A 288,358-nucleotide genomic window follows, 5' to 3' on the forward strand; every position below is an offset into this window, starting at 1 on the left:
CCGAAACGATAGCTTTCAGCAATTTCTAACGGTTTGGGGTTATAGTGCTGCTCCAGCTTCATTAAAATCTCTTTAAGCGTTGTGTCCTTTGGCTCATCAGGCACAAGCAGATTTATCAGTGTTTCATACAATGCCAGTCCAGCTTCCAATAAGAAAATTGCTCTCTTACGTTCCAATATTGCTTGATTCTGGACTGCATTGTCTGGAACTTCAATTATGTTACTTGCAGTGAAATACATTTCTAGCTGATCCACATACGATTTAAAATGTCCCCGGTCGTGTCAATATTCACCCAAATGTCCCATTACACCTGCAGGTGCTGCCATTTTAATTTCTAGCTGATAACACCGTGTGCTCTATTTTACCTTGGATTTTGTAGTTTTTTCCAAAGACCGAAGCTTCCAAAGTCTCTCTGTCGGCTGGCTGAATCCTTCACCAACAAAATTTCAGCTTTAAATCATCCGAAAAAAAATCCCATCTCATCGCCAAATGTGATATATTCACAGAGCACAGCACACACAGCTTCTAACATAGCAGGAAGCTCTGTCGGAAGCCTCCAGAACATAGCTGCTTCTGTTTGCAGCTCTCTCGGAAGCCTGCGGAACACTGTTGCTTCTGTTTAATTATTAACTCTGTAGTTGCAGTACACAATACGTCCACATCCACAGTGTGGAGCTACAAACATTACAAGCTCACATACATTACACCCCCTTATTAAAGAGGTACTAGAACCGACAAATTAACAAATTAAACTCTGGACCATTAAACTTAAATCAAATTTTAAAATTTGGTTGCCGGAGGTGATGATGCACTCCAGTCCCTCTAGTGCCCACCTGTCACGGAAGGCTGCGAGCATACCAGTGGACACCGCATGCTCCACCTCCATGAACACCTTGGCTTGAACATAACTGTGGAAGAGAGGCAGGCAGTCGGGCTGAGTGACCCCTTCGACCGTCCGCTGCCTGGACCTGTTAATGGCCATCTTGGACAGGCCCAGGAGCAGTCCTACGAGGAGGCCCTCCAACCTGCCCACTCCCGTCCGTCAACAGCTCTACAAACCTGAGCATATTCACAGGTGCATACATTACGCCAGGAAGCAAAAGTAAACAGTGAATGATAATGACAAGCCTTCCTAATTTAGTCAGAGAAAGCCCTGTGGTGAGACTCTCTCCATAGTGTGACGCTTCCATTAATTTTATTGTGGGGTGGGGTGTGAAATCTCCAGCCTGTTCCCCATAAAACGATCAATAATCTGCCATCATCTGCCTGACTGAAAGTGCGTGAAAGGCTTGGAGATGGATGAAGGGTCAGAGGGCCTCTCGAGTAAAAGAAAGAGTTGCACAAACACAAAGTCACTGTAACATGAGTTCTCAATAGTTGCTGCATCTTCAAATATTTCTGGTAGATAATCCAGAACAAATCTGTTCTCAAATCCCTGCTTAATTCATCAGTTAGGGCCGGGGAATAAATGATTGGAAGCAGTAACATTTAAAACCTGCTCCTAAATCCGTCTTTGGGAATAACAGCTCCGTGCACCGATGGTTGATGGCTTGTAAGCTGTCAATGATGCTGGATGGTGCCATGGGTCGAGACATGCTCAGCAAGGTATAACAGCTGAGCTTTCTATTCTAACCCCTTCAACAACTTCCTCTAGATATTCCATTTCTAAATTGTCTTTGTGGCTGCAATTATTCCCCTCAAGTGAATCTGGATGCTTCTCCAGGTCTAGTCAGATACACAGGATTACATCGGATATACGGCACAGAAACAGGCCATTCGGCCCAACCAGTTGAGTCATTGTGGGTGGAGATTAGAGATAGTAAGGGGAAAAAGTCACTGGTGGGCGTAGTTTACAGGCCCCCAAATAATAACTTCAAGGTGGGGCGGACAATAATCAAGGGAATAATGGAGGCATGTGAAAAAGGAATGGCAGTAATCATGGGGGATTTTAACCTACATATCGATTGGTCAAATCAAATCGCACGGGGTAGCCTTGAGGAGGAATTCATAGAATGCATATGGGATTGTTTCTTAGAACAGTATGTTACAGAACCTACAAGGGAGCAAGCTATCTTAGATCTGGTCCTGTGTAATGAGACAGGAGTAATAAACGATCTCCTAGTTAAAGATCCTCCCGGAATGAGTGATCACAGTATGGTTGAATTTGTGATACAGATTGAGGGTGAGGAAGTAGTGTCTCAAACGAGTGTACTATGCTTAAACAAAGGGGACTACAGTGGGATGAGGGCAGAGTTGGCTAAAGTAGACTGGGAACACAGACTAAATGGTGGCACAATTGAGGAACAGTGGAAGACTTTTAAGGAGCTCTTTCATAGTGCTCAACAAAAATATATTCCAGTGAAAAAGAAGGGCGGTAAGAGAAGGGATAACCAGCCGTGGATAACCAAGGAAATAAAGGAGAGTATCAAATTAAAAACCAATGTGTATAAAGTGGCCAAGGTTAGTGGGAAACTAGAAGATTGGGAAAATTTTAAACGACAGCAAAGAATGACTAAGAAAGCAATAAAGAAAGGAAAGATAGATTACGAAAGTAAACTTGCGCAGAACATAAAAACAGATAGTAAAAGCTTTTACCGATATATAAAACGGAAAAGAGTGACTAAAGTAAATGTTGGTCCCTTGGAAGATGAGAAGGGGGATTTAATAATGGGAAATGTGGAAATGGCTGAGACCTTAAACAATTATTTTACTTCACAGTGGAAGACACAAAAACCATGCCAAAAATTGCTGGTCAAGGGAATGTGGGAAGGGAGGACCTTGAGATAATCACTATCACTAGGGGGGTAGTGCTGGACAGGCTTATGGGACTGAAGGTAGACAAGTCCCCTGGTCCTGATGAAATGTATCCCAGGGTATTAAAAGAGATGGCGGAAGTTATAGCAGATGCATTCGTTGTAATCTACCAAAATTCTCTGGACTCTGGGGAGGTACCAGCGGATTGGAAAGCAGCTAATGTAGCGCGTCTGTTTAAAAAAGGGGGAAGACAAAAGGCAGGTAACTATAGGCCGGTTAGTTTAACATCTGTAGCGGGGAAAATGCTTGAAGCTATCATTAAGGAAGAAATAGCGGGACATCTAGATAGGAATAGTGCAATCAAGCAGACGCAACATGGATTCATGAAGGGGAAATCATGTTTAACTAATTTACTGGAATTCTTTGAGGATATAATGAGCATGGTGGATAGAGGTGTACCGATGGATGTGGTGTATTTAGATTTCCAAAAGGCATTCGATAAGGTGCCACACAAAAGGTTACTGCAGAAGATAGAGTACGCGGAGTCAGAGGAAATGTATTAGCATGGATAGAGAATTGGCTGGCGAACAGAAAGCAGAGTGTCAGGATAAATGGGTCCTTTTCGGGTTGGAAATCGGTGGTTAGTGGTGTGCCACAAGGATCGGTGCTGGGACCACAACTGTTTACAATATACATAAATGACCTAGAAGAGGGGACAGAGTGTAGTGTAACAAAATTTGCAGATGACACAAAGATTAGTGGGAAAGCGGGTTGTGTAGAGGACACAGAGAGGCTGCAAAGAGATTTAGATAGGTTAAGTGAATGGGCTAAGGTTTGGCAGATGGAATACAATGTCGGAAAATGTGAGGTCATCCACCTTGGGAAAAAAAACAGTAAAAGGAATATTATTTGAATGGGGAGAAATTACAACATGCTGCGGTGCAGAGGGATCTGGGGGTCCTTGTGCATGAATCCCAAAAAGTTAGTTTGCAGGTGCAGCAGGTAATCAGGAAGGTGAATGGAATGTTGGCCTTCATTGCGAGAGGGATGGAGTACAAAAGCAGGGAGGTCCTGCTGCAACTGTATAGGGTATTGGTGAGGCCGCATCTGGAGTACTGCATGCAGTTTTGGTCACCTTACTTAAGGAAGGATATACTAGCTTTGGAGGGGGTACAGAGACGATTCACTAGGCTGATTCCGGAGATGAGGGAGTTACCCTATGATGATAGATTGAGTAGACTGGTTCTTTACTCGTTGGAGTTCAGAAGGATGAGGAGTGATCTTATAGAAACATTAAAAATAATGAAAGGGATAGACAAGATAGAGGCAGAGAGGTTGTTTCCACTGGTTGGGGAGACTAGAACTTGGGGGCACAGCCTCAAAATACGGGGGAGCCAATTTAAAACCGAGTTGAGAAGGAATTTCTTCTCCCAGAGGGTTGTGAATCTGTGGAATATTCTGCCCAAGGAAGCAGTTGAGGCTAGTTCATTGAATGTATTCAAATCACAGATAGATAGATTTTTAACCAATAAGGGAATTAAGGGTTATGGGGAGCGGGTGAGTAAGTGGAGCTGAGTCCACGGCCAGATCAGCCATGATCTTGTTGAATGGCGGAGCAGGCTCGAGGGGCTAGATGGCCTACTCCTGTTCCTAATTCTTATGTTCTTATATCCATGCCATCATTTATGCTCTACTTGAGCCTCCTCCCATCTTTCCTCATCTAAATCTATCAGCATAACCCTCGATTCGCTTCTCCCTCATGTTTGTCTAGCCTCCCCTTAAATGCATCTCTACTATTCGCTTCAACCACTCCCTGTGGTAGCAAGTTCCACAATCTCCCCACTCTTTGGGTAAAGATGTTTCTTCTGAATTCCCTGCGCCCAAGGTGTCAGCCATGGCTCAGTGGTAGCACTCTCATTTCTGAGTTAGAAGGTTGAGTTCAAGCCCCACTCCAGAGATTTGTGCCCATAAATTAGGCTGACTCCAGTGCAGTACTAAAGGAGTGCTACACTGTCAGAGGTGCTGTCTTTCAGATGAGATGTTAAGCCGAGGCCCCATCTGCCCTCTCAACTGGACATAAAAGATCCCATGGCACTATTTGGAAGAAGAGCAGAGGAGTTCTCCCCCATGTCTTGGCCAATAATTATCTCTCAACCAACATCACTAAAACAGATTGTCTGTTCATTGTCACATCGCTGTTTTTGGGACTAGTACCAATTGACTGCTGTGTTTCCTATATTACCACAGTGACTACACTTCAAAAGTGCTTAATTGGCTGTAAAATGCTTTGGTACATCCTGAGGTCATGAAAGGCGCTATATAAATGCAAGTCTTTCTTCTAACCCATGCACTGTGGAAATTCTGGCTCTGCAAAGTCGAGGGCTGCTGATTCGTTGAGATAGTCTCTGTCTTATGGAGGCTTTCATGTACTCACTGAGCCCATACCATGGAAATGTTTTCAGTATCTAGTCTCAGTTCCTAGCCTTCTATCGGCACATTCCCCTGCCCCATAGTGGGTTGACAACCCTCCCGGATTGGCCGGAAGTCTACCGGAATCGGCATTGATCTCCCGGTGACTATTGAAAGCAATCCGGGAGATTTTAATAGGATATTTTAAGAAAATAAATTAATATAATGAATGCAGAAGTTCACTCAATCGTCCAAACATAACGGTGTCATCTGATTGCGTTTTTCTTTCCCTTGGCAGCGTAAGGACATAATATGTAATATAAACCGGTAGTACAACCATAATTGACGCGTACATACGCTCATGAACATTGCCTGTTTTTTAACTGCATTTAAGTGTGAAGGTTTAAAGTTTAAAGCTATTCATTGTTGTTTCCCTGTAGCTAGCAAACTAATACTCAAAAAGATGGGTAAACATGTATAAATCCGATCTCGGTTTGAAACAAAATGATCATATCGATAATAACATCAGCTGACTAATACATTATTGAGCTAACCCAGTTTTGCAATGGCCCTGAAATCCCGGCCTCGCTGTGTCCATATGGAATACACATTGACCCAGTAAGGCACCGCAAAAGCTGTTTTTGGCGCGCAATGCGTATGTGCCGAAAACCGGCTTTTCCAATCTGTCAAGATATCTCTTGACAGATCGCACGCAGCCCCGGGAGAAGGTCATCCGCGCGGGTGAGATTAGGCTATTTGCCCAACTCATGCCCAGCGAATGTCTTTCAAACTTTTACGCCTGGTAAAAGCAGGTGCATAGCCTATTTTTAACAGTGTAAGAGTTTTAAAACATACAAAAATAAAATTTCAATACACATTTTTATAGTAAAAACTCCTGCCCACTAAGGTAAGTTTATTTTAAACCTTATTAAAACATGTTAAAAAAATCCCCAAAATATATTTTTTTTCTAAAACATTTAATGAACTTTAATTTCAATTAATTTTTAATATGTGAGATGTTTTTTTAATTTATTATGTTGTGTTTGGGCGTTTTAGCGATTTATTCTCATTGATAGTAATGGGAACTCGTAAAAATGGAGTTCCGTTTCAATGAGAATGCTGTACCGTGATTGGTTGTCCAGGCCCACGTGACTGCAGCTTGTCCATCCATAACTAGAAGACATGAATGCGCTGCGAAGCGCGGGGAGAGAAGGTCTCCGACCGGAATCCAAGGTGCCTCCGGGACCACCAAGTACATTCGTAGAGAAATTCCGGGTCGGAAGCATTCAAGATTTATAACAGTGATATCTTAACGGTATATAGCTATATATATATATTTTTTAAATCAATGATACTCCTTACATCCACACACAATAAAATGATGACTTGATATTGTGAACGGGTTGAACAGTACAATTAAAGACATTGCGTCATGTTGGGAAAAAAAATCTCCCGGAATAGCTTCAGTCAGAGTTGCCAACCCTACCCCATATAGCAGGCACTGTGAAAACCCAGCAAATGACCCACTGATGGAAACCACGAGGAGATCGCAGTAAAGGAAGGGAACCTACAAAAGTGGAACCGATGTGCGGGCAGATGCAAGTGTTTAATATATTGTAGATGAAAATTCCTCACCCTCACTTTAAGCTCCCCCTCCCCCGCCAAGATGGCAACTGTCCACTAATACTGCTTTCAGCAGCCAGTGAAATGTATTCCTGTGGACTCTGTTGTCCATCTTCCCCTTACAGCACAGTTGAAGAAGGGTGTATTGCGAAATGGTGAGCCAGGTCTATTCTATGGATATAGTCAATGTATTCACTGAGGCATATGAAAGCATTGGCCTTACGCTTAACATCCGTAAGGCAAAGGTCCTCCACCAGCCTGTCCCCGCCGCACAGCACTGCCCTCCAATCATCAAGATTCACGATGTGGCCCTCCAACGTGGACCATTTCCCATATCTCGGGAGCCTCTTATCAACAAAGGCAGACATTGATGCGGAGATTCAACATCGCCTCCAGTGCGCCAGTGCAGCCTTCGGCCATCTGAGGAAAAGAGTGTTTGAAGACCAGGCCCTCAAATCTACCACCAAGCTCATGGTCTACAGGACTGTAGTAATATCCACCCTCCTGTATGGATCTGAGGCATGGACAATGTATAGAAGGCACCTCAAGTCGCTGGAGATATATCACCAACGATGTCTCCGCAAGATCCTGCAAATCCCCTGGGAGGACAGGCGCACCAACATCAGTGTCCTCGTCCAGGCCAACATCCCCAGTATTGAAGCACTGACCACACTCTATCAGCTTCACTGGGCAGGCCACATAGTTCGCATGCAGATACGAGACGCCCTAAGCAAATGCTTTATGCAGAGCTGCTTCATGGTAAACGAGTCAAAGGTGGGAAGCGGAAGCGTTACAAGGATACCCTCAAAGCCTCCCTGGTAAAGTGCGACATCACCACTGGCACCTGGGAGAACCTGACCGAAGACCGTCCTAGGTGGGGAAAGTGCATCTGGGAGGGCGTTGAGCTTTTCGAGTCTCAACGCATAGAGCGTGAAGAGGTCAAGCGCAGACAGCGGAAGGAGCGCGCGGCAAACCAGCCCCTCTGACCCCTTCCCTCGACGAATGTCTGTCTCAACTGTAACAGGGTCTGTGGCTCTCGTATCGGACTGTTCAGCCACCAAAGAACTCACTTTGGGAGTGGAAGCAAGTCCTCCTCGATTCCGAGGGACTGCTTATGATGATGATAATGGCAGAGCATGTTGCCGCATTGTCATACCACCGCAAGCACTGAATCATTGGCTGGGTTTAACGCTAACTACCTGAAAGCTTTGAACGGCTTCATGACTGAGATGAAATGAAAACTTTGCATTGATATAGCACCATATGACATTCTCAGGACATCTTAAAGCTCTTCACGGACAGGAAGGGAACCGACAAAACCAAGCAAGAGGCAGGTGCAGCAAAATATCCAATTGTAGTTAATTGCCCAGAAATCCCGGTTTCTTCTTCCCGTGGGCATTCGACTGGATTCTAGAAAAAAGAAGCGCGCCTACTTGAAGCTGCTGCGCCCACGCGAGTTCCCGGTCAGAACGTGCGCAGGGCTGGAGCTGCAGTCACATGGTTCTGGGCAGCCAATCACGTATAGTATATTCTCAAGAAATCAAGCGTAGGCAGCGGAAGGAGCGTATTTCCCACCCACCCCTTCCCTCAGCCACTGTCTGTCCCACCTGTGACAGGGACTGTGGTTCTTGTATTGGACTGTTCAGTCACCTAAGGACTCATGCTAAGAGTGGAAGCAAATCTTCCTTGATTCCGAGGGACTGCCTATGATGATGATGATGATGATTCTCATCATAATAATGGGAACTGCATAAGTTGGAGTTCCCATTATTATGAATGAGAAACAGCACCAAAACCACAAATAACCAATAATAAAAGACAGAAAAATGCACAACATATTTTTATTAATTTAACTTAAAGTTATTTATGTCTTTAAAAAATATATATATTTTTCTGTTTTTTTTTAAAGTTTTTTTAATTATGGTTTAAAATAAACTTACCGTAGTGGGGAGGGTTTTTAACAATAAAATGTGTTTTTAAAATTTAATTTTACAATGTTTTTGTGTGTTTTAAAACTGTTACACTTGTAAAAGTAGGCTATGCCAAGAGTTTTGAGAACATTTGCTGCGCAAGAGATAGGTAAATACCGCAATCTTGCCCGTGCAAATGTCCTCGATGTGGAGGATCTGTCAAGCTCCAGTTCCAGCTTGACAGATCAGAAAAGCCAGTTTTCAGCACCATAAGAACATAAGAAATAGGAGCAGGAGTAGGTCATACGGCCCCTCGAGCCTGCTCCGCCATTCAATAAGATCATGGCTGATCTGATCATGGACTCAGCTCCACTTCCCTGCCCGCTCCCCATAACCCCTTATCCCCTTATCATTTAAGAAACTGTCTATTTCTGTCTTAAATTTATTCAATGTCCCAGCTTCCACAGCTCTCTGATGCAGCGAATTCCACAGATTCACAACCCTCTGAGAGAAGAAATTTCTCCTCATCTCAGTTCTAAATGGGCGGCCCCTTATTCTAAGCTCATGTCCCTAGTTCTAATCTCCCCCATCAGTGGAAACATCCTCTCTGCATCCACCTTGTCAAGCCCCCCTCATAATCTTATACGTTTCGATAAGATCATCTCTCATTCTTCTGAATTCCAATGAGTAGAGGCCCAACCTACTCAACCTTTCCTCATAAGTCAAACCCCTCATCTTTGAAATCAACCTAGTGAACCTTCTCTGAACTGCCTCCAAAGCAAGTATATCCTTTCGTAAATATGGAAATCAAAACTTCAGGTGTGGCCTCACCAATACCCTGTGTAGCTGTAGCAAGATTTTCCTGTGTTTATACGCCATTCCCTTTGCAATAAAGGAATGCACATTGCACGCTGAAAACCAGCTTTTGCGGTGCCTTCCCGGGTCCGTAGAAACTCCGTACGGACCCGGGGAGGCCGGGATTTCTGCCCCATTGCATACTGGATAAAACTACTGGAGTCATTCACCCCTAATGCAGAAGAAATTAGGCTTGCAGCTGCATCTCCAGGGTACGCCTCCAACCAGCAAAACAAATCCGGACATACCTCCTGGCGTCCAGGCTGCGGAGAGTTGTGGTCTTGGGCCTCCAAGCGTATGTCTGTGTAAAGGCCCACAGATTCCTGGGATGCAGGCGGTTCGGAAGCGTCCCTGGGATCATGTGGGCCCAGCCCTCCAATTACAAAGGAGGATTCCATTGCAATAATTTACAAAATATATTCCCTAATGATATGCAATGAAATCCCCAAATAATTATACAATTTACATAATTCTAAAAAATATAAATGTACTGAATTTCAAATTTATTCATATTGCATGAACCTCAATAAAAATTTAATTTTTTTGATAAATAATTTAAAGCATCTTAATCCGGGCGAATATTTGCATGAACTAATTTAAAGTGTATGTCCATCATTTTTGATTTTTAAATGTTTAATTTAAAGCTTATATATATCCTTATGCTAAGCCTGCTTTTACCAGCCGTAAGAGTTTTGTGGCCAATTGCTGGGCAGTTGCACTACGACAGCAATACTGATTTTCAATGCGGTTCAGATGATCTGTCAAGACATACCTTGATAGATGGCAAGTTCCAGATTTGACGCAATCGCATGCGGAAACCCACAAGTTGTGGGGCCTTTGAAATGGATTACAACAGCATACTCGGAGAGTTCGCCGTCAGGGAGACCGCAATTTCAGGGCCAACACTTTTTAACAATCCCTACATGCTGTGTCATGTATATTTTATACCAGCAAGCTGATGGTGCAATGCACCAACATTAGTGTCCTTGACCAGGCCAACATCCCCAACATTGAAGCACTGACCACACTTGATCAGCTGGTCAGGCCACATTGTTCACATGCCAGACATGAGACTCCCAAAGCAGGCGCTCTACTCAGAACTCCTTCGCGGCAAACGAGCCAAAGGTGGGCAGAGGAAACGTTACAGGGACATCCTCAAAGCCTCCCTGAAAAAGTGCAACATCCCCACTGACACCTGGGAGTCCCTGACCAAAGACCGCCCTAAGTGGAGGAAGTGCATCCGGGAGGGTGCTGAGCACCTCGACTCTCATCGCCGAGAGCATGCAGAAATCGAGTGCAGGCAGCGGAAGGAGCGTGCGGCAAACCAATCCCACCCACCCTTTCCCTCAACGACTACCTGTCCCACCTGTGACAGGGTCTGTGGTTCTCATATTGGACTGTACAGCCGCCTAAGGACTCATTTTTAGAGTGAAAGTAAGTCTTCCTCGATTCCGAGGGACTGCCTATGATGATGATGCACTGAACCTGAAATACAATTTGCAACAAAAATTGTTTAGGCAGTAAAGTAAAATAAAATGAAAAGGCATTTATCTAGGATGCATTAAATACGCCGTCAACTGTTGAGCTTATTAACTGAGGTGTTGGAATGATTTAATTCCAGGTTGTATTTGTTAACTGGCTGCTGAGACCTGGAAAAAGAAAAGACTTGCATTTTCTAGCACCTTTCATGACCACCAGCCGTCTCAAAGCGCTTTACAGCTAATGAACTACATTTGGACTGTCGTCATCGTTGTAATGTGGGAAATTGCACACAGCAAGCTCCCACAAACAGCAATGTGATAATAACCAGATAATCTGCTTTTGTTATGTTGATTGAGGAATAAATATTGGCCTGGACACCAAGGATAACTCTCTTCTCTTTGTAATAGTGCCATGGGATCTTTTACATCCACCCGAGAGGGCAGACAGGTCTTTGGTTTAATAGCACCTCCGACAGTGCAGCACTAGAATGTCAGGGTAGATTTATATACTCAAGTTACTGGAGTGGGACTTGAAGCCACAACCTTCTGATTCAGAGGTGAGGGTGCTGCCCATTGAGCCACACTGACACTGGAGCTGAGTTAGTCAGGAACTGCGTGCAGTGAACTACCTCGTATCATTCATTGCACAACCCCAATCCATGTTGTGTGCAAATCCAGTCCCACAAGACGGAAAGTCACATTTATCATCGGGAGTTGCAATGTTAACCAGCATAGGCATCAAAGTGTCAGGATCGGAATGTATTAAGGCAGTTTGACATTAAATGACATTAAAGAAAGGTCACATTGTGCAATATTTCTCTTCTTCGTAGCTGATACATCAGGCTGGGGCACAGTCCTCGCAACAGCTTAAATTAGGTAAAAGCTGAAGAGAGTTCTTACCAGTATCCCGGACAATATTTAACCCCCAACCATAACTAAAAACCAGATTACCTGGTGAGATTTATCATTGCTGTTTGTTGGATCTTGCTGTGCAGAGATTGGCTACCACGTTTCCTACATTACAACATTGACTACACTTCCAAATTACTTCATTGGCTGTAAAGTGATTTGGGATGTCATGAGGTTGTGAAAGGTGCTATATAAATGCAAGTTCTTTCTTTCACTACATGATGCTGGGGGAAATTTACATACTATAATTAAACTATGTTGGCTGATTAAAAGCTGCAAAAAAACTGATAAAATGTTCACTCCATGCTGTAAGGCTTGTGGTTAGAATTTGTTAAAGTCAATTGCTGCTAAAGGTGGAGGAGACTCTTTTGTTGGTACATGCGTACAGTGTGTTTCTCTATTTATTGGCATGTTAATAGCATTAACATTATAAACAACTCCTTTTGTGTGGGGCTCACTCAGGCAAGGTGCTGTTTAAGCCAAACTAAAGAGAGACATACAATACTGAGGAAGCTGGAAATCTGAAATAAAAAAAGAAAAAGCTGGAAATACTCAGCAGGTCAGGCAGCATCTGTGGAGAGAGAGAAACAGAGTTAATGTTTTGGGCCAATGACCTTTCGTCAGAACTGGAAACAGTTAGAGATGTAACAGGTGCAGAGGCAGGGAAAGGGGGGGAGAGGAGGAAAGAACAAAAGGGAAGGTCTGTGATAGGGTGGAAGGTAGGAGAGAATTAAATGACAAAAAGGATGAAAGAAATAAAAGTTGGGTCTCCATAGATGTTGTAATATATGCACCTGCGAGTATGCTCAAAGGTTTGTAGAGCTGCTGAAACTGACCCCCATCCGGATGCAATTCCTCATTGGTACCAATCCCCGAAACCTCCCTCGGGAGTCGGCGCCTCACAACTTGAGCCTCCTCGGGGAAATCCCTCCGTACCGTTCAGTTCTATGTGAATGTCATGTATGTAATCATCATGCAACGGTAATCTTCATGGAACTGTAACCTTCATGCAACTCCTGTACACTGTACTTATACCCTAGAAATGCACACCCTGACAACAGCGGGCGAACTTGTGGGAGACACTCCTCACCTGGGTTTCCAGGTATAAAAGGGGAGGTCCCACCCAGGGTCAGCACTCTTTGGTCCTGGGAATAAAGGTTAAGGTCACGTAGTGACTGTGTCTGCAGTACATGCCTCGTGTGAATTTGTAGTCAGGTGCAGGGACACCACATTTGGCGACGAGAAACGGGAATCACCGAACCACGAGGATGGCCATCGGTAGCACAGAGGAACGTTACTGTGTGGGTGAGGACTGGGACGACTTCGTGGAGAGACTCCAGCAGAGCTTTGTCACGAAGGACTGGCTGGGAGCGGCAGCGGCTGACAAGCGGAGGGCGCATCTACTGACCAGCTGCGGACCACAGACGTATGCACTGATGAAAGACCTGCTCGCACCCCAAAAGCCAGCGGACAAGTCCTTTGAAGAGCTCAGCCAGCTGATCAGTGAGCATCTCAAGCCGGCGAGTAGCGTACACATGGCCCAGCACCGGTTCTACACACACCGGCGTCGGGAGGGACAAAACATCTCGGACTTTGTTGCGGACCTGCGGCGCTTGGCCAGTTTCTGTAAGTTCACAGACGCCTGCAGGGGGGAGATGTTAAGGGATTTCTTCATTGAGGGCATTAATCATGCCGAGATTTTCAGGAAACTCATAGAGACCAAGGACTTGACTTTAGAAGGGGTGGCGTTGATAGCTCAGACCTTCATGGCAGGGGAAGAGGAGACCAAGCTAATTTACGCACGCAGCCCTGGTCCCAACGTGGCAATGGACCAGGGTGTTAACATGGTAAACGCGGCTTGGGACCCCATAAGCAGGCAAGGGCATTTCGAAACCGCCCAGGCAGCAACAAAGTCTAGGGTGGGCCCGCAACAGGGACAATGGAAAGGGGATCGGCAATTCACGCCATAACAAGGAACAATGCGTCCCGCGATGGGACCATTAACACCCACCATCAGAGTGCTTAGAAACAACCAAATGGGCAATCAGAGAAGAATGCCTGGTAACAGTCCTTTTGTTAACAACAATCTCAGCTCATGCTGGAGGTGCGGGGGTAGACATACTGCGAAAAGCTGCAGGTTTCAGCAATATACCTGTAGAATTTGTAACATCAGTGGACACTTGGTCAGGATGTGCAAAAAGGCTGTAGCGAGGCTAATCTGCGAGACAGAGGAACCAGACGAGGGGTCAGCAATGTAGGATGATGCCTGAGGAAAAGCCATGGATGCTGAAGTTCAACGGGTTCATGTGGCTGACGTCCACAGCTCATACACTAAAACGCCACCCATGATGATGAAAGTTTTATTGAATGGCAGCCCCGTGCGCATGGAGTTGGATACGGGAGCTAGCCAGTCACTTATGAGCACCCAACAATTTGAGAGACTATGGCCACACAGAGCTAGCAGGCCCAAACTGGAATGCATTGACACGCAGCTACGGACGAACATCAAAGAGATCATACCAGTGCTAGGCAGTGCAAACTTGGTGGTAACACATAATGGATCACAGAACCGGCGGCCACTCTGGATCGGCCCGGTAAATAGCCCCGCGCTCTTGGGGAGGAGTTGGCTAGCCGAGATGAATTGGAAATGGGGGGATGTGCACGCCATTTCATCTGTGGAGTGAAGTTCATGCTCACAGGTCCAAAAAAATTCGGGTCGCTGTTTCAACCCCGTGTCGGAACGTTCAAGGGCACTAAAGTAGTGATATGCATCACTCCGGACGGCAGACCAGTGCACCACAAAGTGATGCATGAGAAAATTGAATGTGAATTGGACAGGCTGCTCAGAAAGGGCATAATTTCGGCCGTTGAATTCAGCGACTGGGCAAGTTCCATCATTCCTGTCCTTAAAGTAGATGGCTCGGTCAGGATTTGTGGCGACTGCAAAGCCACCATCAACCGAGTGTCGCGGCAAGACAAATACCCGCTCCCGAGAGCAGAGGATCTTTTTGCCACGCTGGCAGGTGGCAAGCTGTTCACAAAGCTGGACCTCACTCCGGCCTACATGACTCAGGAACTGGCTGAAGAATCCAAGCTTCTGACCACCATCACGACGCACAAGGGATTATTTATCTACAACAGCTGTCCGTTTGGCATTCGTTCGGCGGCAGCTATCTTTCAGAGAAACATGGAAAGCTTGCTCAAATCCATTCCTGGAACAATCCTATTCCAAGACGACATCCTTATAATGGGTCGAGACACCGAGGAACACCTCCACAACCTGGAGGAGGTGCTATACCGTCTGGACCGAGTAGGCTTGCGGCTGAAAAAGGCCAAGTGTGTGTTTTTGGCCCCAGAGGTCGAGTTTTTGGGCAGGAGGGCTGCCGCAGATGGGATCCGGCCTACTGAATCAAAAACGGAGGCGATCCACCGGGCACCCAGGCCTGGCAACACGTCGGAGTTGCGATCATTCCTGGGACTTTTGAACTATTTTGGGAACTTTCTGCCGAACTTAAGCACATTGTTGGAGCCGTTACACATGCTCCTGCGTAAAGGTTGTGAATGGCTTTGGGGGGACTGTCAAGAACGGGCTTTCAATAAGGCGAGGAACCTGCTGTGTTCTAACAAACTGTTGACTTTGTATGGCCCCTGTAAAAAACTGGTTTTAATGTGCGATGCATCATCCTACGGGGTTTGGTGTGTGTTGCAGCAGGGTAATGATGACAGCCGACTCCAACAGGTGGCTTATGCCTCCAGGTTACTCTCCCAGGCAGAACGTGGATACGGCATGGTTGAAAAGGAAGCACTCGCTTGTGTTTACGGTGTGAAAAAGATGCACCAGTACCTTTTCGGGAGACGGTTCGAGCTAGAAACAGACCACAAGCCGTTAACATCCCTGTTGTCCGACAGCAAGGCTGTCAATGCCAATGCGTCAGCTCACATACAGCGATGGGCTCTCACGCTGGCTGCGTATGACTGCACCATACGGCACCGGCCAGGCACCGAAAATTGCGCTGACGCGCTCAGCAGGCTCCCACTGGCTACCACTGAGAGGGCGTCGGAGCAAAGCGCTGAGATGGTCATGGCCGTTGTGGCTTTTGACACCGCAGGCTCCCCCATCACAGCCCGCCAGCTCAAACTCTGGACCAACAGAGACCCCCTCCTTTCCATGATAAAAAAATGTGTTCTGACTGGGGATTGGGCGCCCGCACATGGGGCGTGCCCCGAGGAGGTCAGACCGTTTCACAGACGGATGAATGAGCTCGCCGTCCAAGCCTACTGCCTGCTATGGGGCAGCTGGGTAGTCATGCCCCAGAAAGGAAAGGAAGCGTTCATCAGGGAACTCCACAGCAAGCACCCTGGCATCGTGTTAATGAAGGCCATTGTCCGGTCACATGTATGGTGGCCGGGGATTGACTCAGACCTGGAACACTAGGTTCACAGGTGCACGACATGTGCCCAGCTGCACAATGCCCCCAGGGAGGCCCCACTCAGCCCGTGGCCCTGGCCCACCAGGCCATGGTCACGTATTCACGTAGATTATGCGGGGCCCATTCACGATGTTCCTGATCATCGTCGATGCATACTCGAAATGGATCGAGTGCATCATATTAAACTCGTGCACGACATCCATCACCGTGGAAAGTCTGTGTACGTTTTTCGCGACCCACGGCTTGCCGGAGATCCTGGTCAGCGACAATGGCCCGTGTTTCACCAGCCATGAATTCCAGGAGTTTATGTCGGGCAATGGTATCAAACACGTCCGGACAGCGCCGTTCAAGCGGCTTCCAATGGCCAGGCAGAACGTGCGGTCCAAGTCATAAAACAGGGCATGCTACGCATCCAAGGACCCTCCCTTCAATACCGCCAATCGCACCTCCTGCTGGCCTACAGGTCCCACCCGCACTCGCTCATGGGAGTCCCGCCAGTGGAACTCCTCATGAAACGCACGCTTAAAACGCGGCTGTCCCTCATTCACCCAGCCCTGACAGACATTGTTGAGGGCAAGCGCCAGTCCCAAACCGAGTTCCATGATCGAAACTCAAGGGGGAGATGTATAGAAATGGATGACCCGGTATTTATTCTTAACCATGCTTTGGGACCCAAGTGGCTTGAGGGCACAGCAATTGGCAAAGAAGGGAATAGGGCCATAGTGGTCAGACTAAACAATGGGCAGATATGCCGCAAACACTTGGACCAAGTAAAGAAAAGGTTCAGCATAGAAACGGAGGAACCTGAAGAAGAGCATGAGATGGCACCGACACCACTGCCAGTGGACGAACAACAAGGACAGTCCACAGCATGCACAGTCCCTGCGGCCAGCCCGGACAGGCTGGAATCACCTCAGGTGACAGAGACGCATGCCAAGGCTCGGCCACCAGAGCTCCAACTGCGGTGCTCCACGAGAGAGCGTCGACTACCTGAAAGACTTAACCTTTGACACAAAAAGACGTGGGGGGGTGGGGGGGGGGTGATGTCATGTATGTAACCATCATGCAACGGTAATCTTCATGTAACTGTAACCTTCATGTAACTCCTGTACACTGTACTTATACCCTAGAAATGCACGCCCTGACCACAGGGAGTGAACTTGTGGGAGACACTCCTCACCTGGGTTTCCAGGTATAAAAGGGGAGGTCCCACCCAGGGTCAGCACTCCTTGGTCCTGGGAATAAAGGTTAAGGTCACGTAGTGACTGTATCTGCAATACATGCCTCGTGTGAATTTGTAGTAAGGTGCAGGGACACCACAGAGGGGATTTCTGTACGGGCTGCTCTTGCACACTCTCCACCTTGCCATCGTCGTCTGCCATCCGGACACGCCATGGTGCACCACCTTGCCATCCGGAGAAGGCAGGGGTCCCCAATGGAGTGCACTCTACGCGGGATTCCTCCCTCTATTTATTGGGGACTTGGCCTGGAGAGTGGTGCATGGAGCAGTCCCGTGCAATAAGTTTTTTTAAGTTGGTTCACAGGCTCCCAGGCCACCTGTAATTTCTGTGGTCTGGAGGAATCCGTGTTCCATGTTTTTATTGAATGTACAAGGTTGCAGCCGCTATTCCAATATTTGAAGGGGCTGCTCTTCAAATTCTGGTTGCACTTCAGTCCCACACTCCTGATCTTTGGGCACCCTGTGCGGAGGGGAGTGGGCAGGTCGGAAGGCCTCTTCGCGGGACTGCTCCTGGGCATGGCCAAGGGGGCCATCAGCCTGTCCAGGCAGCGGGCGGTGAAGGGGGTCATTCAGCCCGACTGCCTGCCTCTTTTCCGCAGTTACATCCGAGCCAGGGTGTCCCTGGAGATGGAGCACGCAGTGTCCACCGGCCATGTCCTTTCGTGGGAGGTGGGTGCCAGAGGGACTGGAATGCATCATCACCCCCGGGGCAACTAAATTTTAATTTGGACCACATAACATCTAAAGTTTAATTTGTTCATTTGTCGGTTTAGTGCCCCTTTAATAAGGGGGCTCTTGTATCAACGTTCTACTAAAAATAGTTGTAGAACTGTTAATTTAATGTTTCATTGTTAATTTGTGGTTTTTGGTGCCCTTAAAAAAAAGGGGCACTTGATTGAAAGTTACTTTAAAATAGTTGTAGAGCTGTTAAAACTGACCCCCGTCTGGACGCAATTCCTCATCGGTGTCAAGCTCCGAAACTTCCCTCGGGAGCTGGCACCTCACAACTTGATCCTCTTCGGAAAATCCCCTCCATGCCTTTCAGTTCTGCATGGAGGGATTTCCTGTACGGCTGCTCTTGCACACTCTCTACCTTGCCATCTTCGTCTGCTGTCTGGACACGCCATGGCGCACCATCTTGCCCTCCAGAGGAGGCAGGGTTCCCCAATGCAGTGCTCTCTATGCGGGAATCCCCCCTTTATTTATTGGGGACTTGGCCTGGAGGGTGTTGCACGGGGCAGTCCCATGCAATCGGTTTTTAAGTCGGTTCACGGGCTCCCAGGCCGCCTGCAATTTCTACGGTCTGGAGGAGTCCGTGTTCCATATTTATGTTGTGTGTGTGAGGTTGCAGCCCCTCTTTCAATATTTGAAAGGGCTGCTCCTCAAGTTCTGGCTGCACTTCAGTCCCATGCTCCTGATCTTTGGGTACCTGGTGCGGAGGAGAGCGGGTAGGTCCGAGGGCCTCCTCGTAGGACTGCTCCTGGACATGGCCAAGGTGGCCATCAACCGGTCCAGGCAGCGGGGGGTCGAGGGGGTCGTTCAGCCCAACTGCCTACCTCTCTTCCGCAGTTACATCTGAGCCAGGGTGTCCCTGGAGAGGGAGCACACAGTGTCCACCGGTACGCTCGCAGCCTTCCACGAGAGGTGGGCGCCGGAGGGACTGGAGTGCATCATCACCCCCGGCAACCAAATTTTGATTTGATGTAAGTTACTGTAAAAGTTTAATTTGAAATTTGTCCGTTCTGGTGCCCTTGCAAAAAGGGGGCATTTGATTTATGTTCAACTAAATTAGTTGTAGAGTTGTTGAGTTGAGAGTGGCTTAGCCAGTCATATGATGTTCGCAAGACTCAATAAAACCCCAGTCAGTTGGATGAGGCAGGTGGTTGTGAGCCTGGTGGATGAACTGGTAATGTGTAGTGTGATTGTTAAACCTTTTGCTAATAAACCATCTAGTTTTTAATAGAAATGTGTTGCTATAAATTCTTAAGCAAAGAATCCATGAAACAAATGCATTACAAGAGGAAAGAACAAAAGGGAAAGTCTGCGATTAGGTGGAAAGCGGGAGAGATTAAATGATAAAAAGGATGAAGGAAACAAAAGAGGGGTCTCCATAGATGTTGCCTGACCTGCTGAGTATTTCCAACATTTTCTGTTTTTATTAAAGAGAGACATACCTGCTAATTGTTTTACCAAAAATAGTCACTCCCGTTAAGTTTGCAGGGACTCTTATTCTCTCAAGCTGTAATTTGCTGAGAAAGTGGAAATCAGATCGGCTCAGAGTGGTTTTCTGTAGAACAAGGAAATCAGCTGATTTGCCGGCTTGGCTGTCATGTGTCTGTCACTGCTGCTTCTCTCTTTCAGATGAGACGTTAAACCGAGGCCCAGTCTTCTCTCTCAAGGCGACGTAAAAGATCCCATGGTACTATTTCGAAGAAGGACAGGGGAGTTCTCCCCGGTGTTCTGGCCAATATTTATTCTTCAACCCACATCACTAAAACAGATTATCTGAGCATTATCACATTGCTCTTTGTGGGAGCTTGCTGTGTACAAATTGGCTGCCGTATTTCCAACATTGTAACAGTAACTACACTTCCAAAGTACTTCATTGGCTGTAAAGCGCTTTGGGACGTCCTGAGGTCGTGAAATGCGCTATATAAATGCAGTCATTCTTTTTTTATATGTGTTAGGAAATGGAAAAAGATTGATCTGATAATCTTTAACAATATAAATTAAATATTTAAATTTTGGATACAGCTTGTGTGGAATTTAGGATTCATCCATCTTACAATGCTTGTTCACTGCATGTTCCATGGTCCATGCAACAGCACCAACAACACTTGCATTTATATAAAACAAAAATACAAAAGCAAAATACTGCGGATGCTGGAATCTGGAATAAAAACAGAAAATGCTTAAATCTCAGCAGGTAAGGCAGCTTCTGTGGAGAGGAAACAGAGTTAACGTTTCAGGTCAATGATGCTTCATCAAAACTGGAGAGTGTTCGAAAAGAACAGATTCTTAAGAAGCACTGAAGGGGGAGGGGAAGAAAGAACTAAAGGGAAGGTCTGTGATAGGTTGGAAGACAGGAGAGATTAGGGAGACAAAAGGGATGATGGCCCGAATTCAAACGGTAATTCTAGGAGTTAGAAAAACATTAGTCAAGATAGGCAGTAAATGATGGGATAATGACCAACAGTTATGAGAGACAAGGAGAAAAATATACACATGCATTTATATAGCGCCTTTAATATAGTAAACCTTCCCAAGCCACTTCACATGAATGTTATCAATCAAAATTTGACACCAAACCACCTAAGGAGATATTCGGACGAGAGACCAAAAGTTTTGTCAAAGGTAGGTTTTAAGGAGCGTCTTAAAAGAGGAGAGAGAAGTAGAGTGGCGGAGATGTTTAGGGAGGGAATTCCAGAGCTTAGGGCCCAGGCAGTAGAAGGTACAACCGCCAGTGGTGGAGTGATGAAAATCAGGGATGTGCAAGAAGCCAGAATTGGAAGAACGCAGAGATCTTAGAGGGTTGTGGGGCTGGAGGAGGTTACAGAGCTCGGGAGGGGCGAGGCCAGGGAGGGATTTGGAAAAAAGGTTGAGAATTTTAAAATGTCCATAAGTATCATATGCTTCACTTATCTAGATCCAGGGAACGCAGGAGTGCCATGTTGCCAGTCTCTTATCTGCTACTTGTCAGATTGGATCGTGACCACGTTAAATTTGGACTTTTTCTCGACTCTCTTTATCCGTATTCACAGAGTATTACACTTTCCTTAAACTGACCCATATCTCCTTTTGAATTAAAATGACTATCATACATAGAATCTGCAGCACAGAAACAGGCCATTTGGTTGGTGTTTAACATAGAAACATAGAAACATAGAAAATAGGTGCAGGAGTAGGCCATTCAGCCCTTCTAGCCTGCACCGCCATTCAATGAGTTCATGGCTGAACATTCAACTTCAGTACCCCATTCCTGCTTTCTCGCCATAGCCGTTGATCCCCCTGGTAGTAAGGACCTCATCTAACTCCTTTTTGAATATATTTAGTGAATTGGCCTCAACAACTTTCTGTGGTAGAGAATTCCACAGGTTCACCACTCTCTGGGTGAAGAAGTTCCTCCGCATCTCGGTCCTAAATGGCTTACCCCTTATCCTTAGACTGTGACCTCTGGTTCTGGACTTCCCCAACATTGGGAACATTCTTCCTGCATCTAACCTGTCTAACCCCGTCAAAATTTTAAATGTTTCTATGAGGTCCCCTCTCATTCTTCTGAACTCCAGTGAATACAAGCCCAGTTGATCCAGTCTTTCTTGATAGGTCAGTCCCGCCATCCCGGGAATCAGTCTGGTGAACCTTCGCTGCACTCCCTCAATAGCAAGAATGTCCTTCCTCAGGTTAGGAGACCAAAACTGTACACAATACTCCAGGTGTGGCCTCACCAATGCCCTGTACAACTGTAGCAACACCTCCCTGCCCCTGTACTCAAATCCCCTTGCTATGAAGGCCAACATGCCATTTGCTTTCTTAACCGCCTGCTGCACCTGCATGCCAACCTTCAATGACTGATGTACCATGACACCCAGGTCTCTTTGCACCTCCCCTTTTCCTAATCTGTCACCATTCAGATAATAGTCTGTCTCTCTGTTTTTACCACATTTATCCACATTATACTTCATCTGCCATGCAGACTCCACACGCGCCTCCTCCCACTCTAATTAACTCTTCCTACCCTGCTCCAATCTCCCTCTATTCCCTTCTCCCGAGGAATACTTAAATGCACCATTGCTCTCTGCTCTAACCATTCCATGTGGAAGTGATTTTTACATTCCACTTACAATTTCACCACACTCTGTATAAAGAAATTCCTCCTTAATTCCTTATTTGACCTGTTGGTGAATATTTTATAACTAAGCCTCCTGATTCTAGAATCACCCATAAGTGGAAAAAGTTTCTCCACATCTATCCTATCAAACCCCTTCATAATTTTAAAGATCTTTATCAGATCTACTCCTTGTCTTTTTGTTTCCAGAGAAAAGAGCCCTCGCGTGCTCATCCTTTCCTAATAACTCCAATTCTGGTAACACCCATGTAAATCTTTTCTGCACTTTCTCCAGTGCTTCAATAACTTTTTTGTCATATGTAGACCAGATTTGCACCAGACTAACAATTTCCCTTTGCACAATATATTTGATACTGGAGGTTTCATAGGTTGCCTACTATATGTTTGACTGTGGCAACTACAGAGGAATCTCCCTACTATCTGCCACTGAGAAAGTTGTCGCGAGAGTCCTCCTCAACCGTCTTCTCCCTGTGGCCGAGGCGCTCCTCCCGGAGTCACAGTGCAGATTTCATCCCCTACGGGGCACAACGGACATGATCTTCGCAGCGTGACAGCTGCAGAAAAAATGCAGGGAGCAGCACCAGCGCTTATACATGGCCTTCTTCGACCTTAAAAACGCCTTTGACACTGTCAACCGCGAGGGTCTATGGAGCGTCCTCCTCCGTTTTGGATGTCCCCAAAAGTTTTTCAACATCCTCCGCCTGCTCCACGATGACATGCAGGCCGTGATCCTTACCAATGGATCTATTACAGACCCAATCCATGTCCGGACCGGGGTCAAACAGGGCTGCGTCATCGTCCCAACCCTCTTCTCAATCTTCCTCGCTGCCATGCTCCACTTCACAGTCAACAAGCTCCCCGCTGGAGTGGAACTAAACTATAGAACCAGTGGGAAGCTGTTCAACCTTCACCGTCTCCAGGCCAGGTCCAAGACCACCCCAACCTCTGTCATTGAGCTACAGTACGCGGACGACGCCGGCGTCTGCGCATATACAGAGGCTGAACTCCAGGACATAGTCAACGTATTTAATGAGGTGTATGAAAACATAGGCTTTACGCTAAACATCCGTCAGACAAAGATCCTCCACCAGCCTGTCCTTGACGCACAGCACTGCCCCCCAGTCATCAAGATCCACGGTGCGGCCCTCGATAATGTGGACCATTTCCCATATCTCAGGAGCCTCTTATCAACAAAAGCAGACATTGATGCGGAGATTCAACACCGCCTCCAGTGCGCCAGTGCAGCCTTTGGCTGCCTGAGGAAAAGAGTGTTCGAAGACCAGGCTCTCAAATCTACCACCAATCTACAGGGCTGTTGTAATACCCACCCTCCTGTATGGCTCAGAGACATGGACCATGTACAGTAGACACCTCAAGTCGCTGGAGAAATGCCACCAATGATGCTTCCGCAAGATCCTACAAATCCCCTGGGAGGACAGACGCACCAACGTTAGCGTCCTCGACCAGGCCAACATCCCCAGCATTGAAGCACTGACCACACCTGATCAGCTGCGCTGGGCAGGCCACAATTTCCGCAATCCAGACAGGAGACTCCCAAAGCAGGCGCTCTACTCAGAACTCCTTCATGGCAAACGAGCCAAAGGTGGACAGAAGAAACGTTACAAGGATACCAGTCCCACCCACCCCTTCCCTCAACCACTGTCTGTCCCACCTGTGACAGGGACTGTGGCTCTTGTACTGGACTGTTCAGCCACCTAAGGCTCATTCTCAGAGTGGAAGCAAGTCTTCCTCGATTCCAAGGGATTGCCTATGATGATGACGGAAAGAGCGTGCGGCAAACCTGTCCCACCCACCCTTTCCCTCAACGACTATCTGTCCCACCTGAGGCAGGGACTCTAGTTCTCGTATTGGACTGGTCAGCCACCTAAGGACTCATTCTAAGAGTGGAAGCAAGTCTTCCTCGATTCTGAGGGACTGCCTATGATGATGACTATGTGTTCCTATTCTCACTGCTAGGTAGAATAACAACATGCTGTCAAACTGCAATGCTCATGCTAAATCTACATAATAAATTTATCATGAATTATGAATTTACAGAAGTTTAAATAAAACAGTGAAAGCATTACTATATTTATTCTTTATAAAGACAACAAAAATTTGGATCCATTGCCAATAATCTCTCCAGCACATGTTTCTTATACAGTCCATCATTTCAAGATTTCTTGATACAGCGTATGATGTTTTTAATCTGGAACTACCTGATTCCTAATAGAAACAATCAAAAAGTTAAGTAAGAATGGAAGATCGTTGCATTTATTTGCTCATTAACAGGTGCCGAATAAAGAACTGTGAAGCAAGCTAGATCAAATACACAATGGTGGGAGATGCTTGCATCCTATGTCAATGAGCATCAAGACCCATCATTATCCAAGAATTGCTAAATGCTGCATGCACTTCTCATGTGGCTCCATTCAATGCCTCACGTATTAAAGATAATGATTAAGCCTGTAAGCTTAAGTTCCTTGACACAAGTTCAATAGTTATCTTCCACCAACAGTTGTCCGACCTTAACTGATCCTGGTTGGTCATTCCTGTGTAGGATGACTCCTGCAGTGTCCCCCAGGAATATCCAGCTTCCGGAACCCAAGAGGAACCCAAATATCGAGGTGCAAACATTTTTGGAATGCTGCACATTGTCAAGACCTGTTGGGAAAGATTACAGCAATAGTTTCTGCGAACAATCATGGCAACTTCAATTACCCACTAACTGACCTCAGGATTTGTGGCCTTAAGCACAACTTTACCTTCGCAGGTGTCAGCCACGACTCAGTGCAGTAACTGAGGGAGTTCTCTGCAGTGTCCTGGCTAATATTTATCCCTCCACCAACATCGCTAAAATAGATTAGCTGGTCATTGCTATTTGTGGGGACCTCGCTGTGTGCAACTTGGTTACTATGTTTCCTACATGAAATGTGCTATAAAAATGCAAGTCTTTCAGTACAATTATACAATGTGCGTTATATGTTATAATGCTTATGTCCTGATAAAACAGTATATCCATTGACTTAAGGATTCATAAGCAATGCCATGGGAGATCAACTATAATATAATGCCAGTCTTGTTATCTTCTCTTCCTCAAAGTGCAAAAGGCTAAAACCTGAGTTTCTCGCCTTGGTTCTGGACAAAGAAGAGTTTGGATTTTCACGTTGAGTCCTGTGAAGCTTCACGGTATAATGGAAAAAGCCTTGAGCATGTTCACCAGGGGGATGTTCCTTCATTCCAACATTCATATTACACAGCTTAAAGGTGTGGATACGCATATTGTAATGTATGCACCTGTGAGTATGCTCACAGGTTTGTTGAGCTGTTGAGGTCCCCGATGGAGTGCACTCTATGCGGGAGTCCTCCCTCTATTTATCGGGGACTTGGCCTGGAGGGTGGTGCACGGAGCAGTCCCATGCAATAAATTTTAAAGTCGGTTCACGGGCTCCCAGGCCGTTTGCAATTTCTGCGGTCTGGAAGAGTCCGTGTTCCAATTTTTATCGAATGTGCGAGGTTGCAGCCCCTATTCCATTATTTAAAGGGGCTGCTCCTCAATTTCTGGTTGCACTTCAGTCCCACACTCCTGATCTTCGGGCACCCTGTGCGGAGGGGAGCGGGTAGGTCCGAGGGCTTCCTCGTAGGACTGTTCCTGGGCACGGCCAAGGGGGCCATCAGCCGGTCCAGGCAGCGGGCGGTCGAGGGGGTCGTTCAGCCTGACTGCCTGCCTCTCTTCCGCGCATACATCCGGTCCAGGGTGTCCCTGGAGATGGAGCACGCGGTGTCCACCAGTACGCTCGCGGCCTTCCGTGAGAGGTGGGCGCCGGAGGGACTGGAGTGCATTGTCACCTCCGGCAACCAAATTTTATTTGATTTTATTTGTTTTAAAGTTTAATTTGTTTTAATTGCCGGGTTTTAGTGTCCCCCTCCCCTTTTATAGGGGGCACTTGTAAATTATATGATTTTAATGCCCCAAAAAAAAATCACAAAAGGAAAAAAAAACACAAAAACCGCCCCCCCAAAAAAACAACAAAAAAAAAGAGGGCAGTTATAAGTGTCTGGAGTGTCCCCCAGATTGGGGGGCCACTCGATCTAATGTTAATTTTGTACTCCCTAAAAGAGTTGTTGAGCCAATCATGTGATGTTCACAAGACTTAATAAAACCTCAGCCAGTTGGGTTCGGGGGATCCACGATGAGGCAGGTGGTTGTGAGCCTAGTGGATGAACTGGTAATGTGTAGTGTGATTGTTAAACCTTTGCTAATAAACCAACTAGTTCTTAATAGCAATGTGTTGCTATGAATTCTTAAGCAAAGAACCCATGAAGCAAATACATTACACATATCCTTGCCACACTTTTGCAACCCATTCTGCTTCTGCTTCTTCTGTTTCAGCTCACTTTACTGCCCTTATTGTGGACAGGATTGGTGTGCCCTCGTCTGCATGGCCTCAAGGTCTTGGTTTTGGCGCACTTGCTCTTGCAGTTGGTAATTTTGTCCTGGCAATTGCTGGGGCAACAGATGTCAGGTGTGTTGGAGGTGGAACTTATCAAGCTACCAAATGTGATGGTGGTAACATGTCTATGACTTGGATGTCCATACAACAAGGCAGTGGTGACAACAGCTCTGTACAGTTACAGCTTACCAGATATGTGTTCTGCATGTGATCTGGGTTGAAACACAAAAACTGGGAATGTCACCGAATTATACTACACGGTTTCAGTCCAAAGCTTATGATACTTAACAAATAGCATTTGATACTAAGAGCACCAATGCTACAATCTATTGGTTGATACTTTACATCCATGCCTTTGTTACCTCTAGACTTGACTATTCCAGCGCACACCTGGCTGGCCTCCCACATTCTACCCTACGTAAACTAGAGGTGATCCAAAACTCGGCAGCCCGTGTCCTAACTCACACCAAGTCTCGTTCACCCATCACCCCTGTGCTCGCTGACCTAAATTGACTCCCGGTGAAGCAAAACTTCCATTTCAAAATTCTCATCCTTGTTTTCAATTCCCTCCAAGGCCTCGCCCCTCCCTATCTCTGTAATCTCCTCCAGCCCCACAACCCCCCGAGATGTCTGCGCTCTTCTAATTCTGCCCTCTTGAGCATCCCTGATTATAATCGCTCAACCATTGGTAGTCGTGCCTTCAGCTGCCTAGGCTCCAGGTTCTGGAATTGCCTCCCTAAACCTCTCTGCCTCTCTTTTCTTCTTGAAGACGCTCCTTAAAATATACCTCTTCGACCAAAAGTTTGGTCACTTGCACTAATTTCTACTTATGCAGCTCGGTGTCAAATTTGTCATCACATAATACTCCAGTGAAGCACCTTGGGATGTTTCACTATGTTAAAGGCGCTATATAAATACAAGTTGTTGTGGTTGTTGTTTACCTACAGTCTTCCCTCAGCCAATTCTCCTTCCATAAATTCTGCTTGCTGTCAGAGTAAATGGTGCACACATGAACCATAATCTTGGACACACTTTCCATATAATGCACCAGCAACATCTGCGTGCAGCTGATTGCCAGCAATGGCAAAGAAGTTTGGCAAGAACATTAAAAAAAAACAAGGACAAGAAAAATGTCAAGGTCAAGAAGCCATTTCAGTCTGTCAACTGTCAAAGCCCATCCATTTGGAATGTAAGCCTTCCTATTATATCATTGCACTATTTTTGTCTCTATTCAAAGTGAATTTCTTTTGAAATAATCTGACAGTTAATAGTAAACAAGGATTTTTGGTACATATCTCCTTATTAAATCTCTCATAAATGTCTCTTTGCAATGCAGTGACCTCTTGTCATCATCATCGAGGAATACTTGCTTCCACTTTAAAAGTGAGTTCTCAGGTAACTGAACATTCTAATACGGGATTACAGTCTCGGTCACAGGTGGGTCAGACAGTGGTTGGAGGAAAGGGTGGGTGGGGAGTCTGGTTTGCCGCACGCTCCTTCCGCTGCCTGCGCTTGGTTTCTGCACGCTCTCAGCGACCAGACTCGAGGTGTTCAGTGCCCTCCCGGATGATCTTCCTCCACTTAGGGCAGTCATTGGCCAGGGACTCCCAGGTGTCGGTGGGGATGTTGCACTTTATCAAGGAGGCTTTGAGGGCATCCTTGAAACGTTTCCTCTGCCCACCTGGGGCTTGCTTGCCGTGTAGGAGTTCCGAATAGAGAGCTTGCTTTGGGAGTCTTGTGTCGGGCATGCAAACAATGTGGCCCGCCCAACGGAGCTGGTCGAGTGTGGTCAGTGCTTCGATGCTGGCCTGATGAAGAACACTGACATTGGTGGGTCTATCCTCCCAGGAGATTTGCAGGATCTTGCGGAGACATCATTTGTGGTATTTCTCCAGCGATTTGAGGTGTCTACTGTATATGGTCCATGTCTCTGAGCCATACAGGAGGGCGAATATCACTACAGCCTGTAGACCATAAGCTTGGTGCCAGATTTGAGGCCTGATCTTCGAACACTCTCTTCTTCAGGTGACCGAAGGCTGCATTTGCGCACTGGAGGCGGTGTTGGACCTCGTCGTTGATGTCTGCCCTTGCTGATAGTAGACTCCCGAGTTATGGAAAGTGGTCCACGTTGTCCAGGGCCATGCCGAGGATCTTGATGACTGGGGGCAGTGCTGTGTAGCGGGGTCAGGTTGGTGGAGGATCTTTGTCTTACGGATGTTTAGTGTAAGGCCCATGCTTTCGTATGTCTCGGTGAAGATGCTGACGATGGCTTGAAGTTCAGCCTATGAATGCACGCAGACGCAAGCATCGTCCGCGTACTCTAGTTCGATGACAGGTCCTTCCTATCCACTCTATCTAGGCCCCGCATAATTTTATACACCTCAATTAAATCTTCCTCTAGTCCTAGCAACATCTTCCTAAATCTCCTCTGTACCCTCTCTAATGCAATCACATATTTCCTATAAAGTGGTAACCAGAACTGCATGCAGTACTCAAGCTGTGGCCTAACTAATGTTGTATACAGTTCAAGCATAACCTCCTTGCTCTTGTATTCTATGCCTCGGCTAATAAAGGCAAGTATACCTTATCGACCTGTCCTGTGACCTTTAAGGATCTGTGGACATACAGTCCAAGGTCGCTCTGTTCCTTCACACCTCTCAGTATCCTCCCATTTATTGTGTATTCCCTTGCTTTGTTGCACCTCCCCAAATGCATTACCTCACACTTCTACGGATTGAATTCCATTTGCCACTTTACTACCCAACTGACCAGTTCATCGATATCTTCCTGCAGTCGAGAGCTTTCCTCCTCACTTTCAACCACATGGCCAATTATTGTATCATCTGCAAACTTCTTTTTCATGCCAATTACATTTAAGTGTAAATTATTAATATATACTACAAAAAGCAAGGGGCGAGCACTGAGCCCTGTGGAACCCCCTGGAAACAGCATTCCAGTTGCAAAAACACCTGTCATCCATTACACTTTGCTTCCTGCCACTGAGCCAATTTGCCACTTTGCCTTGGATCCCATTAGCTTTTACTTTTCTGACCAGTCTGCCATGTGGGACCTTGTCAAAAACCTCATTAAAATCCATGTAGACTACATCAAACACACCACCCCCATTGACACTCCTTCATAACTCCTCAAAAAATTCAATTAAGTTAGTCAGACATGACCTTCCCTTAACAAATCCATGCTGACTATCCTTGATTAATCTGTGTCTTTCTAAATGAAGGTCTTGAATATACTCAACAACTGAGCATCCACAGCTCACTGGGGTAGAGAATTCAAAAGATTCACCACCCTCTGAGTGAAGAAATTTCTCCTCATCTCAGTCCTAAATGGCCAGCTCCTTATTCTGAGACTGTGACCCCTGGTTCGAAACTTCCCAGCCAAAGGAAATATCCTCCCAGCATCTACCCAGTCAAGTCCTATAAGTATTTCATATGTTTCAATGAGATCACCTCTCATTCTTCTAAACTCTAGAGAATATAGGTCGAGTCTACTCAATCTCTCCTCATAGGATAATCTCCCCATCCCAGGAATCAGTCTGGTGAACCTTCGTTGCACTCCCGCTATGGCAAGTATATCCTTCCTTAGTTAAGGAGACCAAAACTGTACACAATACTCCAGGTGTGGTCTCACCAAGGCCCTATATAATTGTAGTAAGGCATCTTTACTCTTGTACTATTATATAAGGGATAAGCCATTTAGGACCGAGATGAGGAGAACCTTCTTCACCCAGAGAGTGGTGAACCTGTGGAATTCTCTACCACAGAAAGTTGTTGAGGCCAATTCACTAAATATATTCAAAAAGGAGTTAGATGTAGTCCTTACTACTCGGGGGATCAAGGGATATGGCGAGAAAGCAGGAATGGGGTACTGAAGTTGCATGTTCAGCCATGAACTCATTGAATGGAGGTACAGGCTGAAAGGGCCGAATGGCCTACTCCTGCACCTATTTTCCATGTTTCTATGTACTCAAACCCTCTTGTAATAAAGGCCAACATACCATTTGCTTTCTTAATTGCTTGCTGTACATGCATGTTAATTTTCAGTGTACAAGGATACCCAGATCCCTCTGAACACCAACATTTCCCAATCTCTCAGCATTTAAAAAATACTCTGCTTTTCTATTTTTCCTACCAAAGTGGATAACTTCACATTTCTCCACATTATATTCCATTTGCCATCTTCTTGCCCACTCACTTAGCCTGTCTATATCCCCTTGAAGCCTCTTTGCATCCTCCTCACAACTTACATTCCCACCTCGCTTTGTATCATCAGCAAACTTGGATATATTACATTTGGTCATCTCATCCAAATCATTGATATAGATTGTGAATAGCTGAGGCCCAAGCACTGATCCTTGCGGTACCCCACTAGTTACGGCCTGCCAATCCGAAAATGACCTGTTTATTCCTACTCTCTGTTTTCTGTGCATGAATCAATCCTTAATCCATGCTAGTGGATGAGATTTTAAACCGTGGCCCTGTCTGCTTAGGTGGATGTTAAAGGTCCCATGGCACTATTGGAAGAAGAGCAGGGGAGTTATCCCTGGTGTCCTGGCCAATATTTATCCCTCAAATCAACATAACAAAAGTAGATTATCTGCTCATTATTGTTATGTATTAATGCTGAGGGGTCACCAGACACCAGAGGGCGCCGTGGTTGGAGGTCATCGGGCTGTACGCATGTGGCATGTGTGCTTGGTCACCTGTATATAAGCTTTGTCACGCAGGCACTTTTTGGCTGGAATAAAGATGGATGAGGTTGCACCTGAGTGAGTTGACAGTAACCAGACTCTTGAGTCATTACAATTATCTCCTTGCTGTTTGTGGGAGCTTGCTGTGCACAAATTGGCTGCTGCATTTCCTAATTAGAACAGTGACTACACTCCAAAAGTACTGAATAGGCTGCAAAGAGCTTTGGGATGTCCTGAGGTAAAATGAAAGGCGCTATATAAATGCAAGTCTTTCTTTCTCCTGTAATTGCTATCTCTCTGTGTTTTTTGTCCAGTGGATTCTTTAGCACAGTCAAGATCACCTCTGGCCCAAGCATCCAAGGTCCTACCCCAGTGAGGGCCAAGAACGGAGAGGTACTCATCAAGGACAGAGAGGCAATCAGAGCCCACTGGAAGGAGCACTTCGAAGATGTCCTTAACCGAGAATCTGTCTTCGATGCGAGTGTCCTCAGCATGCTACCCAACACCAGATGGAATACAATGTCGGAAAATGTGAGGTCATCCACCTTGGAAAAAAACACAGTAAAAGGGAATATTATTTGAATGGGGAGAAATTACAACATGCTGCGGTGCAGAGGGACCTGGGGGTCCTTGTGCATGAAACTCTTTTTGGGAGTAAACAAAAAACATTAAACCGTGCCCTCCCGATCTGGGAGAAACACCAAACATTTACAGGCCCTTTTATTTTTTTTGTGTTTTTTTTTGTTTTGTTTTTTTTTCTCCAAGTGCCCCCTATAAAGGGGAGGGGGACACTAAAAGCACCGGCAATTAAAACAAATTATCTTAAAAACATAAAATCGAATTAAAATTTGGTTGCCGGGCGTGATGATGCACTCCAGTCCCTCCGGTGCCCACCACTCGCGGAAGGCCGCGAGCGTACCGGTGGACACCGCGTGTTCCATCTCCATCTTGCGAACGTGCCCCACCTCGAGAGGGTCCACCGGCAGGAATGTCCCGCCCACCGTGAGCCCCCTTTCGAGGGCCAGGGACATCGCCCGCTCCGACCCCAGGAAGAACACAGCCTTCCCAGACATCTTGGAGGCTGCGACAATGGCCGAGGGGCCGACGACCCCAACCATCGCCCGCACGCACTCCTCGATGCTCATTGTGGGGTGAGTGTAGCTCTTGACCCCGTGTTTCTTGGTGATAAGTCTGAAAGGTGGCAGGGCAGCAGGTGGCGCAGGAGGTGCCGTGGATGTGGACGCCACCTGCGCATATCTCCTTGCTGGCCCTGCCACCGGCGTGGATGGGGTCGCCATCACGGGGTCCCTTTAAGGGCTACATCCACCCCAAAGTCACAGGCCTTAATGGTCTTAATTGGCCTCGTTTAATAAGACTGAGCAGAGGAGCTCTTAACGAGGCACACCTCTCCCCTAGTTGGCAATTGGGGAGGGGCCTTGCTCCCTCTGCTCAGTTGTTTTAATTGTTTTAAAAAATTAGGAGGAAGGGCTCTCAGAGAGAGAGGGGAGAGACAGAGAGAGAGAGATAGAGAAAAGGGGGTGTGGGAAAGAGGGAGGCTGCGAGGGCAGGTCTCCCCTCACAGCGATGGGTGGATGTTTTTCTTGGGGTGCACTCCCCAGATGATGGAAAAAAAAAAGAAACACAGTTTTTGGGTTGGACTTCGGGTGGGGGGAGAAGATGTCTTCACCTGGGGCAGCTGGAGCCACACAGGCACACACTCCCAACGATGTTTAATTAGGGTACTTAAATATTCTTCAGCCAGGTAGCTCCAGCTATCCCAGGCTAGGCAATGGGGGAGGGGTGCTTCAATTGTGTGTGGGGCCTAGTTGTAAGCAAGGCCCCCACACACACTTCCACACACACACACAGCCCCCGCGATGTTCCGGCCCTCCAAAAGTCTTCTTTCCTTCCCCCACCAATACAACAAAGTCTTTTAGGGGGAATGCACCAAAACACACCCACCTTTGGTTGTTGAAGTTTCTCCCTCCTTCCACACTGGATGGTGTTCTTTTTCCTCTCTCTCCAACTCTCTGTAGCAGTAATAAGGTGGTTGAATTTGCAGCTCTCCTCCTCTCCCTCTAGATGGATTAGAATTGTAGAAAGCCCATTCCCTCCTTCTCTTCCTGGGCTGTTCTCAGGGCTCTCAAGGCCTACCTAGGCAGGAGCAAAGTTGGTAGCTCCTTCTCTCACTGCTCACTCAGCCAACTGAATAGGCCACGCCTCCACTACTCCACCATTGGTGCATGAAACTCTTTTCGGAGTTAACAGAAAAACATTAAACCGTGCCCCCCGATCTGGGGGAAACACCAACATTTACAATGCCAATTTTTTTTTCTCCAAGTGCCCCCTATAAAAGGGGAGGGGGACACTAAAAGCACCGGCAATTAAAACAAATTAAACTTTAAAACGTAAAATCAAATTAAAATTTGGTTGCCGGGCGTGATGATGCACTCCAGTCCCTCCGGTGCCCACCTCTCGCGGAAGGCCGCGAGCGTACTGGTGGACACCGCGTGCTCCATCTCCAAGGACACCCTGGACCGGATGTAAGAGCGGAAGAGAGGCAGGCAGTCAGGTTGAACGACTCCCTCGACCGCCCGCTGCCTGGACCGGCTGATGGCATCCTTGGCCGTGCCCAGGAGCAGTCCTACGAGGAGGCTCTCGGACCTACCCGCTCCCCTCCGCACAGGGTGCCCAAAGATCAGGAGAGTGGGACTGAAGTGCAGCCAGAATTTCAGGAGCAGCCCCTTTAAATAACAAAACAGGGGCTGCAACCTCGTGCACTCAATAAAAACATGGAACACGGACTCTTCCAGACCGCAGAAATTGCAGGCGGCCTGGGAGCCCGTCAACCAGCTTAAAAATTTATTGCACGGGACTGCTCCATGCACCACCCTCCAGGCCAAGTCCCCGATGAATACTGGGAGGACTCCCGCGTAGAGTGCCCTCCATCGGGGACCCCCGCCTCCTCCGGACGGCAAGATGGTGTGCCATGGCGTGTCCGGACGGCAGGCGAGGATGGCAAAGTTGAGAGTGTGCAGGAGCAGCCCGTACAGGAAACCCCTCCGCGCGGAACTGAAAGGCACGGAGGGGATCTCCCCGAGGCGGCTCAAGTTGTGAGGCGCCGGCCCCCGAGGGAGGTTCCGGGGTTTGGCGCCGATGAGGAATTCCGTCCGGACGGGGGTCAGTTCGGACGGGATCTCCCCACGTGCTTGAGCCTCCTCGATGCACCTAACGGAGTCAGGGCCCAGAGCTCTTTTTAGCGACTCGATGGCATCGGCCGCCTGGCGGACGTTGGCAGAATTTAGGCGCCGCGCCAGCGTGTCTGGCGCCATCCAGCCCGCTCCTCCGCCATCGAGCAGGTCCCCGACCCTGGTCACCTCACCAGCCACAGCCCTCTCGTCCGACCGCCACCTAAAACCTTGGTCGTAGAAGTACGGATTCCCGAGCAGCGGCTCCTGCAGGACGGCCGCCACTCCAGCCGGTGGAGAGCTGCGCTTGGTGGAGACTGTGTTCCAGACCCTGATGAGTTCCTTGTAAAAGACAGGCAGCTCCTGGAGGGCGGTCCTGATGCCCACCACATTCACAAACAGGAGCTGCGTGTCGTAATTGAGACCGTGCTGCTGGCGGAAGAAATACGTCGCCAGAGCACGCCACCTAGGAGGGGGCTCGATGTAAAGGTATCTCTGCAGGGTTTGAAGATGGAAAGTCGCGAGCTGGGTGCTGACGCACACCAACGACTGACCGCCCTCCCCACGCGGGAGTATCAAGACCGCCGCAGAGACCCAGTGCTTCCTGTTGTTCCAGAAGAAGTCCACCAGCTTCTTCTGTATCTTGGCGACAAACGCAGGGGGAGGGGTCAAAGTGACCAGCCGGTACCACAACATGGCGGCCACCAGCTGGTTTATGACTAGCGCTCGACCCCTGTAGGACAGCACTCGGAGCAGTCCTGTCCAGCGCCCAGGCGAGCGGCGACCTTGGCCTCCAGCTCCTGCCAGTTCGCCGGCCAGGCTTCCCCGTCGGGGCTAAGGTAGATTCCCAGATGGAGGAGATGGGTCGTGCTCCAGGCAAAAGGCCTGAGCTCCTCCGGCAGGGAGTCCACCCGCCACTGACCCACCAGGAGTCCGGAACATTTTTCCCAGTTGATTCTGGCGGAGGACGCGGCCGAGTAAATCTCCTGGCACTCACGCATCCTCTGCAAGTCAGCGGGATCCTCTACCGCGAGGAGCACGTCATCGGCGTAAGCCGAGAGGACGACCTCCACGCCCGGCCCTTGCAGAGCCAGTCCCGTCAACCTCGTCCGCAGGAGGCGCAGGAAAGCCTCCACACAGACGGCGTATAACTGGCCGGACATGGGGCATCCCTGGCGCACCCCTCTCCTAAAGCGAAGGGGCGCCGTCAAGAACCTGTTAACCTTAATCAGACACTCCGCGGCGGGGTACAAAAGTCGGATCCGGGCGACGAAATGCGTCCCGAACCCGAAAGCGCGCAGAGTTCCGAGCAGATCCACCCTGTCGAACGCCTTCTCTTGATCGAGGGATAGGAAGGCAACCGACAGACCAGCCTCCTGGGAATAATGGATGAGGTCCCGGACCAGATGGATGTTATCGTGGATTTGCCGGCCCGGGACCGTGTAGGACTGGTTGGGGTGGATCATGTGGTCCAGCACGGTGCCAAGGCGAGCAGACATCGCCCTGGCGAAGATCTTGTAGTCCGTGCTGAGGAGGGAGACCGGGCGCCAGTTCTTAAGGAAGCGGAGATCGCCCTTCTTAGGCAGCAGGACAATGACTGCCCTGAGCCAAGAGAGGGGCATCTCCCCGGTCGCCAGACTTTCCCCCAGGACCCGTGATTAGACGCCCCCCAGGACGTCCCAGAACGCCCTGTGCAACTCCACGGTCAGCCCGTCCAGCTCCGGGGATTTTCCCCTCGAGAGCCGGTCGAGGGCACCGGTCAGCTCCGCCAGGCTTAGCGGAGCTTCTAGATTTTCGGCACCCTCCGGGCTGACCTTCGGCAGGTCCTCCCACAAAACTCTATGTGCTTCCTCGCTGGACGGCTCCGGAGAGAACAGGGCCCCGTAATATTCACGGGCCCTGTTGTTGACGCCCTCCGGATCCGAGACGAGAGAGCCGTCGTCGGCCAGCAGCGTCAAGAGCTGCTTACGGACACTCTGCCTTTTTTCCAGCGAGTAGAAGAAGGGGGAGCCGCGGTCCAGATCCCGCAGGAACCGGATCCGCGACCTCACGAACGCGCCTCAGGACCCGACGAGCTGCAGGTCCTTCAGCGCGGCCTTCTTTGCTTCGTACACCGTCCGCAGGGCCAGGTCCTCGACGACTTGACCGAGACGGGACTCTAGGTCGAGCACCTCTTTTTCTAGGCGCCCGACCCTGGCCGCCCGCCTCTTGGTCGACCCCCTCGCGTACTCTTGACAGAAGACGCGGACGTGAGCCTTGCCCACGTCCCACCATAGCCTCAAGGAGGGGAAGCCCCCCTGCTTCCTTCTCCAGTCGGCCCAGAAACGACGGAACGAGTCCTGGAACCGCACGTCCTCCAGCAGCTGGTTGTTAAAGTGCCAGTACGCGGACCCCATCCTCGCGCGGAGCGAAGCGAGCTCCGCCCACACCAGGTGGTGGTCCGAACACGGCACCGGCCACATTGAGGCCGCCGGGAGGCAGGAAACGGAAGCCCGAGACACGTAAAGGCGGTCGACTCTGGACCATCCTACTCCAGGCCTCACCCAAGTAAAGGCGCTGGAGTCGGGGTGGAGATTTCGCCAGACGTCCACCAAGTCGAAGGACCCGACCAGGTCCCTCAACTTCTCCATCGCCGTCATGCACTGCGGGGCACCGGAGCGGTCCCTCGCCTCGAGGGTGCAGTTAAAATCCCCCCCGAGGACAATGCAGTCGCCGACGTCGACGGAGCCAAGAAGAGCGGACACCTCTTCAAAGAAGCGCGTTTGCTGCGGGCCGGGCTGAGCGGCGTACACGTTCACGAGATGGAGCGGCACGTCCCCCAGGCGAACCGTTACGTGCAGCAAGCGGCCTGGCACGGGCTCCTCGACCCCCAAGATCTCCGGCTGAAAATGCAGGGCCAGCAAGATGGCCACCCCACTAGAAGTGGCGGTGAGGTGGCTCATGCGGACCTTTCCTTGCCATTCCAGGAGCCACGTGGCTTCGTCTCCCGGAACGGTGTGGGTTTCTTGCAGGAAGCACACCGCATATTTCCCCTCCCGCAGGAGCGAAAAATTGTTAAATCTACGGCGTGCCTCTCTGCCGCCGTTGATGTTGAGGCTGGCTATGGTTATCTTCATGACTAGAGCATAGTGGAACCTCTACCTAACCTATTGTGGGGGGGGGTGGGTGGAGTCGTTTGTTGACCTCCACTCCTTCAGCAGCCCAGCGAGGAACTTTTTGAGCCGGCGCAGCTCAAGGCCCTGCGTCCTTGATAAGGGCCCGCCTGCGGCCATGGTTTTAGCGGCGGCGCTGACGGAAGCGATGAGCAACACCGGCTCAGACCATCTTTCCAGGGCCAGACGGGCTTGGTCGCGGCGACCCCGGCACTGGACCAAAAAGTCCCGGAGTTCCTTTGCAGGAATGAGGAGGGTCTCAGCGGCGGACGCGAGCAGATCCACCGCCTCACTGGCGATGGACTCAAGATCTTCACCCGTGTCCTCCACCGAGTCCCCGTGCCCCTCCGGGAGGTCGCCGCTAGCAGCCGGCCCGTCGACCGCACGAGATACGGCAAACGGCCCGGCCGCTCCATCTGGCCCTGGCTCTGCCCCGATCCCACCCCCAGGATCGTCGGCAGAGGAGTCCCCACTGGGCTCTTTTAAAATTGGTGCTGGGTCGGGAAGCGACAGTGGAAGGGGTTCCTCCTCCGCCCCAGGAGCCGGGGAACACGGAGAGACCTGGTTTAGGAAGTTCTCCAGGTCCACCAAGTCCCTCAGCTCCAAAGTAGGGGACGAGGGTTGTTGTTCTTCTCCCTCCCCGCCGCCACCCCCCGGCCCAGCGTGTGGATGTATGTTAAAATTGTTTGCAGTGTCAGTTTCTGCCGAGTCGAGCAAATCTCGGGGGAAGTTGGGTATTGGCTGGGCGGGGTCAGGTTCGGCCTATTCGGCCCTGCCCGCCTCAGTCCCCGGGACGCTCGACCCGGCGGCTATGCATTCTTCCGCTGGCCCCACGCCCCCCACGACAGGAAGATCTTTCACGCCATCCCCGGGAGGCAGCGGCTGGGCAGCCTCGACTGTCTCACCCACCCCGGGGACAGATTCCTCGTGCCTACGGCGCAATTTGGGGGCGCCGGTGGGGGACGCGGGACACGTGGCGGGCACCGACTCCTCCGCGGAGGGATGTTGTTCCCCCTCAACCTCATTGGAGCAGCGCCTCCTTTTTTTCCTGGGGGTGCGCGGAGGCAGGGAGACCCCCATGTCTGCCGAGGCCTCCTGCTCCACCCCCCCCTTTTCCTTTTCTTGCCCACGCCCGGGCCCCTCTGTGGTGTTGTTCAAGGGCTCGGGCACGGGCTCAGGGCACCCCGCGCTCGCCGATGACTGGGTTGGGCCGAGCGCGGTAAACAAGTTGTTTGGCGCACCGAGGGGACCCGCCTCTAGATGTTTCGCCTTGTTCCGCGCCTTCTTTCCGGTCGGACGCTCTCCCTCCCCCCCGCCGGAGGCCGTGAAAACAGAGGCCTCCGACGATGCCTGCGCACCTACGGCTCCCGGCACGCGGACGCAACTTGGGGGAGGGGTGGCGGCGGTGCCAGCCTTCGCCGTCCTTGGTGGTTTGGCGGCCTTGGAGGCGGGGCAGTTCTTACGAACATGCCCCACCTCCCTACAGGCATGGCACCGCACGCCGCCCGACGTCCAGAAGACGCGGTAGGCAGTCCCCTCGTACACCACATTAAAATGCCCTTCCGTCGTCTCCTCCCGCGCCAGCCGGATAAAAAGCTGGCGGCGGAAGGAGAAGACGTGGCGCAGGCTGTTCTTTCTGAGGCCGAGCGGTATGGGGTTAATCCCCGACCTTACCTCCCCCAGTTGGTGTAGGTGAGGGAGGAGGAGCTCAGCGGGAACAAAGGGCGGGACGTTTGAAACGATGACCCTCTGCGCGGTGGCCTCGAGAGGGTCCACCGGCAGGAACGTCCCGCCCACCGTGAGCCCCTTTTCAAGGGCCAGGGACACTGCCCGCTCCGACCCCAGGAAGAACACAGCCTTCCCAGACATCTTGGAGGCTGCGACAATGGCCGAGGGGCCGACTACCCCAGCCATCGCCCGCACGCACTCCTCGATGCTCATTGTGGGGTGAGTGTAGCTCTTGACCCCGTGTTTCTTAGTAATCAATCTGAATGGTGGCAGGGCAGCAGGTGGCGCAGGAGGTGCCGTGGATGTGGATGCCGCCTGCGCATACGTCCTAGCTGGCCCTGCCACCAGCGTAGATGGGGTCGCCATCATGGGGTCCCTTTAAGGGCTACACCCACCCCAAAGTCACAGGCCTTAATGGACTTTATTGGCCTCGTTTGTGTTTTGAGCAGAGGGAGCTCTGAAAGAGGCACACCTCTCCCCTAGTTAACGATTGGGGAGGGGCCTTGTTCCCTCTGCTCAGTGTCTTAATTGTTTTGTTTTTTAAAATTAGGAGGAAGGGCTCTCAGAGAGGGGAGAAACAGAGAGTAACAGAGAAAGAGAGAGGGGGGTGGGAAGGGGGGGAAACTGCGAGGGCAGGTCTCCCCTCGCAGCTGTGGGTGGGTGTAATCCCCAGATAGCAAAACAAATAGTCTTTGGGGTGGTCTTCGGGTGAGGGGAGAAGATGTCTTCACCTGGTGCAGTTGGAACCACACAGGCACACACTCCCAACGATGTTAATTAGGGTGGATTAATTGTTTCTTCAGCCTGGTAGCTCCAGCTATCCCAGGCTAGGCAAATGGGGGAGGGGTGCTTCAAAGGTGTGTGGGGCCTAGTTGTAAGCAAGGCCCCCACACACACTTCCACACACACACACCCCCCGCGATGTTCCGGCCCTCGAAAAATCTTTTTTCCTCCCCCCACCGATACAGCAAAGTCTTTTAGGGACTGCACCAATACACCCACCTGTAGAATGGTAGAGTCTCCCTCCTTCCACACTGGATGTTGTTGTTGGTCTTTCCCCCTCTCTCCAACTCTTTGTAGAAATGGTAAAGTTTTCTGCCTTTTCCTCCTCTCCCTCTGGGTGAAAGTTGGTGGTGAAGCCCCTTCCTTCCTCCTCTTCCTGGGCTGTTCTCAGGGCTCTCAAGGCCTTCCAAGGCAGGAGCAAAGTTGGTAGCTCCTTCTCTCTCAACAGCAGAGCTCCTACTGAATAGGCCACGCCTCCACTGCTCCATGCATGAAACTCTTTTAGGGAGTTAACGGAAAAAACATTAAACCGTGACCCCCGATCTGGGGGAAACACCAACATTTACAATGGCATTTTTTTTTGGCACAGAATTGAATTTTTCTCCAAGTGCCCCCTATAAAAGGGGAGGGGGACACTAAAAGCACCGGCAATTAAAACAAATTAAACTTTAAAACGTAAAATCAAATTAAAATTTGGTTGCCGGGCGTGACGATGACGGAAGGCCGCGAGCGTACCGGTGGACATCGCGTGCTCCATCTCCAAGGACACCCTGTAAGAGCGGAAGAGAGGCAGGCAGTCAGGTTTAACGACCCCCTCGACCGCCCGCTGCCTGGACCGGCTGATGGCACCCTTGGCCGTGCCCAGGAGCAGTCCTACGAGGAGGCCCTCGGACCTACCCGCTCCCCTCCGCACAGGGTGCCCAAAGATCAGGAGAGTGGGAATGAAGTGCAGCCAGAATTTCAGGAGCAGCCCCTTTAGATAATGAAACAGGGGCTGCAACCTCGTGCACTCAATAAAAACATGGAACACGGACTCCTCCAGACCGCAGAAATTGCAGGCGGCCTGGGAGTCCGTGAACCGGCTTAAAAATTTGTTGCATGGCACTGCTCCATGCACCACCCTCCAGGCCAAGTCCCCGATAAATACCGGGAGGACTCCCGCGTAGAGTGCCCTCCATCGGTGACCCTCGCCTCCTCCGGACGGCAAGATGGTATGCCATGGCGTGTCCGGACGGCAGGCGAGGATGGCAAAGTTGAGAGTGTGCAGGAGTAGCCCGTACAGGAAACCCCTCGGCGCAGAACTGAAAGGCACGGAGGGGATTTCCTCCAGGCGGCTCAAGTTGTGAGGCGCCGGCCCCCGAGGGAGGTTCCGGGGTTTGGCGCCGATGAGGAATTCCGTCCGGACGGGGTTCAGTTCGGACGGGATCTCCCCACGTGCTTGAGCCTCCTCGATGCACCTAACGGAGTCGGGGCCCAGAGCTCTTTTTAGCGACTCGATGGCATCGGCCGCGTGGCGGACGTTGGCAGAATTTAGGCGCCGTGCCAGCGTGTCTGGCGCCATCCAGCCCGCTCCTCCGCCATCGAGCAGGTCCCTGACCCTGGTCACCTCACCAGCCACAGCCCTCTCGTCCGACCGCCACAAAAAACCTCGGTCGTGGAGGTACGGATTCCCGAGCAGCGGCTCCTGCAGGACAGCCGCCACTCCAGCCGGTGGAGAGCTGCGCTTGGTGGAGACTTTGTTCCAGACCCTGATGAGTTCCTTGTAAAAGACAGGCAGCTCCCGGAGGGCGGTCCTGACTCCCCCCACACTCACAAACAGGAGCTGCGTGTCGTAGTTGAGGCCGTGCTGCTGGCGGAAGAAATACGTCGCCAGAGCACGCCACCTAGGAGGGGGCTCAACGTAAAGGTATCTCTGCAGGGTCTGAAGACGGAAAGTCGCGAGCTGGGCGCTGACACACACCAACAACTGACCGCCCTCCCCAAGCGGGAGCCTCAAGACCGCCGCAGAGACCCAGTGCTTCCTGTTGTTCCAGAAGAAGTCCACCAACTTCTTCTGTATCTTGGCGACAAACGCAGGGGGAGGGGTCAAAGTGACCAGCCGGTACCACAACATGGCGGCCACCAGCTGGTTTATGACTAGCGCTCGACCCCTGTAGGACAGCACTCGGAGCAGTCCTGTCCAGCACCCTAGGCGAGCGGCGATCTTGGCCTCCAGCTCCTGCCAGTTCGCCGTCCAGGCTTCCTCGTCGGGGCTAAGGTAGACTCCCAGATAGAGGAGATGGGTCGTGCTCCAGGCAAAAGGCCTGAGCTCCTCCGGCAGGGAGTCCACCCGCCACTGACCCACCAGGAGTCCGGAACATTTTTCCCAGTTGATTCTGGCAGAGGATGCGGCCGAGTAAATCTCCTGGCACTCACGCATCCTCCGCAGGTCAGCGGGATCCTCTACCGCGAGGAGCACGTCATCGGCGTAAGCCGAGAGGACGACCTCCACGCCCGGCCCTTGCAGAGCCAGTCCCGTCAACCTCGTCCGCAGGAGGCGCAGGAAAGGCTCCACGCAGACGGCGTATAACTGGCCGGACATGGGGCATCCCTGGCGCACCCTTCTCCCAAAGCGAAGGGGCGGCGTCAAGGACCCGTTAACCTTAATCAGACACTCCGCGGCGGCGTACAAAAGTCGGATCCGGGCGACGAAATGCGTCCCGAACCCGAAAGCGCGCAGAGTTCCGAGCAGATAGTCGTGATCCACCCTGTCGAACGCCTTCTCTTGGTCGAGGGATAGGAAGGCGACCGACAGACCAGCCTCCAGGGAATAATGGATGAGGTCCCGGACCAGATGGATGTTATCGTGGATTGTCCGGCCCGGGACCGTGTAGGACTGGTCGGGGTGGATCATGTGGTCCAGCACGGTGCCAAGGCGAGCAGACATCGCCCTGGCGAAGATCTTGTAGTCCGTGCTGAGGAGGGAGACCGGACACCAGTTCTTAAGGAGGCGGAGATCACCCTTCTTAGGCAGCAGGACGATGACGGCCCTGCGCCAAGAGAGGGGCATCTCCCCGGTCGCCAGACTTTCCCCCAGGACCCGCGCATAGTCGCCCCCCCAGGACGTCCCAGAACGCCCTGTGGAACTCCACGGTCAGCCCGTCCAGCCCCTGGGATTTTCCCCTCGAGAGCCAGTCGAGGGCACCGGTCAGCTCCGCCAGGCTTAGCGGAGCTTCTAGATTTTCGGCGCCCTCCGGGCTGACCTTCGGCAGGTCCTTCCACAAAACTCTACGCGCTTCCTCGCTGGACGGATCCGGAGAGAACAGGGCCCCGTAATATTCACGGGCCCTGTTGTTATGCCCTCCGGATCCGAGACGAGAGAGCCGTCGTCGGCCAGCAGCGTCAAGAGCTGCTTACGGACACTCTGTCTTTTTTCCAGTGAGTAGAAGAAGGGGGAGCCGCGGTCCAGATCCCGCAGGAACCGGATCCGTGACCTCACGAATGCGCCTCGGGACCCGACGAGCTGCAGGTCCTTCAGCGCGACCTTCTTCGCGTCGTACACCGTCCGCAGGGCCGGGTCCCCAACGACTTGACCGAGACGGGACTCTAGGTCGAGCACCTCTTTTTCTAGGCGCCCGACCCTGGCCGCCCGCCTCTTGGTCGACCCCCTCGCGTACTCTTGACAGAAGACGCGGACGTGAGCCTTGCCCACGTCCCACCATAGCCTCAAGGAGGGGAAGCCCACCTGCTTCCTTCTCCAGTCGGCCCAGAAACGACGGAACGAGTCCTGGAACCGCACGTCCTCCAGCAGCTGGTTGTTAAAATGCCAGTACGCGGACCCCATCCTCGCGCGGAGCGAAGCGAGCTCCGCCCACACCAGGTGGTGGTCCGAACACGGCACCGGCCGCATGGAGGCCGCCGGGACGCAGGAAGGCGCTGGAGTTGGGATGGAGATTTCGCCAGACGTCCACCAAGTCGAAGGACCCGACCAGGTCCCTCAACTTCTCCATCGCCGTCATGCTCTGCGGGGCACCGGAGCGGTCCCTCGCCTCGAGGGTGCAGTTAAAATCCCCCCCGAGGACAATGCAGTTGCCGACGTCGACAGAGCCAAGAAGAGCGGACACCTCTTCGAAGAAGCGCGCCTGCTGCGGGCCGGGCTGAGGGGCGTACACGTTCACGAGATGGAGCAGCACGTCCCCCAGGCGAACCATTACGTGCAGCAAGCGGCCTGGCACGGGCTCCTCGACCCCCAAGATCTCCGGCTAAAAATGCGGGCACAGCAAGATGGCCACCCCACTAGAAGTGGCGGTGAGGTGGCTCATGCGGACCTCTCCTTGCCATTTCAGGAGCCACGTGGCTTCGTCTCCCGGAACGGTGTGGGTTTCTTGCAGGAAGCACACCGCATATTTCCCCTCCCGCAGGAGCGAAAAATTGTTAAATCTACGGCGTGCCTCTCTGCTGCCGTTGATGTTGAGGCTGGCTATGGTTATCTTCATGACAAGACCATAGTGCAACCTCTACCTAACCTATTGTGGGGGGGTGGGGGAGTGGAGTCGTTTGTTGACCTCCACTCCTTCAGCAGCCCAGCGAGGAACTTTTTGAGCCGGCGCAGCTCAAGGCCTTGCGCCTTTGATAAGGGCCCGTCCGCGGACATTATTTTAGCGGCGGCGCGGACGGAAGCGATGAGCAACACCGGCTCGGACCATCTTTCCAGGGCCAGACGGGCTTGGTCGCGGCGACCCCGGCACTGGACCAAAAAGTCCCGGTGTTCCTTTGCAGGAATGAGGAGGGTCTCAGCGGCGGACGCGAGCAGATCCACCGCCTCACTGGCGATGGACTCGAGATCTTCACCCGCGGCCTCCACCGAGTCCCCGTCCCCCTCCGGGAGGTCGCCGCTAGCAGCCGGCCCGTCGACCGCACGAGGTACGGCAAACGGCCCGGCCGCTCCATCTGGCCCTGGCTCTGCCCCGATCCCACCCCCAGGATCGTCGGCAGAGGAGTCCCCACTGGGCTCTTTTAAAATTGGTGCTGGGTCGGGAAGTGACAGCGGAAGGGGTTCCTCCTCCGCCCCAGGAGCCGGGGAACACGGAGAGACCTGGTTTAGGAAATTCTCCAGGTCCACCAAGTCCCTCAGCTCCAAAGTAGGGGGCGAGGGTTGTTGTTCTTCCCCCTCCCCGCCGCCAGCCCCTGGCCCAGTGTGTGGATGTATATTGCAGTTGTCTGCAGTGTCAGTTTCTGCCGAGTCGAGCAAATCCCGGGGGAAGTTGGGTATTGGCTGGGCGGGCTCAGGTTCGGCCTTTTCGGCCCCGCCCCGCCCCCTCAAAATACGGGGGAGCCAATTTAAAACCGAGTTGAGAAGGAATTTCTTCTCCCAGAGGGTTGTGAATCTGTGGAATTCTCTGCCCAAGGAAGCAGTTGAGGCTAGCTCATTGAATGTATTCAAGTCACAGATAGATAGATATTTAACCAATAAGGGAATTAAGGGTTACGGGGAGAGGGCGGGTAAGTGGAGCTGAGTCTACGGCCAGATCAGCCATGATCTTATTGAATGGCGGAGCAGGCTTGAGGGGCTAGATGGCCTACTCCTGTTCCTAATTCTTATGTTCTTATGTTCACCACCTCAGCACAACCCCAGCCCAGCAAAAGGTTGAAAAAGCCATCCGACAACTGAAGAACAAGGCATCAGGAGCAGATGGAATCCCCACCGAAGCAGTAAAGCATGGCAGAGAAACACTACTGGCGCGAAATCATGAACTCATTTCTCTTATTTGGAAGGAGGAGAGCATGCCAGGGGATTTCAGAGATGCCGTAATCATGACCATCTTCAAGAAAGGTGACAAGTCCGATTGCGGTAATTACATAAGAGTTTCCCTGCTGTCTGCCACAGGGAAAGTCATTGCAAGCATCATCCTCAATCGCCTGCTCCCTGTGGCTGAAGAGTTCCTCCCAGTGTCGCAATGCGAATTATGCCCACTAAAGGGCACAATGGACATGATCTTCACCACGCGTCAAATTCAAGAAAAATGTAGGGAGCAGCACCAGCCTCTGTACATGGCCTTCTTTGACCTCACAAAGGCCTTCGACACTGTCAACCGGGAGGGATTGTGGAGTGTCATCCTCAAATTCAGCTGCCCTCAAAATTTGTCACCATTCCCTGCCTGATTCATGATGATCTGGAATCCATGATCCTGAACAATGGATCCACCACAGACCCAATACACGTGCGGACTGGGGTCAAGCAAGGCTGTGTCATTGCACCAACGCTCTTCTCAATCTTCCTTGCTGCAATGCTCCATCTCAGCCTCAATAAGCTCCCCGCTGGAGTGGAGTTAATCTACAGAACAAATGGGAAATTGTTCAACCTCCATCATCTCCAGTCCAGATCCAAAGTCGTCCCATCCTCTGTCATTGAATTACAGTATGCAGACGACACTTGCGTTTGCGCACATTCGGAGGTCGAACTCCAAACCATCGTTAACACCTTCACCGAAGTGTACGAGAGTATGGGCCTTACATTAAACATCCGTAAGACAAAGGTTCTCTACCAACTTTTCCCCATCATACAGCACTGCCCTCCAATTATCAAGATTCATGACGAGGCCTTGGAACAACGTGGATCTTTTTCCATACTTCGGGAGCCCACTGTCAACAAGGGAAGATGTCGATGACAAAGTTCAACACCGCCTTCAGTGTGCCAGTGCAGCCTTCGGTCGCCTGAGGAAGAAGATGTTTGAAGACCAGGACTTCAAACCCGGCGCCAAACTCATGGTCTACAGAGCAGTAGTGATACCCGCCCTCCTATATGCTTCAGAGACATGGACTATGTACAGCAGGCACCTCAAAGCACTGGAGTATTACCACCAACGCTGCCTCCGCAAGATCCTGCAAATCCATTGGCAGAATAGGCGCACCAACGTCCGTGTCCTCGCTCAGGCCAACATCCCCAGCATCGAAGCACTGACCACGCTCGACCAGCTCCGATGGACGGGCCACATTGTCCGCATGCCTGATACTATAAGCAAGCCCCAGATGAGCAGAGGAAACACCTCAAGAACAGCCTCAAAGCCTCCTTGAAAAAGTGCAACAACTCCACCGACACCTGGGAATCCCTGGCCCAAGACAGCTCAAAGTGGAGGAGAAACTTCCGGGAAGGCGTCGAACACCTCGAGTCTCTTCGCTGGGTACTTGCAGAAGCCAAGCGCAAATAGCGGAAGGAGCGCACGACAACCCAACCACCCTACCCACCCGTCCCTTCAACCAACGTCTACCTTACCTGTGACAGAGTCGGTAGATCCCGCTTTGGACTTATCAGTCATCTGAGAACTCATATTAGTGTGGAAGCAAGTCATCCTCAACTCCGAGAGACTGCCTAAGAAGAAGAGAAGAATCTCCTCCTGCCCCACAACCCCCGAAGATGTCTGTGCTCCTCAAATTCTGTCCTTTTGAGCATCCCTGATTATAATCGCTCAACCATTGGTGGCCGTGCCTTTTGTTGCCAAGGCCCCAAGCTCTGGAACTCCCTCCCTAAACCTCTCCGCCTTTCTTTCCTCCTGCAAGATGTGCGTTAAAACCTCATCATATCATCATCGGCAGTTCTTCGAATTGAGGATGACTTGCTTCCACGTCAAAAAGTTCACAGGTGTTTCAATGAAGGACCTAAAATTCCAGGTCCGAACTAAATCTTGAAGGGTGGAAGATGCCTGTGCTTAGATTTTTTTTAACATGTAGCGACCGTTGCACACCAGCCACCACACGGACTTGACAGAGCTAGGTCTTGGCCCAGTAGCAAGGATTAACCAAGACGACTGGAGACCAGCTCTGCTGCATGGACCTAGTGCGCACACATATCGCAGCGAAGGCTGGCCCATGCTGCCCCTGGGCCCTCGCCTCTCCTGAGCGCCAAACTCACGCTTCTCCTGGGCCCCAATCACATCCATCTACAATCTCTCACCAGTCCTTTGCCCCGACCTCGCCACTCCTGCTATACCTGTCCGCACTCCAATCACCGACCTGGACCTTGGTTATGTCCCTCTTCACTACCGTTGCTCTCCTGCTCCAGCATGTGCTGCTCCCTGGAGTGGTATGCTGCCACGCTGCTCCTTCCGCTCCCCGGCCTGCTCCGATGGTGCTCACAGGCCATGGGCTACGTAGACTGCTGGGCTAGGCCGCCACGCTGCTCCTTCCGCTCCCCGGCCTACTCCGATGGTGCTCGCTGGCCATTATCCATTATCTAAGAATCTTCAGAACTTACAGCACGGAAAGAGGCCATTTCGGCCCATCGTGCCCGTGCCGACCGGCAAAGAGCTATCCAGCCTAATTCCACTTTCCAGCTCTTGGTCCGTAGCCCTGTAGGTTAAAACCTACCTCTTTTGACCAAGCTTTTGGTCACCTGCCCTAATTTCTCCTTCTGTGGCTCAGTGCCAAATTTTGTGTCTCATACTTTATCTGTGAAGCACCTTGGAACGTTTCACTGCGTTAAAGGCGCTATATAAATACAAGTTGTTGTTGTTGGCCATTGATGGTGGTTCTGGCATTGCGCGTGCGTACTTCACACTCACAGTTTCGACCCTTGCGCGTGCGCATTTCGTCCTGCCGGTTGAGGCCTACTGCGCATGTACATTCCCCGCCGCGCCTGCTCCGGCCTGCGAGCAGTGCGCATGTGCGGCGGCAGAGCCGACTGACGGTGCGCGGGGCCGGTGATGTCCTGATGCGGTTTGAGCCTTGGCCTTGTCTCCGGGGACTGTCCGGCCCAGTCCGGCCCGCCCCGCACCGCCGCCATGGAGATGCAGGATCCCAAGAGCCAGGTAAGGGCCCGCCGCCGCCGCCGCCGCCGCTCTTTGTGTTCAGAGTGCCCAGGCCGGGGGACAAGGGGAGGGAAGGGGGAGTTGGGAGTGGGAACTGGGGTAGGGTGGGACAGGGGAAGGGGGAGTGTAGGGAAGGGGATTGGTGGGTGGGAGTGGAAAGGAGGAACTGGGAGAGGGAAGAGGATTTGGGGTAAAGGTGTATGGGGGGAACAATGTAAGGTGAAACTGGGGGTAAGGGTGAGGTGGGAGGGACAGGGTAAGGGGGAGGTGGGGAAACAGGACTTGAGGGGGTGTGGGAAGTAGATGACTCGACTGGGGCGTAGGTGGGCAGGACTGGGGTAAATGGGGGACAGGACTTGAGAATGTGTGGGAAATGGGGGGGCGGGACAACATGGGAGAGAGAGCAGGGGGGTGGTCCGGACTGGAGAGTGGCGGTGCAGATTGGAGAGAGTGGAGGTGAAGATTGGAGAGAGTAGTACTGGAGAGCGGTAAGAACAGGGGAGGACGGAAAAGGGCTGACCAGAGAGATGGAACAGGGAAGTCAGGAGGGAGGTGAGGTTGGGAGAAGGTGACCAGATCAGTGAGGGGTGGGTGGGTGGGGTGCAGTAGGTTTTGTGGGTGGGGGGGGTTGAGGAGTTGGGATCTGGGGAGGTGCCCCCTGAAGGGATAATTAGATGGATTCTGGGCGGAAAGGGGGGTTAATGTAGGGGCATCTGATACCTTGTGAGTTGGGCTTTCGATAAGGGAGCAGGCTTCTGTTATTCTGGGGAGAGGTGGGTTTCGGGGAATTCAAGCTTCAAGTGCCCTGGGTGATGGTGAGGTGAGCTCCAAGTCCCCTGCGATGGGGGAGTTGGGCTCCCGAGGTCATGGGAAATACTGTCCATGATTACTGGGATGGGGCAGGGTCAGGTGTGCTGCAGGAGCGGAGGGAAGGGAGATGCGATCCTTGTGCCTGGCTGGTTTCCATATGTACCTGACACTGACCATTCTTACATTATCTATGTGGCGTGTAAAGATGTACTGGGTGTGTGGCATGGGGCGGACTAATGCGAAATTACAAAATTGTGCACTTTTCTGTCACCATGTTTGTACAGAGTTGATGTGTGTTGGTGTGAACTGCTGCATTCACTGTCATGTTTTAGTGCTCTAAATTTGTACTGATGACTCGAGTCAAGCTGTTCTCGTGCAATTACGTCACAATGCTTTGATCAATGGACTTTCTCGTGTCAGCAAATGTAGGGCAAAAAGTGGGTGGCTTAGAATGGAACAACAATTATTTGCCAGACTCTTAGCCGTGTGTAATAAAGAATTCTGTGGAGTCATAACAAGGTTCATTTACTGGATTTGGACAGCGGTTATGAAAAGCTTGAACTTTGTGCTTGGTGTCAGAGATTGCCCAAACTCTCTCGTGAGAAACTGTGTTTGTCCTCATTCCCAGATATTCTCTGTTAAATAAACACTCCTTTCAGTAAAGAAGCAGTGACGTGGGCAGCTTGCTAAGTACATGAGGGAGAAAGGAATAGAAGGATATAGAATCAGAATCCTAGAAATTTACAGCACGGAAGGAGGCCATTTCGGCCCATCATGTCTGCGCCGGCCAACAAAGCTCTCTAGCCTAATCCCACTTTCCAGCTCTGGGTCCGTAGAGTGCACAACCAAGCACTTTTTAAATGTGGTGAGGGTTTCTGCCTCTACCACCCTTTCAGGCAGTGAGTTCCAGACCCCCACCACCCTCTGGGTGAAGAAATTTCCCCTCCAATCCCCTCCTAAACCTCCGACCAATTACTTTAAATCTATGCCCCCTAGTTATTGACCCTTCTGCTAAGGGAAATAGGTCCTTCCTATCCACTCTATCTAAGCCCCTCATAATTTTATACACCTCAGCCTCCTCTGTTCCAAAGAAATCATCATCACAGTCCCTCGGAATTGAGGAAGACTTGCTTCCACTCTTAAAATGAGTCCTTAGGTGACTGAACAGTCCAATACGAGAGCCACAAGCCCTGTCACAGGTGGGACAGACAGTCGTTGAGGGAAGGGGTGGGCAGGGAGCCTGGTTGCCACGCGCTCTTTCCGCTGCCTGCGCTTGATTTCTGCATGCTCTCAGCGATGAGACTCAAAGTGTTCAGCGCCCTCCCAGATGCACTTCCTCCACTTAGGGTGGTCTTTGGCCAGGGATTCCCAGGTATCAGTGGGGATGTTGCACTTTATCAGGGAGGCTTTGAGGGTGTCCTCTGTATTGTTTCCTCTGCTCACCTTTGGCTCGTTTGCCGTGAAGGAGTTCAGAGTAGAGCGCTTGCTTTGGGAGTCTCATGTCCAGCATGCGAACGATGTGGCCTGCCCAACGGAGCTATCAAGTGTGGTCAGTGCTTCAATGCTGGGGATGTTGGCCCGATCGAGGACGCTAATGTTGGTGCGTCTATCCTCCAGGGGATTTGTAGGATCTTGTGGAGGCACCGTTGGTGGTATTTCTCCAGTGACGTGAGGTGTCTACTGTACATGATCCATGTCTCTGAGCCATACAGGAGGGCGGGTATTACTACAGCCCTGCAGACCATGGGCTTGGTGGCAGTTTTGAGGGCCTGATCTTCAAACACTCTTATCCTCGAGCGGCCGAAGGCTGCACTCGAGGCGGTGTTAGATCTCGACGTCAATGTCTGCTCGTGTTGATAAGAGGCTCCCGAGGTATGGGAAATGGTCCACGTTGCCCAGGGCCGCGCAGTGGATCTTGATGACTAGGGGGCTGTGCTGTGCGGCGACGACAGGCTGGTGGAGGACTTTTGTCTCGCAGAAGTTTAGCGTAAGGCCCATGCTTTCGTACGCCTCAGTAAATATGTCGACTATATCCTGGAGTTCAGCCTCTGTGTGCGCAGACGCAGGCGTCGTCCGCATACAGTAGCTCGACGACAGAGGTTGGACGGTCTTGGACTTGGCCTGGAGACGGCAAAGATTGAACAGCTTCTCACTGGTTCTGTAGTTTAGTTCCACTCCAGCGGGAAGTTTGTTGACTGTGAGGTGGAGCAAGGCAGCGAGGAAGATTGAGAAGAAGGTTGGGGCGATGATGCAGCCCTGTTTGACCCCGGTCCGGATGTGGATTGAGTCTGTAATGGATCCGTTGGTCAGGATCACAGCCTGCATGTCGTCGTGGAGCATGGTGACGAACAACCCCAGCCTATCCAGTCTTTCCTCATAGCTAAAAGGTATGCTGATAGAGTTCAATGAAATGGGTGGGAGGAGGCTCGATTGGAGCATGAACACTAGCACAGGCCTGATGGGCCAAATGGCCTGTTTCTGTGCTGTAAAATTCAAAGAAATTCTATGTTTGTGCCTTTGCTGTTGAAACAAATAGTGGTGTATCTACACAACTCATTCTGGTTGAGGTGAAACACAAACTACGTTCCTGTTTGGAGGAGGTGTAAAACACGAGTTGTGAGACTGTCTCTGGAGGCGTGCATTACATTGGCGATAAAAGGCATTTCTAGGTTAAATAGGCACTTTCAGCGACTGAGCAGCATTGAAGAGGTTTGGAATGATAACAAGAGACCGATGTTACGAGGAATCAGTCGGACCGGCTGCTGGAGGAGCAGAAAGACAGCACTTAATGCTTGTCAATACCGTGTTTGGCAGCTCTGATAGTTGATCTTAGCGGGTGTTGGCTCAGGTGAAGATGCTGACATTTACAGAGTGACTCCTGCCAACGAACCCAGAAAACCAGAAGCTGTGCAGAAGCATTCTGCATATAATTGTCGGGTCCCAAATTTAAAAAATAACGTTCACCACAACAGGCGGAGGATTTGAGAAATTCTCTGGTTTCCCGGCTTTCTCACCAGTCCATCTCCCTTTCTGGCTTTTAAGATTTTCCCGGCTTTCTCAACAGTCCATCTCTGTTCTCTGTTTTAAAGATTTTGTTTTAACGGCCCGCTCCGTGACGAATGACAGCGGCGTGTGCAGACTGCTGCCTGTTCGTTGGCAGCAGTCATGTCCATACTTTTATGTTTATATATTAGAGTTTATGTTTGCTTCAAGGGCATTGAGCAGTGCCTGCCCAGTTATAGCATATGTTGGGTTAAAAGTAAAACTGAATCTGCACCGCCCAACCCTTTTTGTCTGAGATGTTAATCCAAGGTCCCGTCTGCCCCCTCGGGTGGATGTAAAAGATCCCATGGCACTATTCGACAAAGTGCAGGGGAGTTCACTCAGTATCCTGACCAGTATTTATCCCTCAACCAGCAGCTAAAACAGATGATCTAGTCATTTAATTGCTGTTTGTGCTGTGTGGCCACATTTCCTACATCACACAGTGACCACACTTCAAAAGTACTTTGGTGGTTGTAAAGCAATTTTGGACTTCCTGAGGTTGTGAAAAATGCTATATAAATGCAAGTCTAGTGCAGTATCTGCATTTCTAATGCAGTAACTTGACATTTAATTTCCCCCATAATCATCATCATCATCATAGGCAGTCCCTCGGAATCGAGGAAGACTTGCTTCCACTCTTAAAATGAGTCCTTAGGTGGCTGAACAGTCCAATATGAGAGCCATAGTTTCTGTCACAGGTGGGGCAGACAGTCGTTGAGGGAAGGGGTGGGTGGGCATGGTTTGCCGCAAGCTCCTTCCACTGCCTGCGCTTGATTTCTGCATGCTCTCGGCGATGGACATAAGCCATCCCTGTGGCCACATTAGTGCGAGTGATTTGGGGAAGGGGTGGGAACAGCAGTAGGTATAATCGGTTTGTTTTATAAGGATCCGCCATGCATTGAGTCTCAGGCATTTTCAACCCAGTTCTTGGGGGAGCAGAGTGCAGAACTCCCCACGATTTGGTATAAATTGGCAGTCTCACGGAGGTGGGGAACTGCACTATAAGACCGGATTCTGTGGTTGGGACCAAGGCGCGTTGTTTGGGCAAAGTAGTGAGAGTTTCCTTCTGTGTCTAACCGTATTACACGTGACCTGGGAGGAATCGTTGTTACTGATACTGGAAGGGAAATACTTGAGAAGTGCTGCTTTTCCCAGCAGAGAAATTGCTCATGTTAACAAGCACCAAGAGGCATCAGAAATCTAAATCCAATAGATCAGAACATGTTTGCTAATTAGTGACGGATTGTGAGCTCTTTTAATCTGTGCACTCACGAAGAACTTGGATAGAGTGCTCATTCATATTTCACTGAAGACCCATGACGGTTGTAAAAGATTGGAGGTGCTTATTCCATCAGACTTGAAGGTGGTAGACTGCATCGCTGCAGGTAGAATTTGCACACATTTGGGAATTGGACAAATAAAATTCAATGTAGAGAAATGCATGGACAAAAAAAACCCAGGAAGGGGCGGGTACTTGAAAAGGAAATAACACGTATGGAATCTGAAAGAGATCTGGAGGTTCTGATTGACAATAAATTGAAGTAGGGAAGTCTTGCTACAACTGTACAGGGTATTGGTGAGGCCACAGCAAGAGTACTGTGTACAGTTTTGGTCTTATATAAGGAGGGATATACTTGCATTGGAGGCATTTCGGAGAAGGTTGACCAGGTTGATTCCTGAGATGAAGGGGTTGTTTTATGAAGAAAGGTTGAGCAGGTTGTACCGATGCGTTTAGTAGAATGAGAGGTGATCTTATTGAACATAAGATTCTGAGGGGGCTGGACAGGGTAAACATCGAAACATAGAAAATAGGTGCAGGAGTCGGCCATTTGGCCCTTCGTGCCTGCACCGCCATTCAATAAGATCATTCCCTCAGTACCCCTTTCCTGCTTTCTCTCCATACCCTTTGATCCCGTTAGCCGTAAGGGCCATATCTAACTCCCTCTTGAATATGTCCAATGAACTGGCATCAACAACTCTCTGCGGCAGGGAATTCTAGAGGTTAATAACTCTCTAAATGAAGAAGTTTCTCCTCATCTCAGTCCTAAATGGCCTATCCCTTAGCCTAAGACTATGTCCCCGGTTCTGGACTTCCCCAACATCGGGAACATTCTTCCCGGATCTAACCTGTCCAGTCCCGTCAGAATTTTATACGTTTCTATGAGATCCCCTCTTATTCTCCTAAGCTCCAGTGAATAAAGGCCCAGTTGATCCACTCTCTCCTCATGTGACAGTCTAGCCATCCCTGGAATCAGTCTGGTGAACCTTCGCTGCACTCCCTCAATAGCAAGAATGTCCTTCCTCAAATTAGGAGACCAAAACTGAACACAATATTCCAGGTGAGGCCTCACTAAGGTCTTATACAACTGTAGTAAGACCTCCCTGCTCCTGTATTCAAATCCCCTAGCTATGAAGGCCAACATACCATTTGCCTTCTTCACCGCCTGGTGTACCTGCATGCCCACTTTCAGTGACTGATGAACCATGACACCCAGGTCTCGTTGCACTTCCTCTTTTCTTAATCTGTCGCCATTCAGATAATCTGTTGCCTTGTTTTTGCCCCCAAAGTGGATAACCTCACATTTATCCACATTATACTGCATCTGCCATGTATTTGCCCACTCGCCTAACCTGTCCAAGTCACCCTGCAGCCTCTTAGCGTCCTTCTCACAGCTCACTGCCACCCAGTTTAGTGTCATCAGCAAACTTGGAGATATTACACTCAATTCCATCATCAATATCATTAATATACATTATAAAGAGCTGGGGTCCCAGCACTGAGCCCTGCGGCACTTTACTAGTCATTGCCTGCCATTCTGAAAAGGACCCGTTTATCCCGACTCTCTGCTTCCTATTTGCCAACCAGTTCTCTATCCACGTCAGTACATTACCCCCAATACCATGTGCTTTGATTTTGCACACAAATCTCTTGTGTGGGACCTTGTCAAAAGCCTTTTAAAAGTCCAAATACACCACATCCACTGGTTCTCCCTTGTCCACTCTACTAGTTACATCCTCAAAAAATTCTAGAAGATTTGTCAAGCATGATTTCCCTTTCATAAGTCCATGCCGACTTGGACCGATCACTGCTTTCCAGATGCGCTGCTATTTCATCTTTAATAATTGATTCCAACATCAGGCCCTGGGGATTTATCAGCCTTCAATCCCGTCAATTTCCCTAACACAATTTCCCGCCTAATAAGGATATCCTTCAGTTCCTCCTTCTCACTGGACCCTCGGTCCCCAAGTACATCCAGAAGGTTATTTGTGTCTTCCTTTGTGAAGACAGAACCGAAGTATTTGTTTAATTGCTCTGCCATTTCTTTGCTCCCCATTATAAATTCACCCGAATCCGACTTCAAGGGACCTATGTTTGTCTTCACTAATCTTTTTCTCTTCACATATCTATAGAAGCATTTGCAGTCAGTTTTTACGTTTCCGGCAAGCTTCCTCTCGAACTCTATTTTCCCCTTCTTAATTAAACCCTTTGTCCTCTTCTGCTGAATTCTAAATTTCTCCCAGTCTTCCGGTTTGCTGCTTTTTCTGGCTAATTTGTATGTCTCTTCCTTGGCTTTAACACTGTCCTTAATTTCCCTTGTTAGCCACGGTTGAGCCACCTTCCCCTTTTATTTTTACTCCAGACAGGGATGTACAATTGTTGAAGTTCATCCATATGATCTTTAAAGGTTTGCCATTGCCTATCCACCGTCAACCCTTTAAGTATCATTTGCCAGTCTAATCTAGCCAATTCGCGCCTCATACCGTCAAAGTTACCTTTCCTTAAGTTCAGGACCCTAGTTTCTGAATTAACTTTGTCACTCTCCATCTTAAAAAAAAATTCTACCATATTATGGTCACTCTTCCCCAAGGGGCCTTGCACAACAAGATTGCTAATTATTCCCTTCTCATTACACATCACCCAGTCTAGGATGGCCAGCTCTCTCGTTGGTTCCTCGACATATTGGTCTAGAAAACCATCCCTAATACACTCCAGGAAATCCTCCTCCACCGCATTGCTACCAGTTAGGTTAGCCCGATCAATATGTAGATTAAAGTCGCCCATGATTACTGCTGTACCTTTATTGCACACATCCCTTATTTCTTGTTTGATGCTGTCCCCAACCTCACTACTACTATTCGGTGGCCTGTACGCAACTCCCACTAGCGTTTTCTTCCCTTTGGTATTCCGTAGCTCCACCCATACCGATTTCACATCATCCAAGCTAATGTCCTTCCTTACAATTGCATTAATTTCCTCTTTAACCAGCAACGCCACCCCGCCTCCTTTTCCTTTCTGTCTATCCTTCCTAAATGCTGAATACCCTTGGATGTTGAGTTCCCAGCCTTGGTCACTCTGGAGCCATGTTTCCGTGATGCCAATCACGTCATATCCGTTAACTGCTATCTGCACAGTTAATTCATCCACCTTATTCCGAATACTCCTCACATTGAGGCACAGAGCCTTCAGGCTTGTCTTTTTAACACACTTTGACCCTTTAGAATTTTGCTGTAAAGTGGCCCTGTTTGTTTTTGCCTTGGGTTCCTCTGCCCTCCACTTTTACTATTCTCCTTTCTATCTTTTGCTTCTGTCTCCATTTTATTTCCCTCTGTCTCCCTGTATAGGTTCACATCCCCCTGCCATATTAGTTTAACTCCTCCCAAACAGCACTCGCAAACACTCCCCCGAGGACATTGGTTCCGGTCGATGCCGAGAGGATGTTTCCCCTTGTGGGGGCACCTCGAATTAGGGGGCCATAGTTTCAGAATAAGGGGTCGCCCATTTAAAACGGAGACGAGGAGGAATTTCTTCTCTGATGGTCGTGAATCTTTGGAATTGTCTACCCCAGAGAGCTGTGGAGGCTGGGTCATTGAATATATTTAAGGTGGAGATGGACAGATTTTTGAACGATAAGGGAATCAAGGGTTCTGGGGAGCGGGCAGGAAAGTTGAGTTGAGGCCAAGATCAGATCAGCCATGATCTTATTGAATGGTGGAGCAGGCGCGAGGGGCCGAATGATCTACTCCTGCTCTTATTGGGCCCAAGTTTCCACCCAATAAAAAACGGGCGTCCCTCCGAGCTGGGCGCCATTTTTCGCGCCTAAAACGGCGCCGGAAAAAAAACTCGCAATTCTGGAGTGTTCTGCAGCTCCTTGTCTGTTTGGCGCGGCGCCGAGGGGGGGGCGGAGCCTACACTCGCGCCGATTTTGTAAGTGGGAGGGGGCGGGTACTATTTAAATTAGTTTTTTTCCTGCCGGCAATGCTGCGCGTGCGCGTTGGAGCGTTCGCGCGCGCAGTGTGAAGGAAACATTGGCACTCGGCCATTTTTGTAGTTCTTTGTAGCTGTTTAATTTTTGAACATTTTTTTATAAAAGCACATTGCCATCAGCACTTGCAGCCTTCTCACTGTCTCCTCTCCCCCCCTCCCCGCGGGAAAGACCGGCGCCACCTCCTCTCTCTTCCCCCCCCCCCCTCCCCCCCCCCCCCCACAGGAAGAACGGGCGCCTCCTTCCCCCCCAGCGGGAAGAACGGGCGCCTCCTTTCTCCTCTCCCCCCCCCCCCTCGCGGGAAGAACGGGCGCCTCAGGCTGACTGCAGCATTCTCCGTGCCTGAAGCACTTTCACACAGGTAGGAAGATGGTTTATTTAATCTTTTCTTTTGCTTATAAATGTTTATTCAGGTTGGATTTATTTGTATAATATTTGTAGAAGTATAAATAAGGATTTATTGTAAAATTTAATGACTTCCCTTCCCCCCCCCCCTCCCCCCCCCCCCCCCCCCCCCACCTCATTCTGGACGCCTAATTTGCAACCTGCGTCTGATTTTTTAATGTATAAAACAGGTTTTTTCAGTTCTACAAAAATCTTCACTTGCTCCATTCTAAGCTAGTTTGGAGTACGTTTTCACTGTGGAAACTTTGAAATCAGGCCTCAGTGGCCGGACACGCCCCCTTTTGAAGAAAAAATTCTGTTCCAAAGTAGAACTGTTCTACCTGACTGGAACTGCAGAAAAAAAAATGTGGAGAATTGTGATTTCTAAGATAGTCCGTTCTCCACCAGTTGCTCCTAAAAATCAGGCGCAAATCATGTGGAAACTTGGGCCCTATATGTTGTTATGAAAGACGGCACCTCTCACAGTGCATCACTCCCTCAGTACTGCACTGTATTGTCAGCCTGGATTTTTATGCTCAAGTCTCTTGAACCCACAACCTTCTGACTCAGAGGTGAGAGTGCTGCCCACTGAGACACAGCTGACACAATCAATAAGGCCAGGTGAAACTGGAGAATCTGGCTCCCTAATAAAGTGAATAATTTGAGAAATGTAGAGGAAATTGTAATGTAGAACCATTGATCATACAGCACAGAAGGAGGTCATCAACCCATTGAGCCTGTACTGGCTCTTTGGGAGAGCTATCTGATTAGTCCCACTGCCCTGCTCTTTCCCCAGAGCCCTGCAATATTTTTCCCTTCAAGTATTTGTCCAATTTTTATTTTGAGTGTGATGCCATTATATTGCCATTGGACATATTGCTTATGTTCTTATGAAGCTATCGCGACAGTGTTCGGTGGCAATGAGTAAAGGTAATCAGATGTTGGAATGTATTGAAAGGTCAAGATTGAGTCGAAATAGTGAGGTAATGCTGCCACTTTTTAATCATTAATGACATCACACTTAGAATACTCATCCCTTGATTTGCCGAGAGTCCAAAACTCTATCTACTTGGATATACTCAACGACTGAGCATCCACAGGCTTCTGGGGCAGAGAATTCCAAAGATTCACAACCCTCTGAGTGAAGAAATTCCTCCTCATCTCGGACCTAATGGCTGACCCCTTATCCTGAGACTGTGACTCCCTAGTTCTAAACTCTCCAGCCAGGGGAAACATCCTCTCAGCGTCTATCCTGTCAAACTCTCTCAAAATCTTACATCTTTCAATGAGATCACCTCTCATTCTTTCAAATTCCAGGTCGATCTACTCAATCTTTCCTCATAGGAATCTCTCCTCTCATCTCAGGAATCAATCTTGTGAACCTTTGTTGCGCTGCCTCTAAGGCAAGTATATCCTTCCTTAGATAAGGAGACCAGAACTGTGCCCAGTACTCCAGGTGTGGTCCCACCAAGGCCCTGCAGAATGGTAGCAAGACTTCCTTACTCTTGTTCTCCAACCCACTTATTGTCTACATGTCTGGGAGTGACATATCGATAATATGTAAACTTTACATGTCCTGTCTGCCACAGTTAAGACGTCGCACGCAGTCCAATGCCAGCCTCTACCTCACTTTTATTAAAACTGTTATAAAAAAAATCAGAGGCAGTCACTTTTGTTGTACAGAAAAAAAACATCTTCTGGAACAGAAAGTGCCCGTGGCACAATGTCTACAGACTGTTAGTTAACCTTTCCACAAACAAAACCAGCCTCCTGATTTCAATTCTGCCTAGAAACTAACCTTTGAATGAACCCTAACATCAATTAGACTCTATGGGCCCAAGTTTCCACAAGAAAAAAAACGGGCGCCCCTCCGAGCTGGACGCCCGTTTTTCGCGCCTAAAACGGCGCCTAAAAAAATCCTCGGTAGTCTGCACCTACTTACAGGTCCTCTGGCCCTTGGCGCAGTCAGCACGAACTGTGGGGGGGCGGAGCCAGGTCCCGGCGCTGAAAACAGTGCCGGGACCTCTGCACATGCGCGCTACAGTCGGCACGCAAGTGCAGTAGCTCCAGGCGCCGAACTGTGGGAGGGGCCCGAAGCACGCAGCCCCTAGCCCTGGCCCAATGGCCTCACTGGGGCTCCTCCCACGGCCAGCTCTTGCTCCCCGCCTGACCAGACCCGACCCGACACTCGCTCCCCCCGCCGACCAGACCCGACCCGACCCGACACCCGCTCCCCCCCCCTCCCCCGACCAGACCCGACCCGACACTCGCTCCCCCCGCCGACCAGACCCGACCCGACCCGACACCCGCTCCCCCCCCCTCCCCCGACCAGACCCGACCCGACACCCGCTCCCCCCCCCCGACGACCCGAGACCCGAGACCCGCTCCCCCTGCCCCGAGACCCGCTCCCCCCCCCCCCGCCCCGAGACCCGAGACCCGCTCCCCCCCCCCCCCCCCGCACCGACCCAAGACCCGACACCCGCTCCCCCCGCCCCGACACCTGCTTCCCCCCCCCTGACCCGACCCGCGCTCCTGTTCCCTGACCCGACGCGCCCCCCCCTCTCTCTCTCCCTCCCTCCCTCCCTCCTCTCTCTCTCCCTCCCTCCCTCCCTCCCTCCCTCCCTCCCTCTCTCTCTCTCTCTCTCTCTCTCTCTCTCTCTCTCTCTCTCTCTCTCTCTTTCCCTCCCCTCTCTCTCTCTCTCTCTCTTTCCCTCCCCTCTCTCCCTCCCTCTCTCTCTCTCTCTCTCTCTCCCCCTCCCGCTCAGCGGCACGAACGGCTGCAGAATTCTCCCTGGCTGAAGCACTTTCACACAGGTAGGAAGATGGTTTATTTAATTTTTTCGTGGCTTATAAATGTTTATTCAGGTTGGATTTATTTGTATAATATTTGTAGAAGTATAAATAAGGATTTATTGTCGAATTTAATGAGTTCCCTTCCCCTTCCCTCCCCTCCCACCTCGTTCTGGACACCTAATTTGTAACCTGCGCCTGATTTTTTAATGTGTAGAACAGGTTTTTTCAGTTCTACAAAAATCTTCACTGGCTCCATTCTACTTTAGTTTGGAGTACATTTTCACTGGAAACTTTCAAATCAGGCGTCAGTGGCCGGACACGCCCCCTTTTGAAGAAAAAATTCTGTTCTAAACTAGAACTGTTCTACCGACTAGAACTGCAGAAAAAAAAATGTGGAGAATTGCGATTTCTAAAATAGTCCGTTCTCCACCAGTTGCTCCTAAAAAATCAGGCGCGAATCATGTGGAAACTTGGGCCCTATAGTCTTAACAGGACTAGTACTTGAACAGCACAATAATATAATTGTTTTACTTGCTGTAACATTCCTGTCCTAGAAGAACAAGCCACGCTCTGTCTCAATGTGTGCAAGGCACAGGAGGTTTTAAAGTATCATAACCATGTTTTATTTATGTCAATGAAATTGTGAAACAACTTCCGATTTAATTATCTGGAGTATGTCCGTCAAAATTCATAATCTCTCCCTTATCTTTGTGATGAGGCACAGAGGGTGCAGAGGTCCAAAGCAGTGTGGACTAATGCAGATCGAGTGTTCTCATCACCTCACCAAGTGGATCTTGTGTAGCCCTGCTCACAGTGAGATATGTGTAGAAAAATTGAGGACTTGTATCAGAATCAAGATTAGTGTAAGAATGTTTTTTCCCCTCTCTGGTGCCTCTTGTATCTAATTTATGTTTCCTTTGTTTGGCAGTATGGTTTTACATGGTGTCTTTTTCAATCCCCTCGAGGGAGAGGAGCGTGCACCCAATGGGGAGGGAGTGTGCACCCAATTTGGGGGGGGGAAGAAAGAGTGTGCACCCAATGGGGAGGGAGGGGGGGTTGCACCCAATGAGGAGGGAGGAGGGGTTGCACCCAATGAGGGGGGGGAGGGGAGTGTGCACCCAATGGGGGGGGGAGGAGAGGGGAGTGTGCACCCAATGGGGGAGGGGGGGTGCACCCAATGGGGAGGGAGGGGGGGCACCCAATGGGGAGGGAGGGGGCAGGGGGAGTGGATCCATTGGGGAGGGGGCAGGGGGAGTGGATCCAATGGGGAGGGGATAGGGGAGTGGAGCGCACCCCGGGGGGTGGGTGGGGAGAGGAGCATGCCCCTGGGGGGGGTGGCGGGGGAGGAGCGCACACCTGGGGTGGGTGGGGGGGATGAGAGGAGTGGGAGGGTGCAACCAACAGAACCAGCCTTGCTGGAAATTAGTAAGAACACTGGGTGAGGGATGTGAGAATAAAATAATACAGAAATGAGGAAGAAAGACTTAAGAACTTCAGGATGTCTCAGTGCTTTACAGCTAATGAAGTACTTTTGGAATGTAGTACTTTTGGAATGTAGTCATTGTTGCAATGTAGGAAATGCAATAGTCATTTTGTGCACAGCAAGCTCCCACAAACAGCAACAAGATAATAATCATTATATGATGTTGGTTAAGGGCTAAATATTGGTCAGGCCAGCAAGAACTCCCCTCCTTTTCTTCAAATAGTGCCATGGGATCTTTAGAATCCACCTGAACCTAGGGTGGAGCTGCAAAGGGAGAGCCAATATGAGCCAGTACTGGGACCGGGGGGTATTATTTTCAGAGACTCACTCCGAAACAAAGATCTAAGTTTTGAAGTGCTTTTTGGTTACCATTTTCCAAGAAACAAGTAAAAAAAAACCCCAGCTTTTTCGTGTTTAAAGTGTGATGCATAAGATTTAATAATGTATGGTCGATAAGAACAAGGTATGATTTATTAATGGAGAGGAAGCAGAGTTAACGTTTCGGGTCAATGAACGTTTGTCTGACGTTAACTCTGCTTCCTCTCCACAGATGCTGCCTGATCTGCTGAGTTTTCTATTTTTATTCCAGATTCCAGCATCCACAGTATTTTGCTTTTGTATGATTTATTAACTTGCTTCCATTAAATTCTGTATTGCGGTTTCCATTAGTAGTGTTCTAGGTTTACTATGGATTTTTTAAAAAAGTGTTTTGTGCATGGGGCAGTGCTCTGTTGCATACTCCACCTCTAGTCTCGTCGCCGAGAGCGTGCAGAATACAAGTGCAGATAGCGGAAAGAGCGTGCAGCAAACCAGTCCCACCCACCTTTTATCCTCAACCACTGTCTGTCCCACCTGTGACAGGGACTGTGGTTCTCGTATTGGACTGTACTGTCACCTAACGACTCGTTTTAAGAGTGGAAGGAAGTCCTTCTCGATTCCGAGGTACTGCCTCTGATGATGATGATTCCACCCACACTATAAGGCTCTCGCTTACAGATATTCTTACATGCGACAAAAACTTGGATTTATATAGCACCTTTAGAGTGGAATCTGGCAACGTTATGGAGCTTGTGGCTGACTTCTGATTTGTTCTTGCGTACAGTATTCAAGTTCACGTTCTGGTATGCAGCGCACACTTAATGGCATGCAAAGTGCTTGCTGTCCAAGAATTGTGTGAAGGTGAAGTGCTTTCGATTAGTTACGCCACCATAAAAATAGAGCAATGCAAGTTAATGCTCAAATCTGCATACTTTATGTGCATTAATATTAACGTTTCACAAAGTTGGAGCAATTAAGAGTTTCCACAAAGTCTTCAGATACCCACAGAAGGTTCTCTGTCCCTCCCCCACAAGTGGTGTGGCAATCTTCTCCCAGATAGGTGGGTGATAATGTGGCAAAGTAAGTTCATTTCTGTTCAGCACAATCCCTGGCACGACTGGGCAGGATTAGCTATTCCATACATTGGGAGTAGCTAGGTCTCCTCCTCCTCCTCCTCCACATCTGCTTTCATTACCCGATGTCGAGCAAGTGATGCGATTTGTTTCAAACTTCAGAATAGGAGCTGAATTATCTGTCGTAAATCAAATGGATGTGCAGTACAGGACTGTGCCAGGCTGCCTCAGTGGTCAGTTAAGGTCATTCCCGTCACTTAAATCAGAAAGAACTCACATTTATATAACGCCTTTCACAACCTGGGGTCGTTACAAAATGTGTTGGAGCTAGTGAAGTACTTTTGAAATGTGGTCTCTGTTTAAATAAACACAACAGACAATTTGTACACAGCAAGGTCCCACAAATAGCAGAGATGAATAACCAGGTAATCTGTTTTTGGTAGTGTTGGTCAAGGGGTAAATATTGACCAGGGCACCAGGGATAAATCCCCTGTTCTTCAAATAGTGCCATAAGATCTGCGCACACCTGAGAGGGCAGACAAACCGAGCCTCAGTTTAAGATTTTATTTGAAAGACAGCACCTCTGACAATGCAGCACTCCCTCACTGCAGTGTCAGCCTGGGTTATGTGCTCGAGTTCTGGAGTGGGGCGAGAGTAGTACCACCGAGCAAAGGCTGTATAATCCTAAGAATGTTTCGCAGAGAAAAATAAATGGCTGGAAGTACATTACCAGGCAATAAGAAACTTGAGGCATTCAAAACACATTGTAAATTGTGTGTGTGAAGTTCGAGCAGCTGGCAGATCTGTCATCGAATTACTGCTTTATGCTCACTGACTTTTGCTTTAAATTACTCACTGATCTCTCGTAACGTAGCTCATACTAATTCGGATGTCAGCTGTTCTCGGGACTGGAATGTTATACCATGTAATGCGGAATGAATTATTCCGCTACGGTGCAGCTGTGTGCCTTTAAGACCGCAAAGTCTAATTAAGTCAGCACTGATACTCTGGTCAGTCAGAGTTTAATTGCTGTATTAACCAGGGAATTTTGCATATTGGGATGTGCTGGCCAGTTTCAGGCTGCAGCTTATAAGCACCCGGTATTTTAAGACGATTTTGCACCTGCAACTAGATGTGGCATGTGGAGTTGCTTTTAATATACATTGACAGGTAATACAGTAAATCTAGTTGTGATGCAAGATCTCAAGGCGTGTGTGTGTTATTACGTGACTCGCATTGCAGTATTTCCAGTTTAGTTTAAAGGTTATTAACTGGAGCAAATCATACCCAGTACTCTTATTTGGTTATACTGTATATTGTAATCAGCATTATAAAAGGCATATAGCACAGAAAAACAGGCTGTTAGCAATTTCCTCGAGCTGTACGGCTGCCCAGCGGTCTGGAGGTCCCGTGCAAGCCGGCTCACCGGCTTTTAAATGGAAAAACCGTGCATGCGCAGAAATTTGAATGGGCCGCGCAGCTCGTGAAAAGGGCCGCTAACCCAAAACAAAATTAGATGGAACATTGGCTGTGTGTCACAAGACAAAGTTAGTTCATTTCATTTTTAGTATCCCCATCATGGTCTGCTGCACCAGAAACACTTGAGAGGAAGGCAGCACTTTGGCAAGTATTGTCTGTCAATTAAGTGTTTGCTCATAGAGCATGTCTTCGTGATTTTTGTTTTAAAACTCAACGTAGGGGCTCCTTCCGAGTTTGAATGAAGCCATTGCAGACAATGCGGGGACCCCATTGTAAGAGTGGGTCGCGCACACTGGAGTGATGTAGGGCACGGAAATGGGGAGCCCCCCTGGCAGCTGGCGGAGTGGGTGTGCGGGAAGGAAGTAAAGAACATCCTCGTGCAGTGATTGGAGAGAAGCTGACCGGCTAGGGGTGCAAGGATCACATTGCAGCACATGGAGCAGACATAGAAATTTACAGCGCAGAAGGAGGCCATTTCGGCCCATCATGCTCACGCCGGCCGACAAACAGCCACACGGCCCTCGGTCAGCAGCCCTGAAGGTTACATACAAACTTATGAACAATGACTGAAAGGCAAAGAGCACCCAGCCCAGCCAGTCCACCTCACACAACTGCGACACCCCTTATACTGAAACATCTACACTCCACCGCAACCGGAGCCATGTGATTTCCTGGGAGAGGTAAAAATCAGATAAAAACCCAGGCCAATTTAGAGCGAAAAAAATTTGGGAAACTGCCCCTCCGACCCATCCAGGCGATCGAAACTAGTCCAGATCACCCTGGCTGTGTTCTATTCCCTGCAGTACTTACCATTATATCTGCGCCTTCCAACAAAAGGTCATCCAGTCTAATCCCAATTACCAGCTCTAGGTCCGTAACCCTGCAGGTTACTGCACTTTAAGTGCCCATCCAACCATCTCTTAAAAGTGGTGAGGATTTCTGCATTCACCCACTCTTCCAGGCAACGAGTTCCAGATCCCCACAACCCTCTGCGTAAAGAAGCCCCCTCTCAAATCCCCCCTAAACCTTCCACCAACCACCTTAAAAATATGTCCCCTCGTTATAGACCCCTATTATGTCCAGGCCCCTCAATATTTTGTACACCTCTGAGATCTCCTCCAGATATGCTGGACTGATGTAGACTGGGGATTGCTTGAAATAAGGTGGGTGTGCTGAGGGGACTGATTCAGTATTGACCTCATGGCAAATGACATTGTAGTGATGTAGGGCACATATCTTTTCAGAGCAACTGGTGAAGCTTAAAGCCTGCAGAGACCAGCTGCTTCTGGGTGTGACTTTTTTTTTGAAGGCTTCACTAAGCAGCAGTAAATACTGAGTGAAACTGATGTCAAACCTCACAACCAGCTCAACGGGTTGTCAGGGACGGAAAACAAAATTGCAATCATAGAAATTTACAGCACGGAAGGTGGCCATTTCGGCCCATCGTGTCCGTGCAGGCTGACAAAGAGCTATCCAGCCTAATCCCACTTTCCAGCCCTTGGTAGGTAGCCCTGTAGGTTACGGCACTTCAAGTGCACATCCAAGTACTTTTTAAATGTGGTGAGGGTTTCTGCCTCTATCACCCTTTCAGGCAGTGAGTTCCAGACCCCCACCACCCTCTGGGTGAAGACATTTCCCCTGAAATCCTCTCTAAACCTTCTACCAATTACTTTAAATCTATGCCCCCTGGTTGTTGACCTCTCTGCTAAGGGAAATAGGTCCTTCCTATCCACTATATCTAGGCTCATCATAATTTTATACACCTCAATATGTTATCCCCTCAGCCTCTTTTGTTCCAAAGAAAACAACCCCAGCCTATCCAATCTTTTCTCCAGTCCAGGCAACATCCTCATAAATCTCCTCCCTACCCTCTCTAGTGCAATCACATCTTTCCTGTAATGTGACCAGAACTGCATACAGTACTCTAGCTGTGGCCTAACTAGTGTTTTATACAGTTCAAGTATAATCTGCCTGCTCTTGTATTCTATGCCTCGGCTAATAAAGGCAAATATTCCGTATGCCTTCTTAACCACCTTATCTACCTGGCCTGTTACCTTCAGGGATCTGTGGCTATGCACTCCAAGGTCCCTTTGTTCCTCTGCACTTCTCAGTGTCGTACCATTTATTGTCCTGCCATCTGTAAGAGCCTTGTAGGCGGACTATTTTCTAAATAAAAGTCTTCTGAAAATGAAAACCAGGGAGTTCCTTTATGGGTGCGATGATCTTGGTTATGTTCTTTTGCATAAGCATATTGAAGTCCTGCAACAGCCTGATCAAGTACTTGGGCAATTCCTCCTCCCCCAATTTTAAAATGGGGTTTGGGGAAAAGAAAACTTACCTCCGCGCTACATTTCAAAAGAAGCCCTAATATGCAGCGACCCACCTCCTGATTGGGGTTGCCATGTTCACGCTGTGTCCATGTTGAAATTTGTGGCTTGCAAGGCAGATGTCTCTGTATACAAACCACAAACAGCTGGGAGCCTTAAACGCAACAGCAGTATCAGAATTTGCTGCAGTTTTTTCACAGGCAGCTGGTCTGTAAAGATTGCACCTTCGAAAATAGCACGAATTTTTGTGGTTGAAACAAACTGCAAACTGATAAGTGGCAAAGTGTCGAGGACTCGTTTGCAGGACTTTCTGCCTTGCGAACATGATCCCCCTTTTAAAAGGCTTAAAATAGCCAGCCTGCGAAAGCAGGAAGGAATCTCTCACCGTGCATGCACCGTGGAGGCACTTCCGCGGGAGGCTGGGAAGGTTTATTTGACGGTTCTCTTCCCCATCTCGCTTACAGGTGCGGACTTATACTGCGGTACAGTGCACTAGCATGCCGATGTTCGCATGTGCAAATCCAGATGGTGAGTATCTGCAGACTATTCTACGGTAGCGCAGTCACTGAAGAGCAAGCAGCAGTGTTGATGCTTGGCTAATTCGTTCCCCTCCCTGCCCCCTTCTCTGTATCTTAAGATGTTGAGGCCAATTATAGTGTCCCAGCTGCTGCCCAGTTGATATCGGCTAACTCCGTATAGATTGGGAGTCGAATCTGGGGATCTTTGAAGTAGATGCTTAACAATCTGAGCTGTTCACCATCATGTGAGGGTCAGCTTATTTGTTTCACTCCTCAGAATTATAGAATAGTACAGCACAGGAAGAGGCCATTCGGCCCATCGAGTCTGCGCCGGCTCTTTCGAAGAGCAATCCCACCCCCCCCCCCTTTTTCCTCATATCCCTGCAATTTTTTTCTCCAAGTGTTATCCAATTCCCTTTTGAAGGCTCCTATTGAATCTGTATCTACCATCCTATCAGACATCCATTCCAAATCTTTGCCACTTGTTGCGTGATTTTTCTTCCTCTAATTTTTTTTAAAAGTATTTCTTGTTCTCCAACAGTCATACCAGCAGTACTAAATTGGCATCTTTCAAAGCCCCTGTGAGTTAGCGGTGCAGCGTTAAGATGGGTATAGGTTGAGAGCTGTGGGTCCTTGCATACCCAGTTTCAGCAATGTCATTGGGGGAGAGGCACCAAGGTCGGGAAAACTCGAGAGATGTCAAGCTGCAGCACTGCAGTATTCTGCCCAGCCAAAAGGCAACCACCTGTCTGCTCGGTCGTAAAGTGATGTACGGGCATCTAAAGAGGGACATGCAATCATTTTAAAAGGGAGGAGGAGGAAACACAATTCTTCTGATGCAGGCTTTTGAAATTCTAGATGCAAATTATTCAAGCCTTTCTTTTAGAAATCTGATTCAAAAATTTAACCTGTCACATTGGATGTTCCTAACTTGCACCCAGTCCCGCTCACCCATCACCCCTGTGCCCGCTGACCTACATTGGCTCCTGGTTAAGCAAAGCCTCGATTTCAAAATTTTCATCCTTGTTTACAAGTCTCTCCATAGCCTCACCCCTTCCCATATCTGTAATCTCCTTCAGCCCTACAACAACCCCCCTCCCAAGATATCTGCGCTCCTCAAATTCTGCCCTCTTGGTCCCTGCTCAACTATCGGTTGCCGTGCCTTCAGTTGCTTGGGCCCTAAGCTCTGGAACTCCCTCCCTAAACCTCTCCACCTCTCTACCTCTCTTTCCTCCTTTAAGACACTTCTGAAAACCTACCTTTCCCCAAGCTTTTGGTCATCTGCCATAATTTCTTTTTATGTGGCTCAGTGTCAAATTTATTTGCTTTGTCTTCTCTTCTTAGGCAATCCCTTGGAGTCAAGGATGACTTGCTTCCACACTAAAAATGAGTTCTCAGGTGACTGATGAGACCAATGCAGGACCTACAGTCCCTGTCACAGGTGGAGCAGATGGTGGTTGAAGGGACGGATGGGTGGGGTGCTTGGGTTGCCGTGTGCTCCTTCCGCTGTTCGCACTTGGCTTCAGCATGCTCCCAGTGGGGCGCCTTCCCGGATGCTTTCCCTCCATTTTGAGCGGGCTTGGGCCAGGAATTCCCAGGTCTTATAACACTGCTGTGAAGTGCCTTGGGATGTTTACTATGTTAAAGGCGCTGTATAAATAAAAGTTGTTGTTCCCTGAACATCTCCGGTTCTCCCTCCTCTGAGTTGCTCCTGAAAACCTACCTCTCTGACCAAGCTCTTGGTCACTTGTCCTGATGTCTTAATGTGACTAGGTGTCAAATTTTGTCTGATAATGCTCCTGTGAAGCGCCTTTGGATGTTTTACTACGTTAAAGGCGCTATATAAATGCAAGTTGTTGAATCTTTAGGAGTGCTTCCCTCTAATAACCTAGTGGGCAGTAGCATGCCCTGTCTGTACCAAACCATTCAGACCAGAAGGTTTTGTGTTCGGTCTTCCCTCTGTGCTGAACTAGCGGATCTGAAACAAGTGCAGCAGTGGGGGTGCTAGAATTGGCCAGGATGCCCCTAGAAAGGGGGAAATAATCAGCTAAGGTAGCTGCCCCTCACCATTAGCCAGGTAATCCAGCTGGAAATTAGCTCTCTCAGTAAAAGGGCCTAATTGCCGACATTGGATAAGGTTCAACTATGATGCCCTCTATGCCTGAATTGCCTGCCGCCAATTACTAAGCTCACAAATGAAGAATGACCACGTGGGCCCAAATACTGGCGGTGCTAATGACACCTGCTACCCTGGGAAGAATCAGAGGGAAGATGAGAAAAATGTCCAAAAATTAAATAAGAAAATGGGGCTCCGGCACATTGGCATCAAGAGGGTAACGGACAATTTAAGCCCATTAGTAAATGAGGCTGCAGATTTTCTTTTGCTTCATACTGCTGCCCTCTGGCAACTGAAGTGTCTGCAATCGATTTGGAAATACATATCCTGATGCAGAAGGGATGGAGCTTTCGATTTTGAAAGAAAGCCCTAGGAAATTGTGGAGATTTTTTTTTTAATTGATTCGCCATGCAACCACTAATCTCTGAAATGAGTTCCTGCATATTTGACTAGTAATCAGGCCATATAGAGTTTAGGCTATTCGAAACTAAGCTGCAGTAATGCTCAGCAATGCAGCATGTCCTGTAAACAGGAGGTCTCTTGATGGTTACGTATATGCACCATTCCAATTCAAGCCTTTCTATATATCGGGTACTGCAAGCAGTTACTATAAGAAACAGAGGGGGCGGAGTGGGAGGGGGTGTCCCTCTCGAGTAACTGATCTGAATTCCAGTGTGCGGCTAGGGAGAATCACATAAATGCAGCCACACGGACCTTTGATTCTGAAAATGCAACCTGCTTATATGTGTAATTTATCATTTAAACTATAACTATCCCAAGTCCTGTTCACCTATCATCTCTGTGCTCGCTGACTTACATTGGCTCCTGGTTAAGCAACGCCTCAATTTTTAAAATTCTCATCCTTGTTTTCAATTCCCTCCATGGCCTCGCCCCTTCTTATCTCTGTAATCTCCTCCAGCCCCCCTGAGATATCCGCGCTCCTTTAATTCTGCACTCTTGTACATCCCTGATTTTAATCGCTGCACCATTGGCGGCTGTGCCTTCAGCCGTCAAGCCCCTAAGCTCCGAAATTCCCTGCCTAATCTACCTCTCTTTCCTCCTTTAAAACTCTCCTTGAACCCTACCTCTTTGACCAAGCTTTTGGTCATCTGCCCTAATATCTCCTTATATGACTCGGTATCAAATTTTGCTTTATAACGCTCATGTGAAGCGTCTTGGGATGTTTTACTGCATTAAAGCGGATAAATACAAGTTTTTGTTGTCCCAAATGTTGCCTCGATCCCCAAATGTTTCTTCTTGATTCCAATGCCCTGCGTGCTCAGCTTGTTTTATGTAAAAATGACTAATGTGAGAAAACTTTACTTTTCACTGAGCAAAATCGGATTATGAGGGGGCTTGACAAGGTGGATGCAGAGAGGATGTTTCCACTGATTGGGGAGACTAGAACTAGAGGGCACGATCTTAGTATAAGGGACCGCCCAGTTAAAACTGAGATGAGGAGAAATTTCTTCTGAGGGTTGTAAATCTGTGGAATTTGCTGCCTCAGAGAGCTGTAGAAGCTGGGACATTGAATAAATTTAAGACAGAAATAGATAGTTTCTTAAACGATAAGGGGTTATGGGGAGCGGGCGGGGAAGTGGAGCTGAGCCCATGATCAGATCAGTCATGATTGTATTAAATGGCGGAGCATGCTCAAGGGGCCGTATGGCCTATTCCTGCTCCTATTTCTTATGTTCTTATGTTCTAATTGATTTGCGAAACATTTCAAGGTTTTTTTTAAAAGCGTAAGAAAATATTAAATGAGGCAGCCCATTATCTGTTGGCTGCTCCCTCCTTATGCAGGTATCTTCTGTCTATTTATGCTCTCTTTAAGCAAGAATATCAACTGCTCACAGTTAAAACTGCAAAAAAGATTTTAAAAAATGTGCGATCTTTATTCCCATGACCCTTTAACATATCTTGGCTACTGCTCCAGCCTGTTAGTTTTAACAGATCTTATATTATTCAGCACTAGCATTGCAACTGACAAATGGCATTTCCATAATCACAGGATCTCTGGAACCATTGTGTGATGTGGCGTTAGGTTAGCTATGCTTATCCTGCTAATGTCTCCGCATTAACAGCTTTTCTTGGGATCTGTTCCATCTGTTATTCTGAGTGAAGGGGCAAAACTACAGAGTGTTAATTTTGTACTTGTATTGAAGTTGTACTGTCACCATTCAATAACCTGATCATCATCATAGGCAGTCCCTTGAAATTGAGGAAGGCTTGCTTCCACTCTAAAAGTGAGTTCTTAGGTGACTGAACAGTCCAATGCGGGGATTACAGTCTCTGTCACAGGCGGGACAGACAGTCCTTGAAGGAAAGGGTGGGTGGGACTGGTTTGCCGCACGCTCCTTCCGTTGCCTGCGCTTGATTTCTGCATGTTCTCGGCGATGAGACTCGAGGTGCTCAGCGCCCTCCCGGATGCTCTTCCTCCACTTAGGGCGGTCTTTGACCAGGGACTTCCAGGTGGCGGTGGGGATGTTGCACTATATCAAGGAGGCTTTGAGAGTGTCCTTGAAATGTTTCCTCTGCCCACCTGGGGCTCGCTTGCCGTGTAGGAGTTACGAGTAGAGCGCTTGCTTTGGGAGTCTTGTGTCAGGCACGCGAACAATGTGGCCCGCCCAACGGAGCTGGTCGAGTGTGGTCAGTGCTTCAATGCTGGGGATGTTGGTCTGATCGAGAACATTGATGTTGGTGCGTCTGTCCTCCAGTTGCACTGTCACCATTCAATAACCTGATCACATCCGCATTGATTTGTCGGCAATGTTCCCTGTAAGCTGTGCTTTGTTCTGCACAGCCTGTTCTAATGCACAATGCCTGTAAACTTCTGCACATGCCGATATTTATAATGTAAAAGCTGGTGAGCGACCTGCACGGTTACTGTGCGGCCACGCAACTTAGCGGGAACATTGCTTTTCAGTATTTAAAAAAACTCAGATCGTGTCACCTCTTAAAATTGTCGCAGCTGTGTGAATAGTTCATACAGCGCTCCTCTTGGGCTCTGCCCAGTGCTTCAGTACCCTTTTTTGAAAGGAGGGCACCCAAAACCACGCACGGTATTTTAAGTGTGACGGCCTCATCACCTGCCTGTTCCTTCAGTCGATACCTTTTATTGCAGCGAGGAGGCCCCGACCTGCGTGAGAATCCCAGAGGCAGGTCGGAGCCATAAAAGGAGTGGTGAGTGGTCCTGGAGCAGCGTGGAGGCGTATTACTCCAGGGAGCAGCGTGAGCTGGTGCAGGAGGGCGACGGCAGCGAAGAGTGATGTCATCAAGGCCCAAGTTGGTGATTGGAGCGTGGGCAGACACAGCAGGAGTGGCGAGGTCGGAGCGAAGGAGCGGCGAGAGACTGTAGAGGGACGTGATCGGGGCCCAGGGGCAGCACGGGCCAGCCCACACTGCGATATGTGTGCGCACTAGGTCCGTGCAGCAGAGCTAGTCTCCAGTCGTCTTGGGTAATCCTTGCCACTGGACCAAGACCTAGCTCTGTCAAGCCCGTGTGGTTGCTGGTGTGCAACGGCCACCCCACGTTAAAAAAAATTCCACGCACAGGCATCTTCCACCCTTCAGGATGTAGTTCAGGTTTTTCATAGAAACACCTGTGAACTCATCTTTTTTTGGTATGGAAGCAAGTCATCCTCGTTTCAAGGGACTGCCTATGAGTGAGACCTTTTAAGATTGCGAAGCACAGTACGTTGGAGCACCAGGATATTTCGCCACGGGGCAATGAGAGGTGACTTCTCCCTTGATGGTGCGAACCTGCACAGGAAATTGGGATGAGGGTAGATAATTGTTGGGATTGGCACTCCCTGTGGTTTACTCGTACTCAAACTCCTCTTGATGGCTAGTACAAAGCAGCATTGTGCAGAAAATGGGGTGAAAGGTAGGAGTCGTGCTCCGAAACGTACCAAAAAAACGTTGTCAAAAAGAAACCGCAGTCTCTTGAATATAACTTATTTGCATTCAAATGATACTACTATATCCTTTGAAAAGCCTTTAAACATACACATCTATATTCTATTGTATATTCAAACTCATAGGCGAGTCACCACATTCTATTTCAAAATACATTGAAAACTCACAACTTCAATGAGAATCCAATGAAAAGTGTCCGTGTGCAACTTCAATTTTGTAGCTGCTGCTATCATTGACCTTAACAGTGTTAAATGTAACAACGTTATATAACCCAAAACCGTAGCAGCTACTGTATTTTGGCAGAGTCAATCTGCACGTACATACACACAAACCTCTGGGTGCATAACAAGCAAGACCATCTCCTAATGCCCAAATGCAACTGAAAGGTGAGCTCTGTTCATAAGTCAATTGACAATTACTGTAAGAATCATAGAATGGTTACAGCACAGAAGGAGACGATTTGGCCTGTCGAGCCTGTGTCGACTCTCTGCAAGAGCACCTCAGTTAGTCCCACTCCCCCGCCCTTTCCACGTAGCCCTGCAATTTTTTTTCCCTTCAGGTATTTATCCAATTCCCTTTTGAAAGCCACGATTGAATCTGCCTCCACCACCCTTTCAGGCAGCGCGTTCCTGATCCTAACCACTCACTGCGTAAAAATGTTTCTCCTCGTGTCGCCTCTGGAAATATAAAAACAGAGAGTAAGAGTTTCTACAGTGGATAATCAAGTAGGTAGGGAGGAATTAATACAATCACTATCACTAATGGGACTAAATAATGGGACTAAAAGCGGACAAGTCCCCTGGACCTGATGGCTTACATCCTAGGGTCTTAAGAGAAGTGGCTGCAGAGATAGTGGATGCATTGGTTGTAATCTACCAAAATTCCCTGGATTCTGGGGCGGTCACAACAGATTGAAAACCGCAAATGTAACGCCCCTATTTAAAAAAGGAGGCAGACAAAAAGCAGGAAACTAGACCAGTTAGCCTAACATCTGTCGTTGGGAAAATGCTGGAGTCCATTATTAAGGAAGCAGTAGTGGGACATTTGGAAAAGCATGATTCAATCCAGCAGAGTCAGCATGGTTTTATGAAAGGGAAATCATGTTTGACAAATTTGCTGGAGTTCTTTGAGGATGTAACGAGCAGGGTGGATAAGGAGGAACCAGTGGATAAGGTGCATATGGATTTGTAGAAGGCATTCGATAAGTTGTCACATAGGAGGTTACTGCACAAGATAAAAGCTCATGGGGTTGGGGTTAATATATTAGTTAGCCAATCCTCCATCCATTTTAAAAGAAAAGAGAGTCGGGATAACATAGAAACATAGAAAATAAGTGCAGGAGTATGCCATTCGGCCCTTTGAGTCTGCACCGCCATTTAATGAGTTCATGGCTGAACATGCAACTTCAGTACCCCATTCCTGTTTTCTCACCATACTCCTTGATCCCCCTAGTAGTAAGGACTACATCTAACTCCTTTTAGAATATATTTAGTGAATTGGCCTCAACAGCTTTCTGTGGTAGAGAATTCCACAGGTTCACCACTCTCTGGGTGAAGAAGTATCTCCTCATCTCGGTCCTAAATGGCTTACCCCTTATCCTTAGACTGTGACCCCTGGTTCTGGACTTCCCCAACATTGGGAACAATGTTCCTGCATATAACCTGTCTCAACCCATCAGAATTTTAAACGTTTCTATGAGATCCCCTCTCATTCTTCTGAACTCCAGTGAATACAAGCTCAGTTGATCCAGTCTTTCCTGATATGTCAGTCCCGCCATCCCGGGAATCAGTCTGGTGAATCTTCGCTGCACTCCCTCAATAGCAAGAATGTCCCTCCTCAAGTTAGGAGACCAAAAATGTACACAATACTCCAGGTGTAGCAACACCAAGGCCCTGTACAACTGTAGTAATACCTCCCTGCCCCTGTACTCGAATCCCCTCGCTATGAAGGCCAACATGCCATTTGCCTTCTTAACCGCCTGCTGTACCTGCATGCCAACCTTCAATGACTGATGTACCATGACACCCAGGTCTCGTTGCACCTCCCCTTTTCCTAATCTGTCACCATTCAGATAACAGTCTGTCTCTCTGTTTTTACCACCAAAGTGGACAACCTCACATTTATCCACATTATACTTCATCTGCCATGCATTTGCCCACTCACCTAACTTATCCAAGTCACTCTGCAGCCTCATAGCATCCACCTCGCAGCTCACACTGCCACCCAACTTCGTGACATCCGCAAATTTGGAGATACTACATTTAATCCCCTCGTCTAAATCATTAATGGACAATGGAAACAGCTGGGACTCCAGCACAGAACCTTGCGGTACCCCACTAGTCACTGCCTGCCATTCTGAAAAGTACCCATTTACTCCTACTCTTTGCTTCCTGTCTGCCAACCAGTTCTCAATCCACGTCAGCACACTACCCCCAATCCCATGTGTTTTAACTTTGCACATTAATCTCTTGTGTGGGACCTTGTCGAAAGCCTTCCGAAAGTCCAAATACACTACAACAACTGGTTCTCCCTTGTCCACTCTACTGGAAACATCCTCAAAAAATTTCAGAAGATTTGTCAAGCATGATTTCCCTTTCACAAATCCATGCTGACTTGGATTTATCATGTCACCTCTTTCCAAATGCGCTGCTATGACATCCTTAATAATTGATTCCATTATTTTACCCACTACCGATGTCAGGCTGACCGGTCTATAATTCCGTGTTTTGTCTCTCCCTCCTTTTTTAAAAAGTGGGGTTACATTGGCTACCCTCCACTCCATAGGAACTGATCCAGAGTTTATGGAATGTTGGAAAATGACTGTCGATGCATCCACTATTTCCAAGGCCACCTCCTTAAGTACTCTGGGATGCAGACCATCAGGCGCTGGGGATTTATCGGCCTTCAATCCCATCAATTTCTCCAACACAATTTCCCGACTAATAAAGATTTCCCTCAGTTCCTCCTTCTTACTAGATCCTCTGACCCCTTTTATATCCGGAAGGTTGTTTGTGTCCTCCTTAGTGAATACCGAACCAAAGTACTTGTTCAATTGGTCTGCCATTTCTTTGTTCCCCGTTATGACTTCCCCTGATTCTGACTGCAGGGGACCTACGTTTGTCTTTACTAACCTTTTTCTCTTTACATATCTGTGGAAGCTTTTGCAGTCCATTTTAATGTTCCCGGCAAGCTTCCTCTCGTATTCTATTTTCCCTGCCCTAATCAAACGCTTTGTCCTCCTCTGCCGAGTTGTAACTTTCTCCCAGTCCCCTGGTTCGCTGCTATTTCTGGCCAATTTGTATGCCACTTCCTTGGCTTTAATATTATCCCTGATTTCCCTTGATAGCCACGGTTGAGCCACCTTCCCTTTTTTATTTTTACGCCAGACAGGGATGTACAATTGTTGTAGTTCATCCATGCGGTCTCTAAATGTCTGCCATTGCCCATCCACTGTCAACCCCTTAAGTATCATTCACCAATCTATCCTAGCTGATTCACGCCTCATACCTTCAAAGTTACCCTTCTTTAAGTTCTGGACCATGGTCTCTGAATTAACTGTTTCCTTCTCCATCCTAATGTAGAATTCCTCCATATTATGGTCACTCTTCCCCAAGTGGCCTCGCACAACGAGATTGTTAATTAATCCTCTCTCATTACACAACACTTAGTCTGAGATGGCCTCCCCCCCTAGTTGGTTCCTCGACATATTGGTCTAGAAAACTATCCCTTATGCACTCCAGGAAATTCTCCACCGTATTGTTTCCAGTTTGGTTAGCCCAATCTATATGCATATTAAAGTCACCCATGATAACTGCTGCACCTTTATTGCATGCACCCCTAATTTCCTGTTTGATGCCCTCCCCAACATCACTACTACTGTTTGGAGGTCTGTACACAACTCCCACTAGCGTTTTCTGCCCTTTGGTATTCCATAGCTCCACCCATACTGATTCCACATCATCCAAGCTAATGTCCTTCCTTACAATTGCATTAATTTCCTCTTTAACCAGCAACGCCACCCCGCCTTCTTTTCCTTTCTGTCTATCTTTCCTAAATGTTGAATACCCTTGGATGTTGAGTTCCCAGCCTTGGTCACCCTGGAGCCATGTCTCCGTGATGCCAACCACATCGTATCCATTAACTGCTATCTGCGCAGTTAATTCGTCCACCTTATTCCGAATACTCCTCGCATTGAGGCAGCGAGCTTTCAGGCTCTTTATTACACTTTGGCCTTTAGAATTTTGCTGTAAAATGGCCCTTTTTGTTTTTTGCCTTGGGTTTCTCTGCCCTCCACTTTGACTCATCTCCTTTCTGTCTTTTGCTTCTGTCTCCATTTTATTTCCCTCTGTCTCCCTGCATTGGTTCCCATCCCCTGCCATATTAGTTTAACTCCTTCCCCAACAGCATTAGCAAACACTGTTTGGTTCCGGTCCTGCCTCGGTGCAGACCGTCCGGTTTGTACTGGTCCCACCTCCCCCAGAACCCGTTAAATGCCCCAGGAATTTGTATCTCTCCCTGCTGCACCACTGCTCAAGCCACGTATTCATCTGAGCTATCCTGCGATTCCTATTCTGACTAGCACGTGGCACTGGTAGCAATCCCGAGATTACTACTTTTGAGGTCCTACTTTTTAACTTAGCTCCTTAAATTCGTCTCGTAGGACCTCATCCCGTTTTTTTACCTATATCGTTGGTACCAATGTGCACCACGACAACTGGCTGTTCACCCTCCCTTTTCAAAATGTCCTGCACCCGCTCCGAGACATCCTTGACCCTTGCACCAGGGAGGCAACATACCATCCTGGAGTCTCGGTTGCGGCCGCAGAAACGCCTATCTATTCCCCTTACAATTGAATCCCCTATCACTCTCGCTCTCCCACTCTTTTTCCTGCCCTCCTGTGCAGCAGAGCCAGCCACGGTGCCTTGAACTTGGCTGCTGCTGCCCATCCCTGGTAAGTCATCCACCCCAACAGTACTCAAAGCGGTGTATCTGTTTTGCAGGGGGATGACCGCAGGGGACCCCTGCACTACCTTTCTTGCACTGCTCTTCCTGTTGGTCTTCCATTCCCTGTTGGCAAACAGTGCCTAGTGGGATGCCGGAGGGATCGGTGCTGGGTCCTCAACTATTTACAATCTATATGAATGAATTGGATGAATGGACTGAGTGTAATGTAGCCAAGTTTGCTGATTACAAAGATGGGTTGGAAAGCAAATTATGAGGAGGACACAAAACATCTGTAAAGGGATATAGACAGACTAAGTGAGTGGGCAAAAATTTGGCAGATGGAATATAATGTGGGAAAATATGAGGTTATTGACTTTGGCAGAAATAATAGAAAAGCAAATTATAATTTAAAGGGAGAAAAATTGCAAAGCGCTGCAGTAGAGAGAGACCTGGGGGTCCTTGTGCATGAAACACAAAAAGTTAGTATGCAGGTACAGCAAGTAATCAGGAAGGCAAATGGAATGTTGGCCTTTATTGCAAGGGGGATAGAGTATAAAAGCAGAAAAGTCCTGCTACAACTGTACAGGGTATTGGTGAGGCCACACCTGGAGTACTGTGTACAGTTTTGGTCTCCGTATTTAAGGAAGGATATACTTGCATTGGAGGCTGTTCAGAGAAGATTCACTAGGTTGATTCTAGAGATGAGGGGGTTGACTTATGCGGATACGTTGAGTAGGTTGGGCCTATATACATTGGAGTTCAGAAGAATGAGAGGTGATCTTATTGAAACATATAAGATAATGAGGGGGCTCAATAAGATGGATGCAGAGAGGATATTTCCACTCATAGGGGAAACTAAAACTAGGGGACATAGTCTTAGAATAAGGGGCCGTCCATTCAAAACTGAGATGAGAAATTTCTTCTCTGAGGGTTGTAAATCTATGGAATTCCCTGCCCCAGATAGCTGTGGAGGCTGGGTCATTGAATATATTTAAGGCAGAGATGGACAGATTTTTGAGCAATAAGGGAATAAAGGTTATGGGGAGTGGGCAGGGAAGTGGAGCCGAGTCCATGATCAGATCAGCCATAATCTTATTGAATGGCGGAGCAGGCTCGAGTGGCCAAATGGCCTACTGCTCCTATTTCTTACGTTCTTATTGTTCTTTCACCTTAAATCTGTGTCCTCTGGTTCTCGCCTCTTCCGCCAATGGGAACAGTTTCTCTCTATCTACTCATGATTTTGAACACCTCTATCAAATCTCCTCTCAACCTTCTTTGCTCTAAAGAGAACAACTCCAGCTTCTCCTGACTATCCAGATAACTGAAGTCTCTCATCCCGTGACCCATTCTTGTAAATCTTTTCTGCAACCTTTCTAAGGCCTTTACATCCTTCCTAAGGTGGGGTGCCCAGAATTGGGCACAGTACTCCAGTTGAGGCTGAACCAGTGTTTTATAAAGGTTTATCACAACTTCCTGTTAGTGTATGTACAAAAGTGTAAAAATAATCAAGTTTATTCTAAAATACACCCTTCGCGTCACTGAAATCCAGTTGAAGGGTTCCCAGTCGATTAACTGGCCCTTCCCTGCCGCATTTTACTGAGACCACTAACTAGCCTTCAGGCTCCTGGCTGAAATACCTTGCTGACCTTGGGTAGTCCCCCTGTTTCCAGGCCTGGTCTCTTCCCTCACCCCCAACTAAGATGTATTTGGCAGCTCCCTGCCCCATCACCACAGACGGGACGGTGTAATTACAGCAAGACTAATTTACATAGGCAAGTTACATTTTAAATGTGAAAATAGGAATTTAGAATGGAAAAATAAAAATAAGGGCAGAATGTATGACTTTAAAATGGGGACTGCATTATGTCTGTGAGCCATCATCCATTTATCCCCCATCACCTAAAGGTTGCACTTTGTCTTGATTCCCTGTATGCAATGTCGTGGGGGATCAGCTAGTTGCCTTAAATTATTTTCAGATAATATTTGCTCTATAATTCTTTCTTTGACATTTAAGTTTTACCAAATAATGAAACTGTTAAAATTTGCCCCATGTATTTATAAGAACATAATAGGGACAGGAGTAGACCATTTGGCCCCTCGAGCCTGCTCCGCCATTCAATAAGATCATGGCTGATCTAATCTTGGCCTCAACTCCACTTTCCTGCCCGCTCCCCATAACCCTTCACTCCCTTATCATTAAAAATCTGTCTACATCTTAAATATGTTCAATGACCCAGCCTCCACAGCTCTCTGGGGCAGAGAATTCCATAGATTTACAACCCTCAGAGAAGAAATTCCTCCTCATAGTTTTAAATGGGTGACCCCTTATTCTGAAACTATGCCCCCTAGTTCTAGATTCCCCCACAAGAAGAAACATCCTCTCTGCATCTACCTCGTCGAGCCCCCTTAGTATCTTATATGTTTCAATAAAATCACCTCTCATTCTTCTGAATTCCAATGCATATAGGCCCAACCGACTCAACCTTTCTTCATAAGTCAACCCCTTCATCTCCGGAATCAACCTCATAACCTTCTCTGAACAGTCTCCAATGCAAGTATATCCCTCCTTAAATAAGAAGACTAAAACTGTACGCAGTACTCCAGGTGTGGCCTCACCAATATCCTGTACAGGTGTAGCAGAACGTCTCTGCTTTTATACTCTATCCCCTTTGCAATAAAGGCCAATATTCCATTTGCCTTCCTGATTACTTGCTGTACCTGCATACTCACTTTTTGTGTTTCATGCACAAGGACCCCCAGGTCCTTCTGTGTAGTGCAGCACTTTGTAATCTCTCTCCATTTAAATAATTTGCTTTTTTATTTTTCCTGCCAAAGTGGCTAACCTCACACTTTCCCACATTATACTCCATCTGCCAAATATCTGCCCACTCACTTAGCCTATCTATATCCCTTTGCAGATTGTTTATGTCTTCCTCACAACTTGCTTTCCTACCCATCTTTGTATCATCAGCAAACTTGGCAACATTACACTCAGTCCCTTCATCCAAGTCATTCGTATAGATTGTAAATAGTTGAGGCCCCAGCACCGATCCCTGCGGCACCCTACTAGTTACTGTTTGCCAACCGGAAAATGACACACTTATCCCGACTCTCTGTTTTCTGTTAGTTAGCCAATCCTCTTATCCATGCTAATATATTACCCCCAACCCCCTGAACCTTTATCTTGTGCAGTAACCTTTTATGTGGCACCTTATCGAATGCCTTCTGGAAATCCAAATACACCACATCCACTGGTTCCCCCTTATCCACCCTGCGTGTTACATCTTCAAAGACCTCCAGCAAATTTGTCAAACATGATTTCCCTTTCAGAAAACCATGCTGACTCTGCTTGACTGTATATGCTTTTCCAAATGTCCTGCTACTGCTTCCTTAATAATGGACTCCAGCATTTTCCCAACGACAGATGTTAGGCTAACTGGACTATAGTTTCCTGCTTTTTGTCTGCCTCCTATTTTAAATAAAGGTGTTACATTTGCAGTTTTCCAATCCGCTGATACCTCATCAAAATCCAGGGAATTTTGGTAGATTACAACCAATGTATCCATCATCTCTGCAGCCACTTCTTTCAAGACCCTCGGATGCAAGCCATCAGGTCCAGGGTACTTGTCCGCCTTTAGTCCCATAATTTTAGAGTACTTTTTCTTTAATGATAGTGATTGTTTTAAGGCCCTCCCTCCCTACAGCCCCTTGATTATCCACCGTGAAGACCGATACAAAATATTTGTTTAAAGTCTCTGCCATTTCCCTGTTTCCCATTATTAATTCCCCAATCTTGTCCTCTAAAGGACCAATGTTTACTTTAGCTACTCTCTTCCTTTTTGTATACCTGTAGAAGCTCTTACTATCTGTTTTTATATTTCTTGCTAGTTTACTCTCATCATCTCTCTTCCCTCTCTATTATTTTTTTAGTCATCCTTTGCTGGTTTTAAAAGATTTCCCAATCCTCTGGCCTACCACTAATCTTGGCAACGTTGTATGCTATTGTTTTCAATTTGATACCATCCTTTACTTCCTAGTTAGCCATGGATGGTTCTCCCTTTTCTCAAAGTCTTTCCTTCTCACTGGAATATATTTTTGTTGAGAGTTATGAAATATCTCCTTAAATGTCTGTCACTGCTTATCAACCGTCTTACACTTTAATCTATTTTCCCAGTCCACTTTAGCCAACTCTGCCTTCATACCGTTGTAATCTCCTTTAGTTAAGCTCAGAACATTGAGATCCAACTTTCTCACCCTCCAACTGAATTTGAAATTCAACCATGCTACGATCACTCTTTCCTAGAGGATCCTTTACTGGGAGATCATTTATTAATCCTGTCTCATTGCACAGTACCAGATCTAAGATAGCCTGCTCCCTGTTGGTTCTGCAACGTACTGTTCAAGGAAACCATCCTGGATATACTCTATGAACTTTTCCTCAAGGCTACCATGGCCAATTTGATTTGTCCAATAAATATGAAGATTAAAATTGCTCATGGTTATTGCCGTTCCTTTTTTACAAGCCTCCATTATTTCTTGATTTATACTCAGTCCAACAGTGTAGCTACTGTTAGGGGGGCCTATAGACTATGCCCACCAGTGCTGCCTTCCCCATATTATTTCTTATCTCCACCCAAACTGATTCTACATCTTGATCTTCTGAGCCAATATCATTTCAAACTAACACTGAGCTCATCCTTTATTAACAGAGCTACCCACCTCCTTTTCCTTACTGTCTATCCTCATCATCATAGGCAGTCCCTCGAATCGAGGATGACTTGCTTCCACGTCAAAAAGTTCACAGGTGTTTCAATGAAGGACCTAAAATTCCAGGTCCCGAACTAAATCTTGAAGGGTGGAAGATGCCTGTGTGTGGATTTTTTTGCACACCAGCCACCACACGGGCTTAACAGAACTAAGTCTTGGTCCAGTGGCAAGGATTAACCAAGACGACTGGAGACCAGCTCTGCTGCACGGACCGAGTGCGCGCACATATCGCAGGCCGGGGAGCGGAAGGAGCAGCGTGGCGGCCTGGCCCAGCAGGCTGAGTGTCTATCCTACCGAATTGTCAAATACCCCATAATATTCAGTTCCCAGCCTCGGTCACCTTGCAACCATGTCTCTGTAATGGCTATCAGATCATACCCATTTATATCTATTTGTGCCGTCAACTCATCTATTTTGTTATGAATGCTGTATGCATTCAGATAAAGAGCTTTTAATTTTGTCTTTTTACCATTTTTCGCTGCTTTGACCCCACTTTCTGATACTCATGTTTATACAATCTGTCCCTTCCTGTCACACTCTGGTTATCATTTCTCCCAGTGCTACCCTGCTCTATTGCCTTCTCCTTGCTCTTTGACTTATTAAATGTCTGCTCACCTGAACCCTCACCTTATCTAAAGGCAATGTGCAATTAATGAAGAAATACATTTTTATACCACTCTCAGAAATAGTTCAGCGGGTTTCACGCACAATGAATATATTGGAAACATAGTGACTGCTGTTATGTAGGGAAATGTAGTCGTTGTGCACACAGCAAGATTCCACAAACAACTGAGGGTTGATCTGTTTTTGGTGTTGAGCCAAGGTGGTGGGGAGGAAAGTTAACCAGGACGCTTGGGGAAAGCACCATACTCTTACTCGAATAGTATCGAGATCTGTAACGTCCACTGGAACAGATGGCCTGTAAAGTATCACGTGAAGGGCATCACCCACTGACGACATAGCACTCGCCATAGTGGCATGATTATGGGCTCATGTTCTGGAGTGGGGCTTGAACCCATAATCATCTGACTCAGCCAAGTGACTCAACCGACTGAACTAACCTCGCACTTAAAATTGGGATCGGAGAAAGCTTGACTCCTTTATTTGAACCTATTATATATCCCTTTTCTCATCTATTCCACGCCTATACAGCAGTCTTGAATTTGTGCACGAGTCCATACTGAACGTATTTCTAATTTTAAAAGAGTGAGCTTCTCCAGAGAGTTAAAGGTGTCAACCAGCAGCAGGCGAGTATCCTTTCAGCTGCAGACAAAACCCCAGCCAAAGTGCTGTGTATGCTAAATTTAGCAATGGTTCCATTATGCTAGGTAGCTGATAAGGAGCCCATCGTGTACGTGACCAGGAGCAGCAGGAGATGCTGTCGGCTGCTGCTGCGTTTGTGATCCCAGAGCTATCTCTGCCTGGCAGTTCTGGCTGAACACACGAGAAAGCCGCCTTATCAGTATCTTTATATCTGCAACGCACATTGGGCCCGATGCTTTTCAAAGATCTAAATGCAGCTGCAACAAAGCCCCAGAGGTGGACCAGGATGCAAGTGAGTGTTGATTTTAAGCTGTATTTACCAGAATCGCACACTCAATGCCTTGTAATAGCACGGCATATTTCTTTGCTGCCTGAAGCATCGCCTTGACTCTCTTTTGAGGGATCGAGTCGGACGTGGTGGCTGAGGGATGTCAGTGGAAATGTTTTTCCCCATAGCTCAAAGCTGTTTCGGTATATCGTTGGTATATGTGTTGGATTCGTGCTGTTTATGCGTAGATGGCTGGACAAAAATGATGCAGTTAGGGTCATGAATATGCTATGTGCTCCTTCTGTACAATCCAAGAGGTTGTTTCGAAAAGGCTGTGCATGTTACCTTATTTTAAGATATTCGAAGATGCAGACTTTATTGCTCCTGTTAAAAATCAGTTCGACAAGCTTTACTGCTTTCTGTAAACATTGTGCAGTAGCAGCATGCATCCAAAGATGCTGCGTTGCTGGCACATGATGTTACATTTTATCCTGGACCATATTCCCTTCCCTAGTATGCAGGTTTCCCTGTAAAAACTGTCCAGTGTGAACAGCCCCATAGTGTTTTTTTTAAACAACACTGAGCACATAATACTTTGTAGTAGCAGAGCCCAATTCTTTGTGATTGTCCCTGTACTATGAATGTTGGCTGTTCAGGTGGGGAAGGATCATCCACCGAGTGAAATTCCAGGAAGATCTATCCTTGAGTTCTAAAACCTATTGCAGCAATTTCACGGGTTAGTGTAACAATTAACAGAGCTGCCTTTGCTTTTAGTTTTTAAAGTAAACAAAAAGCATCAATTTGATGTAATTACCCACAATCCGATCTATTCATGTGGATTACACCCAATCATTTTTATATCTATATCTATCGTGCACCCTTGTGCTGCAGACACAGCATTGCGTTACTGTTGTTTCAGTAAACACGATTAAGCTGAAAGAAAATGGACAATTATTTTTAAGTAGCTCGTCATGAATATGCTTTTCCAGGACGGAGCTGATCTAAAATCACGCAGACCCGTTGGCTGGGAGCTGTTGGATTGGTGCACTGGTCAGATAATCTCGTCTCTACCACTCCCACTTTAGTGTATAAGAGTCACTGTGTAATGTGCAGTGTTGAGCTTTTAAAAATCCTGACGATTATAGTACCGGTCATTTGATTATCTCACCATTTTATTATCCTTTCACCTATGTCTTGCTGGCTCTAGCACTCTGCGGGTGTGCTGTGCTGCGTCTGAATAACATCAAGTGCATTATAAAGATCAACCAGCTCTATTGATGGCTCGGTGTTAAACACGCTCCCTGCTGTTCCAACTGTGCTTCAGTGGCTGGCAGCGTCCAGCGCAAGTTAGTACCTCCAGGAGAGATGTGATGGCTCCCTTTGTCGCAGTGTCCTGCTGCTGTAAAACAGTTCAATAAACGGACTCAATTCCACAGCTAAGAGGGCAGAGCCACGAGCCACGAGCAGCGGTTAGCTTACGCCGCGACCTGTCCCTCTCGCTGTGTTTCAAATATAAAGATGACACAAGAAATGGGAAGCTTGGGCAAAAAGTGTCCTGGGTATTGGACCGAGAAACTGATGGGGTTCAAAAAGGGATGAGATATATTACTGTTTGCAGGATTCTCGGTCATTAGATTCAGAAATGCATCAAAATAATCTCGTTGAAAGTTGGGTGGGTAGGGCAAATGGATCAATAAGCTACTGTCTGAAAATTAATTTGTAAGCTGTGTTCTCCCAGCTTCCTAATAGTAGAACCTCTTGATTCATAAGTGCCTTATTATCACTAAATATCGGCTGCCTTTTGCCACAGAATCATAGAATAGTACAGCATAGAAGGAGGCCATTCGGCCCATCTGCTCCAGCTCTTTCAAAGAGCTATCTAGTTAGTCCCATTCCCCTGCTCTTTCCCCATATCCCTACAATTTTTTCTCCTTCAAGTATTTATCCAGTTCTCTTTTGAGGGCTACTATTGAATCTGTTTCCACCACCCTATCTGGCAGTGCATTCCAGATCCTAACCATCTATTATCTTATTAAAAATCTTGCACTTATCTACAAAACCTTCCATCACATGGTCATCTTTTTGTCGTACTTTTGTCACCCGAGTGTGTTGAAAATTCCACATTTATAATGGGACACCGCCCAGCCCACCTAAACTCGTCACTCTGTAATTGCACACTCTGACTACCAGGTGGCGCTGTTATATTTTCCTCACAAATTGCTCAAAATGGTTTCTGCACCTTTTTCATCTGACCCTGCCGATACCTGCTAGAAACTGTGGACGTTGAGTGCAAACAGGATTGAGCTGGGGGGTGATGCTCATTGTGGTTGAATAGTCAGTGCTCACTAACTAGGGGCAAACACGAAGAATAACCATTTGAGGAAGGGGGAGAATTTGGAGGAGAATTGATCTCTTAGAGCTTTGAATGATGTCGTTATAGCAACTTGGCCTCCAAAGTTTGACAAATTTGGTGTTATTTTATTTTTATATCATTTAAGCTATAGTCGAGACAAAACCAGGGGGGTGATATTTTGTTGAAATTGTATTGTAATATCTCCTAAATGATAACCAAGTGTTGACAGTCTGGAGATGGCATGACAAGATTTGACTCAAATCTTTTTTTCCCTCCTTTCTTGAGACTATCGCTGAAGGAATAGAAAAATAAACAAGTTTCACATCTTCGTACTGGTGTTACCTGAATCCCACCCTTGTGTATTGATAGCCACACTTCATTTTCGTCAACGTGAAGCTTGTTGGCATCCGATATTAAGAGGCATCTCTCTCGGACATTTGTCTGTAATGTAAAGGTAGTTATTACGTTGATCACATCGACACTACACCATTTGTCTGTGCTGGTGGGCCCAAAATAACCCATTGCACTATTGGGAGTTTGAGCAGAGACCTCTCCTGGTGTCCTGATTGAAATTACTCCCTCAACCAACACCATCAAAAAAACAAGTCAGCCGTGTCAGCTGGAGCTCAGTGGGCAGCACTCTCACTCCAGGGACTTGAGCACAAAAATCTAGGCTGACACTCCCAGTGTGGTACTGAGGGAGTGCTGCACTGTCAAAGATAAGACATTAAAAGATCCCATGGCACTATTTCAAAGAAGAGCAGGGGAGTTATGCCTGGTGTCCTGGCCAATATTTATCCCTCAGTCAACATCACTGATGTCATTATTCGCTGTTTGCAGGAGCTTGCTGTGCAAATTGGCCGCCGTGTTTCCTACCTTACAACGGTGACTACACTTCCAAAGTACTTTGTTGACTGTAAAATGCTTTGGGATGTCCTGAGGTTGTGAAAAGTGCTATAGAAATGCAACTCTTTCATTTGATTGCTGTGTTCAGACCTTGCTGTGTGCACATTGGCTGCAATGCCTGCAGTGACTGCACTTCAAAAGTAATTTGTGTGAAGTGCTCTGAGATGTTTCTCCGATGTGATGGGGCACTATATAAATGCAAGTCCTTTCTTCCGCAAAGCCGTCAAAGGAATTCATCCCCCACAGGTCTATACAACGTTGAGGCATAGGACATGTAGATGCGAGTTCGCTGTTTGACTGGTACTGTGATTGCAGAACTAGAGGACGTGGGTTAAATTAACCAGTCTCGGGTGAAGCTATGGCCCCAAGTTTCGTCCCGCGGCGAAAACGTCGCACCTCTGAGCTGGGCACCTGTTTTTCACGCCGAAAACTGCGCCTAAAAAAAAGTCCGATATTCTGATGTCTGCTTGGCACGGCGCGCTCTTCACAGCAGGGGGCGGAGCCTAACACTCGTGCCGATTTTCTAAGTAGCGGGGGCGGGTACAATTTAAATTAGCCTTCGTGGTGCCGGCAACCCTGCGCGTGCGCGTTGGAGCGTGCGCGCATACGCAGTCTCACAAACATTGGCACTCGGCCATTTTTAAAAGGACTGCAGAAAAAGTGAAGATTTGTTTCTTGGACCCCTGCAAAGGCTTGTCATTTAATTTTTTTTGATATTTCTGTGTGTGAGGGAGTGCTTTTAGCAGCACTGCTGAATAAATCACCTGCTGAAATCAGTGAGTTCAGCTTTTCACTGCTAAACTTGCAGAACCGGTGCTGCATTGGTGCATGCAAATTAAGGACTGTGTGTTTGGAGAAATAAGAGTGCCAATTCAACTTTGCAATGGATCAACGTCCACCAAGACCAAAGAATTTCTTGCATGAGGAAGTGGAGATATTAGTCAACATAATTGAGCAGAGATGGCAGGAGCTAGATACCAGCAACAGAGGTCGCATAAAAGTGCCACCAAAAGAAATGAAGAAACGCTGGAACCAAGTTGCAGAAGATTACTGCGCAGTGGTGCATACCAGGAGATCTGGAAGTCAGTGTAAAACCATTGCATAATACGTGGTGTTGACAATGCAGCACCCATTCTGCAAATTTAAATATAAAACTGTCGATGTGGCTGCCTCTCCCTGTCCAAATGGCCTCAGTCCCCCTCACAGCTCGAACGCTGCTGCTATATCTTCGGCTGCCGTCGAGCCACTGACTTCGCCCCTAAAATGTGGCCGAATGGCCTCGAGCACCATAAAGAGCTGCGTGTGTCAGGTGTTGATTCTTCGGCTGCCGGCCAGCCACTGACGCCACTGATATCCTATGGCCGAATGGCCTCACGTCGGTCCGCTGCTGATTCTTCGGCTGCCGGCCAGCCACTGACGCCGCTGATATCTCATGGCCGAATGGCCTCGGGTCCGTCCGGTGTTGCTTCTTCGCGGCCAGCCACGAAGAGAGTGAAGGCCTGCCTCAAGCACCGCAGCTCAGCTCGAAGCTTGCTGCCGCTGCCGTCGAGACACTGACGCCACACCCCTGCCTGTCTCCAACATGAAAGGCCTGCCTGAAGCACAGCAGCTCGAAGGCTGATGCTATTTCACACAGGTAGCAACATGGTTTATTTAATCTTTTCTTTGCTATAAATTTTTATTCAGGTTGGATTTATTTGTATAATATTTGTATAAGTATAACTAAGGATTGATTGTAGAATTAATGACTTCCCTCCCCCCACCCCCCCCCCCCCCCCACCTCGTTCCCTACGCCTAATTTGTAACCCACGCCTGATTTTCTAAAGTGTAGACAAGGTTTTTTCGAGCGTACAAAAATCTTCACTTACTCCATTCTAAGTTAGTTTGGAGTAAGTTTTCACTGACGAAACTTTGAAAACAGGCGTAAGTGGCTGGACATGCCCCCTTTTGAAAAAAAATTCTGTTCCAAAGTGAAACTGTTCTAACTGACTCGAACTGGAGCAAATTAAATGTCGAGAATTCCGATTTCTAAGGTACTCCTTTCTACACCAGTTGCTCCTAAAAATCAGGAGCAAATCATGTGGAAACTTGGGGCCTATGACTCAGAAGAACATTACACCTGCCCATCACATTGTTCTGTTTTTTGATTGGCTTAGACCGGAGAGCCAAAGCCAATCAAAAACATTAAAAAAGAAAATTCCCACCTCAAATGGACAGTGATAGTTAGAAGGTAAAACGGGAGGGCGCTGAGCTCCTCGAGTCTCATCGCCGAGAGCGTGCAGAAATCAAGCGCAGGAAGCGAAAGGAGCGTGCGGCAAACGAGTCCCACCCCCCTCTTCCCTCAACCACTGTCTGTCCCACCTGTGGCAGGGACTGTGGCTCTCGTATTGGACTGTGCAGCCACCTAAGGACTCATTTTAAGAGTGGAAGCAAGTCTTCCTTGATTCCGAGGGCTGCCTATGATGATGATGGAAATAAACTATAGAAAGGTGGGAAAATGTAATTTTAAGAAAAAAAAATGAGCAAAGAATGGGGGAAAAGAGGAACGACATGATATTCCAATTAAAATGTTTGTCTTTGAGGGATAATATTACACTTATTAAGTGACATTTGAGTAAATGTAGTACTGTATTAGGGTTTTCAATATCACAGTGCGAGCTGAAAAAGCAGCGGGGCCAGGGATGACAGGCATCCCGCAGCAATCTAAGGGTTAACTGCATTGTTCTTATTTTGTTGAGGCCATAACATTGGGCTCTGCGTAAATTTAATGGATGGTAATAGAACTCCCAGCTTCAGATGGCCATAAATCACCAGACTTTTGGTCTTGTATTTTACAGCAACATCTGACTCCTTCATTAAATTATAGTTTTATGACACATTCCCGGGCAGCAGTCATTTTAATATAAGGCTGTGTAATCAACATATATAGTATGTTAAGCCAGCAAACGTGTAACCGGAATTGTTTCTCTGTACCTCAGAAATAAATATTCCCAGCAGACTAAAATATTTTACACTAAAGTGTTGCTTTTTTTTGTGCCCTGCATTTATTACTTTATCTGCCCTCCTCAGTGACGCGTGCTGAGAAAGGTCCACTGGCACAGGGTGGCCTCCATTTAACAGGAAGGAATTGCATTAATATAGCGCCTTTCACAATCACCGGACGTCTCAAAGCACTTTACAACCAATGAAGTACTTTTGAAATGTAGTCACTGTTGTAATGTGGGAAATGCGGCAGCCAATTTGCACACAGCAAGCTCCACAAACAGCAATGTGATGATAATCAAATAATCTGTTTTTTTGTTATATTGATTGGGGGATAAATATTGGCCAGGACACTGGGGCTAATTCCCCTGCTCCTCTTCGAAATAGTGACATTGGATCTTTTACGTCCACTTGAGAGAGCAGACGGGGCCTCGGTTTAACGTCTCTTCAGCACTGCACTGGAGTGTCAGCCTAGATTTTTGTGCTCAAATCTCTGGAGTGGGACTTGAACCCACAACCTTCTGACTCAAAGGCAAGAATGCTGCCCACCGAGACACAGCTGTGACACCCAACGGGCCATTCTTTGTGCGTGACTCCCAACCAATACCACAGAGAGTATCCGAGCCGAGCCTGATACAATTCCCACCAAATGCACATTTTCCAGTGGGAATAATAACCTTGGATAGTAATCACGATTGGGATCCCTGGCTAAGTTCCTCCTCCTGTTTTTGTGTTTGGGGTGCTGAAGCCAGTTAAAGCGGCAGCTCTGCTCAGTCAGGATAGACCGGTGGATCACCTTACGAATTTTGATGAGCTGTTTGCTTTCTTTGGAAATAGAAATTCTCCACTCATCCCTCCCCCCCACTCCCACCCAGCATGCCTTTGAAGTTGATGCGCATCATTCTCTTCCCATCCCCCTGGAGCGAAGGTGACCTACAGCCAAATCGGTGCCGCTCTGCTGCTGAAGGTGCATTGCACTGCAGCTATCGATCTGAGGCCAGCAGCTGCAGTGTCTGCTCTACTCAGCGACATCTCATTTAGACTGACTGGCTCTGGTCTGGAGTTTTCCTGCATAGGAGAGAGTCCTGCACTGCATGCTCACACACACCCCACACACTCCGCGTAAGCAGGTCGATCTGGAGTCTGATCAGGACCTGACTCCACTGTTGTGCTCCACTGCAACTTTAGCGTTGTTACAAAGCAGAAACCAGTTTGCAGTGATGCTTAAATTGCAATGTAATGTCATCCGATGATATATGTGGCAAGTGACTACCCTTCACTCATAAAACAGATGGCACATTACCGTATAGTGCTTCAGCTCCACAGCATGCGGATTCAAAGGCATCACTGGCCCAAGCTATGTGAACATCTAGATTCAGGTATGGACCAGTAGTGAGAACTCGTATTGCACCCTTCTTTAATGCCCTTATTTAAAAAAGGAGGCAGACAGAAAGCAGGAAACTATAGACCAGTTAGCCTAACATCTGTCGTTGGGAAAATGCTGGAGTCCATTATTAAGGAAGCAGTAGCAGGAAATTTGGAAAAGCATAATTCAATCAAGCAGAGGCAGCATGGTTTTCTGAAAGGGAAATCATGTTTGAAAAGTTTGCTGGAGTTCTCTGGGGATGTAATGAGCAGGGTGGATAGAGGGGAACCAGTGGATGTGGTATATTTAGATTTCCAGAAGGCATTCGGTAAAGTGCCACATAAAAGGTTACTGCACAAGATAACAGTTCAAGGGGTTGGGGGTAATATATTAGCATGGATAGGGGATTGGCTAACTAACAGAAAACAGAATTGGGATAAATGGGTCATTTATAGTAACTAGTGGGGTGCCACAGAGATCGGTGCTGGGGCCTCAACTATTTACAATCTATATTAGTGACTTGGATGAAGGGACCGAGTATAATGTAGCCAAGTTTGCTGCTGATACAAAGATGGGTGGGAAAGCAAGTTGTGAGGAGGACACACAAAACCTGCAAAGGAATATTGACAGGCCAAGTGAGTGGGCAAAAATTTGGCAGATGGTGTATAATGTGGGAAAGTGTGAGGTTTCCACTTTGGCAGAAAAAATAAAAAAATCAAATTCTTATTTAAATGGAGAAAAATTACAAAATGTTGCAGTACTGAGGGACCTGGGGGTCCTTGTGCACGAAACACAAAAAATTAGTATGCAAGTACAGCAAATAATCAGGCAGGCAAATGGAATGTTGGCCTTTATTGCAATGGAGATGGAGTATAAAAGCAGAGATGTCCTGCTATAACTGTACAGGGCATCGGTGAGGCCACACCTGAAGTACTGCATAGAGTTTTGGTTTCCATATTTAAGGAAGGAGTATACTTGCATTGGAGCAATCAGAGAAGGTTCACTAGGTTGATTCCGAAGTGAGGTTGAGTAGGTTGGGCCGATACTCATTGGAGTTCAGAATAATGAGGTGTGATCTTATTGAAACATAAAAGATAATGAGGGGGCTCAACAAGATAGATGCAGAGAGGATATTTCCACTCAAAGGTGAATCTAGAACAAGGGGCATAGTTTCAGAATAAGGGATCGTCCATTCAAAACTGAGATGAGGAGGAATTTCTTCTGAGGATTGTAAATCTGTGGAATTCTCTCCCCAGAGAGCTGTGGAGGCTGGGTCATTGAATATATTTAAGGCGGAGATAGACAGATTTTTGAGCGATGAGGGAATAAAGGGTTAAAGGGAACGGGCAGGGGAGTGGAGCTGAGCCCATGATCAGTCAGCTATGATCTTATTAAATGGCGGAGCAGGCTCTAGGGGCCAAATGGCCTACTCCTGCTCCTATTTATGTTCTTATGTATTAGATAGACCAGCAATGGTGGAGACTGGAGGAAGTTTACCCAAAATGTGTTTCGTTGTTATCGAGCTCTGCATCCTGCAGGGGTTCTGAACAAGAAACCAACTGATAAAAACAGAAGAATTAAGAGCAGGAATAGGCCATACAGTCCTTTGAGCCTGCTCCACCGTTAAATAAGATCATGGCTGATCATTGATCTCAACTCCACTTTCCCGCTCAATCCCCATATCCCTTGATTCCCCTAGCATCCAAAAACCTATCTATCTCAGCCTTGAATATACTCAACGACTCAGCATCCACAGCCCTCTAGGGTAGAGAATTTCAAAGGTTCACAACTCTGAGTGAAAATATTCCTCCTCGTCTCAGTTTTAAAAGGTCTACCCCTTATCCTGAGACTGTGCCCCCGAATTCTAGACTCCCCAGCCAGAGGAAACAACCTCTCAGCATCTACCCTGTCAATCCTCGTCAGAATCTTATATGTTTCAATGAGGTCACTTCTCATTCTTCTAAACTCGAGAGTATAGGTCCAATCTACTCAATAGGACAACCCCCCGCATCCCAGGAATCAATCCAGTGAACCTTCATTACACCGCTTCTAAGGCAAGTATATCCTTCCTTAGATAAGGAGACTAAAACTGTGCACCGAAGCTCTGTGCAATTTTAGCAAGACATACTAATGCAATATCTGGAGCAGTGTCAACGATGCACTGTCACTGAGCCATCCAATGTAACGGTCTAGAATCATAGGCCCCAAGTTTCCACATGATTTGCTCCTGATTTTTAGGAGCAACTGGTGTAGAATGGAGTATCTTAGAAATCGGAATTCTCGACATTTAGTTTGCTCCAGTTCTAGTCAGTTAGAACAGTTTCACTTTGGAACAGAATTTTTTTTTTCAAAAGGGGGCGTGTCCGGCCACTTACGCCTGATTTCAAAGTTTCATGAGTGAAAACTTACTCCAAACTAACTTAGAATGGAGTAAGTGAAGATTTTTGTACGCTCGAAAAAACCTTGTCTACACTTTAGAAAATCAGGCATAGGTTACAAATCAGACGTAGGGAATGGTGGATGAGGGGGGGGGGGGGTTTAAAGGGAAGTTTACAAACATTAAACACTTCAGTTTTACAAATAAAGAGCCATCATCAATAATAAATGATAAATACATCAATAAATCAACCAATAAATCAATCAAAAAAATAAATAAAACATTTTCTACTTACCGACTGTAGCACCGGGAGCCCTCCAACAGCGTGCTGGGATGCCCCCCCCCCCCCCACCAGTGTGTCTCTGTCAGTGTCTCTATCTCTCTGTCTGTGTGTGTCTCTCATTCTCTGTCTGTCAGTGTCTGTGTTTCTGACAGCAAGAGATGGGGGGGAGCAGAGGGAGGGATGGGGAGGAGGGGGGGAGAAAGGAGATTGGGAGGGGGGGGGGAGAAAGGAGATTGGGAGGGGGGGGGGAGAAAGGAGATTGGGAGGGGGGGGGGAGAAAGGAGATTGGGAGGGGGAGGGGGAGAAAGGAGATTGGGAGGGGGAGGGGGGAGAAAGGAGATTGGGAGGGGGGGGGAGAAAGGAGATTGGGAGGGGGGGGGAGAAAGGAGATTGGGAGGGGGGGGGAGAAAGGAGATTGGGAGGGGGGGGAGAAAGGAGATTGGGAAGGGGGGGGAGAAAGGAGATTGGGAAGGGGGGGGAGAAAGGAGATTGGGAAGGGGGGAGAGAAAGGAGATTGGGAGGGGGGGGGAGAAAGGAGATTGGGAGGGGGGGGGGAGAAAGGAGATTGGGAGGGGGGGGGGAGAAAGGAGATTGGGAGGGGGGGGGAGAAAGGAGATTGGGAGGGGGGGGGAGAAAGGAGATTGGGAGGGGGGGGGAGAAAGGAGATTGGGAGGGGGGGGGAGAAAGGAGATTGGGAGGGGGGGGAGAAAGGAGATTGGGAGGGGGGGGAGAAAGGAGATTGGGAGGGGGGGGAGAAAGGAGATTGGGAGGGGGGGGGAGAAAGGAGATTGGGAGGGGGGGGGAGAAAGGAGATTGGGAGGGGGGGGGGAGAAAGGAGATTGGGAGGGGGGGGGGAGAAAGGAGATTGGGAGGGGGGGGGAGAAAGGAGATTGGGAGGGGGGGGGAGAAAGGAGATTGGGAGGGGGGAGAGAAAGGAGATTGGGAGGGGGGGTGGAGAAAGGAGATTGGGAGGGGGGGTGGAGAAAGGAGATTGGGAGGGGGGGGGAGAAAGGAGATTGGGGGGGGGAGAAAGGAGATTGGGGGGGACGGGAGAAAGGAGATTGGGGGGGGTGAGGGGAGGAGAAGTGGGAGGGAGGCTGAACGGGCCGGGCCCGAGACTTCGGGCAGGGCCTGTCCTCAGCACCAGATTTTACAGGTAGGTGGCGTCGGGTCGGGGGAAGCGCGGGTCGGGGGGGTGGTGGGAGGGAGTTCGGTTCGGGGTGGGGGAGGTAGGGAGGTCAGGTCGGAGGTAGGGAGGTCAGGTCGGGGGAAGGGAGGTCAGGTCAGATCCAGTCCGGGGGGGGAGAGCGGGTGTCGGGTCGGTGTCTGGTCCGGTCCGAGGGCGAGAGTGGGGGTGAGGGGAGAGGAAGCGGGAGTTGGGTCGGTGTCGGGTCCGGTCCGAGGGGGGGGGGGGGGGGAAAGAGGGGGAGAGCGGGAGTCGGGTCGGGTCCGGGGGCGGGGGGGAAGCGGAAGTCAGGTCGGTGTCGGGTCCGGTCTGGGGTGAGGGGGGGAGGGGGAGGGGAAGCGGGAGTCAGGTCGGCGTCGGGTCCGGTCCGGAAGCGGGAGTCAAGTCGGGTCTGGAGGAAGCAGGAGCTGGCCGTGGGAGGAGCCTTATGCACGCAGCCCCAGTGAGGCCATTCGGCCAGGGCTAGGGGCTGCGTGCTTCAGCCCCTCCCACACAGTTTTGGGCGCCTGGAGCTACTGAACATGCGCGCCCACTGTAGCGCGCATGTGCAGAGGTCCCGGCACTGTTTTCAGCGCAGGGACCTGGCTCCGTCCCCTACAGCTCCTGCTGCGCTGCGCCAAGGGCCAGACGACCTGCAGGGAGGTGGAGAATCTGGAGGTTTTTTTAGGCGCACTTTGTGGCGTGAAAAACGGGCGTCCAGGTCGGGACTGCGCCGTTCTAGGCGCGGCTCGAAACTTGGGCCCATAGAAGTCAACAGCATGGAAGGAGGCCATTTCGGCCCATCGTGTCCGCGCCGGCCAACAACGAGCTATCCAGCCTAATCCCACTTTCCAGCTCTTGGTCCATAGCCCTGTAGGTTACGGCACTTCAAGTCCACATCCAAGTATTTTTAAATGTGGTGAGGGTTTCTGCATCTACCACCCTTTTAGGCAGTGAGTTCCAGACCCCCACCATTTCCCCTCAAATCCCCCCTAAACCTTCTACCAATTACTTTAAATCTGTGCCCCCTGGTTCTTGACCCCTCTGCTAAGGGAAATAGGTCTGTTCTATCCACTCTATCTAGGCCCCTCATAATTTTATACACCTCAATAAGGTCTCCCCTCAGCCTCCTCTTTTCCAATGAAAACAACCCCAGCCTATCCAAACTTTCCTCATAGCTAAAATTCTCCAGTCCAGGCAACACCCTCGTAAATCTCCCCTGCACCCTCTCGAGTGCAATCACATCTTTCCTGTAATGTGGTGACCTGAACTGCATGCAGTACTCTAGCTGTGGCCTAACTAGAGTTTTATACAGTTCAAGTATAACCCTCCTGCTCTTGTATTCTATGCCTCGGCTAATAAAGGCAAATATTTCCGTATGCCTTCTTAACCACCTTATCTACCTGGCCTGCTATCTTCAGGGATCTGTGGACATGCACGCCAAGGTCCTTTTGTCCCTCTACACTTCAGTGTCCTACCGTTTAATCTGTATTCCCATGCCTTGTTAAAGCTCCCCAGATACATTATCTCACACTTCTCCGGATTGAATTCCATTTGCCACTGTTCTACCCACCTACTCTGTACTTTTACATTAATGTTATACACTGATTATTGTGTCAACTTGGCTCAGTTGGTAGTACTCTCATCTCTGGGTCAGGAAGTTGTGAGTTCAAGGTTCACGCCACTTTGAGCTTAAAGAAGGGTAACTTTGAACGTATGAGGCGTGAATTGGCTAGGATAGATTGGCGAATGATACTTAAGGGGTTGACAGTGGATGGGCAATGGCAGACATTTAGAGACCGCATGGATGCACTACAACAATTGTACATCCCTGTCTGGCGTAAAAATAAAAAAGGGAAGGTGGCTCAACCGTGGCTATCAAGGGAAATCAGGAATAATATTAAAGCCAAGGAAGTGGCATACAAATTGGCCAGAAATAGCAGCGAACCAGGGGACTGGAAGAAAGTTAGAACTCGGCAGAGGAGGAAAAGGGTTTGATATGGGCAGGGAACATAGAGTACGACAGGAAGCTTGCAGGAAACATTAAAATGGACTACAAAAGCTTCTATAGATATGTAAAGAGAAAAAGGTTAGTAAAGACAAACGTAGGTCCCCTGCAGTCAGAATCAGGGGAAGTCATAACTGGGAACAAAGAAATGGCAGACCAATTGAACAAGTACTTTGGTTCGGTATTCACTAAGAAAGACACAAACAACCTTCCAGGTATAAAAGGGGTCAGAGGGTCCAGTAAGAAGGAGGAACGGAGGGAAATCCTTATTAGTCGGGAAATTGTGTTGGGGAAATTGATGGGATTGAAGGCCGATAAATCCCCAGGCCTGATGGTCTGCATCCCAGAGTACTTAAGGAGGTGGCCTTGGAAATAGCGGATGCATTAACAGTCATTTTCCAACATTCCATAGACTCTGGATCAGTTCCTCTGGATTGGAGGGTAGCTAATGTAACCCCACTTTTTAAAAAAGGAGGGAGAGAGAAAACAGGGAATTACAGACTGGTCAGCCTGACATCGGTCGTGGGTAAAATGATGGAATCAATTATTAAGGATGTCATAGCAGCGCATTTGGAAAGAAATGACATGATAGGTCCAAGTCAGCATGGATTTGTGAAAGGGAAATCATGCTTGACAAATCTTCTGGAATTTTTTGAGGATGTTTCCAGTAGAGTGGACAAGGGGGAACCAGTTGGTGTGGTGTATTTGGACTTTCAGAAGGCTTTCGACAAGGTCCCACACAAGAGATTAATGTGCAAAGTTAAAGCATATGGGATTGGGAGTAGTGTGCTGACATGGATTGAGAACTGGTTGGCAGACAGGAAGCAAAGAGTAGGAGTAAATGGGTACTTTTCAGAATGGCAGGCAGTGACTAGTGGGGTACCGCAAGGTTCTGTGCTGGGGCCCCAGCTGTTTACACTGTACATTAATGATTTAGACGAGGGGATTGAATGTAGTATCTCCAAATTTGCGGATGACACTAAGTTGGATGACAGTGTGAGCTGCGAGGAGGATGCTGTGAGGCTGCAGAGTGACTTGGATAGGTTAGGTGAGTGGGCAAATGCATGGCAGATGAAGTATAATTTGGATAAATGTGAGGTTATCCACTTTGGTGGTAAAAACAGAGAGACAGACTGTTATCTGAATGGTGACAGATTAGGAAAAGGGGAGGTGCAACGAGACCTGGGTATCATGGTACATCAGTCATTGAAGGTTGGCATGCAGGTACAGCAGGCGGTTAAGAAAGTAAATGGCATGTTGGCCTTCATAGCGTGGGGATTTGAGTACAGGGGCAGGGAGGTATTACTACAGTTGTACAGGGCCTTGGTGATGCCACACCTGGAGTATTGTGTACAGTTTTGGTCTCCTAACTTGAGGAAGGACACTCTTGCTATTGAGGGAGTGCAGCGAAGGTTCACCAGACTGATGCCCGGGATGGCGGGACTGACATATCAAGAAAGACTGGATCAACTGGGCTTGTATTCACTGGAGTTCAGAAGAATGAGAGGGGATCTCATGGAAACGTTTAAAATTCTGATGGGTTTAGACAGGTTAGATGCAGGAAGAATGTTTCCAATGTTGGGGAAGTCCAGAACCAGGGGTCACAGTCTAAGGATAAGGGGTAAGCCATTTAGGACCGAGATGAGGAGAAACTTCTTCACCCAGAGAGTGGTGAACCTGTGGAATTCTCTACCACAGAAAGTTGTTGAGGCCAATTCACTAAATATATTCAAAATGGAGTTTGATGTAGTCCTTACTACTAGGGGGATCAAGGGGTATGGCGAGAAAGCAGGAATGGGGTACTGAAGTTGCATGTTCAGCCATGAACTCATTGAATGGCGGTGCAGGCTCGAAGGGCCGAATGGCCTACTCCCTCCTGCACCTATTTTCTATGTTTCTAATCTCTGCTGACATTTGAATGCAGTACTGCAGGAGCTTCCCTATTGTTGGAGCTTGCCATCCTTCTGTCAGGACTTGAAGCCTGACAGAAGGATGGCAAGCTTGAGTGTTATCTCCCAGTTCCAGTGGTTCGGTTGACATTAAAGGACCCAGAATGCTATCTGAAGAACAGGGAGTCCTTCTGATGTCCTGACCAACATTCCTCCCCCAATCAGTACTACCAAACAGATAGATTAACTAGTCATGTCAGCTGTGGCTCAGTGGGTAGCACACTCGCCTCTGAGTCACAAGGTTGTGAGTTCAAGTCCCATTCCAGTGCAGTGCTGAGGAAGTGCTGCACTGTCGGAGGTGCCATCTTTCGGATGAGACGTTAAACCTAGGCCCCGTCTGTTCTCTCAAGTGAATGTAAAAGATCCCATGGCACTATTTCGAAGGCGAGCAGCGGAGTTATCCCCAGTGTCCTGGCCAAGATTTATCCCTCAATCAACATAACAAAAAAAACAGATTATCTGGTCATTATCGCATTGCTGTTTGTGGGAGCTTGCTGTGCGGAAATTGGTTGCCGTGATTCCCACATTACAACAGTGGCTACACTTTAAAAGTACTTCATTGGCTGTAAAGCGCTTTGAGATGTCCAGTGGTTGTGAAAGGCGCTATATAAATCCAAGTCTGTCTTTTTTTCTTTATCTTGTTTGCAGTTGTAGGATCGTGCTGATGAAGCATTGTTGTAACCTTAATCTGCATAACATTACACCGCACTTCAGAGCAACTCATTGTGTTTGAAATGGTTTGAATGATTGAGACATACACTGAGGTGCTATATAAATGCAGCCTTTTTATTTCTCTTTATTATGACACTTAATTTTTGGTCATGATTACCATCGACCTAAAGAAATTGAAAATAAGAAAATAAAATGAAAATCGGAACAATACTTGAGAGAGTGATGCGCATTACCACAAAAGCAAAGACTTTCATTTATATAGTGCCTTGTATGTTATCTAATGCTTCAGATAGAATTCATTAGAATTATTTAAAAAGCACAGTGTTTTTAACGTGAATTTGAAATGAAGACTGGTAGTTTACTGTGGATGTAAGCTGGAAAACTCATTTTTAATTTGTCTTTCATTGATTCTTATTGCGAATTAAGGGCTTTGGGAGCTGGTCTTGCTGGACCAACTTTGTTTTCACTTATTTGTCGAGTGACTATAGGTCATGGTGTGACTAACAGCTAGGACAGGTGCTGATATAGTTATAAAAAGAAACTGACTAGTACTGTCTCATTAGCAAACAGAGCAAGCACTCCAACTAGGCAAAACTGCAGTTAAAGATGATGTACGCTGACTAACATATAAGCATATAAAACCACAAACTGAAATCTGATGACAGAATTGCACGGGGTCGAATGATGCAGTATTAATATATACAGGTTGAACCTCACCCCCTCAGTTGGAGTTCAGGACTGGAACATTGGGTCCTTCATTGAAACATCTGTGAATTCACGTGGAAGCAAGTCATCCTCGTTTGAGGGGCCGCCTATGATGATGATGATCCAGAACCATTCCCGGCCACTGGGTGGTGCATGCGCAGAGCTCCGACATGAATAAATTTAAGTCCTTCCTCGCTACCGACTCCCACAATCGCTGGCCTGACCCCGGGATCCACCACCCACATAATCTCTTGGCCACGCTCCCAGCCCTAAGCCAGCCAGCCCTGATATTCCCTTGCTCAGTACCTGTACCATCCAATTTAACATGACCACCCCTCGTCCAGTAAAATCCAGAATAGGCCAAGTCCCGCAAATAAAGGAGGTTCAACCTGTATAGATTCAGCGATTCAGCATGTACACATGAAGTAAAGTGGAGAGCTTAACCAAACGCTAGCAACGTTCTGAAGCCTTGATCATATGCAGTTGGGATTTGGGTCATTTGGCACTACTGTAGTACTGTATTAAATAAAGCCCGAGTGCCAGCAACAGGTAGAAGAGATGCTCGAGAAGGAATTATACCAGTTCCAAGCAGCCGCATAGCAGAGGATTTGTGATGCTTTGATAGTCACACACAGAGCTGGTCTTGTTCCACCATTGATCTGATTGTCTTGCTGAGCTCAGGATGGGGGCTTTTGTATGGCCGTGCCATGAGGTCATGGAAAACTCTGCTCAATTCATCACCCACCACGTTTAATTACATCCGTTTATCCAGCACCTCGAGCTGCAAAGCTGTCTGGGAATTGTGCCCATGAAGCAGCGATGGCCCCAATCCAAACACCTGTCTCTCAAGTGTACTGGAGCTAAATCTGTGCTGGGGCACGAGTTCCTCATTGAGTGGCCTAACCTTATATTTCCTAGCGTTTAGAAGTATGGTGGCTACGGAGTCTAGAACCAGGGGTCACAGTTTCAGAATAAGGGGTCAGCCATTTGGGATTGAGATGAGGAGAAATTTCTTCACTCAAATGGTGGTGAATCTTTGGAATTCTCTACCCCAGAGGGCTGTGGATGCTCAGTCGGTGAGTATATTCAAGACAGAGAGCAATAGATTTTTGGATAATAAAGGAATTGAGGGATATGTGGATAGGGTCGGGAAAGTGGAGTTGAGTTATTAGATCAACCATGATCTTATTGAATGGCGGAGCAGGCTTGAAGGTCTGAATGTCCTCCTGCTTGTTATGTTATGTAATGGGATGCTCCCATCTCTGTGCAATAATTTTCTCTGTCCCTGAATGTTGAGGACGAAATGCAAACCTACTTCAGCACAGAGGGAGAGCCCACACAAGGATCTATGATGTAGGAAAATGGCAAATGTCAAATAAACTTTGAAGAAATAAGAATTTTCTTCTACAACAAGGGCGTGGGTTGGGGGTGGGGGGTGGGGGGGGGGGTACTTTGCGCATCTTACTTTTGGTACGATACTCTTAATTATCTCAAATTGTACCGACCAGTGACAGACCCAAAACCACCTGTACATCACCCCAGTGTTATAAAATGGTCTTTCCAGCCTTACCCTAAATTTGGAAAAATAGAATTTAAAATTGTATTGCTGTATGTTTTTCACAGTTGAACTGTGCATAATAAATAATTTCAGACCCTGTCAATCATATCTTACCGAAATCCTAATCATCGAGTTGCCAGCAGAGACTCCGTCCATTTAGGTCAGTCCCTGGTCATCCGATAAGCTACCCATTGTGTGAATAAGGGGCATCAGTTAAATCTTTCTGTTCCGATTATTTCACAGGATGAGATGATCGCAAACTTGGGCCTTTCCACCAGGAAGGCATTAACGGTGCTACGTAACCAGCTCACGGCAATCCTGGAGGAGCACCAGAAGCAGCTGAGAAAGGATTCCTGGAAGGTACCGTAATGATTCAAACTCTAGTGACTTTGTTAATCTCCAGACTTGACTATTCCAATGCTCTACAGACCGGTCTCCCATCTTCCACCCTCCATAAGCTTGAGCTAATTCAAAACTCTCCTTGTATCCTAATTCGCACCAAGTCCCGTTCACCCATCACCCCTGTGTTCGCTGACTTGCATTGGCTCCCAGTCCACCGGCGCCTCAAATTTAAAATTCTCATCCTTGTGTTCAAATCCCTCCATGGCCTCGCCGCTCCCTATCTCGGTATTCTCCTCCAGCCCTACAACACTCTGAGAACTCTGCACTTCTCCAAATCTGGCCTCTTGTGCAATTCCTTCTCCTCACCATTGGTGGCTGTGCCTTCAGCTGGCTCGGCACTAAGCTCTGGAATTCCCTCCCATAACGTCTCTTCTCCTTTAAGACGCTCCTTAAAACCTACCTCTTTGTCCAAGGTTTTGGTCACCTGTCCTGTTGTCTACTCCTTTGGCTCAGTATCAATGTTTTTGTCTGATTATACTGCCTTGGGAGGGTTTACTAAGTTAAACGGTGCTATATAAATGCATGTTGTTGTTGAATAACTTTGCCTTATTGACTTTTACTTGTTGCTGGGATGCTGTATGAATCGGTGGTGAGACAGGCTCTTCATCTATCCACTCCCTCTCTTCCCCCCACTACCCCCTCCCATTCCCCCCCCCCCCCCAACCCTATGGATATCAAGAGTACATGATTTTAACCAATGCTGGTTGCCCATAACACAATATTTGGTTTTGACTAAATTTTAAATGAATAATTGTTGATCCTCATACCTAATATGAAAGAGGTGAATCTCTCCATAATTCATTCTCTAAAAATGGCCTGGTAATCTATGAAGTACTGTGCAGTTCCTCTGCAGCGAACAGTTAAAAGTTCTTCAGTACCCTGGCTCTGAAAATAAGGTTACTGGTCAACACTACACTCAATGTAAAAGAATGAAAGAATTGCATTTATATAGCAGCTTTCACAACCACCGGACGTCTCAAAGCGCTTTACAGCCAATGAAGTACTTTTGGAGTGTAGTCACTGTTGTAATGTGGGAAACGTTGTGTATTGCATTAAAGAATTTTGTTTAAATGGCGAAGGTAAATTAATCTTGAGTTTCAGGAGACTCAGTTGAATTAAATTGCTTTATATCCCACCACCTAGCTTCTGCGCAGAATAACAATGATTCTGTAAATTGCGGTGCAGAATAAAATGAAAAAAGTGCAAGTTCTGCCCTGCCATCCAGTATCCCTTGAAGTACTGCATTTTTTTATTAAAAAGTGTCATGCCCTTTACTCTGTTACATTGCACTGCTTTCATTTTTAAATAAACCTCATCAGTCTAGAAAGCTGTGTTCAGTGGTGAAAACGATTTGAAGGGAATGAGTTAGCACACAGTGAGTAAGTGCCGTATCTCATTAGATATCTTGAAATGAATTGAAGCCATCACACCAGCCTCAGAGTTCAAAGGACATTCGCAAACCACTCTTGTGGATAATGATGTCCTCTGAGCCCCTCCATCAGTTCTCTGCCTGATAACTCACAGAGAAAGTAATGGAAAGCTTGGTGTAAATTGTTCCCCAGTGTAACTGTAATTCAGTTTAGAATGCCCCTGCCCTTTGCTCTAGTGTAGCTGTTTTTTCATGATCTAATTTCCAGTCCCGCAGGTGATCTTAACTAGCTGAACATATTTTCACTCAAGTCTTGTATGTGGAAACTAAACCAGTATTACACAGTTTGTGTAAGTGGTATCCTGTGCGAATCCTTTTTGTTCAGTATTTAAAGTTTGATGTGCCTCTGTGTGTGATCTCCATGGCCATCTGACTGCTGCATTTGTCTTATTGCAGGAAGTGTGGTTTAAGGGCTTCCTCAACCCCAGCAACAGATCTTCCAGCTTCCACTGGCCAGGGGCAGCGCTCATGCTGCTGGCTGCCATCTTACTGCTGTGTTGCTATGGCAGCCAACCAAACGGAAGGTAAGCGATACCTCATTGTGTGAATCTAGCGATTGGGTCCGTGAGACCAGCAACCAGTTTTGACTTGGGAACAGTGCAGCACAACTAATTATTCTTCAACCTATGTGAAGACTTCATAGTGCAGTGGGGTCAGTGGATTAGCCGAGACGATGGCTAGGAGTTTGCTACCTGGTAAGTTAATGAATACTCCAGAGTGAGCTCCAAAACACTGATCGAGTTCAGGGGTCCAGGTGACATCTCAAGCTTCCAAAGCCCAGGAATACATTTGCTCGGAACACAAGACAATGGATTTTCTTTTCAAATTTGGTTCCTTGCTGTGAGCCATATGGGAGATTTCCAGATACGAAGGGTTTAGAGTTGTGCTATGTGTGGGACAGAAGTTATTACTGTTTATTTTGTGACAACGAGCCTGTAGTATTATCTAAATGTTTTATGCTAATCAAGGTGAGGAATGTTACCCATAGGACTGGAACACTCCCTCCACCCCCTAGTGTCCGCATCAAGATCAGGTAAAATTCCCTGAGTACTTTTACAATTCTTGATGAGTAAAACTGTTTTGGAACTATTTCACAAGTAACTTCACCCCTAACCGGAAGGAAATGGTGAAAACAAATTACAATTTTGGTGCAGATGAGGTGACAAAGTTAGTTTGGGGATTGTCCATTTATCACAACTTGTTTTCTGTTGCCATTCTTATTTTCATTCCAGCTAATTCTACATGAGTTTGTCTTTAAATGCTGAGGAAACGTGTTCATCTGAATTTATTGACAATTCTAAATATTATAAAGGAGCTATCTGTATTAGAGCTTTGCAGCTTCCCTTTCCTTGCCACCCCTGTTCCTAAACCATAAGCTGTTCATACCCAGCCTGGTTGCTAATATTTTTCTGTAGCATTCTTTCCCTGAATTCTGCTCCAGTGACGTGATTTGACAGCAATATATCTCCCCAGTGATGTTTTTATGTATCGCTGAGGAGGGTATGACGTAAGAGATATCTCCCAGGCCTCCTTGGGACAGCGACTGCCATGCATTAAACCGAAGCAGAGGTCAGTTAGTTAACGTTGTCTTTCTTTAGAAGGTTTAAGACTGTGTGGCTTTTCAGCCAGACATTTTTTCTCTTGTGTACAGACAAGAGGTGAAACAGAAAGATGCTTGGGATATAGGATGAAAAATGTGTGGCACTGTGCTGTACTCCGAACGCAGTTTCAGGACTACTTCAGACACACCCTTCTCCCTCACTTGCAATCCTCAACAGAACACCACCTCATGTATCTGTGGGCCAGAATTCAGAGCTTGCCAGCTTTGGATGCTACAGAGGGTTTCGAAAAAATAGTAAAAGTTGAGATGGGAAAGGAACAGAAATAATAGGCCTGCAGCTGTGGCCTTTGAGCAAGTCATTGCTTCGGACTATGGCTTTTGATTAAAAGGTGACTGAATACCCCGACTATAATCATGTGCTGTTCATATATTCAGTGTCTGTTGCCATGTGCACCTGCTGGTCCTCAATAATGTCTTCATAAACATCATTTCTGTGTGGTCGTCTGTAAAGTTTTATTGTGAAATTTCTGTGCTGAGACAGCAAGACTGGTATATCTTCACTTATCGACTGCAGGCAGCTAACCCCTGTGTTTCCTTCTATCCTCTGATAGCCAGGGCACCACAGTACTGAACGCAGCCGTGTTGTTCCTGCTTCTTTTCCTCAACCTGTATGTGATTGGGAGACAGGGGAGACTGAAAAAGGGAGAGGTCATGGCCAGACTACAAGAAATCATCAATAAGCTGAATGGTGAATAAACTTGAAACACACATTTGTTTGATCTGAGAATCTTTCTGACAGATTAAGACTGGGAATTATTCAGTTCGGCTGGAGCAAATGCTCAAGTTAATGGAAAAACCAGCAGGCGCTGTAATGTTCTCACAGATAATAGAACTTAACAGCAGAAAATGCTGGAGACGCAAGCAAGTCAGGCTGTACCTGTGGAGAGAGAAACAGAGTTAACATTTCAGGTCAGTGACTTTTCATCAGAACTGGAAACTTCGAGATGAGCAACATTTAAGAAAGTGCAGATCCAGGGAAAAGAACAAAAGGGTGAGGACTTTTGTTCTTTTCCTACGCCTGCCTGCCTCCCCCACCCACCAGCACTTATCTCTGGCTCTACACTTGCTCAAAAGCTGATCGATCATCTGTAGCATCTTCCAGTTCTGATGAAAGCTCACGGACCTGAAACGTTAACTCTGTTTCTCTCTCCACAGATGCTGACTGACCCGCTGGGTATTGTCAGCATTTTCTGTTCCTATTTCTGCTTTCCAGCATTTGCAGTATTTTGCTTGTCTCACAGCTAATAGACCCTGAATAAGCTTAAAATCTCGAATTAAACCGTTAGAAGTGTTGTCCACTTCCTGTGATCAGTTTTCTGGTCGGATTGACAGATGCTGGGGTGTCGAAACTACAGGTCATTGGCCTCGTATGTCTTGCCAGTCCTGTCTTATCCGGCTTGTAAAACCCCATGTCAAACGGTTTCTGTTGGTGCTTTCATCTCTTACTGTTTGCTTATACATTTGCTCATTTGCCTGCTTGAATCAGGTGGGCCTGTAGTTTGGAAAAAGCTGTTCTCAACATTCCTCCCTCATCAGTGAACAGATAATTCCAACTCCATCTGTAACTGAGCTGGGAGGGAGCGCTTTAATGTGTGTTTTATTCGCAAAATTCGTTTTCCGTTCAGCAGCAGCCGTAGTCGCCAGTGGGTGGGTTGATGTTTTGTATTGTGAAAGCTCAGACAAGTCAACTTCGAACATCCTACTCCCAACAGTGGTTCATTTAGTGCAAACCTGTGACCCATTCGCCGGTCAGTCAGTCAACAGGTGGTGTGCTTTTTGATTGACGTTTCTTTGAAAGGACAGGTGTTTTTTTTTAAAAAGTGAATTTTGTACAACAGGATCAGTGGCTGATTTTTTTTTTCTTTCACCCCCGCCTCTCCTCAATCTCCTCCCTAGCCCAAGGGCGCTGAGGCCAAATGTAATGCTGAGATCAAATAAATCTGGACATACTGCAAGTGAAACGCTGCGACCGCCTAGTCTGTGTGGTTCAGTTGAACATTGCTTTATTAACTAAACCATCACGGGTGTAGGTCTGAACGCATTGTATACCCATATAGAGGTCGGGACTGTATTGGCGATACTTTTCACCTTGCTGATATCTTCGTTAGAAACCAATGACTTTTGACCAAATAAAAGTATAAGTTCATTGGCTCAATTTTCCCCAATGCCATTTTGTGGCGTATTACCAGAGTTACGCCCGTTTTTCTTGGCCCCAACTACTCCAAAAAAATAAGTAGCAAGTTTTCCCGTTCTATTTTTTTAATTTGGCGCCGCGCAGCCTGTCCTGTAGCTTTGGGGGGGGGGGTGGAGCCTAATGTCTGCGCCGAAAAAACGATGTCTCCCCCACCCCCCCCACCTTCTGCACATGTGCGAAAGAAAGGAGGTTTTTGACGTGACTGCTATGGGCGCGCATGCCCAGTACAGCTCCTGGTCTGCATTCGGCTATTTTTAAAGAGCCAGTTGTGTGTGAGAACTTTAATTCTCAGTGGGAAAATCAGAGCTGCAATACAAGATGCAACGTGGCTCAAGGATCAAGAATTTCTCACAGGATGAAATGGAGGCACTAGTTACTGTGATTGAGGCCAGATGGCACGAGCTGGACACCAGCAGAGGTCACATAAGTTTCACCAAAAGAAATGAAGAAACGCTGGAACCAACTTGCAGAAGATTACTGTGCAATGGTGACCACCCCGAGGTCTGGAGGCCAGTGCAAAAAGAAATGGCAGGACCTTGGTCAAGCGGTTGGTGTAAGTAATATTTTCATTTATTCACTGGAATTGCAATTGTAAATGTGACCAGCTGTATATGTCCCACCCAACAGAAAGTCATCCTCTCTAAAAAGTTATATTTTGATCTTTGCAGAGGAAGGTGGCACACAACAAACGGAACAGGAGGAGGCCCGGCAAATCTGCACCCACTGACACTCTTGGAAGAGAGGGTCGCTGCTTTGATGGGTCCTGCCTGGAAAAAAGCGACCACCACTGCACAAGCTGGGCCCACACTCGAAGGAGATGGTAAGTCCTGCAAATTCCACATTCTGGCGAGGGGATTTGAGTACAGGGGCAGGGAGGTGTTGCTACAATTGTACAGGGCCTTGGTGAGGCCACACCTGGAGTATTGTGTACAGTTTTGGTCTCCTAACCTGAGGAAGGACATTCTTGCTATTGAGGGAGTGCAGCGAAGGTTCACCAGACTGATTCCCGGGATGGCGGGACTGACCTATCAAGAAAGACTGGATCAACTGGGCTTGTATTCACTGGAGTTCAGAAGAATGAGAGGGGATTTCATAGAAACGTTTAAAATTCTGACGGGGTTAGACAGGTTAGATGCAGGAAGAATGTTCCCAATGTTGGGGAAGTCCAGAACCAGGGGACACAGTCTAAGGATAAGGGGGAAGCCATTTAGGACCGAGATGAGGAGGAATTTCTTCACCCAGAGAGTGGTGAACCTGTGGAATTCTCTACCACAGAAAGTTGTTGAGGCCAATTCACTAAATATATTCAAAAAGGAGTTAGATGAAGTCCTTACTACTAGGGGAATCAAGGGTTATGGTGAGAAAGCAGGATTGGGGTACTGAAGTTGCATGTTCAGCCATGAACTCATTGAATGGCGGTGCAGGCTAGAAGGGCCGAATGGTCTACTCCTGCACCTATTTTCTATGTTTCTATGTTAAGTACTGCGCTGGCTAGCCATGCTTCGGTTCATGGGGATGTCTCCGTCAACTGCGCTTCGGTTGATGCAATGTACTATCAATCATCGTGGTCCTTAAAATCAGCCTGCTGCCTGCGCTGTGTGAGCCTAATCATGCCACCTACCCTGCCCCCTCCTCTGCTGCTAACCATTTGTCTGTTATATTTTGCAGAACTTGAGGCCAACCCTGACGATGCAGAAGAAGATTCAGATGCGGATGAACCGGAAGAGGAGAACATCTTCCAGACCAAGAGTATGGGGATGAGGGAGAGGTGATGGATGAAGTCCCCACTGTTGTACTCACTTTGGAGGAGGTGCCGGTGCCACCCATTGAGGTGCTAGCCCCTTCCCTTACTAATGGTTTGATTGTTGGTGGGACATTCCATGGTTTCCCACCGTCCAAGGCTGTGGGTCCCAGTAAGGTGCAGCGAGGCACAATGAGGGCCCTACAGTCCGAGGCTGCGGGTCCCAGTGGGGTGCAGCGAGGTACACCCAGGGGAAGGAGAGCTTGACGGCGCTCTCCTGAGGTGCAGGCTCTAACAGATGTGGTACAGATGATGGCAATGAGTGCGGTGAGCATAGACCTTACATGATCACTCTTGGACACCATCAGTAGGGTGGGTGATGAGGTATCGGGACTGTCGGGAGAAGTAACAACGCTCTCACGAGAAATGGGAACACTGTCCGGGAACATGAGAGAGGGAGTGTCTCAGGCAGCGGATACAATGTCTGCACATGAGGGAGGGAATATCCCAGGTAGCCGATTGCTATCGGTGAACATGAGGGACGGAATGCTGCAGGTAGTTGATACACTGTTGCTCAACATGAGGGAGGGCATGTCACAGGTAGCTGAGACACTGTCGGTGAATGTGAGGGAGGGAATGTTGGAGGTAGTTGAGACACTGTCAGGGTACATGAGGGAGGGAATGTCGGAATTAGCTGCTGCAGTAAGGGAACACGCCCAGACCCCGCGCACATTGACAGAATCAACTGCCACTCCCACTCCAATCCCCAGACCAGCCTCTGAAGAGGTCCAAGCTGGGCCCTCCACATTACCGCCACCTCCCCCCCCCCCCTCCCCCCCCCCCCACAAAATCAAGAATTATCCGAGATGTTCGAAAGAATAAGCTTGGTACCAACCTGAGAAACGCTGAGCCACTGCCTGCGGGCAGGGGTGGAGTCACCAAGACCCAAGTGCGGCGGGTGGTCTTAGAATAAGGTGGAGGAGACAGGAGTGCAATATTCTTTGCTGCTATTATTATTATTACTGTTTGTAACTGTTCTCAAATTTACAAAAAAATTTGTAATGTAAATTTACAAGTTTAAAAGTTTGTAAGTGATCTTAACTGAAAACTTTAAAGTTTGATACAAGAATATTTTTATTTAAGTGCAAACAAATGTTTGTTAAACTTTTGAATAAAATATATTTTACGTTATCACTGAATTATTTACATCATTTCATTATTAACACAACTTCTTGAAGTAAACAAGAATCATTTCCATTATTAACAACCTTTTGAAGTAACTAGAATCATTTCCATCATTTGTTCCATTAACAACACAACATTACGGAACAGGTCCAAACAGTAAACGTGATCCATGTGGAATAGTTGCCGCTGAGCCTTCAGGCAGCAGAGTGTTCACGGATGAGCTGCTGGTGCAAGGCTCGAGCAATCGTTAAAGGGGCACGACGGCCCGCCCTCCTCCGCCGTCGTGCTCTGGGTTCAGATAGTTGCATGGCTTCCTCGTCCTCCTCCTCCTCCTCATCATCTGCATCTTCCTCCTCATCAGCCACTCTCAGCTCAGGTTGGTCTTCTACTATCAGTTGCTGCTGCCTCAAGATGGCTAAGTTATGCAGCACACAACAGTGAACTAACCGACAATCTCTAGAGTATTGCAAGTAGCCTCCGGAATGGTCCAGGCATTGGAAATGCTGTTTCAAGATGCCAATGGTCCTCTCTATTATGCTGCGCGTCACAATGTGCGACATTTTGTATTCATGGTCAGCTTCCGTCCGGGTTACACGTAGGGGCATAATGAGCCAGGTGGCGAGGCCATATCCTTTGTCTCCCAGTAGCTAGCTCTGCCCTTCAAGCTGCTGCTGAAACATGGCAGATATAGCGCTCTCACGTAGGATGAACGCATCATGGGTGCTCCCAGGGTATCTTGCATCAACTGACATGATGCGATGCATGTCGTCACACACGAGTTGCACATTAATGGAGTGGATGCCTTTTCTGTTCCTGTACATCTCGGAATCCTCAAAAGGTGCTCGCGAGGCGATGTGGGTAAAATCAATACAACCCTGTACCTTTGGGAAGCCAGCAATCCTACTGAAGCCCACAGCCCTTTCACGCATTGTCTGGGCAGTCATGGGGAACTTTAGTCATTCCTCCGGGCATATAGTGCAGCAGTCACTTGCTGAATGCAGATATGTGTTGCATGTTGAGAAATGGTGCACACATCCCCAGTTGTGGCCTGGAACGATCCAGATCGTAGAATAAAAATGCAGCTGTGTAACCTTCATTTCAACTGACAAAGCAGCCCTCCTGCTGCTTCTAGGTGGCAGGTCTGCTTTTACCAACTCTCAGATCTCAGTTACAACTTCTTTGTGGAAACGCAGCCTTCGCGCACAGTCTGCATCGCTCAGGTGCAGGTACGGACACCTGTCTCAATATACTCTACGTGGGTAAGGCCTCCTGCCCATCATCCTACGTGCTCTGAGGTTCCTCATGCAATTACATCGAATTAATTATCTCCTCTGCAGCACCATCATGCAGAAGGCTTGCACAAGGTACGGCATTCAGCATTGCCCCCATGATTAAATTGTACCTTTGCAAGAAGCTCAAAACGGTAGGCAGAACAAGGTTCTTTGTGTTCTCTCTCCCCAAGGTCGACAGCCTAGTACAGACCACACCCAGGTCTGAGCATGCGCAATGATCGGAAAACCCCCCCCCGGGCTTCATTTGATGCATAGCGGCATAGTGTAGGGCGTCTCATGCCTTCAGTTTGCTTCCCTCCCCGCCCCCTCTCCCTCCCCTCCCCCTCTCCCTCCCCTCCCCCTCTCCCTCCCCTCTCCCCCTCTCCCTCCCCCCCCCCCACTCCCCCCCACTCCGGCTTTCTTTTCAAGCCGAGCCCCTGTGTCCGGGTGAGGGACCGATTCTGCCGGCCGACGCTCTGACCCTCGATCGTGGTTTGGAGACGTTTGGTGGTGGTGCGGCACTTTATTTCTTAAAAAGTCAAAACGTAAAGAATTGCATGAACCTTATATTTTCTGCGATTTAAGTTTGAAAAATTTAAACTTAATCATACATATTTGTGTTCTTGACTCCCTCCAAAACTTTGCCTAAAAACAGTGGAATGTTTTTGCCCAGATTTTTCTTAAGTGCCCAGAAGGTTTTTCGGAAGTGGTCACATATGCCGTCCTAGGAGAAATATAAGTTGGCCAAACTTGCATAATTGTGAAAAACTGGCACAGACATCAGTTTGCACAGACATCAGTTTACACAAAAAAAAACCCTAAAAATATTGTAATTAACTGAGTTACGTTGGCGCACCAAGATTGGAGAAACTTGGCTTTTTAAATTTGGACCACAAAAAAAGTGCCGCGTGGCAAAAAAAATGGTGCAACTCACTGGGGAAAATTGAGCCCTAAATCATGGCTAGCAGAGCGCCACTCTTGAACAGGCAGTTGGCTATCTGCAATGCAACATTACTGACTGTCAGCACTGAGGCACAGAGCTAGCTAACATGGGAGAGAACTGCAAGGGGGCACGGGTAATTTTGCGTGTCCTCTTTTTCTGTGTGAATCTTCATTCTCAGCTGACACACATGTTCTGGGCCTGATTTATGTGGTCAACAAGAAACTAACCAATACCAAAAAGAAAATGATTTTTAAGGCATTTCAGGCAACTGAGATGGCTGTTACTGAGTTTCTCAATCTGTAATGTATTTGTAGACTATGCATTTTTATATATTATAGCCCAGACCACAAACCTGAAAATCTCAGCGGCTGTGAACATCACAGAAAGTGAGCTCCATGCTGTAAAGTTGCATTTTTAATAACTATATAGAGTGAACTAGTGGAATTTTTTTTAAAGGTATCAGTGAAAGATGTAAATGCTGGGGATGGAATGTTTTCAGCGACAGTATCAAGCACTCTCGGGTCAAGTACAGCATGAACATGCCTTAATCACACCTCTGGAAAAGCACCCTCCCCTCCATCAGTGGAAATTCTTCCATTGCCCACATCAACCTTAAGGCAGGGTCGGAGTCAGTGTAGAGTGTGGCCCATGTCAACTCTGAACTGGGTTTAGGTAACTCGCTTTGTGTGCAGCAGGTAGAGAAAGGGCACTTTCATCCCATTAGTCTTGAGGCTTCAAACCTAGATAATATGACGTAGAAACAGAAACTGCTGGAGACACGTAGGTCAGGCAGCATCTGTGGTGAGAGAAACTGAGTCAACGTTTCATGTCGATGGCCTTTCGTCACAATTGGGCAATGCTGGAGCCCGACACTGGCAATTCTTACAGTACCTATGCGGTGTGTAAAGGTGTACTCAATATGGGACAGACTGATGGAAAAATTACAAAATTGTGCACTTTTTTTTTCTATTAACATGTTTTGTATACAGAGTTGATGTGTTGGTATGCACTGGCTGTTTCCAGTATTGCTGCATTCACCATCATGTCTTAGTGGTTTAGTGCTCGAATAGGGTTAGATAAAGTAGTGGGGGAGGGGGGGGGGTGTGTGGAGGATGCTCGTGTGGAGCATAAACACCAGTATAGACCTGTTGGGCTGAATGGCCTGTTTCTGCGCTGTAAGATTCTATGAATGGCTTTTAGGCAAATGCCCAGATAATGAGATATGACGGTTTGTTAACTCTGTTTGCCAGGCAGTCACGTTAAAGAATGCAACATAATTCAATTACCTGTACTAAATTTGCAGGGAGAATTAAAATGGTTTGTTGTAAATGTAAAAAATTTTTGTTCAATGTTTTCAGAAGCACTTGTGGGTAATGAGGATCTGAGATGGGAGGATGCGTTGTACCCAGACCTCTTCATGCCCTCTGCTCCATCCTGGTCACTCCACTGGGCCTATAGAGATGGGCATCTGGTCAACCTTCCTGTCTGTTTATTAGTGGAAGGCGACATCATTGCACTTAGACCTGGCCAGGAGTCCTTTGCCTCTTTAAGAGGAATTAAGGTAAGCATTGTGGTTTCTCTTCTAATTAAATATGGAAACCAAGCCCTCTGGAAAGAAAGATTGTGCCAGGTGGTGGCAATTGTGAGATCCCTCTTCAGAAAAGGAGACAAGGGATCTGCTAGGAAATTATAGACCAGCTGGTCTTATTTCAACTCTTGGAAAACTACTAGAGTCTACAACACAGGTTGAAATTACGAAGCAGTTGGAGAGCCAGGAGCTAATCAGGCAGTCAGCATGGATTTCTAAAAGGCAGGTCACACTTGACCAGAGACAATTGTTTGAATAAATATCCATAGATAGATAGCGGAAATGAAGAGAATGTGTTTCATATGGATTTTCAAAAAGCTTTGGATAAGGTACCACACATGAGATTTATGACAAAGACAATGGCACACGGAATTAAGGAGGATGTGGACCTCTGATGGAGAGATAAGCAGAGGTTAGGAAGCAAAAGGCCGAGGTAAAAGTAAGACTCTCAGCGTGGAAGAGTGGTGAAATGGTGTTCCACGGGGGCCTGTGTTCGAGCCACTTTTATTTAATGTGCATCTGGATTTGGGACAATATGAACATTTCCTGACTGCACTCATGTTGGGTCTGCAGGGAGCCTTCCGACACGCGTTTCAAGCTTTGCTTGATGGTTTGGACTGCCCGTTCTGCCTGGCTGTTGGATGCGGGCTTGAACATGGCAGATGTGACGTGCTTGATCCCATTGCGGATCATGAATTCCTTAAATTCAGCACTGGTGAAACACGGCCCATTGTCACTGACAAGGACGTCAGGCAGGCCATGTGTGGCAAACACGGCTCGTAGGCTTTCGATGGTGGTGGTGGACGTGCTTACGGACATTATTACACATTCAATCCATTTTGAATAAGCATCCACAACAACCAAAAACATTTTGACGAGAAATGGGCCCGCAAAGTCAACATGGATCCTAGACCACGGTTTGGAGGGCCATGACCACAAACCTAACGGAGCCTCTCTGGGTGCATTGCTCAGTTGAGAGCAAGTGCTGCACTGGCGCACGCATGATTAAATCTGAGTCGATGCCGGGCCACCATACATGGGATCTGGCTATGGCTTTCATCATTACAATGCCTGGGCAGGTGCTATATAGGTCGCGGATGAACGTTTCTCTGCCTTTCTTGGGCAAGACCACGTGATTACCCCACAAAAGACAGTCCGTCTGTAAGGACATTTCGTCTTTGCACCTGTGGAACGGCTTAATCTCTTCCTGCATCTCCGCTGGGGTGCTGGACCAGTTCCCATGGAGGGCACAGTTTTTTTTTAGCAGGGACAGTAAAGGATCCTGGCTGGTCCAGGTTCTGATCTGACGGGCCGTAACGGGTGACTTTTCGTTTTCGAATGCATCCATCACCATGACCAAGTCTGCAGGCTGTGCCATTTCCACCTCGGTGGTGGGCAATGGTAGCCGACAGAGCATCAGCGCAGTTCTCTTTGCCCGGTCTGTGGCGGATTACATAGTTATATGCCGACAGCGTGAGCGCCCATCTTTGGATGCGGGCAGAAGCATTGGTGTTAATCCCTTTGCTCTCTCAGAATAGCAATATGAGCGGCTTATGGTCAGTTTCTAGCACAAACTTGAGACCAAACAAATACTGGTGCATTTTTTTCACCCTGTAAACACACGCCAGAGCTTCTTTTTCAATCATGCTGTAGGCCCTTTCGGCCTTGGACAGACACCTGGACGCATAGGCGACCGGTTGCAAAATCCCCGATTTGTTAGCCTGTTGTAACACACACCCGACCCCGTATGACGACGCATCGCAAGCTAGCACTAATCGTTTACATGGGTTATACAGAACAAGCAGTTTGTTTGAACGTAACAGATTTCTGGCTTTCTCAAAGGCAGCCTCTTGTAAATTCCCCCATACCCAGTCGTCTCCCTTGCGCAGTAGCACATGTAGGGGTTCTAGCAAGGTGCTTAACTCAGGTAGGAAATTACCAAAATAGTTGAGTCCCAGGAACGACTGCAGCTCCGTCACGTTCTGTGGTCTCGGCGCGTTCTTGATGGCCTCCGTCTTGGCGTCGGTGGGTCTGATGCCATTTGCTGGGATTCTTCTTCCCAAGAACTCGACCTCTGACGCCAGGAAAACACACTTAGAGCGTTTCAACCCGAGTCCCACGCGATCTAGCCGACTTAGAACCGCTTCCAGATTCTTCAAGTGTTCGATGGTGTCCCGACCTGTGACCAGTATGTTGTCCTGGAAAATCACGGTGCGTGGAACCGACTTTAGCAGGCTCGCCATGTTCCGTTGGAAAATTGCCGCGGCTGAATGAATCCCAAACAAATGCATCAGTTATAGATGAACAGACCTTTGTGCGTGTTGATGCAGGTGAGGCCTTTCGAAGATTCCTCCAGCTCCTGCGTCATGTAGGCCGAGGTCAGGTCCAACTTGGTGAACGTCTTTCCTCCAGCCAGGGTCGCAAATAGGTCGTCTGCCTTGGGTAGCGGGTACTGGTCCTATAGCGAAAAACGGTTAATCGTTACTTTATAGTCCCCACAAATTCTGACCGTACTGGGACAATCGGACTGGCCCACTCGTTAAACTCCACCGGCGCGATGATGCCGTCTCACTGCAGCCTGTCCAGCTCAATTTCTACTTTCTCTCGCATCATATACGATACCACCCGTGCCTTGTGGTGGATGGGTGGTGTACCGGGAACCAAGTGGATTTGCACTTTCGCCCCCGAGAAACTTCCATTACCTGGCTCGAACAACGATGGGAATCTGCTGAGAACCTGGGCACATGAGGCGTCGTCGACAGATGCAAGCGCTCTTATGTCATCCCAGTTCCAGCGGATTTTTTCCAGCCAGCTTCTGCCGAACAGTGTGGTGCCATCCCCAGCGCGATCCATAGTGGGAGTTCGTGCACTGCTCCATCATAGGAAATTTTACTTCTGCGTTGCCAATTAGAGATCAGCTCTTTGGTATAAGTTCTTAGCTTGGTGTGAATGGGGCTAAGCTTGGGCCTGTGTGCCTTGTTGCACCACAGCCTGTCGAAGGCCTTTTTGCTCATTATGGACTGACTCGCACCCGTGTCCAGTTCCATGGCTACTGGAATTCCGTTCAATTCAACTTTTAACATAATCGGTGGACATTTCATGGTGAAGGTGTGTACCCTGTACACTTCTGCCTCCTTGGTTCGATTCTCTAGTTCAGCCTGATCCACCATGGATCGATCTTCCTCTGCAACGTGGTGGTTTGCAGGGTTTGCAGCTCGCCTGCACATTCGCTGGAGGTGTTCCATTGTTCTGCAGCCGTTGCACGTATAGTGTTTGAAGCGTTATTGATGGGCCCAATGATCACCTCCACAAAGCCAACAGGGTGTTAACTGCCTCACAATGATTGATGCCAGACTCTGGATCACCTGAGGTCGTGCAGCTGAAGTCGTGTAAATTCTGCCATGTATATTCCTGCTCAAAAACGATGTTACTTTGTGCACAGTACTAGCAGAAACCTCTTTATGATGCAAAATTTGTTTGGTGTTATCGCTGGTGGACATAACTGCCTGGGCTATCATTATGGCTTTGCTCAGATTCAGTGTTTCACAGTCAATAATTTGCGAAGGATTACCTCATGGCCAATGCCAAGCACAAAAAAGTCTCTTAGCATTTGTTCAAGGAATCCATCGAATTCGCAATGTCCTGCAAGGTACCTTAGTTCGGCGACGTAGCTCGCCACTTCCTGGCCCTCCGACAAGTGTAGAACCGATACCTCGCCATCAAAACACTTTCCTTAGGATTTAGGTGCTCCAGGACCAGCGTACACAATTCTTCATAGGATTTGGTTGCTGGTTTCACTGGAGCTAGAAGATTCTTCATGGGGCCATAGGTTGTTGTCCCATAGACGGTAAGGAGGATCGCCCTTCGTTTGGCAACATTCTCGTCCCCTTCCAGCTCATTGGCCACGAAGTATTGGTCGAATCTCTCCACGAAGGCCTTCCTAACCGTCCCCTTCTGAGAACTTCTCCAGGATACCAACTATTCTTTGCATTTTTGCGCGGTTGTTCGTTACCTCGTCGCCAATTATTACGCTCATAATAAAGGATGAAACTGAGTACTGTGAACAATGAGTAAGTGTGACCTTAGCTCCTTCAATTAGACTCCAGAGTGCAGGTACAGCGTGGGAGGCCTGCTTATACTGTGCTCCCAAGGGGTCTCCAACAGGTAGACCCTCTGGTGGTGGAGTGATACAGGTTGTCAAGGGTTTTCTTTTCTTAAAAAAAGAATTAGCAATGTGGGGCAAAAATAGATTGTGTGGCGATCTGGAAGAAAGTGTCAGCCTGCTAGAATTAGATACCGCTTCCTGAAGACCAGGAAATACCCTTTTCTAGTTCAGCAATCTAATTGAAATTTATCAACATTGCAGTTATATCACCGGATAGCTAGTGGTGTGTATCACTTGATGTAGAGTGTTTTATTTTGTCCTGATTAATACTTGATTACTGTATTAATCAAGTAATTAACCTTCGCCTCTTTCTCGCCATCTTTCTCTGCCTGAAACAGGATGATGAGCACATAGTACTGGAGCCGGGTGATTTGTTCCCACCATTTTCCCCTCCGCCAACACCCAGAGGAAAAGGAAAGAAGGGGCCCGAGACTCCTCAACAGCACAGACACTTCAGGGTAGTGAGGACCCCGGTTCTTGAAAATGTCAGGTATGAGGAGCTGAAGATTTCTCGTGGTGATTGATGGCACTGTGGTCTCGTGCCCGAGCCTTAGTGTCATCTGGGAATTTACCGAGGTGTTAAATCAGTCACTCATTTACAGAGGAGGATATTTGATATAAAAACAGAAAATGCTGGGAGTACTCGGCAGATCAGGCAGCATCTGTGGAGAGAGAAACAGAGTTAACGTTTCAGGTCGCTGACCTTTCATCTGAACTGTGGATATTTGATAACCTGTTTGTTTTCTGTGGCAAACATTTTATCACCATAGAAACCAAAATAAGGTTTGCTGCATGCAGCCGCACTCGATAACGCAAAAGGCTTGTAACTTGGATGAGCAGAGAGGTGCACTTCATTGAGCTTGTATAGGCGACTATAGGCCCTGATGTTCATGCTGGCCAGCTACATTTGACCATTTCATGTGTGTCTCAGTGGAGAATTTTTAGTTAAATTGACATTGTGACACCACGCTGCGGCAGTATTGCATGGTGCAATATATGTAGAAATCATGAGTAAATTACATAGAAACATAGAAAATATGTGCAGGAGTTGGCCATTCGACCCTTCGAGCCTGCACCACCATTCAATAAGATCATGGCTGATCATTCACCTCAGTACCTCTTTCCTGCTTTCTCTCCATACCCCTTGATCCCTTTAGCCTTAAGGGCCATATCTAACTCCTTTTTGAATATATCTAACGAACTGGCATCAACAACTCTGCGGTAGAGAATTCCACAGGTTCACAACACTGAATGAAGAAGTTTCTCCTCACCTCGGTCCTAAATGGCTTACCCCTTATCCTTAGACTGTGACCCCTGGTTCTGGACTTCCCCAACATCGGAAACATTCTTCCTGCATCTAACCTGTCCAGTCCCGTCAGAATTTTATATGTTTCTATGAGATCCACTCTCATTGTTCTAAACTCCAGTGAATACAGGCATAGTCGATCCAGTCTCTCCTCATGTCAGTCCTGCCATCCTGGGAATCAGTCTGATGAACCTTCGCTGCATTCCCTCAATAGCAAGAACGTCCTTCCTCAGATTAGGAGACCAAAACGGAACACAATATTCCAGGTGAGACCTCACTAAGGCCCTGTACAACTGCAGTAAGACCTCCCTGCTCCTATACTCAAATCCCCTAGCTATGAAGGCCAACATGCCATTTGCCACCTTCACCGTCTGCTGTACCTGCATGCCAACTTTTAATGACTGATCTACCATGACACCCAGGTTTCGTTGCACCTCCCCTTTTCCTAATCTACTGCCATTCAGATAATCTGCCTTCACGTTTTTGTCACCAAAGTGGATAACCTCACACTTATCCACATTATACTGCATCTGCCATGCATTCGCCCAGTCACCTAACCTGTCCAAGTCACCCTGCAGCCTCTTAGCATCCTCCTCACAGCTCACCCCACCACCCAGCTTCGTGTCATCTGCAAACTTGGAGATATTACTAAATTCCTTCATCTAAATCATTGATGGTTATTGTAAATAGCTGGGGTCCCAGCACTGAGCCCTGCGGCATCCCACTAGTCACTGCCTGCCATTCTGAAAAGGACACGTTTATCCCGACTCTCTGCTTCCTGTCTGCCAACTAGTTCTGTGTCCACGTCAATACATTACCCCCAATACCATGTGCTTTAATTTTACACAACAATCTCTTGTATGGGACCTTGTCAAAAGCTTTTTGAAAGTCCAAATGCACCACATCCACTAGTTCTCCATTATCCCCTCTACTAGTTACATCCTCAAAATTCTAGATGATTTGTCAAGCATGATTTCCCTTTCATAAATCCATGCTGACTTGGACTGATCCTGTCACTGCTTTCCAAATGCGCTGCTATTTCATCTTTAATAATTGATTCCAACATTTTCCCCACTACTGATGTCAGGTTAACCGGTCTATAATTCCTTGTTTTCTCTCCCTCCTTTTTTTAAAAAGTGGTGTTACATTAGCTACCCTCCAGTCCATAGGGACTGATCCAGAGTCGATAGACTGTTAGAAAATGATCACCAATGTATCCACTATTTCTAGGGCCACTTCCTTAAGTACTCGGCGTTGCAGACTATCAGGCCCTGGGGATTTATCGGCCTTCAATCCCATCAATTTCCGAACACAAAGTTTACTGACTAATCAGGATTTCCTTCAGTTCCTCCTCCTTGCTAGATCCTATGTCCCCTAGTATTACCGGAAGGTTATTCGTGGCTTCCTTCGTGAAGACAGAACCAAAGTATTTGTTCAATTGGTCTGCCATTTCTCTGTTCCCATTATAAATTCACCTGATTTTGTCTTCACTAATCTTTTTCTCTTCACATATCTGTCGAAGCTTTTGCAGTCAGTTTTTATGTTCCCTGCAAGCTTCCTCTCATACTCTATTCTCCCCCTCCGAATTAAACTCTTTGTCGTCCTCTGCTGGATTCTAAATTTCTCCCAGTCCTCAGGTTTGCTGCTTTTTCTGGCCAATTTATATGCCTCTTCCTTGGATTTAACACTATCCCTAATTTCCCTTGTTAGTCACGGTTGAGCCACCTTCCCCGTTTTTATTTTTACGCCAGACAGGGATGTACAATTGTTGAAGTTCATTCATGTGATCCTTAAATGTCTGCCATTGCCTATCCACCGTCAACCCTTTAAGTATCATTCGCCAATCTATTCTAGCCAATTCACGTCTCATACCATCGAAGTTACCTTTCCTTAAGTTCAGGACCCTAGTCTCTGAATTAACTGTGTCACTCTCCATCTTAATAAAGAATTCTACTATATTATGGTCACTCTTCCTCAAGGGGCCTCGCACAACAAGATTGCTAATTAGTCTTTTCTCATTACACAACATCCAGTCTAGGATGGCCAGCCCTGTAGTTGTCCGTTGTTAAATCTGTTATTTGTGATTCGGGTGAGGAGTGGGTACAGCGTCCATAGTTTGACCTTTTTATGAAATGGATTTCTGCAAGTCTCCAAGCAAACCTGAGGTGCCGAGCTTCTGGTTTTATACAAACTCAAACAAGCCTCCTGTTCCATGCATGAATGTTCATTTGAAAACTGTATTTCAGGGGAGGGATGTGCATACTCTGAGAGAAGTGTTCATCTGAACCAAAGCGCAGGACAGGAGAGACACTGACTCGGTAAATCTTGAGGCGCTAGAAATGCAGCTAATCGAATCATTGGAAATGATTTTTGAAGGAGGGGAGAGAGGTCTCCATTGCCTGAGTAAATGGCAACAGTGAGGGCTGGTGAAACTGAATGGATCAGTAAAAGGGAGCTGTAGTCACTCTATAGTACAAGTCATGAGAAGCTCTGGGCAGTGTAGTACCATAGAGTATGTAGGTGCTCTGGACTGATTGATCGGTACTGCACAGAGAGGAGCTGTAGATAGTGTGGTACAGGTTGTAGAGTAGCTCTAGATGGTATGCTGCAGGGCATGGGAAATTCTAGAGGGTTTGTACACATTGTAATACAGTAGAGTAATGGACCTCTGTATAGTGTTGCAGTATGTAGTATCAGTGAACAAATTAGGACACTATATTAGAGACAAAATATATATATATTATATATATCTATGAGAGAGAGAGAGAGGAAACATTATGAATTCAATAATAAAGTACACATGAAGCCTTTAGACCCTGCAGTATGTAACTGTGGGTAAGGAGCTACATGGACTGAGCAATGTATTGTATAGTTAAGGTGTAGCACACTGCAGGCAGAAGTTACTTTGACCAGTTTGTTATTCTAGTCTTTGTGTTAATATGTGCAGTACAGAAGAAATCTGTATGAGGTTACAAGTCAATTTAGTCCTGCTCTCTACTGTAGCTGTCCTGTCCGAACTCTCAGCAGTAATCGAAGGTGCAGTTTATCTGTCTGCACTGCATAGTCTTGGCCCGATTCTGAGGGTTGTTTGGCTCTTCAATTGATTTCTGGCTGAGTGGTAACATTTGCTGCATTACAGTCTTCAGAAATACTCAGTCTGCACCGACTGAATAGCTCAAAAAGTTTAGGTCAGCAATCTTGATTATATTCTTGCAGCCACACTACAAAGTTTTATTTAAAGCGGTATGTGCCAGTAAATAACTCCAAATTGGCAGATCAAGTGCCAGATATTAGTCTATTTACACTGATCTAATTACAGCTGGTTAGCTGTATTTCCATTGAAAAGCAATTTAGCACCAGAAATTGCTGTGCTATCCAGCTGAAGGGTGCTGCACAGTCAAAATTGGGAGGGTAATAGTGCCTTTTGTTTGCAGTGGATATTGATACGCAGTTTATATTCTTGAAATGGTCCTGCAATGAAGTTAAACTCCGGACTACAGAATCTGCTCTATTTACACTTCGGGGTATCAGTTGAACAATCGCTGTGCTCAGTCGGGCAGTAGACATGGCTATATATGATTAAGCTTGCAGTTTGCACACTTACTTCCAAGTTGCAATAATGACATTAGGAGTCTGGTCATGGGCCTTCCCCTGTGCCGAGAGAAGGGCCATATGGGCCAGCAATGTGGTCATTAGCTGAATATGGCAGCCTTCCTTCATCATAGTGAAAGGCTTGAGAACATGGGTTGGCCATTCAGCCCCTCTATCCTAACGAGATCATGGATGAGCTGAATCTTAGCTCCACCCACCCACCTTGGCTCCATAACTCTTAATAGCCATCGTGCCTCTTTGAAAGAGCTATCCAATTAATCTCATTCCCCTGCTCTTTTCCCAAATCCGTACAAATTTTTCCCCTGCAAGTAATTGTCCATTTCCCTTTTTAAAGTTGTTAAAGACCATAACTTAAGAAATAGGAGCAAGAGTAAGCCATTTGGCTCCTCGAGCCCGCTCTGCCATTCAATAAGATCATGGCTGATCCGATCATGGACTCAGGTCCACTTCCCCGCTATCACCTTTTTAGGCTGTGCTTTCCGGATCATCATAACTCGCTGCATAAAATTCTCCTCACCTTGCCTCTGGTTGTTTTGCCGATTACCCTAAATCTGCGTCCTCTGAATACTGTCCCTCCTGCCACTGGAAACCGTTTCTCCTAATTTACGCTATCAAACCCCTTCATGATTTTGAACACCTCTATTAAATCTCCCCTTAACCTTTTCTGCTCTAAGGAGAGAAATCCAAGTAACTGAAGTCCCTCACCCCTGGCATCATCTTGGTAAACTACTGCGGGGCTTTCTCTCTCTTACCAGCCCCACCCCCCACCACCAAATCTCTCCCTCATTGCCGGGGGAGGGGGGGTTTCATGGCAGGGATCCTGTGATGAAACCTCCAGGAATACACCCGACCAGAGTTGGCAACCCTACTTGTACCTGGCCCAAGTGCCTATTCTTTACACAAAGCCTAGGCTGTGAGCATCAACAGGCTGCTTTGACCACAGGAAACATTGCAGTCGAGCTCGATCCTGTTCTCGCTCAGCATCCACACACATCCACTTCCCTGCAGGGCTCACGTGTTAGCAATAAGGAGCAGCAATCCTGGCTGGTTTTCTATTCCCCTCCCGCCCTGAGGCCGGAGCTGCTGACACCAGTTACAACAACCCAATTGTTTCCTGAGTTGAGACAACTCCTCTCTTTTCGGAGTCTTTGGTCTGCATAATTTAAAGCTGCAGGAGTGATGCCTTTGCCCACCGATGCTATTGGGGGTTATGTGTGAATGTTCTCTAAAGATTAAGTGCATTTATTTCCCCATTCCTCCCCTTGTTTAGTAGTGCTGCTCACCACCTATAACTCAAATGAAATACAGAGGGTCAAGGAGAGGTGATAGTTCAATTTATTCTTCTATTATGCTTTTGTGTAGAGTTTTTTGTGTAGAGTTTCATGTTTTCACTCCTGTCATGGAGCGGTGATTGTGATCCCATCAGTCACGGTGAATTGCAAACCACATTGACGGTTCTACACGAGTCTGCACCCTGTCCCCTTGCTAGGGTTTCTGCTCTTTAACTATTTCTGCTTCCTATTGCTTTGATACTGGCCCCAGAAATGGAAGACCTCTATGTGCAATCGTGTCTTTGTAAAATCAGTTTTGGAGTACGAATAAGCCATTGGGTCCTTTGAGCCTGCCCTCCCCCCATTCAATAAGATCATGGTTGATCTACCTCAACTTCACCTACATGAGTACATAAATACATAAGTAATAGGAGCAGGAGTAGGCCATTTGGCTCCTCGAGCCTGCTCCGCCATTCAATAAGATCATGGCTGATCTGATCATGGATTCAGCTCCACTTCTCTGCCCACTCCATATAACCCTTATTGATCAAAAATCTGTCCATCTCCACCTTAAATATAATCATTGACCCAGCCTCCACAGCTCTCTGGGGCAGAGAATTCCATAGATTTACAATCCTCAGAAGAAATTTCTCCATTTCAGTTTTAAATGGGTGGCCCCTTATTCTGAGACTATGTCCCCTAGATTTAGTTTACCTATGAGTGGAAATATCCTCTCTGCACCCACCTTGTCGAGCCGCCTCATTATCTTATAAGTTTCAATAAGATCACCTCTCATTCTTCTGAACTCCAATGTGTATAGGCTCAACCTATCCTCATAAGTCAACCCCCTCATCTCCGGAATCAACCTCCAATGCAAGTATATTCTCCCTTAAATACGGAGACCAAAGCTGTACGCAGTACTCCAGGTGTAGTCTCACCAATACCCTGTACCGTTGTAGCAGGACTTCTCTGCTTTTATACTCTATCCCCCTTGCAATAAAGGCCAACATTCCATTTGCCTTCCTGATTGCTTGCTGTACCTGCATACTGACTTTTTGTGATTCATGCACAAGGACCCCAGGTCCCTCTGTACTGCAGCACTTTGCAATTTTTCTCCATTTAAATTATAATTTGCTTTTCTATTATTTCTGCCAGGATAACCTCACATTTTCCCACATTATACTCCCATCTGCCAAATTTCTGCCCACTCACTTAGCCTGTCTATATCCCTTGGCAGATTTTTTGTGTCTTCCTCACAATTTGCTTTCCCACCCATCTTTGTATCATCAGCAAACTTGGCTACATTACACTCGGTCCCGTCATCCAAGTCATTAATATAGATTGTAAATAGTTGACCCAGCACCGATCCCTGCAGTACCCCACTAGTCACTGTTTGCCAACCGGAAAATGACTTTCTGTTTTCTGTTAGTTAGCCAATCCTCTATCCATGCTAATATATTACCCCCAACACCGTGAGCTTTTAGCTCGTGCAGTAACCTCTTATGTGGCACCTTATTGAATGCCTTCTGCAAATCCAAATACACCAGATCCACTGGTTCCTCCTTATCTGCCCTGCTCATTACATAGACATAGAAACATAGAAAATAGGTGCAGGAGTAGGCCATTCGGCCCTTCTAGCCTCCACCGCCATTCAATGAGTTCATGGCTGAACATGCAACTTCAGTACCCCATTCCTGCTTTCTCGCCATACCCCTTGATCCCCCTAGTAGTAAGGACTTCATCTAACTCCCTTTTGAATATATTTAGTGAATTGGCCTCAACAACTTTCTGTGGTAGAGAATTCCACAGGTTCACCACTCTCTGGGTGAAGAAGTTTCTCCTCATCTCGGTCCTAAATGACTTACCCCTTATCCTTAGACTGTGACCCCTGGTTCTGGACTTCCCCAACATTGGGAACATTCTTCCTGCATCTAACCTGTCTAAACCCGTCAGAATTTTAAACGTTTCTATGAGATCCTCTCTCATTCTTCGAACTCCAGTGAATACAAGCCCAGTTGATCCAGTCTTTCTTGATATGTCAGTCCCGCCATCCCGGGAATCAGTCTGGTGAACCTTCGCTGCACTCCCTCAATAGCAAGAATGTCCTTCCTCAAATTAGGAGACCAAAATTGTACACAATACTCCAGGTGTGGCCTCACCAAGGCCCTGTACAACTGTAGCAACACCTCCCTGCCCCTGTACTCAAATCCCCTCGCTATGAAGGCCAACATGCCATTTGCTTTCTTAACTGCCTGCTGTACCTGCATGCCAACCTTCAATGACTGATGTACCATGACACCCAGGTCTCGTTGCACCTTCCCTTTTCCTAATCTGTCACCATTCAGATAATAGTCTGTCTCTCTGTTTTTACCACCAAAGTGGATAACCTCACATTTATCCACATTATACTTCATCTGCCATGCATTTGCCCACTCACCTAATCTATCCAAGTCACTCTGCAGCCTCATAGCATCCTCCTCGCAGTTCACACTGCCACCCAACTTAGTGTCATCCGCAAATTTGGAGATACTACATTTAATCCCCTCGTCTAAATCATCAATGTACAGTGTAAACAGCTGGGGCCCCAGCACAGAACCTTGCGGTACCCCACTAGTCACTGCCTGCCATTCTGAAAAGTACCCATTTACTCCTACTCTTTGCTTCCTGTCTGACAACCAGTTCTCAATCCACGTCAGCACACTACCCCCAATCCCATGTGCTTTAACTTTGTGTGGGGCCTTGTCGAAAGCCTTCTTAAAGTCCAAATATACCACATCAACTGGTTCTACCTTGTCCACTCTACTGGAAACATCCTCAAAAAATTCCAGAAGATTTGTCAAGCATGATTTCCCTTTCACAAATCCATGCTGACTTGGACCTATCATGTCACCTCTTTCCAAATGCGCTGCTATGACATCCTTAATAATTGATTCCATAATTTTACCCACTACTGAGGTCAGGCTGACCGGTCTATAATTCCCTGTTTTCTCTCCCTCCTTTTTTTAAAAGTGGGGTTACATTGGCTACCCTCCACTCCATAGGAACTGATCCAGAGTCAATGGAATGTTGGAAAATGACTGTCAATGCATCCGCTATTTCCAAGGCCACCTCCTAAAGTACTCTGGGATGCAGTCCATCAGGCCCCTAGTATTACCGGAAGGTTGTTTGTGTCCTCCTTAGTGAATACCGAACCAAAGTACTCGTTCTATTGGTCTGCCATTTCTTTGTTCCCCGTTATGACTTCCCTTGATTCTGACTGCAGGGGAACTACGTTTGTCTTTACTATCCTTTTTCTCCTTACATACCTATAGAAACTTTTGCAATCCGTCTTAATGTTCCCTGCAAGCTTCTTCTCGTACTCCATTTTCCCTGCCCTACTCAAACCCTTTGTCCTCTTCTGCTGAGTTCTAAATTTCTCCCAGTCTCCGGGTTTGCTGCTATTTCTGGCCAATTTGTATGTCACTTCCTTGGCTTTAATACTATCCCAGATTTCCCTTGATAGCCACGGTTGAGCCACCTTCCCTTTTTTATTTTTACGCCAGACAGGAATGTACAATTGTTGTCGTTCATCCATGCGGTCTCTAAATGTCTGCCATTGCCCATCCACAGTCAACCCCTTCAGTATCATTCGCCAATCTATCCTAGCCAATTCATGCCTCATACCTTCAAAGTTACCCTTCTTTAAGTTCTGGACCATGGTCTCTGAATTAACTGTTTCATTCTCCATCCTAATGCAGAATTCCACCATATTATGGTCACTCTTCCCCAAGGGGCCTCGCACGAGATTGCTAATTAATCCTCTCTCATTGCACAACACCCAGACTAAGATGGCCTCCCCCCTCGTTGGTTCTTCGACATATTGGTCTAGAAAACCATCCCTTATGCATGTCAGGAAATCCTCCTCCACCGTATTGCTTCCAGTTTGGCTAGCCCAATCTATGTGCATATTAAAGTCACCCATTATAACTGCTGCACCTTTATTGCATGCACCCCTAATTTCCTGTTTGATGCCCTCCCCAACATCACTACTACTGTTTGGAGGTCTGTACACAACTCCCACTAATGTTTTTTGCCCTTTGGTGTTCTGCAGTTCTACCCATATAGATTCCACATCATCCAAGCTAATGTCTTTCCTAACTATTGCATTAATCTCCTCTTTAACCAGCAATGCTACCTCACCTCCTTTTCCTTTTATTCTATCCTTCCTGAATGTTGAATACCCCTAGATGTTGAGTTCCCAGCCCTGATCATCCTGGAGCCACGTCTCCGTAATCCCAATCACATCATATTTGTTAACATCTATTTGCACAGTTAATTCATCCACCTTATTACGGATACTCCTTGCATTAAGACACAAAGCCTTCATGCTCAAAGAACTCCAGCAAATTTGTCAAACATGATTTCCCTTTCATAAAACAATGCTGACTCTGCTGGATTGAATTATGCTTTTCCAAATGTCCCCCTACTGCTTCCTTAATAATGGACTCCAGCATTTTCCCAACAACAGATGTTCGGCTAACTGGTCTAGTTTCCTGCACTATCCCCATATCCCTTGATTCCTTTAGTATCCAAAAATCTATTGCTTGCTTTCTTGTATATACTCAATAACTGAGCATCCACAGCCCTCTGGGGTAGAGAATTCCAAACATTCACCACCCTCCGAGAAATTTCTCCTAATCTCAGTCCTAAATGGCCGACCCCTTATTCTGAGACTGTGACCCACCCCCTAGTTCTCGACTCTCCAGCCAGGGGGAACACCTCCCTGCATCTATCCTGTCGAGCTCCTCACAGTGTGAAAGCCATAACTGTCCTGTGTTTCGTTTCTCAGGCGGAGTTTGGACCTAGCACTTTCTCGGCCTGTCACTGCACTTGACAATGAGCGGTATACGGTGCAGTCAGCGATGGAGAAATACACTGTTCCTTTTGTTCTAGTAGGTCATTTCGCTATTTGTATTTACATTCCACAGTTTGTTGAGTTGATTCTGCATTATATGAAGACCACGTAAGCACTGGATAACTGGTTCATCATCTCCTTCCAGACAAAGCTCCCAACACACACAGAACAGTGTATTTAATAATGTTGCAGCATATTGCTCTCATTTGCATTCTGTTCCCCTTCCCTCAAGATTTTTCCTTATGTATTCAGTTTCCCCCTCTCCTTCCCCAGGGGTAGGAACAACTACAATCCCATGGCCCACACCTGAGCCCCTCGGGATCACTGCGTATCCAAGAAGGCAAGTTGGCTGGTTTTGGAGAGAAAATTTGCCATCCCAGTCTTCTCCCTTCTTTCCCTGCAGACATTGAATCGCACTGGAGAGCAGTTCCTGCCACCACCAGGTCCTCCAGTACTTTGGCCAAGTGATTTTTTTTAATGTGAACCTGACCAGCGTTCAGCAGCCGTGGAGCATCAAAGCTGTCCACGTACGTTCTCTAGCGGAGGTCTCTGGCCATTGATCAGGAGCAGGAACCTGGATCCATGTTTTTTTTTTCTTCACCCTTCCAAACCTGGAGGCGTAAGTGTAGAATTCCTATCTCCTATACGAGACTGCCTAGCTCAAGAGATTGAAGCTGGGGCCGCTTGATTTTATAATTCTATTTCACACCGGCAGTGCGTTTTCTCACTGAGGAAACCTTGTAGTGCTTTCCTGCTGCATGTCATGGTCCGTCTGATCACAGAGCTCCATCAGTGGCATCTCGGAGATCGTCACAGGTTGCACTCTCCCACGCTTCCAGCGAAGGAACGCAGTATGGATGTCAGCAAAGAATAGTACAGACTTGTTTTTGTTTAATAAAAGCAGAGTTTTTACATTGTGTGATATAGTTCGTAAGAATGTTTTACTTTGTGCCATAGCCTGATTCGGTTAGCCTTTTTAAAAAAAACTGGTTACGACCTGGAGCCTTGCGAATGTGTTCGTGATTTCATTTCAGTGATTATTAGCAACCACTTAAAAGATGTTTGGAATAATCTGCCAGGCAAATTTAATGAGCGTTCAAAATGTTTGCACTGTGGGTGAGTCCAAAACTAGTGGCCATGCAGTGTCAGCTGTGGCTCAGTGGGCAGGACTCTTGCCTCTGAGTCAGAAGGTTGTGGGCTCAAGTCCCACTCCAGGAACTTGAATGCACAAATCTAGACTGATACTCCAGTGCAGTGCTGAAGGAGTGCTGCAATGTTGGAGGTGTTGTCTTTCGGATGAGACGTTAAACCGAGGCCCCGTCTGCTCTCTCAGATGGATGTAAAAGATCCCATGCCCACTATTTCGAAGAAGAGCAAGGGAGTTATCCCCAGTATCCTGGTCAATATTTAGCCCTCAATCAACATAACAAAAAAACAGATTATCTGGTGATTATCACATTACTATTTGTGGGAGCTTGCTGTGCGCAAATTGGTTGCCACGTTTCCCACATTACAATAGTGACTACACTTCAAAAGTATTTAATTAGCTGTTAAGCACTTTGAGATGTCCGGTGGTCATGAAAGGCGCTATATAAGTGCAAGTCTTTCTTTAAATATAAGGTAGTCACTAATAAATCCAATAGGGAATTCAGGAGAAACTTCTTTACCCAGAGAATAGTTAGAATGTGGAACTTGCTACCACATGGAGTATGTGTGGCGAATAGCATGGATGCATTCAAGGTGAAGCTAGATAAACACATGAGAAAGGAATAGAGGTTTTGCTGATGAAGTGAGATGAAAAAGGTTGGGAGGAGGCTTGTGTGGTTATAGACCAGTTGGACTGAATGGCCTATTTGATGTGCTGTAAATTCCAAGTAATTTCGGAGTGGTGGCACTACTCAAACTGGTTCAAAGTGGGTTTCTTGATGCTCTTTTAGAGGAGGCTGCATTTACATTGCAATCAGAAATTGTCAGTACTGTTTAATCTAACGCTAAAGTTTCAGTGCAAATCCAGAATTGCGCACAACCTGGAGAAGGCAGTCTCGCTCTGCCCTGGGTTTACACTGGAGGTCTGCCAATACTGTAGTTGCAGTGTGCATGAAGTGTACATCTGGGTTTCAACCTCACGGATATTGTTGTTTGACAGCAATGCAGAATAAACCGTGAGTGTTTACGAGAAAATAAATCTTGATGTCTGGCCAAGATTCAGTGGCTGTCTATTCAGTAAACACCATCACCAAATAGTTAAATTATAGCACATGGGTTTTAAAATAAACACCGCTAAAAATAGATGCACTTCAAAATGAGTGTTTTTGGTCAGTTTGCGCAGATAATCAGACAAGCTGATTCTGCTGGAGGATGATCTGTGCTATATGTTGATGGATTTCCTACTAATCACGAAGGAAATGATCCACAGTTCTGCCTTTCTTTTTTTAAGATTGTGTTTCTGATTACGAACACTGTGCGGTTTGCACTCAATGCCCCTGGAATCGGCAGCTGGCAGGTCACCTTCTTCCAGCTTCAGGTAAGCTCGGAGCCCTTCAAATATCGCAGAGCAATAACACAAGTTTCACATTGCAGGATACAACAGCTCGTATTTATATAACACCTTTAACATAGTGAAACGTTCCAAGGCGCTGCTTCAGAGTATTAAGCGATAAAAATTTGACACCGAGTCGCAGAAGTAGAAATTAGCGCAAGTGACAGAAATATGTTTCAAGGAGCGTCTTGAAGGAGAAAAGAGAGGCGGAGAGGTTTGAGGAGGGAGTTCCAGAGCTTAGGGCCCAGGCAACAGAAGGCACGGCCACCAATGGTTGAGCATTTATACTCAGGGATGCTCAAGAAGGCAGAATTTGAGGAGCACAGACATCTCGTGCGGTTGTGAGGCTAAAAGAGATTACAGAGATAGGGAGGGTCGAGGCCATGGAGGGATTTGTAAACAAGGATGAGAATTTTGGAATCGAGGTGTTGCTTAACTGGGAGCCAGGGATGATGTTAAACCAAGGTCTTGTCTGGTTCAGGTGGCCATTAAAGATCCCATGGCAATATTGAAGAGCAGGCTCTCTGTGTCTTGGCCAACATTCCTCTCAACCAACACCCACCAAAAAATAATTGCTGCAAATATTAACACATTGCAGCATAATAACATTTAATGTCTCCCACCAGCACCTCAGTGCATAGTCTGCTCGGCTGACATTCCAATGCATTACTGTGGGGGAGTGGGGTGGTGGCACATTGTCAGAGGTGGCCTTCGGAAGAGGTGTTAAACCGAGCCCTCTGATTTCCGGTTTCACTAGCTCAGGTGAATGTTGAGGATCCTATGCCACTATTCAGTGAAGAGCACGAAGTTCTCAGGTTGTCCTAGTCAACATTCCCCTCTCGACGAACACATCATTCACTTGATCGTTGTGTGATCTGTTTGTGCTCAAAATGACTGCCGTGCTTGTCTGCATAACATGTCATTTCTTTTCAATGTAATTAATTGTTTGTGAAGCGTTTTTGAGGTGATTCTGGGAAAGGGCAAAGCGTTTTATGTAAATGTAAGCACAATTTTTACAAAAGGCCCCGATATTCTTCTGCATGTGTCCACGGGAGGTGGGCGAGATCTAGTGGCTGATTCAACTTGTAAAATTGTAACTTTCAGCCACTTGAATTTGTTAGAGAAAGCTGTGACACTATCGGGCATCACCAATCTTCACATGGTGGCAAGTTGGCCAGTACCTCAGTGCAAGGATGTCAGTCAGCAGACACTTGCTTTTCTTCAACTTTTTTTTCCCCACCCTTTGAAAAATTTGAAAATAACTAAGGAGTTTCATGATTTTTTTATAAAAGGGCACTTTGAGTGCTTTACATGAGGTGCTGGATGACAGTGGGATGAGGAAGCACCTATTCCCTGATTGCTATGATGAGGAAAGGCGTGGAGATCCATGATGCCAGGACAAATCACTCCGGCCTCCCAACTTCAAAGCTCCTCACGTTGCGACCCAGGGGTGCCCCAGTAAGCTGATGCTGGGCTTTGCCCCACGACTAGGGCCTGATAGCATGTCAAAGAGTATCCAGCAGGTAGGTAGTAGAAAACTCTGCTAAGTACTCTTCCATCTTTGGGCCTTGGGGCTTTCTGCCTGCTGTTCACTTGAGGCCTACAGCTGGGCTCAGTTTTCCTCCCCTGTTTGCCCAGCAAGGCTGTCCCTAGCCAGCTTGGGTGCACCAAATTCGTCAACAACTTGCCGTGGACAGGCACAACGAAGTTTGGGTGGTCGGCACCTGTCCAGCGCTGAGGCAGAGTTGGGGAGGGCCCCATCTCCTCATCACCAGAAGTTGCTGCACCCTGCAGCATGGTATATACTTTCAGTGATGCACATGCTTTTGGCCCTGTAAAAATTTTTAAAATTCCACTCCACATCATCCCTGAGCAACTATTTATCAGATTAATTCCACAATCCTGTGCTCCCCTCTGGGAGTGTGAGCCGGAGAATTGGAGTTAGTGTTGTAGCCCTATCTCCGACCCGCATTCCCTTCGAGTGAGGTGCCCAGCTGGGAGTATGGAACACACATTAGTCTTTATACAGTGGAGGTTAGTCTGTGCAATGCGTGGCTCTGAGCACTAATATGGCCGCTTTGGTGTATGCAGTCCAGTGCTGAATTCCCGAAGGGCTCCAATGATATATGTGGCAGTCAGTCCCGCTGTAGCTCTTGCAAGAAGATTGTCGAGATGAGGTTGGCCATTCCCGTGGACTTGCATTTGCGCTGAAGTATAGGTGCTGCCATCTGAGCAAAAACAATACAGGGGAAGGAGAGGTGCCAACTCTCTACCTGGCACACGTTGTGGCCGAGACTTTCAGTGCTGCAGCATGGTGAACCATCATTATCATCATAGGCAGTCCCTCGAATTGAGGATGACTTGCTTCCACACCAAAAAGTTCGCGGGTGTTTCAATGAAAGACCTAATAATTCCAGGTCCCGAACTAAATCTTGAAGGGTGGAAGATGAGTGGATTTTTTTTAACCTGGTGGCCGTTGCACACCAGCCACCACACGGGCTTGACAGAGCTATTCTGTAGCTCGGTCACCTGTCCTTCAGGCTGAAGGAAAGAGAAAGGATGCACCTACTGTGTCAGAACTGCACTCAATTCTTACTCGCAAGTAATAAGTTGTTGATTTCAATTCTAATGGTGTGTGATCTCTATTATGTTTCATAGTTTGTTGCATAGCTTGTTATCATTTTTGTGTTTAGGTGAATGGAGTTCTGCCTATTCTTCCCTTGCTCTTCCCTGTGGTGTGGGTGCTGGTCACAGCCTATGGAGAGGCTAGAGTCCTAGCTCAGTTCAGCAAGGCTCCTCCCGTTGGGCTGGTAAGGTTTTTCTCCTGCTTAGAATTAAGGTGGGACTGCAACAAATCAGATCGATGTAAAGGAGAGGGATACTCTGCCTGATAGTGGTTTAAATAAACTTCTTTGCTAGATTCTTAAGAATATATATATTCAAAATGTATAGTTATTATACATATATGTCTGTATGCATGCATGCATTTATTTTATAAAGTTAATGAATGATTAAGGGTATATTCATACATAAAATTTGAGGTCATTGCATATTTAGGTATCCGCGCAAATTTATCAGTGTATAATCCCATATATAGTTAATCGAGTCATTGTGTATCTTGGCTATGTCTTCTATGGGGCAAGTGGGGGGGCGGAAACGAGGGGATTTATTACTGCAACAGGATGCCCGTAGACACAGAAATGCCTATCGGAGCCAAGGCAGCTTGTTTGGCACAGGGTTCTGGGGTTTGTGCCAATGGAGAGGGTTCCTGATGTCGGTACTCCTCATAGCCACTGGTTGGGTTGGTGTGCTGAGGGAGCTGGGTGGGTTGGTGTGCTGAGGGAGCTGGGTGGGTTGGTGTGCTGAGGGAGCTGGGTGGGTTGGTGTGCTGAGGGAGCTGCGTGGGTTGGTGTGCTGAGGGAGCTGCGTGGGTTGGTGTGCTGAGGGAGCTGCGTGGGTTGGTGTGCTGAGGGAGCTGCGTGGGTTGGTGTGCTGAGGGAGCTGCGTGGGTTGGTGTGCTGAGGGAGCTGGGTGGGTTGCTGTGCTGAGGGAGCTGGGTGGGTTGCTGTGCTGAGCGAGCTGGGTGGGTTGCTGTGCTGAGGGAGCTGGGTGGGTTGCTGTGCTGAGGGAGCTGCGTGGGTTGGTGTGCTGAGGGAGCTGGGTGGGTTGGTGTGCTGAGGGAGCTGGGTGGGTTGCTGTGCTGAGGGAGCTGGGTGGGTTAGTGTGCTGAGGGAGCTGGGTGGGTTGGTGTGCTGAGGGAGCTGGGTGGGTTGGTGTGCTGAGGGAGCTGGGTGGGTTGGTGTGCTGAGGGAGCTGGGTGGGTTGGTGTGCTGAGGGAGCTGGGTGGGTTGGTGTGCTGAGGGAGCTGGGTGGGTTGGTGTGCTGAGGGAGCTGGGTGGGTTGGTGTACTGAGGGAGCTGGGTGGGTTGGTGTGCTGAGGGAGCTGGGTGGGTTGGTGTGCTGAGGGAGCTGGGTGGGTTGGTGTGCTGAGGGAGCTGGGTGGGTTGGTGTGCTGAGGGAGCTGGGTGGGTTGGTGTGCTGAGGGAGCAGGGTGGGTTGGTGTGCTGAGGGAGCTGGGTGGGTTGGTGTGCTGAGGGAGCTGGGTGGGTTGGTGTGCTGAGGGAGCTGCGTGGGTTGGTGTGCTGAGGGAGCTGGGTGGGTTGGTGTGCTGAGGGAGCTGGGTGGGTTGCTGTGCTCCCACACGTGTTTCGGCCGTGTTTTTGTTGTGGGTGGGGCTGCCCTGCGCCATGTGATGGGGAGACATCTTGGAGCGAGAGTTGTACTCGTCAGCTTGATGTGGTGGGCACTTTTTCTCCAGTGGACAGGCTCAGCAAGCGTAGTCTTCTGCGATTGTGAGATTGGTCATGTTCCTAGTGATCTCCCAGACTGTTGAGAATGGCTCATTGCTTGGGCATGACCAGAATATGTGGAGTAGTGTGCTGTTCTAGGCACAACCACTCCAGCAGTCAGCTATTGGGGCAGGGAATTTTCTCCAAGTGACGGTGTTTAAAGTCTGTTGCCATTTCTTTTGTCATTCCTTCTATTATAGACCAGTTAACCTAACATTTGTCATTGGGAAAATGCTGGAGTCCATTATTAAGGAAGCAGTAGCGGGACATTTGGAAAAGCCTGATTCAATCAAGCAGAATCAGTATGATTTTATGAAAGGGAAATCATATTTGACAAATTTGCTGGAGTTCTTTGAGGATGTAACGAGCAGGGTGAATAAAGGTGAACCAGTGGATGTGGTGCATTTGGATTTGCAGAAGCCATTCGATAAGGTGCCACGTAAGAGATACTGCATGGGGTTGGGGATAATATATTACAATGGATAAAAGATTGGCTAACTAACAGAAAACAGTGTCGTGATAAATGGGTCATTTTCCAGTTGGCAAACAGTGACTAGTGGGGTGCCGCAGGGATCGGTGCTGGTCCTCAACTATTTACAATCTATATTAATGACTTGAATGAAGGGACCAAGTGTAATGTAGCCAAGTTTGCTGCTGATACAAAGATGGGTGGGAAAGCAAATTGTGAGGAGGACACACAAAATCTGCAAAGGGATATAGACAGGCTAAGTGAGTGGGCAGACATTTGGCAGATGGAGTATTATGTGGGAAAATGTGAGGTTATCCACTTTGGCAGAAATAATAGAAAAGCAAATTATAATTTAAATGGAGAAAAATTGCAAAGTGCTGCAGTGCAGAAAGACCTGGGGGTCCTTGTACATGAAACACAAAAAGTTAGTATGCAGGTACAGCAAGTAATCAGGAAGGCAAATGGAATGTTGACCTTTATTGCAAGGGGGATAGAGTATAAAAGCAGCAAGTCCTGCTACAACTGTACAGGGTATCAGTGAGGCCACACCTGGAGTACTGCGTAAAGTTTTGGTCTCCGTATTTAAGGAAGGATATACTTGCATTGGAGGTTGTTCAGAGAAGGTTCACAAGGTTGATTCTGGAGATAAGGGGACTTATGAGGATAGGTTGGGCCTATACACATTGGAATTTAGAAGAATGAGAGGTGATCTTATTGAAACTAATAAGAGAATGAGGGGGCTCGACAAGGTGGATGCAGAGAGGATATTTCAACTCATCGGGGAAACTAAATGTAGGGTACAATGTCTTAGAATAAGGGGCCGCCCATTTAAAACTTGAGATGAGGAGAAATTTCTTCTGAGGATTGTTAATCTATGGAATTCTCTGCCCCAGAGAGCTGTGGAGGCTGGATCATTGAATATATTTAAGGCGAAGATAGACAGATTTTTGAGCGGTAAGGGAGAGAAGGGTTACGGGGAGAGGGCAGGGAAGTGGAGCTGAGTCCATGATCGGATCAACCATGATCTTATTAAATGGCGGAGTAGGCTCGAGGGGTCAAATGGCCTACTCCTCCTATTATCTTCTTAACAGTTAGCCAAGGTCACATTCCCAGTCAGCCTTCAGGTTTGCTGTCCAGTCCTTCATCACGGAGGTCAGAATGATGCACAGTATGGGATTGCATCCAGGAGAGGAGGACAAGTTCCAAGGAGGAGGATGGTCATGCAGGGTTCAGGAGATAGTGCTGCATCTGGAGATAGCAGTCTTGGTCTCAGTGCGCAAGGTGAAAGTTGTCAGATAGCTGGTGAAAGGGCATACTATGATCCTCATGGATGGAGGAACTGATCTTTTTCATTCCAGCCTCTGCTTCTAGCTGTGGTATATTCTCTTGGGAGCTTCCCATTGTGCCATATTTGGGGTACAGGCTGATGGGATCTTAAGGGAGGTATATGCCTGATTCCATTGGGACTAAAGAAATCTTTGATACCGTGTGTTGTAAAGGTGTCAATTCAATAGCTCTAATTCGAATTGACTGATTTTTCTCTCCTTCCAGTTGGCGAAATTCTCCGAGGATACGCTCAGCAGCTACACTGAAATGGTTTCTTCAAAGGTACAGACTTTCAGCTGCATCACGCCCCATCTATATTCCTTACAGATGCGTTTTGTACCTGTATTAATCTGATGAAATTAGATTTTTTCGCTCACTCCTTTATCCTAATGAATGACCTGCTATCAAGCAGCGCATGTCCTGGGGTGGAGGTGGGGTAGCAAGAAGTGTGAATGGACAGAAGTGTCATCCAGCGTTATCTGTCAGTACATCAGCATTGGTGATTTAATTTTTATTTCAATGTAACTATTATGAGGACCAGCTTCCGAGTCTGTTCTGCAGTGAATTCCCTTGACTATATCCCAATTACATCTAATATAATTAACTTTTAGCGAGATGCCATTGTTAACCGTGTTTTGTCTTTGCAGCTGGTATTTATGCATGTTCAGGCAGGTTGCTGACAAACAGCTGCCTGAGGTGGGGAAAGCAGCATTAAATCCTTTGCAATGTGACATGGTGGCACCCAGACTGACCAGCAGAGCAACATAGGTGTGTGAAGCAGTGGGTCTACCACCAGCGCCTTGGCCAGAGGATTGAAAAATAGTTGTGCAGCTGAATGAGATTGGGACGTTGTTTTTAAGTACAACCAGTGATGGGAGTGACTTTAACTGTGGAGCAACTGTAAGCACAGTCGGGTTAATGTTCCACTGGTGCAGTTCAAATCAGGAAATCCCACTGGAACTTCTGATTTTTCTGTCTATTAAAATGGGCGGGAAATCAAGGGATGCACTCACACAATTTTCTGATAATCGTTCCCAGGCAATCAAGGGCATCATCCTAGGCGGTCCCTCGAATGAGGATGACTTGCTTCCACACCAAAAGGGATGAGTTTATAGAAGTTTCAATGAAGGAACCGATATTCCAGTCCTGAACTCCAGGAGTGAGAGATGCCTGTGTGCGGATTTTTTTAATGTGTGGTGACCGTTGCACATCAGCCACCACACGATCTTGACAGAGCTAGGCCTTTATCCAGTGGCAAGGGTTAACCAGGACGACTGAAGACCTGCTCTGCTGCACAGACCTAGTGCGCACATAGGTGGCCATGCATCAGCTGGCTAGGCCCCAAGCGCTCCAATTCCCTCCCTCAACCTCTTTGCAATCAAGGTACCACACCAGGGAGCACGTGGAAAATTTCACCATATGCATCTTTAACCTTTCCCTTAAAGGGTATTGTCCCTAGTGAAAGGGGATGTGGAAGAAGAGCATCATATCTTTCCCATCACAGTAGGGTCACAAGCAAAGCAATGGTGTCTTCATTGAGTTTATCAAAAAAAAGACTTGGATTTATATAATTCCTTTCACGACCACTGGATGTCTCAAAGTGCTTTACAGCCAACAAAGTACTTTTGGAGTGTAGTCCCTGTTGTAATGTGGGAAACACAGCAGCCAATTTGCTCCCAGCAAGCTCCCACAAACAGCAATGTGATAATGACTGTTTTGTTATGTCGATTGAGAGATAAATATTGGCCAGGACACAGGGGATAACTCTCCTGCTCTTCGAAATAGTGCCGTAGGATCTTTTACATCCACCTGAGAGAGCAGACGGCATCCTCTGACAGTGCAGCACTCCCTCAGCACTGCACTGGAGTGTCAGTCTAGATTTATGTGCTCAAATCCCTGGAGTGGGACTTGAACCCACAACCTTCTGCCTCAGAGGCAAGTGTGCTAACCACTGAGCCGCAGCTGGCACTTGTTGCCAAAGCTTCTCCTGTTGCTTTGTTAAACTAAAACTGATTTTGCTGAAATTATGCAATCTCCCATGCAAATTGTACAGTCCCAACAAATTACACTATCCCTGTTCATCCCGGACTGCCACCTATATCGGGCAAATGGCGCTCGCTGACCATTTTCCATCGCCATAGGCGTCAATTACAAAGGCGCCACTTAAACTGTATTAATTGGGTCAACCATTTTGGGCAGTGTGATTACACCTCCGACGTTAATTGAGTATTGAGAAGCAGTTGCCCCGTCCAATAAACTCTCAGTAACCAACATGTAAGAGTTCTTGTGAAATGAGAGGTTATTGGGAATATGACAACTCGCGGTACTGTCTGCTGCAGATTTGGGGTCACCTTCTGGGGTCTACCCCCGTCATAGTCTGCCCACACCCCCCCCCCCCCCCCGGATTAAATGGCCCAGTGCTTTAATCTCAGCAAAGTTGACAGATTCATCGGTGCACTGACAGCTGCTGCAAGACCCCCTCAACACTGTTGGAATAAATTGTTTTGCAGGAAAGCTAAGGTAAGCAAATGCTTGTCAGTGATACTTGGGCGCAATACAAGATTATTAGAAAGTCTAATGGATTTACCATCCACCATGAATATCTGGCAAATCACGTTAGTACGAATGCAATCGTTGTATGCGGGGTGGACTGTACCATCTCTACTGGTGTAAATCGTGGTCTCTCGTCGTCCAACTCAGTGATTCCTGCTAGCCAGTACCTTGTTATTGTATATCTCGACTAATCCAACTCTTCGACACTCAGGCCCCGCACCTTCAGCCAACCAGCAGTACCAAGGAGGTCAGCAACATTCACAGTCTTATTTTTTATTATTATTATTAAGCCATTCAGCCAGGTGTTTTAGAAATAATTTTGCTTCAAATATTGGGCTCGGTGTGACATCCCAGCCAGATGCCAGCGCCAATGGATGTCATCAGTGTTTGACTGTTTAAATATTTTTGACCCAAAGGTAGTGACCAAGCAGTTTATGAAAGATAATTTGATGTGACACCCACTACCCACCCAATTGTCTTAGATTGCATAATTTTCCTGCATTTGGCACAGGAGATAGCGATGGGGAAATATTCAAGATGTGAAGCTGAAAATCTGGGGGGGTTTTGCGGGACTTTGAATGGAATATTATTTTTTCTAATAACCCCCTACACAATCTCCATCTTTCAATTTCTCCCTCTTCAGAGTCAAAAGATAGAGGCGGTCTGGTGCATCTTGTTTTGCCTGTCGGATCAGGACCATAGCCAAGGGACTGCACTTTTCCAGCAAAGATGAGTGTCACTTCCCACTCTGCTCCTCAGTTCCATTTTTCCCCAGGGAATGCTGTGGGCGGAAATCCTCGCTGGGTTTGGCTCACAAAAGGAGGGGTGTGGGGTTTGGGTGCTGGCATCAACTGAAGGGGGAAGGACAGTGTCGGCATGAATTGAAGGAGGGAGGGAGTAGAGAGTGCAAATGAGACCTGAAGGGGAAGGTGATCAGTATGAAGGGAAAGGTGATCAGTATGAAGGGAAAGGGAGCAACGTATGAGTGAGAGCTGGGGAAAGGAGTCGAGAATCCGCATGAACGAGGGGAGAATAGTGCCATCTTAAATTGAGATGGCAGTGGATGAGTGCTGGCATGAACTGTTGAATTAAACCCAAATGTCCTGTTTTTTTCTATTTTTAAAACAAGTAATTGAGTCCAACAATTTTGAAGTAAGTGTATAAAATGAACCAGAATGTACCATTTTTATTGTAAAAAAAAATTCACAATTTGCTGCCTACAGCCCTGTCTTCTACCTCTCCGTTCTCCGTACTTATTCTGTACTTGGATAAGTCTTGGTTTTCCCTGACAGGAAATGATGTTCTGCATCTGGAGTCACTTCCTGTCACTACTGCGAGGGAGGTCTCTTACCCTGTGCTACACTTCCAGTCTGCTTCAGAACCTGGGCTCTGTCACAGTGAGTATTCGGCTATCCAATGTTTCTATTTCATACCCATGGGTCTGCTCTAGCCAGATGTGTGAAGTAACACAATCTCCTTGTAATCTGTGGAAAATCAGTTTTGCAACTTGGCTTAAGGACATTAGCTTGGACGATGTGGAATCGGTATGGGTGGAGCTACGGAATACCAAAGGGTAGAAACGCTAGTGGGAGTTGTGTACAGACCACCAAACAGTAGTAGTGAGGTTGGGGACAGCATCAAATAAGAAATGAGGGATGCGTGCAATAAAGGTACAGCAGTTATCATGGGCGACTTTAATCTACATATTGATTGGGCTAACCAAACTGGTAGCAATGTGGTGGAGGAGAATTTCCTGGAGTCTATTAGGGATGGTTTTCTAGACCAATATGTCGAGGAACCAACTAGAGGGCTGGCCATCCTAGACTGGATGATGTGTAATGAGAAAGGACTAATTAACAATCTTGTTCTGCGAGGCCCCTTGAGGAAGAGTGACCATAATATAGTAGAATTCTTTATTAAGATGGAGAGTGACACAGTTAATTCAGAGACTAGGATCCTGAACTTAAGGAAAGGTAACTTCAATGGTATGAGACGTGAATTGGCTAGAATAGACTGGCAAGTGATACTTAAAGGGTTGACAGTGGATAGGCAATGGCAAACATTTAAAGATCACATGGATGAACTTCAACAATTGTACATCCCTTTCTGGGGTAAAAATAAAACGGGGAAGGTGGCTCAACCGTGGCTAACTAGGGAAATTAAGGATAGTGTTAAATCCAAGGAAGGGGCATATAAATTGGCCAGAAAAAGCAGCAAACCTGAGGACTGGGAGAATTTTGCAATACAGCAGAGAAGGACAAAGGGTTTAATTAGGAGGGGGAAAATAGAGTATGAGAAGGAACATAAAAAGTGACTGCAAACGCTTCTGTACATACGTGAAGAGAAAAAGATTAGTGAAGACAAACGTAGGTCCCTTGCAGTCACTTCATGAAGAAAGACACACATAACCTTCTGGAAATACTAAGGGACCGAGGGTCTAGTGAGAAGGAGGAACTGAAGGAAATCCTTATTAGGCGGGAAATTGTGTTAGGGAAACTGATGGGATTGAAGGCCGATAAATCCCTGGGGCCTGATAGTCTGCATCCCAGAGTACTTAAGGAAGTAGCCCTAGAAATAGTGGATGCAGTGGTGATCATTTTCCAACAGTCTATCGACTCTGGATCAGTCCCTCTGGACTGGAGGGTAGCTAATGTAACACCACTTTTTAAGAAAGGAGGGAGAGAGAAAACGGGTAATTATAGACCGGTTAGCCTGACATCAGTAGTGGGGAAAATGTTGGAATCAATTATTAAAGATGAAATAGGAGCACATTTGGAAAGCAGTGACAGGATCGGCCCGAGTTAGCATGGATTTATGAAAGGGAAATCATGCTTGACAAATCTTCTCGAATATTTTGAGGATGTAACTGGTAGAGTGGACAAGGGAGAACCAGTGGATGTGGTGTGTTTGGACTTTCAAAAGACTTTTGACAAGGTCCCACACAAGGGATTTGTGTGCAAAATTAAAGCACATGGTATTGGGGATAATGTACTTATGTGGATAGAGAACTGGTTGGCAGGCAGGAAGCAGAGAGTCGGGATAAACGGGTCCTTTTCAGAATGGCAGGCAGTGACTAGTGGGGTACCACAGGGCTCAGTGCTGGTACCCCAGCTATTTACATATACATTAATGATTTGGATGAGGGAATTGAGTGTAATATCTCCCAAGTTTGCAGATGGCACTAAGCTGGGTGGTAGTGTGAGCTGTGAGGAGGATGCTAAAAGGATGCAGGGTGACTTGGACAGGTTAGGTGAGTGGGCAAACGTGTGGCAGATGCAGTATAATGTTGATAAATGTGAGGTTATCCACTTTGGTGGCAAAAACACGAAGGCAGAATATTATCTGAATGGCGGCAGATTAAGAAAACGGGAGGTGCAGCGAGACCTGGGTGTCATGGTACATCAGTCATTGAAAGTTGGCATGCAGGTTCAGCAGGCAGTGAAGAAGGCAAATGGTATGTTGGCCTTCATAGCGAGAGGATTTGAGTATCGGAGCAGGAAGGTCTTACAGGGCCTTAGTGAGGCCTCACCTGGAATATTGTGTTCAGTTTTGGTCTCTAATCTGAGGAAGGACATTCTTGCTATTGATGGAGTGCAGCGAAGGTTCACCAGACTGATTCCTGGGATGGCAGGACTGACATATAAGGAGAGACTGGATCGACTGGGCCTGTATTCACTGGAGTTTAGAAGAATGAGAGGGGATCTCATAGAAACATATAAAATTCTGACAGGACTGGACAGGTTAGATGCGGGAAGAATGTTCCCGATGTTGGGGAAGTCCAGAACTAGGGGACATAGTCTAAGGATAAGGGGTAAGCTATTTAGGACTGAGATGAGGAGAAACTTCTTCACTCAGAGAGTTGTTAACCTGTGGAATTCCGCAGAGAGTTGTTGATGCCAGTTCATTGGATATATTCAAGAGGGAGTTAGATGTGGCCCTTATGGTTAAAGGGATCAAGGGGTATGGAGAGAAAGCAGGAAAGGGGTACTGAGGTGAATGATCAGCCATGATCTTATTGAATAGTGGTGCAGAGTCGAAGGGCCGAATGGCCTACTCCTGCACCTATTTTCTATGTTAATGGTGGTGTTTGTTGTAATATTACTGTTTTTATTGAAACATGTAAGATTCTGAGAGGGTTTGACAGGATAGATGCTGAGACAATGTTTCCTCTCGTAGGGGAATCGTTTCAGGTCGCTCATTTAAGATGGAAATGAGAAGGAATTTCTTCTGAGTGTCGTGAATCTTTGGAATTCTCTACCGCAGAGAGCTGAATCATTGAATATATTCAGGGCTGAGATGGACAGATCCTTGAACTATAGGGGAGTAAAGGTTATGGGGAACATGCAGGAAAGTGTTGAGGCCAAGATCAGATCAACCGTGATCATCTTGAATGGCAGAGCAGGCTCGAGGGCCCGTATAGCCTATTCCTGCTCCTATTTCTTATGTCCTAATGAGAAATCAACAGGGGAACTTAATCTTTGGGTCTTGAGGTTCAATGAAGGAGTGCTCTGCAAGCACCCAACATTTTGTAAGAGAGCATACATTTGACTGGCATCAGGTAAGACTGTTTTCAGAGTGCACTAGGTAATCCAGAATTCATTATCATTTTATTCTTCATACAAAGGCAAGACACTGGATGCTGGAAATCTGAAATATAAACCGTAATGTGTTGAAAATACTCAGCAGGTCAGACAGCATCTGTGAAAAGAGAAACAGAGTTGACCTTTCAGGATAGTGACCTCTTGTCAGATCTGGAAAATGTTAGATGTTTGAAAACATTTAGAAACCTGTTACATCTACAACATTTTCCAGTTCTGATGAAAGGTCACTAATGTATTTGCTTCATGGGTTCTTTGCTTAAGTATTCATAGCAACATATTGCTATTAAGAATTAGTTGATGTATTAGCAAAAGGTTTAACAATCACACTACACGTTACCAGTTCATCCACCAGGTTCACAACCACCTGCCACATTGTGAATCCCCTGAACCCAACTGGCTGGGATTTTATTGACGCTTGTGAACATCACGTGACTGGCTAAGCCATTCCCAACTCAACAGCTCTACAAACCTGTGGGCATACTCTCAGGTGCATATATTACAGTAACCAAACTAAAACGTTAACTCTGGTTAGATGCAGGAAAAATGTTCCCGATGTTGAAGTCCAGAACCAGGGGTCACAGTCTAAGGATAAGGGGTAAGCCAGTTAGGACCGAGATGAGGAGAAACTTCTTCACCCAGAGAGTGGTGAACCTGTGGAATTCTCTACCACAGAAAGTTGTTGAGGCCAGTTCATTAGATATATTCAAAAGCGAGTTAGATGTGGCCCTTATGGCTAAAGGAATCAAGGGGTATGGAGAGAAAGCAGGAATGGGTACTGAAGTTGCATGATCAGCCATGATCATATTGAATGATGGCGCAGGCTCGAAGGGCCGAATGGCCTATTCCTGCACCTATTTTCTATGTTTCTCACTCCACAGATACTGCCTGACCTGCTCAGCATTTCCAGCATTTTCTGTTTATAATTTTTCTCCTCGATGTTGATCTGGAACCACAGCACTGGCCGAGCTTTACCCATGAACCATTCTGTCCCAAGTGTGGAGAAGTCCAATTTGTTGTGTTCCATTTCTCTACCACCAGTTCAGCCCCTAGCTGCAGCAGATCTTGTGTTAGATCATATCACTGTGACCAGCAGATAATCTTTTGAGCCGGACAAGCCATTCTTGGAGATGCTTCCATACCCATGGTGCAGGAGCGGTGGCTTTCAGTGGCAGAACAGAGGTGCAACATTCCCCAGTTGGGTTTTGGTTGGTTTTGGCTTTGAAATTTTGTTTTTTATTGGCATCAGTTTACCTTTTAAGCGAAGGTTAATTCTTAGTGGAGAGTTTCTGGGCTGACTCTGTTCCTGCAATCTATCTAACCTCTTGTATGTTGGCGTGTTGTCTGCTGGGAATAGTTCGCACCGAATTACAAGCCTTCGTTTTTGCACTTTAGTGCTGCTTAGGTTGTCAGTTACTTTCTGATTCTCTGATCTTAAACATTAGGTCAGTATACTTCTGTCATTAACCTGGGTGATTGGTCTCATTATACCATTTATTGTTAGAGAATAGTGTTTTTAAAGAACAGAAATGACTGCCTCTGGCACGAGACGGCAGGTGAAGCAATATATTAACTTCATGATATATCATGACCTTCAGTCGAGTAGGGATTAAAGAGCTCTTTTTTTAGTTGCTTCATGTGCTCCTTTTAGGTAGCCTAAAGTCCTTTCATGTACTCCATGAGGGAGTGGACAGGTAACTCACTCCCATTCTCTGTTAATGATGCTGGATAATGGATTTTCAGCAGGTATGTGGGAGTAAGTGGGATTTACACTACTTTCTTGTAACTGAAATCAGAAGCTCGCTGTGTTGGAAATCATGAGAACATAGGAACAGGATTAGGCCATTCAGCCCCCCTTGAGCTTGATCCGCCATTCAATGAAATTATGGCTGATCTGTATCCTAACTCCATTCACCCTCCTTGGCTCCATATCCCTTAATATCCTTGGCTCGGAAAAATCTCATCAATCTCGGATTTAAAATTAAGCTCACATCTAGTGCTTTTTGTGGGAGAGTGTTCCACACTTCTACCACTATTTGCATGAAGAAGTGTTTCCTAACTTCCCTCCTGAATGGTCTGATTTTAAGGTTATTTCCCCTTGTCCTAGATACCCCTCCCTCTACCCCCCCACCCACCAGAGAAAAATGTACCCTATCAATTCCTTTCAAAATCCTAAAAACCTCAATCGAATCATCTCTTAATTTTGTATATTCAAAGACTCAAGCTCGTGGTCTGGCACATTGGCCCATCAATGCGCTGCTGGCCCATCAAATGCGCTGCTGCTTCAGGCTGCTCGGAACTGAATGTTAAACAATTTGTATCATTGAGTGCACATTAGCATGAAAGCATTATCTTGTCAATCTGAATGTTTAGGTGCTTTGCTGTGTGGACAAACAAGGAATACTGTCGTGGCCCAATCCCAGTCCAGAAACTGTTCTGTTCTTCAGCGGACGTGTGGAGCCACCCCACGACAGTCTAGAAGACCTGAAAGATGATTTGTCCATGAGGTCCTTCAGGCACCCCGAGCTGGAGGATGAGAAGGAAGAGGTGAGGGGCCAACACGTCTTGTTATTCACCCATTAAGATCTGCCGTAAACAAAGTATCTGTTTCGGGGCTGCCATTCAAACCATCAGTTCCACGTTTGAGTGCAGAATTATCTCGGTGCCCAGCAGAACAAAACTTCTTAATCAGGGGTCATCAATATAAGATAGTCACTAATAAATCCAATAGGGAATTCAGGAGAAACTTCTTTACTCAGAGTGGTGCAAATGGGGAACTTGCCACCACATGAAGTAATTGAGGCGAAAAACTTAGATGGATTTATGGGGAAGCTGGATAAGTTCATGAGGGAGAAAGGAATTGAAGGTTATGCTGATAGGGTTAGATGACGTAGAGTGGGAAGATGCTCATGTGGAGCATAAATGCCGGCATAGACCAATGTGGGTTGAATGTCATGTTGGAACAGATCAGCATTCAGGACAGGGCTGGATATCATTACTAACTCAATGTAATGGGCCAGCCATGACCCCCTCCCCATGTGCACCATCCAAATGGCCCTTTTCCAATGAGGAGACATTGGTGATGGGGACGGGGTGTTAGCAGAGGAATTTATGCTGTGAAAGTGCTTGAGATTCACTAGTGGAAGAAATTAGCCTCTCCACCCAACATGCTCTTTAATTTCTAAACAAGAAGTGTAGTTTTGTAAAATAAAATGAGGTCAAATAGTGATGCACACATGGGCACAAAATGCCAAGCTGCAGGGTGTCTTGCTTAATTGTACCACACGCTGACATAGGAAGACTCAATCTTCTCAATTTGTTTCAATGTGGTTGAAAATCTCAACTGTAATCCTCCTTGTGCCAAAGCGCAAATAAATTGATAGATTAGTACCTTGAGATAGAGGTGTGTTATCACACATCCTTTTTGGTTCATGTACAGTATGATTTGCAGGCAATATGTTTTTTCTTGTCCTTCCATTTTACTCCCTTTCCAAAAGGTGCTGACTCTTTCTGCAGTACAATTTCACAGGCAGTGGCCACCCTCCAATATCTTGCCCAGTTGGCCCTTTCGTCATTCGCGAATGTCGGCAGGTCATTTCATCGTGTGGGGCATGGCATCCAAGCCAGACCCCGACCTCGCCGATATCTCCACACACACCTTCCAAGATGGATTGTCACTGTGCCTGATCATTTTTCTCGTCACTAGCCCAGGGGAGTGGAGGACAATGTATCATAGCACCTGTCCCTCCCCCACAAACACACTACACACCAACTCTGCACAGACTGAGGATCAAACCGTGGGAGGAGTCAGTGGGATGGGCTCCAAATGTACCAACTGAGCTGTAGGGGTGTGCTTTTCACCACAGGGGAACATTCATAGGTGCAACTTTCATGAATAATGTGCAGAATTTTAAAAATGGTCGGCCTTACACAATTAAGTTTTGCATTCTAACGCTGCCAGCTTGATCTCCATTGGTAAGTAAGAACTACTGAGCGGGTTTGATGGAATAAGTATGGCGAAACTGTTTCCACTGGCAGGAGGGTCAGAAACTCGAGACACAGATTAAGATCATTGGCGATAGGACCACAGGGGAGGTGAGCAATGTTTTTATGCAGCAAGTTATTACAATCGGCCTGAAGGAGTGGTGGAAGCAGATTCAGTAGTAACTTTTGAAAGGGATTTGGATAAATACTTGAAAAGGAAAAATTTATAGGGCCATGGGGAAGAGAGAAGGGAGAGTGGAAATAATTGGATAGCTCTTTCAAAAGAGCTGACACGTGTGCAACGGGCCGAATGGCCTGTGCTGTATGATTCTATGATACTGTTCTAAAGGGACGTTGAGATTTTCTGACCCTTTCACTTTGAATAATGCCTAGCCCAGGGAAGCTGATGCTCTGTTGCCCAGCACTGGTCTCGCGTTTGTACACATCACCAATGAGATCGGACAGGACAAAGACGAGAAGACTGAAAGCACTCCGCGATCGAGGAGGCGCAGCGAGACTCGACGGTGCAAGCACCTATCGGGATCCAATGTCAGCTTCAGCAAAGACACAGAAGGAGGGGAGGATGATCTGACGCAGGTAACAACAGGACCAGCAACTGTGTTGTGTGCGAGTAGTGAACCCCAAGTATTTGTTTGGGGAGGGCTGAAAACAGGCACTGGATGTATTGTGAAGGGGGCGGGCGGAATCCACGTATATTGCAGGGCAGTGGCGGGCGGACCCGGGGTATATTGTCGGCGAGGATCGGGCAGACCATGGCGTCATACAAGGTGGATCAATAAAGATCCTTGGGTGTAGTGTGAGGGAGGGGTGACTGGACCACGAGTGTGTTGTTGGAAAGGAGCAGGGCCCAGTGTACTGTAAGGGAGTGTGGACCTTTTGGGTATTATTTCACATTGACTAACATTCATAGTGATTGACCGAAGATCACCATTATTATGATGATGTATTGCAGAGAAAATGAGTAAGACTAAGCTGTTTTTTTCTTCTTCCTTGGATGAAGGAGACTCAGTTACATTATCGACATTGTAAAATATTGTTGATATTTCAGGCTAACCAAGTATGAGTTATTTTTGGGTAAATTGGATACCGGGCAACATATTTTTCAGTAGCCATTTGTAGGAATCTGGCCAAGGCAGGAATGGTTTGTATTCCAGAGTACATCTGTCCTCACTGGTACCCCTGCAGTCAATGCAAGGCCTTTCCATTTTGTATCGACAAATCTTGCAGCAGACCTCAAAACCACAATAAGCACATGTTGAAAAGACCATAAGAACATAAGAAATAGGAGCCAGGAGTAGGCCATTTGGCCCCTCGAGCCTGCTCTGCCATTCAATAAGATCATGGCTGATCTGATCTTGGCCTCAACTCCACTTCCCTGCCCGCTCCCCATAACCCTCTACTCCTTTATCGTTCAAAAATCTGTCTATCTCCACCTTAAATATATTCAATGACCCAGCCTCCACAGCTCTCTGGAGTAGCGAATTCCAAAGATTCACGACCCTCTGAGAAAAGAAATTCCTTCTCCTCTACATTTTAAATGGGGCGACCCCTTATTCTGAAACTATGCCCCATAGCTCTAGATTCCCCCACGAGGGGAAACATCCTCTCTGCATCTACCCTGTCAAGCCCCCTCAGAATCTTATATGTTTCAATAAGATCACCTCTCATTCTTCTAAACTCCAATGCGTATAGGCTCAATCTTTCATCATAAGACAGATGAATTTGATTCCGATTCTGCCCTATTTACAGGTGAGCGGCATTGGTGAGGACCTGGACCTGGAAGCAGAAGATTACATCTGTGATTACCACCTGGAAATGCTGAGCCTCTCGCAGGACCAGCAAAACCCGGCCAGTATCCAGTTTGATGACTCGAACTGGCAGCTGCACATCTCCTCGCTGAAGCCACTGGGCCTCAACATCCTCCTCAACCTGTGCTACTCCACCGTCACCGAGCAGATGTGCCGCTTCTCTGACCACCTGTCCAACATCGCCCTGCAGGAGACGCCGGGCACTGCCATGCCCATCCACGTTCCTTGGGGGCTCTGTGAATTAGCCCGGCTCATAGGTACGTGGCTAGTCTCGTACTTCTGAGGTGGCTTGTGGTGCTAATTTGATATGTTCATTTTAAGATGTAACATCTGAGGACATTAAAGATTTCGGAATCTGATTGCTCTGTTGAATTGCAGATTCTGCTTGGTGCACTCTACTGTTACATGCTTTAGAAACATAGAAAATAAGAGAAGCAGGAGAACATTCAGTCCTTCGAGTCTGTACCACCATTCAATAGTATCATGGCTGATCCTCTATCTCAACACCATATTCCCGCTTTTTCCCCATACCCCTTGATGTCTTTTGTTCTAGAAATCTAGTGACTTGACCGCCACAGCCTTCTGCGGTAGAGAATTCCACAGGTTCATCACCCTCGTGGTGAGTGAAAACATTTCTCCTCATCTCGGTCCTAAATTTCCTACCCCGTATCCTGAGACTGTGACCCCTTGTTCTAGACGTCCCAGCCCAGGGGAAACATCTTCTCCGCATCCAGTCTAGCCAATCCAGTCAGAACTTTAGATGTTTCAATGAGATCCCCTCTTATTCTAAACTCCAGTGAATACAGGCCTCGTTGACCAAATCTCTCCTCATACCACAGTCCTGCCATCCCAGGAATCAGTCTGGTGAACCTTCGCTGCACTCCCTCTATGGCAAATATATCCTTTCTTAGGTAAGGAGACCAAATCTGCACACAATACTCCAGTTGTGGTCTCACCAAGGCTCTGTATAACTGTAGTAAGACATCCTTGCTCCTGTACTCAAATCCTCTTGCAATGAAGGTCAACATACTATTTGAATAAAATGACTATTGCATTGCATCAGAAGCAGAAGGTTTCTTTGACCCACAGAGCTGGTGAATTGTCGGTAGTATAATTGGAGTGTAGCCAGGAAGCTCCAGTTGGGTCCAACACTTTGGACTCCAATAGCCTTGGACACCAGATATTAGACAGGTACAGTGAGGCAATTTATACAAAAAAAATCCATTGGGAAGGTGAACAGAAAGTAGTTGACCTGGAGAAGACCCTCTGTTTTACAGAGAGGACTGAACAGAGCTGTATTAGCATTTACATGTGTTATAAATGTTACTATCACCCACAAAAGATAACTATCTGAAAAGCCCTGTTTGAATTGCTAGTCCCACAGTAAGTTACTTAGCTGGGCATTCATACTGTTAATGTAATGAGATATAAGCACCTCCCATTAAAAAGTTACTTTGATTAACAACAACAACTAGTATTTATATAGCATCTTTAACGTAATGAAATGTCCCAAGGCGCTTCACAGGAGTATTATGCAATAAAAATTTGACACTGAGCCGCATAAGTAGAAATTAGTGCAGGTGACCAAAAGCTTGGTCAAAGAGGTATGTTTTAAGGAGCGTCTTGAAGGAGGAAAGAGAGGTAGAGATTAACATATAAACTAGAACAAGAAACTTATTTCTGGTGCTGATGCTCTACTGATGTATGCATCACAGAATCAATGGTTTACAAATTAGCCTGTTGACAATTACACAGAAAATGCAGGTAACTTGGAGTGGTTATCAGGCTAAGGTGTCTGAAATAAATAACTTTCACGACCTCGGACTCCCAAAGTGCTTTACAGCCAATGAAGTTTGTTTTGAAGTGCAGTCACTGTTGAAGGGGTTCAGATGATGTCAAAAACCATCAGTTTCATGGTTAAGTTATTGCAGGACCCCAAGATTAGATTCCATTTCTCAATAATGCAGGTGTAATTCCTAATTTTTCTTGGTCTAATTAATCATATATACACCTGTACCTACTATGTGCTGTAATCCATGTTGTACTTAGTTTAAACCAAATGAAACTGAAGTTGCTGAATGTATTTTTTTAAAGAATGACTAACCAAAGGGAAGTGCCACATCCTGTAGGAACAGGACACTAGCAGGACTGAAAAAACTAATCTTTTCTAATTCATCCACTACCTTAAACATTCACTCCCTCCACCACTGGCGCACTGTGGCTAGGGTGTGTACCATCTACAAGATGCACTGCAACATAGAAACATAGAACATAGGTGCAGGAGTAGGCCATTCGGCCCTTCGAGCCTGCACCACCATTCAATAAGATCATGGCTGATCATTCACCTCAGTACCCCTTTCCTGCTTTCTCTCCATAACCCTTGATCCCTTTAGCTGTAAGGGCCATATCTAACTCCTTCTTGAAAATATATATATATATAATATATATATAAAACGCACTGGCATCAACAACTCGCTGCGGTAGAGAATTCCACAGGTTAACAACTCTGAGTGAAGAAGTTTCTCCTCATCTCAGTCCTAAATGGCTTACCCCTTACCTTAGACTGTGACCCCTGGTTCTGGACTTACCCAACATCGGGAACATTCTTCCTGTATCTAATCTGTCCAGTCCTGTCAGAATTTTATATGTTTCTATAAGATCCCGTCTCATTCTTCTAAACTCCAGTGAATACAGGCCCAGTCGAACCAGTCTCTCCTCATATATGTCAGTCCTGCCAGCCCGGGAATCAGTCTGGTGAACCTTTGCTGCACTTCCTCAATAGCAAGAACATCCTTCCTCAGATTAAGAGACCAAAACTGAACACAATATTCCAGGTGAGGCCTCACCAAGGCCCTGTACAGCTGCAGTAAGACCTCCCTGCTCCTATACTCAAATCCCCTAACTATGAAGGCCAACATACCATTTGCCGCCTTCACCGCCTGCTGCACCTGCATACCAACCTTCAATGACTGATGTACCATGACACCCAGGTCTCATTGCACCTCCCCTTTTTGCCGCCGTTCAGATAATATTTTGCCTTAATGTTTTTGCCACCAAAGTGGATAACCTCACATTTATCCACATTATATGGCATCTGCCATGCATTTGCCCACTCACCTAACCTGTCCAAGTCACCCTGCAGCCTCTTAGCATCCTCCTCACAGCTCACATTGCCACCCAGCTTAGTGTCATCTGCAAACTTGGAGATGTTACACTCAATTCCTTCATCTAAATCATTGATGTATATTGTAAATAGCTGGGGTCCCAGCACTGAGCCCTGTGGCGCCCCCACTAGTCACTGCCTGCCATTCTGAAAAGGACCCGTTTATTCCTACTCTTTGCTTCCTGTCTGCCAACCAGTTCTCTATCCACGTCAATACATTACCCCCAATATCATGTGCTTTAATTTTGCACACCAATCCCTTGTGTGGGACCTTGTCAAAAGCCTTTTGAAAGTCCAAATACACCACATCCATTGGTTCTCCCTTGTCCACTCTACTAGTTACATCCTCAAAAAATTCTAGAAGATTTGTCGAGCATGATTTCCCTTTCATAAATCCATGCTGACTTGGACTGATCCTGTCACTGCTTTCCAAATGCGCTGCTATTTCATCTTTAATAATTGATTCCAACATTTTCCCCACTACTGATGTCAGGCTAACCGGTCTATAATGCCCTGTTTTTTCTCTCCCTCCTTTTTTTAAAACGTGGTGTTACATTAGTTACCCTCCAGTCCATAGGAACTGATCCAGAGTCCAGAGTGTTGGAAAATGACCGCCAATGCATCCACTATTTCTAGGGCCACTTCCTTAAGTACTCTGGGATGCAGACTATCAATCCCATCCATTTCCCTATCACACTTTCCTGACTAATAAGGATTTCCTTCAATTCCGCCTTCTCGCTGGACCCTCGGTCCCCTAGTATTTCCGGAAGGTTATTTGTGTTTTCCTTCGTGAAAACGGAACCAAAGTATTTGTTCAATTGGTCTGCCATTTCTTTGTTCCCCATTGTAAATTCACCTGATTCTGACAGCAAGGGACCTACATTTGTCTTCACTAATCACATATCTATAGAAGCTTTTGCAGTCAGTTTTTATGTTCCCAGTAAGCTTCCGCTCATACTCTATTTTCCCCCTCCTAATTAAACCCTTTGTCCTCCTCTGCTGAATTCAAAATTTTGCCCAGTCCTCAGGTTTGCTGCTTTTTCTAGCCCATTTAAATGCCTCTTCCTTGGATTTAACACTATCCCTAATTTCTTTTGTTAGCCACGGTTGAGCCACCTTCCCCGTTTTATTTTTACTCCAGAGAGGGATGTACAATTGTTGAAGTTCATCCACGTGATCTTTAAATGTTTGCCATTGCCTATCCACAGTCAACCCTTTAAGTATCATTCGCCAGTCTATTCTAGCCAATTCACGTCTCATACCATCGAAGTTACCTTTCCTTAAGTTCGGGAGCCTAGTCTCTGAATTAGCTGTGTCACTCTCCACTTAATTAAAAATTCTACTATATTATGGTCACTCTTCCCCAAGGGGCCTCGCACAACAAGATTGCTAATTAGTCTTTTCTCGTTACACATCACCTAGTCTAGGATGGCCAGCCCTCTAGTTGGCTCCTTGACATATTGGTCTAGAAAACCATCCCTAATACACGCCAGGAAATCCTCCTTCACCGTACTGCTACCAGTTTGGTTAGCTCAATCAATATGTAGATTAAAGTCACCCATGATAACTGCTGCAACTCGCCATGGCTTCTTTTGCAGCATCTCCCAAACCCGCGACCTCTATCACCTAGAAGGACAAGGGCAACAGGCGCATGGGAACAACACCAGCTGCAAGTTCCCCTCTGTTGTACAACTTTCTTGCTCTTTTCACTTTGTTGCTTTAAACGTCGATGACACACACACTCAGTTGCAGTAAAGGCAGGATCAGATCTTTTATTCAGACATTCATACTGTACAAACCAAGTATGAAAGTTACTGAGACACTTCACAAAAGCAGCACTTCCAATTTTCATGGCTGCTTGTGACACACGCACCTTCCGAGTGTCTAATGTGTGTGTGTGTCAAACTCTCATCCTTATACCAAAAAAGCCTTTGAACTTTGTATAATACATTTAGACAATTAACATGCAGACGATATTGAATCAGAATGGCATTGTCCTGAAATCACGGCTAACTGCTTTCTGAATTACTATACACAAACCAGATCATTTAACATACAGATGATGTCATCAAATTATTGTTCACCTCGTAACAAGGTACACTCAAGTACAGACAATGTCATGAATTACTATACACAACTCAGATTATTATTCGCAGTCACAAGTTACACTCAAATACTCAATATACAGATAAATGATCAGCCACTCATTATCCTGAAGTCAAGTCTCGCTGCCATAAATCGACTCCCACCATGAAGTACTGTAAACACACAGGTGATCAGATAGGCACATTTGAATGGAGATAGACACATTTGAATGACTAAATGGCTCCATATCGTCTAGCAGCCTGTTTTGATCCAAACATCCTGTTTTAATCCAAACTTCAAACTTCCAACCTTTAACCCTTTCGATATCTCCAGACTGCGCGAACAAAGCGTTTCAGAAATGCGGGCTTGTGCTCCCACACCCTCCAAGTCACACACCATCCTGACTTGGAAAAATATCGTCATTCCTTCATCGTCGCTGAGTCAAAATCCTGGAACTCCCTCCCTAACAGCACTGTGGCAGAACCTTCACCACGCAGACTGCAGCGCTTCAAGAAGGCAGCTCACCACCGCCTTCTCGAGGCCAATTGGGGATGGGCAATATATGCTGGCCTTGTCGGCGACGCCCACATCCCGTGAACAAATTTAATAAGAGGTATGGGAAGAAGTTCCATCATTCTGAAGAAATGCAGTGAGTAGGAAATGTTGCTATTTAGAATTGGTGCTTTTTATTTTGTAGGCTTTACCCCTGGTGCCAAAGAGCTCTTCAAACAAGAGAACCACCTGACCATGTACCAACTTCCGACAGCAGAGATGGTCAAAGAACCAGTGCCACGCCGACTGTTGTATGTAACCAAGAGGCGACCGCCACTCAGTCACATGATCAGCCTTTTTGTGAGAGATACAATGACCAGTGAGTATTATTTTGAATGTACTTCGGTATTGAAAGCAAGCAAGAACTTGCATTTAGATAGAGCCCTTCTCGACCTCAGGACATCCCAAAGTGCCAATGAGAACGTTTGAAGTGTATTCACTGTTGGAATGTAGGAAACGTGGCAGCAAGGTCCCAAAAGCAGCAATGTGATAATGACCAGATGATCTGTTTTTTTTAACTGATGTTGGTTGTAGGATAAATATTGGCCAGAACATCAAGGCAAACTCCTCTGCTTTCCTTCAGAATAATTCTATGGTATGTTTTATGTCTATCTGAAAGGGTGGACAGGACCTTGGTTTACATCTCATCCAAAACAGTGTACCTCCGACAGTGCAGCACTCCCTCAGCACTGCACTGGAGTGTCGGCTTAGAATTTGTGCTCAAGTCCCTGGAGTGGGGCTTGAACCCATGACCTGCTGACTCAGGTGAAGAGTGCTACCCACTGAGCCACAGCTAGCACCTTTCAGTGAAATTTCATGTTTGGTATAATTTAGGATCCGTATCTTTGAGGTTGTCTAAAAGTGTCTGGCTTAACATGGTCCATGTGTGTTTGCTTGGTCCTGCTACCTCTTATTATTTACCTCTTACTATTGAGTCTTGTACCTTGTTTAAGTTGGAAAATCGATGTACATCTCCAGCATCCATTTCACAAACTAACTAAAGTAAAGTTTCAGTGTGTGACTTGATCCAAACCATCCTCAACACTCAGAATTAAGAGCCAGAACAGTTGAGCCAGTGCGTAGAGAATTGGTGTCTGGACTTGATGGCAACAAACTTTAAAAACTAAAACATTTATTGTTCTATGCCCCTTCTCTCCTGTGGTTACTTCAGTTTTCTATACCGTGGTCTTCCCCAAAATTTCCTTGATCCTTGTACAAGGATCGGCTGAAAAAATATGGGAATTAACGGCTTAAATATCTTGAATTTTATTTTTAATAGTAAACAATCATACTTTAAAAAACACCCACAGAAACATCGATTTGGTAAACGGAGCAGTGAGTCTCTGCACCCAATTCTCCCCTCTTCCATTCCATGTTCCTTAAGACTGACTCAACACAATGGTTAAGGCAGAAGCAAAACCAATGTGTGGGTAGATTAAAGTGGTCAGGCCCTATTCTATTTTCTCTGCCCTCTGGTTTAAGAAATCTTGAAATATAAACCGAGGCAATATTGATACCACTGCCAGGCAATGGGTTGCAGGCGGGATGGGACTTGTGGTTTTCATTTACTCAAACTGCGGCAAACCGAGTCTATTTAAAAGAAAAGAAAGACTTGCACTTATATAGCGTCTTTTACAACCACTGGATGCCACAAAGTGCTTTACAACAACAACTTATATTCATATAACACCTTTAACGTAGTAAAACATCCCAAGGTGCTTCACAGGAGCGTTATAAGACAAAACAAATAAATTTGACACCGAGCCACATAAGAAGAAATTACGGCAGAGGTAGGTTTTAAGGAGTGTCTTAAAGGAGGAAAGAGAGGTGGAGAGGTTTAGGCAGGGAGTTCCAGAGCTTGGGGCCTAGGCAACAGAAGGCACGGCCACCAATGGTTGAGTGATTAGAATCAGGGATGCACAAGAGGGCAGAATTTGAGGCACGCAGACATCTGGTTGTGAGGCTGGAGGAGATTATAGAGATAGGGAGGGGCGAGGCAATGGAGGGATTTGTAACCAATGAAGTACTTTTGGAGTGTAGTCTCTGTTGTAATGTGTTTTACTTCACAAAGTGTCTCTGTAGCAAGCTCATGAACTAAAGCAACCAAGTTTCCGAACTCATGACGGAAACAACAGTGTCCCGAGTACAGCGGGATAATTTCTCCCCCCAAAAATGCATTGAGTGGAGGATAGTTACATCATACAATTTATGTGCGCACAATCAATCCCAGAGATTGACGGGGTATTATCCAGTCATCTCCATTCTTGGCTGGGATTTTAGGCAACACTATATGCAGCCCAACTATAAATGAAATGGTCCCCTGAGCTGATTCTTTTTTTAAAAAAAGGAAGTTGAATCTGCCTGCTTCCATACTAAACAATATAATGGAAAACAAGGCTCCCAATTCAATACTTCTGAATAATGCACTCTGAAGTGCTTTACCTTGACCGCAAACTAACTGAAGACGAGGTATATAACTCCCTTGGTATAGCATGTCAGCGCTGGAAGGAGAGATTCTGGGCATGACATCTAAAGGCTTTTTCTTGGGGGCGGGTGGGGGGAGTGGGGATTGATTGGCACAGAAATGGCTATAAATTTTGCCCATGGCAATTACTGTCTTTTAAAAGATGAGGATCTTAATAGTCTTAACAGCTGCAGAGGTGACTAGAATCAAGTGACCTGTGGAAGAGCCAAGATTAGGAAATACTAACGATGGACTATGCTGTGGAACATGTAATAGATTTATGATGCAATAAGGTCAAGTGCGATCTTGTAAAGGCATGTGCCAGCAAAATAAGTCGTTAAACACAATACTAAAGGGGGTTTAACTGTGATGCTGAATGGCTATCTGTGAATCACAAGAGTGTAATCCAATAGGGATAGGGTGGTCAAATGACCACCTAAGCCATGAGGCAATGGTCAAATGGACTCCTCATTTGGCACATTCTTCACAGATTGCGGTCAATAAAGCCAGGGGCGCTGCATGAAATTCATCAATTCATCGGTGATTCAAGGAGACATTGCTGCATTTCACATGTCCTGATTTCTGTGGGTTATGTGTCATATCCATTGGATTTGTGTACTGTGATTCATTAACTAGCATCTTAATGTTCAGGGCAAAATTATATCGTAAAACGTTTTGAGTGGTAGCATGGATTTCAAAATAGTGTTGTGTCAGGATGTGACTACGAGTTCCTAGGATGTCCGGTTATTTGAAGTCTATTAGACTTGTATTTTGATTGAATTGGAGTGACCACATTACCAGAAAACACTGCGTGCTGGTGTCTGGAACAACGTGCTCAATCCAGCATGACACCCTGTGCCTCTGGAAGATCCCGTGCTGAGATCTCTCTCTTTTAATATTAAAGAACAAAGAATTGAGGATTTGAAGGAGTGCTGCTAATTCTTTCTACCACGTTTTTTTTTTGCATTCACAGATAGCGTACAGATGCTGTCTCACGGCACAGCCGACCTCATTCTGGAGGCCTGCACAGATTTCTGGGATGGAGCCGATATTTATCCACTCTCTGGTTCTGACAGGTTTGTTCTTCCCAATTACTCAGTGTGCTGCATGTACATGGGTTTAACCCTTCTACGCATCATCCATGTAAACCATCAATTACATAAGAATTTTAGGAACTGGAAAAAAACAATTGGCTCAATAAGCCCACCCCTTTCAGTCTGAACCTGACCAACCTTGCTGTCACCTCAATACATCCCTCAATCCATAAACATATCTAATTGTTTCTGAAACCTATTTGTACTGTTTGCTTCTGATGAACTTAGTTTCATATAACATAAGACAGATTTACATTTATATAGCGCCTTTCATGACCACTGGATGTCTCAAAGCACTTTACAGCCAATTAAGTGTTTTTGGAGTGTAGTCACTATTGTAATGTAGGAAATGGAGCTTGGAGGTCCCGACCTGCAGGAGAACATCAGCGGCAGGTCCGGGCCATAAAAGGAGCTGCGAGCGGAGACCCGAGAGCAGTGTTGGAGGCATGCTATTTCAGGGAGCAGCACGAGCTGCGACGGCAGCGAAGAGTGACGTCATCAAGGTCCAGGTCGGTAATTGGAGCATGGGCAGGTACAGCAGGAGCGGCGAGGTCGGGGCGAAGGAGCGGCGAGAGACTGGAAGGACGTGGTTGGGGCCCAGGAGAGGCGTGAGTTCGGGGCCCAGGGGCAACACGGGCCAGCCCACACTGCGATGTGTGCGCGCGCTAGGTCCGTGCAACAGAGCTGGTCTTCAGTCGTCTTGGGTAATCCTTGCCACTGGACCAAGACCTAGCTCTGTCAAGCCCGTGTGGTGGCTGGTGTGCAAAGGCCACCACACGTTTTTTAAAAATCCACGCACAGGCATCTTCCACCCTTTAGGATGTAGTTCAGGACCTGGAATTTTAGGTCCTTCATTGGAACATCTGTGAACTTACCCTTTTTTGGTGTGGAAGCAAGTCATCCTCGTTTCAAGGGACCGCCTATGATGATGATGATGTAAGAAATGCGGCAGCCAATTTGCACACAAGCAAGCTCTCACCAACAGCAATGTGATGATCAGATAATCCGTTTTTGTTATGTTGATTGAGGGATAGATATTGGCCAGGACACCGGGGATAATTCCCCTGCTCTTCTTCGAAATAGTGTCATGGGATCTTTTGCGCCCATCTGGGAGGGCAGACGGGGCCTCGGTTTAACGTCTCATCCAAAAGACGACACCTCCAACAGTGCAACACTCCCTCAGCATTTTTTGGATTGGAGTGCCAGCCTAGATTTATGTGTTCAAGTCCCTGGAGCACATAAATCTAGGCGCGGGTGCTGCCTGCTGAGCCACAGCTGGCACTCTCTGACATAGCTCTGCCTGAGCTCTATATATGATTTCTAATTCCTAAATTGCATGGCGATTTATTTATGTTATGAAGAATGAACCTGTCATTTAAAGTACTCTTAAACATTATAGATGTCGACTATGTGGCAGCAGTTGAGGCTCTGAGCACATTCCGACTGGCAGTGCCTGGTGGTCATTGTAGTGACCGACCTCGTTCTGCAAGGCGCCCTCAATGATGTGAAACACAGGCGGGCTTGTCTCACTGCACACAGTGACATTCCCACTTGAAGAAACGGTGTCTAGGTGTAAGGTCACTGCAGTACTTTGGGAATGTGCATAAAGCTGACACCACCGATGATGAGCTTTTACCAACGTTGCCTTGATACCTTGCCGTTTCTCACAGCCCCTCCTATCTCTGCCCATGATTTCCAGGACCTTCTGTTCATGCAGACTCAGGTTTCAATAATAGTGTTCCTCCTGTGGTTGCAGTTTTTTGGCACTGATTATTGGCCAGCTCTAACCGTGCGTGCACCTCCTGATGGTGAGAGCTGGAGATCCATTGTCCCTTTAAATATCCTTGAACGTGCACAGTAGCCTTTGTGGCAGGCAATGTGTGTTGACTGGTTTTGAGTGTAGATGGTGTCTTGAGTTTTTTGCAGAGTTTGTCCTTTGTATACGTGAGTTTTCCTGATGCACATGTGTGCTAACAGAGAATGATGGCTAAAGAGGTGAATGAAGGTTCTAGCACTGGCGGAATATATGGATGTGGCAATCGAACCTTGACTTACCTTGGAACCCTTGTAAGGTCATTAAACCTTATTCCACGTTGTGTGGTAGAGTTGGAGTGGCGAAAATTGCATGACTGCCAAACAGCCTGAAACATAGAAACAAAAAAAATAGGTGCAGGAGTAGGCCATCCTTCCTGTCCTCAGTGCCCGACAGTTGAGCAAGCAACACACCCAAACTGCTCCTCGTGACATTCCTGCACTTGTGCTTTCAGCTGCTTAAAAACTGGCTAAAAGGCTGCACCAGCACACACACTTCCATGCTGCCAGCAGCAGTACACTAATGAGCAGTATTGCCACCCCAATCAGCCTTGTATTGATGATGAGGATCCAGAACGCAAAAGCTGACTGTTTAGTGGCGGAGTCTCATGGGGGGGAGGGGGCGCAGCAATCGTCTGAGTCACCTGCCAATTGGAGGAAAATCGACCCCATGTTCTCCATCAGTTTCATATTACAACAGAAACTGCATGTCCAAGTAATTCATTTTACGTGAAACGCTTTGGGATGTTTCTGAGAAAGAGCGAGCTTGCCTTTATACGCAATTTTCACATCCTCAGGACATCCCATAGTGCTTTACCAAACAATGAACTACTATTACAGTTCAGTCACTTACTATGCAGGCAGAGATGTGATGAGATGCTGTATAACTGCAAGTTCTTTATTTTTTCTTTCACCAGCGTTCCTTTCTTTGCGCGTTTCTTCAGCTCGAACAGTCATTTGTTGCAAGGGCTTTGTGGCATTTCAATTTTTTTTTTAAATGTTCTGTACATGCAAATTTTTCTCTGATAATTCTAAAAATGTGTAGATTCTCAGTTTCTCCAGGGACATCCGAGATTTACTGAAACTGGATATTTCCCTGACGCACATATGTGCTGACAGAGAATGATAGCTAAAGAGGTGAATGAAGGTTCTAGCAGTGGTGGAGTATATGGATGTGGGAATCGAACCTTGACCCTTGTGAGGTCATTAAACCTACACATGTTGGATTTACAACAATTGTTAGCTATTTGCAAGTTCTGCAAAAACAAACTGGTTTCAGAGCATAATACTTTGCAGTATGTGTATTGTCAATCATTTAATTTTGAGTCTGTCTGTTTCCTGATCTCCTATTGTGTTTTTCTGATGCTGCAGGAAGAAAGTACTGGATTTCTACCAGCGAGCCTGCCTCTCTGGGTACTGCTCAGCTTTTGCCTATAAACCGATGCACTGCACCCTGTCCTCCGAGCTGAACGGGAAGTGCATTGAGTTGGTCCAGGTGCCAGGTCAGAATGCCATCTTCACCTCCTATGACTTACCAGGGACCACACCCATTAAACACGGCAGCAGGCGGAACAGCTGGAGCTCTGATGGTACTTTCGGTCTTCACAAAATGATTCACTTGTGCTATTTGCTGGGATTTGTTTTCTCTGACTGTGGTGTGTGTGTGGTTCCCCCATTTTACCTCCTTTCCTGACTCCTACTTGGGTACAGGTCCATTGGTAGCTCAACCCTTCAAGGTGACTTGTGCAAGTCTTATGAGCCTGTTTAGTGCTTTTTTGTATAAAATGCCTCTACTTTCTCCCCAACAACCCAGGTCCACACTGATTGCAGCCAAACTGAAGGGCAGTCTGCACTGATACCCCAGGTTGTCTGGCCACTCAACACCACCCTAAAGCAACACGGATAGATCAGTAATTCCGACGCGTGGAAGTGGTGTATAAAACCTGAATCCCATCACTCTTTAGCGTACTCTTTCCAATTACCATTATTTTATCACTGCCGTCAACCCATTAAAAATAAATGGGTTAAAGCAGACATTAAAATGACTGATCGAAAATCTAGGCTTGAACTGCCACAGAATCCTACAAACCCGTGCTGCCCAATTTCTTAAAGGGGACAGTATTTTTTATGGGTCCTGGGTCACTTGTGTTTTGAAAACTACATTACTTTGCTTTACTTAAGTGTGTTTCCCAATTAAAATCTGCGATGGGAATACACAGGCTTCCTAATAGTGTGTGTTAAATAGATGAGCTTTTTTTCACAGCAAAGAGCTAGTTTCCCATGAGGAAAGGTAGATATTAGCTTGAATTAGACTAGGAGATAATGATGCTGGCACTTTTATTTTCTTTCCCCCTACCTTTCTCAGACTGAGTGGGTAGACTAGGAGCCTGCTCTCGGGTATCTGACAGTGTGGCTTTTAGGGCTTAAAGATACATTCTCGTGGCTGGTGATCTGACCAAACTGTTCCTGTCTCACATGAGGGAAAATTCGAGCAACACCCAGGGGATTGCATGGGCTGTGATGGAGAGGGGTCGGGAGAGAAGGGATAGGATAGATGGTGGAAAGGGCAGCTTCAATGGACAGTGTGGGAGGGATCGCATATAATCTTGCAGCACAGAAGGAGGCCATTTGGTCCATCGTGCATCTTTGAAAGAGCTAATCAATTAGGCGCTCTCCCCTGCTCTTTCCCCATAGCCCAGCAATTTTCGCTCCTTGAAGTAGTTAGCCAATTTGCTTTTGAAAGTTACTACTGAATCTGCTTCCTCTGTCCTTCCTGGCAGTGCATCACCCAGTATCCTCTCCTCTCTCCTCCCGCTCCCCCCCCCGCCCCCTTAAAAGAACCTCAGGATCTTTCACTACATTTAAGGCGATATGAGTGCAAGTTATTGGATAAGTGGTCGTGCAAACCATATTTTATGCTTGTCAAAACTGTTGGGCTTGTTTCAGAAGGAATAGTGGAAGTGATGGAGAAGGAGGACTGCATCCAAGCCTTGAGCGGGCAGATCTTCATCGGAATGGTCTCCTCCCAGTATCAGGCTCGGCTGGACATAGTCCGGCTGATCGACGGGCTTGTCAATGCATGCATCAGGTTCGTCTACTTCTCCCTGGAAGATGAATTAAAAAGCAAGGTACTGTCTGCAGTTTCGGCTTCTGCCCTTTTAATCAAAAAGCCCCAAGCTAATGGGGTGACTGTCGTGGTGCTGTAATGGGAAGAGACATTGCAGCTTGGAGGCAGTCATTCCCCCCATCACTTGGCATTTCAGAATTTAGACTTTTGCTGAGGGAGGGTGGGTTGTGAATGCTATTTTGCAGAACTAGATTGCACTGTTTTGAATTGTAAATGGACGCTGACCTTTAACTGCAACTGGGTAAGATAAAGCAGGGTCATAGTGAGAACCAGCACTAAATAGTTGGGGACTTGAGTGCAGAGTGACTGACCACTACTAAAGCTTGCAGTGAAATAGAATAGAACCAGTTTGTTGAACCGTTTTGTTTTTGCATACATTACTATAAGGTGTTTGCACAGTTGCATCTTTCTGAGAGAGAGAAACAGACATACATCGCTCCTATTTCTTATGTTCAGTACCTGCAGGCTCCTGTTCCCTCACCAGCTCATGGGACACACTCATTCCATCCACCTCAATGACAAAGGATTGTGTGAACTCTCCCAGTATTTAAGCCGAGACCTTCTGGACCTCAGTGTAACACTCAGCTGACTGCATGATGTAGATTAATAAATAGATGATGGGGTAGATAGTGAGCAACTATTTTCACTGGTGGAGTACAGAACAAAGGGGCATAACCTTAAAATTAAAGCTAGGCAGTTCAGGGGTGACAATAGATGGCTGGAATGTTCGAGGCTGGGATCTAATCGAGGCATTCTGATAGCCCATGCCAGTGCACACAGTTACTGGGTAATGCATGGGCAGCTGGTATATTTTTTGCAGAACTATATATTGGAACAACATTTGTGGCAAATGCCGCCTTCTAAATGCAGCTGTTGTGAAACATAACAGTAAATTAAAAATATCCTAAACAGCAGCAGCTAAAAGGGTATGCTAGTTTCATATTCCTAGCAACACTGTCTGAAAAAAGGTAGGAGTGAAATTGGTCTTCAGTAGCACCAAACATGCCATATCGAATCGGCACCCTGTTTTACACCCGCCCAATTTTCTTGTCTGTTGAAGTTAATGGAAAAGAAGATCGAGCAGGTGTAAAACGAGCTGGCGATTCGCAATGGCCTGCCGAGGCCACTTTCACCCCAGTGTGTTTCAAGACCAAAACAATCGGCGTGTGTTTATTGGACTGCAGGAGTCCACCTTTCACCTCTGTACTTTGGGGAAGAGTGAATAATTTAAGCTTGCAGGTTTGCGAGTGATTCTGTCTGTGCTGAGACTGGCTCCGATTATGCTGAGTCTTTCTGCAGAGTTTTTTCTGCTTTAAGCACTAATATTTCCTCAAAGCAGACATGGGAGAGAGATTGAAGAAGACAGCCTCATTAAAAATGGAAAAAAGAACTCTTGTTTTCAGCATTTCTACTTGTATTTCAGATTTCCAGCATTTGCATTATTTTAATCTCATTTAAAGGTAACATTGTGCTACTGTAACCTGAAACAGTATTGTCCAGATACTGTGGGTTAGGAATATAGGAACAGGAGGAGGTCATTCAGCCCCTCAGGCCTGTTCCGCCATTCAGTTTGATCATGGCTGATCTGTATCTGAATTCCATTCACTCGCCTTGGTTCCATAACCCTTAATACATTTACTGAAAAAAAATCTCTCAATTTCAGCTTGACATTTTTCAGTTGAGCCCCCAGTTTCAGCATTTTGGGGAGAGAGTTCCAGATTTCTACTACTACTTCTTCGAGGATGACTTGCTTCCGCACCAAAAAGGGATGAGTTCACAGGTGTTTCAATGAAGGACCTAATATACCCTTTATGTGACGAAGTGCTTTTTTACATCACACTGAACCAGCCTAGCTTTAATTTTAAGGTTGCCCCCCCCCCCCCCCTTTGTTCTGGACTCCTCCACCAGAGGACATAGTTTCTCTCTCTCTCTCTCTCTCTCTCTCTACCCTATCAACTCCTTTGATCATAAACACCTCAGTTAGATTCCCCTTTTAATCTTTTATGTTCAAGGGAATACAAGCCTAGTCTATGCAAACTGTCCTCATAATTTAACTCTTTTGGCCCTGGTATTGTTCTGGTGAATCTGCACTGCGTCCCCTCCAAGGCCAATATAGCCTTCCTGAGATGCGATGCCCAGAATTGAATGCAGATGGGGTGTAACCAGAGCTCTCTACAGCTGCTGCATAACTTCCACCCTCTCTATTCCAGCCCTCCGAGATAAAGGCCAACATTCCATTACTGTTTCAGTTATCTTTTTGTGCCTGTCCACTAGTTTTTGTGATAGTTCACTCACTGTGGGACTTGATCATATAATCTAGGGTGACTCTTCGGTGCTACATTAATGGAGGCGGAGTCTTTTAGATAGGATGTTAAACTGAGGCCATGTTTCCCTGCTCGGGGATTATATCCTGTGGCACTATTCCGAGAAAGCAGGAGGTGCTCCTGATGTCCTGTCCAAACATTAATCTCTCGAGCAACACCACCAAAAACAGTGTATCTGTTCCATCATTTCATGTGACACTTGACTGTCGCATTAAACTACAGTGACTGTAAGTGATTGGCTGCAAAGTACTCTGACATGTCCTGAGGATATGAAAGGCATTATATACATGCACCTTCTTTGTTCCTTTACTGAAGATTGAGCGAGTGATGTTGTTTTATTTCTACTTGTAATGCTTCCTATGTGATTATTTTTGCTCTTTTGTGGAGTGGGGGGTGGGGGGGGAATCCTCGTATCTTATGAGCTGACTCATAACCAAATCTTAAGCTGAGCTGCCCCCCCCACCCTGCCCACAAAGTGTTTTTTCATAGAAAGAAATGCAACTAAGCACTCGCTAACCTTCTGCTGATAATCTATCTCTTCGCTCCAGGTGTTTGCAGAGAAAATGGGTTTAGAGACGGGCTGGAACTGCCACATTTCTCTGCTGCCGTACAGCGGAGGTCCCGGCTCCGAGATCCCACAGTCCAGCCCGAGCCACACGGGCTCCCTGCACGACGACCTTCATCAGGGTAGCGGACCCTTCGTTACTTTTTAATCAAGGCCTGTAGAATATGGCACTGCTCCGTGTGTGCAACTAGTGTAATATGTGCTCAAAATTCAATACCTATGTTTGAGATTAAAAAGCTCGAGAGCAGTCAGACCTCATTTCATAGATATAATAGTTGCAGCAAATTCAAAGGCAGGGGCTTGGTAACTTCATAAAATTGTGCATAGCCATTGACGTTTAACAACTGTGTCTTATGCTGACTATCAACTATCTTTGACTAACACTAGATTAAGTTCCCAATAGCCTATAATGATCCTGTTGATCCTGAGATTGAGTTTCAGGGCTACCACTTTGAAGCAGTGTTTTTTTTACTGGGCAAGGGAACCAGTACAACCGGTTCTATAGAACATGGTGAGAACAGAGGAACCATGGAGGTGTTAGCTGACTTATCCATCCTTTCTCCTTAAGTGGGTGGAGGTGATTCAACCGTGCTGAATCATCACACCCCAGTCAATGTTCTTCTTTACAGTGCCAGTTGTGACTCAGTGGGCAGCACACTCGCCTCTTGAGTCAGAAGTTTTGGGTTCAAGTCCCACTCCAGGAACTTGAGCACAAAAATCTAGGCTGACACTCCTGTGCAGTGCTGAGGGAGTGCTGCATTGTCTGATGTGCGGTCTTTCGGATGAGACGTTAAACCGGTGGACGTAAAAGATCCCATGGCACTATTTTGAAGAAGAGCAGGGAGTTATCCCCGGTGTCCTGGGGCCAATATTTATCCCTCAATCAACATAACAAAAACAGATTATCTGGTCATTACCACATTGCTGTTTGTGGGAGCTTGCTGTGCACAAGTTGGTTGCTGCGTTTCCCGCATTACAACAGTGACTACGCTCCAAAAGTACTTCGTTGGCTGTAAAGCGCTTTGAGACATCCGGTGGTTGTGAAAGGCACTATATAAATGCAAGTCTTTTTTTCTTTAATATGTAGATTCGAAGGATGATGCAGAGGGAGCATTGCTAATGGATGAAGAGAGACACTCGGACCTCATTAGTTTCCAGCCAACAGACAGTGATGTGCCCAGCTTTCTGGAAGATCACAACAGGGTAAGATACAGGCTCGGTGATGGGTCTGTACATGTAGCTACTGAATTTGTGGTCAGTTCCATTATGTAAATTGTTGCCTTAGATTTGGACTGAAACATTAGTTCAATGTATCTTCACAGATGTAATGGCTGGAGTAAATACAGAGGCTTTGCAACTTCATAAAATCGTGTGTAATCATTGCACTGTTTAAACATGTACCCTGTGATCATGAGATTGAGTCCAGGAAATCCACTTTGAATCAATTTACACAGCACAGTTTTAACAATAACAATGTGCATTTATATAGCACCTTTAATGCAATAAAAGCATCCCAAGGTGCAGGACTTAAAAGATCCCATGGCACTATTTTGAAGACGAGCAGGGGAGTTATCCCTGGTATCCTGGGGCCAATATTTATCCCTCAATCAACGTAACATAAAAACAGATTATCTGGTCATTATCACATTGCTGTTTGTGGGAGCTTGCTGTGCGCAAATTGGCTGCCGCGTTTCCCACATTACAACAGTGACTACAGTTCAAAAATACTTAATTGGCTGTAAAGTGCTTTGAGACGTCCGGTGGTCGTGAAAGGTGCTATATAAATGCAAGTCTTTCTTTCCTACAATGGTATTGCTGAGACTGAGAGTTCACTAGCTGGGGAACTGCAGAGCAAATAGAGCTCCTGCCACTCTGAACCATGCCTTGGATAGCTCCAGTACAGTCTTCATACATCCCTTGTAGCATCCATGTTTTTAATGTAAATGCGACATTGCCTTTCTTTTCCTTAGGCTAAACTGCCACGAGGAATCCATCAGGTTCGACCACATCTCCAGAACATCGATAATGTGCCTTTACTGGTCCCTCTGTTCACAGACTGCACTCAAGATAGTAAGTGAGCAGCACATACCTGTGCACTTTTAGCCACATTGACAAGTGACGATAACAATGTGCTTCTAATCAGATTTAAGAGAAATTGGCAAAAAATCCAGGGGGGAATTTAGGAGAATTTATTTTTCGCAGCGAGTTGTTTTGACCGGGAATGCAGTGCCTGACAGGTTGGTGGAAGCAGATTCAATATCTTTCAAAAGGGATTTGAATAAGTACTTGAAAAGTAGTGGTGTGCACGGCTATAGGAAAGAACAGGGAATGTGACTAATTGGTTTACTCTTTCAAGGAGCTAGCACAGACACAATAGGTTCTGTCTCTCAAAACACTGCTTGGACCCAGCAGTCAGTCTCAGAAATGGGGCAGGTTTGACTCGGCAATTGGTACTTGGGGAAACACACGACAGCATCTCAAAGTGATTTTATAGATTGTGCGGCTGAATTAAGGGGCTGCACCCTCAGGCCAGTAAATTGCACGTCCAGTGGTGTTTTTACACTCATCAATCCCAGAAATTTCAGCAACTCCGTTATTTAAGCAACATTCGTTTCTGAATTCGTGAGACAGGAGGCAATACAAAGTTCAATCCATCAGCACCCCAGAAGCCTGGCCCAGAGGTGGCATTACACATGGATTAAGTGATCTCCATGATGTTTCACAAAAGTCATCTGGCCTCGTAGCTTCATTTTATAAGTTTCTTTATTGTGTTGAAAAGGTCCAGGTGAAGGTCCAAAGCCTGCAGTACAGGGCTCCCATCAAGCCTGTAAAGAGGGGGGAAATCAGGAAGTAGTGATTAGGCATCCCCAAGCTCTATAAGCTTGTAATTTGTCAGAATAGGAAAGATTGGGGGCAGGCGATGGATTCCACGATTTGGTCACCCGAGGAAAGAATGTGTTGGGGTAGGCGAGAGTGTGAAGTGGCTTGATTGCAGTGAGGTTGCAGTGTGCTGGGTGTTCATTCTTGCGTTACATGTGGTTTTTTTTTACACGCGTGCTGTTTTTCCTTTTCCAGCAATGTGTGAGATGATGAAGATCATGCAGGAGTATGAGGAGGTGATTTGCTGCGTGTGCTGGGTGTTCATTCTTGCGTTACATGTGGTTTTTTTTACACGCGTGCTGTTTTTCCTTTTCCAGCAATGTGTGAGATGATGAAGATCATGCAGGAGTATGAGGAGGTGATTTGCTGCCTGGGCAGCTCTGCCAACTTCAGGAACAATTGCCTTTTCCTGCAGAGCGACATTGGGTGAGGATCTCGTTCGCCGCACGTTTGGCACAGTTTACTTGCAGAGCAAGTGGCGGATTGAGTGCGGAAAACTGGACGGAATCGTCCAGTCCTGGGCACAGCAGGAATCTCTGAGCATTTAGTATTCCAGAATTTAATAGGCCACCCTGCATCCGGTGTATTCATGGAGCAAGGATGTTGACTGTATGCACTCAAATGGAATTCTTTTTCTCCTTTCCAGCTGCATTCTGTAGAGAGAAAGCACTGAAGAACTCGAATGGGGGAGGGTGGGAACTTTTTCCGCTATCTTCAGAATCACTGCTCACCAAAGGCATGGTGATTTTGAGGGAGAAAGTTTGGTTTTATGAAGGACGGAAATTAGTCTCAACCAGCTACCTCTCAACCAAGGGGAAAGGAAGATCGTTAATAACTTGGTTTCATCTTTGGGGCTGACAGATTTGTCCTGCGAATTTCCCCCCTGATGGCTTTAGGGATGACTGCAACCCCGAGCCATTGGACAAATGGGAAGTTCCAAAGGTTCTATCCCCAGTCTATTAGCCAGTCTAAGCTGAAAGTGATGCTATATCTGGTCACAGAACTCCTGGGTTGGGGATGAAAAGATCAGCCAGGAAGTCCTCAGCCTTTGAGGATGAAATAGAAAGTTTGGACTCAGATGGCACTACACGTGGTTACGGTAGACAAACACAGCAACCTATTTCCACGCAGCAAGGCCCAGCAAACAGTGAAGAGGTGATTGACCAGTTAGTCTGTTCTGGTGAAAAATTGCCAGGGGACCTTTTACACCCACCCAAGTAGACAGACATCTTTGTTTTAACATCTCATCCAAAAGTCGGCAACTCTGACAGTGTAGCACTCCTTCAGTACTGCACTGAAATGACAGCTGAGATTATGTGTCCCAAGTTGAAACGTGACCCCACAACCATCTGACGTGGCGACTCGAGTGCGGTGAACTGAGCTAAGCTGGCACTGAGTAACAATGGACTTGATGAACAGTCTCTCCAATATTGAGACAGTCAATATAGCTGGACAGTCAGTGAGTCGGTGACCATTAACATTTCTGTTTTTATATATGATTTTCTATTTGTTTCTGGGCTGCTACATTCTAGTCTTTTCACACAGTAATTATTCCAGTTTTCACCTTTAAACACCAAGTATGGATTTTACTAACCGCAGAACAACCCAAGTGGTGTTCCTGCAAAGTATAATATTTCACTTGGGTTGGAAGAATTCCTTATGCGAAAGTCGGACAGTGATTGATTGAAGAGCAGGATGTAGTCACAGTTACAGCTCAGATCAAACCCACAGGTTCTGATCAAGGTCACTGGTTCATGGTGACCGAATAATATAACCCTGGGATTGCATTAGAGGGGTTTTGGCAACACAATGGGAACTCCTTAAGCAGATATAGACAAATATATACAATGAAAAACAAGAGACAGAATATTTAATAGTCCATTTTTTTCCAGAAATGTATTCTCTTAGTGCAGTGGTAATTCAGTTAACAAGATATTTACAGCAACCTATTTAGATACAATCAGTCTGTTGACATAATTGTTTGAATTTTAAAAACTGGGCATCTTATCGGAGGAAAATGCTGGAAATATGCACCAGTCAGTCAGCATCTGTAAAACGACAAGTCTGTACCTCGGGTGTGTACCTTTCTATCAGCTGCCGACTGAGAGAAACAGACAATTTAGTAAGGGAGGGGAATCAACAGATAACATCAGTTACACAGAGGGAGGAACTAGGCTGAATGATCTGCAGATTGCCTAATGGGAACTCCCAGCATAGTTGTATGCTCTGTCTTTAGCAGTGTTGCACACTGCAGGATTGAGGGTGTTCTGTAGGCAGCAGCCATGAGTTGAGGAGCGCAAACTAAGGAGGGGGCACCCTATCGTGACTAGCGGTTAGGTCATTGTTATGCCTGGAATAGGTGGTGCTGAGTTCCCTTGCTGCAGACACCACAGGAATAAATGTGGTCATTTTTTAAGATACATATTAGAAGTGTTCATCTCCAGTTTGTGATTCCTATTATTTGTTAACAGTGTTGCACTGGATCCAGTCTACCCGTCCCGATGTTCCTGGGAGACCTTTGGCTACGCCACCAGCACCAATGTTTCATTTGATTCTGATGAACTTTCACCTCTGCAGTTATCTGGCCTTTTGAACAGCCTGCCCTGTTCCATTTCCTTTCACCAGGAGGAGAGCATCAGCATCATCAAACTCATCGAACAGGTGCGTGCATATGCACGTGTGCATGCAGCAAAATAATCCTCTTCTACTCGACAGCTACCTACGCCCCTATCACTGTGAGGCAACCCCTTTGTCTGAGCTGAGGTGTTAGAATAGATATAGATTGGGATGACTAAAGGGCTGAAGGTAAGTAAATTCTGCGTGAAAATATTTTTCTCAGTTCTTTTGTGAAACACTCCTCTCATCTTCATTCCACATTGGGTACATGAGGTAGCAATCGGCCCCTCTTCCAAAGGGTTCCTGAGGAACACAGAGTCACAGTGTCATCTGTACCAGTGCCGACATTATGGTCTGCTCGCCATGGCAGCCACTGAGCTGGCTCATCAGTTCATCTTTCCCCAGCTCCATTGCATTTGGTGTTAAAAGCTTCTTGAATTCCCCCCCAAAATATAGTGTAGGTTTTCTCTATGAAAGAGAGAGTCATATTTGTTGCAAAAACCTAGTTTGTGTTCCCTTGGATATATAAGATTGAGGGATGATCTGATCGAAGTATTTAAAATGTTAAAAGGATTTGATAGGGTAGATACGGAGAAATTATTTCCTCTGCTGGAGGAATCAAGAAGGAGAGGGCATAATCTTAAAATTGGAGCTCGGCCATTCAAGAGTGAAATCACAAAGCACGTTTTCACACACAGGGTAGTGGAAATCTGGAACTCTCTCCTCTCTTTTCCCCCCCCCGCCAAAGGCTGTGGATGCTGGGACAATTGGAGCTTTCAAGATCAAGATCGATAGATTTTTATTAGTTAAGGGCATCAAGGGATATGGAGCAATGGCAGGTAAATGGAGCTGAGTTACAGATCAGCCATGATCTAATTGAATGGCGGAGCAGACCCGAGGGGCTGCATGGCCTACTCCTGTTCCTATGTGCCTATTTGTAATTAAATTGGCTGCTGTGTTTGTCTGTATAACCTTGTCTACACTTCAAATGTAATTTATTGGCTGTGAAGCGCTTTTAGATGTCCTTACTACTTTTCTTGACTGCCTTGTTTTGAGGGTATATCTCGGTATCAAGGGAAAATGACCTGGACAATCGTTGTCAGATTGTTAATCCACTTGTGAAAGGAATGTGACTGCTTCAATGCAAAGGGTCTCGGGCCTTAGAAAGACTGTAACACTATATTCTCCGTAACAGATGGGCTTGGAAAGTGTAAGATGTCTGTCGCCAGATCACGGCATCAATAATTGCTGCCTCAGGTTCTCGATATACCCACAAGGACAGAGTGCTCTACTTAAACTGCATCAACCAGAAAAACACAAGAAAAAAAAGGAGCACTCCAAAGAAATTCTGAGCTGAAATTTTCCAGTCTCAAGTGAACCGTATAGAATTACATCATTTACTGCACAGAAACGGGCCATTCAGCCCAACAGATCTGTGCTGGTGTTTATGCTTCACGTGAGCTTTCTTTCGCCCTGTTTCCTCTAACCCCATCGGCATATCCTTCTATTCCTTTTTCCCTCGTGTGTTTATCTAGCTTCCCCTTAAAGGCATCTATGCTGTTTGCCTCAACTACTCCATGTGGTAACAAATTCCACATGGTTGGAACCACAAGGTTACCCAGTAACCAGAGCTGAGTGGGTGGTTACATGTATTTTACATTATTACTGTTTTAAGGGCTGTTCAAGCTGTCCCAAGGGTGGCTTCCCAGGAACCTCTTAAATACAGTTACATGGAGTAGTCCTCTTAAGTTTACCGAACAATTCATTACAAAGACTCACAGGGTAGCATCTTTGACTGAGCTGGTGTGATGTTAGGGCTCCATTTCAAGGGAATGATAGGTTACCTACCTTAGTACATCAATCATCAAATTGAATCCCCACACGGAGTGTCCCCACAGGCCTGGCTCAATGTCAGAACGAACCAATGTGCAGGTGCGGTGTCCCCCGATATCATAAGAACAGCGCGTTATGTATCAGCACCGCTGCTAACGTTTGCTGCATGCTGAACAAGTGTCTCCCAGGAGTCAGTTTGACGAGGGCTGCATTTCTGCGGTGTGTGAGGAAGGCTTCCGTTTGAAGAATGAAGATAAACTTACCAAGATGGCTAATCTCTCTGGTCAGCGGGCCCAACTCAGTGTGGGGACAGTTTCTTTGACCGAGCTGGTATAATAAAACTCCATTTCAGGAGCCTCCTTCTTGATATACTTCGTTAGATAGTCATGTCATGGTGCTGAAAGGTTAGGCCTTCCAGTCAGGCTGCTTGCGTACTTGCCCCCCACATGGAGCCTTGTTTCATAACAGCTATGTGGATTATGCTTGTAAATATTATTTGCAAAAATTAAGCTTAATTAACAACCATCATGGGTTTCCTGTGCTAAATTGGGCATTCCACATTGTTTTATAGAATGTCCGAGAGGAAACATAGAAAATAGGTGCAGGAGCAGGCCATTCGGCCCTTCGAGCCTGCACCACCATTCAATAAGATCATGGCTGATCATTCACCTCAGTACCCCTTTCCTGCTTTCTCTCCATACCCATTGATCTCTTTAGTCGTAAGGGCCATAACTAACTCCCTCTTGAATATATCTAACGAACTGGCATCAACAACTCTTTGCAGTAGAGAATTCCACAGGTTCACAATTTTCTGAGTGAAGAAGTTTCTCCTCATCTCGGTGCTAAATGGCTTACCCCTTAATCTTAGACTGTAACCTCTGGTTCTGGACTTCCCCAACATCGGGAAAATTCTTCCTGCATCTAATCCAGTCCCGTTAGAATTTTATATGTTTCTCCCCTCTCATTCTTCTAAACTCCAGTGAATACAGGCCCAGTCGATCCATATGTCAGTCCTGCCATCCCGGGAATCAGTCTGGTGAACCTTCGCTGCACTCCCTCAATAGCAAGAACGTCCTTCCTCAGATTAGGAGACCAGAACTGAACACAATATTCCAGGTAAGGCCTCACCAAGGCCCTGTACAACTGCAGTAAGACCTCCCTGCTCCCATACTTAAATCCCCTTGCCATGAAGGCCAACATGCCATTTGCCGCCTTCACCGCCTGCTGTACCTGCATGCCAACTTTCATATGACTGATGTACCATGACACCCAGGTCTCATTGCACCTCCCCTTTTCCTAATCTGCCGCCATTCAGATAATATTCAGTCTTCATGTTTTTGCCATCAAAGTGGATAACCTCACATTTATCCACATTATACTGCATCTGCCATGCATTTACCCACTCACCTAACCTGTCCAAATCACCCTGCAGCCTCTTAGCATCCTCCTCACAGCTCATACCGCCACCCAGCTTAATGTCATCTGCAAACTTGGAGATATTACACTCAATTCCTTCATCTAAATCATTGATGTATATTGTAAATAGCTGGAGTCCCAGCACTGAGCCCTGCGGCACCCCACTAGTCACTGCCTGCCATTCTGAAAAGGACCCATTTATCCCGACTCTCTGCTTCCTGTCCGCCAACCAGTTCTCTATCCATGTCAATACATTACCCCCAATACCATGTGCTTTAATTTTGCACATCAATCTCTTGTGTGGGACCTTGTCAAAAATCTTTTGAAAGTCCAAATACATCACATCCGCTGGTTCTCCCTTGTCCATTCTACTAGTTACATCCTCAAAATTCTAGAAGATTTGTCAAGCATGATTTTCATAAATCCATGCTGACTTGGACCGATCCTGTCACTACTTTCAAAATCCACTGCTATTTCATCTTTAATTGATTCCAACATTTTCCCCACTACCGATGTCAGGCTAACCGGTCTATAATTCCCCGTTTTCTCTCTCCCGTTTTTTAAAAGTGGTGTTACATTAGCTACCCTCCAGTCCATAGGAACTGATCCAGAGTCGATAGACTGTTGAAAAATGATCACCAATGCATCCACTATTTCTAGGGCCACTTCCTTAAGTAATCTGGGATACAGACTATCAGGCCCTGGGGATTTATCGGCCTTCAATCCCATCAATTTCCCTAACACAATTTCCTGACTAAAAAGGATTTCCTTCAGTTCCTCCTTCTCACTAGATCCTCGGTCCTCTAATATTTTCGGAAGGTTATTTGTGTCTTCCTTCGTAAAAGCAGAACCAAAGTATTTGTTCAATTGGTCTGCCATTTTTTTGTTCTCCATTATAAAGTCACCTGATTCTGATTGCAAGGGACCTACCTTTGTCTTCACTAATCTTTTTCTCTTCACATATCTATAGAAGCTTTTGTAGTCAGTTTTTATGTTCCCAGTAAGCTTCTTCTCATACTCTATTTTCCCCCTCCTAATTAAACCCTTTGTCCTCCTCTGCTGAATTCTAAATTTCTCCCAGTCTTCAGGTTTGCTGCTTTTTTTGGCCAATTTATATGCCTCTTCCTTGGATTTAACACACTCCTTAATTTCCCTTGTTAGCCACGGTTGAGCCACCTTCCCCGTTTTGTTTTCATTCCAGACAGGGATGTACAATTGTTGAAGTTCATCCATGTGATCTTTAAATGTCTGCCATTGCCTATCCACCGTCAACCCTTTAAGTATCATTCGCCAGTTTATTCTAGCCAATTCACGTCTCATACCATCGAAGTTACCTTTCCTTAAGTTCAGAGCCCTAGTCTCTGAATTAATTGTGTCACTCTCCATCTTAACAAAGAGTGCTACCATATTATGGTCACTCTTCCCCAAGGGGCCTCGCACAAGATTGCTAATTAGTCCTTTCTCATTGCACATCACCTAGTCTAGGATGGCCAGCCCTCTAGTTGGTTCCTCGACATATTGATCTAGAAAACCATCCCTAATACACTCCAGGAAATCCTCCTCCACTGTATTGCTACCTGTTTGGTTAGCCCAATCAATATGTCGATTAAAGTCACCCATGATAACTGCTGTACCTTTATTGCACGCATCCCTAATTTCTTGTTTGATGCTGTCCCCAACCTCGCTACTACTGTTGGGTGGTCTGTACACAACTCTGCCCTTTGGTATTCCGCAGCTCTACCCGTACAGATTCCATATCATCCAAGCTAATGTCCTTCCTTACTATTGTGTTAATTTCCTCTTTAACCAGCAACGCTACCCCACCTCCTTTTCCTTTCTGTCTATCCTTCCTGAATGTTGAATATCCCTGGATGTTGAGTTCCCAGCCTTGGTCACCCTGGATACATGTCTCCGTGATGCTAATTATATCATATTTGTTAATAGCTGCCTGCGCAGTTAATTCGTCCACCTTATTACGAATACTCCTCGCATTGAGGCACAGAGCCTTCAGGCTTGTCTTTTTTACACACTTTGTCCCTTTAAAATTTTGCTGTAATTTGGCCCTTTTTGATTTTTGCCTTGGGTTTCCCAGTCCTCCACTTTTACTTTTCTTCTTTCTATCTTTTGCTTCTGCCCCCATTTTACTTCCCTCTGTCTCCCTGCGTATGTTCCCATCCCCCTGCCATATTAGTATAACCCCTCCCCAAGGGAAGACTGTGCACCGTGATAGAAATGTATTTCTATCATAGAAATTCTGACGGGATTGGACAGGTTCGATGCAGGAAGAATGTTCCTGATGTTGGGGAAGTCCAGAACCAGGGGTCACAGTCTAAGGATGAGGAGAAACTTCTTCACTCAGAGAATTGTGAACCTGTGGAATGCTCCACCACAGAAAGTTGTTGAGGCCAGTTCGTTAGATATATTCAAAAGGGAATTAGATGTGGCCCTTACGGCTAAAGGGATCAAAGGGTATGGAGAGAAAGCAGGAATGGGTTACTGAAGTTGCATGATCAGCCATGATCGTATTGAATGGTGGTGAAGGGCCGAATGACCTACTCCTGCACCTACTTTCTATGTTTCTATTGCACCAGCCCATTTAGCATATGTCTACAGATTATTTGACCATGGAAGGCATCGCAACCAAGCCCAATCATGTCCTCCCCTGACTTCCATCATGATAAACTCTCCAGCAAGGACCCCTGGATGACCATGAGGAGTAAGAATCATAGCTCAATGTTGTTTTTCCCTCCCTAATCGATATGCGCTGAGGGTGTCTGTGAACACCCCTACTGGCGCATCAGCTAATTCAGCGCACTCAAGCCATCGGATCCGAGGCGTCTTGTCTGGATGGCTCAATACCAAAGTGTCAGCTCGATTTATGTGTGGAATAGTATGGACAGCTGCACTGGTCATTTATTTGGAGTTGTATGCTGACTGCAGACTGGTACAGAGTGTACACGCCAAGGCCTTGGGATCACATGCCATAATCAATTTGAGGCAGCGTTACTACACTGTCTTCTGAAGCTGCTACTTTCTCCATAATGCATAACCTGTTGTTAAAGTGGTGCCAGTTTTGGTGATAATCTCACTGATGTTTGGTAACAGGATCCTTTAATGACAGTGTGCTGTCTAAATATATCGAAGTATTTTAGCTGATTAACATTCTCAAGGTTAGAGCTATTCATGTCACTTTGTGAGAGGCTTTCTCCAAGAAGATGTCCCAGTGAACCAAATCAAATTAGGTTTTGCTTACACTTAGCCTAAGCTGGTTGGCATCTAGCCATCGAGACTGTTTTACCAGCTTTGAGGTTACCTATCACAAGTATATAGACTCCTAGAAATATGAAGGTAGTTTAAGATAGGTGATTAATGTAAAGGATCATAATTCTATAACATAAAGACAGCAAAAAATATAAGCACTTATATAACAACCTCAGGACGTCCCAAACTGCTTCACAGCTAATGAAGTACCTTTTTGAAGTGTAGTATTCAACTATGAAAGGAATTACAACCAAGCCCAATCATGTCCTCCCCTGACTTCCACCAGAAAGAGCCCCTGGATGATAGTCAGGCACAAGAATCAGCTAAATGTCACAGTTGTAATGTAATGGCACTGTATTGACCAGATAATCTGTTATAAATGTTCGCCAGGACATTGGGGAAAAGTCCCTACTCTTCGGAATAGTGCCGTGGAATCTTTTACGTCTAACTGAGGGGGCGGACCAGTCCCTGATTAAATGTGTCCTCATCCGAAAGACCTCCGACAGTGCAACGCTCCCTTAGCACTGCACTGAAGTACCAGCCTAGATTTTATGCTCAAGTCCCTGGAGTGGGACTTGAACCCACAACCTTCTGACTCAGAGGCGAGAGTGCTACCCACTGACCCATGGCTGAGCCCTAAATTTGAGACTTAAATTGGATGTGTATGGTAGAACCTACATAAGAAATAGGAGCAGGAATAAGCCATATGGTCCCTTGAGCCTGCTCCGCCATTTAATACGATCATGGCTGATCCGATCATGGACTCGGGTCCACATCCCTGCCCACTCCCCATAACCCCTTATTCCCTTATCGGTTAAGAAACTGTCTATCTCTGTCTTAAATCTACTCAATCACCTAGCTTCCACAGCTCTTTGAGGCAGTGAATTCCACAGATTCACAACCTCAGAGAAGAAATTCCTCATCTCAGTTTTAAATGGGTGGCCTCTTATTCTCGGATTATGCACCCTCGTTCTAGTCTCCTGCATTATCATCCACCATGGAGGGACCTTCCCTCCAACAATGAAGTTGGATAATTGAGCTTCCCCAAAATTTGGTCTTGTTTGCACAGTACAGCATGACCCTAGGCACGGGAATATAAATGGATTCAGTACAAATAAAATTGAATTGAATCTTTGAGCTGTGAGGTACCTTTATATTGTGTGCCAGATTGCTGCTGTGCACCGATGGCATCTTGTGAAAGGCTTTGTCCTGCACAAATTGTGGCGGGTAACTGAAATGTTACTTGATGATCCCTGATATATTTAGAAAGAAAGAAAGACTTGGACTTATATAGCGCCTTTCACGACCACTAGACGTCTCAAAGCGGTTTACAGCCAATTAAGTACTTTTGGAATGTAGTCACTGTTGTAATGTAGGAAACGCAGCAGCCAATTTGCGCAAAGCAAGCTCCCACAAACAGCAATGTGATGATGACTATATAATCTGTTTTTTTGTTATGTTGGTTGAGGGATAAATATTGGCCAGGACACCGGGGATAACTCCCCTGCTCTTCTTCGAAATAGCGCCATGGGATCTTTTACATCCACCTGAGAGAGCAGACGGAGCCTCTGTTTAACGTCTCATCCGAAAGATGGCACCTCCGACAGTGCCAGCTGTGGCTCTGTCCTAGTAAGAATGAAACCAGTATCTGAGACTGTCAGATAATCTGAGCTCTTGTCAGTTTTACATAGGATGGCATTTCTGAAAATGTTTTGCCCTATATATAGCCATTGTTATAAGGTAATATGAAAGGTGTCTCCTTGTTGTGATACTGTCTGATATGTGGCTTCAGTTTAAACACCAGGCAGCACTCATTAAAAAATTGGAAAGTTATGATTAAGAATGGAAGTCAGATGGGCGTTTTTCTACCCAGAAGGCAGTAGTATTACTTGGTACCGTATCACCAAATGACTTAGTGTTGGTTTATCTCATATCTTTTATGTTTTTCCGCCTGCGCTGTGGGCCTTGATCCTTCTTGGCTAAGAATAAGTTAATAGGGAAGACTATTTACAACAACAACAACTTGTATTTAAATAGCACCTTTAACATAGTAAAGCATCCCAATGCGCTTCACAGAAGTATTATAAGACAAAATATTTGACATGGAGCCACAAGGAGAAATTAGGGCAGGTGACCAAAAGCTTGGTCAAAGAGGGAGGTTTTGAGAAGTGTCTTGAAGAAGGAAAGAGAGGTAGAGAAGCAGAGAGATTTAGGCAGGGAATTCCAGAGCTTGGGGCCTAAGCAACAGAAGGCATGGCCACCAATGAGCGATTATAATCAGGGATGCTCAAGAAGGTAGAATTAGAATTTAAGCAAGCAATATAAATGGAATCCGGAGACAATTGGATTTCATAAGAAGACCGGTTGATAGGAATAATCTAACAAATTGAAGGGTGGGCTTTTTGGACCAAGTGGCATTTTCCTGTTGCTAAAAATTTTCCACCTGTCCTGGTGTGGATCTTCATCCACAGGAGTGCATGTTGGGAAATTGCCGTCACACAAACCGTGATTTTCTAGCTTTGAAAAATTGTTGGTTATGGGGTGCTTGATTTCCCCGTACGTGCACCCGGTGGGCTAGGCTCCACGCCAGCAACGCTAGTGATTCTCAGCACTGTGACGTAACAGTGTTGTGCATCAGACCAGGTCACTAGATTCTGCCAGCTACTATTCCACAAACTAGCACCAAACTAAGACTAAATAATAAATCCGTGCAGCAAAAATTCTAAGACCTATATGTGCAGTGTACGGTGTATTTATATGAAGTTTGCGGATGGTGTAGCCTAAACAACGACAATGAACATAACCTCGTTCCAGTTTAATTTAACCATTGGCGTTGCCATTTTTCTGCAGGCACGACACACAACATATGGAATCAGGAAATGCTTTCTCTTCCTGTTACAGTGCCAGCTTACTCTGGTCTTCATTCAGGTGGGAAAGTCAATTCTTTCTTTCTTCAATGTTCAACTAGTACTCATCAGTTCTCTACTTTAGCCTCCTAATGTTGCTTCCAAAATGTGACATTCTATTACTTAAAAGTGGCTTAGAAATGCTAATCATTCTTGAGTGTAAGGCTGGAAATTTAAGTAACTGGTAAGACTGTGCTTTACATGTGCATCATTGTGGTGGATCGTGCAGTAATTCACTATTGAGCGCACTCATTTTCTCCGAGCCAAGTTCCTGTCTACTCTGGGCAATGATGCCACTCTCCAACCCCCTGCTCGCGCTCTCCCTGCCCCTGCCCCCTCACTGTCGTCGCTCCCTGCCCCTCCATCGCCCATCCTCTCTTCCCCAGCAAGAGTCACTCAGGAGCCGGAACCATGGTTTTTTTTTTGTCCTTAGCTTCGGGTCATTCCCCAGTTCTACTCCAGCTGATATTGGCTAACTTAGCACAGAGCAGGGATTGTGTTTTAAACCTTTCTGGTCTCCATTGCTCAGTGCCGCACCATGTGTATCACTGAGCCATTGAGTAGATTCTGTTCTGGTCGTCCAGGAATGCTGAGAGTAAAGCCGCGGGATGTGATTGAAAGTGGGGCGTATATTCGGGTGCGTACTGCTTTAGCCATGTGTCTAGTATTATCTGCTGGGTTGTATCACTGACGTAATTGTACACAGCATTTTGTCGTGTTTACTTACCAGTGCTGTGCTGGAGGACATGATGACCCCTCATTAATACTGGGCTCTCTGTGTTTGAGCAGTTTTTGGCCTGTCTGGTTCAGCTGCCTCCACCACTTGGCACCACCGATGTTCTCTGGCTGTCCTGCTTCTGCTATCCATTACTGAGGTAAGTGTGCGCTGTGTGTGCGATCAAAACAACAGCACAAAAAGTAGCTACAAGTTTTCACTGTAATTACCAGGTTGGAAGTGACAGGAATAAACCTAGCAGATTACTGTGATGTGTGAATACAAATTCTGGTGAAAGAATATTTAAAATCTGTGTTCTAATTGTAGAATCGGAATAATGCCGCACAGAATGAGGCCATTTGGCCCGTTGAGCCTCTTTGAAAGAGCTATCCAATTAGTCCCATAACTGTGGAAGTTTTTCCCCTTCAAGTATTTATGCAATTCCCTTTGTAAAGTTGTTATTGATTTCTGCTTCTATCGCCTTTTCAGGCAGTGCATTCCAGAACATAACTCGCTGCATTAAAAAAATTCTCCTCATCCCACCTCTGGTTGTTTTGTCGATTACCCTAAATCTGCGTCCTCTGATTACTGACCCCCTGCCACTGGAAACCATTTCTCCTAATTTACTCTTTCAAACCCCTTCATGATTTTGAACACCTCTATTAAATCTCCCCTTAACCTTTTCTGCACTGAGGCGAACAATGCCAGCTTCTCCAGTCTCTCCACGTTAACGGAAGCCCTGTATCCCTAATAGTAGCGAAGGTTCAGTTCCCAAGCTGTTAGATTACAGATTCTGGTGCAGGCTCCGAAATGTGAGTGGCCATGGTGCTATGCCAATATTATGTGCGCATATTAATTATGACTGACCCGAGAAATGTAGCATATATTCTTGGTTCAATCTGTCCACATCGAGGAGAGGGTTATAGTCCCCTTGTTAAGCAGTTTATTGTATCCCGCTGCAGGCTGTGATTCACTTTATTGATTACATTGTAATGTACGGAATGGACTGGGAACTGATTGTATCAGTGGATAATTACCTGGAGAAACAGTTGATCGAGCGGCAGGAGAGGGATGTATTCCTTGGACACTGGGGCCAGTCATATGAACCGCAGGGATCTTTTCCCCATCTTTTACTTTCCCTGTGTAAATAGGGTTGAAATGACATGAATTAAGTTTAGTGAATAGCTATCTATTACTTTAACTCATGGAAATCTTTTCAAGCATTTTTCATATTCTATACCAGTAGAAGCAGTGTTTTATTTCCAGCGCTGTTTCTCTGCAGGTGTGTGAGCAGTCGGTGATGTGTGTGAGCTTCTAGTAGAATATGGGTTTGCATTTGGACTGCAGCTGTCATCATGCTGAAGGATGGGAATGCTTGGGAGCAAGTCATTTTCCTCAATTTTAAGCCATTGATGTGCCTAGGTCAGATGCAGTAGAGATCTCCCCCTGCACTGTATCCAAGAAGGTGTCCAATGCCTCTAAGTTCTCCATTTCTCGTTGGATCTCATTACATCAAACTGAACTTGCCAGGTCTTAAGTGCTGTGGAATCTTATCGACTAGGCGCTGCGTTGGAGGCAGTTCAGAGAAGGTTCACTAGGTTGATTCCTGAGCTGAAGGGGTTGCCTTATGAAGAAAGGTTGAGCAGATTGGGCCGATACCCATTGGAGTTTAGAAGAATGAGAGGTGATCTTATTGAAAACGTATAAGATTATGAGGGGGCCTGACAGGGTAGATGCAGAGAGGATGTTCCCCCTTGTGGGGGAATCTAGTACTAGGGGGCATAGTTTCCAGAATCAAGGGTCGCCCATTTAAAACGGAGATGAGGAGGAATTTCTTCTCTCAGTGTTGTGAATCTTTGGAATTGTCTACTCCCAGAGAGCTGTGGAGGCTGGGTCATTGAATATATTTAAGGTGGAGCTACAGATTTTTGAATGATAAGGGAGTCGAGGATTATGGGGAGCGGGCGGGGAAGTGGAGTTGAGGCCAAGATCAGATCAGTCGTGATCTTATTGAATGGCAGAGCAGGCTTGAGGTGCCAAATGGCCTATTCCTGCTCCTATTTGTTATGTTCATGTGTAGAGCCTACCTAAACTTATTTCAGTTTAGGATTACTGGCAGCCATCAGAGAGAGGAGACTGTCACTTCTCAATCAGAACATATAAGTTTCTGAGGGGGTTTGACAGGATAGATGCTGAGGAGTTGTTTTCCCTGGCTGGTGAGTCTAGCACTACGGGTCACAGTCTCAGGATAAAGGGTCAGCCATTTAAGAGATGAGGGATTTCTTCACTCGGAGGGTTGTGAATCTTTGGAATTCTCTACCACCAAGAGCTGTGGATGCTCAGTCGTAAGTGCATTCAAGGCCGAGATAGATTGATTTTTGGACTCAAAGAATCAAGGGATATGGGGGGTAGGGCAGGAAAATGGAATTGAGGGCGATGATCACCCATGATCTTGAATGGTGGAGCAGGTTCGAGGGACCGTATGGCCTACTCCTGCTCCCAATTTCTATCTTCTGTTCTTTTCTTATCTGAATTGCATTCCAAACCAGTGAGCTGAAGCTTGGTGTTTTGGTCTGTTGCACTACCCCACATAGGTTTTTAAAATTAATGGACAGTGCTTTTGGAGGGCTCAGAAATGGGAGCCAATCTTTAGCTCGTTGGGTGAGAGCCGTATCCTCGTTAACTGTATTCATTAAAGTGTCAAATTTTCCAAAACTACCTGTCGTCCATGGCCCTGGGTGATCTACATAGGTTCACGTACAATATTTAAGCAGGAGCCTTACTCACCCTTCACCCCTGTGCTCACTGACCGACATTGGTACCTGCAATTTTAAAATTCTCATCCTTGTTTTCAAATCCCTCCATTGTCCTTGCCCCTCCCTATTTCTAACCTCCTCCAGACTCTCAACCCTCCCAGCTATCTGCACTCCTCTAATTCTGGCCTCTTGAGCAACCCTGATTTTAATCGCTTCTCCATTGGTGGCAGTGCCCTCAGCTGCCAAGGCCCTAAGCTCTGGAATTCCCTGCCTAAACCACTCAGCCTCTCCATGTCTCTCTCCTCCTTTTAAAACGCACCTTAAACCCTGCTTCTTTACCCTAATATATCCTTATGTGGCTCAGTGTCAAATTTTATTTTATAATGCTCCTGTGAAGCGCCTTGGGGATGTTTAACGATGTTAAAGGCGCTATATAAATACAAGCTGTTGTTAAGTGTCTGAGCTTTTTGACTTTGTGGGTAAGTTTGTTGTGTGATATAGAGGCCTGTAGGTCGCGTATAAACACGTACAGACACAGCACCAATCACGCATTGACGTTAGCTGCAGTTGTATCGAGCTCTGGTTAGACCGCATCTGGAGTACTCCATTCAGTTCTAGGCACTGCACCTCAGGGAGGATATATTGGCCTTGGAAGGGGAGCAGTGCAAATTCACCAGAATGGTATGGGGGCTAAAAGGGTTAAATTCTGAGGATAGGTTGTATAGATTAGGCTTGTATTTCCTGGAGTGTCAAAGATCAAGGGGTGATCTAATTGAGGCGTTTAAGATAATTAAAGGATTGGATGGATAGAGAGAAACTATTTCCTCTGGTGGGCCTCCAGACACGGGGACATAGACTTAAAATTAGAGCTGGGCCATTCAGGGGTGAGGTCAGGAAGCATTTCTTCGCATTAAGAGTAGTGGAAATCTGGTAAACTCTCCCCCAAAAAGCTGTTGAGGCTGGGGGGCATCAATTGAAAATTTCAAAACTGAGATTGAAAGGTTTTTGTTCGTTAAGAGCCTTAAGGGTTAGCGAGCCAAGGCGGATCAATGGAGTTAAAGATGATCAGCCATGAAAAACTTGAATTACAGAATAGGCTTGAGGGAATGTATGGCCTACTCCTGTTCCTATGTTCAGAACCAAAACTCCACAGAACCAGTAAATTGACTGATGGATGGGCATTGGAACTGGCGGGCAGACTAGTTGATTCTGCATCGTTCTGTGGGATGGGAGGTTGGCTGTTTTCCTCGCCGTCCTCTAGTTGGGGAGTTTGCCACATTCAGGAATGAAACAGAGAGCACTGTCTACTTTTTGCGCACGAACATCAATCTTTTAGAAACATAGACTTAGAAAATAGGTGCAGGAGTAGGCCATTCGGCCCTTGGAGCCTGCACCACCATTCAATGAGTTCATGGCTGAACATGCAACTTCAGTACCCCATTCCTGCTTTCTCGCCATACCCCTTGATCCCCCTAGTAGTAAGGACTAAGGAATATATTTAGTGAATTGGCTTCAACAACTTTCTGTGGTAGAGAATGCCACAGGTTCACCACTCTCTGGGTGAAGAAGTTTCTCCTCATCTCAGTCCTAAATGGCTTACCCCTTATCCTTAGACTGTGACCCCTGGTTCTGGACTTGTCCAACATTGGGAACATCCTTCCTGCATCTAACCTGTCTAAACCCATCAGAATTTTAAACGTTTATATGAGATCCCCTCTCATTCTTCTGAACTCCAATGAACACAAGCCCAGTTGATCCAGTCTTTCTTGATATGTCAGTCCCGCCATCCCGGGAATCAGTCTGGTGAACCTTTGCTGCACTTCCTCAATAGCAAGAATGTCCTTCCTCAAGTTAGGAGACCAAAACTGTACACAATACTCCAGGTGTGGCCTCACCAAGGCCCTGTACAACTGTAGTAACACCTCCCTGCCCCTGTACTCAAATCCCCTCGCTATGAAGGCCAACATGCCATTTGCTTTCTTAACCGCCTGCTGTACCTGCATGCCAACCTTCAATGACTGATGTACCATGACACCCAGGTCTCGTTGCACCTCCCCTTTTCCTAATCTGTCACCATTCAGATAATAGATAAAAGTGGATAACCTCACATTTATCCACATTATACTTCATCAGCCATGCATTTGCCCACTCACCTAACCTATCCAAGTCACTCTGCAGCCTCATAGCATCCTCCTCGCAGCTCACACTGCCACCCAACTTAATGTCATCTGCAAATTTGGAGATACTACATTTAATCCCCTCGTCTAAATCATTAATGTACAATGTAAACAGCTGGGGCCCCAGCACAGAATCTTGCGGTACCCCACTAGTCACTGCCTGCCATTCTGAAAAGTACCCATTTACTCCTACTCTTTGCTTCCTGTCTGACAACCAGTTCTCAATCCACGTCAGCACACTACCCCCAATCCCATATGCTTTAACTTTGCACATTAATCTCTTGTGTGGGATCTTGTCGAAAGCCTTCTGAAAGTCCAAATACACCACATCAACTGGTTCTCCCTTGTCCACTTTACTGGAAACATCCTCAAAAAATTCCAGAAGATTTGTCAAGCATGATTTCCCTTTCACAAATCCATGCTGACTTGGACCTATCATGTCACCTCTTTCCAAATGCGCTGCTATGTCATCCTTAATAATTGATTCCATCATTTTACCCTCTACTGATGTCAGGCTGACTGGTCTATAATTCCCTATTTTCTCTCTCCCTCCTTTTTTAAAAAGTGGGGTTACATTGGCTACCCTCCACTCCATAGGAACTGATCCAGAGTCTATGGAATGTTGGAAAATGACTGTCAATGCATCCGCTATTTCCAAGGCCACCTCCTTAAGTACTCTGGGATGCAGTCCATCAGGCCCTGGGGATTTATCGGCCTTAAATCCCATCAATTTCCCCAACACAATTTTCTGACTATTCAGGATTTCCCTCAGTTCCTCCTTCTTACTAGACCCTCTGACCCCTTTTATATCCGGAAGGTTGTTTGTGTCCTCCTTAGTGAATACCGAACCAAAGTACTTGTTCAATTGGTCTGCCATTTATTTGTTCCCCGTTATGACTTCTCCTGATTCTGACTGCAGGGGACCTACGTTTGTCTTTACTAACCTTTTTCTCTACATATCTATAGATGCTTTTGCAGTCTATTTTAATGTTCCCTGCAAGCTTCCTCTCGTACTCTATTTTCCCTGTCCTAATCAAACCCTTTGTCGTCCTCTGCTGAGTTCTAAATTTCTCCCAGTCCCCGGGTTCGCTGCTATTTCCGGCCAATTTGTATGCCACTTCCTTGGCTTTAATACTATCCCTGATTTCCCTTGATAGCCACGGTTAAGCTACCTTCCCTTTTTAATTTTTACGCCAGACAGGGATGTACAATTGTTGCAGTTCATCCATGCGGTCTCTAAATGTCTGCCATTGCCCATCCACTGTCAACCACTTAAGTATCATTTGCCAATCTATCCTAGCCAATTCACGCCTCATACTTTCAAAGTTACCCTTCTTTAAGTTCTGGACCATGGTCTCTGAATTAACTGTTTCATTCTCCATCCTAATGCAGAATTCCACCATATTATGGTCACTCTTCCCCAAGGGGCCTCGCACAACGAGATTGCTAATTAATCCTCTCTCATTACACAACACCCAGTCTAAGATGGCCTCCCGCCTAGTTGGTTCCTCGACATATTGGTCTAGAAAACCATCCCTTATGCACTCCAGGAAATCTTCCTCCACTGTATTGTTTCCAGTTTGGTTAGCCCAATCTATGTGCATATTTAAGTCACCCATGATAACTGCTGCACCTTTATTGCATGCACCCCTAATTTCCTGTTTGATGCCCTCCCCAACATCAATACTACTGTTTGGAGCTCTGTACACAACTCCCACTATCGTTTTCTGCCCTTTGGTATTCTGTAGCTCCACCCATACCGATTCCACATCATCCAAGCTAATGTCTTTCCATACAATTGCATTAATTTCCTCTTTAACGAGCAACGCCACCCCACTTCCTTTTCCTTTCTATCTATCCTTCCCAAATGTTGAATACCCTTGGATGTTGAGTTCCCAGCCTTGGTCACCCTGGAGCCATGTCTCCGTGATGCCAACCACATCGTATCCGTTAACTGCTATCTGCACAGTTAATTCGTCCACCTTATTCCGAATACACCTCGCATTGAGGCACAGAGCCTTCAGGCTTGCCTTTTTAACACACTTTAACCCTTTCAAATTTTGTTGTAAAATGGCCCTTTTTGTTTTTTGCCTTGGGTTTCTCTGCCCGCCACTTTTACTCTTCTTTCTGTCTTTTGCTTCTGTCTCCATTTTATTTCCCTCTGTCTCCCTGCATTGGTTCCCATCTCCCTGCCATATTAGTTTAACTCCTCACCAACAGCACTAGCAAACATTCCCCCGAGGACATTGGTTCCGGTCCTGCCCAGGTGCAGACCATCCGGTTTGTACTGGTCCCACCTCCCCCAGAACCGGTTCCAATGCCCCAGGTATTTGAATCCCTCCCTGCTGCACCACTGCTCAAGCCACGTATTCATCTGAGCTATGCTGCGATTCCTACTCTGACTAGCACGTGGCACTGGTAGCAATCCTGAGGTTACTACTTTTGAGGTCCTACTTTTTAATTTAACTCCTAGCTCTCTGAATTCGTCTCGTAGGACCCCATCCCATTTTTTTACTTCTGTCATTGGTACCTATATGCACCACGACAACTGGCTGTTCACCCTCCCTTTTCAGAATGTCCTGCACCTGCTCAGAGACATCCTTGACCCTTGCATCAGGGAGGCAACATCCCATCCTGGAGTCTCGGTTGCGGCTGCAGAAACACCTATCTATTCCCCTTACAATTGAATCCCCTATCACTATCGCTCTCCCACTCTTTTTCCTGCCCTCCTGTGCAGCAGAGCCCGCCACGGTGCCATGAACCTGGCTGCTGCTGCTCTCCCCTGATGAGTCATCCCCCTCAACAGTACCCAAAGCTGTGTATCTGTTTTGCAGGGGGATGACCGCAGGGGACCCCTGCACTACCCTCCTTGCACTGCTCTTCCTGTTGGTCTTCCATTCCCTATCTGGCTGTGTACCCTTTCCCTACGGTAAGACAAACTCACTAAATGTGCTATTCACATCATTCTCAGCATCGTGCATGCTCCAGAGTGAATCCACCCGTAGCTCCAGTTCCGCACCCTTGATTGAGGAGTGATACAGACGAGATGGAAATTATTTCAAACTCCAAATGCGCTCTGGGCTAAGAAAATTACAACAGACTCTCGAGTGCGAACAGTGGCGTTGAGGCAGTGGAGGTTAAATGTGTTAGAAAATAAGCAAGCAAAAAAGTCATCATCCCAAACTGTGATTTTATTGTCAGTTTTGTTTTGTCGTCAGCGTTGCTCTGTTGATGAAACCGCCAGACAGTTCTGTGATGACGGCGGCGACGGGAAAAAACTTTGTATCCATTCCAAAAAAGGTGAGACTCCTTGGAAAGGTGCAAGACCCTGCCTGCATTTTACGATAGGAGACTGAGCTACCAATCTTGGAAGCATTCCCCGTTAAAAATAGGGGAGCGTTTATACGGTTAGCCATATGTTGTATTGAACATAATTATCTGGAATTTGGCTTTGTGTGTAAATCTCTGTTAATTTGCCTTATCTACAAAATCTTGTGTACCGCCCACATCCTGCTTTGGAACATGTCCGCAGCGCAAATCTGTCGTGATTGATTCTTCAGCTATAAATGCTTTTCCGTTATCCACTCGCTTCAAGGTGTCCCACCACACCCCTTACAAACACCCTCTGATTCGGTGAGCAGTTTCACGAGAATGCTGCTGGTTTAGTTTAAAAACACATTTTCCTAAATGTGCCTGCAACATGGTGCTTTTTATTTTGTAAGGTCCCTCCCAGGTTAAATCCACTGTTAAGACTGCACTGCTATACCGATGCTGCATCAAAACCAATGGATATGTGCTGACCTTCCTTAATGGCTAACTTCATAGATGCAAACACCTCTCCCAATGTAGAACTGAGACAAGCAGACCGGGAAGGTCCTGGTTCAATCCCCGGTCTGTGCAGGGTTGATTGATTCTAGTTCATCATCATAAGCAGTCCCTCGGGATCGAGGATGGCTTGTTGCTCAATGATTCAGTATCTCTAGTTTTGGGGCAAACTACAGCCAGCCTTTCCACCCTTCATCGCGGACATTTGGATGTTGGGTGGGGACAGGATTGGGCCTAGTTTCCAGTTTTGCTCCCTGCACATGGTAGGGATTATTGAGGCTCTATAGAACCTACTGAGGGGAATAAACAGAATGGTAAAAGAAAGCAAGACTTGCATTTATATAGCGCCTTTCACAACAACCGGAGGACGTCTCAAAGCGCTTTATAGCCAATAAAGTACTTATTGGAGTGTAGTCACTGTTGTATTGTGGGAAACGCGACGGCCAATTTGCGCACTGCAAACTCCCACAAACAGCAATGTGATAAAATAACCAGATAACCTGGATTGAGGGATAAAGATTGGCCAGGATACCAGGGATAACTCCCCTGCTCTTTGAAATAGGATCTTTTACGTCCACCCAGGCCTTGATTTAACGTCTCGTCCAAAAGATGGCATCTCTGACAGTGCAGCACTCCCTCAGCACTGCATTGGAGTGTAAGCCTAGATTTATGTGCTCAAGTTCCTGGAGTGGGGCTTGAACCCACGATCCTCTGACTCAGAGGTGAGTGTGCTACCCACTGAGCCACAGCAGGTACTTGTCCTTACAGCTGATAGTTATGAGAATCGGCTTCTCGAATTACTATTTACATTGGAGAAACACAAGCTTATGTTTTATGTTGGTGATTTTTTTTAAAAATTATGATGGGATTTGACTAGGTTAAGTAAGTTATTTGAGAAACAACATTAGTAGACAGAGTTAGGTTAAATACCAGAAAAAGCTTATTTCCCCAGTCATCGCCCTCTGGAGCAGAATGCCAAAATATGCAATGGGTATGGATTCACTTAAAGTTCTGTGAAATCAAACTTAAGTTCCCGAAAGAAGGGGACAGTTCCAAAGTAGAGTAAGTTGCTAGTTAGCTGGGATTAAAATGATTTAGAGCCTTGCTTGATTGCCTTGGGGAGTCGGAGAGGGATTGCCCAGCATGCATTGCAAATGGGTCATCATTAGCAAAATTTACCCTATTTTCAGTCTACAAATCCAATTGGGAATTTTACTGGAAAGTGAGGAAATCTCAGGATTGATATGAAACTCCCATTTAAATAAAAGACCATATAGGCAAATATTTCAGGAAAATGCAGAGAAAAGATAGAAGATTTCATCCCCTATCTGAATAGAAAGTGTCTACAGAGAAGTATTCAAATAAAATTGAATCTTCAGGGTTAAGGCAATTAAAGGCTTGGATACCAGTGTTTCCTCTCCCGGAGCCCGCATCGGTAGTGGGCGATTCCATGGTATACACGGTTACAGCCTTGTTTGGTCAGGATGGGCTTAATTGTCTCCTCTTGTGCCTTCCATATCTTCGTATGGCCATACTTGGTGAGTAGGCAGGGCAAACAAAAGTTTTTGTTTATTTAAATGAGAACTACCAGAACATAAGAGGTAGGAGTAGGCCATACGACCTGTCAAGCCTGCTCTGCCATTTAATACGATCATGGCTGATCCGATCATGGACTCGGGTCCACTTCCCTGCCCACTCCCCATAACCCCTTATTAACTTATCAGTTAAGAAACTATCTATCTCTGTCTTAAATTTATTCAATGTCCCAGCTTCCACAGCTCTCTGAGGCAGCGAATTCCGCAGATTCACAACCCTCAAAGAAGAAATTCCTCCTCATCTCAGTTTTAAATGGGCGGCCCCTCATTCTAAGATTATGCCCCCTAGTTCTCGAACCCCTATCAGTGGAAACATCCTCTCTGCATCCACCTTGTCAAGCCCCTTCATAATCTTATATGTTTCAACGGTCACACACAAGGTTAGCAAACTGATTGTGACCGGGGCAAATGATTTGCTGCTGCTTATTCCATTTACAAACCAGAATTATCATTCCAACCTGAGACTTTATAACTGCACCATTTAATTAACAAGTCACACCACACGGGATAGATGTAAACATTTGGAAGATGTCAAATAACAACAAATCACTTCCTCTGAACATAATTCTTCCTTTTTTTTTGAAGTATTAAACACAAGTGATCCTAATACTGAGACTGCTCTGAACATATCAATCCGCTTGATCTCTGAGACGCTCATAACATTGTCTGTGTTCTTGTCTGCAGACTCAGCAGCACTTTTTGGTGTGCTTCCTGATCAGGTTCAGCCTCACGATTTTTGCCTACCTTGTTTGCTTTGGGTTTATGCTGCAGGAATTTTGTAAAAAATCCAGTTCCTTGAACATTACCAACTGCTCGTCCATAATGAACAGGTGAGTGAGGGGCAGTTCCCCACTGGCTCCAGGAGCAGCTGTGTACTAACAACAACTACTTGTATTCATATCGTGCCTTTAACATAGTAAAACGTCACAGAAGAAAGACTGCATTTATATGGCGCCTTGCGTGACCTCAGGACGTCCCATGGCGATTTATAGCCAGTTAAGTACTTTTGAAGTATAGTCGCTGTTGTAATGTAGGGAACGTGGCAGCCAATTTGCTCACAGCAAGCTCCCACAAACAGCAATGAGATAACGACCAGATAATCTGTTTTGGCGATGTTGGTTGAGGGATAAATATTGGACAACACATCTAAATAGTGCCATGGAATCTTTTATGTCAACCTGAGGGCAGACAGGGCCTCGCACTATCGTCTCATGCGAAAGACGGCACCTCCAACAGTGCAGCAATGAACCGGAGTGTCAGCTTAGTTTTTGTCTCTGCATTGGGACTTGAACCGACAACCTTCTGACTTGACAGGTGAGAGAGTACTACTCACTGAGCAAGGGCTAACTAAGGCTTTCGCATAGGTCCCTTCAAATGCTTTCCATCTCGGCAAACTGCATGCCCTTCATTCATTATCATGGCTGGAATAAGTGGCTGTCAATCCTCCAAGGCAGAATGTGCCCGGGCTCCAAACAAGAAGACAGAATAAAAAAACAAAGAAATGAAAAAATAAAGTGCAAAAGCAACATGAAATAAAAATCAAACATGCTGGCTGGTCTGTCAAACAGAGAAGAGGGGTTAAGAACTCTTAACCTTACCCTATCACTTCCATTTTCAAATGCTGACTTACCCGCTGTGTATTTACAGCATTCTTCTTGACTTTTTTACCAATTAAAATCTTAATACAAGAATATAAGAAGTAGGAGTAGGCTATCTGGCCTCTCGAGCCTGCTCCGCCATTCAATAAGATCATGGCTGATCTGATCTTGGCCTCTACTCTGCTTCCCTGCCTGCTCCCTATAACCCTTGTCATTCAAAAATCTGTCTATCTCCACCTTAAATACAGTCAATGACCCAGCCTCCACAGCTCTCTAGGGTAGAGAATTCCACAGATTCACGACCCTCTGAGGGAAGAAATTCCTCCTCATTTCCGAAACTATGCTCCCTAGTTCTAGATTCCCCCACGAGGGGAAACATCCTCCCTGCATCTACCCTGTCAAGCCCCCTCAGAATCTTATATGTTTCAATAAGATCACCTCTCATTCTTCTAAACTCCATTGAGTACAGGCCCAACCTGCTCAACCTATCATCATAAGACAGCCCCTTCATCTCTGGAATCGACCTCATGAACCTTCTCTGAACTGCCTCCAATGCAAGTATATTAAATAAGGAGACCAACACTGTACGCAGTACTCCAGGTGTGGCCTCACCAACTCCTTGCTTGTGCCAGCTGCATTAAATAGTTCATTCGGATTTACGTGATGGTCAAAGTCGCAGTCTAGAACTTGGGAGCCTGTGTGGGACAAAGTGAGGACAGCAGCCGGAGAATGGAGAATAAGAGGCAGACGATAATGATTTAGCTGGGTGCTTCCAATATTACAAAGCACCGTTTATAAAGAGCAGAGGGTAAGCAGGATACACTGCGTATGCCCACCATTTCATTTTTGGAGGCCAAGGTATAAATGAGGATTAAAAGTCGTGTTTTAAATTTAGTCCTGATCAACATATCATCCAGATTTGTACCCACTGTTGGTGCTCACAGGGTGCATGGGTTGAAGACAGGCCGACAGCATTATAGCCCTGACTCTCCACACAACAGATGCAGCCGAGGATCCCATGTGTGGCTGGTGTGCAACGGCCGCCACACGTTTTAAAAAAAAAAATCCAACCACAGGCATTTTCCACCCTTCACGATGTAATTCGGAATCTGGAATATTAGGTCCTTGGTTGAAACACATGTGAACTCATCCCTTTTTGGCGTGGAAGCAAGTCATCCTCACTTCAAGGGACCGTCTATGATATGATTGGATCAGACAGTGAAGATATAGTCCTTTCAGTGTTTCAGTCGAGGCGTACTGCTCTCTGGTCATTTCCCTTTACACTTCACTAGATCAGATCAAAGCTCTGCATTGCTGCCATGGCCACTCGTGAATGGTGGTGGACCATTAAACAACTAACGGGAGGAGGCGGCTCCATGGATATCACCATCCTCAATGATGGCAGAGCCCAGCATGTGAGTGCAAAAGACCAGGCTGAAGCGTTTGCAACCATCTTCAGTCACAAGTGCCGAGTGGATGATCCATATTGGCCTCCTCCTGAGGTCCCCACCATCACAGAAGCCTGTCTTCAGTAAATCCGATTGACTCCACGCACTGGAAACAGCAAAGGCAATGGGCCGCGGCAACATCCCGACTGTTGTGCTGAAGACTTGTGCTCCAGAACTAGCCGCGCCTCTAGCCAAGCTGTTCCAGTACAGCTACAACACTGGCATCTATCCGACAATGTGGAAAACCGCCCAGGTATGTCCTGTCCACAAAAGCAGGACAAATCCAATCCAGCCAATTACCGCCCCATCGGTCTACTCTCAATCATCAGCAAAGTGATGGAAGGTGTCATCAGCAGTGCTATCAAGCTGCACTTGCTCACCAATAACCTGCTCATCGATGCCCAGTTTCAGTTTTGCCAGGACCACTCGGCTCCAGACCTCATTAAAGCCTTGTTCCAAACATGGACAATAGAGCTGAATTCCAGAGGTGAGGTGAGAGTGACTGCCCCTGACATCAAGGCAGCATTTGAACAAGTGTGGCATCAAGGAGCCCTAGTAAAACTGAAGTCAATGGGAATCAGGGGAAAACTCTCCACTGGCTGGAGTCATAATCTAGAACAAAGGAAGATGGTTGTGGTGATTGGAGGTCAATCATCACAGCCCCAGGACATCGCTGCAGGAGTTCCTTAGGGCAGTATCCCAGGCCCAACCATCTTCAGCTGCTTCATCAATGACCTTCCCTCCATCATTAGGTCAGAAGTGGGGATATTCGCTGATGATTGCACAGTGTTCAGTTCCATTCACAACTGCTCAGATAATGAAGTAGTCCATGCCCACATGCAGCTAGATCTGGATGACATTCAGGCTTGGGCTGATAAGTGGCAAGTAACATTCACACCACACAAGTGCCAGGCAATGACTGTCTCCAATAAAAGAGAGTCCAACCACCGCCCCTTGACATTCAACGACATTACCATCGCCGAATCCACCACCACCAACATCCTGGGGATCACCATTGACCAGAAACTTAACTGGACCAGCCACATAAATACTGTGGCAACAAGAGGCTGGGTATTCTGCGACGAGTGTCTCACCTCCCAAAGCCTTTCCACCATCTACATGGCACAAGTCAGGAGTGCGATGGAATTCTCTCCACTTGCCTGGATGAGTGCAGCTCCCACAACACTCAAGAAGCTCGACACCATCCAGGACAAAGCAGCCCGCTTGACTGGCACCCCATTCACCACCTTAAACATTCACTCCCTCCACCACCGGCGCGCCACGGCTGCAGTGTGTACCGTCTACAAGATTCACTGCAGCAACTCGCCAAGGCTTCTTCAGCAGCACCTCCTAAACCTGCTACCTACACCACCTAGAAGGACAAGGGCAGCAGGCGCATGGGAAAACCACGTTCCCCTCCAAGTCACACACCATCCTGACTTGGAAGTATAACACCATTCCTTCATCGTCGCTGGGTCAAAGCCCTGGAACTCCCTCCCTAACAGCACTGTGGGAGCACCTTCACCACACGGACTACAGCAGTTCAAGAAGGCAGCTCACCACCACCTTCTCAAAGGCAATTGGGGATGGGCAATAAATGCCGGCTGGGTGGGGTGGCTTGACCCATCCACCTCCACGGAGGTGTGTGGGGGGCCTGACCCATCCACCTCCATGGCACGAACCTGGTATTGCAGTACTTCCAGGAACGGTGCAGTGGCTCTAGGCCTTTTGGCTAAGAGCATTGGCGCAGAGTGATCCTTGATGTGTGCAAGGTGACCTCTGGCGTTTGTGATTTGACAAAGAATTGGAACGATTGGCTACGAATTAAAAAAAAAAAAATGCTGGCCTTGCTAACGATGCCCACATCCCATGAACGAATAAAAAAAAATGAACTAAAGGTGAGCCCACTGAGTGAGGCTATATCGTTTCATCTGAAACAAAAGCCTTACCTTTCCAGATGTATCGTTACAATTAGATTGAAATGCACCCAAATCATTAACCAGATACTAAGTTTAAGAAATAGATAGTGATAAATCAATTAATGGACCACAAACCATACACATTTACCTGTTCATTTCTCAACAATGCACATTGTCTATGTGGGGGAAAGTTTTCTATCCTGACAAAAGTGACTATATATAGATGTAGATTAAGTATAGTATGGAATGGGAAAGAATTTTCAGATGAACTGCGATAGCCTCACTCAATGAGCTCAGGACCCCACCTTTAGTTCTGATGTACATCTGCTTTGTAGAACATGTTTGAAGTTATATTTTTTTTTCCCTTGACATTTGTTTTAAACTCTCATGATGGGGATTGAAAAAACAAGCTGCTGATGCTCTAGGGAATGCTTCATATGTAAGGATCCGTACAGCGTCTGCCTCTGGCCCTGTGCAGTTCCATGTGTAGTTGTCCTACAGGTGGCACTGTTCAATCAACAGAGAAAGTTTTGACTGTACTTAGACTTTGTGGAGATTCTTTCCACAATTTATTTTAATGCAAAAAGTGGCTTTAATATTTATCAACTCTTAAGTATTTGGAGGCTGAATTGCAAAAGGTATTTACCAGTATCGACCGTAAAGCACAGTGGGATGTGTGAAGTATGGGAAACCCACTGAAATACAATTCTAGATCCTGTCCTTCCAAATGTGGGTTCTGTCTGGAGAGATTACTTTGAGCTGTGTACCAATAGGGTTAAGTACAAGCGGCTGCAGGTTTGTCACTTGCAGAAGGAGCAGTTAAAAGTGATCACACATGAGGCATATTTGCACGTTAAAGCATTGCACGATTTTCTTGGTATCAACGTGTTAAAATACGCCCAGTGACAACGCAAGTGGTTTCCTCACTAGCAGCAGGACTGTGGCTAGGCCATATTAGGTCGTAAAGTCAGAAAGCGGTGCTCAGTTGCCAGCGTTGGGTCCATCAACAAGCAATAGTTGATCCCAGAGCCATCAACAATGTAAAAATTCTGCTCAAGCTTGTCTGTACAGCCAACTCCCAAATTCACATGGTGTGGCACTGGGCCATGCATAGCATCACGATCTTGGGGTTGATGCTCAGTCTGTGCTGATCATAGTCAAAGTCATTGTACAGGTGGCCTCAACTAAGAAAGGGTTAAAAGACAGGGTATGATATTCCGCCCTCCAATCCCAGACCTATAGCCTGCTCACACTCTCTAGTCTCACACCTAAAGAATAACCGCTGGAACACGGCACACGGTACCAGCATTGTTCACCAGCCTCACCAGGAATAGAATAGTGTGATCCAGTATGAGCAATGACCAAGACTGAAGGAGGCCATGTAGAAGTAAGCGGAAGTGCTGGAATATATCTGAGATGCTCTAACCCACAAGTGATGAGACATGGGTTTCAGACTTATAAACTCCCACATCTTGGGTTACCAATCTCAACCCTGGCAGTGTGGGCAATTGCCAGCATAATCCAGGTACACGCTAACCAGGAGGGAGAGCTCCCTTCAACTGCAATTGCTACGCTCTCCCTGCACAGTGGGGTTGGGGGTTGGGAGGGATTTGAAATGATTGAAAGGCCACATAGCCATGGGCTGATGGTATGATTTGTTTTAGTTCTGCAGAGGGAGCATCCATGTGGTTCGACAATTATTCCAATGGGTTGTTGCTGGCTCAGAAAGTGATGGCCTGTTTCATTGTTCTACACACAGGTAAGAGAAGCCAAACATTCTTTGGAAGCGAAATAGCCCCGTTTCTTACACCAGTACATAACGGGGTTCTATTGTGGTGCCGCAGCAGCAAATCTGCCTCGCTCAATCCACTTTCCTTCTAGAATTGGTAACTGCCCTGATTACAATGTGATTGTAAGAAGGTGTTTCCTTGTCACTCACCAGATGCTGCCTAGTTTCTGTACTCAAACCGCTAAATATCTGCAAAGTTGCACAGCTAGGTTTATTGGGTAACTAGGCAACGGTGGTTGGTCTGGAGTATTGTGCACCATTTTGGTCTCCTTACCTAAGGAAGGATATACTTGTCACGGAGGGAGTGCAATGAAGGTTCATCACACTGATTCCTGAGATGAGGGGATTGTCCAATAAGGAGAGATTGAGTAGACTCGGCCTATATTCGGTAGAGTTTAGAAGAATGAGAGGTGATCTCATTGAAACAAACAAAATTCTTACAGGACTTAACCAAGTAGATGCAGGGAGGATGTTTCCTCTGGCTGGGGAGTCTAGAACCAGGGGTCACAGTTTCTCAATAAGGGGTCGGCCATTTCGGACTGAGATGAGCAGAAACTTCTTTACTCAGAGGGTGGTGAATCTTTGGAATTCTCTACCCTAAAGGGCTGTGGCGGCTCAGTCGTTGAGTATATATTCAAGACAGAGATTGATAGATTTTTGAATTTTAAGGGGATCAAGGGATATGAATTCCTCTCTGAGCCCCTCGGTGGTATTGCCCCAAGGCTGGGCACAAGCAGGTGGCTTCAGGCGATCTAACTGGAGGCGAAGGTGAAAAAAGAAACGTGATTTTCTAAATGGTTTGAATTATGAAAGGAAAGGCTGTTGCAATGGTTTGTGAAGATTCTCTGCCAAAATGTTCTTGATGAACCTTTTAAGTACTAGTCAGAGCATTGATTGCATAAATTATTCCTGTTCAGTGGGGGGTGGGGGGGAACTGCCGTCTAGGTTAATTCAGATCGCACTAAATTGAATTGGTTTGCCCAGAGGCGGTGTGCTTGGATCAAAGGTTCTATAGAGTGTAGGATAAAAAGACCATTTACAGATTCTTGTGTCATAGCATGTTTGATCACTCAGCACTTAGAGATAAAAAGTTCTCTTATTTAGACGAAAGTCTGCTGCTGTCTGCGGGTAGAATTTGCCAGCGGATTAAATCTATCTAATTATCCTGAGCAGTTAAGACGCCAGTGTTTAATTGAGCTGTAGAGCAAGCTTCAGAGCAAGACAATGCATAATGGGAGATGGCGTGTGGCTTGAATCAGAGCTGCTTCCGTTGGGCATTGGCTGTCCTGAACGAAACTTCCAAATGTTGGGTTCATGCTGAGTACACTCGGTGCAGCTTCAACAGTTGCAGGGTACAAGCATAACAGTAGCAATTCCTACTGTGCAGATTCTAACCCGAATTCTGGCTGGCAAGGCTCAGAAATGAGAGCCGCAGTGATGGTGGTTTGGAAAGGGTGGGGGCAATACTAAGCTGTAATGCGATGTCTGGCCACAAGTAGCTCGCAAAAGAAAGCGGGTGTGGTTGGAGGGGGTGGAATCGCGCACAATTGGTGTTTAATTTGTTTGTTTAAAAAAATGCTTTGCATGGGTTAGGAGTAGGTTGTGCAATATTCCATTATTGAACAGATGAGTTTAATCATTAGGCTTTGTACCTACCTGTGTATTTAGGCACCAGTTAACAATCTAACTTTACTGTGATGATGCCATTTGACCTGTCTTCCCCCATCATAATGATACTAAACTCATTTGCATGAAGTTTCAACTAGTTATGAAAACTACTTGTTAATTAGGATATTAGACTCCTTGATAATGAATGGTTGCCCATGTGTTTATCATCTTGCAAAACTACAGACAGAATACACCCACAGCACTGCAAACATTCCTGTTCTTCTAGAATCGTTCTAACATTACAACAAATTTATTGGGTTTCATTTCAACAATAACTTGAATTTTATATAGCACCTTTAACGTGGTAAATCGTCCCACGGCGAAATCATCGGAGCGTTGTCAGACAAAATTTGACACTGAGCCACATGAGATAGGGCAGATGACCAAAAGCTTAGTCAAAGAAGGAGGTTCTAAGGAAAATATCAAAAGAATAAAGAGAGCTGGAGAGGTTTAGGGAGGAAATTCCAGAGCTTTAGGGGCTTGGCAGCTGAAGGCACAGCCATCAATGGTTGAGTGATGAAAATCAGGCATGCCCAAGAAGCCAGATTTAGAATTTCCTCTGTGCACTCCTGTTAACACATTGGGTAATGCATTTGTGCAAATTCCTCTCTGCTATTTTAATACATGGGTTAAGACTGACTTTGAAATAGCACAGATGAAATGGACATTCTTCTGTGTATTTGGGGGAAAAAAGTGTACTTTTTCTGTTCTTATTCCCTCACCTCCTTTTGCTGGTGACCACATGTCTTGTAGCTGGAAATATAGGTGGCCCGGCCCCAGACTGCTCCTCACACTGCTGTCGGTGCGGCCCATCATTTCTGAGCCTTGCGATTCAGACATCTGAGGAGGCGACCACGTCAGCCAGTCTCCTGAAAGTAGCCGCTAAGGAAATTAAACCCACATGTGCATCCATTGTTAGCGAAAGATTGGGAGATCTCCAAACTCATCCATCAGTGACTCATTCACCGATCTATTTACTGCTACTGTGTTCATACAGCACATCGCGCCCACCTGTAAAATACACCAGGCTACCAGCCATAACCATCACGCTTCGTATCATAAACCTAGCAAGTAAACCCGTCTACCCTACAGTACAGTTGAATTATTCCACAACTCATTAGCGACTGTCAATCATGAGTTATTATTTTTGGAGGCTCCTGTGTCCTCTACTTTGTTGGTCTAGCCCCCACCCTTGGTTCGTATTGTGTGCTGCATGCCATCCTCCAACCTCCAGCAGAGCACCAGGCAGCTGAGCTGCATGTCCGCAGCTTGGATACTAGAGTGAGGGCAAACTCGACCGTCTCCCTCATCTCTACCCGCTCTTCCGGTCCTGTTGCTAGCCAGCCCGCCCAGCGGTTTGTGGGGGAACCATAAACATCAAACAATCCTAAGGTTTGACCATATAAACTACACAGTCGTGAAGCAACCTACTTGACCTTTATAGTGCCCAGGGAGTGTTCAGCATCAGCACTAACTGTGCAGAAAGTAGACCGTGGTTCTGTTTTACACTTCAGATCCTTCTTAATCTGTGCTTCTACTTTTGCCCAAGCTACAAGTACAGAACTTATCTACTTTGTACAGATAGTGCCTAAATAGATATACGTATTAGTTGCTAATTTAGTATTTCTTGGTTGCAGTATGCATCTCCATCAGCCATGTCCATCGATCCAAAACACTGTGGAGGAAAAGCCCTTTCAGCAACTTATGGTGGTGCCTCACTCTACCTGTAGTGTAAGTATCGCCGGATTAGAGCACTTTACAACCTGAACACAACTCCAGGTAAGATATAGCTGTGGTTAGATGCAGAGTGAAGATTCCCCCTTCTATGTCCCATCCAGCACTACCAGAGGGCATATAGTGCAAGGTAAAGCTCCCTCCATTCTGCCCACTACATAAGAACATGAAGCAGAAGTAGGCCATTCGGCCCCTCAAGCCTACTCCACCATTCAATGAGATCATGGCTGATCTTCTACCTCAACTCCACTTGCCAGCACTATTCTCATATTCCTTGAATCTCTTAATATCCAAACATCTATCAATCTCTATGCCTTAATTACTGTACAACTCTGCACTTTGAGAATTTATCTAAATGTGTTAGCAATTTTCATTCAGTAAGGAAAAAAGCTAATTTATATCACCCATTTACTGTACTGTGGTAAGATCTTATTAGAAGATAAATGGCTAAATTTGTCTCCCTTTTGTTTCTATAATGTTATGTAATGCAAGTTGAAAACCTTGAGATTCAGGAGGTTTCTAACCATGTGAGGGTAATGAGGAGTGAGATACAGCTTAAAACCACCCAACTCCTTTGCTCAGTCTGAACATTGTCGAGTTTTAACTGGCATTGCGATTCTGGATGACCGCTGGAAACATGGACTCTCTCTGCATATGGCACAAGATTCTGGGTTTCAGCACCAGCACAGAGTAGTGATGTGGCAGGGGGGAAGTGGTATTCCTTATTGTACATTAACTTAAACTTGCAAAATATATTCACAGAGGCTTTTCCAATGGCTGCGCAGTGTGGCACTGAGCTGGACGTAGCAGGAAGGATCCAGGTTTAATTACTGCCCTTGGACGAATTAGCCGATCGCACCCAAGGCAGCAGGAGGGGCTACAAGTGGTCGCTGTCCTTCTAGACTAGTGAGGAGACTGAAAATCACCTTGGTTTCCCACTTCTGGTCATGATCCTGTGACGCCCATAAAATATGGCATGTATGTGGGCAAAATCAGGCTGAGACTGATTTGCCTCCACCCCTACTGTTGATGGTTTGTTAACAATTGCTGTGTTTCCCTATTCATGAAGAATAGTCACTTAGGTGAGGATCTGTCCTTTAGAATGGTACCTGGTAAGAGTTTATGTCTTGAGGAGAAAAATTCAGGGGGAAGAATATTCAGAGACCATTGATAGAGGTCTTTAAAATAATGAAGGGGTTTGATTGGGTAGGTGTAGAGAAGATGTTTCCACTTGTGGGGGAGTCCAAAACTAGGGGCCATAAATAGACTCCTAAATCCAATTAATAATTCAGGAGAAACTTCTTTTCTCAGAGTGGTGAGAATGTAGAACTCGCTGCTACAGGGAATGGTTGGGGTGAATAACACAGATGCATTTAAGGGGAAACTAGCTAAGTACATTAAGGAGAAAGGAATAGAAGGATATGTTGATGGGGTTAGATTAAGTAGGTGAGAGGAGGCCTATGTGTAACATAAACCCTGGCATAGACCTGTTGGGCTGAATGGTCTGTTTCTGTGCTGTAAAATTCTGTGTAATCTTACATGATGGCACAATGGTCTTGCCATTGACTGTCGGAGAGCAGATGGACTCATGAGCCTGACTTAGTCTGCTATTAAACCAGTTTCCCTTGTTGCTTGTAATCTCCAGGTTAGTGGGCCAAATCATACTGGTGGTGGTGGATTTAAAACTATGGAAGAATACGGACACCCCTTTGACCTTTGACCTGCAGGATATCCCATTAATCTCCTGGCTCCTCGGTTTCCTGTCTGTCATCCTAGTGGTGTTTGTCAATGAACTGGTCAAGTTACATGAAATTAGGTAAGTGCACAAGCTTACAAGGAGTTAAGAGGCTGCTGCCTCCGAGGCCCGTTGCTAGCCTATAACCACAGTAAGTTGGGGACTTTCACCTGAGGTTAAAAAAAGCTAGCCTTAAAGGCGTGATTTAAAAAAAAAACTTAATCTCCTGTTGAATTTTTATAATAAATTGATAAAAATCTCATTCGTACTTTTTCTGAAGCCAAGACAATTTTCAGCATTAATTCATCACCAAAGTATACGATACCGATCTTCTTGGATCCCCTGGGGCAGCCACGGGATGCTGCAATGTCCTGGGTTAGTCCCACTCCTACAGGACACAGCAGTGTCCTGGGGTGGCTCCCTGGCCCTTTTATTAAAATTCTTTCTTCCCCTCCCCCCCCCCCCCCCCCCACCTCACTTGAACTTAATCTTTTCTACCCATTCTTCTGGCTCCTCAGCCCTTCATAGCTCCTTACCTCCCTCAATCTTCTCTTTGTCCCCTTTGAAACTGATTATGGAAGTAAATGTTGCCGATACACCCCATTGCCTGTATTAAGGTTAATGGTTGGGGCCGTAGACCCTTCATCATTACTCAAGTTTAGCGCTATTGATCGCCACTGAATTTACATTCTCTTCTCCCTTACTCGTTTGAACCTTGGCGGTGTCCTGCAGTTTGGGCCATTTATACTCCCTGTAGACAATTTTCATAACCAATCTCTTCAAAATTCGGTCGCATTTCATTAATATGGAGGTAAAATAGCTTTCACTGTTTCTTTAGGATTGAAAACATTTACATTTTTGTCCTGTCTATGATTTTGAGAATATTTTGTGAAAGTGATGAGACAGGAGGTACAGGTTAATGGGGATACTGAATTACCAGATGCAGTCATACAGCCCAGAGACAGTTCGTTCATCTCTCACAGACTGACTGGCTCAGTAAACCTTCAGAACTCGTACCTCAGTCTTGTTACCACGTGATCTTTAACCAAAAATATTTTTAAGAATGAACCGAACCCAAGAATGATCAGAAGGCGAACAATTCGAAACATGATCGTGGGTACGGTAGTGTAGTGGTTATGTTACTGGACTAATAATCCAGAGAACATGAGTGATAGTTTGAGAATTTGAATTCCGTTTTCAAAAATCTGGAAATAAAATGCTTGACATCAGTAAAAGTGACCATGATTGTCGTAAAAACCCATCTGGTTCACTAATGTCCTTTAGGGAAAGAAACCTGCCGTCCTTACCCGGTCTGGCCTACATGTGACTCCAGATCCACAGCAATCTAGTTGACTCTTAACTGCCTTCTAAGTGGCCTAGCTAGCCAGTCAGTTGTATCAAACTAGGGATGGGCAATAAATGCCGACCTTGCCAGCAACGCCCAAATCCCAAGAATTAATTTTAAATGATCACCACAGATTTATATACAGCAGAGATAATGCAGTGGTATCTTCTATCACAAACTCTTCCCGGTCATATCCCCGAACACATCCTGTTCTGGAGGCCAGTGCTGTCCCTTTTTTAAAAAAAAAAGAATTCTGAGGTATGTTATGTCTTCTCCCTTGTTCTAGGTTCCCATTCCCTCATCTTATTCTGTCAAATCCTCTCACCCAACAATAGTCAAAAAGTTATTTTTGTGAAAAGTTAAAAGTTTTGCCAAGTGTCACATCACATCACATCAACCATCTCCAAAAGGTCCAGAATAAATATCCTTGCACAGACATAAATGGTGTAGTCCCAGTATATACATTCTGACAACAAATAAGCTCTAAACAATTTGAAGAGCAAAAGTTGGGACACACCATCCCTCGGTCAGCAACTCTGCTTTGCAGTTCTCTGTCAGGAGCTACTCACATGTTGCTCCAAGCAGAGAAGCCCATGTCAGAGAGCAGCAAGACTTCTGATTGTTCCCCTTTCCCCGCCTTGAGCAATGAATTACCCCAAAAATGTAAAGGTAGGAAGGAAAATCAGTCAACATTTGGGCGGTTAACGCTCTGAGATAACCAGTAGTATATTTGTGTCAAATTAATGGCGGTTGTACAGCTGCTGGCAATTGCAGTAATTCTTTCACAAGCTTGTAAGACTGGTGAACACTGGCAATAAATTCCAATGTTCATCCAAACAACAACTTGCATTTATATAGCGCCTTGAACGTAGTAAAACCTCCCAAGGCGCTTCACAGGAGCATAATCTGACATCGAGCTAAAGGAAGGAGACATTAGGACAAGTGACCAAAAGCTTGGTCAAAGAGCTTTCTAATTAGCATCGTAAAGGAGGAAAGAGAGGTGGGGAGGGAATTTCAGAGCTTCGGGCCTGAAGGCACGGCCGCCAATGGTGGGGCGAAGGAATTGGAGGATGTGCAAGAGGCCAGAGTTGGAGGAGCGCAGAGATCTCGGAGGGTTGTAGAGCTGGAGGAGATTGCAGAGAAAGAGAGGGGTGAGGCCACGAAGGGATTTGATCGCGAAGATGAGAATTTTAAAATCACCGTTGCCGGACCACGTGCCAATGTAGGTCAGCGAGCGCAGGAGTGATGAGTGAAGGACTACTTGAAACTAAAGGAAATATTATACTGCCATATATTATCCTCAGCTTCAGACAAATTCTCAATGTGAGTTAGTGCTGCTGATCATTTAAGTGTTTAACTTGTGTGAATTGGATATGATCATCCCGTGCTGTGAGCAGTTAACACCAGACAAATAAACCTGTGCGTAGTTCTCTTATTTTTAATTACTCTAACACCACAGACTGAGACTGTTTTGTGCTTGCATGCCACAGGCAGATATTTGGGCGCCTCGGTAACCATTCTGGGGGGTGGAGCAGGTCTGCGTTCAGTGTTGTGGACTGCTCAGCCCACAAGGCATCGCGTGCAGTTTTTTTTTAAATTCCGCATTTAAAATCTAATTTTGTTAAATTCAGCCCATGGCTGAATTAATTCAGGATTTAAGCAAGGGAGAGATTTTTTTTTTAAAAACACACCCATTGCCGTCTGTTTCTTCAGAGTGCGAGACCGTTACCAGAAGAGGCAAAAGCTGCAGTTTGAAACCAAGCTGGGAATGAATTCTCCGTTCTGACGCTATGACCTGTGCTAGAGAGCCACACCGACAACTGCAGCGGACGTTCCTCGACCGACTTCAGTTAGGTCAAGGTATCGAGTCAGAGCTGGACCACGAGCACTGGATTACTACTGCATGAAGACTTCAGAACCGCACTGGAAATTGCCAGCTTCTCCAAGTGAGGGGTTTTTAACCAGATACCCCTAGGACAGAGATACACGGGGCACAGCAATACAGAACGCGGTGCTTCAAAAAAAAAGTGGTACCTGGAAACGCACATTAGCATAAGCAAAAGGGAAAAAGAGACTTAAGTTGATGTACTCTGGTGTAAAGTCTGAATACCTACCTCCAGTCATTGGAGAGGGTATTATTTTAACATTGCAACCTCTTTTTCATCATACATGTCCATTGGGCTGTGGTCCAGGGGTTGCACCACAGTGACAGGATGAGGAACTGCTGCTTCAGCAAGAGATACAATATTGGTTGTACCTTCACAGGTAAATTGTGAAAGCTGCCCAAAGTGATGGGTTATAGGGGTCATCTTTTCTGATTTTGGGGGGTTTGCAATCCCAAATCACTGCACCAGGCAACACTCAGTGACATCATAGCCCCATATCTTCAAGCCCTTCACCATTAAAAGTGTTTACAGAACAGGAGTCACAAAGTTTCCTCCATCCCCAATTATTAAATTATTCCCCGCCATTAGGACTTCCCTACACCAGCCAAGTCAGTAGCAATGAGCAGCAGGGAGTCCCCTCTTCACTCACGGCCAATTCTGCGTTTTTGCCAGATGCTGGGTGGGGCTAAACGATCTCTCTAGATCAGTAGCTCCACCAGGATGCAGGGCTCTGATCAGAATTTGCCATGTTAAGCCCAGCCCTGAATACCCACCTAACAAGGTCTGTCTGTGTCTGTATCTGTGTGTGTGTGTGTGTCTGTGCCAGACAGATTGTATTTTGTTTGGGAGGGAGCAAGAGGGTACTGTGGATGCTACCGAAAGTAACTATTATATATTGGATGAGATATTTCTGGTCTGCTTCACGTGCTGTCAACATACCCGGGAAAAGAATTGACTCTACAGGTTGATTGGATTGCTAGTATTTACTGGCAGATCTGTGTGGCATCTAATCGATCGTAGTACTGTACTGGCCCAATCCTTGTTTACCAATCTTGCACACGTCCTCTTGTGTCCAGTGATTGCAGCTCCCTGTCAGAATACCACATCAAATTAGTGCTGCAGCTTTTTAATCTTTCCCTTGTTACATCCCTAGTTTAAAGTGAAGGAAAGCTTCCTCTCCACATTGGTAAAGAATCTAAAGCGTACAGCTTCTGATCCGCAATATACAATAAAATAGATCATGTTTCATGTAAAATAGGTATTTGGGCCAAGTAACATCATAATCGATAATCCTTTGCAAATCAGACACCTCGCCTTCAAGTACTGGTTTGGTCCCTAACTGTTCAAGGCCCTCCAGTGTCTGATAGGGCTGACACTGTTGTAATTATGATCAAATTTCCCTCCCACCATCGCCCTTCCTCTCTGACTTCCACTTGCCCCTATTTATTTGTGACTGTTTAATGTTTCAAACTATTTTATATTTCCAGAAAGAATCATGTCGATAGTGAGCACGGTGTAAAAGATGTCACAGCGCTGCATGTGCCAATAGGAGGTGTACACTTCGCATGTGGGAGGTTTTGCACTTTGTCTCCATCACCCGCATAGCTTATTACACTGTGCTACGGACTCCTCCATTTCAAAGGAGATAGGATTTAGCAGCAATATAGCGTGCAAAATGGTACAAATGCAGGAGTTGACATTAACGGCATACACTGATCATGTGTATGAAATATGACTTCTACCCAATGTGTACTGTAGTCAGCCAATTCCACTAAGTGTTTTGAATCCAACAGGGCATGGTGATGAAAGCAGTAGAGGTTAACAGAGATGGGAGCATACACTGCCTGCTCAGCAGATGCCTGTTTTAACCTCGTGCCTGTACAAGTCCACACACACGTGCCAAATTGTCTCTCACAAAGCTCTTTAATTCAGTAATTATAGAAGATCATGTTTTATTGAAAAACCACATCCACTCATCCCAAGAGCATCATCATGCTATTACGCTCGTAATTCACTGTGACTGGTGGCAGGCATTCTTTGATTGTGAGGCTATTCTATGTGACAGTCCTGCGACAGAATTCACGCAGGTTTTATATTCAGATCCAGTGTGTGCTTAGTATGACATTTTGTCATGTTATCTACATGCCTTGAAGTGTTTCAATTAATTTTGAAGCCTAACTTTTTCCCCTTCTGCCCCTTTATGGCAGTGCGAGGGAGTTCTGATCCTTCTCGTAGGCATTCTGATTCCAGCTGTTTTGGGTCGTGAAAACAGCTGTGGGGAAAAAGATCGGGTTCAACGAGCAAAGCAGCTTTGGCAGGAGCAAATAAAATACTTCAAATAATAAACACTTTCCGCTGTTTTCATGACGTAAAACACCCGGCAGATTATACTTACAGAAAGCAATCCCCTCAGCACCTCGCTTCAGCCCAGCCCCTTTTGCTGGATGATTTGTTCATGACGCTGGGCACTGAGACAGAGCTCCATGTAGACCCCCTCGTTACGGAGAAAGACTTGCATTTATATGGCGCCTTTCATGACCACCGGACGTCTCAAAGCACTCCACAGCCAATGAAGTATTTTTGGAGTGTAGTCACTGTTGTAATGTGGGAAACCAAGCAGCCAACCTGCACACAGCAAGCTCCCACAAACAGCAATGTGATAATGACCAGATAATCTGTGTTTTTTATGTTGATTGAGGGATAAATATTGTCCACCACATCGGGAGTAACTCACCTGCTCTTCGCAATGAGCCAAGACAATATTGTCAAGCATCCAAACTGCCGATGTTTAGCTTGGATCAAAGGTGGCCTCTGACCACACAAGGGAGGTGAGGTGCTGTACATGTGAAGAGAGAGGAGGGAAGGAGGCATGCAGGAACAAATGATTGCCTATTGGGGGATGGGCATGACCGGTAACCCACTCGAGAATAACATTGACAGCCTTAGGTAGTTGTTACCCGCTGCAGTGCACTCTGCCATCAATGGGCCGTGCATGTGATGGAATCCCGGCAGGTCTCCACTCTCCTGAAGTGGGACGCTCCCTGTGCCTGCACTGCCTCAACAGTGTAAGCTGGCTTGGAAATGGCAAAGCCTTTTGCTCAAAGCTGGGTGGGCCTGCTGATGTACAGATTCTGGTGGCAGTCCCAGCAGAGCTTTTAACTGGTACACCAGCAGCCAGATTGAGGTATGCCCATAAGTATAATCCGGCTCAAGTGCCTCGTTATAAATACAAGTCTCTTGCAAATTAGTGTCTTAATACCATTTTGTTTTTTAAACTATGCAACAAAATGTTAGTTTGTTAGAAGTCTTTGTGTTTCCTTCCCTCTGTGTCCCTGCACCATCTCTGGCCCGTTTCCAGCTTCCATTGATGGCATTTTGAAGCTAGTTCAGAGTTGTATGGCCAGCTCGGGATGAACCCTCTCCATTCCCCTCCGGGTTTTTTTTTTGCAGGCCTTCATCCACTCCTTCCCTTGGTGCAGCTTATTGACGTTGCAATGTACTGTGCTGCCACTAAGCAGCTGGGCATTCTCTCTCGTATAGTGACCCCAACTGGAGAATAGTCAGACCTCTCTGTTGGTCACAGCAAAGAGCAACGGTGAAGAAGTGAGCTCCTGCGACTGCCCTTTTGAAAATTATATATCCGCATGTCCATTAAAAAAAAATGCCATAACTTGTCATGAAAATAGATTTTGTAAAAATTGTTTTTAATGTTTTTATACAAGGGGATGATATGCTGTTTTATCGCAGTCAGATTATACCTGGCCCAGAGGCAAAGGTGAAAAATAGCGTTCGAAAGTTTTTGTGCGCCATATTTTAAAACTTCTGTCGGCTAACCAGGATTTTGAACCCGCCTTCCAAGTGAAAATGCAGCTCCGCCTTGCTTTATACTGCATACGTTGAAAAGTTGTTCACTGCTGGACTCTTTTGTGTCAAACTATACAGAGCACTTGGTTTAAACTATCAGCAGCTGGCTTTCCTTTGAGGTGAAATTCTGTGGTAAACAGTACATTGAGGTGCTGCTCATCTCTTGCAGTCTCTCTCTCTCACACACACACACAAATGTCAATTCCGTTCTGTATTGCCCCACCCTGTTTTCTCCATTGCCTCTTCCCGTGAGTGTGTGTATCATTATTTGAAGAATGTGTTGGTGCCATTGTGAGCTATGGTTCCAAATGATTGCCGCTGGAATTAATGACAGTGTATGCCTGGTATGGGATGGTGCAGTATCCCCGGAAGAGTTTGGATGCTGAAACTAGGTGTCGGTTCAAATCCCCATGTCCAGTTGTTTTTGATGCCCATTGTTAGATTTGAATGAGTCAAAATGGAGTAAATATTGATGCACCGTGGATGGTTTGTAAATATTGTATGAAGTGCTAGTGACGGAACATCACTAACGTTATTTCTAACTTTCATTTTTTGAATGTGTTGTCTGGTTTGTCTGCCTTTTACACCGTATCATTGAAGTGCTCATCCCATTGGATCGCGGCATCGAGTTGGGTTTGTAGCTTTGCACACTAATGAACTGCTCGAAAGATAACTACAGATCAGGGCTGCAATTTACCTATCTGTTATCCTTCCAAATAAAGCCTATCTTCCCCCTCTCCCCAATTATGATCAGTCTGAGGGAGACGAGCTCAATAAATCCAAGGGTTTGTCTTTGGGTGGGTCTTCAATACTCAAATATGAATCTTCAAACTGCCCTCCAGTTATAATGAAGGTGGCGTTCTCTTTTCAAGGCCGACCTGCCTGCAGAATTGTTCCGTTTTGTAAAACACCCCCAAAAAGGTTGCATCCAAACTCCTTGTTTCCCGCCATCATTTTCCGAAGTTGGGATTGGCCATTAGTATGCTGCCATATCAAATCCAATCGCAGCGGGATTTGCGAGCCACATTAAGTTGAATTTGCACGGCCTGGCAATGGTTTTTCATGAAGGAAAGTGCCAGCCATATCCTGGTGGGGGCGCCGAGGCTTCAGTTTGAAAATGATGGGCAGTGGCCGCCAGCCAGCCCCAATAATGCAGTAACGCCGCACAAACAAACCTGATTCAGTAGCATTTTATAAATGATGTACATTGTGTAAAATGTTTAGAGATATTTAATAATGTTGCACTGTTTTGTTTATGATTTTTACAATGATCGAAGCTTGTAACTTGTAAAACAAATTGCGATGGCAATAAATAGCATCTTTGTAGTGTTTGATCTCCTGTTGGTCAGCATGGCAGTTTGCCTTGGCTCAGCCCTTCAGTCACAACTTGTTCATCCCAGAACCCTGATTCCGAAGCTCATTAATATGATATTCCTGGGGCTACACCGGTCTCTTAATCATAAACGTTGTGACCTACTACAATGCCATACAGCCAGTCTGTTCTTCACGGGCATAAGAGAGGCCTGAAAACACAACCATTAACCCTTGCAATGGCTGACGTGGCAGTATGAGGTGCTGTCACCCATCACCCCTGTGCTCGCTGAACTACATTGGCTCCCGGTCTGGAAACGCGTCAATGTTAAAATTCTCAGCCTTGTTTTCAAATACCTCGGCCCTATCTGTGTTGCTCCAATTCTGGCCACTTGCGAGTCCCCAGTTTGCATCATTCCATGCACTGCTTAGGCACCAAGTTCTGGAATTTCCTCCCTGAACCTCACCACCTCTCTCACACTTTAAGACACTCCTCAGAAACTACTTCATTGACCAAGCTTTTGGTCAAACGTCCACATATCTGGCTCAGTTTTGTTTGATAATGCTCCCGTGAAGTGCTTTGGGACGTTTTACTATAAAAATGCAAGTTGTTCTGAGAACGACTTTGAGCCCTGCTGCTGAGGCTAACTGGGCTCCAGCATGATGATCTGGTTGCAAAGAAGTCCTTCCAATAAATGACATTTCTGTAGCATTTTAAGATGACCTAGGCTGTAAAAAGGCACATTCGTGAATCAACAGTGCTTACTGCAGCCTGCTTACAGTAGAATGGGCTCGGAAATCCACTGAATACAGATGCAGGCCATTCTCACCCGAAGCAGTTCCTGCTGTATACTCTCTGTTCATGACCCCAGGCAGCTTGGATTGCGTCTGCCAGTGTGTTTCCATAATGAACCTGGCAGAGAAGAAGTTACAGAGAGGGAGGGACGAAGCCGTGGAGGGATTTCAACACAAGGATGAGAATTTTTTTTGGGGGGGGGGCGTTGTTGGTCTTGGGAGCCAATGTCGGTGAGCTCAGGGATGATGGGTGAACGGGACTTAGTGCATGTTGGGACTTAGTGCATGTTAGGACACGGGCAGCTGAGTTTTTGATGACTTCAAGTTTATGGAGGGTGGTAAGTGGGAGGCTGGCCAGGAGAGCATTGGAGTAAATGGAACAGCTCATGCTTCCAGGCATACGCACCGTTGCTCTGGGACGTGGTCCACTAGACAAATTCATGTATCAATTCCCTCCCTATTGGGAACAACCAAATCTCTGCCCACCACCTCCCCCACATGGCACATGAAACCAGGAGGTCATTACATGAGATCATTGATGCAAGCCTTTTATTGACACCATGGACTTGCACCTTGATTTCTCTATTTTAAAAAAATTAAGGGGATTCAGTGAATTATATTTAGAATAATGGATAACTATGAATTAGTTATAGGCTGGATTCTAATCAAGGGGTTCAAGTGGTTTATTTATATATTATATATATATTAACGGATACCGGGGAGTAAGTTACAGGCTGGAATCTAATCGAGGGGTTCAGGTGATTTATATAATAGAATAATGGATATCCGGGAGTGGGTTACAGGCTGGAATCTAATCTAAGGGATTGGGTGGTTTATATGTAGAATAGTGGAAGGCCAGAGGATTGAGAAATGTTTAGCAACCAGCAAAGGACGACTAAAAAATAATAATGAGAGAGAAGCCAAGTTTGCTGATGATACAAAGATGGGTGGGAAAGCAAATTGTGAGGAGGACACAAAAAATCTGCAAAGGGATTATAGACAGGCTAAGTGAGTGGGCAAAAATTTGTATAATGTGGGAAAATGGAGGTTATCCACTTTGGCAGAAATAATAAAAAAGCAAATTATAATTTAAATGGAGAAAAATTGCAAAATGCTGCAGTACAGAAAGACCTGGGGACCCTTGTGCATGAAACACAAAAAGTTAGTATGCAGGTACAGCAAGTTGTAATGTCTGTAAGCTTGTAATGTTTATAGCTCCACACTGTGGACGTGGATGTATTGTGTACTGCAAGTGCAGGGTTAATAATAAGCAGAACGAGACAGATTTCCAGAGACTTCCGAGAGAGCTGCCTGTCATGTTAGGAAGCTGTGTGTGCTGTGCTCTGTGAATATATCTCAGTTGGTGATGGAAGATGGGATTTTTCGGATGATTTAAAGCTTAAATTTTGTTGGTGAAGGATTCAGCCAGCCGACAGAGAGACTTTGGAAGTTTCTGTCTTTGGAAAAAAGCTACAAAATCCGAGGTAAAATACAGCACATGGTGTGAACAGCTAGAGAATAAAATAGCAGGTGTATTGGGATATTTGGGTAAATATAGACACGACCGAGAATGTTTTAAAGCGTATGCGGATCGGCTAGAAATGTATTTCATTGTAAATAACATAATCAAAGTTCCAGACAATGCAGTCCAGAACCGGGCTGTGTTGAAACGTAGGAAAGCGATCTTATCGGAGGCAGGTCTGGCATTATACAAAACTCTTGTAAATCTGCTTGTGCCTGACGAGCCAAAGGACACAACGCTTAAAGAGATTTTAACGAAGCTGGAGCAGCACTATAACCCCAAACCGTTAGAAATTGCTGAAAGCTATCGTTTCGGGATTCGGAATCAAAAGGCTGATGAAATTATCAGTGATTACATCGTAGCATTAAACAAGCTGTCGATGCACTGTAATTTTGGAAACTTTCAAAATTGAGCATTACGGGATCATTTTGTTTGTGGGGTGAAAAATGATGCGATCAGAAGGAAGTTATTGATGGATGACTTGACTTTTGAGATTGCTTGTCAGACAGCGAGGTCAATAGGCATGGCCGAACAATATTCCCGAGAATTAAATAATAATTACGGTCGTCAGTCAACCAAGGTAAATCACCTGCAGGATCAAAGTAAAAGACGGTGAGGGCCCAAAGTCTCAGAAACTGAAAATTCTAACAGAGCGTCGAAGTCGAGCTGTCGGTGCCTGGGACAACACATTGCTCAAAGTTGTCCATACGTGAAGGCAGAGTGTTTCTTCTGCAGGAAGACTGGGCATCTTGCGAAGGCATGCCGACTGAAGGGTAAACCAGTTTTTAAAGCTATGAGTCCAGCGTTCAAAGCTATGAGTAGAAATCCAAAGAGACTACATAGCTTGGAAGAACAACAACAGGACGAGGAGATGTTAGAGTTACACGTCATCAGGAGCACGAGGTTAACGGACAGCAATTCGGAAAGCATCATAATCCACATAGATGTTCGGGATTCAAGATACCAATGGAAATTGACACGGGTGCATCCGTAAGTTTAGTACTGGAGTCACTGTACCGCGACAAATTGTGTGATTTTCAACTGGAGAAATCCAAGATAGAGCTGCGAGGCTACTCGGGAGAGAGAATTTCTGTGGTAGGTCGTATCACTGTACCGGTGAAATATAAAGATCAATTTCATGGTAGTGAAAGGAGACAAGTCTGCCTTACTAGGAAGAAATTGGTTGAGCTCAATGAAGCTGGATTGGAGTAAGATTTTCTATGTGGAGGCGAGATTTTCATCAACGGATGAGGTTATCAAGAAGTATCCGAAGGTGTTCTGTGAAACGGGCAGTCCAATCCAAGGCTTCAAGGCAAATGTCAGGGTACAGAAGGATGCTAGATCGGTTTACTACAAGCCACATTCCATATCATATGCACTCCAGGAGAAGGTTGAGCAAGAACTCAAAAGACTAGAGACTGAGAACATTATTTGTAAGATAGATCGATGTAATTGGGCTACACCCATTGTTGTTGTACCTATGTCCGTGGTACGGTAAGATTGTGTGGTGATTATAAAGTAACCGTAAACCAGGTTCTAGAGCATAATGTCCCCAATACATTGCCGAATATAGAAGATTTGTTCACAACACTGACAGGTGGTCAGATCTTCTCAAAACTGGATCTTATGAATGCCTACTTACAGCTTGAACTAGATGAGGAGTCCAAGTCATGTTTTGACTATAAATATTCATCTAGGCCGATATCAATTTAATAGGCTACCGTTTGGAGTGTCTTCCGCCCTTGCCATATTCCAATGGGTGATGAACCAGATTTTGCAAGGTATTGAAGGGGTAGTATGTTATTTGGATGACATACTAATTTCAGCGCCAAATAGGCAAATTCATAATAATAAATTGAATGAAATCCTCAAACGGCTAGAGAAGCACAGAGTACGAGTGTCTGCTCGTCAGTGTGAGTTATTTAAAAACTCAGTGGAGTACTTAGGGTAGAGAATAGACAAAGATGGTTTACATCCAACCATGGAAAAATTGGATCCGATCAGAAATGCACCCACTCCCAGGAATGTCATTGAACTTCGTTCATTCTTGGGTCTTTTGAACTATTATGGGAAGTTCCTACCAAATTTGGCTACAGTATTACATCCACTGAATGAACTTTTGAAAAAACAGGTCCATTGGAAGTGGTCAAAAGAATGCGACACAGCATTCAAGGAGTGTAAAAGCAAATTGGTGGAGAGCACCATGTTAGTTCACTATGATATATCTAAGGAGATTAAGCGAGCATGTGATGCCTCTCCGTATGGAGTTGGGGCAGTGATCTCTCATGTATTAAGTAGTGGGGAGGCGAGACCAATTGCTTTTGCTTCACGCACTCTCAGTGCCAGTGAGAGTAATTATGCGCTAATTGAAAGAGAAGCTTTGGCATTAATTTTTGGGGTCAAGAAGTTCCACAAATACTTGTATGGTCGTAAGTTTACCATCGTTAAGGACCATAGGCCCCAACAGCAATCCTCCATCCAAAGTCCCCAGTTCCAACATTAGCTGCAGCCCGAATGCAGAGGTGGACTTTGATTTTGTCAGTATATACATATGATATTGAATACAGACGATCAGCTGATCACAGTAATGCTGATGCAATGTCTAGATTGCCTTCCCCATCACAGGTTACACCCGATAGGAAGAAGTTTTCTATTTTTCATAAATTGATGAACTGCCAGTAACAGCTGAAGAGATTGGTAGAGCAACCAAACGTGACCCAGTGATGTCAAAGGTGTATGAGTATATTGCAAATGGATGGCCAAACCAGGTAACAGACAAAGATACACATCCATTCTTCATTCGTAGGAATGAATTATCAGTCGATAAAGATTGTATCATGTGGGGTGCAAGAGTGGTTATACCAAATAAATTCAGGTCCAAATTATTAGGAGACCTCCATGACCAGCACCTGGGAATGTGTTTGACCAAGAGTTTTGCACGCAGTTATTTATGGTGGCCAGGTCTTGATAAAGATATAGAGTTACATCGTGAGTCAGTGTACGACATGTCAATCGGTAAGCAAGCAGCCACCACCAGTACCATTACAGCCATGGAAATGGCCTCCCAGGATGTGGCAAAGGCTACATATGATTTTGCTGAGTTAGAAGGACAACAATTGTTCATTGTGATTGATAGCCATTCGAAGTGGGTTAAGGTGTTTCCAATGTGGAAAATAACAAGTAAAACATTGGACATTTTACGAAAATTATTTTCTTCATTTGGCCTCCCTGAAGAGATTGTTTCAGATAATGGACCACAATTTCATTCAGAAGAATTTGCACAGTTCACGAGCAAAAATGATGTGAAACATACGTGCCCTCATAAAACAAATGTTAGATCCAAATCCAAGGAAACGACAATTGTCATTGGATCACAAATTGGCTAATTGATTACATATCGAAATACTCCTCATACAATTACTGGTAGAACACCAGAAGAGTTATTTCTCAAACGACAGCCAAGAACCAGATTCTCGTTGTTAAAGCCAAATTTGGCACAGTCCGTAGAATAGACACAATTAAGACAGAAAATCATGATAAAGGTAGAGTAAAAGAGAGAAGTGTGAAATTAAACCAGAAGGTGAGAGTGAAGAACCATCACCATGTTTCTATGTTTCTATTTCTCTACCACAGAAAGTAGTTGAGGCCAATTCACTAAATATATTCAAAAGGGAGTTAGATGAAGTCCTTACTACTCGGGGGATCAAGGGTTATGGCAAGAAAGCAGGAAGGGGGTACTGAAGTTTCATGTTCAGCCATGAACTCATTGAATGGCGGTGCAGGCTAGAAGGGCTGAATGGCCTGCTCCTGCACCTATTTTCTATGTTTCTATAAATGGTTAAAGTGGTTACCAGGAAGAGTGGTGAAGATATGTGCTCGCACATATTTGGTAAAGATGTTTGACAATGGACAGGTTAGGTTTGTTCGTATTGATATTTTACCGACAGACATGGAAGGAGTTGAAGGTGGGAATGATTCAATTATTTCTGACTCATCAGATAGTTTTGATGTACCAATAGCAATTCCTAAATCCAATGTACTGGAAACAATTCCAGGAGAGAATCAGAATGAAAGTCTGAGTCCAAGTCAGGAAAACAAAGAGCCTGAAGTTAGTGAGTTCAAATGAAAATCAAGGAAATTCCATGGAGGAAAACGTTCCTCAGGATGAGCCTCGAATGAGTTTAGATTCGACACCAGGTTTGGAAGGTTCTGTTCGAGAGCGAAGGTATCCTCTTCAAAACAAAAAACAAGTGGTGAAGTTAAATTTGTAAATATGGGAAAAAAAGTTTATATTCTGTGTTATGTATAAACATGAAAGTAATGTATGATGTTTGTTATGATGGCTTCTTCTTTAAGGAGGGAGAAGTGTAATGTCTGTAAGCTTGTAATGTTTGTAGCGCCACACTGGATGTGGACGTATTGTGTACTGCAAGTGCAGGGTTAATAATAAACAGAACTGGGCAGATTTCCAGAGACTTCCGAGAGAGGTGCCTGCCATGTTAGGAAGCTGTGTGTGCTGTGCTCTGTAAATATATCACACAAGTAATCAGGAAGGCAAATGGAATGTTGACCTTTATTGCAAGGGGGATGGAGTATAAAAGCAGAGAAGTCCTGCTACAACTGTGCAGGGTATTGGTGAGGCCACACCTGGAGTACTGTGTGCAGTTTTGGTCTCCGTATTTAACGAAGAATCATAGGCAGTCCCTTGAACGAGGATGACTTGCTTCCACGAGAGTTCATAGATGTTTCAATGAAGGACCCGATGTTCCAGTCCTGTACTCCAGTTGAGGGAGTGGAAGATGCCTGTGCATGGATTTTCTTTAACATGTGGTAACTGTTGCACATCAACCACCACACGTGCTTGACAGAGCTAGGCCTTTATCCAGTGGCAAAGATTAACCAGGATGACTGGAGACCTGCTCTGCTGCACGGACCTACTGCGCACACATATCACAGTGTGGGCAGGTCATAAGAACATAAGAATTAGGAACAGGAGTAGGCCATCTAGCCCCTCGAGCTTGCTCCGCCATTCAACAAGATCATGGCTAATCTGGCCGTGGACTCAGCTCCACTTACCCGCCCGCTCCCCATAACCCTTAATTCCCTTATTGGTTAAAAATCTATCTATCTGTGATTTGAATACATTCAATGAGCTAGCCTCAACTGCTTCCTTGGGCAGAGCATTCCACAGATTCACAACCCTCTGGAAGAAGAAATTCCTTCTCAACTCGGTTTTAAATTGGCTCCCCCATATTTTGAGGCTGTGCCCCCCTAGTTCTAGTCTCCCCGACCAGTGGAAACAACCTCTCTGCCTCTATCTTGTCTATCCCTTTCGTTTCTATAAGATCACCCCTCATCCTTCTGAACTTCAACGAGTAAAGACCCAGTCTACTCAATCTATCATCATAAGGTAACCCCCTCATCTCCGGAATCAGCCTCGTGAATCGTCTCTGTACCTCCTCCAAAGCTAGTATATCCTTCCTTAAGTAAGGTGACCAAAACTGCACACAGTACTCCAGGTGCGGCCTCACCAATACCCTGTACAGTTGCAGCAGGACCTCCCTGCTTTTGCACTCCATCCCTCTCGCAATGAAGGCCAACATTCCATTCGCCTTCCTGATTACCTGCTGAACCTGCAAACTAACTTTTTGGGATTCATGCACAAGGACCCCCAGGTCCCTCTGCACCACAGCATGTTGTAATTTCTCCCCATTCAAATAATATTCCCTTTTACTGTTTTTTTTTCCAAGGTGGATGACCTCACATTTTCCGACATTGTATTCCATCTGCCAAACCTTAGCCCATTCGCTTAACCTATCTAAATCTCTTTGCAGCCTCTCTGTGTCCTCTACACAACCCGCTTTCCCACTAATCTTTGTGTCATCTGCAAATTTTGTTACACGACACTCTGTCCCCTCTTCCAGGTCATCTATGTATATTGTAAACAGTTGTGGTCCCAGCACCGATCCCTGTGGCACACCACTAACCACCAATTTCCAATGCGAAAAGGACCCATTTATCCCAACTCTCTGCTTTCTGTTAGCCAGTCAATTCTCGATCCATGCTGATACATTTCCTCTGACTCCGCGTACCTTTATCTTCTGCAGTAACCTTTTGTGTGGCACCTTATCAAATGCCTTTTGGAAATCTAAATACACCACATCCATCGGTACACCTCTATCCACCATGCTTGTTATATCCTCAAAGAATTCCAGTAAATTAGTTAAACATGATTTCCCCTTTATGAATCCATGTTGTGTCTGCTTGATTGCACTATTCCTATCTAGATGTCCCGCTATTTCTTCCTTAATGATAGCTTCAAGCATTTTTCCCACTACAGATGTTAAAATAACCGGCCTATAGTTACCTGCCTTTTGTCTGCCCCCTTTTTTAAACAGAGGCGTTACATTAGCTGCTTTCCAATCCGCTGGTACCTCCCCAGAGTCCAGAGAATTTTGGTAGATTATAACGAATGCATCTGCTATAACTTCCGCCATCTCTTTTAATACCCTGGGATGCATTTCATCAGGACCAGGGGACTTGTCTACCTTGAGTCCTATTAGCCTGTCCAGCTCTACCCCCCCCCCCCCCTAGTGATGGTGATTATCTCAAGGTCCTCCCTTCCCACATTCCCGTGACCAGCAATCTTGGCATGGTTTTTGTGTCTTCCACTGTGAAGACTGAAGCAAAATACTTGTTTAAGGTCTCAGCCATTTCCATATTTCCCATTATTAAATCCCCCTTATCATCTTCTAAGATCCGTGCTGCCCCTGGGCCCTTGGTTCTTCTGGACCCCGAACCCCCATTTGCCGCACCTCCACCACGATGTTCCAGGGCCTGGCGCTCCAGCTCTGTTTATAGCTCCGACCTGCGGTGGTGTTCTCACACAGGTCGAGGTGGCCCACGATGGAAGAATATGCTTGCATCGGAGGCTGTACAAAGAAGGTTCACTAGGTTGATTCCTGAGATGAGGGGGTTGACTTATGAGGATAGGTTGGGCCTATACACCTTGGAGTTCAGAAGAATGAGAGGTGATCTTATTGAAACATATAAGATAATGAGGGGGCTCGACAAGGTGGATGCAGAGAGGATATTTCCACTGATTGGGCAAACTAAAACTAGGGGACGTAGTCTTAGAATAAGGAGCCGCCCATTTAAAACTGAGATGAGGAGAAATCTTTTCTCTGAGCTTTTTCAATCTATGGAATTCTCTGCTCCAGAGAACTGTGGAGGCTGGGTCATTGAGTATACTTAAGGCAGAGATAGAAACATTTTTGAGCGATAAGGAAGTAAAAGGTTATGGGGAGCGGGCAGGGAAGTGGAGCTGAGTCCATGATCAGATCAGCCATGATCTTATTCAATGGCGGAGCAAGCTTGAGGGGCCAAATGGCCTACTCCTGCTCCTATTTCTTATGTTCTTATGTCGAAGATAGATTATGAGAGTAAACTAGCAAGAAATATAAAAACAGCTTCTACAGATATATAAAAAGGAAGAGAGTAGCTGAAGTAAATGTTGGTCCCTTAGAGGATGTGACTGGGGAATTAATAATGGTAAACAGAAATGGCGGAGACTTTGAACAAATATTTTGTATCGGTCTTCACAGTAGAAGACACAAAAAGCATCCCAATAATTGATAATCAAGGGGCTATTGGGAGGGGGGCATTTAAAACAATCACTATCACTAGAGAAAAAGAACTAGGCAAACTAATGGGACCAAAGGTGGACAAGTCCCTTGGACCTGATGGCCTGCATCTGAGGGGCTTAAAAGAGGTGGCTGCAGCGATAGTGGATGCATTGGTTGTAATCTACCAAAATTCCCTGGATTCTGGAGAGTTTCCAGCGGATTGGAAAACCGCAAATGTAACACTCCTATTTAAGAAAGGAGGAAATTATAGACCAGTTAGCCGAACATCTGTCATTGGGAAAATGCTGGAGTCCATTGTTAAAGTAGTAGTAGCAGGACATTTAGAAAATCATAATGTTGTCAAGCAGAGTCAGCATGGTTTTATGAAAGGGCAATCATGTTTGACAAATTTGCTCGAGTTCATTGAGGATGTAACAAACAGGGTGGATAAAGGGGAACCAGTCGATGTTGTGTATTTGAATTTCCAGAAGGCATTCGATAAGGCACCAAATAAAAGGTTACTACACAAGGTAAGTGTTCACTGGGTTGGGGGTAATATATAAGCATGGATAGAGGATTGGCTAACTAACAGAAAACAGAGAGTCAGGATAAATGGATCATTTTCAGGTTGGCAAACTGCAACTAGTGGGGTGCCGCAGGGATCAGTGCTGGGTCTTCAACTATTTACAATTTATATTAATGACTTAGATGAAGAGACCGAGTATAAGGTAGCCAAATTTGCTGATGATACAAAAATAGATGGGAAAGCAAGTTGTGAAGAGAATGCAGAGAATCTGAAAAGGGAGTGGACAAAAATTTGGTAGATGGAGTATAATATGAGAAAATGTTAAGTTATCCACTTTGGCAGGAAAAGTAAAAAAGCAAATTATTGTTTAAATGGGGAGAGATTACAAAATGCTGTGGTATGGAGGGATCTGGGGGTCCTTGTACATGAAACACAAAAAGCATGCAGGTACAGCAAGTAATTAAGAAAGCAAATGGAATGTTGGCCTTCATTGCAAGGGGGATGGAGTATAAAAGTAAGGAAGTCCTGCTACAACTGGTGAGACCACACTTGGGAGTATTGCGTACAGTTTTGGTCTCCTTATTTAAAGAGGGATATATTTGCATTGCAGGCAGTTCAGTGAAGGTTCACGAAGTTGATTCCTGAGATGAAAGGGTTGTTTTATGGAGAAAGGTTGGGCCTATACTCATTGGAGTTTAGAAGAATGAAAGGTGATCTTATTGAAACGTATAAGATTCTGAGGGGGCTTGACAGGGTAGATGCAGAGAGAATGTTTCCTCTTGTGGGGGAATCTAGAACTAGGGGGCATAGTTTCAGAATAAGGGGTCGCCTATTTAAAACAGAGATGAGGAGGAATTTCTTCTCTCAGAAGGTCATGAATCTTTGGAATTCTCTATACCAGAGAGCTGTGGAGGCTGGGTCATTGAATATATTTAAGATGGAGATAGACAGATTTTTAATGATAAGGGAGTGAAGGGTTGTGGGAGCAAGCAGGGAAGTGGAGTTGAGGCCAAGATCAGATCAGCCATGATCTTATTGAATGGCGGAGCAGGCTCGAGGGACCAAATAGCCGCCTCCTGCTCCTATTTCTTATGTTCTTACTTATCAGATACCCGGGAATGTGTTACAGGCTGGAATCTAATCAAGGGGTTCATGTGGTTTATATATGGAATAATGGATACCCGGAAGTGTGTTACAGGCTGGAATCTAATCAAAGGATTCATAACATAGACCAGGTAGTAAGTTACAGGCTGCAATCTAATGGAGGGGTTCAGGTGGTTTATATAATAGAATAATGGATACCCGGGAGTGAGTTACAGGCTGGAATCTAATTGAGTGGAGCGGGTGGGGGGGTTATATATTGAATAACAGATACCTTGGTGTGTCAGCTGGAATGTAATTGAGGGGTTCGGGGCATTTAAATATAGAATAACAGATATCCGAGATAGAGTTACAGGCTGGAATCTAATTGAGGGATTCAGGTGGTTTATATATGGAATAACAGATACCCTGGGAGTGTGCTACCAGCTGGAATCTAAACGAGGGGTTTGGGGCATTTAAATATAGAATATCAGATACCCGAGAGTGTAGCAGGTGGTTTCCATGCCTCATGAGATTGGGAAGCAGTGCTTTTCCAGCTAGATGTCCAACAGTGAATTAGACAGTTGGTATTCCAATTAGTCACCACACAAAGATGCCAATACTGGACAGGCTGATGCAGCATCAATGATCCTCCAAAATGTCACTCGCATCTTTCATTTATAATGCACTCCCATCGTATTTCTAATGAGTTGCAGACATCTGAGCCAACCTTGTATTAGCAGCAGCAGCTACTCTGCCTCCTTGGGGCCGATTTTCATTCCCTTCATCTAGTGTAATACAAGTTGTTGCTGTTGTTAAAACCTACCTCTTTGACCAAGCTTTTGGTCATCTGCCGTAATATCTTCTTATGTGGCTCGGTGTCAAATCTTTTTTTTTTTGTCTTATAAAACTCCTGTGAAGTGCTTTTTACTACATTAAAGGTGCTATATAAATACAAGTTAATTGGGTGCTAAGGATCTCAATATAGGGTTGGTCCCTTATGCCCCCCACCCCATTAATACTGATAATGTGGCCGGCTCCATTTTGAAGAGGGCCTACCGCCGGGTGTCCAAAGCGCCTGCCTGATTCAAGCAATAGGCCCCTTTTAATATGGAAATTGGGGCCGTGTCTCCGAATTCCATTTTTGGTCGGTGCCTGGGTCATGCACACTCCAACCAGTTCCACAGTTGATGGAACTGAAGAGCCTTGCTAAAGGTACTTACCTTTCTGGCGACCATCCCCAGGCAATTTTGAGGCCTCAAGCTAGGGGGCTGCACTGGAGAGGTCTGTTTGGCACCCTGCAGCTCGCCTGACAGATTGAAATGAGGCCAAGGCGTCAAAAATCGCTGGGGCCTCTTGGCCACCCAAAAGTCAAAATCGATCATCCTGACTGTCATGTGCAATGTAGGAGGTTTGATCAATACCTAGTTTCAAAATCCTTGGATGGTGCTTGAGTGGCTAAATTCAATTACTTTAATGCTCTTACCCCACCCCCCAATTTTTAATTCCTCCCTGGAGGTGTTTTTCTTTATTCGTTGGGCATCACTGGCAAGCCAGCATTTATTGCCCATCCCGAATTGCCCTTGAGAAGGTGGTGGTGAGCCGTCTTCTTGAACCGCTGTGGTGTGGTGAATGTACTCCCACAGAGCTGTTAGGGACTTCCAGGATTTTGACAAAGCGACGATGAAGGAACAGTGATATAATCCTAAGTCAAGATGGTGTGTAACTTTGGGGGGAGCTTGCAGGTGATGGTGTTCCCATGTGCCTGCTACCCTTGTCCTTCTAGGTGGTAAAAGTCTTGGATTTGGGAGGTGCTGCCAAAGAAGCCTTGGTGAGTTGCAGCAGTGCATCCTGTGGATGGTACACACTGCAGCCACGGTGCGCTGGTGGGGGAGGGAGTGAATGTTTAAGGTGGTGGATGGGGTGCCAATCAAGCGGGCTGCTTTGTCGTGGATGGTGTCAAGCCTTGAGTGTTGTTGGAGCTGCAACTCATCCAAGCAAGTGGAGAGTATTCCATCACACTCCTGACTTGTGCCTTGTAGATGGTGGAAAGGCTTTGGGGAGTCAGGAGGTGAGACACTCGCTGCTGAATACCAGCCTCTGACCTGCTCTTGTTGCCACAGTATTTCTGTGGCTGGTCCAGTTAAGTTCCTATGGATTGGAGGGTAGCTAATGTAACCCCACTTTTTAAAAAAGGAGGGAGAGAAAAACAGGTAATTATAGACTGATTAGCCTGACATCAGTAGTGGGGAAAATGTTGGAATCAGTTATTAAAGATGTAATAGCAGTGCATTTGGAAAGCAGTGAGAGGATCGCTCCAAGTCAGCATGGATTTATGAAAGGGAAATCATGCTTGACAAATCTTCTAGAATTTTTTGCGGATGTAACTAGTAGAGTGGACAAGGGAAAACCAGTGGATGTGATATATTTGGTCAAAAGGCTTTTGACAAGGTCCCACAAAAGAGATTAGTGTGCAAAATTAAAGCACATGGTATTGGGGGTAATGTATTGACGTGGATAGAGAACTGGTTGGCAGACAGGAAGCAAAGAGTAGGAATAAATGGGTCCTTTTCAAAATGGCAGGCAGTGACTAATGGGGTACCGCAAAGTTCAGTGCTGGGACCCCAGCTATTTACAATATATATTAATGATTTAGAAGAAGGAATTGAGTGTAATATCTCCAAGTTTGCAGATGACGCTAAGCTGGGTGGCAGTGTGAGCTGTGAGGAGGATTCTAAGAGGCTGCAGGGTGACTTGGACAGGTTAGCTAAGTGGGCAAATGCATGGCAGATGCAGTAAAATGTAGATAAATGTGAGGTTGTCCACCTTGGTGGCAAAAACAGGAAGGCAGAATATGAATCTGAATGGTGACAGATTAGGAAAAGGGGAAGTGCAATGAGACCTGGGTGTCATGGTACATCAGTCATTGAAAGTTGGTATGCAGGTACAGCAGGCGGTGAAGGCGGCAAATGGTATGTTGGCCTTCATAGCTAGGGGATTTGAGTAGAGGAGCAGGGAGGTCTTACTGCAGTTGTACTGGGCCTTGGTGATGAAACACCTTGAATGATGTGTACAGTTTTGGTCTCCTAATCTGAGGAAGGACATTCTTGCTATTGAGGGAGTGCAGCGAAGGTTCACCAGACTGATTCCCGGGATAGCAGGATTGACATATGAAGAAAGACTGGATCGACTGGGCCTGTATTCACTGGAGTTGAGAAGAATGACGAACATATAAAATTCTAGACGGGACTGGACAGATTAGATGCAGAAAGAATGTTCCCGATGCTGGGGAAGTCCAGAACCACAGATCACAGTCTAAGGATCAGGGGAAAGTCATTTAGGACTGAGATGAGGAGAAACTTCTTCACTCAGAATTGTGAACCTGTGGAATTCTCTCCCACAGAAAGTTGTTGAGGCCAGTTCGTTAGGTATATTCAAAAGGAAGTTAGTTGTGGCCCTTACGGCTAAAGGAGATCAAGGGGTATGGAGAGAAAGCAGGAATGGGGTACTAAAGTTGCATGATCAGCCATGATCATATTGAATGATGGTGCAGGCTCAAAGAGCGGAATGGCCTATTCCTGCACCTATTTTCTATGTTTCAATGGTGTCCCCCGCCCCGATATTGATGGTGGGAGATTCAGCGATGGTAATGCCATCAAATATCAAGGGGCGGTGGTTAAGACTCGCTTGTTGGAGATGGTCATTGCCTGACTTGCTCTGGTATCAGGAAATTAGGGGAGCATGCAATAAAGGTGCAGCAGTTATCATGGGTGACTTTAATATGCATATAGATTGGGCTAACCAAACTGGAAGCAATACGGTGGAGGAGGATATCCTGGAGTGCATAAGTGATGGTTTTCTCGACCAATATGTCGAGGAACCAACTAGTGGGGAGGCCATCTTAGACTGGGTGTTGTGTAATGAGAGAGGATTAATTAGCAATCTCGTTGTGCGAGGCCCTTTGGGGAAGAGTGACCATAATATGGTGGAATTCTACATTAGGATGGAGAATGAAACAGTTAATTCAGAGACCATGGTCCAGAACTTAAAGAAGGGTAACTTTGAAAGTATGAGGCATGAATTGGCTAGGATAGATTGGCGAATGATACTTAAGGGGTTGACAGTGGATAGGCAATGGCAGACATTTAGAGACGGCATGGATGAACTACAACAGTTGTACATCCCTGTCTGGCATAAAAATAAAAAAGGGAAGGTGGCTCAATCGTGGCTATCAAGGGAAATCGGGGATAGTATTAAAGCCAAGGAAGTGGCATACAAATTGGCCAGAAATAAGCAACGAACCAGGGGACTGGGAGAAAGTTAGAACTCAGCAGAGGAGGACAAAGGGTTTGATTAGGGGAGGGAAAATAGAGTACGAGAAGAAGCTTGCAGGGAACATTAAGACGGATTGCAAAAGCTTCTATAGATATGTAAAGAGAAAAAGGTTAGTAAAGACAAACGTAGGTCCCCTGCAGTCAGAATCAGGGGAAGTCATAACGGGGAACAAAGAAATGGCAGACCAATTGAACAAGTACTTTGGTTTGGTATTCACTAAGGAGGACACAAACAACATTCCAGATATAAAAGGGGTCAGAGGGTCTAGTAAGGAGAAGGAACGGAGGGAAATCTTTATTAGTCGGGAAATTGTGTTGGGGAAATTGATGGAATTGAAGGGCGATAAATCCCCAGGGCCTGATGGTCTGCATCCTAGAGTACTTAAGGAGGTGGCCTTGGAAATAGCGGATGCATTGACAGTCATTTTCCAACATTCCATAGACTCTGGATCAGTTCCTCTGGAGTGGAGGGTAGCCAATGTAACCCCACTTTTTAAAAAAGGGAGAGAAAACAGGGAATTATCGACCAGTCAGCCTGACATCGGTAGTGGGTAAAATGATGGAATCAATTATTAAGGATGTCATAGCAGCGCATTTGGAACGAAGTGACATGATAGGTCCAAGTCAGCATGGATTTGTGAAAGGGAAATCATGCTTGACAAATCTTCTGGAATTTTTTGAGGATGTTTCCAGTAGAGTGGACAAGGGAGAACCAGTTGATGTGGTGTATTTGGACTTTCACAAGGCCTTCGACAAAGTACCACACAAGAGATTAATGTTCAAAGTTAAAGCATATGGGATTGGGGGTAGTGTGCTGACGTGGATTGAGAACTGGTTGTCAGACAGGAAGCAAAGAGTAGGAGTAAATGGGTACTTTTCAGAATGGCAGGCAGTGACTAGTGGGGTACCACAAGGTTCTGTGCTGAGGCCCCAGCTGTTTACATTGTACATTAATGATTTAGATGAGGGGATTAAATGTAGTATCTCCAAATTTGCAGATGACACTAAGTTGGGTGGCAGTGTGAGCTGCAAGGACGATGCTATGAGGCTGCAGAGTGACTTGGATAGGTTAGGCGAGTGGGCAAATGCATGGCAGATGAAGTATAATGTGGATAAATGTGAGGTTATCCACTTTAGTGGTAAAAACAGAGAGACAGACTGTTATCTGAATGGTGACAGATTAGGAAAAGGGGAGGTGCAACGAGACCTGGGTGTCATGGTACATCAGTCATTGAAGGTTGGCATGCAGGTACAACAGGCGGTTAAGAAAGCAAATGGCATGTTGGCCTTCATAGCGAGGGGATTTGAGTACAGGGGCAGGGAGGTGTTGCTACAGTTGTACAGGGCCTTGGTGAGGCCACACCTGGAGTATTGTGTACAGTTTTGGTCTCCTAACTTGAGGAAGGACATTCTTGCTATTGAGGGAGTGCAGCGAATGTTCACCAGACTGATTCCCGGGAAGGCGGGACTGACATATCAAGAAAGACTGGATCAACTGGGCTTGTATTCACTGGAGTTCAGAAGAATGAGAGGGGATCTCATAGAAACGTTTAAAATTCTGACAGGTTTAGACAGGTTAGATGCAGGAAGAATGTTCCCAATGTTGGGGAAGTCCAGAACCAGGGGTCACAGTCTAAGGATAAGGGGTAAGCCATTTAGGACCGAGATGAGGAGAAACTTCTTCACCCAGAGAGTGGTGAACCTGTGGAATTCTCTACCACAGAAAGTTGTTGAGGCCAATTCACTAAATATATTCAAAAAGGAGTTATGTATAGTCCTTACTACTAGGGGGATCAAGGGGTATGGCGAGAAAGCAGGAATGGGGTACTGAAGTTGCATGTTCAGCCATGAACTCATTGAATGGCGGTGCAGGCTCCAAGGGCCGAATGGCCTACTCCTGCACCTATTTTCTATGTTTCTATCTCTCGCAAGCAAGCAATTTGTACTTTGTGAGGCTAGACAGTGAGCATAGGATTATGGGGGTGGGATAGAGAGTTGGGCATCATAGCCGAGCCCAGTTGCCCTCGCCCACCATCAACAAGCAGCACATTCTGCGAGGGGGTCGTTACAAGGCCTTCAGGAATGAGCAGCTTTTCCCCCCAGTTCCAGCCCAGGGACGTGCTTTTGAATGACGCACGTAACAGGATACACAAAAAACACACTCAAAACAAATGAAAAGCCATCCAGACCAAAGTGAAATCAGCCACTGTTCTTAGTCAGGCCCAGAGATTCCATTTCTCAATCCTGAACAATAACTTACATTTTATCGCCATGTTTTGTTTAAGCCAAGCAGATAAAAATTACACAGTGCTTGATCACACACAATGTTAGAAATTTCAGAATAAACCATTGTACACAGTAAGATGTCATTTACACAGATCAAGCTGTTACATTGCTCGAAACAGTCTCTGAATTCAATCGGTCCATTGTGCCTTGCTCCCATTGCTGTCGTTCACGACACAATGTTTTCCATAATTTTGTACACAATCTCTAATTAATCTCACAGCAGATAAGAAATCTATCTGTTCCTAAATCCAGTGTAGTCCCCTCAGTCTCTATTGCTGCTGTTCCTCTGGCTGGAGCATTTGGTAGTTATACAGAGAAAAAAAAATCTGTTTCAAAAAAATATATATATTATTCTCAAAGGTGGGCGCAGGTAGGTATTTACAGAATTAAACCCGCACCACTGCTGCAGTGGGAATTGTGCTTGGATCAGGTGGTGTACACCCTCGATCACCATGCTGAAATAATACTTGGCATATGGCACGCAGTTTACCGGCATAGCAATACTACAGAACCCGCTGTTCGTTCAAAAGCGGGAAAGAAACTCCAGGTTTGCAGTGTCACAGTGAAAGTTTGGCTGCTGCATCCTGTCCGGTGTGCGATCCTCATCAGCGTCCGGCTCTGGCGGTAGCGGAGGAACTGGAGGGATATAGAGAGAGCAACAGGCTAATCACGCCGCAAATGCTTCTACATCTGGCAATTGTCCCGGTGCAGTTTGAGGGAGCTGGCAGGGTGTAAATTGGCCGCCGCGTTTCCATGCATTAAAACAGCAACTACACTTCAAAAAATACTTCACTGATGGTAAAGCACTTTGGGACGTCCTGGAGTTGTGACCGGTGCTATATAAATGCAAGTCCTTTGTTTCTTACATAGCAGTTTTACGAAGAATAAGTGACTACTTTTCTAATGTAAACTACATTAGGCCTGTTTGAAACCACGAATGCTGATTTTGATTGAATCCAACTAATGCTAAAAAAATCCATCTGATGGATTTAGGCTGAGTTTTTAATGACAAAATGTAGCTGGAAGGGATTAATGAGGACAGCTACCTCTCAAATTCAGTCACCGCTGAAAGTACAGAATTGGGACACTGATGAACCTCCCCACACTTTCTATAGTATAATGCATGCTGTGGGCTTGGAGCTACTCTCGATGACTATCTCCTCACTCCTGGCTATAGAAACCTTACTGCAAATGTAACAACGGCAGTTTTAACGCAGTTACCAGTGGGCACAGCTGTGAGGTATTGTGATCCGGCTCTGGTCAGACGGATAGATTTGGTGAGGCCACAAAATGATCTGGTCAATTCATCATTATAGGCAGTCCCTCAGAATCGAGGAAGACTTGCTTCCACTCCTGAAGTGAGATCTTAGGTGGCTGAACAGTCTAATACGAGAGCCACAGACTCTGTCACAGGTGGGACAGATAGTCATTGAGGGTAAGGGGTGGGTGGGACCTGTGACAGAGTCTCTGGCTCTCGTATTGGACTGTTCAGCCACCTAAGATCTTACTTCAGGAGTGGAAGCAAGTCTTCCTCGATTCTGAGGGACTGCCTATAATGATGAATTGACCAGTTCATTTTGTGGCCTCACCAAATCCGCACGCTGTTTCCGCTGCATTGTGATTGATTTCTGGTCAATTATCTACAAAATCAGCAGTGACTGCATGTCAAAGCAATTTCTTGGCTGTGATGAGCTTTGCGGCCATGCAAGGCACTGTATAAATAGATGTTTGTCGTTTTGAATCGGCCTGTGGGTGAGAGCAAGCCTCAGGACTGAAGTCCAAGGGGAGACATTCGGTGCACAAACACCCACTCACTGCAAGCTGCTCTGCCCTAATAGGTTGCCCCATCCTAGGGGCTAACATTAATGCCCAGTCTCCGACAGCTCAGACATGTTAAACAGTATCGGGCGGGCATGCGGGTGGCATCATGCAATGTAGCTGCTACTATTATTGCTGTGGAGCTTACATTGAACGCATTCCGTGTAACCTGCCATAAAGTGGCTGTTGCCTACAGTCACCGCACTGCAAAGCATTTCACTGAACATGAAGTGCTTTGAGATGCTAAGTGCTACAAAAAATGGAAGTCAGTCTTCATGACAGAGGCAGCACTGTGGCGCCAGGACTGCACTCTCCAATGGCAAACAAACGGGAACAGCTGGGAGCCCAGGGTGCTAATAATGCCCATCGTTTTCAACCAGTTAAGGGATGATGCACAGAATTAGACTTTGTTTTAACCTATTCGGGACCGGTCCCCACTTTGATTATTGTAGGAGGGGCGCTGGGGTAGGGGAGTGGAAAGGTTCTAATTGTCATTGAAGCACATGCCTCCTACGCCACAGTTTACATCTCTTACAGGAACGTATTAGACAATTTGTGGCAACTGCTTGTCTCTCGAAGGCACCTGGTCACGCACGAACGTTACAAAGGAAGGTTTCACTAAGGAACACCAAATAAAACTCATGCAGAGTGTCGAGCAACTGGATCGCCCGTTCCCTCACGAGGGAAGCAATGCCATGAAGCCGGGTGGATGTATGGGCCAGACTGTGGTCAATGGCAATGCAATGACAGAAGAACATGTCTCTGTATAGAAACTGCCTCACACATTGGGCTCAATTTTCCCCAGTGATTTGCGCCATTTTTTTGGAGCAGGCCACTTTTTTGGCCTATGTTTTAAAAAAAACTGTTTCCCCGGTCAATTTGCATCAGGGTAACTCAGTTACGATTTTTTTAGGTAAGTTTTTTTTCAGCCAAAAGGAGCGTAACCTGCCACCCATGCAAATTCTGGCCATTTAGGGAAGTTTGGCCAGCTGAGAGTTACTCCAGTTCTGCTTAGGCCAGCGTATGTGGTCGCTGCAGAAAAACCTTCTGGAGAGTTAAGGAAATCGGCGCAAGTAAGTGCAGCAGGAGAGGTAAGGGGTGGGGGGGGGTGGGGAAGAGAGAGAGGGGGGAAAGCCTTTCGGGTATAGTTAGGTGCGGGGACCGGAAGGGACGAGGCCCTTCAGGCTGGGATAGGGGCGGGGGAGCCGACCAGGAAGCTACTCGACCCGGGCTAGGGGCAGGAATCGGCACAAGCATCGGGAGGGGGGCGGGGGACTTTAATAATTGGAGGTAAGTTGCTGCAATGTATTTTAATGTGTTGCGAGCTGGCTGGTATGTTTCACTTTGCAGCCTCAGCCCGCATTGTGTCCCTGGTTACCATGGCAACCCGATCTTTTTGGCGCAGATCAAAACTCCACCCCCAAAAGTAAAGGACAGGTTAGGCTGCGCCAAAACGAAGAAATCCAACGGGGAAACATTCGAACATTTTTTTTTGCGTACTTGGGCCCCCCAAAAATGGGCGTAACTCTTCAAGTATACCAAAAAAAAGCTTTGGGGAAAATTGAGCCCATTATCTGTTCTAACGCCTCAGAACCCAGCTCCGTTGAACGAGCTCTGTTTGAAGTTTGTTGCCATCTTGGATATGGGCCAAACAGTGCGACCATTCCACTCAATAATCGCCTGCGAGTCTCAAAGAAACACCAAGTGCTCTGTGCAGCCACATTACCTGTTGTGCAGTGCACTCCATGGTCACCGCTTCTGCCCCCTCATTTTCTCCCCTCCTCTCCTGAAGGTGCTGACTTGTACTGAGGCACCAGTACCACAGGCAGTGGCAGCCCTCCGATACCTCACCTCAACTGGCCATTATTTTGTACTTTCCTGAATGGTGAGAATCTGATGACTATTCAACTGTGGTGGTTCTCATTGCTGAGCTCAACCCTGGGTGCACCCGAGCGCCCCACACGCAACTTTCCAGCAGAGGTGTGCGCAGAGGATTGGGATGGCTCGCGGGCTGTCTCTGCATTAACCCAAGGATTCTGTGGCAGTGCTGACTGCCCCCGAGTTAACTCCTTAGACCAGGCATCAGATCTAAGGTTGTTTGGTCCTTCTGGTTTATCTAGTGCACATGAATGATCAACTCAACCTACAGGCGAGCTGCACTGCTCTGGACTGAACTAAAGCGAAGGTCGCAATGTATTACCAGCAGGAAGGTGGGTGTTCTTGGCAAAACCTTTGGCAGGACACCTACAGATTCCCAAGGAAACAGGGAAACACACAGTTCCATTGGGTCTCCAGTTTCAGCATTATCAGAAAATCATACAGCACAGGAGGCCATTCGGCCCATCGTGCCTGTACTGTCTCTCTGAAAGAGCGATCCAATTAGTCCCACCCCCCCCCCCCCCCCCACCCCCACCCTGCTCTTTCCTCATAGCTCTGCAATGTTTTTACTTTTCAATTCCCTTTTGAAAGTTACTATTGAATCTGCTTCCACCACCCTTTCAGTTGGTGCATTCCAGATCATAACAACTCGCTGTGTAAAAAAACATTCTCCTCATCGCCCCTCTGATTCATTTCCCAATTATCTTCAATCTGTGTCCTCTGGTTACCAGTCCTCCTGCCAGTGGAAACAGTTTCTCCCCATCTACTCTCGCAAAACCCCCCATAATTTTGCATTACCTCGTAAAGGGCTGGAACTTCCATCGACTTCTTGTAAGAAGAATGATGTGCTGGGGCCAGGGGTCCCTGAAGCCAGCCGTTCCCGGTACTGAATCCCAATGATGTTGGAGGACCCGTCTTTGCATGTATTAATGATGCTCACCCGAGTCAGGCTTAGAGTGGGACACCCGGTGACTAGTGAGTGAGGGCAGGTTTGGGCTGTACTGTGGTACCCCCCTTGCCCTTGCCATCGTTGAATAGTCAGCCGACACTCAGTAGAACCCAACCCCAGCAACAATCAGGAGAGGAGAGGAGCAAACTGGAATTTAAAAAACAGGTCAGGTAAGTGAAACCCTACTGGTCAAAGTTCGTTGCTCCTGACTCTCCCCTCCAGGCAGCCCAGCTACTGGAATCTTTACAATTAGCGGTAACAGAGACACACATGTATGTGCACACTTGTACATGCACACACATACCAAACAGACACACACACACACACACACACACACACACACACCAGAAAAGGCACATTAGCTGCTTCTAAAAATAGAGATTCTGTGACCAAATTGGGTTGATAAGGAGAACCTGCTTTTGGAATACTGCACTCGGTTTAAATATCCCGCTTTCTGCCATTGCTCCATTCTTAGAAAAATATTTTTTCCCTCTGTGTTGCAAGATTCAGGCTATCTGCACGCAAATTGTTTCATGATTGCTTTGTGAAATACTGAACTGTGAATTAAATATTCATACACGACGCCCCCCTCCTATGTGGGGAGGGTTAATGGCAGCTGCTATGTGGTGGGCATCAGTTGTAGACCAGGAGTGGGAACAGACAGTCCCGGCGCTGCCTGTAACAGCTTTTTTCTGACCCAACACGGGACAAGCAGTTATAATTCGAGCATGACTCTCTGGGGTGGCATGGAATGTTTCGTGGCGGGCATGGCTGGGTGTGGAACCCGAGAGACCATAACCTTCTTTAAAATGGCAATGGTATCCCTCGCAGGGGTGGCAGCGGATTTGGGTTCCTCCTTTGCTGGGGCCCATTGGTCAATCCACCGCGGCAGGAGCCCGCCCCTCACAGAGTCATCATCATAGGCAGTCCCTCAGAATCGAGGAAGGCTTGCTTCCACTCTAAAAATGAGTCCTTAGGTGGCTGAACAGTCCAATACAGGAATTACAGTCCCTGTCACAGGTGGTTGAAGGAAAGGGTGGGCGGGGAGTCTGGTTTGCCGCACACTCTTTCCGCTGCCTGCGCTCGATTTCTGCACGCTCTCGGCGACGAGACTCGAGGTGCTCAGCGCCCTCCCGGATGCACTTCCTCCATTTAGGGCGGTCTTTGGCCAGGGACTCCCAGGTGTCGGTGGGGATGTCGCACTTTATCAGGGAGGCTGGTGTAACGGGTGACTGTCACCATCGGCCCCAATGCCAGAGACAGGCACAGCTCCACGTCAACCCTGACACTTCACTGGGGTGGGGGCCACACGCCATTCCCGGGAATCGGCGGGGCTCAAAGAACCATCCCCTCGGCGGGAGGGGCAGATTCTCAACTGAGCCCGAGAGGGGTGGACGTGGCGTCAGGGCTCCACGCGAGTCTGCAGCCTCTCGAACGTGTCCTCCTGGGGTTCGCAACAGCAGCAATTTGCATTAATATAGCGCCTTAAAATGTCCCGAGGCGCGCCGTGCAAGAGCCTCCCCAGAACTCACACCTCGCTCCTTGGGGTTGCCGCACCCAGCCGGCGTGAGTTTGGCCAGGGCTGCAGACTTTCTGCCGCATTCGTTTTTTATTCAAAAAGTCTGAAGTTTGCAATACATCCGACCTGTGATCCCACCCTCTGCATCCTGAAGCGACAACATTCCCGAGGGTTTTTTTTGTTTAAAAAGTAGGTGTTTTAGTGTTTAAGCTTGAGAGAGCAGGCTTTACTCAGCGGAACATCGGAAGCAACACATATTGTGTCCCCTTTGAGGAAAGTGCTGGGTTGTAAGTCGAACCGTGGGGAAGGCCAGGAAGGTAAAGGAACTGCCGACGTGTGGGAGCCGGGCCAATGGGTGGCTGGAGCTCGAGTGCAATGCTGGGTCTTCAGCGACAGTAGTGTGTAGGTCTTTGCCCAGCGTGACCGAGACAAAATCTTCTCTTCTGTTGGGAGGGGAGGGAGGGGGTCCCAGCTCGGCATTTTGTGCTTTACCTCGTTTAAGTGCTTATTGCAGCATCGGCAGAAGCCGACCGTAGGGGGAAATATATACACGCATTTAAAAAATACAGATAAAATTCACTGTCTCTTAAGTTCTTGCAGGTTTCGAAAAACTGCCTGGCATCTCACACAGGCAGCAGTCGCAGTGGTTTCTGCCCAAAGTCTACCATGGGGGGTCCAGCATTGAAAGCCACCACCTCACCTCGACAAAATAAGATGCAGCAACGATCAATCGCTTCAATACCCGCTTCTACCTCGGTCGGTGTGACATGGGTTGCCTGGTGAGCGTTGCCCGGGCACCATGGGTGACCGGCAGCGCGGAGCTTTGTGCTAGGGATCATTCCCGTCGGAGGGTCAAAAGGGGCCGATTCCGGCATTTGGCCGCAAGGCTTTAACAGCGGTCCGCGCGGGCTCAGTCCAACATGGCGTCCAGCTGATCAGCGAGATCGTCGAACATGCTCCCGATGTCGTCCAAAATGTTGCTGGCAGACTTCACCGAAATGGAGCTGTGGGGGGGGTGGAACAAAGAAAAAAAGCAACGAGAGAGGGTCAGAAGCCTGCTGGGAATTACAAAGAGGGTCAGTCAGCATCTCGACAAACAGGTTACATACAGGCTTCCAGACATGCTAACCTTCATCGAGGCTGAAGACTGAAAGATAAACAGGTGGTACGATCGCGAAAAAGGGAGCGACAATTTATGGAGATAGGTTAGACATAGAGAAGATGTTTCCGAAACTAGAGGCCAGAAATATGATCGTCACTAATAAATTTTGCAGAAACCTCTTTACCCAGAGAGAGTGGCGAGAATGTGGAACCAGTTGGTCTGATGGCTCTGTGCTGTAAATTCGATGCAACTTATCCACATTTTCACCCTCTTAACTATTTACATGTTATTTTGCCCTTCTCACTCACTGATGATCTCTTATTTTTCCATGAAGGTGTTTCCAGGTCAGTCAACCCCTTAACTACTTCCCGGTTAAGCAACGACTCGATTTCAAAATTCTCATCCTTATTTTCAAATCCCTCCATGGCCTCTCCCCTCCCCATCTCTAATCTCCTCCAGCTCCATAACCACCCGCCCCCGAAATGTCTGCGCTCCTCTAATTCTGCCCTTCTGCCCTCCTGAACATCCCAGATTTTAATCGCTCAACCATTGGTGGCCGTGCCTTCTGTTGCCTGGGCCCCAAGCTCTGGAATTCCCTAGCTAAACCTCTCCACCTCCCTTTCCTCCTTCAAGACGCTTCCTAAAACATACCTCTTTGACCTGCGCTAATTTCTACTTATGCAGCTTGTTGTCAAATTTTTTCTCCATGCTCCTGTGAAGCACCTTGGGATGTTTCACTACGTTAAAGGCGCTATATAAATACAAGTTGTTGCTGCGATTGGCTTATTTATTGACATGCTCCCTCTCCCTATTTTCTAACTTTGGTATGGATTACTAGTCACATAACCACTATACTACCGACTGTAGGTAGAGAACATAAGAAATAAGAGCAGGAGTAGGCCGTATGGCCCCTCGAGCCTGCTCCGCCATTCAATAAGATCATGGCTGATCTGATCCTGGCCTCAACTCCACTTTCCTGCCTGTTCCCCATAACCCTTGACTCCCTTATCCTTCAAAAATCTGTCTATCTCCACCTTAAATATATTCAATGACCCAGCCTCCATAGCTCTCTGGGGCAGAGAATTCCAAAGATTCACAACCCTCTGAGAGAAGAAATTCCTCCTCATTTCCGTTATAAATGGGCAACCCCTTATTCTGAAACTATGCCCTCTAGTTCTAGATTCCTCCACGAGGGGAAACATCCTCTCTGCATCTACCTTGTCAAGCCCCCTCAGAATCTTCTATGTTTCAATAAGATCACCTCTCAGTCTTCTAAACTCCAATCTGCTTTTTTCATAAGACAACCCCTTCATCTCAGGAATCAACCTAGTGAACCTTCTCTGAACTACCTCCAATGCAAGTATCTCGCTCTTTAATAAATAAGGAGACCAAAACTGTACGCAGTACTCCAGGTGTGGTCTCACCAACGGCCTGTACAGTTGTAGCAGGACCTCCGTACGCAGAAACGTGACGCTTGTTACTAACGGTTACTCACGCGTCATTGCCGTTGTCTTCCTGGGTCAGTTTTTGTTCCACGGCATGGAGTGCCGCCTCCAGCGAGGTGCTGGTCCGCTCCAGTCGCTGGTGAGCCAGGGCAGCCTGTGGGGCCTCCGCCGCGGGCTTGGCGAGCACTCCTCCCATCAGTCCTGCCTTCCCGGCCACGGGGCCCGTGGACACAGAGGCCCGCGCAACCCCCGGCAGCTGTGGCACGGGGCACGGGGTCCCCGGCGTCCCCCCGCCCAGGCTGCCGCCCTGCGGAGACCTGCCAGCTTTGGGGCTGGTGAACGGCGGCCCTCGCGCTGGCGCAGACTTCGGGGAGACGGGCGGCGTGGCGAACGGAGGCTGCTTTTGGCAGAACTCTGGAGAAAATAAAAGGCACAGAATAAAACAATTAACGATCCGTGTTACAAAAACCAACGTCGAAGGAACAGTTAAAGGAAGAGCTTGCGTTTATATCGCACCTTTCATGGACATCCCAAAGCTCTACAGAGAGTGAAGCACTTTAAAAGTGTGATCACTTTTGTTATGCAAGCAAAAGCAGCGGCCAATTTGCGTACAGCAAGATCCCACAAACAGCAAGTGACCAGTTCCGTTGTAATGGTGTCGGTTGAGGGAGGACTGTTGGCCAGGACAGTGGGGAGAACTCCCCTGTACTTCCTCAACATGGTGGCTGCGGAATCTTTTACATTCACCTGCAAGGGCAGACGAGGTCTTGGTTTAACGTCTCCTCCGAAAGACGCCACCTCTCCGGCAGTGCAGCTCTCCGGCAGTGCTGCACTGGGAGTGTCGGCCTAGATCATCTGCTCAACATTCTGCAGCAGGACTTGAAGTAGCCCTCTTCATGTGTGAGTTCAGGCAATGAGTGTCTCATTGAGTGTCTCAGACTATTGGACAGTGGAGGGAATCGTAGTTCAGCCTGGCTGTCTATCCAACACGCACACACGTGCAGTAGGGGCCGCCTAGCCCAGTGCCACCGAGACCAATGGCTTTGCTGAGATCGGCTGAGCGTGGCATCAGCCATGGAGGGCTTGGGTCTGTAATGGGTTAGCACCCTAGAGGACATCCTGTGGAAGCGAAAGCCCACATTTCAAAAACGCTTTGCTTCGGCGTAGTCTGGAGAAATCGAAAGGGTTAAAAGTTGAAGATTGAAGTTTAGATTAAATCAGAGAATGTTTGGATCGAAACAGGCTGCTAGATGATATGGAGCCATTTAGCCACTGAAATGTATCTACCTGATCACCTGTGTGTTTAAAGTACTGCATGGTGGGAATCGATTTATGGCAGCGAGACTTGACTTCAGGATAATGAGTGGCTGGTCATTTATCTGTATGTTAACTATTTGTATGTATCATTTGTTACTATGCGAGGAAACGATCTGGTTTGTGTATAGTAATTCAGAAAGCAGTTAGTCGTGATTTCAGGACAATGCCATTTGAGTCTACATCGTCTGCATGTTAGCGTGGAGGTCCCGACCTGCGAGCGAACATCAGCGGCAGGTCGGGGCCATAAAAGGAGCGGCGTGCGGCCATGAGCAGCGTGGAGGCCACTACAAGGTACAACACGAGCTGGTGCAGGAGGGCGACGGCTGTGAAGAGTGACGTCATCAAGATCCAGGTCGGTGATTGGAGCATGGACAGATACAGCAGGAGCGGCGAGGTCGGGGCGAAGGAGCGGCGAGAGACTCTGGAGGGACGTGATCGGGGCCCAGGGGAGGCACGAATTTGGGGCCAGGGGCCCAGGGGCAGCACGGACCAGCCCACACCGTGTGTGTGGACTAGGTCTGTGCAGCAGAGCTGGTCTCCAGTTGTTTTGGGTAATCCTTGCCACTGGACCAAGACCTAGCTCTGTCAAGCCCGTGTGGAACATTTAAAAAGTGCACGCACAGGCATCTTCCACCCTTCAGGATGTAGTTCGGGTCCTTCATTGAAACACCTATGAACTCGTCCTTTTTTTTCTCGAGGAAGCAAGTCATCCTCGTTTTGAGGGACCGCCGATGATGATGATGTTGTTAATTGTCTGTAAGTACTATGCAAGGAAACAACAGTTCAAAGGCTTTTTAGATATAAGATGGAACTGTTTTTTGTTAGACGCACACATTAGACACTGGACATTGGACACTCGAAACAAGCAGAAAGTTGGCTTGTGAAGTGTTCATGTCTCAGTAGCATTCATACTGGGTTTGTTAGTATGAATTTTTAAATAAAAGACCTGATCCTGCCATTACTACAAGTGAGTGTGTAATTCGGTGTTTAAAGCAACGAAGCAAAAAGAGCAAGAAAGCTGTACAACAGTCCCCCTTGCCAAGTCACTGGGGATGTAAGTGGTCTCTTGCGTCTCCTTGATTTTAATCACTCAACCATTGGCGGCTCTGCCTTCAGCTGCCGAGGTCATGTTTGACAAATTTGCTGGAGCTCTTTGATGATATAACGAATAGGGTGGATAAAGGGGAACCAGTGGATGTGGTGTATTTGGACTTCCAGGTGGCATTTGACAAGGTGCCACACAAAAGGTTACTGCACAAGATAAAAGTTCACGGGGTTGGGGGTAATATATTAGCATGGATAGAGGATTGGCTAAAAACAGAAAACAAAGTGTCGGGATAAATGGTTCATTCTCTGGTTGGCGATCAGTAACAAGTGGAGTACCGCAGGGATCAGTGCTGGAACCCCAACTATTTACAATCTATATTAACGACTTGAAAGAAGGGAATGAGTGTAACGGAGCCAAGTTTGCTGACGATACAAAGATGGGAGGAAAAGCAATGTGTGAGGAGGAAATAAAAAAGTGACAAAAGGACATAGACAGGCTAAGTGAGTGGGCGAAAATTTGGCAGATGGAGTATAATGTTGGAAAGTGTAAGATCATGCACTTCGGCAGAAAATGTCAAAGAGCAAGTTATTTTTTAAATGGAGAAAAATTGCAAAGTGCTGCAGTACAGCAGGACCTGGGGGTACTTGTGCATGAAACACAGAAAGATAGTATGCAGGTACAGCAAGTGATCAGAAAGGCCAATGGAATCTTGGCCTTTATTGCAAAGGGGATGAAGCATAAAAGCAGGAAAATCTATGTACGGCTGTACAGGATATTGGTGAGGCCACACCTGGAATACTGCGTGCAGTTTTGGTTTCCATATTTACGAAAGGATATACTTGCTTTGGAGGCAGTTCAGAGAAGGTTCACTAGGTTGATTCTGAGATGAGGGAAGTTGACTTATGAGGAAAGGTCGAGTAGGTTGGATCTCTACTCATTGGAATTCAGAAGAATGAGAGGTGATCTTATCGCAATGTATAAGATTATGAGGGGGCTTGACAAGGTGGATGCAGAGAGGATGTTTCCACTGATGGGGAGACTAGAACTAGAGGGCATGATCTTAGAATAAGGGATCGCCCATTTAGAACTGAGATGAGGAGAAATTTCTTCTCTCAGAGGGTTGTGAATCTGTGGAATTCACTGCCTCAGAGAGCTGTGGAAGCTGGGACATTAAATAAATTTAAGACAGAAATAGACAGTTTCTTAAATGATAAGGGGATAAGGGGTTACGGGGAGCGGGCAGGGAAGTGGAGCTGGGTCCATGATCAGATCAGCCATGATCTTATTGAATGGCGGAGCAGGCTCGAGGGGCCGTATGGCCTACTCCTGCTCCTATTTCTTATGTTCTTAAAGCTCTGGAATTCTCTTCCTACGTCTCTCCACCTCTCTTTCCTTCTTAAAACCTACCTCTTTGTCTTTATCTTTTTCTTATCAGTAAGAAACCTTTGGCATTGTTGCCAAATTAAGTTAATTTAAGGGTTAAGTCATGGCAGGAGAGCCCAGATCTGTGTCATGCCCCTCCTGTGCTATGTGGGTAATCAAGTGTCTCTGACTACTATGTGTGCAGGAAGTGTGTCCAACTGCAGCTCCTGTCAGTAAGCATTGCGGCACTGAAGCTGCGCATGGATTCACTCTGGAAGGAGAGGCTGAGGATGTCATGAAAAGCATGTTTAGTGAGTTGGTCACACTGCAGGTAAAGGTTACAAAGGCAGATAGGGAATGGGTGACCATCAGGCAGAGTAGGAGTAGGAAGGTAGTGCAGGAGTCCCCTGCGGTCATCTCCTTCCAAAACAGATACACCGTTTTGGGTACTGTTGGGGGAGACGGCTCATCAGGGGAGGGCAGCAGCAGCCAAGTTCATGGCACCATGGGTGGCTCTGCTGCACAGGAGGGCAGGAAAAAGAGTGGGAGAGCTATAGTGGTAGGGGATTCTATTGTAAGGGGAATAGATAGGCGTTTCTGCAGCCGCAATCGAGACTCCAGGATGGTATGTTGCCTCCCTGGTGCAAGGGACAAGGATGTCTCAGAGCTGCTGCAACGCATTCTGGAGGGGGAGGGTGAACAGCCAGTTGTCATGGTGCATATAGTACCAACGATATAGGTAAAAAAACAAATGGGATGAGGTCCTACAGACTGAATTTAGGGAGCTAGGAGTTAAATTAAAAAGTAGGACCTCAAAGTTAGTAATCTCAGGATTGCTACCAGTGCCACGTGCTAGTCAGAGTAGAAATAGCAGGATAGTTAAGATGAATACGTGGCTTGAGGAATGGTGCAAGAGGGAGGGATTCAAATTCCTGGCACATTGGATCTGGTTCTGGGGGAGTGTTTGCTAGTGCTGTTGGGGAGGGTTTAAACTAATATGGCATGGAGATGGGAATCTATCCAGGGAGACAGAGGGAAGTAAAATAGGAGCAGAAGCAAAAGGTAGAAAGGAGATAAGTAAAAGTGGAGGACAGAGAAATCAAAGGCAAAAGTCAAAAAGGGCCACATTACAACATAATTCTAAAAGAACAAAGAGTGTTAAAAAAATAAACCTGAAGGCTCTGTGTCTCAATGCGAGGAACATTCGTAATAAGGTGGATGAATTAACTGTGCAGACAACTGTTAACGGATATGATGTAATTGGGATTGCAGAGACATGGCTCCAGGGGTGACCAAGGCTGGGAACTCAACATCCAGGGGTATTCAATATTCGGGAAGGATAGACAGAAAGGAAAAGGAGGTGGGGTAGCGTTGCTGGTTAAAGAGGAGATTAACCCAATAGTAAGGAAGGACATTAGCTTGGATGATGTGGAATTTGTATGGGTGGAGCTGCAGAACACCACAGGGCAGAAAACGCTAGTGGGAGTTGTGTACAGACCACCAAACAGAAGTAGTGAGGTTGGGGATGGCATCAAACAGGAAATTAGGGATGCATGCAATAAAGGTGCAGTTATCATGGGCGACTTTAATCTACATATTGATTGGGCTAACCAAACTGGTAGCAATACGGTGAAGGAGGATTTCCTGGAGTGTATAAGGGATGGTTTTCTAGACCAATATGTCGAGGAACCAACTAGAGAGTTGGCCATCCTAGACTGGGTGTTGTGTAATGAGAGAGGATTAATTAGCAATCTTGTTGTGCGAGGCCCCTTGGGGAAGAGTGACCATAATATGGGAGAATTCTTCATTAAGATGGAGAGTGACACAGTTAAGTCAGAGACTAGGGTCCTGAACTTTAAAAAAGGTAACTTCGATGGTATGAGATGTGAATTGGCTAGGATAGACTGGCGAATGATACTTAAAGGTTTGACTGTAGATTGGCGATGGCAGACATTTAAAGATCACATGGATGAACAGCAATTGTACATCCCTGTCTGGCGTAAAAATAAAACAGGGAAGGTGGCTCAACCGTGGCTAACAAGGGAAATTAGGGATAATGTTAAATCCAAGAAAGAGGCATATAAATTGGCCAGAAAAAGCAGCAAACCTGAGGACTGGGAGAAATTTAGAATTCAGCAGAGGAGGACAACGGGTTTAATTAAGAGGGGGAAAATAGAGTATGAGAGTAAGCTTGCAGGGAACATAAAAACTGACTGCAAAAGCTTCTATAGATATGTGAAGAGAAAAAGATTAGTGAAGACAAATGTAGGTCCCTTGCAGTCAGAATCAAGTGAATTTATAATGGGGAACAAAGAAATGGCAGACCAACTGAACAAATACTTTGGTTCTGTCTTCACTAAGGAAGACACAAATAACCTTCCGGAAATACTAGGGGACTGAGGGTCTAGCAAGAAGGAGGAACTGAAGGAAATCCGTATTAGTCAGCAAATTGTGATAGGGAAATTGATGGGATTGAAGGCCGATAAATCCCCAGGGCCTGATAGTCTGCATCCCAGAGTACTTAAGGAAGTGGCCCTAGAAATAGTGGATGCATTGGTGGTTATTTTCCAACATTGTATAAACTCTGGATCAGTTCCTATGGATTGGAGAGTAGCTAATGTAAACCCACTTTTTAAAAAAGGAGAGAGAAAGCAGGGAATTATAGACCGGTTAGCCTGACATCGGTACTGGGGAAAATGTTGGAATCAATTATTAAAGATGTAATAGCAGGGCATTTGGAAAGCAGTGACAGGATCGGTCCAAGTCAGCATGGATTTATGAAAGGGAAATCATTTTTTTGAGGATGTAACTAGTAGAGTGGACAAGGGAGAACCAGTGGATGTGGTGTATTTGGACTTTCTAAAGGCTTTTGACAAGGTCCCACACAAGAGATTAGTGTGCAAAATTAAAGCACATGGTATTGGGGATAATGTATTGACATGGATAGAGAACTGGTTGATAGACAGGAAGCAAAGAGTAGGAATAAATGGGTCCTTTTCAGAATGGCAGGCAGTGACTAGTGGGGTACTGCAGGGTTCAGTGCTGGAACCCCAGCTATTTACAATGTACATTAATGATTTAGACGAAGGAATTGAATGTAATATCTCCAAGTTTGCAGCTGACACTAAGCTGGGTAGCAGTGTGTGCTGTGAGGAGGATGCTAAGAAGCTACAGAGTGACTTGGACAGGTTAGGTGAGTGGGCAAATGCATGGCAGAAGCAGTATAAGGTAGATAAATGTGAGGTTATCCACTTTGGTGGAAAAAACAGGAAGGCAAAATATTATCTGAATGGTGACAGATTAGGAAAAGGGGAGGTACAACGAGACCTGGGTGTCATGATACATCAGTCATTGAAAGTTGGCATGCAGGTACAGCAGGCGATGAAGGCAAATGGCATGTTGGCCTTCATAGCAAGAGGAATTGAGTATAGGAGCAGGGAGGTCTCACTGCAGTTGTACAGGGCCTTGGTGAGGCCATACCTTGAATATTGTGTACAGGTTTGGTCTCCTAATCTGAGGAAGGACATTCTTGCTATTGAGGGAGTGCAGCAAAGGTTCGCCAGACTGATTCGCAGGATTGCAGGACTAACATATGAAGAAAGACTGGATCGACTAGGCTTATATTCACTGGAATTTAGAAGAATGAGAGGGGATCTCATAGAAACATATAAAATTCTGACGGGATTGGACAGGTTAGATGCAGGAAGAATGTTCTCGATGTTGGGGAAGTCCAGAGCCAGGAGTCACAGCCTAAGGATAAGGGATAAGCCACTTGGGACCGAGATGAAGAGAAACTTCTTCACTCAGACAGTTGTTAACCTGTGGAATTCTCTTCTGCAGAGAGTTGTTGAGGCCAGTTCGTTAGATATATTCAAAAGGGTGTTAGATGTGGCCCTTATGGCTAAAGGGATCAAGGGATATGGAGAGAAAGCAGGAATGGGGTACTGAAGTTGCATGATCAGCCATGATCATATTGAATGGTGGCGCAGGCTCGAAGGGCCGAATGGCCTACTCCTGCACCTATTTTCTACGCTTCTAATTTGACCAAGCTTTTGGTCAGCTGCTTGTGTGGCTCGGGTGTCAAGTTGTGTTTTATTGCGTGAAAGATGCTGTATCAATCTGGGCTGAATTTGTATCCAGGCAAAAGGCCCGTGTCTAAACCCCCACTGAATTACCCACTCCCCATATTAGACATTCAGCGTTACCTGTGGCCGTTCCTCTGGTCAGACAATGCCTAGTGGAAATGGGCACTGGTCCGGTCTGTTTGGGTGTTTGCTGGAGGTACGCGAGGGCTGGTTTGGGAGAGAGCGGAGGTTTGAGTGTCTTTTTGGTCCCCTTCTCCAAGGACTGGATACTTCGCTCAATCTCGGCGATCCTGAACTCTACGCAGGCATCGTCATCCAGATCGCTTTTGCCGTGGGGGCCAGCGTGGTGAGGCCTAGGGTCCATGATGTGCACGGCCTGAGCCTCTGCGTATCGAGGCCCGTGCAGCTGCACCTGGTGCTGTGGGGAAGCCTGCCCAAGCTCCTTCTCTTTGGGCTTCGGCCTCCGTTTGACTGTGTCGGATTCGGTCAGGTTAAATTCAGGAAGCTCCAGCTGTTTGGGAGCGGCGCCCGTCAGCGCAGTTCTTGCGTCGCCCAGCTGTGCGTCGAAGCCCCGCCTTTCCTCGCCAGACGTCTCGGTGGTAGCCGCGATGCAGGTGCCCGCCTCTGCACCGTCCATGTTGCCGTCCCCTCGGCCGGCGCCGTTTGGCTTGGGCCGCTGCTTTATGGTCAGGTTGCCCTCCTCGGCAAAAGGGATACACTCACTTGAGCTGTTCTGAGAGGATGAGGAGGCCTCAAGGTCCCCTCGCCCAACCTTGGGCTCATCCTCGGCGTCCGACTTTGCCTCCTCCACATCAGGCTTGACGGCCTCGACAATTGCCGCGGTCTCCAAACTGACTCCCGGCTCGCTGAAGGTACGCCGCCGGTTGGCGGACTCTCTCGCTTTCTCCAGCGGTCCTGGCACCACCTTGGTTGGCGCGGAGCGAGCGCCACAATGCTCGGGGCTCCTGGGAATAGGCTCCTGCTTCTCCCTCCTTGCATCCGGAGCCTCCCTCTTCGGGGAGAGTCTCAACAAGGCCAACGGCTTGGCCTGGCCTCCGGGGGAGCTAGACATTTCCAACATGGCGGCAATGTTCCTCACGCTGTTGCCCGCTGTTCCTTCGCCAGGCTCCTGTTGCAGAGGCAGCCCGTCTACCAGGTCGGGGGCCTTCTGGGGGACGGCGGACGATTGGCAGACTCTTTCTTGATCGGGCTCCAGCCCCTGGGAGTTGGATACGGAGCTCAGGCGCTTGGGCGGAGGGGGCGGAGGCCCCTTTCTCTTCCCTCGGATCGCGAACGACTGGCTGCGGTTGACGTTCTTGTCCGCCGGCCACTGGCCCTTGGCGGCCTGGTTGCGTCCCGGGCGCCGGGTGAGCGTGGCGTAGGAGCTCACGGCCCCGGGGCCCGTGTCTTCCTCGTCGGGCTCGCCATCCGACATGGCGTAGCGGTTCAGGCTCTGCGACCGCTTCTTTGGCCTGAAAACATCTCCGTTGAGCTCCTTGCCTGGCACCGGATAGCGGATAATCGGCACGGCGCCTGGCAAGGCCAGAGGGTTCAGGCGAGGTCCATCCACTGGTTCGCCGCCGTTGGTGAGGCTGCAGTGGGAGTGCAGATAGACAAAGCCCTTGTTGGCCGGCAAATGCGGCAAGGGCTTTGGTGCTTGGGGCAACGGCTGGTAACTATGAGCAGGGACCTTGGGGCGTTCCAGCGTTGAGGAGAAGGCAACAGGTTTACCCTTGATGGGCAGCTGTGGGTACACAAAGGCTTGGACTGGCTTCCCTTTGCTTGGGGTATGGGGCGGGGTGAAGTTTGGCGATGGAGGAAGTGGATAATGAGAATTCAGTATCTTCACTGGGTTGGATACAGGAGCACCCTTCTGCAGCACAGGCCTCTGGTAATGGTCTCGCCCATCCGGCACATTTCTCTCCTTACTCGGACTGCTCCCGACGCCGTGGCCCAAACCGTTGGCATTTTCCTGGCCAGGCCCCACGATGTGAACTGGCGCAGCGTCTCTGGAGTAGGGGAGCAAGGTAGTCCTTCCACTGCTGCCACTGCTGCTGCTCCCGTCTCCGCTGACCAGGCTTTCCTGGGACTTGCTCTCCGCCCTGGTGCTCCCGAGGACGTTCTCCTGGGAGTGGCCCGATCCCCGGGACCGGATGCCAATGCTCTCCTGGCTCCGGGAGATGGCCCCCACCTGTTTCATCACCAGGCCCTCCTGGCAGTTGTAGCAAGGATTGGACATGGCTGACTGCAGCTCGTAGCTCAGCTCACTATCCTGGAAGGTGAGCATCTTCGGCGTTTGAGGAGACTGACACTCCCCGTTCTCGGCCTGCGAGGGCTCGATGGTGACAATCTCCAGCGCGTTGGGGGCCTTGCGCCTGAGTGTCGCAGTCTTGGCCTCCACCTCCGCCTGATTTAAAGCCTTCTGCACGTCCAGGAGCCTCTTCACGGCAATCATCATCTTCTTCTGATGGCCTGCAAAAAAACACCAAAAGTCACTCAAACAGAAGACTTTGTCCCTCCAATTTTCTTCACGCCTCCTTTCCTGAAGATGCTTGGTACTTGAATGTTCCCTTGGAGAGCCAATAGCTACAGGGCTACGGACCGAGTGCTGCGAGATTGGATTAGGCTGGGGAACTCTTTTTCGACCGGCGCAGGCACGTTGGGCCGAATGGCCTCCTTCTGTGCCGTAATTTTCTATGATGCTGATTAAAAGTGGGGTGCCCCCACCCCCCCACAGACTCCAGACACCCTCTGGTACCTCACCCAGGGTGCTCACAAATGAATGTAAACTGTGAGCAGCAGGTGACTATTGGACCACAGGGTGCATCATCCTGTGCATGTGCGCATGTGCGCATTTTGTAGCAGGAACCCTGGCAGAATTTACCCTGCCCAGCCGGGAAAGACGGCACCGAGGGCATTATCGTAGTCCAACTGCCCCCTCCACCGAGGTAAACTAACAGCACAGAGGGGCAGTTTGAGGGTCACTCTTACCCAGCTGCGTGATCCCAATTTCTTGCAGATCCTCCCAGGTGATCTCGCTGATGAAGTTGATGCTGTCGTACCCGTTGTCCACCAGCTTCTTGTGGTACTGAGGCAAGCCGATCACACTGAGCCACTCAAACAGATCCGCCTACAAACACAGTCGGCAAAAGTGAGCGGGAAGCACGTTGGCGAGTTCGCCACCCCTTTCTATGTTTAGTTCAGTGGAAAGCTCCACTCCCTCGTTGTCTATGCTCTTCCAGGGGCGCAGAGACATGGCTGCCCCTTGGAACCTTGCTCACGGTGGTCATTCTTTACGAGTGAGCCCACTCACCGAGCTGTTGTTACCATGGCAGGGGGGCACCACAGCTGGGCTTCCATTACCCTGGCTCATCGTGCCCTTTCCAGCGGGGGTCACGGATAGCGATCAGGAAATGGGCACCCAGCCTGACTGACCCCTGCATAGCCCAAAGACTCTTGGGCATATTACAGCACCTCTGCCTGATGACCATAAGGCTCCTACAGGGAAAGGACCACACTCGAACAGCTGCGCTGGGCAGGCCACATAGTTCGCATGCCAGACACGAGACTCCCAAAGCAAGCGCTCTACTCAGAACTCCTTCATGGCAAACGAGCCAAAGGTGGGCAGAGGAAACGTTACAAGGGCACCCTCAAAGCCTCCCTGATAAAGTGCAACATCCCCACCGACACATGGGAGTCCCTGGCTAAAGACTGCCCTAAGTGGAGGAAGTGCATCCGGGAGGGAGCTGAACACCTCGAGTCTCGTCGCCGAGAGCGTGCAGAAATCAAGCGCAGGCAGCGGAAAGAGCGTGCGGCAAACCAGTCCCACCCACCCCTTCCCTCAACCACTGTCTGTCCCACCTGTGACAGAGACTGTAATTCTCGTATTGGACTGTACAGTCACATAAGGACTCAGTTTGAGAGTGGAAGCAAGTCTTCCTCGATTCCGAGGGACTGCCTATGATAACAGGGAAAGGTTTTGTGCACTCGCAACCCAGTTCCCATTGGCATGAGCTCCGTAGCTGCAGAATTGGCGCTCTCCTGGCGGACATCAGCTAACCCGGCACAGACAGAGGTTTATGTAGCTGGACCTTCCTGCTCCGTGTGGCTATAGTTCCACATTGCAGCACTGCAGAAGGGCTTTGCCTTGGGTTCTCACATAAGGACAGTGGGACGTGGATCAAACACTTCGAGAGAAGACTCTGGAAGTCTGGGTGACGCAGTAGATTAGACACTACCCTCTCCCACTCTGGGGACGAGGCTCAAACCGGCCCAGAGGGAAGGAGTGAAGGGCTGTAAGGTCCTAGGTGAGATTAGTTTGTGGAGTCTCCCCAAGGACCAAAATTGACTCTAGTTTGACACCAATTGGTGATCCCACTCAGATGGAAATGGAAACTTCTCACACTTATGCAGAGGGAGGTGTGCTTGTGAGGGTGGGGTTCTTTGCTGGGCTGTGTAGAGGGAGCTGTGCTCTGCATCTAACCCACATAACAACAGCCATTGCACTTCAAAAAGCGATTCATTGATCGTGAAATACAATCAGATGTCCTGAGAGATAGGATAAGCTGTGATACAAATAGAAGTTATTATTATTAACCCGTGCTGTACCTGCCCTGGGAGTGTTTGATGGGACAGTGTCGAGGGAGCCTTACTCTGTATCTAACCCATGCTTGTAAATGCCCTGTGAGTGTTTGATGGGACAGTGCAGAGGGAGCTTTACTCTGTATCCAACTCATGCTGTACCTGCCCTGGGAGTGTTTGATGGGGCAGTGCAGAGGGAGCTTTACTCTGTATCTAACCCATGTTGTACCTGCCCTGACAGGGAACCTTTTCATTTCCCAGCACTAAGAGCCATTGCCTTGATAAGCACCAACCTGACAAAAATAAACAAAAATTTTTATCTTTGGAACAAATTTCAACCAATCACATTGGGCGTTCGTATCACGTGGTGCAAAAAATACAACAGCTCCATCTGGAGTTAGTCCTGCATTTACAGGAAACCTACCCTGGTACAGACACTGACACAAAGGCCCGGAACACTGAGCCCCATTAACAGCCAGTAACTGGTTATCAAGACTTAAAAACTGGGACTTTGAAGATCGCATGAGCTAGAAGAGGCAGCTACACACACATTCTGGGAGACAGGAACTGTGTCACGTCCTGGCATTGTGTACAGGAGCAGTGTGGGTGTGGGAGCAACTCCTGGGTTAATGGGGCGCTCCGATCTCACAGCGGAGCTGCCACATCACTTTATAATTTTGTTAAACCATCCAAAAAAACAACACCAGTTACGGCGGGAAATACGAGGGCAAGGAGTGGGGAGGAGTGGGAGGGGAAGGAGAGGGGAGTGGAGAGGGAAGAGGATGGGAGGGCAGGGGTGGGGGGGGGGATCAGCACCGGGTACTGAGCGGGTTACTCACCGGTCTGTAGTCGGGAAGCCATTCCGGGATGCTCAGCTTGCCGATCTCGGTCGAAATCTTCTTTCTGTGGCCGGGCTTTGTCACTCCGATTGCCGTCAGGTCCTGTACACAGGATTGTGCCAGTACTTAGTATTGATCACGGCAGGCAGAGCGACCACCCCAGCCCTGGCTCCCCCCCCGGGTAGGACCCTTGGTCCCACACCCCCTGGTTCCCAGTCGTAGTGGACAAGCAGGGCCCCGGCAGCGAGTGCCACCCCAAGGGCACACTGCCACACGTGGAAATACCCAATGGGATTGGCGGGGACCCAAGGAGCAGGTTGTCCATGTGCCCTGCCAGCCTGGCATTGTACCGAGCACGTGGTGACAATGCACAAACTCATGGGTCGCAGCATCCGCCCCATAGGTGATCCCTCTCTTCCAGCCTCCAATCTCTGTCTGTTTCTGTCTATCGCCTCCTCTCCCATATTTGTTCAATCAATGCTTTGAGGGAACATTGCTGAATGGTCCTCTGAGCTACCCTCTCATTCATCCTCCTAAGCTACAAATTAGCTAAGTGACCACACAAGAGTACTGTGCAGAGTTCTGGTCTCCATATTATAAAAAGGATATAGAGGCACTGGAGAAGATACAAAAACATATACAAGGAAGATACCAGAATTGAGAGATTATCAGGAAAATTGAATGGGCTGGGGTTCTTTTCTCTAGAGAAGAGAAGGTTGAGGAGTGACTGGATAGAGGTGTTTAAGATTGTGAAAGTGTTTGATAGGGTATACATAAGAGAAGATGTGGGGGCAGACCATAAATATAAGGCAGACAATTCAGGAGAAACGACTTTACCCAGAGAGTGGTGAGAATATGGAACTTGCTACCACAGGGAATGGTTGAGGTGACTAGCACTGATGCATTTAAGGGGAAGCTAGGTAAGTACATGAGGGAGAAAGGAATAGAAGGTTATGCTGATAGGGTAGGATGATGTAGGATGGGAGGAGGTTCACAGACCAGTTGGTCCACATGGCCTGTTTCTGTGCTGTAAATTCTGTGTCATTCTATGTAAATACTCTATCCTACACACTTTTTCCTCCTCTCTCCAGCTTTACTTCGTTGCAATCAATACTCATCACAATGTCTCCGACTCCACCTCATTCTCCCTCAGGAAGTGAAGAACTCCTCAACCTGCCCAGTCGACCCTTCCTCCTACAATCTTCAGCTTCTTAAAAATCCAAGCTTCCATCAACTAGCCTTGACTTTACCTCATCTTCTTAGTAACATTCAAAAGGGAACTGGAAAAGGAAATGGGGAAAGAGCAGGGGAGTGGGACTAAGTGGTTAGCTCCTCCAAAGAGCCGACACAGGTATGATGGGCCGAATGGTCTCCTTCTGTGCTGCATGATCGATGATTCCCTCCTCCTCTTCTCACTGTGGGCCTTGGCCCTTCATCACAATGAGTCCAAAAGTCAATACTTGTGCATGCACGGGCGAGAAAGCCTTGATCACCAGCCTTTGCCAAGCAGCGAGCAGCAGAGTGGTGCCGTCACCAGCCTTTGGTACTCACCTCCGGGGTCATGCGGCTGATGGTCGGCACATCGTAGCCGGCAGTGATGAAGTTGGCTGTGTAATGCTGAAGCTGGAATTCACTCAGCCAGTTAAAGATAGCTTCAGCGTCCTAGAGAGACAGGGAGTGCAAACAGAGCGGGGTCATCGCACCTGATACCGACACTCACAGCGACATCCAGAAAAATACACATCACTATAAAATCGCAGAGCTCAATTGACAAGGGGCGATGAATTTGCTCAAACAGAATCAGCTGACGTTTGATGATAAATTCTTTGCTGACTGACTGCCTCTCACTGACTCACACAGAACTCAATAACAGAAGGTTGCTCTGGGTGGAAACAACCTTCCACAAAGGGTCTATGCATTGAGGTTGGAGACAAGACGTCTGTATTGGAAAGTTGGTGTGGGGGGGGGGGGGGTGGGAATGCATTGTGCTGAGTTAGTTGATGCCAGCACCATCATCATCATCATAGGCAGTCCTTCGGAATCAAGGAGGATTTGCTTCCGCTCTAAAAATTAGTTCTTAGGTGACTGTACAGTCCAATATGGGAATTACAGTCTCTGTCACAGGTGGGACAGACAGTGGTTGAGGGAAAGGGTGGGTGGGACAGGTTTGCCGCACGCTCCTTCCGCTGCCTGCGCTTGCTTTCTGCATGCTCTCGGCAATGAAACTCGAGGTGCTCAGCGCCCTCCCGGATGCTCTTCCTCCACTTAGGGTGGTCTTTGGCCAGGGACTCCCAGGTGTCAGGCAAACCAAGGCGCCAATGGTGGCATTAGAACTGACCTCAGCATCCCCGAGCTGGGCAAAGAGCAGTCAGGTGATCATTGAGTGCGGTTCAGTGACCAGTGACGGAGAGCGCGTTATTGCGGACTTGAGGACAGGGTTGGGCCCGGCTGTGATGACTCCCACAGGAGATTAGCTAGCTGACACTCATCATCTAGACACGGGCGCAAAGAATGGTTACTTGAAAGAGTTACTCGAAGGCTGTGCGTCCAAGCCCCAACAAGAGTCAGGGCCTCTAGGAACAAAGATGGAGCGCTGTATTTTTCTGAGCTGTATATTCCATTCAGAATGGCAGAGTACTGTGGACTGGCCGCAATAATCTGCCTTTTTTTTTTTAGCTCTTTCCCGGCAGTTTCTCTTAAAGTCTACTCACAGGGTGCACCATCTACCAATACGTTGCCCGCAGGATTTTAACAAAAAGACAGGCGGTGTGGATTTGTAAGGTTTTCAAAGACTCTCAAATATTTAATTCAAAAAATCCAATGTAGCCACACACATAGGCACAGGGAAGTATGGGTACATATATGTGCAAGTAAAAGTAAATGTGTGTATATATAGATAGATCTGTATGTGTGTGTAGATATGTGTGTGTGTATGTGTGTGTAGATATGTACGTGTGTGTGTGCAGATGTGTCTATGTATAGATGTGTGCGTGCATGCGCACGTATATCTGCGCGTGCGTGTGTAACTGCGTGTGTGCGTCTCCATGCACGAGTGTTTGCATGTGTGTATGCGTGTGAGTGTGTGTATGTGTAGATATGTGTGTGTTTGTGTGCTGGCATATATACGTGCATATGCGTGTATATGCACGTGCGCGTCTATCTGCGCATGCATGTGTACCTGCGCGTATGTGTGAGTGTGCGCACTTGTGCGCGTATGAGTGATTGTGTGTATGTGAGTGCTTGCATGTCCGCGTGCATGCGCGGGTGTTTGTAACTGTATGCACGTGCGCGTGTATCTGCATGTGCATGTGTACCTGCGCATGTGAGTGTGCGCGTGCATGCGCGGGTGTTTGTAAGTGTGTGTATGCACGTGTGCATGTATCTGCACGTGCATGTGTACCTGCGCATGTGAGTGTGCGCGTGCATGCGCGGGTGTTTGTATGTGTGTGTGTGTGTGTGTGTGTGTGTGTGAGTGAGTGAGTGTATGCAGTGTATTTCGGTGCTGCAGGTCCCCACAGGCAGGACCGCTCTCTCTGACTGCACTTGCTCGGCTCAGGTCCGCTCAGGGCAGAAGGGCGGGGTCCCCAATCTCACAGTTGTTTCAGAATCTGACTCTGGGCCATTCCGTACATTCCTGCACAAAGACCAGACCCAGAGGCAGACGCCAGGGAAACTCCCCTGCTACCAGTGGGAGAAATTCTTTACTTTTTTTTTACCCATGCCACATGTGCCTGCCCCAGCATTCCATGCAGAGGGGAAAGGTCAAACCAATCAGACAGACTCCAACTTTAACCAATGCAGGGCTCTAGCCTCCAATAGATGGTTAGCATTGAATTGACTGATTAAATACCCTTTAAAACAAAATGTGCTTTTTTTTCCTCTACATAAAAACATAGAAACAGTCCATCAGGCCCAACAGGTCGATGCTGGGGTTATGCTCCCAACAAGTCTCCTTACTTCATCTTCACATGAACCTTACTTCATCAAATCTACTTTGCGCCCCATTTACCTCAGTCCAGCATCTGGGTAATGCCAATTCTGGAACAGACCCATTAAAACCCATCGCCACTAACCACTAAAACTCGTCACCACTAACCATTAAAACCACTAAAACCCATCACCACTAACCATTAAAACCACTAAAACTCATCACCACTAACCATTAAAATCATTAAAACCCATCACCATTAACCACTAAAACCACTAAACCATCACCACTAACCATTAAAATCATTAAAAACCCATCACCACTAACTATTAAAACCCATTACCACTAACTACTAAAACCACTAAACCATCACCACTAACTATTAAAACTCATCGCCATTGACCATTAAAGCCCATCACTGCGATGTAGAGGTGATTCCACACGGCGAGCTTTGCCCATGACCTTACCTTGCCCTCTAGGAGCTGGTCGGGGTGAATAAACTGTTGCGAGTATCCCTGTTCTCCGGACTTGTAGCTCGAGAAGCTTTGACGTCTCGGCATCCCTGTAAACAAAGTGGAAGAAAATTAGTGTTGGGTCGGGGCAATGGCTGTGACTGGTTCCTGACTCCAGCCCAGATTGACAGCAATGAAAGTCTCACTGCTCCCTGCTCGGGTTTCAAATGAAAGGAATTTGGTGGTCTCAACCCAGTGCGAACCAGCACAAATCAACAGCCCTGAACTGAAAGAAAGAAAAGACTTGCATTTATATAGCGCCTTTCACAACCACTGGATGTCTCAAAGCGCTTAACAGCCAACGAAGTGCTTTTGGAGTGTAGTCACTGTTGTAATGTGGGAAACGCGGCAGATAATTTGCACACAGCGAACTTCCACAAACAGCAATGTGATAATGACCAGATAACCTGTTTTTTTGTTATGTTGATTGAGGGATAAATATTGGAGATAACTGCCCTGTTCTTCAAAATAGTGGGCATGGGATCTTTTACGTCCACCTGAGAGGGCAAACAGAGCCTCGGTTTAATGTCTCATCTGAAAGGCGGCACCTCCAGCAGTGCAGCACTCTCTCAGCACTGCACTGGAGTGTCAGCCTAGATTTATGTGCTCAAGTCCCTGGAGTAGGTTCATAATATAGCCCAAATTTCAATCATACGGGAAGTTTCACTTAGAGAATCCATTAGGAAGGCAGAGGAAATGAAATTATACAGTAGGAGGCACTCTTCAGAGGTTCAGATTGAGGTATTTTGTAAATGATATCTAACCCGTGCTGTACCTACCCTGCGAGTGTTTGATGCGGCAGTGTAGAGGGTGCTTTACTCTGTATCTAACCTGTGCTGCACCTGCCCTGTGAGTGTTTGATGGGACAATGTAGAGGGAGCTTTACTCTGTATCTAACCCGTGCTGTACCTGCACTGCGAGTGTTTGATGGACAGTGTAGAGGGAGCTTCACTCTGTATCTAACCCCGTGCTGTACCTGCCCTGGGAGTGTTTGATGGGACAGTGTAGAGGGAGCTTTACTCTGTATCTAACCCGTGCTGTACCTGCACTGTGAGTGATTGATGGGACAGTGTAGAGGGAGCTTTACTCTGTATCATAAGAACATAAGAACATAAGAATTAGGAACAGGAGTAGGCCATCTAGCCCCGAGCCTGCTCCGCCATTCAAAAAGATCATGGCTGATCTGGCCGTGGACTCAGCTCCACTTACTCGCCTGCTCCCCGTAACCCTTAATTCCCTTATTGGTTAAAAATCTATCTATCTGTGACTTGAATACATTCAATGAGCTAGCCTCAACTGCTTCCTTGGGCAGAGAATTCCACAGATTCACAACCATCTGGGAGAAGAAATTCCTTCTCAACTCGGTTTTAAATTGGCTCCCCCGTATTTTGAGGCTGTGCCCTTTAGTTCTAGTCTCCCCGACCAGTGGAAACAACCTCTCCGCCTCTATCTTGTCTATCCCTTTCATTATTTTAAATGTTTCTATAAGATCACCCCTCATCCTTCTGAACTCCGAGTAAAGACCCAGTCTACTCAATCTATCATCATAAGGTAACCCCTCATCTCCGGAATCAGCCTAGTGAATCGTCTCTGTACCCCCTCCAAAGCCAGTATATCCTTCCTTAAGTAAGGTGACCAATACTGCACGCAATACTTCAGGTGCGGCCTTACCAATACCCTATACAGTTGCAGCAGGACCTCCCTGCTTTTGTACTCCATCCCTCTCGCAATGAAGGCCAACATTCCATTCGCCTTCCTGATTACCTGCTGAACCTGCAAACTAACTTTTTGGGATTCATGCACAAGGACCCCCAGGTCCCTCTGCACCGCAGCATGTTGTAATTTCTCCCCATTCAAATAATATTCCCTTTTACTGTTTTTTTTCCCAAGGTGGATGACCTCACACTTTCCGACTTGTATTCCATCTGCCAAACCTTAGCCCATTCGCTTAACCTATCTAAATCTCTTTGCAGCCTCTCTGTGTCCTCTACACAACCCGCTTTCCCACTAATCTTTGTGTCATCTGCAAATTTTGTTACACTACACTCTGTCCCCTCTTCCAGGTCATCTATGTATATTGTAAACAGTTGTGTTCCCAGCACCGATCCCTGTGGCACACCACTAACCACCGATTTCCAATGCGAAAAGGACCCATTTATCCCGACTCTCTGATTTCTGTTCGCCAGCCAATTCTCTATCCATGCTAATACATTTCCTCTGACTCCGCGTACCTCTAACTTCTGCAGTAACCTTTTGTGTAGCACCTTATCGAATGCCTTTTGGAAATCTAAATACACCACATCCATCGGTACACCTCTATCCACCATGCTCGTTATATCCTCAAAGAATTCCAGTAAATTAGTTAAACATGATTTCCCCTTCATGAATCCAAGCTGCGTCTGCTTGATTGCACTATTCCTATCTAGATGTCCCGCTATTCCTTCCTTTATGATAGTTTCAAGCATTTTCCCCACTACAGATGTTAAACTAACCTGCCTTTTGTCTGCCCCCTGTTTTAAACAGAGGCGTTACATTAGCTGCTTTCCAATCCGCTGGTACCTCCCCAGAGTCCAGAGAATTTTGGTAGATTATAACGAATGCATCTGCTATAACTTCCGCCATCTCTTTTAATACCCTGGGATGCATTTCATCAGGACCAGGGGACTTGTCTACCTTGAGTCCCATTAGCCTGTCCAGCATTACCCACCTAGTGATAGTGATTGTCTCAAGGTCCTCCCTTCCCACATTCCTATGACCAACAATTTTTGGCATGGTTTTTGTGTCTTCCACTGTGAAGACCGAAGCAAAATAATTGTTTAAAGTCTCAGCCATTTCCACATTTTCCATTATTAAATCCCCCTTCTCATTATCTAAGGGACCAACATTTACTTTAGTCACTCTTTTCCATTTCATATATCTGTAAAAGCTTTTACTATCTGTTGTACCTGCCCTGGAAGTGTTTGATGGGACAGTGTAGAGGGAGCTTTACTCTGTACCTAACCCGTGCTGTACTTGCCCTGCGAGTGTTTAATGGGACAGTGTAGAGGGAGCTTTACTCTGTATCTAACCCGTGCTGTACCTGCCCTGCGAGTGTTTGATGGAACAGTGTAGAGGGAGCTTTACTCTGTATCTAACCCGTGCTGTACCTGCCCTGCGAGTGTTTGATGGGACAGTGTAGAGGGAGCTTTACTCTGTATCTAACCTGTGCTGTACCTGCCCTGCGAGTGTTTGATGGGACAGTGTAGAGGGAACTTTACTCTGTATCTAACCCATGCTGTACCTGCCCTGCGAGTGTTTGATGGGACAGTGTCGAGGGGGCTTTACTCTACTCCGAAAACCTGCTGGGTTTATGTACCCTATTTACCCTGGAGCGCAGCTCTGAGCTGTGCTCACAAACGAACAGAGCACGAACAGAGCAGTAACAGAGGCTTCAGGCAGGTGTTGGGACACAGTGTGTGCTACACTGAGCTGTGTCAGTGCCACTCTGCTGCATTGTATCACAGACTGGCAGCACCTGAGCATGTGGTCACGGCTCCGCGCGCGGTGAGCTCCCGAGACCCCCCCCCCAATGCCTCCTACCCTCGGCAGGGACGAGGAACACGCTCAAACCGCCAGTCACCCTCCGCCAGCGCTCCCTTGCGGAGCAGTAGCCTCTTGACCATGTCCTGCATCAGCCGAGGAGCCAGAGTGCAGGGAGACAAGAGGATGACAACACCTGACAAGCACTCACCACCCCGTGTTATCAACAACAACAACAGGCAGTTATATAGCTCCTTTAAAGTAGTAAAACATCTCAAGGCGCTTAGCAGGAGCATTTGACACCATGCCACACAAGTGACCATGAGCTTGTTCAAAGAGATAGGTTTTAAGGAGAGTCTTAAAGGAGGAATGAGAGGCGGAGAGGTTTAGGGAGGGAGTTCCAGAGCTTGGGGCCTCGGCAACAGAAGGCATGGCCACCAATGGTTGAGCGATTATAATCAGGGATACTCAGGAGGGCAGAATTTGTGGAGCGCAGGCATCTCGGGGGGGTTGTGGGTTGTAGGGCTGGAGGAGATTACAGAGATAGGGAGGGGCGAGGCCATGGAGGGATTTGAAAATACTGTCCACCATCCCGTATCCATCATTAGGCAAAGCTCTCTTCACTGACTCACTGAGATCATCTTCTCTCGCCCACCACTTTTGACTTCCTTCCAACTTGTTCAGAAGTTTGTTTGCCAGCTCATTAACCCATTAATCCCCCACTGTGACACAGGACAGAATTCTTGACCCAGGATGGTCCCCATTAATCCCCCTCTGTGACACAGGACAGAATTCCTGACCCAGGATGGTCCCCTCTTGTCTCGCCTGGTTTAGCTCTATGACAGCGCTTATCTATCGTCCAGTTTTTACAGTTCTGCGGAAGGTTATACGCCTGGAATTCTAACCTAGCTTGTCCAGCAGTTTCTGTCTGTTATTCAGATGTTCAGGGTTTTTTTGACTGCCTCTCGATTGAAAGCACAAACTAAACACTGTATTGTATTCCCCTTCTCATCACAAAAGACATTTGCCTCAATCGACTCCCCAATGAGCCAAATAGAATAGAATCATAGAATAGTACAGTACAGAAGGAGGCCATTCGGCCCATCGAGTCTGCGGCGGCTCTTTCGAAGAGCAGTTCAGTCAGTCTCACTCGCCCGCTCTTTCCCCATATCCCAGCAATTTTTTTCTCCTTCAAATATTTATCCAATTCCCCTTTGAAGGCTGCTATTGAATATGTATCCACCACCCTATCAGGCCATGCATTCCAAATCCTAACCACTCGCTGAGTAAAAAGGTTTCCCCCTCATGTCACCTCCGGTTCTTTTACCAATCACCTTAACTCTGCTTATTATGTGGGTTCAAGTTCCACTCCAGGGACTTGAGCACAAAATTCTAGGCTGACACTCCAGTGCAGTGCTGAGGGAGTGCTGCACTGCCGGAGGTGCTGCAGTTCAGATGAGACGTTAAACCGGGGCCCCGTCTGCCCTCTCAGTAAAAGATCCCATGGCACTATTTCAAAGAAAAGCAGGGGAGTTATCGTCGGTGTCCTGGCCCATATTTATCTCTCAATCAACATCATTAAATATCAGATTATCTGGTCATTATTGCGTTGCTGTTTGTGGGAGCTTGCTGTGCGCAAATTGGCTGCCGCGTTTCCTACATTACAACAGTGACTACTTAATTCAAAAATACTTAATTGGTCGTAAAGCTTTTTGGGACGTCCGGTGGTTGTGAAAGGCGCTATATAAATGCAAGTCTTTCTTTTCTGCTTATCGACCCTGCCGCCATTGGAAACAGCTTCTCCTCATTACTCCATCTAAACCCTTCATGATTATTACATCCAATTCCTCAGAGGTAAGTATTAATGAACTCTCTCAGCTTCTTTCCCCTTTCCTTATAGGCCTCAAAACAAACTAACTCGAATTTTCTTTATTCTAAACAGACAACATTCACGCTATGAAAACATAACTTGAGACTGCGTGGTGGGGGGGTGGAGGGAAGACATATCTCCTAGCAACACGAAGGCTGCTGCCTGGGCCTACCTCCGATCATTGTAACGCTGCCTTCCAGGATCACTTTACTGCTCGAGTATCCACCCAGCACCATCGCTGGCAACTCTGCCCATGGCTCAGCGTCCCATGGCAATCCTCACCGACTGCTGCCTCTCTGACTCACCAGCACAATGTGAGCTTGTGTTCGAGAGAAAGAGAGAAGGAGCGAGAGGGAGGAATGCAGGCCTGGACAGGTGATCCCATCAGTTGTCGAACCCGAGCTTATCCCACACTTGTTGACTCAAATGGTCTTTTATCTTTGAAACACGATCTGTCGGAATTAGCGGCGATCCTGGCATTAGGAAATCACAACAGCACTGCAGGGCTTGCTGTAGCTTAAGGAGCCTTTTCCCCACCCACCATCCGTCTGCCTCCCCCACCGTCTCCCCCCCTCCCCCACCGTCTCCCTCCTTCCCACCCCACCCGTCTCTCCCCCTCCCCCCCCATCTCCACCCTCCCCCCCACCTTTTCCCCCTTCCCACCACCTCCCTCCCCTCCCTCCACCATCTCCCCCCCTCCCCACCATCTTCCTCCTCCCCCACCATCTCCCCCCTCCCCACCATCTTCCCCCTCCCCCCTCCCCCACCATCTCCCCCACCATCTCACATCTCCCCTCCCCCACCACCATCTCCCCCCTCCCCCACACCCCCCCACCATCTCCCCCTACCCCCTCCCCACCATCTCCCCCCTTCCCTCCCCCTCCACCCACCATCTCCCCCCTCCCCCCCTCCACCCACCATCTCCCCCCTCCTCACCGTTCCCCCCCCTCCACCCACCCCGTGCCTCCCCCCACCACCGTCTTGAATTCTGGTTTACTTTACCAATGAGGAAAATACTTCAAAGGCCTCCACAATTAGCACCTCCACAGCAAGAGATTCAGGAGCATGAGAAATTAGTTCTTGTTTTATAAGTCATAAAGACTTTTTTTAGGTTACCATTTCAGAATGATCAGACAGCCCCATTCAAAAAAACAAAGAACGTCCACTCCAAAATGTGGAACGGATTGCATGGTTTCCCGGAGTGGAGTCGATCCTCTATCTCTCACTCTGAGCACCCACATTTTGGCCCATCATGTCCGCGCCGGCCGACAAAGAGCTATCCAGCCTAATCCCACTTTCCAGCTCTCGGTCCCTAGCCCTGCAGGTTACGGCACTTCAAGTGCACATCCAAGTACTTTTTAAATGTGGTGAGGGTTTCTGCCTCTACCACCCTTTCAGGCAGTGAGTTCCAGACCCCCACCACCCTCTGGGTGAAGACATTTCCCCTCAAATCCCCTCCAAACCTCCTACCAATTACTTTAAATATGTGCCCCCTGGTTGTTGACCTCTCTGCGAAGGGAAATAGGTCCTTCCTATCCACTCTATCCAGGCCCTTCATAATTTTATACTCCTCAATCAGGTCTCAATATGGAGATGAACTTTTAATTCCTGGCGACTGTGGGACAATCCTGGAGTGTTGGCGAGCCCACGCCTACATTCACTGTCGCAGGGCCGTGTCACCAGCAAGGGGAAGAGCAACTTGACATCACGGGTAGAATGTCAGCCAACTCACCCTCGGCCTCGCCAATGTGGCCCACATCGTGAGGCTACATTTAAAATAAGATAAAGGGCCAAGTGAGTGCAGAAATAGAGAACTCAATGAGGTGATGCCGCACTTAGGTGTCGAATGCCTGTGGATGGTAGGAGAAAGGGAAGACGTGAGAGAGGGAAGGAGTTCCACGATTGAGCTCATTGGTGCTGAAGGTGTAGAGAGGGGAACCAAAGTTTCCCCGTTGGATTTCTTCCTTTTGGCATGGCCTAACTTGTCTTTTAGTTTTGGGGGTGGAGCCTTGATCTGCGCCCAAAAGATCGGGTTGCTATGGTAACCAGAGACACAATACGAGCTGAGTCTGCAAAGTGAAACATACAGACAGCTCCGAACACATTGCATCATCTCTCTCTCTCTCTCTCTCTCTCTCGTGGCCTCAGCAGAACTGGAGTAACTCTCAGCTGGCCAAACTTGCCTAAGTGGCCAGAATTGGCGCGGGTGGCAGGTTACACCCGCTTTGGCTGAAAAAATAACTAACTTTAAAAAAATCGGCACTAACTGAGTTGCGCTGGTGCAAATTGATTGGGGAAACTGTGGATTTTTAATTTGGGCCTAAAAAAGCGGCCTGCTCCAAAAAAACGGCGCAAATCACTGTGGAAAATTGAGCCCAATGACTCAGGAGGTACAGCTCTCAGGAGAACAGAGAACACGCTCAGGAAACTCGCTCTGTGCACGGGTCACATCGCTCCCTCCGAGACAAGCCCCAGCGAGCAAGCATTGACTGGAGTTTACAGTCTGTCGGAGAGCCAGAGGCCCGAAGGGCCTGGATCTGTTGAAGGATGGGAGGGAAGGCTGGGTCTTCACAGCGATGTGCGGTGGAGCGACAGTGAGCTCCTTGGCAGACGATGAAACCCATGTCCGTCGCCACTTCAGCAAGAGGCCCTCAGTCCCACCCACCCACTCACCGCGCGCACGTTCCCAGTCCTGGCCCAGCCAGGCACTCGAGTGCACAGGCTAATTTAATGATGAAAGTGATAACAATGCTTTGATGTCTACATGAAAAGATTTGTGTTTAAAATAACACGACTGTCTCAGGATGAATCAGTTGTACACTGCCTGGACTGGATGCACAGACACAGCTGTGTTGTTTCTGTCTGTGTTTTGGGTGGAGGAGGGGGAAGGGTTGTTATATGGAGTGAATGCATTTGAATACAGGACTTCAATACTACGTCAAAAGCAAAATACTGCGGATGCTGGAATCTGAAATAAAAACAGAAAATGCTGGGAAATACTCAGCGGGTCAGGCAGCACCTGTGGAGAGAGAAACAGAGTTAACGGTTCAGTTCTGACGAACGGTCATCAACCTGAAACATTAACTCTGTTTCTCTCCACAGATACTGCATTACCGACTGAGTATTTCCAGCATTTTCGGTTTTTACTTCAATACTAGGTGTCAGCCGTGGCTCAGTGGGTAGCACTCACGTCTCTGGATCCGAAGGTTGTGGGTCCAAGTCCCACTCCAGAGACTAGAGCATATAATCCAGGCTGACACTGCAGTGCAGTGCTGAGGGAGCGCTGCACTGTCAGAGGTGCCGTCTTTCGGATGAGACTTTAAACCGAGGCCCTGTCCGCTCTCTCAGGTAGACGTAAAAGATCCCATGGCACTATTTTGAAGAAGAGCAAGGGAGTTATCCCCGGTGACCTGGCCAATATTTAGTCCTCAATCAGCATAACAAAAACAGATTATCTGGTCATTATCACATTGCTGTTTGTGGGAGCTTGCTGTGCACAAATTGGCTGCTGTGTTTCCCACATTACAACAGTGACTACACTTCATAACATAATAAGAACATAAGAATTAGGAACAGGAGTAGGCCATCTAGCCCCTCGAGCCTGCTCCATTCAACAAGATCATGGCTGATCTGGCCATGGACTCAGCTCCACTTACCCGCCCACTCCCCATAACCCTTAATTCCCTTATTGGTTAAAAATCTATCTATCTGTGATTTGAATACATTCAATGAGCTAGCCTCAACTGCTTCCTTGGGCAGAGAATTCCACAGATTCACAACCCTCTGGGAGAAGAAATTCCTTCTCAACTCAGTTTTAAATTGGCTCCCCCATATTTTGAGGCTGTGCCCCGTAGTTCCAGTCTCCCCGACCAGTGGAAACAACCTCTCTGCCTCTATCTTGTCTATCCCTTTCATTATTTTAAATGTTTCGATAATATCACCCCTCATCCTTCTGAACTCCAACGAGTAAAGACCCAGTCTACTCAATCTATCATCATAAGGTAACCCCCTCATCTCCGGAATCAGCCGAGTGAATCGTCTCTGTACCCCCTCCAAAGCTAGTATATCCTTCCTTAAGAAAGGTGACCAAAACTGCACGCAGTACTCCAGGTGCGGCCTCACCAATACCCTGTACAGTTGCAGCAGGACCTCCCTGCTTTTGTACTCCATCCCTCGCAATGAAGGCCAACATTCCATTCACCTTCCTGATTACCTGCTGCACCTGGAAACTAACTTTTTGGGATTCATGCACAAGGACCCCCAGGTCCCTCTGCACTGCAGCATGTTGTAATTTCTCCCCATTCAAATAATATTCCCTTTTACTGTTTTTTTTTCCAAGGTGGATGACCTCACATTTTCCGACATTGTATTCCATCTGCCAAACCTTAGCCCATTCGCTAAACCTATCTAAATCTCTTTGCAGCCTCTCTGTGTCCTCTACACAACCCGCTTTCCCACTAATCTTTGTGTCATCTGCAAATTTTGTTGCACTACACTCTGTCCCCTCTTCCAGGTCATCTATGTATATTGTAAACAGTTGTGGTCCCAGCACCAATCCCTGTGGCACACCACTAACCACCGATTTCCAACCCGAAAAGGACCCATTTATCCCGACTCTTTGCTTTCTGTTAGCTAGCCAATTCTCTATTCATGCTAATACATTTCCTCTGACTCTGCGTACCTTTATCTTCAAAAATACTTCATTGGCTGTAAAGCATTTTGAGACCCCCGGTGGTCGTGAAAGGCGCTATATAAATGCAAATCTTTCTGTTTCAGGATCTCAATGTGTGTAAATTGGCTGGTGCTTTTCCTACATGACAACAGTGATCCTCTGCCATGTACAGTCGGTCAGTGGGAAAGCCCTGATGAGCACTCAGTCCCAGGCCTCCACCAGCGATATTCTAAAACTAGCCACTAGTGGGCGCGGAGAAGCAAATAAAAGAGGGCTGGGAGCATAGCCCTGCCTCCATTCAGTGAACTCTGTGTGGCGTGGGGGGATGTGGGGGGGCGTGTGTGACTGGCCGCTCCTTATGACGTGTGACTTTACAACACGATGCAGAGTGGCCCTGGAGCCCAGTCCTCGGCCGAGATTGAGAGACAAATGGCCCTTACCTGCAGGCGGGTCCAGTTGTTTGCCAAGGGTTTCTGTGCTCATGCACACCTGCTGATGTACCTGATCTCCACCAGGGGGCACCGCCTGCCACAAACCAAAAACAAATACATATTAAGGTAGATGGAACTGGTGAGCTGATGGGAGTTTCTGGCACATCTTTACACCCAGAACAACCAAAATAGCTCCACCCTACCGTTCTCTTTGGGCTGAGGATGACGGCGTTGACGGCCCCCGTGTCAGGTTCTGCTGTCCCCTCCTCCTGGGCCCTGAATTACTCTCAGCCAGAGGGCTGACAGGTACCGTGCACCAAGACCTCCAAAACCAGTTTCTGGGACACACCTCGTGCACGATTGTTCCACGGGGAGGCGCTAACATATCCGTTCCTGATCCCTACAGCCCAGATTGGGAACACCATTGTTTGTTTGTGTGTGTGATTACACATCTCAAAGGGTAGGAGGAGGGGGATGGGAGGAGGAAGGGAGGGGGAACGGAGGAAGGAAGGGAGGGGGTTAGGGAGGGGGAAGAAAAGGAGGGGAGAGAGAGGGGAGGGGGAGGGGGTGGGAGAGGGAGAGGGGAGGGGGTGGGAGAGGGGATAAGGGAGGGGGTGAGGGGGAGGGGGATGGGTGGAAGGATAGTACGGGGGGTGGGAGGGAGGGAGGAGAGAGGGGGTATGGGAGGGAGGAGAGAGGGGGTATGGGAGGGAGGAGAGAGGGGGTATGGGAGGGGGAGGGAGGAGGGACGGGGGGGAGAGGGGGTAAAGGAGGGGGAGGGAGGAGAGAGGGGGAGGGGGAGCAGAGAAGGAGGAAAAGGAAGGGAAGGAGCGGAGGAAGGGAGGGAGGAGAGGAAGAAAGGTGGAGTGGGGGGATGGGGGCCAGGAGAGCTTGCTTCTGGAATATTCTGCAATTCATGTTTGCTCCCACATCGTCATAGCTGCGTTGAATCTGCCAATCAACAAACTCGCCATTTAGTGCAGTGCGACTCAGAGTAGATTCTTTATGGTTCGGGAGGGCGGGGAAGAGTTGACAAACCAGAAGGCACAGGAGATTGAAGCAGGCGGCAGAATTGGGTTCAAGAGAAAATTGGATGTGTTCAGCGATGGAGCTGGGATTGGCCGACTGGGGGGGGCGGGGGAGAGGTGGAGAATGAACTCAAGATTTGGGCGAGTTGGCAGCAAGGGCACTGAGCTGGGAATGCGGATATACCCAGACTCTCCGGCCCAACATGGAGACCGAGGACAGGTGACCGGTTCCTGGGAGCGGGATGGAGGTGGTTCAACAAAGCCACACTGACCAACCTCTGGTTCCTGGAGTGAAATGGGGGATCCGGTGAGGCGGGGTTGGTTTCTACAAGAAAAGGGACGGGCTTTCTGGGCCCAGTGGGGGAGACATTCGGTCGTGCCTCTGTTGTGGCGTTAATCCAGGCGGAGCGGTACTTTTAGCGCCTTGAAAATGTTTGCGCCCTCTGCGCAGAAATTCGTCAGAATGGGTCGAAGAGCTGACCGGGATGCTAAATCAGCCGTGGCACACCAGAACTGGGGGGGGGTGGTGCGCTAACAGAAATCCCGGCGTTGAATTTAACCGAGCCATCGCGCGTGCGCCAAACTCCGAATCAGATCCCAGGAAAAGTCAAGTCTTAAAGGCGCGGCATCGTAATAGAAACATAGAAAATAGGTGCAGGAGTAGGCCATTCGGCCCTTCTAGCCTGCACCACCATTCAATGAGTTCATGGCTGAACATGCAACTTCAGTACCCCATTCCTGCTTTCTCACCATACCCCTTGATCCCCCTAGTAGTAAGGACTTCATCTAACTCCTTTTTGAATATATTTAGTGAATTTGCCTCAACAACTTTCTGTGGTAGAGAATTCCACAGGTTCACCACTCTCTGGGTGAGGAAGTTTCTCCTCATCTCGGTCCTAAATGGCTTACCCCTTATCCTTAGACTGTGTCCCCTGGTTCTGGACTTCCCCAACATTGGGAACATTCTTCCTGCATCTAACCTGTCTAACCCCGTCAGAATTTTAAACGTTTCTATGAGGTCCCCTCTCATTCTTCTGAACTCCAGTAAATACAAGCCCAGTTGATCTAGTCTTTCTTGATAGGTCAGTCCCGCCATCCCGGGAATCAGTCTGGTGAACCTTCGCTGCACTCCCTCAATAGCAAGAATGTCCTTCCTCAAGTTAGGAGACCAAAACTGTACACAATACTCCAGGTGTGGCCTCACCAAGGCCCTGTACAACTGTAGCAACACCTCCCTGCCCCTGTACTCAAATCCCCTCGCTATATGTCACCATTCAGATAACAGTCTGTCTCTCTGTTTTTACCACTAAAGTGGATAACCTCACATTTATCCACATTATACTGCATCTGCCATGCATTTGTCCACTCACCTAACCTATCCAAGTCGCTCTGCAGCCTCATAGCATCCTCCTCACAGCTCACACTGCCACCCAACTTAGTGTCATCCGCAAATTTGGAGATACTACATTTAATCCCCTCGTCTAAATCATTAATGTACAGTGTAAACAGCTGGGGCCCCAGCACAGAACCTTGTGGTACCCCACTAGTCACTGCCTGCCATTCTGAAAAGTACCCATTTACTTCTACTCTTTGCTTCCTGTCTGACAACCAGTTCTCAATCCATGTCAGCACACTACCCCCAATCCCATGTGCTTTAACTTTGCACATTAATCTCTTGTGTGGGACCTTGTCGAAAGCCTTCTGAAAGTCCAAATACACCACATCAACTGGTTCTCCCTTGTCCACTCTACTGGAAACATTCTTTAAAAATTCCAGAAGATTTGTCAAGCATGATTTCCCTTTCACAAATCCATGCTGACTTGGACCTATCATGTCACCTCTTTCCAAATGCGCTGCTATGACATCCTTAATAATTGATTCCATCATTTTACCCACTACCGATGTCAGGCTGACTGGTCTATAATTCCCTGTTTTCTCTCGCCCTCCTTTTTTAAAAAGTGGGGTTACATTGGCTACCCTCCACTCCAGAGGAACTGATCCAGAGTCTATGGAATGTTGGAAAATGACTGTCAATACATCCGCTATTTCCAAGGCCACCTCCTTAAGTACTCTGGGATGCAGTCCATCAGGCCCTGGGGATTTATCGGCCTTCAATCCCATCAATTTCCCCAACACAATTTCCCGACTAATAAGGATTTCCCTCAGTTCCTCCTCCTTACTAGACCCTCTGACCCCTTTTATATCCGGAAGGTTGTTTGTGTCCTCCTTAGTGAATACCGAACCAAAGTACTTGTTCAATTGGTCCGCCATTTCTCTGTTCCCCGTTATGACTTCCCCTGATTCTGACTGCAGGGGACCTACGTTTGTCTTTACTAACCTTTTTCTCTTTACATATCTATAGAAACTTTTGCAATCCGTCTGAATGTTCCCTGCAAGCTTCTTCTCGTACTCCATTTTCCCTGCCCTAATCAAACCCTTTGTCCTCCTCTGCTGAGTTCTAAATTTCTCCCAGTCCCCGGGTTCGCTGCTATTTCTGGCCAATTTGTATGCCACTTCCTTGGCTTTAATACTATCCCTGATTTCCCTTGATAGCCACCTTCCCTTTTTTATTTTTACGCCAGACAGGAATGTATAATTGTTGTATTTCATCCATGCGGTCTCTAAATGTCTGCCATTGCCCATCCACAGTCAACCCCTTAAGTATCATTCGCCAATCTATCCTAGCCAATTCACGCCTCATACCTTCAAAGTTAGCCTCCTTTAAGTTCTGGACCATGGTCTCTGAATTAACTGTTTCATTCTCCATCCTAATGCAGAATTCCACCATATTATGGTCACTCTTCCACAAGGGGCCTCGCACAATGAGATTGCTAATTAATCCTCTCTCATTTCAGAACACCCAGTCTAAGATGGCCTCCCCCCTAGTTGGTTCCTCGACATATTGGTCTAGAAAACCATCCCTTATGCACTCCAGGAAATCCTCCTCCACCGTATTGCTTCCAGTTTGGTTAGCCCAATCTATGTACATATTAAAGTCACCCATTATAACTGCTGCACCTTTATTGCCTGCACCCCTAATTTCCTGTTTGCTGCCCTCCCCAACATCACTACTACTGTTTGGAGGTCTGTACACAACTCCCACTAACGTTTTTTGCCCTTTGGTGTTCTGCAGCTCTACCCATATAGATTAGAGCTGCAGAACACCCAGTAAAGTTTTCAAAATCACTTTTTCTCAAGTTGAACTCTCACTTCTGTCTGCCGCTGCAAACTGGGAGGCTCACGCACCGTGCTGTGTGTAAACGTCGCACTGACTGTGACCTCCGAGGGAGGCGCTTTCTCATCCCTTTAAGTAGCCGCCAGTTAACGACTCTGCCAGCCTGGACTCACTGTTTTTCCAGACGTTTTTATTGGCGAGCGCTAAATGAGGCGCATGCACCGAATTTACCGACCGGGGCGCAAGCGTGGGCGGTGCACCAGGAATAAGTCAGGATCGGAGCGATCGTCAGCAGCAGGCGAATGGTTTGTGTCCCCCCCCCCCCCCCCCCGATGAGCCTCTAATTACTTTTCGGTTGGGGCGTTAAAAGCTGTGCTCCCGGTCGCTAAGCTCTAATGCTCCCATTAACGCCACCTCTGGCAGCTGAGGCGTTAAGACAACCAAAAATCCAGCCTGTGTCTTTTTCCGGCTCCTCTGTCCTTATTCATGTGGTAAGCGCTTTACTGAGCGGGATCATCAGGGAGCGTCACTGGGGACCGTCACTGGGACCGTCACTGGGGAGCGTCACTGGGGACCGTCACTGGGGAACGTCACTGGGACCGTCACTGGGGACCGTCACTGGGGAGCAGCCTGCGCTCTCATACCTTGCCGTTCTCCGAGCCGGTGGTGCCAGTCTGTCCGTTGCCACTTTCCGTGCTTTGCCCGCTGCCTGCACTCCGAATGCTGCCCACGCTACCTGTGCTGCCCACGCTGTTCCTGTCACCTGCTGAGTAAGAGGACACATGACAAACGGCACAGAGTGGCGAGGGTTATTTCACTGCTATTACCTGTCTGCGATCGGCTGCCGCTCAGCTAAGCTCAAGCATGTGAGTCAAAACACCCTGGAATAATTTCCCCACAGCAGTCCTTGTGATAGTCACATTACCCGCTGTCTCAAACTTCATTCCAGAGACTTGGGCACAAAATCCAGGCTAACACTCCCAGTGCAGCGTTGAGGGAGTGCTACACTGTCAGAGGTGCTGTTCTTCAGATGAGACGTTAAAACCGAGGCCATGTCTGTTCTCTCGGGTGGACACAAAAGATCCCACGGCACTATTTTGAAGAAGAGCAGGGGAGTTCTGCCCTATGTCCTGGACAATATTCCTCCTTCAACCAACACCTAAAACAGATTAACTGCTCGCTCTTGCTGTTTGTGGGACCTCTCTTTGTGCAAACTGGTCACCACATTACCCACAAAACGACTATAACTACATTTCACAGGTAACTCACTGGATATGAAGCACTTTGGAACATTCTGATGATGTGAAAACGTGCTGTATAAATGGAAACTCATTCTACTTTTTAAAAAATCGCCATCCATTTTTACTCGCCGCTGTGAAGCACCTGGCGACATTGTTCTACACTGAAGATGCTATATAAATGCAACTTGATGTTGTGCATTAGCCCACTCTCTTTGCCCCACCTCTGGCGGCTGAGCCGACCACCGCCTTCGCCCCTCCCTCAATCTCTCCACCTTCCCATCCTCCTTTCAGACCCTCCCGTCTTTCGAATGAGACATTAAACTGGGCCCCCGTCTGCTCTCTCGGGTGGACGTAAAAGATCCCATGGCACTATTTCGAAGAAGAGCTGGGGAGTTATTCCCAGTGTCCTGGCCAATATTTATCCCTCAACCAACATAACAAAAAAACAGATCATCTGGTCATTATCACATTGCTGTTTGTGGGAGCATGCTGTGCGCAAGTTGGCTGCCACGTTTCCCACATTACACCAGTGACTACGCTTCAAAAAGTGCTTCATTGGCTGTAAAGCGCTTTGAAACGTCCTTGTAATCACTGTTGTAATGTAGGAAATGCGGCAGCCAATTTGCGCACAGCAAGCTCCCACAAACAGCAATGTGATAATGAGCAGATCATCTGTTTTTGTTATGTTGATTGAGGGATAAATATTGGCTGGGGATAACTCCCTTGCTCTTCTTCAAATAGTTACCAAGGGATCTTTTACATCCACCTGAGAGAGCAGACGGGGCCTCAGTTTAATGCCTCATCTGAATGACGACACCTCCGACAGTGCAGCTCTCCCTCAGTACTGCACTGGAATGTCAGCTTAGATTTTTGTGCTCAAGTCCCTGGGGTGGAACTTGAACCCACAACCTGCTGACTCAGAGATGACTATGGGGAGAGAGAAGGACCTCAGCTGAGAGAGAGGCTGGAGTGAATGGACACAGAGGGAACCATGGTCAGTGGTCCACTGAACGTTCCGCTCTTGTTCCCTCAAATGCCTCATCCCACACTCTGTTCTCCCTCCATCCCGTGATAAAATCAAGACTCACCACCATCTCCTACTCCTAACATACTGTCCCAGGATCTGAAAACTGTGGGACTCCCCACCTTCCCCCACCCATTTTCCCTCCATCCTAACCGCCAAATGGTTTTACAACCATTGGGGTCTCAGAACCAGTACGTTTCACCTCATCGCCTCTCCTGCTGCCTACAGTAGTTGTGTCGTCCTGAGAGTTAGACCTTTGTCCTTTCTGTTACATGTGCAATACTATGTAACCTATATCATACCGCCACCAGAGGGCGCACCTGTTGGAGTCCCAAGGGATCCCAGCATCCCTTGGGAGCACTGTATATAAGCAGGCCTCCCATGCTGTACCAACACTCTAGAGTTAGAATAAAGGAGCTAAGGTCACACTTGCTCACGTCTACAGTACTCAGTTACATTACTTTATTATGAACATAACACTTCCCCCCCCCCTGCGTTTCTCAGTAAAAGATCAACGAACATTAAGGGGAATGGATGGGACACAGACAAGGGTTCCAGTACGGGAATGATTTTGTTTAACAGAGAAGAGGGATGGATCCAAGTGAGAACGATAGACGAGAGCGTGGGTGGATGGGGGAGCAATTAGAAAGAATCAGATTAATTTATCCCACTTGGAGGCATTGCACTGGCATTAGGGTTTTTGGGAGAGGGTGAGGTGAGCAAAAGCATGGAATAAATATTCCTAATGTACAACAGGAAGCACCGGCTGTGGAAAGGGGATGTTCAAGGTTGCTCCAGTATATCGCGGGTGATCATGGGACCAGGAATAAGCAGGAGGGCAGAGGTGATGCTTACCCAGATCTGGATGTCTGAGGACCCAGATATCCTCAGCAGATACGAAGAGCTGGGTTGTTGGGTACATGCGCTCCATGCCTCTCCCTACCATAGATAAGAAGAACTGATGGGTCTGCGTGATCGCTGCTCAACGTAACCTCCTAACTGACCAAGAACACCACAAACCAGAGGCTGTGTGTGCGTCACTGGCAGAGCAGCCTCTCAAGTGTCGTCGGAACCACTCGGGAGACTGCACTTCGACATTCCTCGGGGGTTGCCAGGAGACACCCAAGTCTAACACGAGTAATGTGGGAGTAAACTTGGAACAGGCCGCTCACGACGCGCCCGAGGCCTGCTATCGTTCCCACAGCAACCAACACAGGCCCAGTGGGGGAAAGGCAGCAACCAGCCAAGGTGAGCTCAGGAGACTCGCCTACTGCACCGCTTCCATTCTGTTCCATACCACCGCACGTCTGTTTGTTAAACACAGACAGAGGCCGACTCTACACCAGAAGGGAACACACCAAACATAAAAGATCACAAAACAAATACCGTGAGCCTCAATTCACTTTTTGATTATTATTTTCTCTCCTGTCTCTGTCTGGGCTACAAGCTCGCTGATAGCCCTCTCCCATCACCATTCTTCAAGTGCCAGCTTAGACGCTGAGAACTGATTTGGAACATGGAAGGCATCACAACCAATGGAAATTCTGCCCTCAGCCAACAGCTACACGCACGTTGTAGTGAGGGGGTCACTCAAGTGAGAGAGGTCCCTTTTTTAGCCCAGGGGCACTGAGGCCAATTGTCTTGTCCTAGGACCACCTGGTCTTCCAGCTAATCCCCCACAGACCAGGAACGTAGCCTGGCACCTTTTGGTCTGTATGACTTCGTACGATCTTCGTGATGTCTTCCCTACAAGGCCACGGTTTCCTCCTCTGATTGAAGAGAAAGACAGAGTGAGGGAGGGAGACTATAATTCCAGGTAACCTGAAAAACTGAGAGATGAAAACAGAACATCGAAGAACAAGAGCAAAAACGGTTCATTAGACATGAAGCCAAGGCAGCAAGGCCCAGGAGAGGAGTATGGAGAGTACAGGGGTTCGAATCAAAGTTACTTGACTCCCCTCCATGACACTTATTACCAAACATTGGCATTATTGGCATTAACATCTCTGGAATTCCCTCCATAAAACTCTCCATCTCTCTACCTTTCTATGTTGCCCCTTAAAACCTACCTCATTGACCAAGGTTTTGGTCACCTGTCCTGATATCCCTTTATGTGGCTCAGTCCCAAATTATTTCCGATAACGCTCCCGTAAGCAGCTTGGGACATTTTACAAAGTTGAAGGCGCTATATAAATGCAAGTTGTTGGGTTGTTATCGCTACTCATCACAGTCACCCAAACCCCAAACCACTGCAAACGCACCTATCACTAGAAAAGACTCAACGTTAACAGACTATGATAAATGTCGCCTTGGAACAATCCCTTCCACATCAGCATATGCATGGTCTTCCAGGCTGGGTATTGGATGAGAAGATCCTCGAATAATGTCGCGTGCCACAATGCAGAGACTGCAACGTCTTTCTGGATGGATGGGTGAAGATGTGCCGAATGGCCTTCCTCACCTGTATCTATCTTGTGATCCTATGCCTCATACCCATTCCTTTCCAATGATCTCACCTTGCTTGGTCTTCATAACCACAATTTCCTTTTTTACCTCCTCTCTCTCAACCTTGCTGACGGTTTGGTGTCTGGGGCAATGGTGGTGTCTGGGACAATGGTGGTGTCTGGGACAATGGCGGTGTCTGGGGCAATGGCGGTGTCTGGGACAATGGCGGTGTCTGGGACAATGGCGGTGTCTGGGGCAATGGCGGTGTCTGGGGCAATGGCGGTGTCTGGAGCAATGGCGGCGTCTGGAGCAATGGCGGTGTCTGGAGCAATGGCGGTGTCTGGGACAATGGCGGTGTCTGGAGCAATGGCGGTGTCTGGGGCAATGGCGGTGTCTGGGGAAATGGCGGTGTCTGGGGCAATGGCGGTGTCTGGGGCAATGGCGGCGTCTGGAGCAATGGCGGCGTCTGGGGCAATGGCGGTGTCTGGGGCAATGGCGGCCTCTGGAGCAATGGCGGCGTCTGGGGCAATGGCGGCGTCTGGGGCAATGGCGGCGTCTGGAGCAATGGCGGCGTCTGGAGCAATGGCGGCGTCTGGAGCAATGGCGGCGTCTGGGGCAATGGCGGTGTCTGGGGCAATGGCGGCGTCTGGGGCAATGGCGGTGTCTGGGGCAATGGCGGTGTCTGGAGCAATGGCGGCGTCTGGGGCAATGGTGGCGTCTGGGGCAATGGCGGTATCTGGGGCAATGGTGGCGTCTGGGGCAATGGCGGTATCTGGGGCAATGGCGGTGTCTGGGGCAATGGTGGTGTCTGGGGCAATGGCGGTGTCTGGGGCATTGGGTCTCCTTTCAAGGTTTCACGATAGAGCCCAAAATAAATATGCTTCGCACAAGGCTCTCAAAGACCAACACAAAGGGGAGAGTCTTATATTAATCCATACAGACATTGAAGCATTAATATTCAGAAGCAGAGGTGTAATTTTACGAACTCACGCTCCTGGTTCTGAGCCTCACCTACTTGGAACAAATACTGAGCGATCAGGCACACAACCATTCCCCCGCTCAAGTGTTTCCCCCGTCCATCCATTTTAGCGGATGGAAATTTGGGATAGGTGAGGGTGCCCAAAATGAGCTTGGGGGGAGGGAAGCAAAACTTTACACGACTTCCAAATATGACTCCTGGAATCAGCCTGTCAATGAGCGGATGAGAGAGTGCTCCCCTGTGATGTTACATAAGAACATAAGAAATAGGAGCACGAGTCGGCCATTTGGCCCCTCGAGCCTGCTCTGCCATTCAATAAGATCATGGCTGTTCTAACATTAGCCTCAACTCCACTTCCCTGCCCGCTCCCCATAACCCTCGACTCCCCTATAGTTCAAAAATATTTCTATCTCCACCTCAAATATATTCAAACACGCAGCCCCACAGCTCTCTGGAGTAGAGAATTCCAAAAAGTCACGATGCTCAGAGAAGGAATTCCTCATCATCGCTGTTTTAAATGGGCAACCCCTTATTCTGAAACTATGCCCACTAGTTCTAGATTCCCTACGAGGGGAAACATCCTCTCTGCATCTACCCTGTCAAGCCCCCTCAGAATCTTATATGTTTCAATAAGATCACCTATCATTCTTCTGAATTCCAATGAGTATAGGCCCAACCTGCTCAACCTTTCTTCAGAAGACAACCCCTTCATCTCAGGAATCAACCTAGTGAACCTTCTCTGAACAGCCTCCAATGCAAGTATATCCTTCCTTAAATAAGGAGATCAAAACTGTATGCAGTACTCCAGGTGTGGTCTCACCAATGCCCTGTACAGTTGTAGCAGGACTTCGCTGCTTTTATACTCTATCCCCCTTGCAATAAAGGTCAACATTCCATTTGCCTTCCTGTTTACTCGCTGTACCTGCTGTACAGATCTGGACAGCGGGGAATTAGCAGAGCTCCACACGGCAAGAGCACCATGCTCAGAAACACAGAAATCCGCGACTGCAGCTCCAGTCATTACACTGGGCGATGGCAGCACCTGAGCTCGGGGTGGGCGAATCTGTACACAGTCCAAACCGCTAAATATAAACAGCAGACAGTGATAGCATCATTGATTGACAGAAGTGAAGTGTTACGAGGGGTCGTCACGGTGACGCGGGTGATTGGCCAATAATGTACAAGCCGTTGAATGATGAAGCCACATAATCTGAACTGGGCCGGAACTTGACCTCACCATGAACTTGCAGAACTCACGGTGAGAACACGTCATCATCATCATCATCATCATAGGCAATCCCTTGAATCGAGGATGACTTGCTTCCACTTCAAAAAGTTCGCAGGTGTTTCAATGAAGGACCTAAAATTCCAGGTCCCGAACTAAATCTCGAAGGGTGGAAGATGCCTGTGCGTGGATTTTTTTTAACATGGGGTGGCCGTTGCACACCAGCCACCACACGGGCTTGACAGAGCTAGGTCTTGCTCCAGAGGCAAGGGTTACCCAAGACGACTGGAGACCAGCTCTGCTGCATGGACCTAGTGCGCACACATATGGCACTGTGGGCTAGTCCGTGCTGCCTCTGGGCCCTCGCCTCTCCTGGGCCCCGATCACGTCCCTTTACAATCTCTTGCCGCTCCTGCGCCCCGACCTCGCCGCTCCTGCTGTACCTGCCCACGCTCCAATCACCGACCTGGACCTTGGTGACGTCACTCTTCGCTGCCGTTGCTCTCCTGCTCCAGCACGTGCTGCTCCCTGGAGTGGTACCCCGTCACACTGCTCCATCCGCTCCTCAGCCTGCTCTGATGGTGCTCACAGGCCGGGGCCCGCTCAGCACTATGACAACACGTCATAGCTGAGTAACGTATAACAGGCTTATATATTGAATCTGCTCCCACCACCCTTTCATGAAGTGCATGCCAGATCACAAAAACTCTCTGTGTAATTTTGCTTTTCTCTGTCGCCTCCGGTTCTTTCGCCACTAACCTTAATTCTGTGTCCCCTGGTTACTGACTCTCCTGCCCATGGAAACAGTGCAGTTCATACAACGTACAATCTGTAGTTTACATATTATCAGTGTGCAGTCTGGGCCGTGATCACTGGCTTCCCACACACTGATCCATAAACCAGCAGGTTAGGATAACATTAAAATTAGAGTAAATTATGAGAGGTTCGAGGTCAGTCTCCGGAATTTCGACTGCAAAAGATGTCACTTGGATAGTAGCCGATCCCCTGTGTCGTTACTCTCAGATAATCTGGAACGTGAGTGTGGAAAGATTGGAGAAACTGGGATTGTTCTCCTTCGAGCAATCCCAGAGGGGAGATTTAATGGAGGTGTACAAAATTATGAGGGTTTTTTTTGACTGACTAAATAAAAATAAACTGTGTCCATGGGCAGGAGGGTCAGTAACCAGGGGACACAGAATTGGAGGCGAAAGAGAAGCACGAAATTATGCAGTGAGTTGTTGTGATCTAGAATGCACTTTGTGAAAGGGCGGTGGGAACAGATTCAATTCGGTTGTGATGTCCGAAATCCGGAAACCTCGGGACCGAGGCCGTTCTGGATTTTGTGCATTTCCGGATTTCGAACCGTCTTTGCCTAGGCCGAGGTAGGAGGGGTCAGGCAGGGTCGGGCGGCCGAGGTAAGGGGCAGAAGGCGAGGTCGGGTGGCCGAGGTAAGGGGCAGGAGGCGAGGTCGGGCTGCCGAGGGCCAGGGCGGAGGTCGGGCCACCGAGGCGGGGGTGTCCGGATTTTGGAACATTTTCTGGATGACCCCGCCACGGACCGGCCCGGTGTCCGGATTCCGGAACATTCTGAATTTTGGAACTCCAGATTTCAGACGCTCAACCTGTAGTAACTTTCAAAAGGGAACTGGATACATACTTGAAAAGGAAAACATTTCCAGGGCTATGGGAAAGAATGGAGGAGTTGGGATTAATTGTATAACTCGTTCAAAAGAGCCGGCACAGACACGATGGACCGAATGGCCTCCTGTGGTGTCAGATTCTATGATTTTCCGATTCATACCCTGGCATGCATTTTCAGACCTCAAGGATCAGCCAAGTAACCAAATCCCACCAAACCCGAGGTGCCCCCAAACAGTGCTGTCGTACCCTGGAACCAGGGGCTAAAGCAAAGCACCCTCGCCGTTGGATAGCCTTTTCACAGAGTTAGCACAGGGACAATGGGCCAAATGATCTCTTTCTGTACTAGTTGCAGGCTCTGGCCATTAGATATCAAAGTGGAGTGTGTTTCTGAAGTCTCACTCTCTTGTCCCTCACCATCTTATATATTTAAAGACTTCATTCATCAACTGGCGATGGGTAACATCACAGGAGCGTGCCTGTAGCTTTTTGAAAATCCTTTCAAACAACATCTTATTCCTCTATTCATGTGAGGAATGAAGGCAGGAAGTAAGGTTTGTCATGTAATAAGGATGCAGCAAAATTAGAACATTCACAAAAAATTATTAACCTTACCTATAGACTCCAATTTGCTAAGTTTGAACATAAGAACAAAAGAAATAGGAGCAGGAGCAGACTATTCGACCGCTCGAGCCTGCTCCACCATTCAATAAGATCATGGCTGATTTGATCTTGACCTCAACTCCCTTCCCTGCTTGCTCCCCATAGCCCTTGACTCCCTTATCATTCAAAAATCTGTCTATCTCCACCTTAAATATATTCAATAGCCCAGCCTCCGCAGCTCTCTGGGGCAGAGAATTCCAAAGATTCACGACCCTCTGAGAGAAGAAATTTCTCCTCATCTCCGTTTTAAAATCCCCTTATTATAAAACTATGCCCCCTAGTTCTAGATACCCCCATGAGGGGAAACATCCTCTCTGCATCTACCCTGTCAAAGCCCCCTCAGAATCTTATATGTTTCAATAAGAAATCTGAAAACAATGTCAGAGGCCTGTGCCTTTCTGAGAAGCCTGAGGCTCAAGTTCACAGGCCTTCCCAGACCAAGCATTGTCAGTTTAATCTATCACACAAATTAACTGGCTTCAACTCGCACAATGTCTCAGTGCCTGCAAGAAAATGTATTTTATCACTGACAGGAAGATTGGCCGTTCACAGAGTGGGCCGGGACCTGCTGTTTGGAAACAGTGCTTCACCCTCTGGTCTTGCGCCTTGATGGAAGATGACTTGAGGACTAAAGGCCCTGGGAACTCACTTCAGGAGCCGAGATCAGGACATTACTGAGGAGTCTCAGGCTGGGATCTGCTAACTCGTCGCAGATTGGTATTGGATAGAGGCGAGGTGTTTAAGATTAAAGGAATTTGATAGGATAGAGAGAAACTATTACCTCTGGTGGCGATGTCCAGAACAACAATAACAACAACTTGTATTTATATAGCGCCTTTAACGTAGTGAAACATCCCACGGTGCTTCACAGGAGTATTATAAGACAAAATATTTGACACAGAGCCACATAAAAAGAAATTAGGGCAGGTGACCAAAAGCTTGGTCAAAGATGTAGGTTTTAAGGAGTGTCTTAATGAAAGAAAGAGAGGTGGCGAGGTTTAGGCAAGGTGTTCCAGAGCTTGGGGCCCAGGCAGCAGAAGGCACAGCCACCGATGGTTGTGCGATTATAATCAGGGATGCTCAAGAGGGCAGAATGAGAGGAGCGGAGACATCTCGGGGAGGTTGTAGGGCTGGAGGAGATTACAGAGATAGGGAGGGGCGAGGCAATGGAGGGATTTGAAAACAAGGATGAGAATTTTGAAATCGAGGCATTGCTTAACCGGGAGCCAATGTAGGTCAGCGAGCACAGGGGGTGATGGGTGAGCGGGACTTGGTGTGAGTTAGAACACAGGCTGCCAAGTTTTGGATGACCTCAAGTTTACGGAGGGTAGAATGTGGGAGGCCAGCCAGGTGTGCGTTGGAATAGTCGAGTCTAGAGATAACAAAGGTATGGATGAGGGCTTCAGCAGATGAGCTGAGGCAGAGGCGGAGTCGGCGATGTTACGTAGGTGGGAAAAGGCGGTCTTAGTGGGGCATTACCTTAAAATTAGAGCTGGGCCGTTCAGGGGTGATGTCAGGAAGCACTTCTTCACACAAAGGGTTGTGGAAATCTGGAACTCTCTCCCTCAAAATGCTTTTGAAACTGGGGGCCAATTAAAAATTTCAAAATGATAGGTTTTTTTTTTAGGCAAAGATATTAAGGGTTACAGAACCAAAGCAGGTGAATGGGATTAAGATGCAGATCAGCAGAACAGGCTCGATGGGCTGAATGACATTCTCCTGTTCTTATGTTCCTTCGTATGTTCATATGAATAGAATGTTCTTCTGAGGACAATTTGGGAACATAAAATCACACGGTCCCTGCTATTGGCTTGAACCCCGAGTTACCTGCGGAAGCCTCGCTATTCTCCGTGTTGTGATTGGTTCGGCTGAATCCAGAATGGTTGAAGGTGCGGTGGGCGGGCAGGGTCTGCGAATACATCTGTTGGTAGAGCTGGTATGCGTCGTCGGTTTGCGAAGTGGTCAAGGTGGTCTGGTGCATCTTGGGGAACCCCTGGCGTTGGTGAGGAGGCACTGAGGCGTGACGGGTGAGGGTGCCTATGGGCAAAGAACCAACACAATTAGACATTCATACTTTACTCAATGCCCCACTGTGTCAGTCTGATGACACTCTATAATATCGTCACTTTGCCGATCGTGGATTAATTAAGGAAAGCCAGCACAGATTTGTTAAAGGCAAATCGTATTTAACTAACTTGATGGAGTTTTTTGATGAGGTAACAGAGAGGGTCGATGAGGGTAATGCGGTTGACGTGGTGTACATGGATTTATAAAAGGCGTTCGACATAGTACCACATAATAGGCTTACCAGCAAAGTTGAAGCCCATGGAATAAAAGGGACAGTGGCAGCATGGATACGGAATTGTCGAAGTGACAGGAAACAGAGAGTAGTGGTGAACAGTTGTTTTTCGGACTGGGGGAAGGTATACAGTGGTGTTCCCCAGGGGTCGGTTCTAGGACCACTTCTTTTCTTGATAATATATTAACGTCTTACACATGAGTGTACAGGGCACAATTTCAAAATTTGCAGATGACACAAAACTTGGAAGTATAGTGAACAGTCAGGGGGAGAGTGATAGATTTAAAGAGGACATAGACAGGCTGGTGGAATGGGCAGACACGTGGCAGATGAAATTTAATGCAGAAAAGTGCGAAGTGATACATTTTAGTAGGAAGAACAAGGAGAGGCACTATAAACTAAAGGGTACAATTCTAAATGGGGTGCATGAACAGAGAGACTTGGGAGTAGCATTTGGAAAAGCAAAATTCGGTCAGGCAGAGTCAGCATGGATTTATGAAGGGGAAGTCATGTTTGACAA

General features: G+C 46.9%; 2 protein-coding genes and 1 long non-coding RNA gene across 15 annotated transcripts in view; 2 read left to right on the top strand and 1 right to left on the bottom strand.

Annotated features, from left to right (window-relative positions):
- Positions 1 to 49,061: 49,061 nt before the first annotated feature.
- On the top strand, positions 49,062 to 217,611 carry tmem94 (transmembrane protein 94). 6 transcript variants are annotated; one of them, XM_070857485.1, is made up of 32 exons: positions 49,062 to 49,253; positions 68,694 to 68,757; positions 104,591 to 104,707; positions 106,575 to 106,702; positions 108,351 to 108,487; positions 116,492 to 116,694; positions 121,225 to 121,376; positions 131,904 to 132,006; positions 134,407 to 134,493; positions 137,202 to 137,318; positions 140,878 to 140,934; positions 144,498 to 144,602; positions 150,177 to 150,350; positions 152,181 to 152,384; positions 153,558 to 153,873; positions 159,562 to 159,735; positions 162,854 to 162,956; positions 166,158 to 166,375; positions 167,733 to 167,914; positions 170,786 to 170,924; positions 171,890 to 172,005; positions 172,773 to 172,872; positions 174,000 to 174,108; positions 176,154 to 176,343; positions 185,659 to 185,736; positions 186,504 to 186,589; positions 194,581 to 194,662; positions 197,467 to 197,612; positions 203,412 to 203,506; positions 206,842 to 206,935; positions 208,584 to 208,754; positions 211,732 to 217,611. In XM_070857485.1, the coding sequence occupies exons 2-32, from the start codon at positions 68,755 to 68,757 to the stop codon at positions 211,802 to 211,804; spliced, it is 4,059 nt and encodes a 1,352-aa protein (XP_070713586.1). In that variant the 5' UTR covers positions 49,062 to 49,253; positions 68,694 to 68,754; the 3' UTR covers positions 211,805 to 217,611. The 6 variants fall into 6 exon arrangements, with proteins under 6 accessions (XP_070713586.1, XP_070713585.1, XP_070713583.1 ...); XM_070857484.1 differs by lacking the exon at positions 68,694 to 68,757; XM_070857482.1 differs by lacking the exons at positions 49,062 to 49,253; positions 68,694 to 68,757 and adding an exon at positions 85,952 to 86,047.
- Positions 108,691 to 112,855, top strand: LOC139226616 (uncharacterized). The gene is made up of 3 exons (XR_011587295.1): positions 108,691 to 110,546; positions 110,662 to 110,813; positions 111,662 to 112,855. It is a non-coding gene; the product is annotated as an uncharacterized lncRNA (long non-coding RNA).
- Positions 217,612 to 235,155: 17,544 nt separating the features above from the next.
- The window catches only part of LOC139226617 (caskin-2-like), a 260,876-nt gene continuing 207,673 nt past the window's right edge, over positions 235,156 to 288,358 (bottom strand). For 3 of the 8 annotated variants that reach the window (XM_070857488.1, XM_070857495.1, XM_070857491.1), the window contains 11 exons: positions 287,367 to 287,576; positions 276,970 to 277,091; positions 272,132 to 272,216; positions 261,586 to 261,680; positions 258,742 to 258,852; positions 257,191 to 257,292; positions 254,762 to 254,900; positions 251,891 to 254,242; positions 244,009 to 244,372; positions 242,112 to 242,415; positions 235,156 to 235,883 (listed from right to left, as the gene is read on the bottom strand). In XM_070857488.1, the coding sequence (XP_070713589.1) occupies positions 242,322 to 242,415; positions 244,009 to 244,372; positions 251,891 to 254,242; positions 254,762 to 254,900; positions 257,191 to 257,292; positions 258,742 to 258,852; positions 261,586 to 261,680; positions 272,132 to 272,216; positions 276,970 to 277,091; positions 287,367 to 287,576 (3,674 nt within the window). In that variant the 3' untranslated portion in view covers positions 235,156 to 235,883; positions 242,112 to 242,321. The remainder of the gene's footprint in view (positions 235,884 to 242,111; positions 242,416 to 244,008; positions 244,373 to 251,890; positions 254,243 to 254,761; positions 254,901 to 257,190; positions 257,293 to 258,741; positions 258,853 to 261,585; positions 261,681 to 272,131; positions 272,217 to 276,969; positions 277,092 to 287,366; positions 287,577 to 288,358) is intronic. The other 5 variants (XM_070857490.1, XM_070857489.1, XM_070857494.1 and 2 more) reach the window with 5 other exon arrangements.

This window comes from Pristiophorus japonicus, chromosome 16 (assembly GCF_044704955.1).
Source record: "Pristiophorus japonicus isolate sPriJap1 chromosome 16, sPriJap1.hap1, whole genome shotgun sequence".
NCBI lineage: Eukaryota > Metazoa > Chordata > Chondrichthyes > Pristiophoridae > Pristiophorus > Pristiophorus japonicus.

Coding starts and splice junctions, on each gene's coding strand:
- tmem94 (XM_070857482.1), top strand. CDS start 85,988: ATGCTTTTCAAAGATCTAAATGCAGCTGCAACAAAGCCCCAGAGGTGG. Junction 144,603..150,176: donor AGAACCTGGGCTCTGTCACA/GTGAGTATTCGG, acceptor CTGAATGTTTAG/GTGCTTTGCTGTGTGGACAA. Junction 170,925..171,889: donor GCACGACGACCTTCATCAGG/GTAGCGGACCCT, acceptor TTTAATATGTAG/ATTCGAAGGATGATGCAGAG.